Source organism: Hyperoodon ampullatus (assembly GCF_949752795.1).
Source record: "Hyperoodon ampullatus genome assembly, chromosome: 15".
In the NCBI taxonomy this organism is placed as follows: Eukaryota; Metazoa; Chordata; class Mammalia; order Artiodactyla; family Ziphiidae; genus Hyperoodon; species Hyperoodon ampullatus.
The window spans coordinates 14,991,780-15,275,716 of NC_136928.1; the positions used below are offsets into that span (position 1 = coordinate 14,991,780).

Sequence of the window (283,937 nt, forward strand, 5' to 3'; positions counted from 1 at the left end):
ATGTCATACCTTGGCTTTAAAACCATGCATGCCTCCCAATTACCACAGGATAAAATCCAAACTCCTTAGCGTAACATTCAAGGCCCTGCTCAGCCTGAGTCAAATCAGGCTGTACACATGTCTATTACAATGGGTGTCATTCTGAATTATGGTGCTCAATTAGCAGATTATGTGTTTGTTTCCCCAGCAAGTCTGAGAGCTCCTGGACCACAGGGAGCAGATCTTACTCATCTCCTACCCCAGGCCCCACCCACTTCCCCACTCCCTAACCCATCACCCAGCACATAGTAGGGATTCTCATTGCTTTGAATAAAATTATTTTCATTGTATTTCTCTAGCAGCTGGAATTTTTTTTTTACTGTGGTAAAATATACATAACATAATGTTTACCATTTTAAGTATACAGTTCAGAGGCATTACGTACATTCATATTGCTGTGCAGCCTGTGAGCTTGATTTTTGGCAGATTATGTCAGGAGATGTCTCATTATGAGACTCATTACAATGAATAAAAAGGGAATAAAAGAGAAGGGTGTGAAAGACAAAATGCACAGGACAATAAATCAGACTGTTGCAAAAGGGAGAATGCTCACTAATGAGGAATGCATCAAAGAAAAGGAGGGAACTGGGGTTTTATAGAGGCAGGTAAACAAGGGAGTCATCATGAGGAAGGCTGGAGAGGGTCTTATCTGAGTCAGTGAGGAAGGGTGGAAGGGGGACGTATCTTGGAATATTCTAGAACAGGAGAGTCCTTTGAAGTTGGCTATTTTCAGAACTCAAACTGAGGTGAGGGGGGACACAAAGCCGGGGAGGCATGTCTTGACCGTAGCTGCTTTCCAGAAGTGCAAGGTTCAGATAAAGTCCAACATGTCCAGGGGCTGAGGGGAGGTGGAAGAAAGAGAAAAAGGAGCCCTGCCCCCCTCCAGCACTGCCCTACACACACATAGAGGCGCCTCTGAAAGCTGGGTCAGGTCTTGACTGACCACCCTTTCAGCTGCCTAATATCCCTCTTTTTCTCCAGGGAGTCACAATCTAGGGCTGCCTAGCTCCAAGGTGGGGGCCATTCGTGTGCAAAGTGAGCTGTGAATTCTAGAGTTCTGGTTGATTCCTACTCTACTGTCTTCAAAGTCAAACAGGAGCACCTAAAAGCCTGATGCTCCCCACCCCATGAAAGAGGGTCCAAGGTAGAATCTTGGCCCCATCCTTCCCCTCCCTTCCACCCTACAATTCCCCCCCCCTTTTTTTTAATTGAAGTATAGTTGATTTACAATATTGTGTTAGTATCACCCTTCAGTTCTAAACCTTGATAGTCTATTTAAATCTACCCTCATCCAAACCTAGGACACAAAGCTGGACCTAACATCAGCCCTCCCCAAACCAGGTAGACCATTCCTCCCTCCTCAGAGATCCAGGTTGAGCCTTGGGGTTGGGCCCATCTTCAGCCCTAAAGTTGCAGCTGACCTGGCCCCACCCCCCTCCATTTCCAGTTCTCCCAGCAGAACCTGGAGCATAGAAAGGGACAGTAGCTCCAACACTAACTGGCCAACTCTTTTCCAGTGGCAACTTACAAATTCTGACCTCCCAACAAGCCACAGTATGAGTTAAGAAATTCATATTTGAGTTTATCACTTAGTTACTTGCTTAGTTAGTGTGACTTACCTTCTCCAATCTGTTAAGCCATCAGTGAATTAATAAAAACCAATATCCTAAGGATCAGATCTTAGATCTGTGACGGCTGGATGAAGTGGGAGAACTCTTACGAATTAGGGACTGCCTCTAGGCATCCAGATGCCTGCTTGTCATAGAGTTGGGATATAAGCGTCACCAGGAATTACAGAATGGGGGTGGGGGGAGGAGAAGTCTGGCATGTTTGAGTTGGGATGAAAACATCTGCCATTTTGAAACCCAGCTCTACTGTATGACCTTGGGCAAATTACATAATCTCTCTGAACCTCAAATTCTCTACCTGTAAATTCGGTGTGATGAAACCTACCACACTTGATTGCTGACAGCATTAAACCAAAGAATGTATAAAGGATGCACATGCACCTTGCTGACTCTAAAGACTTCTATAAGTATACAGATTAGTATTGTTTGTAAAGCTTTGCTATGGCTTGCTCACTTGTGTTCTGGACTGTGTTCTGGGAAAGTGGGTTTGGTCCCTTTGAAAGACAGTACCTCTGTTAGAAGTAGTTTTATAAATGAAGTAGAAACCACTGGCTTATTTGAGGATATTGTTCGGGGATCTGGGGTGCAGAGTGGAAGTGTGTAATGTGCAAATCTTATCACTGGGGTTTCTAATTAGAAAAACAACAAGCTATAGCTTTGAAGGTCAAACAGCTAAGTAAAGGCTTTGTTGGGTATAATTCTCCTCACTCTCCTTCTTCCTGTGGAAGATGAACAGATGGAGGAGCCCTGAGCTCTCCAGGAGTTTGATGTGTAGGGAAGTGCATGGATACAGCTGAGCTACAGCTATGACAGAAGCCCTGGGAGGGGGTGGATGAGGATGGAAATTCTCATTCTGTGCAGAGAATTCAGAGCCCATCTCTGCCAGGAATGGCAGGCTCTTCAGGATGAGTGGATGCCATGGAGTCAAGGGAAGCCATCCTGTGGCTTCGGAAATTAACCTGGCCCGAAGTCTTAAGCCAGCCTGATGATGGCTATTTCCAAAGTCAGATGGAGGGTTGTTGGCTCTGGGAGAGAGCCAAGAAGTCAAGGTTAGACTACACACTAAAAGACAAAAACTGAAGATTAATGTGTAAGAAGCCCAATTATAAAGACATGGCTTTATTTCTTTAAATCATATTCCACTTGGAATTTCTTTAAACAACTAGACTCATGCACGGCTGTTTTATAATAAAGATTTCTATTTTCTGTAATGAAAACTCTTATGATGTCCCTGGGTTTCAACATTTGTCAATGAAAATGACAGCTTGGAAAGCATTGGTAGTACACAGGTTTGGGTTTCAATCCATGGCTCTGTTGACCTTGCCTAGTTGTATGACCTTGGACAAGTTATGTAATCTCTTTGGGACCTGGTTTTTCTACCTGTAAAAGGAGAATAATAATAACACCTACCTCACAAAATTGCTATAAATATTTAACTGAGGAAAGGTGTGGAAAGCACAGTGTTTGGCACATAGCACTGAATAAATGGGAGGTCACTTTTATTAATTGCTACCTGTCCCTTCACATCTGAATTACAATGGCAGCTTCTTTGCTGGACTCACTCCCACCCCATTTCCCCAATACACTGACCTAATTTTAGTTTCCATTACATCACTTCCCCAATAAGAATCTTTGTTCCTCCCTGATAGGATTAAGACAAAACTCTTTAGTGTATAGGCCAATGTCAGGAGTTTAGCTCTTACTTTAAAAGAAACTGAGCTTCTGGAAGGTTTGGATCAGAAGAGGTTTATAATTTATGTTTTTAAAAGATTACTCTGGGGAGTTCCCTGGTGGCCTAGTGGTTAGGATTCCAGGCTTTCACTGCTGTGGCAGGGGTTCAATCCCTGATCAGGGGAACGGAGATCCCACAAGCCATGTGGTGCGGCCAGAAAAAAAAAGAAAAAAAAATCACTCTGGCTGTTGCCTTGAGAACAGAATGTGGGAGGGAAAGGATAGGAATAAGGAGGCCAGGTAGGAGGCTATATCGGTGCTAAAGGAAGGTGCCTGGAGTCTGGGTGGTGGCAGCCGAAGTGGAGAGAGGTACCTAGATTCTAGATGTATTTTCAAGGTAGAGCCAACAGGATTTGCTGATGGATCAGACAGAGACATAAGAGAAAAAGATGAGTAGGATGACCCTGGATTTTTGGCCACAGCAACTGGAAAGGTGGAATTGCCATATACTGATAGAAGGGAAATTATGAGAGATATATGTTTTGAAGGAAAAATCAATATTTTAATTTTGGTGATGATGGCTTTATGTGTCTATTGGACTTCTAAGCAGAGAACAGGCTCTCCAACCCTAACCATTAACCCAGTAAGACTGTATTCCCAATTTTTAAGAGAAGCTGTTGGGGGTCAGGGTTGGGGGACGTTTGTTAGTTGATCAGTATTCAGTAGAGGATTTTCCCTCACCTCCTGTGACAGCCAGCCTCCAAATGGCCCCCAGTAGTCCATGACACCTGCTACTCATGCCTTGGATAACCCCCTCCCATAGTGCGTCAGTTTTGGTACATGTAGCCAATAGAATTGGAAAGAACTGGTGGTATGTCACTTCTAAAGCTAGATCATAAAAGACATCATGGTTTCTACATTGTCTTGCTCTCTCTTGAATTACTTACTCTGGGGAAAGCCAGCTGCCATGTTGTGAGCAGTGTTGTGGACAAGAGCACATGAAAAAGAACTGAAGCCTCCTGCCAACAGCCATGTGAGCGAGTTTGGAAATGGATCTTCCATCCTCAGTCAAGCCTTCAGATGACTGAAGCCCCAGCTAATGTCTTGATTCCAACTCATGAGACTCTGAGCCAGAACCACCCAGCTAAACTGCTTCCTAGGGGCTTCCCTGGTGGCACAGTGGTTGAGAATCTGCCTGCCAATGCAGGGGACATGGGTTTGATCCCTGGTCTGGGAAGATCCCACATGCCACGGAGCAACTAAGACTGTGTGTCACAACTACTGAGCCTGTGCTCTCGAGCCTGCGAGCCACAACTACTAAGCCCGCATGCTGCAGCTACTGTAGCCCACGCGCCTAGAGCCTGTGCCCCTCAACAATAGAAGCCACAGAAATGAGAAGCCCGCCCATCGCAACGAAGAGTAGCCCCCGCTCGCTGCAACTAGAGAAAGCCCGCGCACAGAAACGAAGACCCAATGCAGTCAAAAATAAATAAATAAAATAAATAAATTTATTTTAAAATATAAAATAAAATAAAGTGCTTCCTAATTCCTGACCCCAAAAATCTATGACATGATAAATGTTTACTATTTTAAGCAACTAACTTCTGGGGATAATTTGCTATGCAGCAATAGGTAACTAACATACTTCTCAAACTCAGGTGAAGGGGGTGCTCTAAGAAAACTTGGGGGCTCCTGCAAGAAGAGGGACTGGCATCTTATACCACCATAAGCATCAGACTTGCTGTTCTGCCCTGTGACTCCTAGAGCAAAGGGAGGAGAGAACTGAAGACCTGAAGCAGAGAGAGGGGTCATCAGTGGAGTGGTCTCTAGAACATCCATTGGGTGGACTCAAGAGGGGCTGTCTGCCAGGCCAAGGTTACCCCAACAGCAAGAAGCTGGGGGCAAGGAGTCCCAACAGAAGCTGAGCTAAACCTCCCCCTATAAGAAACCAATAACTGGACACAAGCCACACTCAGTCAAGCAGCAGCAGCCATAAAGGGGACGGGGGTCTAATCTGTGGGAGGTTAAGTAAAGAGAAATTGCCCGTCCCCTTGCCCTACCAGGCCCCAATGCTGGAGAAGTTTGACACTGAAAAGGAAGAATGAAGTAACCCCCTCCACTTGACACCAGATACACACATACACACTCACCCCAAACTGGCTGCAGTGATTGGAGGATTGAAAGGCTGACCAAGGCCCTTCCCCACTCCAAGTCCGTGGAGCAGACCCTGTACCCCACGCCTGGAGAAGGATGACAGGGAGGGGGCACAGGTGACGTAAGTCAGAAATGAGATGGCAGTTGTTAATGGACCTGACTGGATTCCTGATACTAAACGTCACACTAAAGATGGTGGATCCACCAGAGACCTCAAGGAGGGCTGGAAGGGGGAAATTTGACAGAGATTGGTTAAAAGCCTTGATTAGAAAAGAAATAAAACCATGTCGTGTTAAGTCCCCGCTCAATTGAAATTCCCCAGTCAGCCAATTACAGATCTGTTCCTGGAACCCTAGTCCTCAGCTGGGTAGCGCATGCAGGAGGGCTAAGAAGGTTTGGAGTCCAGACAGGTTGGAACAGTATCGAAATCCATTTTTGTGTGATCCTGAGCAGGTTTCTTTCTTTATTTTTTAGCGAGTGCTGTGCTGTGCAGCATGCAGGAATCTTAGTTCCCTGACCAGGGATCCAACCCGTGCCCCCTGCAGTGGAAGTGCGGAGTCCTAACCACTGGACTGCCAGGGAAGTCCCTGAGCAGGTTTCTTCAGTTTTCCAAATCTCCCTTTTCTCATCTGTGAAAGGAGATGACTAATGGTTCCCCCTTTTTAGTGCTGTGGTGAAGCTGAACAGAAATACTGCCCTCAGCAGGGGGAGGGGACCTAGTAACAGACAGCTTGAGGCTTCTCTTACCTCCATTTAGGGACCCTCCCCTTATATAAAAACCCAGGCTCCTGACTGGCCCTTCTTGGTGTCCTACCCACCATAGGTCAATGGCTGTGGCCTGGGGTACTTTTGTCCAGGCCTGGTCAGTTGCCCATCCCCACTAGAACCCATGAAAATGGAGGTGGGATAGGTTCCCAGAGGAAAGGGAGGTGCCATTTGCAGAAGGAGGGGAAGGAAGCTGAACAGACCAGAACCACTGATGCCCACTACCTCTGGTCTTGCTGGTCTTGCCTTTACCTTCCTCCCTTGGTTGTCCAGAAAGAATCGTAGATCAAAGAATTTAAATTAGGATAGAACCTAATTATCTGATCCAGTTCCCTCAGTTTAAAGATAAAGGCCCTGAGGCTAGCAAGATGAGCTGGTTGCTGAAGGCTCTACAGGTATTTGGTGACTTGGCAGTTGTTTGGGCACTTGGAAATGAAGATCTGAAAGGCGGTCTCCCTTTCTGGGTCGGGCTAGGAGCCAATAAGGTTTGGGAATCAGAAACTTGGCTCACTGATCTGCCTGGGCTGATTTATTGCCACATGTGGATTATGGAATGCACTGTTGGCATGGAGGACATTTACACGGAGAGCATTCTAACTCCCACCATCCTCATAGGCTTCCCCCAAAGGGAATTCCAGTGGATGGCTGTGAGCCACGCACGAGACCAGTATTTTTCAAGTTGTGACCCTGTCAAGAAATCAATTTAGGGCTTCCCTGGTGGTTCAGTGGTAGAGAGTCCGCCTGCCAATGCAGGGGACACGGGTTCGTGCCCCGGTCCGGGAAGATCCCACGTGCCGCAGAGCGGCTGGGCCCGTGAGCCATGGCCGCTGAGCCTGCGCGTCCGGAGGCTGTGCTCCGCAACAGGAGAGGCCACAACAGTGAGAGGCCCGCGTACCGCAAAGAAAAAAAAAAAAAAAAAAAAAAAGAGAAATCAATTTAGTTGGGTCAAGATCAGATTTTTTTCCCTAAGAAATAGAACAGAGCAGAAATGATATCAAGGGGGTAAATATTGTCTTGTGAAACAGCTTTCTAAGTTACAATTTTATATATAAAGCTACTGGCTAAATGCTTCCTCCTCATTTCCCATCCCTGGTCCCCAATAGTATTGTTTTTGCCCTCTTTTTTTTTTTTTTTTTTTTTTTGCGGTACGCGGGCCTCTCACTGTTGTGGCCTCTCCCGCTGGCGGAGCACAGGCTCCGGACGCGCAGGCCCAGCAGCCGCGGCTCACGGGCCCAGCCGGCTCACGGGCCCAGCCGCTCCGCGGCATGTGGGATCTTCCGGGACCGGGGCACGAATCCGTGTCCCCTGCATTGGCAGGCGGACTCTCAACCACTGCGCCACCAGGGAAGCCCCTGCCCTCTTTTTAAAGGGAAATCCAATTCATTCCACAAATGCATATGGAATGCTGAGTATTCCGGATACAGAGATGACTATGACACAGTTTTTGCCCTGAAGAGTTCTCAGCCCAGTGGGAAATGGCCTCCAGTCCAGATTAGAGAAGAGAAGAAAATGAAGAGGGCAGACAGTGGCTGAATACTTCACAGAGAAACAACCCCTGGGCAGTGGAATGGGGGTAGGGGAGCCTTCGTGTTCTACTTTATACACACTGTGTTATTTGAATTTATTGCAATGAACATGTATAACACCTATTTTATAAGCCCAGCAAAAATATAAAACTACATGAATGGATAAATGAATGAAAGTTACAGCAATGTGAAAGTCCTGGCCTGGGGGAAGGGAAAGAAACCAGTGTTTACAGAGCAGTGCTTTCAAACCAGGGCTCATTTGGTCCTTTCAATACAGCGAGAAGGGTCTCTTGATCTTCATCTTTAAAGTGGAGAAACCGAGGCCCTAAGAGGTCAAGCACTTTGCCCCAATTCACCAGATGGTAAGGGTCAGAGCCCGTGACATTTCTGTCAACTAAGCAAAAGGGTCAGGAACTAGGGACAATGACTCCGAAAACTTTGTTCTTAAGCCTCTATAAATACTCAGCATTTGTTAGCTTGCTCTTCTTAGTGTTTTGCTAGCGATGAGCAGTTAATCTGTTAAAATAGAAAAGGGTCAGACTTCCCTGGGTGCGCAGTGGTTAAGAATCCGCCTGCCAATGCAGGGGACACGGGTTCGAGCCCTGGTCAGGCAAGATCCCACATGCCGTGAAGCAGCTAAGCCCGTGTGCCACAACTACTGAGCCTGTGCTCTAGAGCCCGTGCACCACAACTACTGAAGCCCACACACCTAGAGTCCGTGCTCTGCAGCAAGAGGAGCCACCGCAATGAGAAGCCCGCGCACCGCAAGGAAGAGTAGACCCCATTCACCGCAACTAGAGAAAGCCCACGTGCAGCAGCGAAGACCCAATGCACCCAAAAGTAAATAAATAAACAAATAAATAAGTAAATTAATAAATTTATTTTAAAAAATAGAAAAGCGTCTTTTCCTTTTGGGAGGCAGAAGGTAAAGCTTGCTGAGGTAGCCAGTCCTGGGGACGGAGGGTGCTCCAGTGCACCCGACAGGGAGGGAAGCAGGAGGGAAGGACAGTGGGCAGAGTCCTAGGTCCAGGAGGCCCCTCTCACACCCAGTGCTGCCCAGGGCTCCCCACAGGGGCTCTGGAACAGCAGGGGCTTCCCTAGGCCTGGGCTCGCAGGGTGTCAGGTCTCTCTGATCCCGAGTGAGAGGCTTCTCTCCCTCCCAGCAGCCTGAGAGCTTGTGTGTAACCCCCAGACCCCTGCTCCCCACCAGCTCGACCTCCCCTAATCCCAGCCTCCTTTCTTCCCTCCGCACCGAGGCCCAAGGGGGCCACATGTGGTCTTTTTTTTTTTTTTTGCGTTACGCGGGCCTCTCACTGTTATGGCCTCTCCCGCTGCGGAGCACAGGCTCCGGACGCGCAGGCCCAGCGGCCATGGCTCACGGTCCCAGCCGCTCTGCGGCATGTGGGATCTTCCCGGACCGGGGCAAGAACCCGTGTCCCCTGCATCGGCAGGCGGACTCTCAACCACTGCGCCACCAGGGAAGCCCCCACATGTGGTCTTGTTCAGTCCTCGATGATCTCCCCCTCAGCCTCTGGTTTTCCCCATCATCCGCTATTGATCTCTCCCTCCGCAGGAAAGGGAAGGGAAAGGACAAGAAGACTGGCTGAAGTTGGATGGAGAGACACAGCAGAGCTAAGGACTTTTGTGTGTCCTCTAAAAATCCTGGCTGCATCGTTCCCATCACTGTCACGGTATTGAGCTCTTACCATGGGCCAGACATCCTCTCACTCCACACTCAAGAATGTCCCGGAGTCCCAGGTCACACAGGCAATCTGTGGCCGAGCCAGCACCCCCATCGTGCCTCCAGAGCTGTGCCTGAACCCGCATGGTGGGGCATCCTGCCTCCCGTGAGTCTGTCCCAGAGGAGAACAACCTGTCCTATGGCCGTGGGAGCCTTGAAGCCTACCCAGTGAATACAAATGCTTCCTTCCCCTTGCCGCTTTGGCATTTGACTGCTTCTCAGAGGCACATCCTTTTATTAGCCTGGATCCGCTGACCTGATGTTTTCGTCCCCTTCTCTGGCTCAATGAAGTATCTGTCTCACACACAGGGTCCTCATGTTCCCACTCGCTGGGATGACCTGAGTTGGGATGTGAGTCAAGGCAGCATCCAGGGACTTCCCTGGTGGTCCAGTGGTTAGGATTCTGTGCGTCCAATGCAGGGGGCATCGGTTCAGGAAACTAAGATGATCCTGCATGCCGTGCAGTGCAGCCAAAGGAAAAAAAAAGGCAGCATCCAGCTAACCCCATGCTTGCTCCTTGCCTCCTGAGAAAATTTTTTTTTAATTTTTATTTATTTTTGGCTGCGCTGGGTCTTCGTTACTGCATGCTGGCTTTCTCTAGTTGCGGCGAGCGGGGCTACTCTTTGTTACAGTGCACGGGCTTCTCATTGCGGTGGCTTCTTTTGTTGTGGAGCACGGGCTCCAGGCGCGCGAGCTCAGTAGTTGTGGTGCATGGGCTTAGTTGCTCCGCAGCATGTGGGATCTTCCCGGACAAGGGCTCGAACCCGTGTCCCCTGCATTGGCAGGTGGATTCTTAACCACTGCACTACCAGGCAAGCCCCCTCCTGAAACAATTAAATGGCACGGATGTATCCTGCAAATGCTCAGGGTTACTATAGACTTATAGACAGTGGTGAAACAGACCACGGCAGGTATTGAGGATGGTCCATGTCTCACTCTGTAACTGGTTGTGATCAATTAATTGTAAACATCACTGCACGTGGACCAGCCCATGTCTCACTCTGAAAAGGTGTCCCACTGCTACCAGACAGGCTCTCACAGCCCAGGCCCACGGCATGCCCCAAGGGCCTGCCCAGCCTGGGGCCATGGCAGACCTCAGGCTCTGAGCTCCACCAGCAGATGGGCAGCTTCTCTGCCCACAGCTCCCCATTGTGGAGACTCAGAGATTGAAAACGGCTAAGAATCCAGGCTGGGAGGATCCCAGCCTAGGAAGTGGGAAAGGAGATCCCAGGTTACTAATTCAGGACCTTGTTCATCACTGGATCCTCAGTGTCAGCTCAATGCCAGGTACAGAAGGGGCAATAAACCTTTTAGGCTGTCTCCCTACACAGGACCAGAAAGGAGGGGGCTCAACCACGGGAGGTGTAGACGTGCTGCCATAGGTCCTGGAAAGAATCCATCAGGCCCAATGGAGTGAATGGAGTGCTTTAGGATGCTTGGGGGTCAGGTATCAGGACCCCCTGGGGAAGGACCTTCTCCAAACTCCTTACTTTCAAATGGAGGCAACTCAGGTGAGTAAAGACTTCCACCCCAGGGAGAGGATCAGGTCTGCCCCCTAAAGGAGAGAGGCTTCTCACATGCACATCACTTTCTGCTGTTCTTACAGCCTCGTTCACAGGAGCCAGACATGGTCCAGGCTTCCTGCTTTGCACATTAATACACCTCCATCTGCACATTGTTCCCACCACGCTGCTGGGAGTTTCTCAACTCTGCAGATGAGGAAAGGTTTAATGCCCTAACCAGGGACAAATGCCAGGCAGAGAATGAACGTGGACTCCAGTCTGCATCTCAGATACCTCCTCTGACTCTTTCTGGGTTGTATCATTTAACTATTACCCAGGGAGTCTTGTCTCCCCTGCAGATTGAAGGCCCTGGGAGGGCAAAGAAGAATTTCTTTCTTTCCTTCTTTCTCCCTTTCTTTCTTTCTTTCTCTCTTTCTTTTTCTTTCTTTCCCCTCCTCCCTCCCTCCCTTCCTCCCTCCCTTCCTTCCTTAACTGTATAAACTACTTAATAACAGATGACGCCTCCTCCTTCATTTGCAGGGCATCAAGCATTCTGGACATTGTGAAAGCTTCCCTTTAAGTTACGATGGGCACCCAGAACAAGGCCGTATGGACCTCTGCCTGGGTAGCATGGAAAGGGGAATTTCTTTTCTTTACTTCATTGCATCTGCTCTATTCACTTAATCATGGGTGTGAATATAATCATGGATAGGTGTAATTTTTTTAAATTAATTAATTAATTAATTTTTGGTTGCATTGGGTCTTTGTTGCTGCGCACGGGCTTTCTCTAGTTGCGGCGAGCAGGGGCTACTCTTCGTTGCAGTGAGCAGATTTCTCATTGCGGTGGCTTCTCTTGTTGTGGACCACGGGCTCTAGATACGCGGGCTTCACTAGTTGTGGCACGTGGGCTCAGTAGTTGTAGTTTGCGGGCTCTAGAGCGCAGCCTCAGTAGTTGTGGCACACGGGCTTAGTTGCTCTGCGGCATGTGGGATCTTCCCAGACCAGGGCTGGAACCTGTGTTCCCTGCATTGTCAGGTGGATTCTTAACCACTGTGTCACCAGGGAAGCCCAGGATGGGTGTAATTAAATGAACTTTAGCAGAGACTGATTTTTCCTACCAAATCCTCACCTGCTCTGGCATTTTTAACCCAAGTATCTTGAAAATTTATTTTTTCTTTCCCTTTGCTGGCTTCTGTCATTGGGCTCAGTGCATGCATAGAATGTTTCTGAGTACAGATAGTCTGAAAAGGGCAAAATAAAAATAGCCAGTGGGTCGATAATAGAATGGGAAAGTCTCTAAGTACCGTGGGGGAGGGCACTGATCCTAAAGCCGGCTGGAAAGAGATGAGGGCAGAAGCATCCCTGAGAGCTGGGCTTGCTCCGAGGTGATGTAGGTGGCTCATGCTGGTCAGTGGACATGGGAGGGAACAGCTGGTCAAAAGTTCTGCTTTCTGCTTTTCTTTCTTCCTTCCTTTCTTTCTTTCTTTCTTTTTGGCTGTGTTGGGTCTTCACTGCTGTGCGCAGGCTTTCTCTAGTTGTGGCGAGCAGGGGCTACTCTTCATTGCAGTGCACGGGCTTCTCATTGTTGTGGCTTCTCTTGTAGAGCACGGGCTGTAGGCACGCAGGCTTCAGTAGTTGTGGCATGTGGGCTCAGTAGTTGTGGCTTGCGGGCCCTAGAGCTCAGGTTCAGTAGTTGTGGTTCACGGGCTTAGTTGCTCCACGGCATGTGGGGTCTTCCCGGGCCAGGGCACGAACCTGTGTCCCTTGCATTGGCAGGCAGATTCTTAACCACTGTGCCACCAGGGAAGCCCTCTGCTTTTATTCTGTGTTGGCCAGTGCCCATCTGAGGCTCCTGTTTTCTGGAAAACTGGCAGGCTGGACACTCACTATGGAATATGAAGTGAGGCACCTGCAAGGGGTCGCTTCAGGCTGGCCTAGCACACAGCACCCTCTACCCCTGCTAACAGGGCTTAGTTGAATCAGACCTCTGCCACCACGCCTCCTCCTAAAACACTATATTATTGTTCCTCTCTGTTTAGTCTCCTTCCGGCTGGTATTGATTGTTGCTTTTACTGGCAAACAGTATACCGTAATAAAAATAAACACAAGTGTTTCTGCAGGGAGAGAGTGAAATGGATTCTGTCTCCAGGGCTGGGAAAAAACTTGCTCCAAGACCCAGTGGTCAACCTGGTACCCGATCCTCCTGTCAGCACACCTCTGCAATTGTAAGGATGTTTGTCTGTCTCTCTCCTTCTCCCTAACTGGATGGCAGCTGCGGTTGGTCTTTCCCCCCCACACCCTGAGTGCTTGGTGCTCAATTCATAGCTGCCGACTGACATGGAGGTAGGGCCGCCCAGGAAGCAGTCATTTCAGGGCTGGGCCTGGTGCTGCGCGTCTCAGCTTGTTTCCACAGGCAGCTGCCCCAGGGTCAGTCACCACAGTTTGGAGTTAGGGGTTTGGTCCCAGCAGGGCAGATAATAACAGCAACAATAATAACAGCAACAGCTGCACAGTCAAAGAACATTCACAGAGCTGTTCTGTCCTGTTCAGTGCCTAGGCCAGCTGTTCCCACAAGCTTAGTGGAATGGTGCTGTGTTATCATTCTTATCCCCATTTTACAGATGAAGAAAATGGGGCTGAGAGACATTCCAACTTGCCTTACCCGAAGTCACACAGGCCTGCTCTTAAGACAGCAGTCTGGGTGGACTCTGATTTGTGCCTAGACTCAATTTCTTCATCTGTAATATGGGAATAATAACACTACCTCTTAGGGTTGTTGGGAAGATTAAAAAAATATTATGTATGTGTTTGTTTATTGCCGGTTTTCTATCCTAGACTGCAAACTCCAGGGGGCAGGAAATTTGGCTCATTCACTGCTGTACTCTTTGAGCCTGGAACAAGTGACCGTAGTAGGTGCTCAATATTTGTGTCCTAAATGGAAACGACAGGAGATAAGCCCAGGTCAGACCCTGGCCCTTCTATCTGCGGGTACATCCTACAGCTTCAGTTCCCCAGATTTTCCCTCCACTGGCCCCCGAAGGAGACCTCGGGCCTGGGCCTGGGGAACCCACTTCTGGTCTTGGGACAAGGTGGGCAAAACCCCCGGCAGTTCCAGAACAATGCCGGTGGACTTGAAGACCTCCCTCAGGCCTATGCCCTCAGGTTCTCCTTTTCTTTTTTCATAGCAGAAAATCAATTTTCTTGCCCGAGCACAACGCGGTGCTGCTTCCGAGAGGTTCTTGCAGAGAAGGGCCACCGCCCGAGCTGCAGATTTCTGGGGATGGGGAAGGAGCCCAGCAACCAAGCCCAGTCTGGGCTGCGGAAGAGGAACTACGTGGTCGAGAGATCAGGTCGCGGAGGAGGAGAGAGGGACCCGCCGAGAGAGCGGAAAGGCGTGCGAGGAGAAGGGCGGGGCTTGCGCTCGCCCGCGGCTCCCGCGCTCCCACGCTGCGCCACCTTAAATGCCGGACCTCCTTAAGGGAGGGCGCTGGAGCTGCGCGCCAGGGGCGGGGCCTCCCATGCAAATGAGGGGCGTGGCGTGGCGTGGCGGGCGGGCCGCTGACCTGACGTCAGGCAGGCGGCCCGGGCAGTTGGCTCGGCGGCGGCGGAGCGGCAGGAGCTGCGGCGTGAGAGGGGCTGCGCGGAGGGGCGCGGGGAGCGACGGCGGCCGAGCCGGAGCAACATGGCGCCGGTGGGCGGGGGCGGGCGCCCGGGCGGCGGGCCGGCCCGAGGGCGCCTCCTCCTGGTGGCGCCGGTGCTGCTGGTGTTGCTGTGGGCGCGGGGGGCCCGCGGCCAGGGCGACCCCCAGCGGAGCGCGATCCTGGGCATGAGGCTGGCGAGCTGCAACAAATCGTGTGGGATAAACTCGGATGGCATCATCTTCGTGTCCGAGGGCAGCACGGTGAACCTGAGGCTGTACGGCCAGAGGCTGGGCTCCTTCTCCAGCAACCTGATCTCCTTCACCGAGGTGGACAACGCCGAGACCATCCACAACTCCACCAGCTGCCCCGAGCTCACCAAGGACCTGGTCGTCCAGAAACTGGTCAACGTGAGCCGCGGGGACACGTCCGGGATGCTGGTGGTGTTCACCAAGTTTCTCCGGAGGAGCGAGAACATGAAGCTGTATGCGCTGTGCACCCGGGCCGGCGTGGACGGACCCTGGCAGAAGTGGACGGACAAGGACTCGCTGCTCTTCATGGTGGAGGAGGCTGGGAGGTTCCTGCCCCTCTGGCTGCACATCCTCCTCATTTTGGTTCTGCTAGTGCTGTCGGGCATATTTTCTGGCCTCAATCTGGGGCTTATGGCCCTGGACCCCATGGAGCTGCGCATCGTGCAGAACTGTGGCACTCAGAAGGAGAGGCGCTATGCCCGCAAGATCGAGCCCATCCGACGCAAGGGCAACTATTTGCTCTGCTCGCTGCTCCTGGGAAACGTGCTGGTCAACACCTCCCTCACCATCCTTGTAGATAACCTCATCGGGTCTGGGCTGGTGGCCGTGGCCTTCTCCACCATAGGCATTGTCATCTTTGGGGAGATTGTGCCTCAGGCCCTGTGCTCCCGACATGGGCTGGCTGTGGGCGCCAACACTATCATTCTCACCAAATTCTTTATGCTACTCACCTTCCCCCTCAGTTTCCCCATCAGCAAGCTCCTGGACTTTTTCCTGGGTCAGGAGATCCGCACCGTTTACAATCGGGAGAAGCTGATGGAGATGTTGAAGGTGACGGAGCCCTATAATGACCTCGTGAAAGAGGAGCTGAACATGATCCAGGGTGCCCTGGAACTCCGGACCAAAACTGTGGAGGATATCATGACCCAGCTCCAGGACTGCTTCATGATCCGGAACGATGCCATCCTGGACTTCAACACCATGTCGGAGATTATGGAAAGCGGCTACACGCGCATCCCCGTGTATGAAGACGAGCAATCCAACATCGTAGATATTCTCTACGTCAAAGACTTGGCCTTTGTGGACCCCGATGACTGCACCCCCCTCAAGACCATCACCCGCTTCTACAACCACCCAGTGCACTTCGTCTTCCATGATACCAAGCTGGATGCCATGCTGGAGGAGTTCAAGAAGGGTAAGGCCTGATGCAGCTCCCGCTTCGCTCTTTGTGGTGTCGCGCGCATCCTTGCCTGGTTCGTGTCTGCTGATCTTAGCGTTCCATTCGCGTGACTCAGTGTCCCTTTGCTCAGCACCTCCTATGCCTCTGAGGTGAATGGTACTCAGGGCAGCAGAAACAGTTCTTAAGCATCTGCTGTCTGCCAGGAACTGTGCTTTGTGCTTCAGGTGAATCAAAGCAGAGCGAGACACACTCACCCACATGGGAGCCAGACAGAGGGAAGCTAACGCCTCAAAAGAGGCCAACACCAGAGCATGGAGATTAGGGCAAGGAACCGGAGCCAGCACGTCTCACTGGGGTCGGGTGGGGAAGGGGCCGGGGAACTGGGAAAACCTTCACAGGGGAGAGAACATTTGAGGAGAGGCTTGAAAGGTGGGGAGGCTTGGTACTTGAGGCAGAGGGAACCCCTCGAGCAGAGAAGCTGAGTTGGGGAGCAAAGGATGTGCTTGTGGCCCAGCAGGTGGTCCTGTTCCCATGGGTACAGGCTCTGCTGATCACTGGTCAGTGGGGGAGAGACTGAGCCATCCGGGGCCTCAGGAAGAGCCTGAAAGTCAGGGCAGTCAGCTTGCTGGAAGCTTGGAGCTATGGAAGCTTTTGGAGCAGGGGAACAGTGTCACTGGAGCTCGTGGCCCACGGAAGCCAAATTAGGAGGGCTCTAGTTGGCTCCCCGCCCAGAACAATGCCAAGTAACGCTTTCGACTCTTCAGCAGAAGCAAAAGCCGATCAAGTTTTGGTTACTGTTCTGTCTTCCCCAGGCGCCAAACAGAAGCTTCCCTCCTGTGGTCTGCTGGGAATCTTCAGCGGGCCTTGCGTTGCCTTGTGTTTTTTTCTCACACGGGTTCTTGGCCGATTTTCAGGTAGTTAAGAGAGACACTGGGAGGGTTTACTCACCAGCCTCAGAGCTCAGGGCACACACCCCTTTCCTTACTTCCAACAAAACTTTTCTCTTACCTCTGCCACTCCAAAGCCTTCAGAGTGACAGTAAACAAACCAATTATGGAGTAAAACCCTCCTAGGCCAAAGAGAGAGAGGAGGCAGAAAGGGAAGGTCTTTATAAAGGGAAGGAGGAAGAGGGGGAGGGACCTTATCCTAAACCTGGGGACTTTGCTGTGTTTCCCGTTGGTGGAACTCCCTCTGGCTGAGGGCTTCTAGCTTCTAGCTGGAACCGAGAGTGGAGGAGAGCTTGAACTGGCTTGGATCAGTGGGTGATGGAGTGGGTTTGGGAGGAGCTGGCCTGGCAAGGATGCTGGGGTCAGGGTCAGGGCCAGGTCCCTTCCCTTTTTCAGTTTGACAGACTGAATCTCAGCGTCAGAGCTGAGGAGGACTTGAGTGGGAGACAGCCCAGTAAGGTCGTCTCACTGCAGAGGGACCCGTGGTGACAGCACAGCCTGGGGGGAGCTTCGGAGTCTGAACAGAAGAGCACTGAGGATTTGTGCCCCATCCCACCCTGCAGCCTCTAGGCCCAGAGGACCTCCTCTCCCATGTTGCTTGGTCGGGAACCGGGTTAGGACTCTCCAGGGCAGCTTCCTCCTTACCACCTCCATGGTCTTTGGGACTGTTGCTGGTGACACGCCCGACAAGCACGTTTGCCTCCTTCAACCCGCATCTGGATCCAACCTGTATGGATTGGCTTGGTCAGGCTTCTCAGCCCCTGATCAGCAGGGTGGGAGCTTCCTGGGTCTTGGCAGGGCCACCTTTGGACTCCAAAAAAAAAAAAAAAAAAAAGTACCGCTTCCTGAAGCTGAGGAAGCGGAGCTAGCATCTCTCAGGCCAGAGCACTGCTGAGTGGGGCTCTGCAGATGCACATTTTAGTCCACTGGACTCTCCTCCTTAACAGGCTGAGACTGAGGCCTGGAGGGCGTGCTGGTAATTCCATGGAAACACAGGCCCAGTCTGCCCTGTGCAGTGTGAGGCCCTGGAGATGCAAGTGTGAGGGATGGTCACCCCGAGTGAACGTACCCGGGGTGTTACACCATCACTTCCTTGTTCGTTGCCATGCTGGGCTCCCCGCAGTGTGACCTCGGCCAGGTCTTTCCATCTGGCATCTACCTTTTCAGTCTAAGGCCCTCCAGGACGCGGCAAACGCTTAGTGTACACCTGCAACTTAAAGGATTTTCTTTACAAATCTGGTGTTTGGAAGGCTTCTTTTTTCACTAAGAAAACCCAACAAGTCAGGTTAACACAGCCAGCAGCAGCAGCAGCACCAAAATCGGGGCCAGGGTGCCTGCCTAGTCTAGCCGAGGGTCTTTTCTGCGCCTCAGGGGACCCTTTGGCACCTCCAAGTTGGGTGAGGGTGCTGAATTCTGCCAGAGTCTTTCCGCTGCTGCGGGTGTAATCCTCTTTTAAGGTCATTTTATCTCCACCTTACCCACCAGCATTATAAGCTCCTTGAGGGTTGGGATCATGCCTTATTAGTGTTTTCTCCACTCAGTTGCTAGCAGAAGAAATTAACAGTAAATGTTTGTTAAACAGTGAATGAGCAACAAGCGAATGGCTCTCTCTGGCAAGCCCTGCTAGCCTTGCTGGCCTTGAGGACACTCCCACCCTAGAGCCTTTGCCCTGGCTGTTCCCTCAGGCAGGAAATGTTCTTCCCAGACTTTGCATGGCTCACTCTCCCCTCCCTCAGGTCTTCTTCAACGTCACCTTCTCCGTGAGGCCTTCCTGTCACCCTAGTTAAAACTGGAACCCCCTTCCCACCCTGACCTACCCTGTGCTCATTTTTCTTTCTCTCATGTCACTTTCTAACAACTGTACAATTTACCAGTTTACTTTGCTTTTTATTGTCTGTCTCTTCCCACTAGGATGTAAGTTCCAAAGGGCAGGGCTCTAAGTTCTGTGCACCAATATACCCCTGGCACGTAACATGGTTCTTGGCACATAGTAAGACCTCAATAAAAAGTCACTGAATGAACTAATGACCTGTCAGGTTTGAGAGAGAATTATCCGCATTCCAGAAGTGTTAGAAGCTGATAAGGGCTAAAGAAAAATGGGTGTGTTGTGCTGTTATCCAGGGACTTGACACTTCCAGCTGCCCCAAGAAAGCCAGGAGGTGCTCCTGCAGTGACACATGTATCAGAGGTTCAGGTCAGGGACTGAGAAGCAGAGTGTGGAGCCTTGGTTCTCCTTTCCCGTGCCTCAGGTTCTCAGCGAATAAGCGGTCTTTGACCATCAGGAGCTGACCTGGCTTCACTCATTAGTGGGAGTCATTTATACACGCCTACACACTTAGAGACAGGCTCAGAGAGTCATTGCAGGCCTGGGGGCGCTGAGCTTCGCCTAGGGACCAAAGCAACAGCTTCCCAGCCGCTTCTGCCTTCCAACTCAGGGCAGCTGTCACTGTTTCCTGAACCCCGTGCTATGTGCAAGACACGCAGGCCCTCAGGAGTAAGACCCGCTAATTGGTGAGAGCTGTGAGGCCACTGAGAGGCTCCTGCAATTTGAACCTTGGTCCTTCCACTTAAACTTCGTCTAGAATGTTCGCAGTCCTGGGAGTTTGGGTTGAGTTTGGTTACAGCTCGAAATCTTAAAACGAGGCTTCCCTGGGCTGCTCCTGGCCCTGCTGTGTTTTTCCTTCACCACAGATGCTCCCCCAGACTCTGGAAGCACAGTAATGAATGAACTCTCCACTTGAGAGTTTGGAAGCTCCGCCCCTCATTGAAACTCCCCCTCCAGCTTCCGCTGTGCCCCTCCCTCCCCTCCCTCTGGGGCATTCCTGCCCCTCCCAGGCATTCAGCTCTTCTTTAGTCTTTGGTCACCGACCCCTGGGGTAACCTTGCACCTATTACTGCTCCTCATACATAGACAGTTAGTGAGTTATATTTTGGAGGGAAGAAGCTAGAAATAATTTCATCGAGAACTCCTCCCATATTTCCAGCTATGTCACATCACATTTTCCCCACCTGCTTAATATTATTCCTGAAACAACTTTATACAGGCTGGACAGAACACTGCATAATTTTTGCATTTGCTTTGGGTTCCTCCCGTCTGGCGCACCTTAAGTATCTTATTTCCCTCCACCTGCTTGTTCTTTTCATTTGTTCAACAAACATCTAACTTTTGGAAGCCTGTGTGTCAGACGGTGTGCTAGCTTTTGGGAGTCAGAGGACTAACACAGCCCTGTTCACAGCAGCCGCTGTCCACCAGGGAGACAGGTAGGCGCGGTGGGACCCGGGAAAGCCTAGGCCTCCAGACGCTTCTGCAGTCAGAATGACAGGGCCCAGTGATTATTACGGAGATGTTGGAGTCAGGGTGGGAAGTAGTTGTGAACATCTGAGGCTTTTGCCAGGGATTCAAGTTGATGATGGGGAGTGGGCAGAGTAGGGAACAGAGCCAGTTTGGTGAGGGCGGAGGGAGGGGTGGTGCTAAATAATAACGGTGGTGTCACCCTTTATCAGACTTCTGTGCCCAGCACTGTGTGCACCGGAGCATCTGGCGCTTCAACGAATGTCCCACTGCCTAGGTATTCTGTTCAAACGCAGATGAGAACTCAGTGGGTTTGGGGTGCGGCCCAAGGGTCTGCCTTTCTGACAAGCTCTCAGATGATGCCCGTGCTGCTGGCCCTGGACCACCCCAAGCAGCACGAGGGTGCAGTCCATCCAGGCAGGTATGCAGGGGGAGTGCCACGTGGGGCTCGGGAGTGAGGCGGGGACCCGGCTGAAAGGTTTGGGAGCCAGCTGAGAGCAGGCAGAGCGTGTGAGGCACGGAGCAGCCTGGCCCCAGCGGCTCCCTGGCGAGATGAGAAAGAGCCACGCAGACCTGGTCTGGGGAGCCTCCTGGGGAGGTCGCATAGGGTGAGTGCTGAGCCCAGCTGTGGGATGGGACAGTGGTCACGAGATTCTGGGAGAGGGCGGCCTCCAGAGTGGAGAGCGAAGGCAGCTCTACACCTGATCTCGGACAGCTCCACCTGGAAACACTCTTGAGCTGAGCTGGTGATCTGATCTCAAGAAGCTTCCCCGGGGGCAAGTATATCTGAGCGAGTGACAGGAGCTGCCTGTCGGGGCAGAGATGCCAGCAGGGCAACTGACAAAACACTGGCCAGGCTGCTGCTCACTTTCTCTTCACTGTGGTACGTGTGCAGCCCGTGCACCAGCTTCCATAGAGGAGCCAGAGCTGGGAGCACCTCACCCGTCTTCTCTTTACAGATCTCTTCCTAAAGCTATTATTTGTGTACTGGAAGGCTCTGCCTTACAGCCAGGCCCTAATAAGAGCTTCTTAGATCTTTACCTGTCAAAAGTCTTGTATTTCTAATTCAAAAGACCAGCTCTAGAGTTTTCCTGGACTTCTCTGGTCAGGACAGGAGGTACTGGACAGATGTTTAATATTGAAAACAGTGCACAGAAACACAAAACCACACTTCTCCTGTGTCCTGCAGGAGAAATGGATAGGGGGCAGGGGACCCTCCGGAAGCCCGAGCCTTGCTTGTCTTGTCAGTAGAAATCTGACATTTCAGCTGGATCTTCGAGGGGGAACAGACACAGCACTTTTCATGTCTGTGCCTCTTGTTCTGGGGGCACGTGGACGAGACCACAGGGTGAGACCTGAGCTGCTCAGTCCTTGGTGCCAACTTTGTGGGAAACTGCTTCTGCATCTTGTGACCGCCTCTCAGCCCTTTCCAGAGGGGCTGGGAGGTGCCACCACTGTGTGCCCGTCTCCCGAGGTAGTGCTGTCACACTGATGAGCCAGGTAACTGAACAGCTAGGATATCCTTGAGGGAAAGGAATGGTGCCTCGCATGACGTTTTCCTGCCAGTCTGTCTCCTCGAGGGCAGGGGCCGCAAGCCTGTTTATCAGACACTCTCTTAGAGGGGAGTGTCCCTAGAGGGGGAGGGTGGACTGGACCCTTCTGTCGCGGACTTGGTGATTGATCTTAGCTGAGCCCCCTGGTTCCTTCAGCCCAGCCTGCGGGGAGGGACAGCTTGCCTTGCCTGTCCTAGGGCTGGCTCTCTCTTTCTGCCTTCCTTTGGCCTCAGGGAGTTTTGAGCTCCTCAGCAGAACTTGCCAGGAGGATGTGAGGCTTATGGAATTTCCTAGAGGTGCCCAAGGTGGCCCTCAGCTAACAGGACGGGGAGCAGCTTCCTGGTGCTGTTGCTGCCGTTAGATCCAGTCCTCTCCCCTTGTTCTCCGAGCCCCTCCATCTGCCACTGGGCACAGCTGCCCTATGACAGGGTGCTCTCCTGTCCTTAACCTCGGGTTACCCCTCTCATCACACCTGAGCGTCCTAGGACATCCAGCTGTAAAAGGCTTTGTGGCTACAGAAAGGACTCCTGGCTCATTTCATAGACTGGATTCTGGACTACTTACTGTATTCCTGTTCCATTTATTATGGAATTTCTTTTCCTTAATGTTAATTAAAAAGACCTACATATCATTATCAGAACCTTTGAAAACAGGCAAAAATCAAAACCAAACAATCCAGAAGCCTGTGACTTAGAAAGAAGCACTTTTTTTTTTTTGCGGTACGCGGGCCTCTCACTGTTGTGGCCTCTCCCGTTGAGGAGCACAGGCTCCGGACGCGCAGGCCCAGCGGCCATGGCTCACGGGCCCAGCCGCTGCGCAGCATGTGGGATCCTCCCAGACTGGGCACGAACCCGTGTCCCCTGCATCGGCAGGCGGACTCTCAACCACTGTGCCACCAGGGAAGCCCCCTTTTTTTTTTGCGGTACGTGGGCCTCTCACTGTTGTGGCCTCTCCCGTTGCGGAGCACAGGCTCCGGACGTGCAGGCTCAGCGGCCACGGCTCACAGGCCCAGCCGCTCCGCGGCATGTGGGATCTTCCCGGACCGGGGCATGAACCCGTGTCCCCTGCATCGGCAGGCAGACTCAACCACTGCGCCACCAGGGAAGCCCCAAGAAGCACTTTTAATATTTTAATTTACTTTGATAACTTTTTAGAAATTTAATCTTTTTTTTTATTTAAAAAAATCTTGTAACAAGACAACAGGCTCAAAATCATTTTCATTTTTACAGCCATGCTCTCTCTCACTAGCTGCCCTTACGTAGTTTTCACATTGAAATCACTGTCTACGTACAATTCTGTGCTCTGCTTTTTGGAACACAGTTTCGATCGGTTCTTTAGATTTCTCCTCTGATAAAAAGTGAAATCCCTTTTTATCCCTGGGATTCTTAGGAGGAGCGTCTAGGAGGATTTCCACAGACTGAGGGCTGGGCTGCGTTCTGTGGCTGACACGGTGAGCCCAGAGGGCTCGGGTGTGCGGCCAGCCTGTTTTGTTGGGGGTTAAACCTGGGATTGCTGGAGCATTCCCCAGAGGTTACAGCCAGAGTCTCTTCCCTGCTGCAGGGCCTATTTACGGTGACCTGGGCAGGGTTCTCGAAAGACTGGTTTCGCCGGGCTCTCTGGAATCCCTGGTCTCTGGCCAGCTGGCAGCCAGGAGCCTTGGTTGGAAGGAAGCCTCCCCCCACCCCTGCCCCGCCCCAGGCAGCCTCACTCCCACACCTACATCCACACCCACACACACCCACCTCCACATACTCACACACACACACACACACACACACATGACCCCACACCTATATCCACACCCACACACACCCACCTCCATATACTCACACACACGACCCCACACCTACATCCACACCCACGAACACCCACATCCACACACGCACACACGCGACCCCACACCTACATCCACACCCACACACACTCACCTCCACATACTCACACACACACACACACACACACACAACCCCACACACCCACGAACACCCACATCCACACACGCACACACATGACCCCACACCTACATCCACACCCACACACACCCACGTCCACACACGACCCCACACCTATATCCACACCCACACACACCCACCTCCATATACTCACACACACGACCCCACACCTACATCCACACCCACGAACACCCACATCCACACACGCACACACGCGACCCCACACCTACATCCACACCCACGTCCACACACGCACACACATACATGCACACATACGCACCCACCTACCCACTCACACACAGGCAGGCTCAATCCCACACACACTCAGGCATCCTTTTACACACTCTTACCCACACCCACCGGCAGACAGACACACACATTTATCCACTCCAGGCAGGCGCTCCCTCTCCTCTCTCTCTCTCTCTCTCTCTCTCTCTCTCTCTCTCTCTCTCTCACACACACACACACACACACGCACATATGCACAGTCACCTAGAGTCCTACTTTAAATGTATGTCCGTCTCTCATCAAACTTTCTCGAGAGTAAGTTTAAAAAGGGAGCAAACGCCTGTGCAGTGGAGTTTATTTTGTAAAAGGCTCAAAATAGTGACTGACTTTTGGGCTCAGAGAACTTGCTCTCTGGTGGCTGGTGATTTGGTCGTCCACGTGAGTGACACACCCAACCTGGAGGTTGTGGGGAGGACTGACCGAGGCAGGGCACGTCCAGGGCTCAGCCCAGCGCCTGGCACCATGTTGTGCAATAAATGTCAGCGGTTTTAAAAATTATTGTTATTACTATCCAAAAGGTACCCCCGTTGGTGTTGACACCCACTTGGGCCACGGTGGTTCTTACATACTGGCTTGGGTGGCAGCTGCCCCACTGTCTGGGCGTGGTGTCTTTCTTGGAATTATGAATACATTGAGGTCAAAAGAGCCTGCTATATAATTGCACGCTAATTCAGATGGCATCTTATCTGGACCCTAGCGTGTATGTGAAGGGTAACAGAAGCCAGAGCTTAAGAAAAAAAATGTCCAGAAGAGTAACTTAAAACTGAGGAGATGCTCCTCATTCAGTTGTTTGTTTCCCGCACGTTGTTTTTACGTTGGGAAAAGTTCAGGCAGCCGTCCTGATGGCCAGCGCCTTTGTGGGCTCACTGCAGAAGCACAGGCTGGGGGTCGCTGCTCTGGGGAGATGTCTGGGAAAGGAGCATGGCCACATTTACCAGCTGCGCCCCTATGTGGGTTCTTTCATCTCAGGATCCACCAGTCACCTGTCCTCCCTGGTGCCCCAGTTAGGGAGGGAAGAGGCTGTGATAGAAAAGCAGCAGGAACAAGAGGGGGATCCAAGGGACTGAGGCTCCCCAAGAGGCCCAGTCTCCCCAGAAATGCTGCAGACCCAAGCTCTGGAAGAGGGTAGAGCAGGGATCGTTAAAGAAGGAAGAAGTGCCTTCATGAACGGTTAGCCTTTGTCGAATACTGAATTCAAGCACTGTAGACAGGGAACTGAGGCTCAGAGAGGCTGAGAATCTTCCTTTCTCAGCCACATGACAGCTAAGTGGCCACCCCAGACTGCGCCCCTCCACGGGCCAAGCCCTTGACTGCTGTTCTGTGTCACTTCTCAGGGGGGTTGTAGGTATTGAGAAAGAGATCAGAAGATTGGGATATTCCAGTAACCCCAGGCTAGAAAATTTACTGTCAGTTCTACATTTTAAAAAACTGAGATATAATTGACAGATTACATTATGTCAGTTTCAGGTATAAAACAAAATGATTTGCTGTATGTGTGTGTTGTGAAACGGTCATTGCGATAAGTCTAGTTAACATCCATCACCACACATAGTTACAAAAATTTTTTTCTTGTGATGAGAACTTTTAAGGTCTACTCTCTTAGCAACTTTCAAATAGACAATACATATTATTTATTAACTATTTACTACAGTGCTCATGCTGTACATTACATCCCCAGGGCTTTTAAAAAACCCCGCCCTCCCCCTCCCCAATTTTAAGGACTTATAACTGGAAATTTGGACCTTTTGACCACCTTCACCTGTCTTGCCCAACCTCTCACTTTCGGCAACCACCTAGATTTGTTCTATTTTTTATTTTTTTTAATTTATTTATTTTTGGCTGCATTGGGTCTTCGTTGCTGCGTGTGGGCTTTCTCTAGTTGCGGCGAGTGGGGGCAACTCTTCGTTGTGGTGCACGGGCTTCTCATTGTGGTGGCTTCTCGTGTTGCAGAGCACGGTCTCTAGGTGCACGGATTTCAGTAGTCGTGGCACGCGGGCTCTAGAGCACAGGCTCAGTAGTTGTGGCGCATGAGCTTAGTTGCTCCGCGGCATGTGGGACCTTCCCGGACCAGGGCTCGAACCTGTGTCCCCTGCATCGGCAGGCAGATTCTTAACCACTGCGCCAGCAGGGAAGCTCCTAGATTTGTTTTAAAGTAAACTTTCTGTTGAAGCAAAGTGCTTAAATCATAAGTATTCAGCTTGCTAGTTTTTGCAAAGGAACACCCTTGTGTAAATACCTCTTAGCTCAAGAAATAGAACATTATCAATATCCTAGAAGCCCCCCGCACACCCTCCCAGTTACTGCCTCTGCCCCACAGATCATCATGGGTCAATTTTTTCTGTTTCTGAACTTTTATAAGTGAATCGTATAGTTTATACTCTTATGTCCGGGTCCTTCTGCTCAACATTAAGGTTATGAACTTCATGCATGTTGCTTGTAGCTGTAGTTCATTCTCTTTTCGTTGCTGTATAGTATCCCATGATAGAAACACACCACCATGGTACTGTTGGTGGACGTTTGGATTGTTTCCACTTTGAGAGTCTTTCAAATAATGCCGCTAAGAACACTCTTGGCATGTCTTCTGGTGACTATATGTAGCCAGTTCTGTTGGGAATATGCCTGGGAGTAGAAATGCTAGGGCATTGTATAGGCATAGAGGAGACAGTTTTCCAAAGTGCTTGTATCTGTTTCCACTCGTATGCTCACAACTCTGGTATTGTTGGCTCTTTATTTATTTTATTTTAGTTAACCCATCAGGTAGGTGTGTGGTAGTATCTCATTGTGATTTTAATATAAATTTCCCTAGTGACTAATGATGCTGAGCACATTCTCATATGCTTATCATCTATTGTGGTGGTTAGTGCTTTTGATTCCCTGTTTAAGATTCTTTGCCTATATGAAAGTCAGGAAGCTAGAATCCTGTGTTATCTTCTGGAAGCTGTATTGTTTACCTTAGCGATCTATAATCCTTCCGTAATTTTCTTTCTTTCTTTTTTTTTTTTTTTGTGGTACGCGGGCCTCTCACTGCTGTGGCCTCTCCCGTTGCGGAGCACAGGCTCTGGACGCACAGGCCCAGCGGCTGTGGCTCACGGGCCCAGCCGCTCTGCGGAATGTGGGATCTTCCGGACCGGGGCACGAACCCGTGTCCCCTGCATTGGCAGGCAGACCCTCAACCACTGTGCCACCAGGGAAGCCCTATTTTGTTTTTGATGTGTTACAGGTCAAGATTCTTTTTTTAAAAAATCCGTATGGATGTCCAGCTACTTCAGTAGAACTCATTGAAAGGACTGTCCTTTCCTCACTGAACCATGGTATATATGTAGGTCTGGACCCTCTTCCATTGGTCTCTTTATTTTTCCTTGTTCCAATACTGCATTGACATAATTGCAGTACTTTTACAGTAAGCTTTGGTACCTGATAATGTTCAATACTTTGTTCTTTGTTCTTCAAGATTGTCTTGACTATTCTTAACCTTTTTTGCCTGGGAATTTTATGGAATTGCATTGACTCTATAGATAACTTGAAGACTTGACATCTTTATAGTAATGAATCTTCCAGTCTGCAAACATGGTTACCCCTCCATTAGTTCATGCTCTCTTAATTTCTTTCAATAATATAGTCATTTTCTGTGTAGAAGTCTTACACTTCTTTTCTTGATTTATTACTAGGTATTTGGTGATTTTAAGCAGTGTCTTTACATTTTTATTTTTCATTTGTTTGTTACAGATTGTTCCAACCAGGGTGTATTGCAGTTCAGTTCTGGTGCCAACCACCTGGCATTAGCATCAGTCCCCATGGGTGTAAGGGCTCAGTCCTCCAGAGACGGCTCTCACCTCAGATGCCAGCCTCAAGTGGGGTCCCCTCCACCTGTGTACATCTGACCAACTGGCTATACGCTCAGGGGTTTTCATGACTCCCTCTCAGGTTTGATAATTTGCTAGAATGGCTCACAGAACTCAGGAAAGTGCTACACTTACGATTACAGTTTTATTTTAAAGAATGTACCTAGGATGGGGTCTGTCTGACGGACAGGGAGCTTCCATGCCCTCTCCCTCTGGAGCCAGAGTGTGTCACCCTCCTGGTACATCGGTGTGTTCACCAACCTGGACGCTCCACTGAGCTTTGGGATCCAGAGTTTTTATTATCAGGACTTCCTTAGCATGCTTGATTAAGTCATTGGCCTTCCCTGGAGGTAGGGCCTTTTGTGCCCTCTTTAGTTTAACTGGTGACCGTCTCCAGTCTCTCTCTAGGGTCCCACCTAGCTAGAGTCATCAAAATTATTATTATTTTTTTTGGCTGCTCCCCGAAACCTGTGGGATCTTAGGGAGCGAATCCGACCAGGGAGCGAATCCGGGCCCTCAGCAGTGAGGGCACGGGGTCCTAACCACTGGACCGCCAGGGAATTCCCTAGAGTCATCTTATTAACATCACAAAGACACTCCTGTCACTCAGGAAATCCAAGGGTTTTTGAAGTTCCCTGCCAGGAACTAGGGTCAGAGACCAGATATATGCTTTATTATACTTCACACGTATAGAGAAATGTAGTTAATTTTTGTATAGTGACTCTGAATTCATTGACCTTGCCAAGCTGACTATTTAATTCAAATAGTTTATTTTAGATTCTTTTGGCTTTTGTACACATATAATTATGTTGCCTATGAATAGTGGCAATTTTATTTATTTACTGCTAAACTTCATATATTTTATACCTTGTTCTTGCCTTTTTCACTGCCTAGGACATATAGGATCATGTTGACCTGGTGACAGTGGGCATTCTTGTTTAAGTATCTGCTGAGATGATTGAATGATTAATCTCCTTTTTTCTGAATTATACTGATTGATTTTTTAACGTTAATCCTTAAATATTTGTTGTATAACTGGAATAAACCTGACTTAGTCGTGATGTATTCTTTTTTTTACGCGTCATTGGATTTGATTTGCCAATATCTTTGTTTAGAATTTTGGCATCTACGTTCATGAGAGAGACAGGCCTATAAGTATTTGTTCTGCCATTAAAAAAAACAATTAAAAAAAAAACAATTGAGGAAGATATTATTACAAGTTGTCCCCGTTAGGTTTTTGTTTGTTTGTTTGTTGTGGCAGGAAAAATAATTGCTTAATAATTGAGTCTTTTTCCCTCTTTTAACTAATATTTCAGTTTAGGCGAGCAAATTTGAACGTAGCAAGTAATCATCTCACCCTCTCCCTCCCCGTTTCCTGCTTCTCCTTCAGACAACCAGTATAAGCGTCTTACATCACGGGCAATGTTGCTGCAGTTTTTCTCCTTCTTTAGGGTTTTTTTTTTTTTTTCTTTTCTCCTTCAGATTTTGATATCAAGGTCTAGAATGATTTTAATAGTTTACAAATTATTTGGAAACGTGTATGATTACCAGGAACCACCTGGGCTTCAGCAATGGAAACAAAACAAAAAACCTTTTTTTGTGTGACGGGGGATAGGATTACTAGGTTAGTTCAGGAGAAAACTAGTCCCAGACTTAATGTTATCTTGATGTCAACATTTAAGAGAATTTCCTGTTATATCTTCATGAATAACAGGCAACATGTGGGCTCCTTAACAGTGGTCCAGTTTTTAGGTTGATTTGCCCGTAGATTATTAGCTGGTTGCACAAACAGATCCAAAAAAGCAGGTGCCTCTGAAGGCAGAAAGTGTGCTGAGTCTGTGAGCGGTCCTGCGGGGAGTGGTGAGGAAGGGGCTTCTCCTCGGGGGCGGGGGCTGGGGCGGGAGGCCAGAGGGCCAGGAGCTGGGATTCCAGGGGGAAAGGCCAGGGGGGCTCCTGAGACCAGAGGACGGGTGGAAAGAGAGAGAAGCAGTTTGCTGGAAGGGTCCAAAGTTAAAAGGAGGCCGGTGGTGCCTTCCTCCGCTCACAGGCATGTCAGCCGGGCCATCATCTTCTCTCCACTTTATTTCTTTCCACTGTGTAATGTGGCTCTAGTTCTCTGTGTTCCTCCCCACCCTCTGCAGCATCCCTGGCTGTGTCCTCCAGGAGAGATTTCCACATCTCTGAGGACCAAGACACCAGCACTTGGTCTGAGCTCACTCCTTAGATAACTTAAGAAACTTAAAAAAAAAAAAAAAAAAAAAAAAGCCTCTCCTTTGACCCAGGTATTCCCCTTCTAGAAATCCATCTTAAGGACATGGAGATAGATCCAAATATATTCATTACGAGGATTTTCATATTGGCAGAAAAAGGGGAAGGACACAGTTTAAGAGCCCAGTGGGGCTTGAGATTATGTACACATGTGTGCAATGAAATATTATCAGGCCATTCAATTTTTACAAATATTTCTATGACATGGGCAAAACAAAGAATGCAAAGTATTTTAAAAACGGAGTACAAAACTATTTACATTATGATCCAATTTGTGGAGAAAATATATAATATTTTATCTATGTATGTTAATTTTAAAAGACCAAAGAAAACAAGCAGTTACCAGTACTTATCTTTGGAAGGTAGGGTTAAAAGTGATCTTAATTTCCTTCTTTCTACTTTTGTTACCACAATCAGAAAAAAAAAAAAAAGTCAAAATTAGTTAGATGTAAAAAAAAAAAAATTACAAGAAAATTGGGGAAGTTAGAGTGCTGACTGTTGACGGTCTTAAGGAATTATATGTTTGGTTGTGATGATACTATTGTGGTTTTGTTTTTTTAAAGGGTCCTTAACTTTTAGAGATACTCAGCAAAATGCTTGGGTAAAAGTTACAGATGTTTACAGATAAGATCTGGGATTTCCTTCATAATAAACCAGTGGAGCTGGTGGGGTGAAAGAGGAAACAGGATTGGCCAGAGGAGTTGTTAATTGTTTAAGGTAGGTGAAGGGTGTAATGATATTATTTCCTCTCCTTTTGTATATGCTTTTATTTTCCATCATAAAAGGTTAAAAATTAGAGACTACTAGTTAACTGAAAAATCAAAGCCATGAAGACCTGTCCTGAGAATTAGAGAACAGTCTTAGGGTTCCCCGACATCCATTTGTCAACAGCTTGACCCCTGGGGCACTTGGGTTAAAAGAAGGCTATTTGGAGAAGTCCCATTTCTGAATCCCAGCTTGCTCACCTCCTCACAGTGCTATTCTGGGCAGGACCTCTCTGAGCTAGGGTTTCCTCCTGTGAAGAGTGGGGTTGGTCGTAGGAGATGCTCTGATGGGGGGAGAGGAAGGGCGGGACAGCACCCTGCCCTCCTCCCCCAAAAGTGCTCACCCTGACTGCTCAGTGCCTGGGGGGAAGTAGACCCTGAGGGGGGACACCCAAGCATCTATGGTGCAAAGGGACAGCGAAGGTGTGGCCACCTTTTCAAGGCTGTTCTAAACAGAGCTCTTTAAACTTTTTGGATTGTGGACCCTCTTAGGAAAAAAATTTTTTTTAATTTGTATCTCCATTCAAAAATTATATACATGTACTGTTTTTCTAATACATATATTATAAAACAAAGAAAAACCATTTTAAAGAAGCAAAAATGGAATAACCATTATTGTAAAATGTCTTGCTAATAGTTATCACTTCCTATTATCTCTAGCACATACTTTATATACTTTCTCAAGGCACAAAATACCCTTTTGCTGGGATTCATCATTACTGACAGTGGCTGGACGTCTGCGTTTCACATAGTTTTCTTTGTTTTGAATCATTTTGGCCAATCACTCAGCCCTGACTCCATCCTTACTGATTTCCCCCCGATGCTGGTTGAGGCAGCAGGTGGTGAGAGGGCAGCTCTGGCCTTTGTTGGCATGTGTGCTCTTCATTCTGGGATTTCCTTGCCCGGATCTTGTTAAGCAACTGTCCATTTTGCGAGCTTTGCTTTGGTCCCGTGTACTCCACATCGTGTGTAAATCCCTGTCTGCACTTGCTCCCAGTCTGCTGCAGTATGAGTGAGTGTGTGTGTGCAGGACATCCGGAGCCCCGTGGTCACCTGTGGTGACTGGTGACCAGCTGGCTTGCAGGCCTGGTCCAGGCCCACCCGTGGTCAGTCTGTGTAGAAACAAAAGCTAAAGTTGCTTATTTATCTTGGATTAAAAATAAACAGAAACCGTGTAAGGGATGAGTACCCCCTTGGGAGACCCTGTTCTGAAAGGTCCCGGACGGGCCGTGACTGCGTTATTGTCTTGCTCGGGGTGGCTCGGCTTGTCGATCTCCTGGTCAGTCTCTAGAACCCCTTTTACCTGCAGACCCCTGTCTGTTTTGGCAAGTGAGCCCCAGTGTCTCCATTTCCATTTCTCTTTTCCATGCAGCTGTCCTCCTATCACTGTCTTTTTTTTTTTTTCTGCTTTATTTTTTCTGCTTTACTCTGTTTTACCTTTTGTCTTGCCTTACATTTTCATTTCTTTCCTTTTTAAAACATAACCCGTTGGGACTTCCCTGGTGGCGTAGTGGTTAAGAATCCGCCTGCCAACGCAGGGGACACGGGTTCGAGGCCTGGTCCGGGAAGGTCCCACATGCCGCGGAGCAACTAAACCCGTGTGCCACAACTACTGAGCCTGTGCTCTAGAGCCCGCGAGCCACAACTACTGAGCCCACGCGCCTAGAGCCCGTGCTCTGCAACGGGAGAGGCCACCGCAGAGAGGCCTGCGCACCGCAGTGAGGAGTGGCCCCGGCTCGCCGCAACTGGAGAGGGCCGGCGCGCAGCAGCGAGGACCCAATGCAGCCAAAAATAAATAAAAATAAAATAAATAAATTTATCAAAACCAAACAAAAACATAACCCGCTATAATGCGGTATTTTCATTGGTGATATTCATTGGCTAGCTTGCCTGTTGGGCACCTGCTGTATATTGAGCCTCATCTGGACAAGGAGGCATGAGTCAAGAACCGCCCAATATAATTTCTGCGGGTGAGTGTAAACCGGGACCCACGCTGGGGAGGGCAATTGGGAGTTTTCTATCAAATTTTCCCTTTGACCTGTGACTCCACAACTATAAATGTATCTCACATGGGCCAAAAATGGTGGACGTACAGGGATTATCCTTACAGCATTGTTTGCAGTAGAAAAAACCTGGCAACAATAATGTGTCCATCAGCAGAAGGGAGAGGGTCAGATCCACATCCATACTGGTGCCCACAATCCGAGCTGTCGGGCCGCGGAGTGGGGAGCTCTGCACTCCAGTGACCTCTCTGAGGGCAACACGCGAGGTGCAGAAAAGTGTACCTTGTATTTTTAATTAAAATAAAAATAAAAGTAATATATGTATTGTAGAAACTTTTAGAAAAGTGGAAAATGATTAAGAAATAAAAGTCAAAGTCACCCTCATCCTACCACCCCAGATGTTTTTGTTGCGTTTTCTTCTAGTGAGTCAGCAATGAACTGTATTGCTTCTCCCCCTCAAAATGAGACATCCTTCTTCTCTTTTATGATTATAAATGTAAAGACTAAAAAGTAATACATGTTGACTTTAAAATGCATCAAGCAAAAGCAAAAGAAACCAGTGTTGCTTTTACTGTCCTGTTTTGTAACTTTGTGCTTTACACAAACAGTGAACCACTGTCTTTTAAAATAAATCTATATCTACATCAGCCTTTTTAGTGGCTGCAGTACTGTGTCATAAACCACACTGGGTGGACCCTCTTGGGCACACCTTGCACATGGCCTGGGCACTTCCTTTGTGTTAAGGTCTTTCCTAGAAGTGAAAGAAACGGTGGAGTCCAAGGTCTTATACATTTTACATCTTGACGTATACTGCCAGGTCATGACCAGGTCATGACGGAAAAACGTCATTCTCTCCAGTACTGCACTCTTTTAGTCACCACAGTCTTATATTTTAATTTATATTAAAATTAAGGACCTCCTCAGTGGTTTTTTTTAATTAAAAAATTAAAAAATTTTTTCTCACTGTTCTTTTAAATGGCTTATTGATTAAACAACTTCCACCCGGCCCTCCCCCGTCTGGCCAGCCCTCTCTGCTCTGGATGCTCTGCAGTATTCTCTTTGCATGTAACTCTCCCACCCCCTTGGAGCTGAGTTGAGAGGGCCGTGCTCTGCCCGTCTGGTTCCTCTGTCACCCTGGCCCCTGGCTTCTTGCTGGGATGGGCCACAGGCTCTTCCTGCTGGCTGAGGTCAGCGCTATTAATCATCAGCCTAATCCTGCCCTGGCGGGTGGAGGGAGGCGGAGGAGGGGGATTCCCAGGAAATCAGGGTGCCCGTTGTCTGCAAGTGCAGACCCATCGCCTAGGGCTATGTCTTGGGCGATGGGTCTGCACTTGGCAGCTGGCTGCCTGGCCAGCTCCCCTCCCCGTGGGGGGTCCCTGAGAGCTCAGGGCCAGTCTTGGAACCTGGGATGGCAGGAGGTGGGACTTGCCAGGAGGCCAGCGAGGGAGGCCAGAGAGAGATGCCAAGGACACCATCTTGGGTGGCGGTAATCCCACGTCTGATCTGGGGCCCCTGGATCTTCCCCATGAGAAAAGGCAACTGGAGCTGGCGAGTAGGGCCTCTCGGAGCCCTGTGGACTTTGAAACCCAGCACCTAGTAATGTGTTTTTCTTATGATCTTTGAGAGACTATAAAGGTTTTTTACGGGGGGGAGGAGGACACAGCTGTTTGCTAAAATGGGCATTGTGGGCGGTGGAGGACTGGGCTTTCCAGGGCGCCTGGAGACCTCCCTGTATGTTTCTAGCAGAGTTTGGAGCATCTGCTGTGCACCGGGCGAGGGACGGGGGGCGCGTGGAGAGAAGTGAATCACGGTGCAGGCCAGGCTGAGCTGCATCCTGGTCCTGGTCTGTGGGGAGCTGGATGCCAGGCAGCCGATGGCACAGCCCGCGGCCTTCCAAGTGCTGGGAAAGGAAGACCTGGGGCGGGGCAGCGCGGGGGCAGTGAGTGCTGACGGGCTGGTGGAAGGGTAAAGAGGTTGCTGAGGGACTCAGGCAGGTCCTCCCTCTGCTTGCCCCCTCTTCCAGGCGGGAGAGGGCAGTGAAAGAGGCCCAGGCTTGCTGTCTGCATCTGCCGAGCCCGCGGGGGTTTCTAGAGGCCTCGTGCAGCTTTCCGACCTGGACAAAGGCTGACAAGGGCGGAGAGGGCAAGCTTGCAGCCAGATGTGGCCCACAGGTGACCTCAGGACAGCAATTTCAAGGTGCCTCCTTCCCTTCCCCACAGCCAGGTTGCCCCTTCCTAGCAGTGCTTGAATTTAGAAGGCTGAGGAAGCCCCAAGCCCTAGCAAAGCAGTGTGAGAGTATTGTTAAGAGTTTCTTTCTTCTTATGTGTTTCTTTCTAATTATACCATTGATTATGGAAATTTTAGAATTTCTATTTAGGGAAGTATAAAAAAGAAAACAGAAACCATACTGAAACCCCCCATACTGTTAGGTTAAACCATATGAATTGAAGTTGTCTTTTTTTTTTTTTTTTCTGGTCAAAAATAGTCAAATATCAGCAATTTCATATGGGTCAGCCAAATATAATCATTTTGCTACATTTTCTCAGCCTCTTTTTCTTCGAATAAGGACTGCCTTGGAAAATGTGGGATTCTCAGCTTTTGGAGTAGATGTATTATGTCAATTTTCATGTTTCATTTCTCACCCCACTTCTCACCCCAAAATCCAATTATCCAGTTGAATGGATACTAATAATCAAATGAGGTAACTCATTAAAACGGAATTCTATATTAGATTTAAATTCCATACAATGAGAATCATAAATGTAAGTCCTAAGTTGATCCTCTTATTCTAGATGGTAAACCAGTTAATAGTAATTTCCGAATTACTGTTCAGAAGTTGCTTTTTTTTTTTTTAAAGTCATCACCCCCCTGTTGCTTTTTTTTTTTTTTTGGTTGCACCGGGTCTTAGTTGAGGCTCGCCAGCTCCTTAGTTGTGGCACATGGGCTCCTTAGTTGTGGCATGCAGACTCTTAGTTGCGGCATGCATGTGGGATCTAGTTCCCCGACCAGGGATCGAACCTGCGCCCCCTGCATTGGGAGCGTGGAGTTTTAACCACTGTGCCACCAGGGAAGTCCCTACAGAAGCTTCTTGATTACTAAAAGTCAGAATAATTCTTTGTCTAGTCTCCGTCCCTCTCTCCCTTCCCCCATTGGTTATGTTTCTTTTCCTAAGGCACATCCACATGAACTGTGTCATCCATTCCACAAATGTTCATTGAACACCTGCTGTGTGCTGCTTGCTGTTCTGAGTTTCGGGAACACAGACGACAGCCTCTGATATGATGGAGCTCTCAATCTAGTGGGAGAAGATGGGCCGTAAAACGACAAACACAAGGAACAAGCATGTTCTATTTTTTAAAATTTATTTATTTTTGGCTGCGTTGGGTCTTTGTTGCTGCACGCGGGCTTTCTCTAGTTGCGGCGAGCGGGGGCTACTCTTCATTGCAGTGCGTGGGCTTCTCGTTGCGGTGGCTTCTCTTGTTGCGGAGCACAGGCTCTAGGCGCGTGGGCTTCAGTAGTTGTGGCTCGCGGGCTCAGTAGTTGTGGCTCACGGGCTCTGGAGTGCAGGCTCAGTAGTTGTGGCGCACAGGCTTAGCTGCTCCGCGGCATGTGGGATTTTCCCAGACTAGGGCTCGAACCCGTGTCCCCTGCATTGGCAGGCGGATTCTTAACCACTGCGCCACCAGGGAAGCCCTCTATTGTTTATTGTAGGTGATAAACTAAAGATCAGGGTTGCGGGGCTGGAGAAGGGTTGCAGTACTCAGTGAGGCCCTCTAGGTAGGCCAAGGTGACATTTGAGCAGTGAAGGAAGACCCGAAGCAGGCTGAGTTGGGCAGGTGTGTGGGGGAGGAGCAGGCCAGGCTGAGGGAGCAGCCTTAGGAGTTTGAGGAAGAGCCAGGAGGCCGAGCGGCACAAGTGTGAGAGGGCAGGGCGGCAGCAGGGCTTTGGGCCCCAGGCCGCTGCGAGGAGCATGCTGTTTACCTGGAGTGAGACAGAACCACTGGAGGGTTTGGGGCACAGCACAAGGTGACGTTATAACTTCTCCTGTAAGAGGGTCCCCCTTGCTGCTGTGTTGAGAGTACACTCGGGTCCAGGATGAAGACTTGGGGTCTCACCCTCTGGGTGAGAGGAGGTGCACGTGGCTCAGCACGCGGCAGTAGCCGTGGACGCTCCCAGAAGAGGTTGGGTTCTGGGTGTCCGTTGCAGGCAGAGCTGATGGGATCCGCTGAGTGGGTTGGTTGTAGAAGGGTAGAGAAACAGAGGAATCAGGGACTTCCCTGGCAGTCCAGCGGTTAGGACTCTGCGCTTCCACAGCAGGGGGCCCGGGTTCGAACCCTGGTTGGGGAACTAAGATCCCGCATGCCACACGGCGTGGCCAGAGAAGAAAAGAAATAGAGGTGGCAAAGTTTATTCCTCCAGGGCCTCATCCGCTGGACGGATGGAGATTGGGGAGGTCTGGAGGAAGGGCAGGAGCTAGGTTTTGGCCGAGTTAAGTTCAAGATGTTAGACATCCACGTGGAGCTAGCTGTCGGCGAGCAGCTGGCTGGATATGTGAGTCTGGAGGGCACAGGAGAGGGCTGGGCGGCTCATACTTATTTGAGACGCCTTGACGTATAGTTTGTATTTAAAGTCCAGAGGCAAGGGACCAGGTGCAAGGACTGAGCCCTGGGACCCTCTCTTCTCAAGGAGAAGAAGCAGCCCTGAGGTCAGAGGAACACCAGGAGAGCCGTGTCCTGGAAGCCGAGGAGAGGGAGGATTTCCAGGGGGAGGGAGAGAGTTGGCCCCTTGTCAGAGACTGTGGCCTGGGCAGGTCATCTGAGACTGAGACCCCACCGTTGGAGGTCATTGGTGACCTTGGCAAGAGAGGTTCTCTGACCAGGGTGGGAGATGGTTCTGCTACGACCCAAGAATGGCCCCTCTGGGCAGACAAATTAGAAGAAAGCAGACATGGCCCAGGGTCCTGTGCCCGGGCCAGCAGAGGATGACTGACTGGCCCCCAGCCCAGCACCTTTGCATGGGGCCCAACTGGCCAGCCACAGTGAGTGCAGTGTTCCAAGCTCTTAGCCTGCAGAGCAGGGCTGGCCGTGGGCCATGCCCCAGGTTGCCTTACCTACAGGGTACCTGTCTGCAAGGTGCTGCCACTAGAGGGCGCCCACACCCACCAGTGGATTCCACAAACCAAGGTGCCCCAGAGAGGAGCGGGGAGGGCTGAGAGGGGCTCAAGGAATCTGTTCGTTTCATCCACAGGAGGGGCATTTCGGTCCTTCAGAGAAGCCACCCACCTTTCCCTGTGAGGCCCAGTGTGACCCGTGACTGTTTTGTGGGTCAGGACTTGTTCTGAGTCTGTGGGTTAATCAGAAGGTTCACTGGGGAGGGGGACGTTTTCTCAGATTACTGGAGCTGTGTCTTCTCTGCAGGGGCTCTGACTTCTGGGCTGTGAGCAAGGACCTGCGGACTGAGCCACACCCACCCTGTTCTCCGGGGCTCAGTCTGCGGCAGGTTAGGCATGGAGGGTCCTTGCTCACCCCCTCTTACCAGTTTCCCTTTGTTCACTTTAATTTTGTTTTTCCCCCTTCATTTTTTCTCAATTAAAAAAAAAAACTGTAGAAGTGAAACATGCCTAGCAAGTAGAACACTATAGAAGGGTATAAAGTAAGGGATAACAAACTCCAAATATCCCCGAAGACACTAACAGGGTAGTTTACACCTCACCGGCCCTCGCAGGCAGATGGCAGCATGCATTCTGTCCGGTTATAGCCTCTCCAGGGCTTCCTTCCACAGCGTGGTTGATCCGGCTGTGCCGCATTCTCCCCAGAACAGCAGTGGCTCCTGTTAAGGACTGCTGCTCCGTTGCTCTCGAGGTTTGAGGTTGTTAAAAAGAATGTTCTGATGAACCCTTTTGCTTTTTCTGTCTTTCTACGTTTTGAAAATTACATCCGTAGAGTAAGTTCCTACCCATGGAATTTCCAAGTCCAAGCTTAGGGACCCTGGATTCTGAGACATGCCGCCAACTTGGCCCCCTGAAATGAGTGCCCGTTTACCTGCCCACCCACCAGAGTGCCTGTGGGGGCCTGCGTGTCTCCCCAGCACCGGGCACTCCCAGGCTTATTAGGGTGTGCTGTCTGGAAGCAGCAAAAGCTACCTTGCTCTAATTCTGGTTCCTGCCTGATGCCACAGCATAACTGGCTGCCCCAGGCCCCTCAGAGCATCGTTTCTGTCTCCAGAGAGCGCTCCTGCATGGGCAGCACTGGCAGGTGAAGAGGCCGGGGGGCCGGACACCGGGGTTCTGGCCCTGACTGGCTGCTGCCTGCTGAGGACCTTGGCCGAGCTCTGGGTCTTGCCGGCTCAGCTCTGGAAGACACTGGAAAGTTTTAATCGAGCCCATGGTTCTTCCTGGCAAAGTGCTGAAAGGTTTTTGGCCACGATTGGAAATAAGGATACCACAGTGACCGGCACCTTGTGGAAAAGTTTCACACGCAAAAAACCCAACCACACAGGGCTTCCCTGGTGGCTCAGTGGTTAAGAACCCGCCTGCCAATGCAGGGGACACGGGTTCGAGCCCTGGTCCGGGAGGATTCTACATGCCACGGAGCAACTAAGCCCGTGCGCCACAACTACTGATCCCGCGAGCCACAACTACTGAAGCCTGCGCAGCTAGAGCCCGTGCTCCACAACAAGGGAAGCCACCGCAACGAGAAGCCCACGCACCGCAACGAAGAGTAGCCCCCGCTCACCGCGACTAGAGAAAGCCCGCGCACAGCAACAAAGACCCAATGCAACCAAAAATAAATAATAAATTAAGTAATTAATTAAAACGAAACAAAACAAAACAAAAACCAACCACACAAACAAAAAACAGTACTTGCCCCCGTGTGGTGTACTCTGCGATTTTTCACTTTATTTTTAAAAATGCTGGTCCGGAGAACTGGCATGTCTCTGTTCTCCCTCAGAGGCCCCTAGGCGTTATGGAGATGCATCCTGGGGCTGGGATTCCCTGAGGCCTTAGAGACCTGGAGAACCTCCTCTGTGGACCATGTGCTAGAGTCAGGGCTGAGACTGGGTCATGCAGGGGAAGCTGAGCAGGAGACCCTGACTTGACCTTCACAGCTCTCCGGGCCTTCTCCCCTTAGGCTGCTCTAGACCCGTGTCCCCATGTGTGGGTCACACAGTCCCGTTCAACCCAGAGTGGGGCCGGGCCCTTCTTGGCTGTCACCGTGTCATTGTCACACGCTGGGGTGAGGGGCGCGAGAGCAGTGTGGGACCCCAGAGGAGGGCCTGGGAAGCCCTGCCGCCCCACAGAGCTTCTGGGGAGGGTCCTTCCTCCCCACCCTCTGCTCCTAACTTTCTTTCTTGCTCCTAAGGGTGGCCCTCCTCTAATTATAGTACCTGCCTGGCCTAATTATAGCCTGGGCTAATTTGTTAATGGCTCTGGGAACTGAGAGCCCTTGCCTTGGGCAGGATCACGGCCCCTGGGTACACGCAGGGAAGTTTGGCCAGGGAGCACTGGATGAAGGAACGTGAGTGGCCTTTGAGGCCCATGGGGGGGGGGGCGGCGTGAGCCCCCTGGGGAGCCCCATGTCCAGCTGGTGCACGCAGGGCTCTGACCAGTGCTGCCTCTGTCCACGAGTTGTCAGGGTGGGTCTCTCCGCTTCCCAGGGGTCCCAGGAGCCCCTGATGCGCAGGGCCTTGCCATTTTCATTCTATTTAAACAAATGGTCCTTAATTAAATGCCTTTAAATTGAAAAATACTTTTGGTTTTCCTTTCCATGAAAGCAATGTCTGTTTGCAATAGAAGCTTCAGGAAATGCAGAAAAGGGAAAAAAGGCCGTTCATGACCCCACCCCAGTGACTTATGACCCCACCCCAGGGACTTATGACCCCACATGTGTTAACTTTTGGTCGAGGAGTCTCATGACTGGTCCCTCTGCTCTTGGTTGACTCATTCCATTGTCCCCGCAGGGAAGTCCCACCTGGCCATCGTGCAGAAGGTAAACAACGAGGGCGAAGGTGACCCCTTCTACGAGGTGCTGGGCCTGGTCACCCTGGAGGACGTCATCGAGGAGATCATCAAGTCCGAGATCCTGGACGAGTCTGATATGTACAGTGAGTCCCCTTCCCACCCTGCCCTGCTCTGCTCAGACTGGCACCTGCTGTCCCCAGGTGGGAAGGCCGCCGTGGGGACGGGAGGCTGGGCACCAACCAGGGCTGCTCCGAGCATCCGCAGGGGCCGCCTGCCTTCCTCCCAGCATTTGTGTCTCAGCGCAGACACTGCTGCTTCTGCCTCTGGCGGAAGAAGGGCCCACGGAGCTGGGAGTCGGCGGGTGGGTACCAGTCTGTTCCCCGGTCCTTGGGGGATGCTGTTCTCAGTTCCAGATTCCTTCTCTTGCAGCTGACAACCGAAGCCGGAAACGGGTATCTGAGAAGAACAAGCGTGACTTCTCGGCCTTCAAGGACGCTGACAATGAACTCAAGGTGAAAATTTCACCTCAGCTACTTCTGGCTGCTCATCGCTTCCTGTCCACGGGTAAGAGCATGAGGGGGGCCTTCGGGTGTCGGTGGGATACAGCCCCGGAGGGAGACGTACTGGGCCTCTGGTTACTCCTCCCCAGGGGACAAGGGCTACAGCAGATGAAGGGCCTGGGGCACGCGCGGCTGCCTCTGGAAGGGGGCGAGGCGTTTTCCTTCCATCCCCACCGAAGGTCCCTGCGGTTTGTTTTCCCCGTTAGTGGGTTGCTGCTACGAACTTCCAGGAACCATCCGGGTTTGTTTTGGCTGTTTTGTGCTGGGAGGACCTGAGGTGGGCACCGGGCTCCCCGTTGAGGTGGGAGAAGGAGGCCCTTCCGTATGCCCCCTCCCCCCGGGCACAGCCCACAGCCCTGCCTGCTCATCCTCTCCGAGCGTCTGGATCCAGCTCCCTTCTCATCTCTCTGCCTCCCCTCCGCCCGCATCTGCTGGGCCCCTCGGGACCTGACTTCGAGGTCAATGACTTTTCTCTCTTCTCACCCCTGACTCAAAGCTCCCTCGGAGACCCGGGTGATTGATTAGGAAAACGCCCGCCTGCTCTGTTCTCTCCCCTCAGTCTGACTTCCTTCCCAGCCCTCACTTGCTAAAGCTGTGACCCTTCCCTCTCCTGTGCTTTTCCTGCCGGGCTGTTGATGACGTGGATACTGACAGTAGTGATAGGCCCGTTTATTAGGCACTTCGCATGTGGCAAGCGTGTGTCTAAGTGTCCTACATCTGTTATCCCATTTCACCAAACAGCAACCCCATGAAGTTTTAAATCCCCATTTTACAGATGAGGAAACTGAGGCACGGGTGAAGGTGTTTGCCTGAGGTCATGTTTTATTAGTGCAGGAGCCACTGTCCAGGGTCCAACCGGTGACGGACTTGCGTGCACTGAGGCCGGAGCCAAGGTCATGCCCTCTGGGGAGGCAGGGCCAGGCAGTGAGGAGCCATCCAGCACAGCAGTGACCATGTTCCAGGCACTGCCTGGCCCAGCCTGGCCTCATATGAGATCCTCCTCTCTCCTCCTCCAGAGGTTCCCCAGTTCAGCCCCTCTCTGATATCAGAGAAGATCCTGCTGCGGCTGCTCAAGTACCCAGACGTCATTCAGGAGCTCAAGTTCGATGAGCACAACAAGTACCACGTCCGCCATTACCTGTACACCCGCAACAAGCCGGCTGACTACTTTATCCTCGTCCTGCAGGTGCGCCTGCCCCGCCCCGCCCTCCGTGCCCGCGCTGCCCGCTCACCTGCTTTCCTGCCCTTGAGCCTTTGCTCCCCGTTGCCCGTCCTCCTCCTGCAAGGCCACCGTTGAGCCTCCGGGTCTCCAGGGCTCTGGAACTAGCTCCTCCACGGGGCCCACAGCCCTGTTCACTCCTCGCTTCTCCCTCGTGCCTCAGGCTTTCTCTTCCCAGGTGTTTCTTCCTTCTCAACTCTGTTTGTAACCCTGACCCGTGTTCTTTCAGGGGAAGGTGGAGGTGGAGGCCGGGAAGGAGAACATGAAGTTTGAGACGGGTGCCTTCTCCTACTACGGGACCATGGCTCTGTCCTCGTCCCCCTCTGGTAGGTCTCTGGGCCATGTCTGGGCCGCCCTCCAGCACTCCTGGAGGGGGAGAGACTTGGACTGGGCCCCCAGAACCTAGGGCCGCCTAGAAGGGTCATAACCCAGGTGGCTCGGGGGAGAGGAGGCCAGCGAGGGCCAGAGCTGCCGGGGCCTCGAGGAAGTGGCCTGGAAGAGTGGTGACCCGCCCCTTGGGACAGAGTTCAGAGGCTGGAGGGAAGAGATGAGGAGGAGATTCTGACGAAAGCCCGGAGGGAGCTGAGAGCGTGTTCAGAGGTGGTGAGACCAGCCCACCAGGAGATGAGGAAGAGGGTGGATATGAGTCAGGGAGCTGCAGGAAGTTGATGGCATTTGCTTGCGATACGAAGCAGAAGGCCGTTAGTGGCCCTTGAGCAGGAGGTCCTGTGACAGCAGAGTGGGCCAACTGGGCAAGCGGGCCACAGTGGCCCTCCTTAGCCGTGACGGTGGGAGGCCAGTCGAGAGGAGGCAGGTGGGTGGAGGCTGCAGGGCCTCACTTGTGAAGACTGGGCCAGGGGAGCCAGGGTGGGGGAAGGGAGCCCATAGCTCCCATGTTTGGAGGCCAAGCCAGGGCCCGTTTTTCGGCCGCGCAGTTTGCAGATGGCTTCAGCTTTTCAGGGGGCTGAGCCACCGCCTTTTGGTTAAGGGGCCGTCCTGATGGAATAAAGGGACCTGGGGGCAAAGAAAGGACTGGATAGCTTCTGAGAAGGGCCACTGGCCACCCCGGTGCCCTCTGCTTCTCCAGTCCTGGGTGGCTCAGGCTCCCCTTGCTGGAGGGGGTGCCCTGCAGACAAGACCCAAGTCTCGCCCGGCTCAGCGCCTCGCCCGTCGTGTGACCCCTCTGGCCCCAGGTTGCCGCGGGCTGGCGAGTGAAAGTCTGCTTTGGTGCCGGGGGCAGGCACATGGTGAGGGGGCTGCTGCAGCCCCTGGGGAGCCTCCATGCTGTGCCTGTCACTGTCCTTTGACAAAGAGGACCCCCGTGCGGGGGGCTGGGCACCCGTGCATACTGACACAGCTCAGCTCCTCCACCAGTGTGAGCAGGCTCCTGGGGGAGGGGAGTGGGAAACAAGGCTGCAGAGCTGGGTTTTGGAACAGGTGGCCCCTGCCCAGGTGCCTCAGGCCTGGGGAGGACTTCTCTGCCCCTCCTGCGAGCACCTCTTGCGGTCCCGCTTGGGGAAATCTTGTGCAGCAGGGCACACAGTCACGGGACGTCCCTCCAAGCACCCTTTCTCTGCAGCCATGCCTCAGAGCCTGGTTAGGGTCTGGGCTCTGTCTTTTGATGTGGAGGCCCCAGGTTCCCACTTGCAGTGGCTGGAAGGGAGGGGCGATGACTTCCGGGGGCTCTGAGCACCCTCCCCGTCAGGGCCGGGCCCCCTTTACCGTTGTGCCCCCTCTCTGCTCGAGGGAACCTGGCCCCCAGCAAGTCTGCTTCTCCATCCTGTTCCTATGGCTCCACATCCACCCCACCCATCACTGACCTTTTCCTCTTTTGCTCCAGTGCCTTCCACCCTGGTCAGGTGTCCGCCTGGCTAGCGGAACTCCCTGCTCTCCCGGCTCTCAGGTAACATGGCATGGCTGGAGAATTTGCACTGCCACCTGCCGCCTGAGCCCTCACACTGCAGCTGCATTAACCGCTCCCAGCAGGCACTGGGGGCCCCGTCCCCGCCCAGCACCTGTGCCATCCCACCTGTTCACACTTGTGGGCCAGCCTGACCAGTGCTAGCTGTGCTTGGCCTGGGGCCCAATTACTATGTGCCTTTGCCCAGGTCCTGGAAGGGTTTCCCCAGAGGTCCTTCAGTCTTTGAGAAGAGACACACACGCACGCAGGTGACAGGCTGGGAGTGGAGGGTGGCTCCCGGCCAGGCCAAGTGAGCCCAGCTGCTCAGGGCCACTCACAGGCCTCAGCAGGATGACTTGTCACCCCATCAGCTTTCTCTAAAAAACTTTCCAGCTTTCCTCACAGGCTTTGGTTTTCATTCTTTGGCTGCTGGTTCCACCTGCCAGGGGGAGGCAGCAGCTGGGTGGTTAGAACTGTGGCCGCAGTCATACTGCCCTGGTTGAATGGGGTCTCCGTAGACACCAGCTAAATGATTCCGGGAGCTGACTTACCTTTTCTAGGTCTTGGTTTCCTCCTGTGAAATGGGAGCAATACATGTGCCCACTTCTTAGAATTGTTGGCAGCAGTGAGAGAATTGATATAAAATGTTTTGTTAGAGCTCAGTTGCTGTTTGTTTTTTCTCTATTACAACCAAAATGTGACATTCCAATCAGAAAGTGTTTAGGAAAATTCCGAAAGCCACAGAAACATGCTGTTTCTGGCCTTTGATATGTCACACTCCCGAGCCTTGTCCCAGGGTCGGTGGGAACTGTGTTGGCCCCAGAATCACTCAGTTCGAGGGATTCCTATCCCACGTAGACTGCGGCGGCAGAGGTCCTGATGTCAGGATTCTGGCCTGAGCTGCTGAGCCCGGAGGAGAAGAGCATTACGGGTGTCTCTGAGCTCCGGTCTCAGTGCATAACTTAAGAGAAGGTCGCTGGGCCCCAGCAGTGCTAAAAACCTATCACTTCAGTCAACTGTTTCCCCTATTATGTTTGTACAGCTGGGTTTTTTTCCATCTTAAATGTACAAAAACACACTTTTTAAAATTGATCCTCTTTAAAAAAAAAAAAGTAAAAAGGTGATTTAGAAGTCGCTTGGCCCGTTCAAACACAGCCAACTTTTGGCAGTGATGGGAAGTACAAAGCAATTAATGGTCTTCGAGCAGGGGGCTGTCTGATGAGAACAGAATGGGCCATGTCAGCCCTCAATGGCCAACCCCTCAGCCTCACTCTCCTCTTCTGCCCTTGCTTCTGTCTCATAGATGGCTGGGAGTTGATGCATACATGGTTTGAATCCTGATGTCTTTACCTAATATGGGAACCGAGACACTTTTCCATGAGCTTTCTAGTTAGAGCTACACAGGGTTTCACCAAGCAGGTGTGCCTTCATTTGGTTTTTTCCCCCTTATGCATATTCATGGGGGGTCTATATTCTAAGTCTAACAGCATGATGTAAACCTCTTTACGGAAAAACTTCTTCTGTATTTAAGATTATGTCCTTAGAATATTCTTCCAGAAATGGACTTACCAAGTCAAACCCCCTGCTTTTTTGTTTTGTCTTGTTTTAATCATAAAAGTAACATAGCTTATTTAGAAAATTGGGAAGGTGGAAAAAAATCTTAAGAAAATTAAGAAGCATCATAATTTCATTATTCAGAAACAAGCACTTCATATTTTGTTATATTTCTAGACCTCTGTTTTTAATAGGCCATGTGACTAATTTATGTTGGTTTAAATTCAGTTCCTGTTCCTGGAGTGTTAATAAGCATTAATTAAAAGCATTCTATCATCCAAATAATTAATGTTAAATATTAAGCAATATGCCTAGTGTTTCTGTTCTTTGCTAGAACTTAATCAGAGGTGTTGCTTAAGTTAGAATGAGTGATACATGCGCATGGTCCTCTAGTGGTTGTATACCACCTAATCATAGAATATCCAGACTGTATTTTCCTAGTTTTATGAATGAAACTCAAACGTAGAGTATTACTCAATTCATTTGCACTTGATTCAGCCACCCAGATTCAATGGTTGCTCTTTTCACTGGTCTGTTTGTTAGAATAGCTAACTCAGTAGTTAGTAACTTACTAGTTAACCAAGCAAATCAGCTTAGTCCACTTCCTGTTTGTTTAAAACAAGCCAGTATGCCTCCACAGTTAACTTCTTGGTGCATTTCATTGTTTTCCGAGTGTTCCCAAAAATACGAGCTAATGATGTACAACAATGTGTGTGCCCTTCCTTTTCCAAAATAAGGAGCTGGTTCCTTCCTCGTTGGAGGTTGAGCCATTCCCCTTTCCTGGTTACAGTCGACCGAATGGAGGCCTGTGCTTCCCCTAGTGGCGGGAAGAGGCACTGACACCGCTACCCCAGGCTCTGCCTCACGGGAGGGGGACTGGGACCCAGCCCCCAGACACCCCAGAGTGGGAAGCCTGGAGCTCTGGGGCCTCTAGGTTCCTCTGAGAGGAACCTGCTGCACCCCACCCCCCTGCCAGACTGGCTGGGCTCAGCAGACACAGGGCAGGACTATTCCACACACAACAGGTTACGTGCAGAACACACCTGAGCCCTTATGAGCATTTTGAGATGTGAACAGGGTGTCATGTTGGGGGCTGTATGACGTGTGGTGAGAGAGTGCAAACTGTAGGTTCTTCCTTTTCATATAATTTAAAAGTATGCAGTTTATGTCCCTTGACAGAAGCTGTCATCGAGACAGGGACAGTGGCTCCTCTGCCATGCTCGGGTCATCATTGTGTCACCCTTGCCTGATGAGCTGTTGGGGAAATGAGGGGTTTTGTAGCCGTAAACTTTCTGTGTCTCTGGTTTTTGTTTTCTGTTTTGTTCATCTGTTTGGGTAGACTTTTTAATACTTACCGCACCACAGTCCTAAACAAACTAACTCACTGGCGTTGATGAGGTCGGACCTTCTGCAGGCAGAGCTTCCGTTCGTTTGTGCCCGAGAACTACTTCCCGCTGCCGGTGGGGGCACCACCGCCCGGGTGTCCATGGACAAGGTTGGACGGGAGGCTGTGAGGGGCACCAGGCTGGCCCCTGGCCTGACAGCCTCTCTCCCTCCACAGACCGCTCCCCATCCCACCCCGCACCCCTCAGCCGCTCGGCCTCCCTCAGCTACCCGGACCGCTCAGAAACGGCGTCGAGCACAGCCCCCTTGGCAGGCAGCAGCAACCAGTTCGGCAGCTCCATCCTGGGCCAGTACACCTCCGACTTCAGCGTCCGGGCGCTCATGGACCTCCAGTACATTAAGGTGAGCGCTCCCCATGGCCCTTTTCCCGGGCAGCACCATCCTCCTCATCCTGGGCGTCTGGATCACTCTGCCTCTGACCGGCAGCTTCTTTCTTTGATCCACCACACCCAGCACGGAGGACACGGGATGCGTGTCCCTCCTGCTCTAGCTCCTCGCTCTTTGGTCACCCCCCCGCCCCGCCCCCTGGGTCACGCCCTCTCTCCTGGACTCCTGGCTGCTCGTTTCTCCGGGTCTCCTGTAGGGTTGGCCCCCCCCAGCCCTGCTGTCAGTGAACCAGGCCGTCCCGCTTCCCCCTGCAGATCACCCGGCAACAGTACCAGAATGGGCTGCTGGCCTCACGCATGGAGAACTGCCCCCAGTTCCCCCCGGATGGCTGCACCATCTGTACCGAGAACTTGACCGACAAGTCCGAGCTGCCCCTGGTGGACGAGACCACGACTCTCCTGAACGAGCGCAACTCCTTGCTGCACGGAGCCTCCCTTGAGGGCGCCATCTGACGGGAGGGCCCGGGGTCCCCCGCCAGCCCCGCGGGGGCCTCCCCAGTGGGCCCACACGAAGACAGGGAGCCTGTTAGGCCGGACGGGGTACAGATAGCCTGTCAGACTGAGCAGCCAGATGGCCCCCGACCTGAGGGGGATCTGACCTCCGACAGGGACCTCTGAACAGCTCCAAGCCGGTGGCTGCCCACCCTGGACTGTGGGGCAGTGGACCGGCGACCAGGAGTGCTTCTAAACTAGGCTCATCTCACCTCTTTTTAATACCATATGGGGAAGGGAAGACAGGGTTAAGGAACTTTATTTAAAAACAATTTTTTTTTTCCACAAAAACTTTAAAAGGGGTAGGGTTTCTCACCCCGGGAAGCAATAGCCATAATCTGCTCCCAGCCGTGACCTTTTCGGCTATGTCCCTGACTCAGGAAGCCTCCTCTTTCTGCTTCTCCTCCGCCTCCTCCAGAGGTGGCATCCCAGGGGCCTGCTGGAGGAAGGATTTCTCTTGGGAGGGAAGAAAGTTCTTCCCAGGAAGCAAAGAACCAAATAGTGCTGAGAACAATTGCCCGGACACACGCTGAGGCTCGCCTGGTGTCACCGAGGCCGAGGGATTCTGGGAACTGTGATCAGGCACGTGACACTCGCAACTGCGGAGAGGAGCACACCTCCTCCTGGTAATCGCTGGACCCAGGAATCTCCTAGAACTCTGCTGATGGGCCCTCCTGGTGAGTTGGGCTCTGCTGAGGACTCTCGCCCCGTCCCTCATATCTGCCCCTCTGGACAACTCTCCCCTTGTAATGGGGCTGAGTCCGAGTGTTAGGGTCTCACACCTTTAAGATTGCTAACCCCTGCTCCCCAGGCCCTGACCTCACTTTCACCAAAGGTTTTCCCCAGGCTGGGGGAGCGACTGCGTTAGAGGGGACTTGTTTGCGATGCTCCTTTCGGGGCCAGGAGGGAACCTGGTCAGGGGCATCTACGTCGTTAGCAATTCGTTCCACCCCCTTCCCACCCCACAGCGAAAGTCAGGTCTCAGCCACCGACCCACCAAGGCCTTCTTTCCGGACTCCCGGTCTCTAACCCCAAACGCCAGTGCCTCTTGGGGACTGAGGACAAGAGGATGTTGTAGGAAGCCAACCTAAGCTGGTTCTTCATGCCCTTTCCTCTGTGGCTGAGGCTCACCTGGCTTTGTTCACACGCTTACAGATCCAACTAAAAGGCACACAGCTGGCAGCCCCGTCTCCCCCACGTGTGTGTTATCCTAGTGTGAGATGTCGTCCTGGCCTTTGCTGAAGCTCGTGGTCCTGGGCGCTTAGAGCCCCAGCCCCACGTGCAGTCCTGCCCCAGCACCTTTTCCCTGTGCTGCAGGCTTCCCGCCATCGGGGAGGCTGTAGGACCAAGGTCCACGGTGGCCCTTTGGTTGGGTGGAACAGTTGCTGGGGGGGGCAGGGGGGCCCAAGATCAGGCGAGGGAGACTCCACAGGCCCTCCTGGGTGTTATGTAGTCACTCCTTTCCTCAGCCTGTGAGTCCTGTTACCCCAAGTGCTCTGTTGGAGACCAGGAAATGTCTTGCACCAAGTATACTGGCCCCTGGTAATTTTAAAGTCCTTCCCGACACAGAATTGATTCCTACAAGTCTGCAGAGAAGGTGGTGACAGCCATGGGTTCTCAAGCCATAAGGAAAAAAGACACCAGACCTTTGTCCCCCATTGGGGCCTGAAAACCCCTTAGTTTTCTCCAGGAGCAGCTTGCTTTCCGAGTCCACACAGGGGCTCGCAGAGCTGTGTCCCTGGGACCTGAGTGCCAGGCGGAGCAGACTCACGGCCTGAACCGAGTGTGTGTGAAGCCACAGGAGCAGGTGCACACACTTCCACGGCTACCTCTTTGCACGCACAGTTACTTTCAAGAGATGGTCCCGCCTCCCCTCCTCTTCCCATCCCCATTTATAATCACTTTGTGCAGAGGGTCATGATTATTTCCACATATTACTGGTCCGATGACTTCCTCCTCCCAGTGCAATTTTTCACCTCCTATTCCAATCTCTGGTTCCTGGGCTGAGCAGCACCCTGACCTGGCCCAGCCCTGCGTGTCTTCCTGTGGAAGGGAGACCTTCGCAAACGGCCTCTGGTTGGGTAGGCGAGTTACAGCCACCGTAGCAAATAACTCATATTTATTTTGCATAAGATTTTAATTTGTATATTTTTGTGATTTATTTTGGCATTGTTATGAGTTTGACTCTCGGGGAGTTTTGTTGTTATGACTCTTGTGTCTTTTGTCACAAAACAATGATAATATTTGCTAAACGATATACGGAATTTATTTTTGATTGGTAATAAAAAAAAGAAATATGTATAAATCTTGGTGAGTTTACAGTTGGCCTGTTTGAGTTCTGTCGATACTCGGTACCGGTCATAGAGCTAGAAGTGGCTGTGCCTGGCTGTCACCTAGGACAGGGCAAGGGGCCAGCATTCTGGGACTGTTTAGCAGTAAAAAGGAAGCAGAAATGTAACTTACAAAAATATGTATCATCAAGGTTGTTGTCACAGGAGCTAGAGAGTGCCAGCTGCTGCTAGACAGACAGGGCAAGTGTGCTCAACTGCCACCATTAGGAATCCAGTAAAATGGACACCAGAGGGCTGGGGGCAGCTGGGATGGGCAGATTGCCCCTCCTCTCTCCCCTGGGGGCTGAAGGAGGAAGGAGCTTGATCCAAAAGTATGATCACATTGTCTTATAGCAGCAGGTGCCTCTCAGTCCATACTCAGGGGCTGGTTGTGGTTTCACAGTTGGAGCGCTCACCGCTGGAGAGCCCGCCTGAGAGGGACCTCACTGTATCCGCTCCCAAGGCTTCAGCCAGGCAGACTCCTGCCCACGGGTGCCTCGGCCTGTGTGTGCAGTCGAGTGCACCCAGGCCAGGGGCTCAAGCAAGCCTGGCTTGACAGGGCCAAGTCGGTGGGGGGAATGTTTAAAGAAAGGGAGGCACTGGGTAGGCAGAAAGGAAAGAGGACATTTCAGATAAAAGGAATAACAAATACAAAGTCTTGTGCGTAGGTGGGCAAGAATATGGGCTTCCCTGGTGGCGCAGTGGTTGAGAGTCCGCCTGCCGATGCAGGGGATGCGGGTTCGTGCCCCGGTCCGGGAAGATCCCACATGCCGCGGAGTGGCTGGGCCCGTGAGCCATGGCCGCTGAGCCTGCGCGTCCGGAGCCTGTGCTCCGCAACGGGAGAGGCCACAGCAGTGAGAGGCCTGCATAACGCAAAAAAAAAAAAAAGAATAAATTTCATTCATCCATCTGTTCCACACGTTTAAGCCCTTGCTACATGCCAGGTGCCACCAACCCCTCAGGCTGTCTTCTCCGCCTGGAACTTCCTCCCAGGTCTTTGTGAGGCTCACCCTCTTGCTTCATCTAAGCCTCTGTTCAAATGCTACTTCCTTGAAGAAGCCTTCCCCCACCACCCCATCCAAAAGAGCTTGGCCCCAGTCCCTCTGTCCATCTCCTTGTATTGCCATGTTTTTCTCCATAGCACTTATTGTCAGATATTAAAATACGGATTTGTATATTTTCTGTTGTCCTCACACTAGAACTTAACCTCCAGCAGGTCAGGGTCTTTCTTATTTCCACTGCAGTCCCAGCACTAGGACAGTACCTGGTACATTGCAGGCACTGGATGCAGGAAATACTTGTTGAATGAATGAATGGGTCTTACAAGAAAGTGAGTACTGGACGCTATTGGAGGGGAGCACAATGCTCCCATAACCTTGACCCAATCTAGTGAAGATGGTTGAGGAAAACCAGCTGGAGGAAGTGACGTTTGCAGACTTGAGAGAGAAGAAGGAATTAGCCAGGGGTCACACACAATAGTTATGGGTTTGAAACTCAAGAATACTAGATAAAACATGGAAATGCCTTGAACCAAATGATCAGAAAGGAAAAATCGCCCATGGGGGAACTGAATGCCCGGTGACAAGTGTCTCCACTGATGCTGTGATGATGGGCCAAAGAGTGACTCAGAGCCAAGGAAGAAAGAAGCTGGCAAAGCAGTGTTGGGGCCTCTATTGTTCACAGAAAGTCACTTGTGAGCAGCTTTGTTTGCTCTGGTCCGGATCCTTTGTCTTTGGGTCTCACAGTTTAACTCACTATTTGTGTTTTCCAAGAGTGATCCAACTGTTCTTCTACTCAAAGGTTTCCCCCCTCCCAAATAAGTTACAGGTTGTTTTCCAAGGGAGGCCGAGACCAGCGGAAAAGTAACTTGTCAAAGGTCAGAGCCCTGTCTAGGTATACCGAGTGTTCTCCCCATCTTACCTCTGGAACTGGTCTTTGCTAGTTAACTTTTCAGGCACATGACTCATTTCAAGCCTGTTGTCCATTCTATCTCAGTGTCAGCATTTTATCTGGACTTGGAGATAGAAGTGTGAACCAAAGGGGTTGAGTCTACTGTTATTATTATTTTTTTTTTCAAAAGAGGCATGCCAGCCCAGTGGAGAGGCTCAGTAGTCATTATTGCTTCTGCTGGCGGCTTATTCTGGAACTTCTCACACAATATTTCTGCCGGTCACTCGCCACGGGCTTATTCATTCTTGCACATTACCTTCCACACAAACGTATTTTACTTAATTGCAGCCACAGTGCCTAAACTGTTGTTTAAAGTGTTTTCATGACACAGCACATGAATTTCTATAGAATCCTTGTAAAGACCATTTTAAATGACATGTACATGGACGGCCTTACGAAAGTCTATGTATGTTAGAAGATTTGAAAATACATAAAAATGTAAAGAAAATACAAAAAAAAACATTTCATCTGGACGCCTATACAGAAGTCTTGTTAGCAGGTTGTCTATTTCCTTCCAACCAGGTGAAGTTCACATATAATAGGTTGAAGAACATTCCACACTGTCAAGGACCACACAGTCTTTGGGAGGATTCTCTTGAATAGTTCTTGTTGGTCTTTAGGAATTATTTTCCCAAGGATGATCTGCTAGAAGTGGAGTGACCAGATACTGTACAGTAATTCCTGACAGAGCTGCCATCTCCTAATGTGGCTGGGGTGGCGAACAGGATATTAGGCCGGTCGCGTTGAAACCCAACATCCGTGCCTGAGTCCTGCTTCACTTTTCTCCGGTAAAATATATTCATAACATGTAGTAGCTGTGAGGATCCAATGAGGTAGTGATTTCGTGCGTGTACGTATTTACCATCGTTCTCCCTGGCAGGAATGCAAGGGCCTTTAAGGCAGGGGCTGTGTCACGTCCCAGACCTATAGCAGAATCGGGTGCGATCAAGAAACACTTTCAATAAACCTTAGCTTCCGATGCCCAGTCACCGGTTCTTTCAGCCCTCCTCGCCCTTTAGGTCGGTGGTTCGGGGGGTCCCTTTCTGAGAAAACGGCCCATCTCCCTTGGCTGAATTCTCTGCCTGCAAGTTCAGGAGCGCCGCTCCGCTCTGCGGCCCGAGTCCCGAGCCAGGGACTTCCCAAAGCACGGGCCCGGCCTCCCGGTGAGCGGGGACTGCCGGTGAGAACCAGACGCCCGCGGAGGGGGGGGCCAGTTCGCCGCTCAGCGCCCTCCGGATGCCAGCCAGCCCCAGCCCCAGCCCCAGGAGTCGCGGCCGAGCCCCGCGGGGCCGAGAGCCCCACGCCGAGAGCCCCACGCCCCCGGCCCGCCCCGGGATCGCGCCGCGGCTTGTTTACTCCCCGGCGCAGCCTAGTCCGACCCTGGGGCCCGCCTCCGCCCGCCGCCTATTGGCGGAAGAGGCGCCAGGGCTGGCGACGATTGGCCCGGGGGAGGCGGAGGGGTAGGCTGCGCGGGAGGCCGAGAGGGGGCAGCAGGCGATGGCGGCGGCGGCGGCGGCGGGTCGGCTAGGCTGGTTGCTCGCCGCGCTCTGCCTGGGCAACGCCGCCGGGGAGGCGGCGTCCGGCCCGCGAGTGCTGGGTGTCTGTCTGGAGGAGGACGGAGCGGCGGGCGCGGGGTGGGCGCGCGGAGGGGAGATGCGGGCCGCTCCGGAGGCCACCTTCCGCCTGCGCCTCTTCGGCTCGGGCTTCGCCAACAGCTCCTGGTCCTGGGTGGCCCCTGAAGGGGCGGGTTGCCCCGAGGGCGGGCCGGCCGCGGCGTCCGACGAGGCGGCGGCCCCCACGGGCGAGTGGCGCGCGCTGCTGCGCCTGCGCGCTGAGGCTGTGCGCCCGCACTCGGCGCTGCTGGCGGTGCGCGGGGAGCCGAGCGGCGAGGCGGCAGAAGAGGCGGCGGCCCCCACGGGCGAGTGGCGCGTGCTGCTGCGCCTGCGCGCCGAGGCCGTGCGACCGCATTCGGCGCTGCTGGCCGTGCGTGTGGAGCCGGGCGGCGGGGCAGCCGAGGAGGCGGCGCCGCCCTGGGCTCTGGGCCTGGGGGCGGCGGGGCTGCTGGCGCTGGCGGCGCTGGCGCGGGGCCTGCAGCTGAGCGCGCTGGCGCTGGCGCCGGCCGAGGTGCAGGTGCTGCGCGAGAGCGGCTCGGAGGCGGAGCGTGCGGCGGCGCGGCGCCTGGAGCCCGCGCGGCGCTGGGCCGGTTGCGCCCTGGGCGCGCTGCTGCTGCTGGCCAGCCTGGCACAGGCGGCGCTGGCGGTGCTGCTGTACCGCGCGGCCGGCCAGCGCGCCGTGCCTGCAGTGCTCGGCAGCGCGGGGCTCGTGTTCCTGGTGGGCGAGGTGGTGCCGGCCGCCGTGAGCGGGCGCTGGACGTTGGCGCTGGCGCCGCGCGCGCTGATCCTCAGCCGCCTGGCAGTGCTGCTCACCTTGCCCGTGGCGCTGCCCGTGGGCCAGCTGCTGGAGCTGGCGGCGCGGCCAGGGCGGCTGCGCGAGCGCGTGCTGGAACTGGCGCGCGGCGGCAACGACCCCTACAGCGATCTCAGCAAGCGCGTGCTGCCCTGCCGGACCGTGGAGGACGTGCTCACGCCCCTCGAGGACTGCTTCATGCTGGACGCCAGCACCGTGCTGGACTTCGGCGTCCTGGCCAGCATCATGCAGAGCGGCCACACGCGCATCCCCGTGTACGAGGACGAGCGTTCCAACATCGTGGACATGCTCTACCTCAAGGACTTGGCCTTCGTGGACCCCGAAGACTGCACGCCGCTCAGCACAATCACCCGCTTCTACAGCCACCCACTCCACTTCGTCTTCAACGACACCAAGCTGGACGCCGTCCTGGAGGAGTTCAAACGAGGTAACGGCCGGGGAATCGCGGAGGGGACTCGCATTGTCAGCCCCCTACAGAAGGAGTGGGGGTTTAGGGAAGCTTCTGGGCCCGTGGAGGGCAGGGAAGCCTCTAAGGGCCCTTTTAATGAAGAGTATGGCTTTGCAGCTCCGAATGACCCTTCGAAATATCATTTAAAGGTTGTGGCTCCGAAACTGACAGTGCTATAGATAGCAAAAATCCCCTTCTCCTGGGCTTCCCTGGTGACGCAGTGGTTGGGAGTCCTCCTGCCGATGCAGGGGACACGGGTTCGTGCTCCGGTCCGGGAGGATCCCACGTGCCACGGAGCGGCTGGGCCCGTGAGCCATGGCCGTTGGGCCTGCGCGTCCGGAGCCTGTGCTCTGCAACAGGAGAGGCCACAGCGGTGAGAGGCCCGCGTACCGCAAAAAAAAAAAAAAAAAAAAAAATCCCCTTCTCCTGGCAGGCCCCCAGTTCGGGGAGGTATGTCTACTTGGCTCTAACTCTCCAGCTCTTTACCAGGTCATTTCTGTGGCCTTTGGCTTTGTAGCAGGTCCAAACTCTTGGACAGAAACTGAAAGAACATAGAAGAGTATAGTCTTCAGGTACCTGGACGCTGCTGTCTGCACACATATAATATAAAAGGCCTTGTGATGTTTCCAGGGCATCATTGTTAAGGTCACTGATGGGCTGCTACCTTCCTGATTGGTAAAAGGAAGGTAAAGGGAATGATTGGTAAATATTTTTCTACAGGTGTGGAAAAAACTTCCACTGTAATTTCATCAGAAGCAATTTGATGGATACCAATCGTCTCCCGTTACTTTTTTTTTTTAAAACCCCGAGTAAGGTCTCAAGTTCTCTCTTAACTCCATATTTTCACCCTCTCCTTTCACCCTGGTAAAAAATGAGACCCTCGCATTGTGAAGGTTTGAATTCCCCTGCAGTCCCCCTCTCCGTTGTTGGGCTTTGGTGTCTTCCCAGAGCTTGGCCATGTCTTGGCCACTAGCCAGGCTTTTCACAGCTGAACTGCAGGATGGGCTTGGGGACACCTCAGGACTCTGGATGAGCTTCACCCTAAAGGCTGCATAATTGCGGCCGAGAACTGAGCAGCTCCCCCTCATCTTCCTGGCAGCTGTGAAGTCTCCAGGCCCCTGTGAGCCCCTTGACTGTCAGGGCAGGGAGGCCAAGCTCTGCGGTAGTGACCATGTTACTCCTTCATTAGCACTGCTGCATGGCGGCCACTAGTGGGCGCTCTCGTGCACCATCTCCTTTAATCCTTGCGAGATGCTTGGGTGTTGAAGTTAGGCAGTAACTGTTATTACGGTGTCTGGGGATCTCGGTGGGAGACTTTGATGGGCAGCCCTGGCTGCTCTGCTAGAGAATCTCTGATAAGCTCCTGGCTGTTTCCTCAGAGAGTAGCCATGCAGCCCTTCACTGGGGAGAGGAGCCTGGGCCGGGGGCCAGACAGAGCCCCCCAGTAGCAAGTACTCTGTCTCCGAGTAGTACTGTAGTCTCTGAGGCAGTGGGGATTCTCGTGGTCTGGTGGCCAGCCGTGCAGGCCCTGGAGTCAGCAGTGGAGGGTGCCATCCTGCCCCTGCCGCCTTCCAGCTTGAGGCCCTGGGGAGGCCGGGCTTGACCACCAGGGCGGTGACTGAGCAGAGCGTGGCGCCGCCTGAGTGGTTTGCACAGATCACTGACTGGTGTGGAGACCACAGTTGGGGGGTCCCAGTGGTTGGGGGGTGCAGTGACAGGTGGTAGCCTGGACAGGGGTGCACAGCGGGCCTGGAGAGGAGTAACCCAAGAGAGCATTTGCAGGTGGGCTTAGGAGGATTTTGTGGTTAGCTCAGCGACTGTGGGGCAAGACGAGGAGCCGAGGATGAATGTGGATTTTGGCTTGGTGGTGGCCTTGACCTTCCCTGAGGCAGAGCACACGCAGGGGAGAGAGGGCTTGGGGACCGTGGTGGCTGGCAGGCAGACGAGTTCATTCTGGACACTGGAATTTGTGGCTGTGCAGTGGCCCGGGAGGCAGGCTCCTAGGATGAGTTGATGTGCAGTGAAATGCACGTGGAAGTCCCAGGCAGGAGGGAAGGATCTGGACGTCTGTGTTGAAGTGGTCCTAGGAAGCGGAGCCTCAAGAGGGGCACAGCAGGGAAGGGGTGCAGGGCAGAGAGGAGGGGCTGCTGAGGAGAGCCAGACCCTGGAATGCCCTGGAAACTAAGGGAAGGAGAGTGATCAGGAGAGAGGCTGGCATCATGTCCTTGGGATCCAGCAACCAGGATACCCTTGACCTTTGCAGAGCAGTTGTGGTGCCATGGAGTGGGGTGCTGGGGATTGAAGTACGACAGGCCCAAGGAGACAGGCCTTCCGGGAGGTATGGCTGCAGAGCGTAAGCCAGGGGGCAGTGGCTGGGAGAGGCTGGGCGGGCAGGAGGCCTTCTTCTCTTTGGTTTTGAGATGGGGGATCTTAAGATGGGGGAGTCGAGTGGGTTTAGGTCTGAGTGTTGGTAGGAAGTTGCTGGTAGGGAGGGAAGGCCAGTGCAGGCTGCTTCTGTTCTGGGGTGGTGGCCTTGGGGCGGCTCTGGAGAGCCTCCTTCTAGAAGGCGGTGGGGGAAGGGTGCAGTGTGGAGGTTGAATGGGGGGCTCTTCAGTCCCCTCGACCTCCTGACTCCCGTGGAGAGTGAGGGCCATTCTCAGGGCAACATGGCCGCGTCTTTCCTGTGACATCCTGAGCTTTCTCTGCTCTCGTGCAGTGCAGTCCTTTGGCAGATAGCTTTATATTTCCTCGCTGAAGTCCTTGTTAGCCTAACGCTGTTCATCATTCCTCTGCTTATGAGCAAAGGGCATATCGCAGCCTCCCTGGTGCGTGAGGTTTTAGGAACCAATCCCCTTCCTGTCTCTCTGCCAAGTGTATGAGACGGTGGTCCCTCTGAATTCCCGAAGCTGGAGGCCCTGGCATCTTGGCAGTTACTGCCATTCCGGGCCCTGTTCCTTTCTCTCCTTCAGAGCACAGTTTTGGAACTGTATAGTCTGGGAGAGGTACCTTCCCCGGTGAGGTGCCCCTCAGTCACCGTGCAGACTTGAGGTGACAGCTGATTGTTTTGTGCAGGCATTGCCGGGGGAGCGCGTACTTTGGAGGCGTAGTAAGTAGCATGTATTTTCTTTTTTTTTTTTTTTTGCTGTACGCGGGCCTCTCACTGTTGTGGCCTCTCCCGTTGCAGAGCACAGGCTCCGGACATGCAGGCTCTGGCCATGGCTCACGGGCCCAGCCGCTCCGCGGCATGTGGGATCTTCCCAGACCGGGGCACGAACCCGTGTCCCCTGCATCAGCAGGCGGACTCTCAACCACTGCGCCACCAGGGAAGCCCAGCATGTATTTTCTTTAAAGCTATTAACCCCTGCCTTTTTTGTCAACCCCCAGTGACAACCCCCAGTGACCTCAAGGACATTCAGCCAAAGGAGGGATTAGGATGAGTGCGCTGTTCGGAGTCGGCTTTAAACCCTGAGTTGTGGTTCATTGCCTGTCAGAAGCCAAAGGATTGCCCCAACTCTGAAGAGTCAGACCTGCTCAGACATCTATGAGGGATGGTCACATAGTACTTTTCTCACAGGATACGTTCAGACAGTTTTTTAAAAAAAAGCTAAAGAGGGAAGGCAGAGGAATTTCAACTCCAATTGCATTTTTAGGAATGTCCTAGAAAATAGGCATTATGGAAGGGTCCTCTAGCATCCCTGTCGTTTGTGAGTGTTCTTGAGCCTGGTAAGTAAAATCAGAACTCTAGAGCTTTTCAGAGCTTCCTGGTCGACGTCGGTAGGTGTGCCATCTACCCCTGGCCTGCGGCTCTTTAGAGCTTTCGCGGGGAGAGCTGACGGCACCTGTCTCGGGGCCTGTGTTCGTGTTTGCAGTCAGCCAGCCAGCCAGCCAGGGGGCTCCATATCTTCAGGGCGTTTTGTCCTATCACATGAGAAACTTGAATCCCTCCAGCTTCCCATTCTCTGTGTGCCCCTTACTCCTTTCTCCTGGTTGCCTTTTGGACCCCTCAAAAGTTCTGTCTTAAAGTTAGATCACGTGGCCACTGTTTGGGGGACCTTGCAAGGGCTCTTCTTTCTTCTGTTCATTATTGAATCATCTCATCACTGAGAACCTTGCGCCTATTTTATAGAAGTTTTGAAAGCAAGGTAGAACTTAGTCATTCCTGTAGGTAACCTGCCAAAGGGACTGGCTTTGTGGAAGAAGGGGGCTGAAGTGGGTCCTGTGCTCCCAGATGGCCACGTAGAACCTGGGCTTTGGCTCCCGAAATCCCAGAAGACCGTTGACTAACATTGTGTGTCGAGCCTCGGCCTTCCTGATGTGGCCTGACGGATTTGTATCCTGTGGCAGAGCTGTTGGGGCCCTCGTAGCAGTGCTGCCTGCCTGCCGGTGTGAGCCATTCCAGCCCAAACACCAAGGGGTGGGAAGCGTCTGGAAACGCCAAGTTCCTCATTCAGTGCCTCTGTCTCAGCAGGAATGGGCAGACAGTTCCCCAGGGACCCCTAGCCCCTTCCTCCTGGGAAGGGGGGAGGCAACTTAATGTGGGCATTTCCACCTTTAATTTTTGTTCCAGGATGGTAGAGCCCCTAAAGAGGGCTGCTGGCTTCTCTTCAGCGGGGCCCTGCACTTGGCACCATGCCTGTCTCCCAGAGGGGAGGGGGCTCCTAAGATTCGGTCTTTTGTTCTCTTCAGTGAAAGTCACTTGAGTGGGGTGGGGGGTGGGGTGTTAGGAGAGTGGACTCAGAGCCAGCTGCCTGGGTTCCAGCTTGGCACGGTCACTGAACCTCTTTTGGCCTCAGTTTTCTCTGTGAACTGTAAAATGTAAATAATAATATGTGCCTTATAGAGTTGCCAGAGGGTTTGGTAAGTTAATAAATAAATAAAGCATTTAGTGGCTGGCACACAGTAAGCAAGCCCTAAGTATAGGCATGCCTTGGAGATATTGTGGGTTCAGTTCCAGACCACCACAGTAAAGCAAGTCATACAAGTGTTCTGGTTTCTCAGTGTATATAAAAGTTATGTTTAAAGTGTAGGGTAAGATTGTTTATTTGAGATTTTTCTTGTTTCTTGAGGTGAGATTGAATTGCTATGAACTTCCCTCTTAGAACTGCTTTTGCTGTGTCCCATGGGTTTTGGGTGGTCGTGCTTTCGTTGTCATTTGTGTCTATGTATTTTTTAATTTCTTTGATTTCTTCAGTGATCTCTTGGTTATTTAGTAGCGCACTGTTTAGCCTCCACATACTTGTGTTTTTTACAGTTTTTTTTCCTGTAATTGATTTACAATCTCAGCGTTGTGGTCAGAAAAGATGCTTGATACGATTTCAGTTTTCTTAAATTTTCCAAGGCTTGATTTGTGACCCAATATGTGATCTATCCTGGAGAATGTTCCATGTGCACTTGAGAAGAAAGTGTATTCTGCCACGTTTGGGTGGAATGTTCTATAAATGTCAATTAGATCTGTCTGGTCTGCTGTGTCATTTAAAGCTTATGTTTCCATATTTATTTTCTGTTTGGATGATCTGTCCATTGGTGTAAGTGGGGTGTTAAAGTCCCCTACTATTATTGTGTTACTGTCGATTTCTCCTTTCATGGTTGTTAGCATTTGCCTTACGTATTGAGGTGCTCCTATGTTGGGTGCAAAAACATTTATAATTGTTATATCTTCTTCTTGGATTGATCCTTTGATCATTATGTAGTGTCCCTCCTTATCTCTTGTAACAGTCTTTATTTTAAAGTCTATTTTATCTGACATGAGTGTTGCTACTCCAGCTTTCTTTTGATTTCCATTTGCATGGAATATCTTTCTCCATCCCTTCACTTTCAGTCTGTATGTGTCCCTAGGTCTGAAGTGGGTCTTTTGTAGACAGCATATGTATGGGTCTTGTTTTTGTATCCATTCAGCCAGCCTGTGTCTTGTTTGGGGCATTTAATCCATTTACATTCAAGGTTATTATCGATATGTATGTTCCTATTACCATTTTCTTAATTGTTTTGGGTCTGTTTTTGTGGGTCTTTTTCTTCTCTTGTGTTTCCCGCTTAGAGAAGTTCCTTTAGCATTTGTTGTAAAGCTGGTTTGGTGGTGCTGAATTCTCTTAGCTTTTGTTTGTCTGAAAAGCTTTTTTTTTTTTTGCGGTATGTGGGCCTCTCACTGTTGTGGCCTCTCCCGTTGCGGAGCACAGGCTCCAGACGCGCAGGCTCAGCGGCCATGGCTCATGGGCCCAGCCACTCCGTGGCATGTGGGATCTTCCCAGACCAGGGCACGAACCCGTGTCCCCTGCATCGGCAGGCGGACTCTCAACCACCGCACCACCAGGGAAGCCCTGAAAAGCTTTTGACTTCTCCATCAAATCTGAATGAGATCCTTGCTGGGTAGGGTAGTCTTGGTTGTAGGTTTTTCTCTTTCATCACTTTAAGTATATCCTGCCACTCCCTTCTGGCCTGCAGAGTTTCCACTGAAAAATCAGCTGATAACCTTATGGGGACTCCTTTGTATGTTATTTTTTGTTTTTTCCTTGCTGCTTTTAATATTTTCTCTTTGAATTTAATTTTTGTTAGCTTAATTAATATGTGTCTTGGTGTGTTTTTCCTAGGGTTTATCCTGTATGGGACTCTCTGTGCTTCCTGGACGTGGGTGACTATTTCCTTTCCCATGTTAGGGAAGTTTTCCACTATAATCTCTTCAAATATTTTCTCAGACCCTTTCTTTTTCTCTTCTTCTTCTGGGACCCCTGTAATTCGAATGTTGGTGTGTTTAGTGTTGTCCCAGAGGTCTCTGAGATTGTCTTCAATTCTTTTCATTCTTTATTCTTTATTCTGCTCCTTGGCATTTATTTCCACCATTTTGTCTTCCAGCTCACTTATTTGTTCTTCTGCCTCCGTTATTCTGTTATTAATTCCTTCTAGTGTATTTTTCATTTCAGTTATTGTGTTGTTCATCTCTGTTTTGTTTGTTCTTTAGTTCTTCTAGATCTTTGTTAAATATTTCTTGTATTTTCTCAATCCGTGCTTCCATTCTATTTCCGAGCTTCTGGATCATCTTCACTATCGTTACTCTGAATTCTTTTCCAGGTAGATTGCCTATTTCCTCTTCATTTATTTGGTCTTGTAGGTTTTTACCTTGCTCCTTCATCTGTGACATATTTTGTTGCCATTTCTTTTTTTTTATGACTGGGATTGTGTTCCTGTTTTACTGGTTGTTTGGCCTGAGGCTTCCAACACTGGAGTTTGTTGGCTGTTGGGTAGAGCTGGGTCTTGGTGCTGAACACTGTGAGACCTCACTCCGATGAATATTCCCTGGGGTCTGAGGTTCTCTGTTAGTCCAATGGTTCGGACTCGGAGCTCCCACCACAGGAGCTTCCGCCCGACCCTGGGCTTGCGAATCAAGATCCTGCAAGCCATGTGGGGTGGCAAAAATAAAAAAAAAAGAACAATAACAAAGTAAAAAATAAAATTAGACTAGGAAACTAACAGATATGTTAGAAAGAATGTAGAAATAAAAATATAGATGAATCAACAACGGGAAGGTACATCAGTAGCACAGTAGTAAAAAAGAGGTGGAGGGAAAAGAAAAAATGTGTGGGGGGAGGCCTTGGCTGTGGAGGGCGGGGCCTAAGCAAGGGCGAGGTTTGGGCGGTGGGCGGGGCCTATGCTCAGGACCCACAGGGCTGGAAAAGGCCCTGGGGGCTGTGGGGGGTGGGGCTTAGGCTCAAGGTACAGAAGGAGCCCAGGCGTGCCCCACACCCCTGGTCTCAGAGGGCAGGGGACCTCACCTGGGAGCCCAGCAGGCTTCCTGGGCTCAAGTGGGTGGGGAAAACGCCCTTCTCTCCTCTTCTGCTCCTCCTGGAGCGCCCCTCCCGCCTGCCTCTCCTGATCCCCACCTGGCCTCCCTCCTATGCCCACAAGGACCCACACAGCCTGGAGGGGCCTTGGAGGGCAGGGGATTGGTCTGGGAGCTCAGCAGGCTCCTTGTGCCTGAGTGGGCGGGGCAATTGCCCTCCACTCCTCTCCTCCTCCTCTGGCGGGACCCCTCCCGCCTGCCTCTCCTGATCTCCCTGTTCTCCCTCCTGTGCCCCCAGGACCCACGCAGCCTGGATGGGGCTTTGGAGGGGGGAACCAGCTTGGGAGCTCAGCAGGCTCCCTGGCCCAAGTGGGCCATGCGATTGCCCTCCGCTCCTCTCCTGCTCTTCCTGGAGAGTCCCTCCCACCTGCCTCTCCTGATCTCCTGGCCTCAGGGGCGCTGATCTTGTCTGGCCTCCGCTTCTCCTCCCCCCTTGGTCCCCCTGTGTCCTACCGGTTCACTCTGGGGTTCCTCCCGTCTCCTTGGGGGTCAGAGTCCCCCACAAGCAGACAGCAGGCGCCCTAGTTGTGGGGAGATGCTAACTCCGTGTCTGAAATAGAAACGAAGGAAACAATAGCAAAGATCAATAAAACTAAAAGCTGGTTCTTTGAGAAGATAAACAAAATTGGTATACCCTTAGACTCATTAAGAAAAAAGGGGAGAGGACTCAGATCACTAAAATTAGAAATGAAAAAGGAAAAATCACAACCAACACTGCAGAAATACAAAGGATTATAAGAGACTACTACAAACAACTATATGCCAATAAAATGGACAGCCACGAAGAAATGGACAAATTCTTGGAAAGGTACAATTTTCCAAGACTGAACCAGGAAGAATTAGAAAATATAAAACAGACCAATCACAAGTAATGAAATTGAAACTGTAATTAAAAATCTTCCAGCAAACAAAAGTCCAGGACCCAATGGTTTCACAGGTGAATTCTATCAAACATCTAGAGAAGAGTTAACACCGATCCTTCTCAAACTCTTCCAAAAAATTGCAGAGGGAGAAACACTCCCAAATTCATTCTACGAGGCCACCATCACCCTGATATCAAAACCAGAAAAAGATACCATAAAATAAGAAAATTACAGACTAATATTACTGATGAACATAGATGCAAAAATCCTGAACAAAATACTAGCAAACAGAATCCAACAGCACATTGAAAGGATCATACACCGTGATCAAGTGGGATTTATCCCAGGGATGCATGGATTCTTCAGTATATGCAAATCAATCAATGTGATAAACCACATTAACAAATTAAGGAATAAAAACCATATGATCATCTCAATAGATGCAGAAAAAGTTTTTGACAAAATTCAACACCCATTTATGATAAAAACTCTCCAGAAAGTGGGCACAGAGGGAACCTACCTCAACATAATGAAGGTCATATATGACAAACCCACAGCAAACATCATTCTCAAAGGTGAAAAACTAAAACCATTTCCTCTAAGATCAGGAAGAAGACAAGATTGCCCACTCTCACCTCTATTATTCAACATAGTTTTGGAAGTTTTAGCCACAGCAATCAGAGAAGAAAAAGAAATAAAAGGAATCCAAATTGGAAAAGAAGAAGTAAAACTGTCACTGTTTGCAGACGACATGATGCTATACATAGAGAATCCTAAAGAGGCTACCAGAAAACTACTAGAACTAATCAGTGAATTTGGTAAGGTGGCAGGATACAAAATTAATGCACAGAAAACTCTTGCCAAAAACCATAATGCAATTTCTGGTCTTCCTATACACCAACAATGAAAAATCAGAAGGAGAAATTAAGGAAACACTCTTACTTACCATTGCAACAAAAAGAATAAAATACCTAGGAATAAACCTGCCTAAGAAGGTGAAAGATTTGTACTCAGAAAAATATAAAACACTGATGAAAAAAAATCAAACATGACATAAACACATGGAGAAATATACCATGTTCTTGGATTGGAAGAATCAATATTGTGAAAATGACTGTACTACCCAAAGCAATCTACAGATTCCATGCAATCCCTATCAAACTACCAATGGCATTCTTCACAGAATTAGAACAAAAAATCTTACAATTCATATGGAAACACAAAAGACCCTGAATAGCCAAAGCAATCTTGAGAAAGAAAAACAGAGTTGGAGGAATCAGGCTCCCCGACTTCAAACTATACCACAAAGCTACAGTAATCAAGACAGTATGGTACTGGCACAACAACAAATATAGATCAGTGGTACAGGATAGAATGCCCAAAGATAAACCCACGCCCATGTGGGCACCTAATGTACAACAGTGGAGGCAAGAATATACAGTGGAGAAAAGACAGTCTCTTCAATAAGTGGTGCTGGGAAAACTGAACAGCTACATGTAAAAGAATGAAATTAGAACACTACCTAACACCATACACAAAAATAAACTCCAGGGCTTCCCTGGTGGTGCAGTGGTTGAGAGTCCGCCTGCCGATGCAGGGGGCGTGGGTTCGTGCCCTTGTCTGGGAGGATCCCACGTGCTGCGGAGCGGCTGGGCCCGTGGGCCATGGCCGCTGAGCCTGTGCGTCCGGAGCCTGTGCTCCGTGATGGGAGAGGCCACAACAGTGAGAGGCCCGCGTATCAGAAAAACAAAACAAAACAAAACAAAAAACTCCAAATGGATTAAAGACTTAAATGTAAGACCAGACACTATAAAACTTTTGGAGGAAAACATAGGAAAAACACTCCTTGACATAAACCACAACAGAATCTTTTTTGACCCACCTCCTAGAATAACAAAAACAAAAATAAACAAATGGGACTTAATTAAACTTAAAAGCTTTTGTGCAGCAAAGGAAATCATAAACAAGACAAAAAGACAACCCTTAGAATGGGAGAAGATATTTGCAAATGAAACAACAGGCAAAGGATTAATCTCCAAAATACACAAACAGCTCATGGAGCTCAATATCAAAAAAACAAACAATCCAGTTAAAAAATGGGTGGAACACCTAAGTAGACATTTCACCAAGGAAGACATACAGATGGCCAAGAGGCACATGAAAAGATGCTCAGCATCACTAATTATTAGAGAAATGCAAATCAAAACTACAATGAGGTATCACCTCACACCAGTCAGAGTGGCCATTATCAAAAAAGCTAGAAACAATAAATGCTGGGGTCTTCCCTGGTGACGCAGTGGTTGAGAATCTGCCTGCCAATGCAGGGGACACGGGTTCGAGCCCTGGTCTGGGAAGATCCCCCATGCCGTGGAGAAACTAGGCCTGTGAGCCATGGCTACTGAGCCTGTGTGTCTGGAGCTTGTGCTCCGCAGCAAGAGAGGACGCAACAGTGAGAGGCCTGCGCACCGCGATGAGGAGTGGCCCCCGCTTGCTGCAACTAGAGAAAGCCCTCGCACAGAAACAAAGACCCAACACAGCAAAAATAAATAAATAAATAGATAGACAGGTAGGTAGGTAGATAGATAAATAAATAAATAATGCTGGAAAGGTTGTGGTGAAAAGGGAACCCTCCTACACTGTTGGCGGGAATGTAAATTGATGCAACCACTATGGAAAACAGTATGGAGGTTCCTTAAAAAACTAAAAATAGAACTACCATATGACCCAGCAATCCCACTGCTGGGCATACCCTGAGAAAACCATAATTCAAAAAGAGACATGCACCACAATGTTCAGTGCAGCACTGTTTACAATAGCCAGGACATGGAACCAACCTAAATGTCCGTCAACAGATGAATGGATAAAGAAGATGTGGCACATATATACAATGGAATATTACTCAGCCATAAAAAGAAAATTGAGTTATTTGTAATGAGGTGGATGGACCTAGAGTCTGTCATACAGAGTGAAGTAAGTCAGAAAGAGAAAAATACTGTCTGCTAAGGCATATATATGGAATCTAAAAAAAAAAAAGGGGGTACTGATGAACCTAGTTGCAGGGCAGGAATAAAGAGGTAGACGTAGAGAATGGACTTGATGACATGGGGTCGGAGGGCGAAACTGGGGCAAAGTGAGGGTAGCATCGACATATATACACTACTGAATGTACAATAGTTGGCTGGTGGGAAGCAGCAGTGTAGCACAGGGAGATCGGCTCGGTGCTTTGCAATGACCTAGAGGGGTGGGATAGGGAGGGTGAGAGGTAGGCTCAAGAGGGAGGGGATATGGGGACATGTGTATGCATATGGCTGATACGCTTTGTTGTGCAGCAGAAAGTAACACGGTATTGTGAAGCAATTATACTCCAATAAAGATCTATTTTTTAAAAAGCTATGTTTATGCTATATTGTAGTCTATTAAGTGTACAGTTGGCATTATGTCTAAAAAATGTACATATCTTTTTTGGGGGGGCTGTGCCATGCCGCATGCGGGATCTTAGTTCCCTGACCAGGGATTGAACCCATGTCCCCTTCATTGGAAGAGCAGTCTTAACCACTGGACCGCCAGGGAAGTCCCAACAATGTACCTATCTTAATTTTAAAATACTTCGTGGGGCTTCCCTGGTGGCGCAGTGGTTGCGAGTCCGCCTGCCGATGCAGGGGACGCAGGCTCGTGCCCCGGTCTGGGAAGATCCCACATGCCGCGGAGCGACTGGGCCCGTGAGCCATGGCCGCTGAGCCTGCGCATCCGGAGCCTGTGCTCCGCAACGGGAGAGGCCACAGCAGTGAGAAGCCCGCGTACCACCAAAAAAAAAAAAAAAAAAACTTCGTGGCAGGGCTTCCCTGGTGGCGCAGTGGTTGGGGGTCCGCCTGCCGATGCAGGGGACATGGGTTCGTGCCCTGGTCCGGGAAGACCCCACATGCCGCGGAGCGCCTGGGCCCATGAGCCATGGCCGCTGAGCCTGTGCGTCCGGAGCCTGTGCTCCGCAACGGGAGAGGCTACAACAGTGAGAGGCCCGGGTACCGCAAAACAAAACAAAACAAAACAAAAACGTGGCAGAATTCCCTGGTGGTCCAGTGGTTAAGACTCTGTGCTTCTACTGAAGGGGGGGTGCAGGTTTGATCCCTCCCTGGTCAGGGAACTAAGATCCCACATGCTGTGCAGCGTGGTCCCCTGGAAAATCAAACTAAAAAACCTTTATGGCTAAAAAATGTTAAGCACCATCTGAGCCTTCAGCGAGTTATAAACTTTTTGATAAGGGAGAGTCTTGCCTCAATGTTGGTGGCTGCTGGCTGATCAGGGTGGTGGCTGCTGATTAGGGTCGCTGTGGCAGTTTCTTAAGATGACAGTGAAGCTTTCTGCATCAATTGGCTCTTCCCTGCACCAGCGGTTTCTCTGAAGCACCCAGCGCTGTTTGATAGCATTTTATCCACAGTAGGACTTCTTCCAAAATTGGAGTCAGTCCTGTCAAACCCTGCCAACCCCAACCCCTTATCAGTTAAGTTCATATGATGTTCTGAATCCTTTGTTGCCATTTCAACAGTCTCTGCAACATCTTTACCAAGAGTAGTTCCCATCTCAAGAAACCACTTTCTTTGCTCATCCATGAGAAGCAACTCCTCGTCCATTAAAGTTTTATCCTGAGATGGTAGCAATTCAGTCACACCTTCAGGCTCCAGTTCTCATTCTAGTTCCTTTGCTCGTCCTACCACATCTGCAGTTACTTTCCTTCATGAAGTCTTGAACCCCTCAAAGTCATCCATGAGGGTTGGAATCAACTTCTTCCAAATTCCTATCAGTGTTGATATTTTGATCTCTTTTCATGAATCATGAATGTTCTTTATGGCACATAGAATGGTGAATCCTTTCCAGAAGGTTTTCAATTGACTTTGCCCACATCCATCAGAGGAATCTCTGTCTATGGCAGGTGTAGCCTTACGAAATGTAGTTCTTAAATAAGACTTGAAAGTTGCCATTACTCCTTGGTCCATGGGCTACAGTATGATGTTTTGTTAGCAGTCATGAAAATAACATTAATCTCCTTATATGGTTCCGCCAGAGCTCTTGAGTGACCAGGTGCATTGCCCGTGAGCAGTACTACTTTAAAAGGAATCTTTTTTCTGAGCAGTGGCTCTGAACAGTGGGCTTAAAATATTCAGTAAACCAATGTGTTGTCATCCTTCATTGTTCAATTTATAGAGCACAGGCAGAGTAGATGTAGCATAATTCTCAAGGCCCCTAGGGTTTTTGGAATGGTAAGTGAGCATTGGCTTCAACTTAAAATCACCTGCTAACTGCATTAGCCCGTAACAAGAGGGTCATCGTGTCCTTTGAAGCTTTAAAACCAGGCCTTGACTTTTCCTCTCTGGCTATCAAAGTCCTAGATGGCATCTTCTAATATAAGGTGGTTTTGTCCACATCGAACATCTGTTGTGTAGTGTAACTACCTTCATTAATGATCTTAACTAAATCTTCTGGATAACTTGCTGCAGCTTCTACATCAGCACTTGCTGTTTCACCTTACTCTTTTATGTTATGGAGACAGCTTTCCTTAAACCTCATGAACCGATCTCTGGTAGCTTCTTTTCATCTGCAGCTCCATCACCTCTCTTATCCTTGATGGAATTGAGAGATGGGGCCTTGCACTGGGTTAGGTTTTTGGGTAAGGAAATGTTGTGGCTTGTTTGATCTTCTATCCAGACCACTCAGACTTTCTCCATATCAGCAAGAAGGCTGTTTGGCTTTCTTAACATTCACATGTTCACTGGAGTAGCACATTTATTTATTTATTTGCTTGTTTGTTTATTTTTATTTTTTGGAGCAGCTCTTATTTAAAATTTTTTTAAATTATTTATTTATTTATTATTTATTTTTGGTTGTTTTGGGTCTTTGTTGCTGCGCGCGGGCTTTCTCTAGTTGTGGCGAGTTGGGGCTACTCTTTGTTGCAGTGCGTGGGCTTCTCATTGCGGTGGCTTCTCTTGTTGCAGAGCATGGGCTCTAGGTGTGCGGGCTTCAGTAATTGTGGCACGTGGGCTCAGTAGTTGTGGCTCACGGGCTTAGTTGCTCCGCAGCATGTGGGATCTTCCTGGACCAGGGCTCGAACCCGTGTCCCCTGCATTGGCAGGTGGATTCTTAACCACTGCTCCACCAGGGAAGCCCTGGAGTAGATCTTTTAATTTCCTTCAAGAACTGTCCCTTTGCATTCACGACTTGGCCGTTTGGTGCACGAGGCCTAATTTTCAGCCTGTCTCAGCTTTCGACATGCCTTCCTTGCTAAGCTTAATCATTTCTAGCTTTTGTTTTAAAGTGACAGGCCTGTGATTCTTCCTTTCACTTGAACACTTAAGAGCCTATTGTAGGGTTATTAATTGGCCTAAATTTCAATATTGTTCTGTCTCAGGGAACAGGGAGAGAGGGGAGGAGAGGGAGAGAGACAGGGAATGACCAGTTGGTGGAGCAGTCAGAACACACACAGTATCTATCAAGTTCCCCGTCTTAACGTGGGTGCAGTTGGTGTTGCTCCCCCAAAACAATTACAATAGTAACATCACAGATCGCCATAGCAGATTAATAATAATGGAAAAGTTTGAAAATCTGGAAGAATTACCAAAATGTGACACACAGAGTGAGCGGATGCTGTCTGAAAAATGGTGCTGATAGACTTGCTCAACGAAGGGTTGCCTTCAGTTTGTTGGGGAAAAAAAAAAAGCAGTATCTGCGAAGCACATTGAAATGACGTAGCCCTGTACTGCATTTCTTCAATTCTCAGATGCACATTTTTTTTGCATTTTAACATCTCTGTAACCAGGATGTCTCATGATTGATGACATCTTGGATTTGATGACATACAGTAAGTGTGATCTTTTTATTCTTTTACAGCCTCCTTCCTTTCTTGATATCTGGTTAGTGGTCTAATAAGAATAGCTTTTGCTTGATTCTTGACATTTTCATTCCCTCCAACTTTGGAGCAGAGATCTTCCTATACCTGATTACTGGGGGCGGGGCAGGGGGCACGGATGCTGAAAGAATGAGGCAGAGGCATGCCAGCTGCTTCCAAAGCATGTGCTTCTAAACCCAGTCACTACGTTGTCATTGAACCCAAGGTATGTAAAGTAGGATCCACACAAAGAGGTGAGCTTGACTTTTTGCTTTACCAAAGGATTCTTGAAGCAAGCACCCCTTTACATGCAGGTCCAGGCCGGCTTTTACCCTGTGCTTTATTCACTAGTAATAAAAAGGGGCAGCAACCTAAATGTCCATCGACAGATGAATGGATAAATAAGATGTGGTATATATGCAAGGGAATACTACTCAGCCATAAAAAAAGAATAAAGTGATGTCATTTGCAGCAACTTGGATGAACCTAGAGAATATTATACTTAATGAAGTAAGTCAGACAGAGAAAGACAACAAATATTATATATCACTTTTATGTGGAACCTAAAAAATAATACAAATGAATCTCTACAAAACAAACAGATGTAGAAAACAAACTATGGTTTCCAAAGGAGAAGGGGGTGAGGAATAAATTAGGAGTATGGGATTAACATATACAAACTACTATACATAAAATAGATAAGCAACAAGGATTTACTGTATAGCACAGGGAACTGTATTCAAAATCTTGTAATAACTATAATGGAAAATAATCTGAAAAAAATATAACTGAAACACTTTGCTGTACACAGTGTGAACTACCATAATATTGTAAATCAACTGTACTTCAGTGAAAAAAAATACTGTTAAAAAGGGGGCGGGGCATGGTTGAGATGAATTTGCTCTCAGTTCCATATCCTAGACCTGCCCACAAGTGGCTGCTGAGTTCTTGAACGGTAACCAGTCTGAACTGAGATGTGCAGGGAGTGCCAAACACACACCAGATATCAAAGACTTAGTACTCAGAAAAGGAAAAATATTTATTCATATGTTTACATTGACTGCATGTTGAAATGATGTTTTGATTATATTGAGTTCATCATAAAATATTATTGATTTCATTTCTGTCTCTTTAATTTTTTTAATGTAGCTACTCAAAAGTTTTAAATTACCTGTATGACTTGCATTCTGTTTCTTTTTGGTTTTGTTTGTGTTTTTTTTTAATGGCTTTTTGATGTGAACCATTTTTAAAGTCTTTATTGAATTTGTTACAATATTGCTTATGTTTTATGGTTTGGTTTTCTGGCCCTGAGGCATGCGGGATCTTAGCTCTCCGACCAGGGATTGAACCCGCACACCCTGCATTGGAAGGCGAAGTCTTAACCACTGGACTGCCAGGGAAGTCCCACATTCTGTGGCTTTTGGACAAGCATAAAGCTTTATGGAGAAAAAGCACTTACCTGAAACAGAGTATATTCTTGAAGTTTCCCTAACACTCCCCAGCACTCTGAGGCTGGGCTTTTCTCAAGCTTACATTTTCTCATAAAACAAGCAGTTAGCTCACCTGAGGAGGATGCAGAGCAGGAAGGAGAAGAGTTGCAGCTTCCTGCTCTTCCTTCCGCACAGTTTGGGCTCTGACTGGCTGATTATCATCATCTTCACCCCGCTGGGTGACTTTCATGCACCTCGGCTTCTGGAAATACAGGGTAGCCTTCAGAATTGGGAACGCTCCCTTTGGAGACCCAGGCGGGGTGGCCCCTCTCGACTTCCGTGTTCAGACTGTCCCCAGGGAGCCAGCATCTTTGGTGTCGGCGCCCTGTGTCCACGGTCCGGTTGCTGCTGTATACGGTGTCGGTTCTGGTCCGGATGCATCCTTGTCTAAACCACGTTTACGGCGTGGAGTCGCACAGACCCGGGGTGACTCCAGCTCCGCCGCTGCCTGGGGGGACTTGGGCAGGTGGACGTGCGGTCTGAGACTTACTCCTCATGGGCACCTAGGAAGAGTCTCTCCTGGTGCCTGGCGTGTTGTGGGAACATAGACATCAGCTTCTGTCCTTGTGGTGGGCCAGTCACATGGGACTAAGGAAAACAGGAGGCCCCCTAGCAAGCTGTAACGCAAGTGTCCCTCCCCGCAGGGAAGTCCCACCTGGCCATCGTGCAGAAGGTGAACAACGAGGGCGAAGGTGACCCCTTCTACGAGGTGCTGGGCCTGGTCACCCTGGAGGACGTCATTGAGGAGATCATCAAGTCCGAGATCCTGGACGAGTCTGAAGACTACCGTGAGTCCTGGCCCTCGCGCTTTTCCGGCTCAGCTGGTCTTTCGAGCTTACAGAGACGTGTGTGTATCAGAGGATGGCGGGTCTCCGTGTTGTCAGAAGCGGGGCTGGATCTCGGGTCAGAGCCGTCACATACCCAGGCCCTGTCTCCTTACCCCTGCGTGGGCCGGATTGCCCCTTGCAGGAGGGAGGGCTCACACCTGTGCCTGGATGCAGAGCCATGGGGGCACGTCCCATGGGTGGCTTTGCAGTCCCAGGGCTTGCCCGGAGCTCTGCCTTTAACGGGCTTTTTCCCAGTGTTTATCCTCCGTGGTCCGTTTGCTTTCTCTTGTTCCGTTGTATAGAAGTGTCTTCTCAAAGAAGCCCATTCTTTACTGCTGAGAGGTTCTTCCCCAAACAGATGATTGTGGGGCCCGAGATTCTGTTTTAGAAGTACCTGACTCTTGGAATGGCAGCTGTGATCTGCAGGGCAGACACAGAGCCCATGCTTGACGGCGGGCCTCACATGGGCCCCCTGGGACACTGAGCTGCCCGCCCTGTGAGCTTGGAAGTGGATCTCTGCCCACGTGTCTGCCCCGCAAATGCAGCATTTTGGTTTGGCATCTCAGACTGCCGTAGGCAGGGGGTCTGCAGGTTAGCGGCTGTTTGGCACCAGTAATCCTCGAACATGTGCTTTCTAGCGAGGGGCCTGTTGTTTTACATAAGCTGTCTGCCATCATATCGGCATTATCTTCTCCCAGCTCCGAGGAGGGAGCAGGCCTCTCTGCTACTTCTCGGGACATCGCTGGAATGCAGGCTGCCGCCCCTCTGACCGGGCACCAGATCACTGCCTGGGTGGAGTGGCCGCCAGGTGCCGTCAAGACAGCAGTGCCCTGATGCTGTCCCCCCCACAGGAGCCCCGAGGCCTTGGGGGGAGGGAGAGGCAACGTGCCCCTTGGTCCGGTCATGTTGATGGAGGACTGCTGGAGCCTAAGCAGGCCCTCTTCTCCCCGCCCCAGGAGACACCGTGGTGAAGAAGAAGCCTGCGTCTCTGAGCGCCCCTCTCAGGCAGAAAGAGGAATTCTCCCTGTTCAAGGTGTCTGAAGATGACTATAAAGTGAAAATCTCGCCTCAGCTGCTCTTGGCCACCCAGCGCTTCCTTTCCCGAGGTGAGGGCGAGGGTGGGCCTCGTCCCTGCTCACCGGCCGGTGGATCAGGAGACACCCCACCCCATTCCCAGTAAGCAGGAGGGTGTCCAGGAGAACTTCGGCGACTCTCTCTGCCGCCCTGTCATTAGCTCGGGTCACCTGAAGCAGCTCCTCTGTGGGTGGCGGGGAGCCGCGGCTGGGTGGGTGTTGTGGGAGGCTGGGGGAGCCGAGGCATGCAGCGGGAGGCGGGCGGTTACACGGGCTGCGCTGGGCCCGGTGGACACTGTCCCCGCACCTGTTTCCCCTGTGGGGCAGAGGTGGATGTATTCAGCCCGCTGCGAATCTCCGAGAAGGTCCTGCTGCACCTGCTGAAGCATCCCAGCGTCAACCAGGAAGTGAGGTTTGACGAGAGCGACCGCCTGGCCGCCCACCACTACCTGTACCAGCGCAGCCAGCCAGTGGACTACTTCATCCTCATCCTGCAGGTACCTGCGAGCCCGGCCTGGAGCCCGCCACTTGCTTAGGAAGTGGGGAGGGTCTGAGAAGAGGAAGGAACATCCAGATGCACCTGCCCTGGATGAGTGGGGTCGGCGCTCTCTCCTTGTGCTCTTGGCTGCCAGGATGGATAACCTGTCCACCTCTTTCCTCCCCCTCTTCCCCGACCTCCCAGGGCAGGGTTGAGGTGGAGATCGGGAAAGAGGGCTTGAAGTTCGAGAATGGGGCCTTCACCTACTACGGAGTGTCCGCCCTGACGGCGCCATCCTCGGGTAAGCTGCAGCCGTCCCAGAGCTGGAGGCAGGGGCCGGCGGCTGGGTGGGCGTTGCCGAGGCTCTCCAGTGCCCCGCGTCCGGCCTGTCCTTCCTGCAGAGCCCATGCCTCCTGCAAGGCAGTCTGCCTTGGGACCTGCTGGCCCTTCTCCGGGCTGCATGGAGGGTGGGGCAGCGTTTCTTCGGGGCTCATCTTTGTTGCCCTCCCCACCCCGCACAACTTTTCCCAGGAGAAGCGTGTTTGCCATCCTTTTCAGAGCCCCTGGCTGTATTCCCTCACCAGGGTGATTTGTGGGGTGGATCTCAGGCTGGGTGGGGCTGGCCTGCTCCGTCACCCACTGTCCTCTCATAGTTCACCAGTCCCCGGTGTCCTCGCTCCAGTCCATCCGCCACGACCCGCTGCCTGAGCCCGCCGAAGGCACCCGCTTGTCTGCCTACTGTCCTGACTACACCGTGAGGGCCCTCTCTGACCTGCAGCTCATCAAGGTGACTGTCTGGGCTGCTCACTGGTGCTGGCTTTTAACCAGGTTTGCGTCCCCGAGGGCTAGACCAGCTGGTCACACATTTGAGTGGATTAAGAATAAATTCTGATTGAGTCTATCTGAGACTTCCCAGAGCAAGACCTTGTACTTGCTGTGAAGGGTGGATGGCCTGGCCCCTCTGTCTGCTGGTGGCCTAAGCACCCAACTTCCTTGGAGATCTTAACAACGCTTCCGCCCCGCACCCCCCCCACCCCCCAACCCTGGTTTGGGAGCTTGAGGGCAGGAGGGAGGGGTGTGGCCCCTCACCTCACCTTCTCCGTCCAGCTGCACGAGTTGCAATGCTTCCTGTGCCCCAGGTCACGCGGCTGCAGTACCTCAATGCACTCCTGGCCACCCGAGCCCAGGCCTTGCCGCAGTCCCCTGAGAACGCGGACCTCCAGGCCATCCCAGGCAGCCAGACCCGGCTCCTTGGTGACAAGACAGCTGCAGCCACAGGTGAGCCCCGTGCGGCTGCATCCCGCGGCGTCGACCCCAGGGCGAGCGTGCCCTTTGCCGTCCTGGCTGCACACGCACACCTGCTCTCTCTGCCCTCGTCCTGCCCTACATTCGTTCTGTTTCCCTTTGTCTCCCTGTCCTTTTCTCTCTCCCTTCTTGTGTTTTTAATAATTCGTCACTGCTGAGCTATAGGTCAGCTGACATTTTGAATAGAGCATGTAAGTCAGCATTTTCTCTCCAGGGCCTGTAGGGTGGGTTGATTTAATTAGAGAATACAGTTGACCCTTGACCAACAGCAGGTTAGGGGCGCCAACCCTCTGCACAGTCAAAAATCTGTGTGTAACGTGGTCGGTCCTCTGTATTTGTGGTTCTGCATCCGCAGATTGAACCAGCTACAGCCTGTGTAGTGCTGTAGTATTTACTATTGAAAAATAATCTGCATATAAGTGGACCCACGCAGTTCAAACCTGAGTTGTTCAAGGGTCAACCGTAGTTGCTAAATGGGAGTATGGTCACGTTCAGGCGCTGTATTGGGTCATTTGGGGTTAGGGTTAGGTCACCTAGAAAGTGAAGATTTGGGTCACCAGTGGGCCTGGCTCAGAAGGTAGGTGGCTGGTGGACACCATCCTCAAAACCCAGAAGACCACCTCCTGAGGCGTTTGGTCCCATCCAGGCATTCCACTGGGAGCAGGAAGAAACAGACTTTGCAGAGTGGGATGGGAAACCCCACCCTTAGAGTGGGAAGGAGGGAAAATAAAAAAGGAGCCTGTGAAGGGTGGGCTTTGGGTGGGAGTGGTAAAACACAGCAGGGAACTTTCTTGTCCTTGTTATTCAGGAAGGTACTTTTATGCTGACCGAGCTCCTAGGTTGGGGTCTGAGGTCCTCCGGGGCTTGGCGGGGCTTGGGAGAGGCCGTGGAAGGAACTGCAGGGGCCTGACTGCCTGTGCTCCATCCCCTTTACCCTGCAGTGGGGACGCTGAGCCCTTACTGAACACTTCCCAGGCCAAGCACTGTGCTAAGGGCTCTCCTCGTCCTGACTCATCGAAGAAAACTTCCCTGAAGTTTTGAGAGGTGGTAGTTGTCACGCCCCTTTTACAGGTGAAGAGTCGGAGGCCGGGAGAGACGGGCACTCTGGCTTGGAGGCTGGGCGCACCCTTGGTTACCGGACCCACGTTTGAGAAGGGAAACGTGTTTTTATAATGGAAAGGTGCTTCCTGAGCTGCGTCGGTGGCTCCACTCCTGCGAGCTCCATCTGTGGTGCTGGTGAAGAACCCTGGGGGGTTGTGTTGGGTCCTGGATGCGGGCCTGGTCGCAGTCCTTTTGGAATGAACGGACCCTTCATTCACCTCTTAGGGCGGAGCCCGCTCCTCTGTTTACCCACTGTGACTGGTCTTTTATTTTGTGAGGCACCCCTCACACAGAGGTTCGCACCATCAAGTTAGACTCGGGTCTCGAAAGCCAGGACGTTTTTGTTTTTCAAAATGTGAGCCTTTTGGTTTTGGTTTTCTCACATGTGAGCCTTTTCTGGCTCCATCTGCTACTCAGACTGCACAGGTTGTGTATAAGGTACAAACTTAAGTCTAAGAATCCTGGTTTTTCCCTTCATTTCATCTTTTATCACATACCCAGGGGTTTTTTAATCCTTTTGTGGCTTCAGCGGCTCGTGAGGCAGTCCTCTGAGAGAATCGTTTTTGGTGGCTCATGGGTCATTTCCTCTTTGTAACGGATTACCAACCAGCCCCTGTCCTGTAGTCATGATGTTGGTGATTTTCCCCTAAGTGCGGCCTGACATTGGCCCTGGGCAGCCCTCAGGGTCTTGCATTTTATCTCTGTTAACCTGTTGCTTCGCTGCCCGGGGAGCTCAGTGTCGCTACACGTGTTGGACGTGTCCCCGGGGCGCTGCTGAAACGGTGCAGGTCAGAGCCATCCTCTGGGTGACTGGCTCTAGCTTCCCCAGCAGAGAAGTGTCTGAAATGCTTGGAAAGCGTGATGATTTTGAGCTGCCTTCAGCCGGGTCGGCAAATGGCATGAGGGCCAAATCTGCCTGTTCTCGTAACGTTTTACTGGGGGTGCCCATCTGCTGAGGGATTGTACTCGGCTGCAGGTGGAGTTGCCTTGTTGCCCCCGAGGCCTGCAAAGCCTAAGAAGACTGGCCCTTTACAGAAACACCTTCCGGAACCCTGGTCCGCTGCTTCACATTCGGAAAATCCCCTCCACATTGATCAGTCCCAGAGCGGGATTCCCAGGGAGAGTCCGAGCTTGACACCGAGCCTCCTGGGCTCCTCTCGCCCCTGCGGCCTTGACTCTGCGGTGCTGCCCAAGCTGCCCGAGTGGAGCGGCTCTGCCGGAGCAGCTCCACAGCTGGTCTTCTCTCTCTCTCCCTCCCTCTCCCTCTCCCCCTCCCCCTCCCTCCCTCCCCCGCCCCCCCGCTTCCTCTCCCTTTCCCTCTCGTCTCTCTAGCTTTCCCAGTAGGCCTTTCCCTCTTTGGCACATTTGGAAACTGCAGTTGATAATTGACTGTGGACTAGTGAGCATTTTTTGTTTTAAGACAACACGCAAGGTAAATATCTTGCCTTTTACTTTACCTTCTCTTTGCTTTCCTTTGCCAGCCTGTTAGCTGCTGGGGGGCACTGCAGATCTCTCCCCCCGGATGGGGGGCACTTCTCCATGGGGGTGAGTGGGGTGCTTCCTGTCCCTTGTTGCTACTTCTCATCTCATTTTTCTGGAGGGCAGGAGGGACCATGAAATGCCTGCTGAGCCTTGGAAACAAAAGCTCCCTTCCAGTGCCTGCTGTGTTGTCTGGGCAGCTGCCTCCCGCCTGGCCTTATGGCCTCGGCCTCGGCCTCCCACGGGCAGAAGCCCTGCTTCTCAGTGATGGCATCCGTCCCGGCAGTGGCCTTCTCTCATGGGGCTGAGCATTTTCCTAACTAAACGCTCCCAGCTCTGCCTTGATGTCTCCCGAGGAGGCCTGAGGCTCCTCGGCACCCCCGCCCGCCCGCCCCTTCCCGTCCTAAAGAGGACTTAACGCCTGGTGTCACAGGACCCGCTGCCTCGACGCTGATCCTCTTCCCCTCTCCCCTCTAGGGTCCAGCCACAGCAGACCCGGCCTCCCGGCGGAGGAGAGCCCTGGGCGGAACCCGGGAGTTTAACCGCTTGGCAGGCAGCCCCGAGTCTGGGGAACGGACAATCACGTGGGGAACTGGAGCGAGCCAAGGAGCGGCTTCCTGCCAGCCTGTCCCCATCCCCTGCAGGCCACGTTTTAGATGGCCCTCATGGATGCGGGTCCTGGCTGCCCTCAGAACCAGAGGCCGGTGCCAGGAGCCTCAGCAGGTCCTGCCCCCCTTTAGGAGACGGGGATCCGCCGGGGCCAGCCCTCCAGGCCTGCTTCCGAACGGAATGAAAGGCACAGTGCCACCTCCAGTCCCTGGGCCAGCCTCCCTGTGACAGTGCAGTGTATTTATACCTCTCCTGGCCAAGCCACGATGTGAGTGCACGATTACTGCCTTTCTGTGGCCGTGACCTGTACTCTCTTTGCTTTTAGTTTGCCAGCCTTCTGCTGCTGGCAGCACTTTTTGAGCAAACCAGGAGCACCAGTGTGGGCTGAGGGTTCACATCCATGGCCTTGGCCACCGTGACCTTTTTGGCTCCCCTTACGATGCCATGCTTCAGAGCATGCGCCCAGCCTGTCCCATGTGCCAAACCTGGACGTAAGCCTGTCACACCAGCCCCGCTTCCGCCTGTGCAGGTGGCTTTCTCGCGCTGGCCCCGCGGGGCTGAGGAACCTCTTCCTCCTGCCACTCCTCCGCCTGCCTGGCTCAGTCGCCACTAACAGTATTGTCGTTTCCTGTGTTTTAAGAAAAGGTCACACGTGGGAGGAAGGGACCGCTCTGCTGCACCTAAGCCTTTGTCGTGGGGTTCCAGGTAGGGCAGCCCGTGGGCCCCCCAGGGGCGCCATGCGGCTGTCAGGTGCGCGGAGGGCGGCCAGGGCGGCCAGGGCTGGTTGTGATCCAGGTAGAACCCTCTCCGTCCTTTGGAAAAAAGAACATGACATCGGAGTTTTTCTTAGATCTCTGAAACATTTCAAGCTCTTTGCTTTTTTTTCTGTTCTAGCTCGGGTTTTAGAGAAGCGGGAACGAGAAGGCATTTGTCTCGCCTTCTGGTTCACCTAAACTCACCTTCCACAGTGCTTCAGCTGTGCAGAAACCAGGGCATCACGGGGACCAAGGATGGGGAGGGGGGAGGATTTCTGGAACCTTTCCCAAAGGCATTTGGGTCCTTATCCAGGATCAGTGGGAATGAAGGCCAAAACACAGTGGCATGCTCACTGAGAGACTCTTCTTAAGGAATTCTCTCCAGGAGCAAACCCAGGTGGGAAGTCGATACTTTAAAATTCTCTCTCTCCAGAACACTGGTTCTTAACTTTGGCTGCACATTGGAAATCACCTGGCAAATTAAAAATACTGATACCTGGGGCCCACCCCCCAGGGATTCTGATTTAATCAGTCCAGGCATCAGGATTTTATTCTTTAAAATTTTAGGTTCACAGATCATATACCCTTCACACCCGCTTCCCTGAACGTTATCTCACATAACCTTGGTGCATTTATCGAAACTAAAAAATTAACATGGGTACAAAACTGTCAACTAAATTACAGACTTTACTTGGATTTTTATCAGATTTTCCATCATGTCCCTTTTCTGTTGCAGGATCCAATCCAGGATACCAAGTTGCATTTAGAGCTATTGTGGTTTTTTTTCCTAAGTAACTTGTTACTTTGAAATAATTAACAGATTCATAGGAAGTTGCAAAGATAGAGGTCCCATCTACCCTTCACCCAGTTTTCCTCAATGATTACATCTTACATAGTTACAATGCAGTATCAAAACCAGGAATCTGACACTGGTGCAATGTGGGCATATAGTTCTATAGCATCTTATCACATGTAGATTTGTGTAACCACCACTGCAATCTAGATACAGAACTGTTCCTCCCTAGGATCTCCCTCCAGCAGACCCTTTTAGAGCCCCCACCCCACCCCCTCTGGCCAATATCCCTAATTCCTGGCAACCACTAATCTGTCCATCATCTCTATAATTTTGTCATTTCAAGAATGTTGTATAAATGGGATCTTACAGTATGTAACCATCGGGACTGGCTTTTTTCACTCAGCATAATGTTCTGGAATCTCTTCCAGGCTGTTGCACGTGTCAATGGCTCATTCCTTTTTGATTGCTGTGTGGTGTTCCATCATATACTCAACTGTCCTGTCTAAGGACATCTGGGTGGTTTCCAGTTTTTGGCTATTCCAAATAAAGCTGCTATGAACATTCATTACAGGTTCTTGTGTAAACATTGGTTTTCTTTTCTCTTAGCTAAATGTCTAGGGAGTGCAATGGCCAGGTTGTATGGTTACTGCATATTTAAGTTTTAAAAGAAACTGCCAGACTTTTTCAGAGTGCCTGTACAACTTTACATTCCCACCAGCAATGTGTGAGTATTTTTCCACATCCACTCCAGGATTTGGTATTGTCACTATTTTCTATTTTAGCCACTCTGGTAGGTGTGTAGTGCTATCTCATTGTGGGTTTTATTTGCATTTCCATAATGGCTAATGTATATTTTTTCATGTGCTTGTTTGACCTTGTGAAATGTCTGTTCATGTCTTTTGCCCATTTTCTAATTAGATTGTTTTTTTTACTGCTGAGTTTTGAGAATTCTTTATATATTCTAAATACTAGGCTTTATTGGGTTTTTGGTTGGCAGATATTTTTTCCTAATCTGTAGCTTATTTTTTCATCCTCTTAACAGGATTCTTTTGCAGAGCGAAAGTAAGTTCGTGATCCATTTTAAGTTTCTTAAAAAAATTTTTTTTTGCCTATAGATGTCCAGTTCTTTCAGCACCATTTGTTGTAAAGCATATCTTTCCTCCGTTGAATAACTTTTGCACCTTTTGGCATATTTGCTATTTCTGGGTTGTCTGTTCTGTTTCTTTGACCGATGCGTCTGTCTCTTCACTGGTACCACACTGTCTTGATTATTATAGCAATTTATTAGGTCCTGAAATCAAGTGGACTGATTTCTCCCACTTTGTTCTTTTCCAGAGTTGTTTTAGCTTTAAATTTTAGAATAATCTTGTCTACATATACAAAGAAAAATCTTGTTGGGATTTTGGTAGGAACTGTGTTAAACCTGTGTATCGATTTGGGTGGAACTGACATCTTTACTCAGCTGCATCTTTCAATCCATGTGTGTGTGTCCATTTATTTAAATCTTTGGTGTCATTTGTCAGCATTTTGTAGTTTTCAGCATACAGGTCCTTAGATGTTTTATTAGATTTACACCTAAGTGGGTTTTCTTTTTAGCAATTACAAATGGTACCGTGTGTTTAATTTTAGTATTCAAATTCAGTCATTGTTAGTATGTAGAAAAAAGGTTTTTGTATGTTTATCTTGTATCCTGAGATCTTGCCGGAACTCCCTTATTCTAGGTGGGGGTTTTTTGTTTTTTTTTGGCTGTGACGCATGGCATGCGGGATCTTAGGTCCCCGACCAGGGATCAACCCTGTGCTCCCGCCCCCCGCCGTGGAAGTTTGGAGTCTTAACTACTAAGCTGCTGGGAAAGTCCGTTTTTTTGGTTTTGTAGATTCCTTAGGATCTCCTACATAGACAAGCATGTCATCTGTATGATAATGCTGATATATCCGGGTCCAAACCTAGGGATTCTGATTTAATCCATCTGGACATCAGGATTTTTAAAATCTTCCCTCTTGATTCTAATAGGCAGTCCAGGCTGAGAAGCCCTAGACCGCCCTGCCTACCTGCTCTGCCCCTGGGGACCTGTCTTGCTGTCAGGCCGGCATGGTTATCAGGCTTGGGTTTCTGAGGAACTGGCCCCTCTCAGCCCAGAAAAAACAACCAGGCCGTGATGGATAATCAACCAGTTTTAATGAACAAAAACTACTGATACGTATAAAAAGGTATTTTTGTCTGTCACTTAAGTGTCCCCATTTCCTAGATGGGAAGTGTCCTGTCCATGGACTTGAACGCCTGTTTCTCCCATGGCCCCAGCGTCTGGGTGCACGGGGCTCTGTCAGGACAGGGCAGGAGGTGCCCATGTGAGGGGAAGGCGTGTGGCCCCTGTTGGGAGCTCTTGTCAGCTTTTTCATAGAATAGAAATTGCCTTGTCCTTGGCCTGAGAAGGCCACCAGTTAGACTAAAAGTAACTGCTGCAAAATGGATATCAACCCAGGTTCCTTACGTGAGGGAGGCTAACCTTCATCTTGGAGCCCCACCCTCTGCCTGTGGTTCTCAGTTTAGGGCAGAGCTGTTCTAAGAGTCACCTTCTGGCATGTAAGGACCTTGCCCGCCAGCAGTACAGCACAGGTCTGCACCAATGCAGCGTGACCAGGACAGGACAGTGAGCGGGGGGAGCTTTAGGGGAGCGTGTGGAGGTGGGGCCTCGGGCCACCCCCAGTCGGTGGAGGAGGGAAAGGGGCGGGTGAGCTCGGAGCCCTCCACGTCCCGCCTCCGAGGGTCAGGGTGAAGCAGCACGGCCGCGGCTGCGGGGGCCACGTGAGAGCACGCACTCTAGTACCAGGGCCGGGGTGACGTCAGTGCCGGAGGCAGAGGAGGGTTACAGGCCACCGCCCCAAAAGTTGAGTGGGCCGCAAGCAATCCCCAGCACCCGGGCATGTCCCCCTACAAGGGGAGGCCACCAGATGGCCAACCAGAGGGCAGCGGGCAGGCCTGTCCGAAGCCTTCGACAGAGGGCACAAGGTTTCCCTAAAATAAACAGCTCCAGCTCGTCGGCCTTGGGGCTTCTGAGGCAAGCAGGCTGGGGCTGGCCTTCTGTGCAGGGGTGCTCAAAGCCGTCCAGCAGCCCCCTCCAGACGGCCAGACCCGCCAGGCACGGAGGCCCCTGGAGAAACCTGCGCCCAAGGGCATCTGCTGCTGGCCATGCACCGAGTCACCACCTGGTGGCAGGAGGGCCCTGGTGCAGGGCAGAGCCTAGCCGCCTCCTGGACCGAGAACCAGTGGGCACCGAGGAGCCCTGGCACAGGCCCCAGGGAGCTCGAGGCTGTCCCCGTGCTGCTCCGTCCTGGGCCCCCACACTCCTCCACTGCCCCTCATCTGGACCCACTTTGTTTCCTGCACCCGCCTGCCACCCCCGGGTCCTCTGTGTCAGCCCCCAGCTTGCACCCCGGCGGGGACCGGCTCAGCCTGGGACAGAAAGCCAGGGAGGCTGGTCTGACAGGGCTGCCTGGAGGCACGGAATCAGCCCTGAGCGGGGAGTCGTGACGGAGGGAAGACCAAGCAGGTGAGACACGTGAGTGGCACGGGGGTGGAGATGACGGGATGGAATGGTGGCTGCGAGTGGCCCCGAGGATCGGCTGTTGTCAGCACTGGGTACGGGGGTGCCCCACGTGGACCTGCAGTGCTTCCCAGATGCCCCACTGCCAGTCCTGGGCCAGCTCCACTGGGGTCACTGAAGCCTGGGGACAAGGACTCCAGGTGAGTCCCCACTCTCCTCCCCGGAGCTGCCTGCCCCGCTTGCTCGCTTGCACTCACCGCATCCTCAGGCCAGCCCGGCCCCGTAGAGCAGCAGCACCTTCACAGCTCTGTAGTGGCCGGGCTGCACCGCCTTGTGTAGAGCCGTGTCCCCTTCCCGTCGAGATGGGGGCGGCGTCCTCCTCACCTCCACTTCCCCGGGGAGGGTCAGCTCAGCAGCTACTGTCGCTGAGCTCAGGCTGCCTTAGTCGTGGCCCCCGGGGATGAAGCCACCCCAGCCCGGGACAACCAGACGCCTACCTTGTCCTGTGCGTCAGCGCAGGCCCTGCAGGCGACGAGGTGCTGCAGGCAGTCGCGGTGCACACGGCCATGTGCAGGGGCATGCCCCAGATCTAAGGGAGTGGTGAGGCTCAGTGTCATTCCAAGCTGGCAAGGCCGTGTCCCAACCCCAGGAAGAGCATCGGGCCGCCCCACAGCCTGTGCCCTCCCCTGGTCCCGGGCATTGACCCGGGCGCCCCGGTTAAGCAGCTGTTTGAAGATGTCCAGGTGCCCTCCACGGCAGGCCCAGAACACAGGGGTCCCGTCCGGCTGCAAAACAAAAGCACCAAAGTAACCCTGACCTGCAGAGATGCCAGGTGGGGGGGTCTGCCGTGGGGATGGCCCTTCCCTGGTTCTCACCAAGTCCCGAGCGTCCACGGTGGCACCCGCCTCCAGCAGCTTGTTCACGAGCTGGCTGTGACCCTTCGGACAGGCCCAGTGCCAGGCCGTGTGGTGGAGCTGGGGTGCTGCGGACGGGAGTTAGGTGCAGGGAGCACGGCCACCCCCGGAGGTCCCACCCGCGACCCCGTTCCCAGAGCTGGTAACCTGAACAGAGCTGCTTACTCCCCCGTCGTGTGAAGGGCCTCTCCCTCCAGACTCAGGAGGCATCATGGGACCCGTGCCCCATAAAACAGAAAAGCCCTGCAGTTTTCTAGGCTCTGACTGGACCATGCTGAAGGCCACACACTTGCACCCACCCTCGCTACCTTGTCGTGGGCATTGGGGTCCTCTCCGTCTGTCAGATACTTGTCAGTCAGGGCTTCCTGGTTCTCGGCAGCTGCCTTCAGGAACGCCTCCAGGTCCCCGGGCTCCAGCTGGGCCAGAGGCTGCGGCTGGATAAGTTCAAGGACGAGACCAACTCACTCCCCACACTAGGCCTCTGGGACACACAGCCTCACCAGTCTAGCCAAGTGGTTCCAAAGAGCTGGCGGAGGACCAGCACACTGTCGGTTTATACAAATAATAGATTTAAACACTTGCCCCCAGGACTTCCCTGGTGGCGCAGTGGTTATGAACCCGCCTGCCAATGCAGGGGACACGGGTTCGAGCCCTGGTCCGGGAAGATCCCACATGCCGCCGAGCAACTAAGCCTGTGTGCCACAACTACTGAGCCTGCGCTCTAGAGCCTGCGAGCCACAACTACTGAAGCCCGTGCACCTAGAGCCCGTGCTCTGCAACAAGAGAAGCCACCGCAATGGGAAGCCCATGCACGGCAATGAATAGTAGCCCCTGCTCGCCGCAACCAGAGAAAAGCCCGCGCGCAGCAACGAAGACCCCACGCAGCCAAAAATACATAAATTAATTAAAAAACAAAAACACTTGCCCCCAGAAGATTCTGACTGAATAGGTACGGGGCAGGGTTACGGATTGACTTGTGTTCCTCCCCCCAGTTCATATTGTTGAAGTCCTAACCCCAGTACCTCAGAACGTGACCTTATTTGGAAATGGGGTCATTGTAGCTGTAATCGGTTAAGATGCCGTCGTACCGGAGTAGGGTGGGCCCCGGTCCAATACGAGTGGTGTCCTTATTGAGAAGGGACAGACCTTTGGACACAGGCACGCAGGCAGGGAGAAGGCCACGTGAGCTCAGAGGCAGAGATGAGGGCGACGAGGCCACAAGCCAAGGAACACCACCAACCCCAGAAGCTGGGGAGAGGTGTGGACGGATCCGCCCCCAGAGCCTCAGAAGGAACCAACCCTGCCTGCCGACTCCCTGATCTTGGACTTCCAGCCTCTGAGACGACCATAAATAGCTGTTGTTTAAGCCCCCAGTTTGGGGTACTTGGTTCCGGCAGCAGCCGTGGAAAACAACGCCGGGGGCGGAGGGCCCCCTGGTGCGCGCTGTGCAGCCGTGGTGGCAGTGTCACTCCTCCCCAGGCCTCCCACAGGGACGGGGTGGGGGGGCTCCTGCTCAGGCACTCCAGCCCTGGTGTGGCACTCCCACGCACCCGCCTTCCCGCTCACCTTGACCTCAGGCTCGGGTGCCCTGGCAGGGACTCTGCGTTTCAGTCACTTTTCTGTCCATCTTCGAACCAACGTTTCCAGGTCAGCCAGGCTCTCCGAGTTAGCTCTGGGACTGCTGAATCTTTCACGCTGGGGCGGAAAGCAGGCAGAAACAGGCCCACGCCAGCCATTGGCTGCTGGCCACGGCAACCCCGGGGCAGCTCCTGGTTGTTCTAACCCTCGTCTTCCCAGCCGCAGGAGAAGCGCCGCGCCCAGGCTGTCAGACCCCGAGCCCCGGGCTCGCGGCACCCCCGCTCCACCTGCCCGTGCCCCCTGCCCCCCGCCACTCACTCTCTCCCTCTCCTCGTCCAGTTCCTGCCTCTCCCGGGCCTCGGCCTCCTGGGGCCCCAGCCTCCAGGATCAGACACTCCATGTCCACGTCCCAATTCTTTCCTTTCGACTCTCCACTTACCTATAGGAACAGACAAAGAATCAGAAAAATTAGGAGGAGCCCTTAGAAAACACAACTGTGCCAGACAGGGGGGTCCTGCCAGGAGCTGACGTACAGAGATTAGTGATCTGGATGCGGATCTGAGAGCTGGCCTGACCCCTCTCAAAGCCCCATGGCAGAGTGGGCCCCGGCCGGCTCCCTGACCCCCGTGCTTCTCGCTGGCTCTCACCACCTGCAGCAGCGCCCGAGGCCCGGGGGCTGACTGCTGCTCACTCCGTCCTGTCACAGGAACCCTGCGGCCGGGGCCTGACGCCACATCTATTTATGCTGCTGGGCTGCGTCCAGGTGAGCTCAGGGCCTCCCTCTTGGGTGGTTGTCCTTACATTCCTACCCTATCACACCACACTGCCACCTGACCCCAAGCCCAGGGGGACAAAGGAGATGCCTCCCGGATAAAATTCTGAATTCCTATGTTCAAATTTTCCCTCTTCATGAAGCTATGTTTCTTCATGATAAAATGGGGTAAAACTAGCACTTACCTCTTGGAGCTATAAAGATGAAATGACTTACCGGTGCTGTGCTTAGGGCAGAACCCACCAAACAATGGTCCATTCTTTTCTTCCTCCCCCGGCCCCCAGCCCCGTGTTTCAGCGGCTGGGGAGCCCTGAGGAATAAGCACGTTGAGGGGAGAGAAAAGGCTGGAATGATACGATGGCAGGGCTTCCAGCCACGTAGAACTACATTCCATTCCCTTCTAAAGCGAACTCAGGCAGCCTAACACTTCCTGGGCCCTGCAACCCGCCTCCCAGCAGCGGCCGTCCTGGGCTGCGGCCAGCAGGGCCCTGGCCCGCAGTGGGGCTTGTGGGGCAAAGTGACGCCCCGGGCCTCGCTACCCTCCATGCCCCATCCCTCACAACAGACATCCCAAAGTGTCACTGGTGTGCCTGCTTCTCTCACTGCCCAGGGAACTCGAGCGCCCTTCTCCTTGTCCCCAGCCAAGGCAGCCAGACCCTCCAGACCATTTCCCCCGCAAAGACCATCAACGCAATTGAGCTCAGCCAACACCCAGCCACACTTGTGTCTCCCGGGGTAACCCACCACTTCCCGTTCCTCTTTGGCCATCACAGTCCAAGGCAAAACCCACTACACTCAAGGATTTTCTCGTCTACCATCACCAGACGCCTCTCTCACTGTCTCCCTCTCTTGCTCCTTGGCCCCTCACCACCTCACACGAGAACTAGGCAGACAGGCCGGAAAAGAACTACAGGTTTCTACTCCTAAAACCTCCTCAGGCACCAGAAAGGAGCTGCCCAGCCTCCGCTCCACGTCCTCACCAACTGCTGGATGCTGACGAAGTCCATGGCGCCCCCTGCTCGTCACGCCCCCAGTGAGAGGAGCCGAGCAGCTCAGCCCTTTTATAGGAGAGCTGTCGGGGGCCGGGGGGGCAGGGCAGAGGCTCGGGCCCCGGCCAGACAACTCCGTGGCTCCGTAACACCCACCAAAGTACCGGTGTGGGCACACAGCCCACTGCGGGCGCGGGAGAAAGAGCTGTTTTGAGCTGAGTCAGTTGCATCCTCAGACACCCCCCATCCTGCACCTGTGCCATCCCCCCCGCACCTACTCAGAAGTGATTCAACCAATAAACACACATCCTGGGTGCTGGGCCACCAGCCCAGGTTCAGGGGGAAATGGCTCCCATTCTCCTAAGTGTAGATGCCCTCGAGAAAAAGAAGTGAGCCTCCACGTTGCTGTAGGTCTGGCTGCCTGAGACCCTGGGAGACCCAGCCCAACTGCCCTGGCAAAAGGAAGCCAGACTCCTAAAGAGGACCTCTAAAGGACAGGCACAAGAGGCCGACCTCTGCCTCAGGAAGCTTCCTGGCTGCTACAGGAGGAGATCAAGTGATTTCCCAACTCCCGGCCAGTTTCTAGGCCGCCTGGGCTGCTCCTGGTGGTGGCTTCCTTCCCCAGATACCCACCCTGCTCCCTCACCACTGTGACGGTCAAGGTCATCGATTAAGCTAGGCCACCATCAGAAGCCAAGCCCAGCCCGTCATCAGCCCCTCATGCCTCCTGAAGAGCCTCCCACGGCCGACACGCAGGTCCCCCACCAGGGACCTGGTGGACCTGGGCACGGAGACGCCCTTCGCCAGGAAGGTGAGGTTCAGATCTGCTCCAGGTCCAAGTACGAACGTTAACCATTAATCCAGTTGCAAAGCAATCAGCCTGCAGCTACCAAAGCCAAACTTCCTAATTCTCCCTAAGACACCAAGCACATCTTCCACCCAGCTGTGCCTTGAATTCTGCCTTGACCTTTGAAGGGAAATCTGATTGCTCGTGTCACTCCGATTCTGGAGTCTTATTCACTAGCCATCAGATTGCCTAGTGAGTAAGACTCGGGGCAACATGAGCAGAGATGACCAGGACGAGCCAGTGGGAGGGAGAACCGTGGATCCAGGGCAGCCCAAGGCCCCGCCCACAGCTGGCTTCTTGGTGACTGCTTCCAAGCTCTGAGACCCAGGGAGCCCAGAGCTTCTGAGAGAAACTCCATCCTTATGCTCCAGGGTGTTTTTGTCAAAGGTGATTCTTGAGGAGGGAAACGGTTACCTGGAGGAGAGTGAGGGGAAACCGACAAGGACAAGCAGGACTTCAGCTCTGGGCTCCACTGCCTGCCGCACAGAGACTCCTGTCCTCCAGCGTCCGAGGGTGAGGGCACCGATAGGCTGCATCAGAAGTTCTCGGCAGGAGACTTACTGGCATTCACGTGAAACTAATTGGTATTAACTTAATACTGGTATAACTTATCCAACAAAAAACTTACTTCTGGTAAAAAAATCCAAACATAGCAGATCAAGCTCAGGACCCCCTTGGTTAAGTACTCTTGCCATGGAGCCTGGGGAAGCCACGGGTACAGCTTAACACACAGCTTCCTCACGCTCCTCCTGTGTGTTGTGTGTACGCACCTACACGTTTCTACATGCTTTACGTACTCACGACTCAGCACTCTTTCCACAGTAGCGTACACTGCACTCAAAAGTGCCAGAACCTCACCTACCCCGTGCTGCGAACACCCCATGCTCCAATCCACACGTTTGAAAATGCCTCTGTAAATAAACATCTTTGGGGACTTCCCTGGCAGTCCAGCGGTTAGGATGCAGCGCTTCCACTGCAGGGGGCATGGGTTCGATCCTTGGTCGGGGAACTAAGATCCTGCAAGCCTCTCGGTGAGGCCAATAAAACCCCCCAAAAGCAAACATCTTTGTGCACACAGATGAATATTTCTCTAGGGACCTACAGAGAAATCAATGTATTGGCCCTGTTCACTTAAATTTTAATAGATATTGCCAAACTGCCATCCACACCGGCGGTAACCCATTTCCATGAACAGATAAAAACAAACACAGTTAAGATAAGGAACAGCATCAAAGAGAAAAGAAAAAAGATCTATATAATTATGTACATACATATATATAACAAAGGATCAATATCCAGAATATATAAATAACTCCTAGGAATCAAAAAAGAGGAAAATTTTAGATGGACAAAGGGTACAGACAGGAAGGTCACAGAAGACAGGTGTTCAACCTCACTAGCAATTAGCGATGCAACAAAGCAGTAGCACTTGGTAGTCTATCAGACGGTTAAAATGAATGAAATTGCTATAAACGCAAGTGTTGGTCAGGTTCTGGGGAGGTGGGAGCTCCCATACACGGCCCGCACGGTGCCGGGCACCCTCCCCAGCACTCCCCAGATATTCACTCGTCTCACCCCCATGTGGACTCTGAGGCGGCCCCACTGTAGTCACTCCCACCTTAGAGATGAGGACGCCGGGGACTTCCCTGGCGATCCAGTGGTTAAGACTGCGCTTCCACTGCAGGGGGCACGGGTTTGATCCCTGGTCAGGGGAACTAAGATCCTGCATGCCGCGAGGCAAAAAAAAAAAAAAATGAGGACACAGGACAGATGGGTAAAGTGACTTGTACCCAGGTCACTCGGCTAGAAAGCAGCTGTTCGTTTGTCACATATTCCACAGTTTCTTCTCATGCTTACATACTTCTGTATCTTCAGATTTGGGTCTTTTCTCGAAATTTATTTTTGTGCGTGGGATGAGGTAAGGATATAACTTTATTTTTTCCAAACGGAGAGATGTTTCCACATGAACTAATTTAGAATACGGTCATCTGTCCAGGCTGGAGCACCGGCCGCCCCACCAAATCGCCGCCCTTGCTTCCCCAGTGGCCAGAATGGGGCTCTTCCAGGGTCTTCCAGCCTCAGGATCCCACCCTGTGGCTCGGGCGCTGACCGAGGCGGGGGCTTGGAGGGCTCGTCCGTGTACCCCACACGCAGCCCGTGACAGGAGCGGGGAGACTCAGCTGGCCAGCAGGTCCCGCAGGTCACTGTTGCAGGGCAGCAGGTCACAGGCGAGTCGTGCCTTCCGGTCGCGGACGGCCTTCAGGGCTGGGCTGTGTTGCAAGAGGAGGGAGCAAACGTCCACGTGACCCTTCTCAGCGGCCTGTGGGGAGAGAGGCCCGGATCAAAAGCTGCACCCCACTGGGCCCTGTACTTTCTTGCTCCACTTCTGGGGCCCTTTTAGTCCGAGAAAAGGTCTCGTGGAAATGGAGGCGCTGGCCGTCTGAGCCGGTTTCCCCTAACCCCTGCCAAACGGCAATGATGTGCTGCAGGGTGGTGGGGCACCCTGGTGCCACTTGGGCAGTCAGCTTGAGCTTTTCTTCCTTGTGTCCTTTGCTCACTGGCCATGCTTCTTTGCCCAGGCCTGCACATTAAGAACAAGGACAGAACCCTGGATCTCTAAGCATCTTTACAAACATTCAGATTGTCTATAGGGTGCTGGGTGCCGTGGGCACAAGACTCAGACACGGCCCCTGCCCTCTGGGAACTTTCAGATGAGCGGAGAGAAACAGGCCCAGTACCCAGCTTTCTCCTCGTCCCCTCGGAGATCAACGATCCCAATCTGGATGTCAATTTCTAACCTACATCCTCCAAAAAAGAACAGTATTAAGTGATTTACACAGATTATCTTACTTAACTTTTACAATAACCATCAGAGGTAGGAGGTATCATTATTTCCACTTTATAGATGAAAAAACTGAAGCTTATAAAAGTTGAGTAACTCGCCCAAGGTCACAGAGCTAATGTGGCAGCATGGGGAATTCTAAGCCAGGTCTGTCTGACCTCAAAGTCCGAACTCTCAATAGCTACGTCATATCACTATATTCCCTACTCCTCCCAAGAGACAAATTAAAGGGCTACGGGGGCTCCTGAAAGGTATCAAAGTTAATGTTAGTACCAAACACCATCTCAAATTTGAATCTAAATCTTTATTCAGCATAAATATTATCTTGATGAGTACAGACCTGGGATTCTCAATTTCACTGCTTCAATTCAGGCAATAGTGTGTTGTGAGCAGTTGTAAGATGAATTCCGAATAATTTTTGGCAAAAGAAAGTGCCAATGTTTGCAGAAGGAAGGGAGGGAGGCAAGCAAGCTGAAAGGAAGGGACGATTCATATTCCTCACACACGTGCATTCCTTCAATTTCACGAGAATGCCGCAAGTGCGGGTGACACCAGCTAGGTCCAACCACGGCAGTGTCCTGCCTATCAACACCCATCATGTGAGCTGTGGCAGTGAAACACTCAAGTCAACACCAGTTTAGACCACTGAGAAACGAGCAACCTGCCTCTCCAACCAGCAAGGGTCTCAAAACAAAACAACCCCCAGCTGCTCACTCAGCACCTGAGCTCAGTGCTGAGGCCACAGCAGGAAACAGGACCAATCCCAGCTGCCTCCAGTGAGACGGAGCTCACACAGGGAATTTCCAGAGAGAGAAGAGTCAGAAGTCAAGCACAGGGTGCCTCCGGGCATCCGGGTGCGTGAGCTGTCCTCCTCTGAGGAAATGGGAAGGCTCTCTGAGGGCGTGATGTAGAAGCTGCAATCCAGAAGGAAGGACAGACACAAGCCAGAGGGAAAAGGGTGACGTGAGGCATCCGGATGGGAAGAGATGTTGTCTACGGCCTGCACGTGACAGAGAAGCAGGTTCAAGAAACTGAAGACGACTAGCGGGGCAAGGACAAGCGGGCAGGTAGGCAGGGGCTGACCCCAGGGGGCCTGTGAACCAGCTTAAGGACTTGGTAAGAGCAAAAGCCTCCGAAGGACTCTAAGGCATGGCACGGTCAGAACTGCTTTTTATTGTTTTTGGTTTTTGTTTTGTTTTTTTTTGCGGTACGCGGGCCTCTCACTGCTGTGGCCTCTCCCGTTGCGGAGCACAGGCTCCGGACGCGCAGGCTCAGCGGTCATGGCCCACGGGCCCAGCCGCTCCACGGCACGTGGGATCTTCCCGGACCGGGGCACGAACCCGTGTCCCCTGCATCGGCAGGCGGACTCTCAACCACTGTGCCACCAGGGAAGCCCAGAACTGCTTTTTAATCCATCACTCTGGGAGAAAATCAGTGGGGCTAAGAGAGGAACAGGTTTGCACACAAAGGCCGTTAAGTATGCGTCAACTGCGTCTCAAAGATGCACAAGAAATCAGTAAAGGGGATGCCTTAAGGGAGGGAAGGGAAGACAAAGGGACGGGGGTGGGGGGGCGGGGAGGGAAACTTGTGTCCACGGTAGACATTCTGTACTCCTCAAACCGTTCACAGCGGTAAGTGTTTCTAGTCAGAAAACATTTAATTAAATGATCGCTCTGATCATTTTGTGGAAAGCAGACTAGAAGGGATAGGCAAGAGTGGGTGCAAGCTTCAGAAAACTACGTGGAAAAGCATTGAGGACACGTCATCAAGGGGAAGAAAAAGAAAACGACACCATACGTTTAGTTCTAATTTATGTGCGCAGGAAACATGCCGGAAAATTATACGTTAACCCTAAAGTGATGAGAGGTGAGCACTGAGATTACAAATGATTTCAATTTTCTACTTTATGCTTTTCCGTTTTCCCCATGTTTTCTACAGTAAACACATTGTAACTTTTACTTTTTTATTTTTGGCCACGCCTTGCGGGATCTTAGTTCCCCGACCAGCAATTGAACCTGGGCCCACGGCAGTGAAAGGGCCGAGTCCTAACCACTGGACGGCCAGGGAAATCCCATGTTATAACTCTTCCAATGAGAGAAGACAAGTTCTTGCAACCTGTGAAACTTCCAAGAGGGGACCCACCTTGTGCAGACTGGTCATGCCGTCGTCGTCCACCAGCCTGGGATTGGAGCCGTGCGACAGCAGGAGCCGGGCGATGTCCGTGTGCCCACAGTAGCTGGCCCGGTGCAGAGCGGTGGCTCCCCCGTGGGTCTGGGCATCACACTTGGCCCCGCTCTCCAGCAGGAACTGGCACACGGCATAGTGCCCGTTGCGGCTGGCATAGTGCTGTGGGGAACAGAGCCGGGGTCAGGGGGCAGAACCCCGGCGGGGGGTGCCCCCTCTGGCACCTGGGTGACCAGGGTGAGCCTTCATTCCTAGCTTCAGTTTCCGCCACTGGAAAGTGGAGATAATAACCTACCTCGCAGAATCCTTATGAGAATGAAGTTAAATAACTAATGCAAAGCACTTATGCTAATTAAAAAACCCCCAGGTTCACGTGATACTTAAACAGAAACCCTGCTGGGAGAGGAGGAAGGGTGGGAGAAGAGAAAATGCAAACATCATCCCCTCCCCACCCCCACCCCCCGAGAGCAGGAACCCTATGAGGCTCATCCCCAGCTCACCAGAGCCGTGTAGCCGGCAGAGTCAGGCTGGCTGGGGTCTGCTGACTTCTGGATTAAATACTTCACTCGGCCCAGGTCTCCGTTCAGGGCTGCAGACCAGATTCCTGCAGGACAACCCGAGCACTGAATAACGCTGAATGACTGGGGGCTTCCAGCGCTCCCTTTACCTCCTGACTTCTTGTTTTCTCATCTATAAAATGGAAATTCATGGGTTCAACAGATATTAACACGAGCACCTCCTCTGTGTCAAGGATTGTGCTGGGTGCTGGCGACATCGCTGTGAGCAAGACAAACAAGGGGCTTGTCTAGCCAGGACAGGAGACTGGGCAGACACAGTCACCCTTCTTCCCACTGCAAACACACCAGTGTTGGATAAAGTACCGTTTAAGATGCTTGAATATATAGTCACAGTCAAAAGGAAGAAAAGGACGTTGCCAGGTGACAGCGCAAAGTGAAAACCACAGCCAAAGTGGTGAACAGTCACCCCATCTGTGGAATCCCGAGAGTCCTCAGAACCCTCCCACAACTCAGGGGCTTTGGCTGGAACGCCTGAGCGAGCAGCGTCTGGAGCCAAGTCGGCCGTGCGCACGGTGAGAAACCAGACAGAGCCAGGCTCTGTGCACAAAGCCGGGGGTGGCGAGTGGAGCAGCAAGGATAGTCTGGGGCAAAAGAGTTACCCCGCTGAGCCCACAGGTAGGGATGACATCGCCTGCCTCGAGGTCATCTCTGCCGTATCTCACGCCTGCAGTGCCCACACGCAGCCCCCCAGTCTGAAGCTCCATCCCCACGGGGTGGGTGCAACACCCTGGCTGCAGGCTCTGCTGCCCCGGGGCAGACCCGGGAGCAGGACTGGGTGTCCTGGGGTTGCACCAGGTGAGGAGCCGGGCCCAGCCGCACCACTGGAGAAAGTTCCTGAAACCAAAGCCTGTTTCCCGACCTGCACGCGAGCCGGTGTTTCTAATGTCGAGCTCCCGCCGGGTCCCTGGCGGGCTCTCACTACGCGGGAGCGGTGAACCCACCGCCCGCCAACGCTCCGACTAGGTCCCCAGGCTGCCTCCCCCTCGGGGCCCCGGTTCTCGGCCACCTCCTTTGCCCTGGGGGCCTGGGGACGCCGGAAGGCGCCGGGCCGGTAGGGCCGCGCGCCCGCCTCACCCCTCTCGAAGTCCATCTCCTCCAGCGTCTGCTGCACGCCGGGAGCCGCGCTGGGGCGGGAGCAGCAGGGGCCTTCGGCGGAGGGCCGCGGCACAGCCATGTCACCCTCGGCGCCCTCCCACCCGCTTGCGGGCGCGGACGCGGGTAAGGTCACGGGCACGGGCGCTGGCGCGGCCTCGGCGGGCGGGGCGGGCGCAGCGCTGCCCACCCGCCCGGCCTGACCACTCGGCGTCCGCGCGAGCCACGGAGCCGACCAATCAAGCGTCTGGGTCTGAGCCCGGGAGCCAATCGCGGCGGTGGGGTGGGACCTGGGGGGGCGGTGCCTGGCCGCGCCCGCCCGAAGCGGCCACGCGGGGGCGTCCCAGGCTAAGCGGAGGCCGGGGCGCGCCCGCTGGAACCCAGGGGGGCGGGGGTGGGGTGGGTCGGGAGCATTCATGTGGCGCCCTTCCAGGTTCTCTTCGTCCCACCGGGCTCCCCAGGGCAGGGGGTCGCCGGGAGCACCCCAAGGTCCTTTACCCCGCCCTTTCCCCCACCACGCGGGCCCAGGAAGACGGCTCACCGCGGCGGCGCGGTGACCACTTGAAAGGCTGCGCGACACCCTCCCTCCTCTCGCCCCTCCTGCTCACTTTTTAAAACCCCGTGGGAGGCAGGTAGTCATGACCTGTCCTGCCGCTGGGAGGACCTGCACGTAGGCCCGGGGGGCAGGGCCTGGAACCCTCAACCCCACAGTGGGCACCTAGTTTACCGAATCAACCTTCCTGTATCAAGACGTTCTCTGGGCTGTGGGTTAGTGACCGTGCAGGACGCATAGCGTGCTCGTCAGCAGATGCCAGCCCTCTCTTAACAGCAGGACGCCCGGCAGCAGCCTATTCCAGCCACAGCAGGCACCCCCAGACCGGTCAAGGGTACAGAGAACTGGCTGCCTCTGTGTGTGGGCGTGAATTATAGAACCCAGGCGGGGTCCTGTTTTTCTTACAAATATCTGGGCCCTGCACGGCTCCTTCCATAGGACAGGGGCTTGGTGCCCACCGGGTGGCAATGGGGAAAGTCCCCTATGGCGTGTAGCTGAAGCATTCAAGGCTAACACAGTCTGGAGGGTAAAGGCTGGAAGTCATCTTTCCTCCCTTAAGCTGGCTGGGAGCCCCATCCTCACACGAGCCAGCCCACACCACCTTAAGCTGCTTCTAGGAAGTTCCCCTCCTCGGCCCCCTCACTCCCATTTCCCCTTCCCAGAGTTCTGGGAAGCCAGGCCCCTCCCGCTCTCATGCTTCAACTCCCCGTGCCCTGACTTCTCCCTTTGGCCAGAAGCCAAGGCTGGCTCTCAAGAGGCTGTGGCCCTGGTCTGGCTCCCAGCCCGAACCACCACTGTGGGAAAACATTGGCGCCTGGGCTGTCCCCCCTTCCAGAGAGGGGCACAGGCAGGAGGGGGACCACTGAAGGAAAGGGCGGCTGCCCCAGGACTGGGGCGGGGGCAGTCCAGCCCCACTCGACCCACAGGGAGTCTCTCTCTTGGCACCCAGAAGGTTCTGGCCCAAATGTCTTATCTCCGTGACAGGAACAGCTTCATTTTCTCCATTTTATTTGTCCATATAAAAATACTCAAATATTTACAACAAATAAATACGCGGGGACACAATAAGTTACACTGTGAGAAGCCCTCCTCCTGGGGCTGGGAGAGGATGTGCCGCATCCACAGCATGCCCGCCCTCTCCTTCCCTCCCCCTCCCCTCCCCCCACGCCACCTTTCCCAGCCCTGCCAGGGAGGACAAGTATAAAATACCACTGAATCCCAGGGCCAAGCGGGAGGCCCCTCCCACCCTTCCCCCAAACACACAGGAGGCTCCATCTCCCTCCCCCCACCCTGAAAACATTCACAGCCCCGGGAGTGGGACCAGGCCCACCCCGGAGCCCTGGACTCCCCCAGAGGCACAGCACCCTGCCCAGCCCACCCCCGTATGTACATGGCTGCCCCCCACTGGGGACAGGCGGGGGTACGAGAGGCAAAGTGATACAACCCCTTCCCCTTCATAGCTCCAGTGACCCACCAGGAGGACCCCAGGCCAAGGGAAGACTTGACAGAAACAGGAAGACTATGTCACACACCCACACACACATACGTGCACACGTCCACAGACACACATGTATGTACACAAACACACCCACATCTCCAACTTCCACCTTGAAAGGTTTTGGCTGCTGGGGTCCCGTGCGTCTGTGATTCACAGCCCCTCACAGAGGAGGAAGGTGCCCTCTGTTGTGAGGCTGGTGCCCCGGTGAGCCACACCAAGTGGCAGTGCCCGTGCTGAGAGAGCAGGTCCTCATGGCCGGGCGGTGCCGGGCAGGGTCCGTCCGGGGCAGAGCAGGTGCCCGTGCCATGTCCCTGAGGTAGCTGGTGCCTGTGCAAAAGTAGGAGCCGCGCCTCCCACGCCGCCCCGCCGGAGGGGTCCCCTCACACCGAGGACTCCTCGGGGTTGGAGTCCGGCAGCTGCTGGCGCTGCTGCAGTTTGCGTCTCAGCTCGTCGGCGAGCTCGGGCAGCGGGTGCCCGAGGCTGCCCCGGTCCTCCCCTCCCAGCTGTAAGCGCACGTATCCGTTGGCATTGGAGTTCCGCCCACCCCCCAGGTGGAGCCGGGTTGGAGAAGGCAGGGGCTGGCCGGGGATGCCAGGAGGCGGCGAGGGAGGCCCGCCGCCGGGCTGGCACCGGGCGTGTCCAGGAACGATCTTGAGGGAGCCGTCCGAGTAGTAGTAGCCCACGGGGTCCCAGAGTTTCTCGTCCGTCTCGGGGCCGGGCCGGAAGGGGGGGCTGGTGGGCTCCTTGGGCAGCTCCAGAGGGTACACCAGGGTCCTCTCGGCTGCCTTGGCGCCCTTCTCCAGCTCCTCCCGCAGCCGCCGGCGCAGGGACAGAACCAGCAGCAGCAGCACAAGGCACACGGCCCCCAGGGCCACCACGGCCAGCCACACCAGCCCCAGGCTCTCCAGGGGTGCCCGGGCCTCCAGGGTCACCGACGGGCCCGCCACCACTGCCACCAGGTAGCCTTCGGCAGCCAGCCGGGCCCCCTGCTCCTCCGAGAAGCAGTGGTAGGCCCCGGCGTGGCGGGGCTGGGCAGCCATCACCACCAGGGCCTGCAGCCGGGCGTCGTAGAGGAAGGAGCCGGGCTGCTCTGCAGGCAGCTCCCGGCCCCCAAAGGTCCAGCGGGCGTGGGCGAGGTTGGAGGAGAGGCGGCAGGGCAGCACCAGGTCTGTGCCTGCCACCACCGTGATGTTTTTGGGCGTGAGCCTGACTGCAGCGGCAGAGAAAGCAGAGCAGAGAGTCAGTGCAGGAAACCCAGGCCGGGGGGCGGATGCAGACACTCCAGCTCTGGCCCAAGGCCCACCGCCCCGGGAGGGGGACTAAAAAAAACAGCTCACCTTTCTTACTGCCCCGGAAGTTACAAATGCTTGAGGTGTCTGAGACTGTCACGTGCTGGATCAGCAGGGATCTGGTGGGGGAAGCAGAGGCCATCAGCGTCCCAGCTCTAAGCCCCCTCCCCTCCCTGCTGGCCCGAGCATGCGCAGAGCCCCGCTCACCCGGAGTGGCCGCCCACGGCCATGCAGCGGCTGGTGTTGACGCTCCAGGCGCAGTAGGGGTCCCGAGCAAGCACGCAGTCAGCGCAGGAGCGGTACTTCACACAGTCGGCCAGGGGCAGCTGGACCAGCTGGGAGCGGGAGCCCGCAAAGAGCAGCTTCTGCCCGAGAAGCACAGGAGGGGGGTGAGCCAGGCCTGGACATGGCCTGGGGGCGGCTCAGACCGTTGCCAGGGGGCACAAGGGGCCCAAAAGGAAAAGGGGGCTGTGCTCAAGTCCTGAGGAGGGAAATCTGAGGACTGAGAACGCACGGAGGGCTTACTACAAGCCAGACGCAATCCTAAGCACCTTACAGATGTGACCTTATTAGAAAGGAACAGCAGACCTGTGAGGCCGAGAAATATAATCACACACACGCGCGCACACACACACACACACATACACTCACTCACTCACTCCAGGACAGTATAAATAGCGCAGGAAGTTCAGTTTCCGCAGGGCCCGTCAGCCTCACAATAGCACCAGCAGAGCATAAGGCGTTTTCCTCTGTTTGAATGGTGATTGCCAATTTGTGTGTTTCTTCAACCACAGACTTTGTTTCTGCCATTATTCCACGTTCTGGAGAAACAACTTGAGCCACCACAGGTGGTGAAAGGCAAGCGTGTGAAGGTGCCACAGATACGCCAGGAGAGCGCAGAGCAGGAGCAGAAGCCGAGAGCGGCACTGCAGGGGACGGCTGAAGCCGCTGGGGGCAGGGGGCAGGGCTGGAGGGCAACGGGGGCCGGTGGGCACGGCGACATCACGAGGGCATCACGAACCGACACAGCACAAGGCCTGGCCAACAGTGGCACCGGCAGAGAAGAGGCACAGCGCAACCCCGAGGGGCCTGAAGAAAGCGCACAGAGCAGCTGCCAAGGCCCCGTTCTGGGAACGCAGCCCCGCCAGGACCAGGCTATATATAAAACATAATGCCCGCAGAGCGCGGATTCCGTTAGCGCTCTCATTCCTGGGACCCGCCCCAAGCTACCCGAGGTGGCTCAGGCATCTCCCCACCCCTGTAGCGGCCAAGCACACGACCAGGGGAGGCCTGGGGACAGTGGTGGCTGGGGCCTGATTACTACCTTGCTCCGGGACAGGACCAGGCTTTCCACCGGCTCCTGGTCAAACACCTGCAGCTCCTCAATCAGGTGGACCCAGGGCCCCAGGCTCACGGCCTTGAGCAGCCAGCCATCTCCTGTGGTGGGGGTGGGGGGAGGACAGGTGTAAAGAAAAGGGCAGGAGGCTCTCCCCGCCTGGGGCACACAGGCCTTCGCCCAGTCCCCAGCGGCCAAGGCCATGCCCCCTGGGCCCACCTGTGCCGATGAACAGCACTGTATAGGTGGCTCCATCAAGCCCCGTGACGCGGTCGGCCACCAGGTGGGTGAAGTTGGCGTCTTTCTTCACCAGCAGGGGCCGGCCCCACCGAGGCGCCACCTGCTCCTCCATCAGCGGGTGCTTCTTGATGAAGTTGAGGGTGTTGTCTGGCAGCTCCAGGGAACTGGTATAGCCGTGGCGTCGGTGCCAGTTGTTGATGCACTGGGGGCGGGGGTGGGGGAGGGGGGAGCTGTCAACCCTGCGGGAATGGCACTGGAGGGGAGGACACAAGCGCGCCCCTGCCCCGGATGACTCACCGAGCCGGGCCGCGGGCTGGGTACCGGGTCGGTGTAGCGCCCCCACTTTTGGGCTTGCTCATGGTACTCCTTGTAGGGCCCCTCGAACACCCTCTGGATCTCTTCCAACTGGTACTCACAGACTGCTGACAGGTCCATGTCACCCCTGTCACAGCAAGAGAGGGACCCCCAGGGTCAGGCCTGGGGCGACCACAGCTCCGGGCATGCAGCGGGAAGGCAGGGCCCAAGCACAAGAAGGTCACGGGCCCACGTGACGTGACGGCGGCTCCAAGGGCCACCGGGGACAGAGCACGGCCCGCCTCCCGCGGGGGGCTTTGCAAAGGGACAGGCGCCTGGACGTCCCCCGAGGCCTGTCCCTGTCAGACCCAACCTGCGGACCCGCTCCTCCCCACCCCCAAGGGCTCCCGGCCAACTCACCACCGCGCCCGAAAAACCCCGAAGAAGGTGGTGTTGTGCCAAGAGGCGTCCTGCAGGGTATGCAGCGCCTGCAGCTGGTTGAAGTAGAGCTGCCAGTCGGGCGCGGCGCACACCAGCCGCGCCTTCAGGAACGTGGTCCACTTCCTCTGCAGCGTCCGCGCGCCCCCCACGTCACCCTGCGGGACAGCGAGGGGACGCTGCCGGTCAGCCCCGCCGGGCCGCCGCGCTCCCGGGGCCGCCCGCCGCGCTCCCGGGTCGCCCGCCGCGGGGGGGGGCTCTGTACCTTGCAGACTCGGGCCACGCGGGCCACCACCTGCTCGGCGTAGCAGTCGTACTCCACGGCGCGCTCGCTGAAGAAGAAGTACACCTTGTCGTCGTCCCCCGTGAAGCTGCCCACGCTCTCCGGGATGTAGGCGGAGCCCACGAAATGCGGTTCTGCGGGAACGGGAGGAGGGTCAGCCCGGGCGCTGGGCCCTCGCGGCGCTTCCCACCCACGGCTGCCCGGTGGGCTGGCCGGCTCCTCGGGGCTCACCGTTGAGCCAGAAGGCCAGGTACTCCGTCTTCATGGCGTGGTGCGGCCCCATGTTCCGCAGGATGACGGGCTCCGTGCCCAGGAAGTTGTTGAGCGTGGCCGAGTACAGCTCCCCGTCTACGGGAGACAGGGGGTCAGCCGGACCAGAAGCGAGGTGCGGTTGCACTCAGGCCACACGGCCCCGGAGTGGGAACAAGTCCTGGGGGAACCCCCCAACCTGCAGCGGGACACCCACTCACCCACAAGGAGGCCGGTGTGGCCCTTAACTGGGTCATAGGGACACTTCCCTTTGCCATCTTCGAACTCGCCACGCTCCAGGGTGAAGGTGAGCATGTCCTAGGGGAAGGGAAGAGGCGATGAGAAGGCGACGGGGATCGGTCGAGGGGGCTGGGGGAGAGGAGCGGCACTCACAATGTACGTGCACTTGGGCTGAAAGGCGTAGGTACCGCAGACGTACAGGTGGGACGCGTTATATGGCTGCAGGAAGCGGATGAAGTTGAAACACTCCGTCTGGGGAGAGAGTGGCATCAGTTAAAGTATGAGGGCCCCGGACATGGGGACACAAGGACCCGGACCAGCACTGGGACAAAGGGGGCTCTGCGGAAAGAGTGTGCACCATGCCCCCCGCCCCCGCCAGCAGTGTCCCAAGCACCCACCTGGTTACTCTTCCCTTTCTGGGTACACTCGGCCTTCTTCTCAGCTGGCGCCTCCCATGAGATCTGGGGACAGGGAGGGGACACGTCAGCCATGTCACAGGTACATACTGGGCATGTGCTACTAGCACGGCTCATGGCAGCAACGTGGGGAAGCCAAGTGAGAGGACACGGTCCCCACTCTCTGGGAGCTTATTCCAGCAGAGGTCAGAAGCCCCAGCTGCCCCAACGCGGTGGACCCAGTAAGTGCTGCAGACTCGGGGGAAGCAACATGCTCACCGAGGAGAATGGGGTGGGGGGCAGCTGAGCCGAGGGGACAGGCTGGCCAAGCGAAGCCCCTCCGGGTCCTGCCTCTCTCACCCCCGTGTGCCTCCCGCTCCCCCACCTCTCACCACTCCCTGCAGCTCCAGAGCCTCCACGCTGAAGGCAAACAGGGCCTCCCGGGCCCCTACGTACAGGAGCCCGGTCTGCTCGGTCAAGGTCAGCGTCAGAAAGTCCTGGATGCCCGTCTGGGAGAAGCGCCGCACCACCGTGGCCAGCTCTGCAGGGACAAGGCCAGAGAGAGCAGGGATGGGGTGAGCGGACTTTCCTGGGACTCCGGGAGGCCCCCCCCCGCCCCAAAATCAGCCCTCCTCTATGCGATGGTCACCCCTGGTCCCCACATTAGAGCCAGCACCCCACAGGCAGATGCCAGCCAAGCCCCCTGACTGGTAGGAAAGGGCATTTTCTGAACAGGCTTTTGGCTCTGACAGCTCCACCCAGGCCTCCCTGGCCTTTCCCAGCCAGGGCGGAGGCAAATCTGGGCTGGGGAGGAGGAAGGAAGGATATCTCAGCCACAGCTTCCGGTCAGAGGAAGCCATCAGGCCGATGGCTCTCACTCTCAGGGTCAGCAGCGCTGCCCCCCCTCCCAGCTTCCTCAGCGGCTGCTTCCTTCTTTGCTCTGCTGCCTGCTGCCCTCACCAGGGTCCAGCCAGGCCCTGGACCCTGATCCAGCAGGGCAGGACGGACAGAAGTTGTGAGCGCTCCTTTGACTTAGGAAACCCTTCCCTCCAGTGGGACCCAAATCTGGGCTGTTAGGGATACAAGCACAGCCGGCTATGGGATGAGGAGGGATGGCAGGAGATGGAATCGGGCTGGGAGGCCAGGCCAGGGAGGTCAGTGGAAACTAGAAGCTGGGGACCAGAGATGGCGCTGAAGCCTCGGGGCTGGGAAGCCCTGTTGCCATCCGCCAAGCAGGGCGCTATGATATTCGCGTAGTCACAGGATTCCTACGTCAGCCCCCAAAATAGCTGCCGACCTGTCCTCAGGGTCCCTCTAAACCAGCCTTAGTCTTTGGAGCCAACGATGGGCCCAGACATAGGCTGGCAAGGGAGGGCTTCGTTAGCACGGAGAGGAGCCTGTGGGAGGTGAGCTCATCCCGGGTCCCCAGAGCACACGGATGATACAAACACCTGACATCACCTCCGCATACAGGTGTGTGAGCACAGAAGGGCTGTCAGGTCTGCCGGCCCCCCACGCAAGCACGTGCATGCGTGCGTACACCCCCCCACACTCTAGGGCCACCAGACAGCACAGTGTCAGGGCAGCAGAGGGGGGTCTGTCATATCAGGGTTGCTAAGGGGCCTCCTGGGGGCGGGCGGTGACACCCTTCACCTCATGCCCATCCTGACCCAGGTTTCCCTCTTTAGGTTCTCAGTGCTAGCGATAAGTCCAGAAGTGAGGCATGGGGAGAGTAATGCAGGATGGTCACTCTCTCTTGTGTAACAGGGGCAGCCGAGCCAGGTCCTAAGTGTCAGGAGGGATCCTCTAGGTCCTGGCCTGGACTACCAGTTCTGGGTCCCTAGGGCCACTCACTCACATTTCTCAGTAAGCTGTGTCACATACATCAGTGGGCCTCGAGCCCGACTGCAGAATACAGCTGGCACGTCCTAGAGGGCAATTCCTTAGCACCCCTCTTCCCCCAGGAGTCCCTCCTGGCCTCCCGCTCCCCGCCCTCCAGGCACTCACCCCCAGAAGATACCGTCTTCCGGGGCACCAGGTTCCACCACACCTCAGCCCCAATGCCCAGGCCCCACAGTCCCACTGCGAGCAGCCAGACGGCCCAGTGCGTGGCCATGGCACACGCCCTGGCACTAAGCTCCAGGCCAGCTGCCCTGCTGGGGGAAAAGAAAGGGTCAGAATCACAACCAGAGAAAACAGACCAGAAGGGGGCCCACACAGCCGTGCCAGGAGGCACCGACAGGACGGAAGACCTGATCCGTCCTCCCCAGGACTCCCCCGTGCCCCAGGCCCTGGAGCAGAGACCTAGTCCCCTCCGACACCTGGCCTCAGCCTCTACAGCCTCCAAAGGGACCATGGGGTCTCCCTGGGGGGAGGGAGAGAGCTAAGTCAGCTGCAAGAGTGGACACTCGGACGACCTCCGGGCCCTCCCCGACTCCTTCTCTTCAACAGGAAGTTGTTTAAGAAAATAAAAAGGGGACCCCCCCTCCCCCCCTCAGGCCTGACAGATTCGAAGGATTTCTTAAAATAACCTCTGGAGGCAGGACCTGGCCCTACTGGGGCTCCAGCCAGCTCCAAGACCTAATTCTGAGACGCAAACCCCTCAGCAGGGTGATAAGCATGCGGTGGGGCAGGCGGTTGGAAAAGACCCCCAGGGAGGACTCGGTGCATCAGGCCTGCGGGGGTCCCGGCCCCAGCCTCTCGCCTCCCCCAGCGCAGACAATAGCCGGGCAGAGCCCCAAACCCCGTTCCACATCACAGGGCTGAAGTGGGGCCGGGAGCTGGAGGGGCCCCGCTTCCCGAGGCCCCTTTGTTGCCCAAGAAGGAAGGCAGGAAGTGGGTGGGATGGGCGTGGAAATGACCGGGGCCTCATCCTGTTCCTTGCACAGGATCCTAGGAGACACCAGCCCTCGGGCTGAGGGGCGGCGGGACAACGGAGCCCGCTCCGGTCTCATCAGGGATCTCCTGGCGGCGCTTTCAGGCGGGGGCTGGGGGGAAGTGAGGACCCGGTGGGGAGCGCCAGGGGGGTTCCTCCTGGACCGAGGAGGGCGCCCCGAGCAGGGCCGGCGCCTGCTGCGCTCTCCCGGGGTCTTGACGAACCTTCCCAACTCAGGGATCGCGCTCCCAGGACCCCGGCCAGGGCAGGCCATCTGGATTAATTTCCACTGCTCCAGCCCTCCAATGCCGAGAACAGAGACACAGAAAGAAGCTGGGTCTATGCTCACCCCAAAACAAAGGGTCCCCGCCAACACCCCGTCCCGGGTCCCCCCCGCCCCCGGATTCTCCCCTCCCCCAGCTCCGGGGATTTGAAGGCAAACAAAGCGGCGGCGCTGGGAGCGTGGCGGAGCCCGGCCTGCGGACGCCCCCTGTCGGCCCAGTAACCCAGCGCGGGAAGGGCGGGGGGGGCAGGAGATGGGTTCACCCCCCCCCCCACCCGTCCCCCAACACACCCCCAGCCGTCCCTCGGCCCCTTACCCCAGGCCCGGGCCGGACCCTGCGGCGCGCTCCAAGGCTCTGCCGGCACAGCTCCTCCCCGGAGCAGCCCCGGAGGTGGGGGTGTGTAGAGGGGTGCGGGCTCCCGGCGGCGCGCCCCCCACCCTTGCCCACCCCGAGCGGCGGGCCGCGGACGGCGCCCCCGCGGCTGCAGGGCGAGCACTCCAGCCGGGGACTGGGCGGCGCGGCTCAGGAGCCTGGCTTTCCAGGACAGCCCGCCTCCCCAGCGGAGCGGGCGCGCGGCCGGGGGGCCGCGGCAGGGAAATCCGATCCCACAACATCGGCCTCCGTCCAAGCCCGCCCCAAACTTTCCGTCGGGGGTGGGGGAGCCAGGGGCAGTTCGGGGGCCTGGAGAAGATCCCGGCCGCGGACCGGACTGCACGAGGGACCCCCGCTCCCTAAGCCCCGCTGCCCCTGACCAGTCCGCGCCTCCGGACCCTGTGGTGGAGGGCGCCGCTCTCCCCGCTCCCCAGCCCCCGCGAAGCAGCCCGCGGGGGGCGCAGGAAGGCGCTCGGGCGGACAGCTGTCCCCGCCGCCGCCCCTGCCTGAGCCCCCAGACCCTGTCCCTCGCGCGTGCGGCGTCCCCCACCCGAGTCGGGGGACAAAGCGGCGACCCCGGAGCCCCCTGGCTCCGACCCCAAGCAACCCCGGCCTCACTCACCTCTTCTTCGCGGCTTGAATCCCTGGGCGCCGCCCTCGCGTTCGGCTCCGACCACGGTCCGCCCCTGCCCGCGCGCCGCCGCCCGCGCGCGCCCGCCCGCCCAGCTCCGCTGCCCCTCTGCCACCGCCCCTCGGCCCGGCTCGGCTCGGCGCCCCTGGGCTCGGGCTCCCCGCGCCACCGCGGCGGGCGCCGGCTCTTTCTCCGCCGCGGCCGCGGCTCTCCGCCCCCTCCCCCCTGACGTCAGGCGGGGGGGCTCGACGGAGGTCGGGGGCGGGCCGCGAAGGCCCGCCCCGGAGGGGGCTGCGACCCACAGCGACCCGCACGCCTACCCGCTCCCCGCCCGGGGGCTCGGACCCCCGCCCCTCCCCGTGCCCTGCCGCCCCGCGCCTTGCAGCCGCGAGCTGCGCCACCGCGCCGGGAGGTGGGGCGGGGGAGGGACTCCGGGCACTGGCACGGGGGAGTCGGACTCACCCGGTCTTTCCGAAGTGTCCCCCAAGGCCAACCGCGCAGGCTGGGCGGCCGGGCTCGGGAATGGGGCTAAGGGGATCCCCACGCTGAGGTTACTGGAACGAAGGCGTGCGGGCCACCTCTGGGCGAGTATCCGAGGCTTCTTTTCGGGACGGACCAGAGTGGTCTGTTGGCCCCCAATTCTTCTTCGTTTCTTGGCCCCAACTCCCACTGACCCCCGCGATCAGACTGGAACGGGCCTCACCAGCCAGGAAGATCCCCGCAAGTCTCCCCGAGACCTTCTCCCCCTTGTTTCTCACGCTCCAGGCGGAGGGACCTGCTCAGCGCCCCCCCCCCCCCCGGCCAGCTCCCGGGGAAGACAACCCTCGACTCCGATTGCACAGAGCCTACCCTCAGGAAATGACTCCTGGTGCCCCTGGAAAGCTGAATAACAAGTGACATGAGCCCTGATGTTCAGACGAAAGGGTTCTGAGGGGAGCCACGCTGGAGGAGAACTGGCATCTTCCGAACCGCCAGCCTCCGCCCACAGCCGCTCCTAGAAGTAACTTGTAGCCCTGGCCTCCTGGGCGGTGCTGGGGTGTCCTCCTTGCCAGCCGGTTTCTCGGAGCTGGGCAGGTGGACAGAGGAACCCCAGGGAGGCCAGCCCACCGGGACCCGGAGACAGATGCCACCTCCTGGCTAGGGGCAAAGGGCAGAGGTGAAGAGACTGGAGGCCCTGAGGCTGCGGTGGTGACTTTAAGCCCGGTGCAGTCCTGGAGGGGAAGGACACTTTAGGGCCCCGTCAGCAGATCTGGATTATAAATCAGTCCCTACGGGAGCTTTTGTTCTGGGTTAAAACTTGGCATCAGAAAAGTGGAGACCAGAAGAGTCGTGGAGATAATTGGGAAAAGCAGCCCAGTTTGGATTCAGTAACAATTGGGTCTTTGCTGGTATACATAAAGGCCCCTTCTCCTGCGCTGGCCAAAGCCACATTTCCCAGCTCCTTTCCACCAGAAAAAAAAAAAAAAGAAAGAAAAGCTGTGGCCTTGGAGATGCTGGAGGTAGGGGGCAAGCCAGTTAATTAGCATGGGGTGGGCAGGGAAGGCTTTGCTGCAGCTGACAGGGAGGAGGATGTGTGACCCCCCTCTTCCTGTTAGACCCTGCGTCTATTTATGTGGCTGTAAATCAAGGGGCAGGTACCCCTCACATTTGTTCTGTGCTTCACACTCTGCAACTTGCCTTCACTCTGCCCTCATGACCACCCTTTCCAAAGTAGGTATTGTTTCTCCCATTCCATAGATAAAATGAGTCTCAGAAAGGTTACGCATCCTGCCCAAACTCACACAGATAATGAGCAAGGTCAGAATGTTCAATCAGGCCTTAGGACTCCTGATCCTGTCTTTCCACTAAGTCACAGGGTATCCTGATAACTTTTAGGCCACACACACTCCATTTCCTGCTGTTTCGCCTCACCTTCAAGCCTCGCCTTCACCTCCCACCCACCTCTAGGTGCGACGGTTACCAGGCTGAGACCTGAGCTCCTAGCCCCACCTGCAAGACAGCCCTAGTGGAAAGTCTCAGCTGGTGGTTTGGTGTCCCTGGCCGTGACCATCTTCTGTACCTCAAGGCCGGCTTCTCTGTTCCTGCTAACAGACTCCGGAGCCCTTCCCTCCCAAACGCTCCTCAAAGATAAGGCTGCAGCTTGCCTGCTCCCCCTTTCCACCTTCGCTCATTTTCTGCTGCATTCTGTTCCTTTCCGGCGCTGGACTTTTCCGTGGGTGGGTGGGCAGAGGATAAAGTTTCCTGCATGACTACTTGCTCATGATTCATACTTTAAAATAAAAGCACAACTGGTCAAAAATGAGAATTCCTGGATCTTAAATTAAGAAGAAAAAAAGTTACTAATACCGGGAAAAAAAGAAAAGGCTTGTGTATGGTATATCAAGCCTCCTCAGGGCCTCTCATATCCTATGGAAGGTATCCGCTTTTCAGGCCTTAGGCCTTGACAGACCCTCTTACTTTCCCCATTTGTTCAACCGCTTGTGGCCAAGAAAAGGCAGATGTGCTAAATGCCCCCCGAGTTTCTCTGAGGACCCACTGGCAGCTCAGTCCAGCCCCCAGAGATGGACCCAGGAGTCTTCTCTGGAAAGCAAGTCCCCCCTCACTCCCACACCTTGGTCATGCGCCACGGTGCCCCTCCTGTGAACTCCAGCTCTCCTGAGGCTGCCTTCTGAGGGGGGGTGAGGGCGGGGCTGAGGGGTCACAGTGGGGTTCTGTAGTCAACACTGCCTGGCCAACTTCCAAGGGAGTCAGGAGCTGCTGTCAACCCACAGGGGGGAAATGAAAAAGCCTGGGTCAGCCACTCTTCAGGGGCCTTTCTGAGGGCCTGGGGACCGAGGGGAGTGGGGACATAGGAAAAGGACTTCCTCTCTCCACTTCCTCCTAAAGGAGAGTTATCAAAGCCGTCCACCTGGGAAGCCTTTCCCTTCCAGCCCCTCCCTACCACCATCGCCAAAGGAAGCAGGAAAACATCCGTCATCACAGCCCCGGATGCTGCTTTTCCAGTGGCTTCCACCAGGATATCCCTCAGCCTTTTCCCAGGGGCTTAGGGATCTGGAAAGAGAATGTGGTGAAGTTGCCAGCGTCACTGTGGAATTCCTGGCCTCGAGGAGGCTGGCTAACTGGTCCCGGACTGGTTTCAGAAGATCTGGTCAGCTCCCAGCCAGTTCCAGAGAGGGCCCATTACACGTCCCGGGGGACGCCGTACGCCCTTGGGTGACCTCGAAGTGCACACCTCTGCTCAGGTTACAGGGAGGCCTCTGGAGGGCCTGAGCTGTCACCAACACCTCCTCTCTCCTTGGCATCTATTTCTCTCCTGGGGGTGAGTGTCTCCAGGAGCTGGGGCGGAGGGGGCAGTGCACGAGAACCGGGCCTGGGCAGGAGGGCTCCAGAGCCTGCAACACTGGACAGCTCGAACCCTTGCTCAGAGCCCAGCAGCTTCGAGAATCGGAAACTCCCCGCTTCAGACTCTCAGGCCTCCCTACTCCCTCTCTGCCCTTGGCCGCGAGAACGAAGAAAGGTGATTTCCAGGTTTCCGGAGCAAACTGAATAGCCGAGGAGCAGGGGCGGCCCTGAGGGAGGGCGAAGGCAGTGGCTCGGCACAGCCTCCGCTCTGCTATCGGAGGATCTCAGGCCTACCTGATGCCGCTGGGGCCTCAGGGGTGCCCTGGCCGAGGGGGCCTGTGATGTGGCCAGGAACAGAAACCAGAACTCTCAGGCAAGCCGCCGGGGCCTCCAAGCCTCCCTGGCAGACAGCTTCTTCCACCTCTCACCTGGCGAAGGCAGAGAAGCAGGGAGACGTGGTACCCGGCCCTCTGCCGTGTGCCCGTGCCCTCTGAATTATACATCTGCCTCGGCTCCCAGCACGCTGGGGACGCAGCGAGAGCCTCCAAGACAGGCCCAGGAAGCGATGGGCTACACTTTGGGGTTGCACATTGAGGCACTTTGCCTGAAGGTCCTTTATTTTGGGGGAGTTTCCTACTTAACCTGCCTTACCCTGACCCCCCGTGGTGTGAAAGAACAAAGGAGAGGGACAAATAAACAGAGAAAGTCACAAGCACCAGCCATGGTGGAGTTCCACTGGCAGATGCTAGGGTTGAGCTGAGGAGTGGGCACAGGCCCAGTGGGCAGGGCTCATCCTCTGCTACCTCCTATCTACCTCCTGTGGCCCCTGCAAAACCCCATCCCAACCCAGAAAGGAGTCAGGAGGGGTCAGGGACTAGCAATGGATTCTCAGGGTTGGACGTGTGGGCAGAGACAGAAAGTGATACCCAAGGATCTCCTGGGGGTACCGAAGGCTCGCTCACTTCTCAAGGGGAGCAGGTCAAAGACGTCCAGCACCCGTGCAGGGATCCGGGCCCACAGAACGGACCTTGGGTGAGGCAGCGGGAAAACAAAACGTCTCGGGAACTATCGGCACCACCCCCCACGCCCAACTCCTAAGTCTGGGAGCCGATTTCAGAGCTCAACAATAAACTGAATTAAGTGTAGTTACAGCCCTGAGCTACCATCTCACTCCGTGGATCTTCCCCAGTGGCAGCGGGGAGTGGGGAGTGGTCCCAGACCGGTCCAAACAAATGTTCCCCATCCCTGCTGCCTGGGTGTCTGACAGCTCTCAGGCCACAGCCAGGACTGCTCCTTTCTGAAGGTTTACAAACAGCCCTCAGCTGCAGGGGGTGGGGCGGGGCACAGGACTGCCTGGGGTGAGAATTCTGCAAAGTATAAGCGAGAAGTCAGGAAACTGGACGCTGAGCACGGGCCCTCGGTAAGGGACTGAAGGAACTCTTGTAACCAGTGATGCTGAAATGAGACTTCAGCGTGCACAAGGAACGCTCACATTAGGGACACACAGAGATGGGAAGGAGGGTGGGGAGGATGGTGGCCGGAGGACCCAGGAGGCCCAGGAAATCCAGAGCTTTGGAGACAAAGGTCTTGGGGAGAGGAGACGGTGGGGAAGGGAAGGAGAGCTGAGAGGTGAGTCAGGCAGCGAGAGGCAGGACCCTTGCCCGGAGGGGGCTCAGGGCAGCGGGGGAGGCAGGTGCTTGCTTCAACTGCCTGGTCCTCCTCTGGCCTCCATTCTTCACGCCTCCGGTTAGCTGGGCCTTGTTCACTTCCTGCCAGAGCCAGGAGCGCTGGGCCACCCCCGCCTTGCTCCGTTAGATGTCTTCCCAGGGCCTGAAGTACTGGGTCTGTGGCAAAGAGAAAAGCAGGGTGTGACGGTCTGGGCCCAGGTAGGGCCCACCAATGGGATGCTCCCTGGCGCTCCAGCATCCCTTGAATTTCCACTAAGGCCTCCTCCGTGCCACGTGCTGAGCCACAAGGCTCCTGGGGCTGCCAGTCCAGGTGAGGGCATGGCAGGTCAACAGGCCACTCAACCACAGCTCTGCCTTGGTTCTCTCTACTCCCTGTTCACAGGCCCAGGGCACTGTGAGAGGAAGGTGGGACCTGCCCTCTGGCTCGGCCAGGCCACGAATCACTTTTCCTTCTTTTCATGACAAACACACTGCTTCTCACCAGAGACCAGTGTAATCTAGTTCCTTAGGGGTTGAGGGTGAGATCTGCTCTCCAGCTTTCTCAGAGACTTGTGAAATCTGAGACCCAAGCCACAGCCTGTGGCTGATGTGTCAGCCCCAAGTCAGAGGTTACGGGGGAAGGACAAGCAGAGGTGAGTCAGAGGAAAGGCAAGTTGGGAGCCCGGGAGCATTGGGGCGGGGGTTGGAGAAAGAGTTTTTTACGAGACCCAGCTCATCTGCATCCAGGGCTGGGGGCGGAGGGGCGGGAGGGCTGCTTGTTGGAGGAACGGACAGAGGCCAGAAGGGAGACTGCCAGAGCAGGGGTTGGACCGTGCGTAAGGGTGCAGGCTGGCGAGTCAGGCTGGTTCTGTGCCCTGGGTCTGATATCTGCACGCCCCGGCCTGCATGATGGGGCAAGCTATTTAACCTCTCAGTGACTCTGGCTACCTTGCTCATCTGTAAAATGGGATCATAACAATACCTGCCTCATGGAGGTTACGTGGATTCATGTAGAAGAGGGTCTTTATTCAATAAACATTAGCTATGAATATTTATTACCCAGGGAGTCTGAGGGAGTCAGGAGCGTGAGCGCTGCTGCTACAAAACCTGGAGGGACCAAGGCAGCCCGGGCGCGTTCCCCCCGGCAGAGTGGGAGGCCAGCCTCAGGCCCACAGGACAACTGGGCAGAGGGTGGACGGCTGGTGCCTCTGCTGCCCCTTCCTGGCACGGCTCACGACAGACTGGCCCTGTGGCCCAGGCTCTTCCCTCTCCGGGGTGAAGTTTTTCTTTGCCTTCTTCACCCAGGAGTCGCCTGCGCCGTGCCTCCCTCACCGCCCTCCCACACGGGGCCTCTGGCTCTCGATAAGAATGGCGATGGCCCACCGAGGACACGTCTCCCCGCGCTGCCCTCTGCCCCCATCTTCCAGCCAGGAACCCGGCAGCTGCAGAGGGGGCGGACATACTGAAGGCTCCGGTCAGCCGCCTGACCACTTCCCTCCCCTCCCAAGCCCGGGGGGCTGGTGTGGGCACCACCTGGGGCTGGCAGTGGGCCAGCAGCTCCTGCCAGCGGATGTAGGTCTGGGCAGCCAGGTCCTTGAGTTTGGTCCGGTGCATGGCCTGGGGGTTCTCCCGGATGTGGGTGCTGATGTGGCGGTCCAACTGCATGCACAGCAGCTGCAGCTCTCCCTGCAGAGGCCGTGGGGCGGGGTGCGGCGAGGGAGGCACAGGCCCAGCAGCCACAGTCGGGGAGGGGAGCACAAAATCGGAGAAAGAGGAGGACGGGTCTGAGTGACTGCTCAGAAGTCAGGCAGGAAAGGGAGGGGAGGCACGGGGTAACCGGGGGCGCGGGTCAGTATCCCTTGGGAAGGCCTGGTGGGACGCTGGGAGGACGAGGCCGGCTCCCCCAGGCCTGCTTCTTTCTCAGCCTCCCACTCTTTCCAGTTCCTGGCAGCGGGCTGGGCTCCTCCCCCAGTGGCCCCAGCCCAGCCTCTTGGGAGACTCACCCATTGGTCTGGAGTAATGTCCTGGCAGCTGACCACCAGCCCAGCCAGCGTCAGGAGGCTGTGGCACAGGTAGCAGACCTGGGGAGAGACAGGCTTCCCTGAGTGCAGCTCCGGCCGAGCCCTGGGCTTCCTGAGACAGTGAGTGGGGAGGTGTCCTCAAGGAGGGCCCCGCTCACTCCGAGCCCTGCGCCTGAGGAATGACCGCGCTCGCCCCCCTCAGGAAAAGAAGAACTCTCTGCCATCCAAAAGCCACACTGTCACCCAGCCCCATCCTGGGGCTCCGGAGGAGAAAGCCCGTGGACGAGAGGGGCCTGTCCGCTCTGAGCTCTGCCTGCTGTCTGTGGCCCCCGAGGTCTCTGCTCTGCTGTGGCACCCACGCCTGTGCGCACTGTGGCCAGAAGCCACTGTCCACTATATGCGTACACGGGTCCCCCATGGGTGCCCAGCTCAGCCCGGGGGGACACGCCTGCAAAGAGAGATGTGCAGCTCAGTCCAGACACTCCCACCGTGCTGACCGGACGAGGCTGGCAAGGCGAGGGGAGCAAAGGGCAGGAGGTCTGGTCGAGCGTTTGCCCACCTGACCCACCGACTCACACCCTCGCTCTTGCCCCCTGGACACCAAGGGGTGCAAACAGGACGAAGGCCGATTCTGTGTGATCAGAGGCTAAGTTAGATCCCGGGGCGCCCTTGGACTCTGTGGGTGCCCATTCATTTACGAGACATTCACCTGCTGGGCAGAGAAAACGAAGTACGGGGAGCACCCAGCCCAAAGGCAGGCGAGGCTCCTGCTGTGAAGACAGCCTGCTCCTGGCACGCAGGGGGCACACCCCTCCCCCCTCAGAGGTGCCTGCTGCTCTGCCCCCGTCAGACTCCTCCTAAGATAGGAAGGGTGGCAGGAAGCACCCCACCGTCACGCCTGCGGCAGATAACCAGCCCTGAGGCTGAGCTGGGAGGGGAGAGGCAGGCTCTAGAGACGGCCGGCAGGGCTCCAGCTTGGTGATAATGGGGCTGGAGCTCAGAGCCAGCCAAGGCTCCCGTCCCCCCACGTCCCCTGCCCTTATCATCCTCCCCCTTTAGAGCACCTGGTGGTGCCCCAGAAACGGTCACAGCCTCTTTGCACAGACCCAGCAGCCTCCTTAGGGCAGACGCTGGAACGGTTTTTGAGGGCAGCAGACACTCTGGAGTGTAGTCTTCTCCAGCTCAAACACCACATGCAAACTCCTGAGGCCACAGGCCACCGGCCCCCCTCCTCCAGCGGCACCTGCCCTGCCCAGGACCCAGCCTGTTCTTCAGCACAGCAGCTGAGGCCCGCAGGTGGCTGATCCCACAGGCTGGCCGGGTTGGGTGGCATGGCACCTGGCAGTGGGGAAAAGCAGGGGGACCACTGGGTGTGCCTCCAGGCGGCGCTGCCCCGGGGCTGGGGAAGATCCAGCCTCCGTGAGCAGGGTCCACCTGCTGGGTCCCCCCTCCCCAGCCTGGCCTTGCCCTCAGGAGGACACGGCATTTGGAACTCCTGAACTCTGCAGTCATGGCAAACGGCTCTTTCCCGCCATCCCAACCCCCTAAAGCAGGCTCAAGCCTGTGCGCTAGACAGCGTACCTTGACTAAGACACAGCCACACACACTCAGACGTCAGAGGGGAAAAGATGCTTCAGGAAGGCAATCATTTGGTTACTGACACTGAATACTGAACCTCAGCTTTCCCGTGGACCAGGAGGACAAAGGGTCCTTCTGGCTTTTCTGGGGAGGGGGGAGCAGTGGTGGTGTGCAGCTGAGAGGGCTTCAGGGAGGAAGTGACTAAACCAGGTCTCAAAGGAGCCGTAGGATTTGAGGTGAAGGTGGCCCTGTGCAGGTGGGGCACAGCCAAGATTACAGCACCAGACAGATCCCGGGCTGATGCAAGCAGCAGAGGCAGGGCTCGCTGGGGGACTGACCGCCGCTGGGGCACGAGCTGGGCTGGAGCGGGGGGAGAGGGACACCCTGGGGACTGGGCTGGCAGCAGAGAGACCAGACAGTGGAGGCCACTCAACGCTGCTCTGGAGGTGGGAGCCTGGGTTGTGGAGGACAGACGGGGGGCACTTGGGGGAAGCAGGGGATAGAATCCGCTGGGAAGGAATCCACCGAAGTGAAAACGCGGCTCTCAGAAGGATTACACTTCCTCCTTCATCTTTTTTTTTCTCTCTTTAAGATTATTTCTTTACAATGTGTGTGCTTTACTCATATAATCAGAATATAATGCAAAAAATTTAAATTAATTTTAAACCAGACAATGTCAATGATAAACGACTGAGCCCAGGTGGGTCCGGGGTAGGTGCGGGGCAGGGGAGAGGGACGTGACCTTGGGAAGCACCCTCTTCGAGAGGCGCATTGAGCGAGCTGATGGTGACAGGTGGCAGAAGCCAAAGAAAATATCCAAGGGCGACGGAGCCGTTGGTTGGCGGCCGGGAGGCGGGCCTGCCTGCGGGGTGGGTGTGAAAGCCCGGGAGGGCTGTGGCAGACGGGAGAGAAGGACCTTTCACCTGTAAACATTCCCCCAACCCAAGGGGGCGCGGAGGCGCTGGGCCGCGGGCTCAGGTGGAGGCCCTGGCCAGGCCCCCAGCCCCCTGATCCCCCCTCCCCTGAAGAATGTATCTTCCTGGGAGGGGGCCGTGGTGAGGGTGGGCCTGGGATCTGAGGAGTGCCCTGGAGGAACGCCTGTGCAGTGGGGATTTACTGAGAGAAAACAGCGGCTACGTCTGTACAGGTTTCACAACTTCATTCTTAACGCCGATTCCCATAATTGAATCGGGAGGGAAAATCCCAGGAAAACTAGTCTGAATACGGGTTTTTTTTGTTTTTTTTTTTGCGGGGGCTGCGGGGGGGTGTCACGAGAATAGCAAGAAGGAAGAGGTAGTTCTGAAGAAGAGCCCTGTTAACCACATTGTATAAGCCGATCGTCCAAAGGGCGGGTGCGGGTACGGGGGAACCGTGCCCACTACCTGGAAGGAGGACTGGGAGCATTCTCCCCGCTTTGGGGCAAAGGGCTTCGTTATCAGCAGAGTCGCCCAGACCATTCCTCCCCGCGGTCTCTGCCCTGAGAGGATGAGGAGAGGTGAGAGAGGGTCCTTCCGCTCTCGTCCAGACAAAGGGACAGACCGTGGCGCCGGGGACACGCCAGGCTTCTCCTGCACCTCAACCCTCCTCTCCCAGGCCCTGTTTCTGTGAAGGTCAGAGAAGCAAACCATGAGCAGAAACCGGGGCTCTAGCAGGCTGGGGGAGGCTGAACCCGGGTCTCCGTCCTCTGGAAACTTCCTCCGGTGGGGAGGGCGGGGGCTAGCCCAGGAGCCCGGCAGGGCCGGGCGGGAGACAGGGTAGGCCGCTCAGCCAACAGCCAGGTGCGAGAGCTGCGTTTCCTGCTCCGGTTGTGCTGTGACCAGTTCCTGAACTCAGCAAGCCCGTTCCTGTCCTGCTGGCACCACAGAAACGTGGGGCTCCGTCTTCTCTTTCAAGATACTGGAAAGGGAGGCTGGGCAGAGGCCAGGCATCGGCGGGGCCAGTGCAAGGTGGCCCTTCCTCCTGTCTGAGGCCCCTTCCAAGTCCCTACGGGCGGGCGGGGGTATGTTTGGGCATAGGGGAGGGTGCCGGGTGGCTTCAGGGTTACTGAGCAGTGCAGGGGCACACCTTGAGTGGGGGCTATATCCATCCAAGCTTGGGCACCTTGTGTGTAGAACGGGTGTTCCCCAGCTCAGGCCACCCAGCACCTCCCGACTGGGGCGTGAGTGGAGGCTGGGAAGCCCCCAAGGGAAACGGGGCCAGGAAACCTCAGCCAACGACTTGGGGAGAGGCAGAGGCTGAGGCATGGGACGTGCCCGAACCCAATGCCGACAGGAAAGGACGGTCCCCTCCCGCTGCTGCCAGCGGGGCCTGCAGCTCCATCTTCCGGGTCTCTCCCTGGAGTCTGGCAGGCAGACTTTTCTGAGAAGTTCTGTGCAGGATGCCTCCCTCCTGGCTCTAGAGCCTGGAGGCGGGCCCCGTCCTCTCCCTGGGGAAGGATGACAAGGCAGAGAGATAACGGACAGCCCACTGGGCTTGTCACCCGCGAAGGGGCCGGGGGAGGGGAAGGCCAGTGTCTCCTTTTCTGGTCCAGCTAGTTCTGACCCGGGAACCGCCAGCCAAGTCTTGGTGTACAGAGCTTTCGTCATGAGACGAAAGGGAAAAAGGGTGGACGGTTCCCAGGAACGTCATCCTTTAGAAAAATTCCCCTCTAGCTAATGCCAAGGGAGCTGGCTGTGGGTTATTTACGCTAAGAAAGGGCAGAGAGGGGGAGGGAGAGGATCTCCCAGGAAGCCACTCGCTCTGGCAGGAACATCATAGTTTCTCCCACCTCAGGTCTGACCAAGAGTGCAGGCTCACCCGAGGCAACCCTTCAAACCCAGCCCCCTCCCTGGAGGCTGCCAGCCCGGTGGGGAGCAGAAGGGGTGCAAGGAAGGCGGGGGATGGCAGATCTTGCTCTTGGCTGGAGGGTCCTGGGGGAGCAGGTCCAGCCAGGCTCTGGGGCAGCTGCTGTGGGGCATGGGGGCTGATGGGGGGAGAACTAAGGCTGAGCCAGGAACACCTGCTGGGGAGGACACACTGACTCAAAGGACACAGCCTTCCAGCCAGGCTGCTGGGGCCCAGGGGCTCACACAGCAGATGTCGCTGGCTCCCGCCAGCAAGCTGGCCCTCAAGGCCAGCTGCTGTCCGGTTCCTTGCCCGGGATGCCAGCACCCCAGAGCAGCCTCCCTTGGTCTCACCTCTCCAGGCTCACAGGCTCTGGGGTTGGGAGGGGTGCTGTCCTGGGGGACCTGCATTCAGCCACAGCCTGGCTGGGCTGCTCTCAGCCGCGTTTGGAAGGCCTGGAGGTCCAGGAGGAGAATTCTGCCATAGGTCCTGTCATTGCCACGTGTGGGCCTTCTCAGGGGTTCTGTTCCCTCAGAGACACTTCGCTGCAAACACACGTGCTGAAGGTCAGTTCTAGAACCAATGAAGTCTGGGAAAGAGTGAAGCCGTGCTGGTCTGCCTTGGGCCATTTCAAACCCAAGGCTAGAGCTGGGCCCTGATGAATTCTTTTCCTTCCTTCCTTCCTCCCTCCCTCCCTCCCTTCCTTCCTTCCTTTCTCCTTCTATCAAATTGAACCCTATAGCACTACTGCACAGTGCCCTGACCCAGCGGGTTCCCACAGAGGCCCTGCTGACCTTCACTTTCAGTAGATGTGGAAGCTGAGCCTGGAGAGGTCCCCTGACTGCATGGCCATCTCCACGAAGTGTTAGGCCTGATGCAAATGTCTGTACGTGCTCCCTTAAGCTGAACAAGCTGTGCGTGTGTGTGTGCGTGCGCTCGTGCTCCCTAAAGGGGATTTAACCCTGGAGAGAGATCAAGGCCCTTCTGCATTGCACAGCCAGGGCCCAAGGGCCTGCTAGAGGCAGGACAGGGAGAGGCTGAGGCTCCCCCCTGGGGAGGAGAGTCGGGGCAGCAGGCCTGAGCCCCAGGGCATGGTCTAGGTACTCCATCACACACCGGCTGGGCAAATAACAACAAAAATAGTCAGTCGTGAGTAATCCTAAGGTAGGGCTACTTGTAGGCCCCAGGCCAAGAGCCTCAGACTGGTGACAGACTGAAGCTCATCTGGCTAGTGTGTCCACCGGGGCTCAGGATGAGAGGGGATGCGTTTTTCTAGGGGAACCCCGTCGGGCCCTGTCCTGGAGTGTGACACCTGCCACCATCTCTAGGGTGCTGTTTCTTCCTAACTTCCTCTGCCCCACAAGTGCAAGATTTATTCCCCTTGTCCAGGCTGTTCCTGCTCCAAGGTTACACTCTCTGACCTTGGCTTGGGCAAGCACCAAAGCAGCAAGCAGAGGGCTGTGCCCACAGGAAAGCTGAGTATGGAAGTGACTCTGACCAGGTCATCTATCATAAGTCCTAGAGAGAAGGAAATGACAAGGACGCATGACCCATCACTAGGAAATGACATGGTGACACGGCACCTCTTCCTAGCCCAGGTCCCTGGAAGCGCAGGGCACAGAGGCCAGAGAACAGACGTCACAGGCAGGACTTGCCAGACTCGCCCCGGGGGCTTGCAAGGCCAGACACTCAGTTCTGTAAATGAAAGTGCCTGTTTAGGCGTGGGGGTGGGTGGAGCCCTAGACATGGAGCAGGCTGACGGGAGACAGGGTGGCAGCATCTGGACAGGACCAGGACTTCCGGCTCAGCAGCTGGGAATGGCCACTGCCTAGAAAGTTTGTCTCAAGGCCCCAGCGGGGCGGAGAGATGGGATGTCTCTGCTGAGGCTGCTAGAGGACCTCGGGGCCCCGCATGGGTCCCCCTCCCCAGGTATCTCAGAAGATGAGCCCCTCACCTGCTCTTCTAGCTGCCCAGAGGAGGTGGGTTCAGAGACCTGAGACCCTGAACTCACTTGAAAGGGACCGAGGTATTCTTTTTTTAAGCTCTATCCTGAACTTGGAGCTGGACCTTGAGCAGCCCTGGCCCCTGCTCTTGGCAGTGAGGATGGGGAGGGAACTAGGAGGCCGTGGCACAGCGGGGCCAGGTGGGGAAGAGATGCACTTGAGACAAAAGCAGGAAGGCTGAGGGCTTTTTGTTCCTGCGGACCTGCTGCAGGGGGTTATCTCAGCGCATTTGCCCCCCTCCTATGTCTGTGGGTGGGAGGAACCAGGGGCTACAGGCAAACCCCTGCTGGAGTGCTCCCACCCAGCCCACCCTTCCTTTCTGGCTTCCTGCTGGCCATGGCGGGGGGGGGGGGCGGTGCGGGGGGGGATTTGACAGGCGGGGATTGGCTGGCCCATCCTGCTCCTCCAGCTGGGACTAGAGACCCTGACCCCAGGGGGATCTGGAACGGAAACCCAGCTCTGCCTGCTGCCCAGAGAGGGATGACATTCTTGGTGCCTGTGTTTGAGAATCTACGCCTGGGTGTGCACGTGTGCATCAGCACGCAGATTCCAGCTCTGGAGGGAGCCCCTGAAACCAGCCAGGGTGTTGGCAGGGGCTGGAGGGGCCCCAAGGAGCGGTGGCTTCCTCAAAAGCCGTTTCCTCAAAAGCAGTGGCTTCCTCCCTTCTCTTTCTTATCTTTCTCACTCTCTGTATTGTCTCCTGGCGTGTTGGCATGGCCAGCGCCTGGGAAGCACTGCCCTCCTAATACGTCCCATGGGTGTTAGAGAACAAGGCCTCGGCCCACGGCTGAAGACCAGAGGGATGCCATGGACACTAAGGCTTCCTGGTGCCCAGGATCCTGCTCCCTCCTTTGTCGAGTCCCAGCCTCCCGTCCCCTACACCCAGGCCAAGGTGCCACACAGTGGGGACTTCAGCCCGGACTCCAGGCAAAGATGTGTGACCTGGGCTGGCCACTCACTTCATGCCTGGCTATGTGATTAGCTTAGAGGTGAGCACATGACCCAAGCCAGGCCAATGAGACTCAACTTTGGGACTCTGTTAGGATCCAGGACAGAAGCTCTTTCTTTCCCCCTGGCTAGGGTTGCAGAGGGAAGGAAATAAGCCCGGGGTGTCTCCGAAGCAGCGGGAAAGCTGCCTGGGAACGCACCAAGAGGCAGAGCCTAGAGATGCAGAGAGCAACACTGACGTTTCACGACACTGCTCAGCCCTGGTCCAGCTGAGCCTGATGAGCTGTCCCAGGACCTCTTGGGACGTGTGTTGGTGTTTCTGTCACTACAGGGTCCTGGCAAAGACGGGGTGAGAAGGGACAGGACAGGCGGTGAGCAGAAGAGCAGTTGAGGGGGCCGTGGTCTGCCTGGCAACTGCCCCTCCAGGCTGAGGACAGCTAGGGAGGGGCCTCACACACCCTTCCCGCTCCCCGCTCAGGTGCTGACAGTGGGAGCTGAGCCCAAGCTGCTTGCACCGGGCTCTTGGAAGGCACTGCTGAACTCCCTGGTGGTCCAGTGGTTGGGACTCGGCCCTACTGCTGGCGCCTGGGTTCGATCCCTGGTGGGGAAACTAAGACCCCGCAAGCGGGCAATGCTCCCCAGCCCACACTCCTGAGGCTGGTGGGCGGGGCTGGGTGCAGGGGGGCGGGGAGAAGGTCCCTCACCAGACTGTACCTGCTCAGGGCAGGCATTTTAATGGGAGCATGTGGTTGAGATAGACCCTGGACCCAACCCTCAAAGGCGACTCTGTTCAGGTGTGTGAAGCAATGTGTGGACAAGCCACTGGCTGAGTGAACAGACTGTAATGACCACCGGAATCCAAGGATAGGAGAGACAGGCCAGGCATCGCCAGGAAGGAGGACCAGCAGGGCAAAGACACGGGCCTGAGAATGGAGGGTTTCTGGGAAAGACACCCACTGCTTGGAATCAAATGGAGTGGTTTGATGCACAGGAGAAAAACCGCATGGATGAAGTAGGCCAGCTGACACAGGCCTTGGATGCGGGGGTTTGAATATGATGTGACAGGCACTCAGGTTCGCTCATTCCTACGAAAGAACGGGAGAAAGACGATCGCAGAGTTGTCCAGGAGGACCTGAAGGATGGAGAGACAGAGGCAGGGGGGTGCTGGGGCAGAAGCAGTGGAGTCCCCCGCACGGGGTAAGGACGGTGCCTACGGGAGGGACCCCTGAAGGGTCCTTAGGAGGACTGAGCCTGGGGTGGGGCGGGGCAGAGAGCAGGCCAGAGCTGCCGAGGACTCGGGCTGGCTGGGCTTCAACAACAGCTGCCTGCAGAGTCTAAGCCTCTCCTCCCCAGCTCGACAACGTCACTTTAAGCCCTGCTCGTACACCTGCAAAGCAGCCAGAATTCCCGGGAGTCAATCAAAGCTGGCCTGGGCCCCCGGCCTCATGTGCCTTCAGACGCTCAGAGGTACCCACTGTGAAGGGGCTCAGTGGCCACTCAGGTGGCTGTGATGTGTCTCTGGGGCACGGATCTCCCTTTAGGGTCAGCTACCCAGAGGTCACCTCCCCAGAGGTCACCTCTTCGAAGTTTATTTCCAAAGATGTCAGCTGTTCCTCATTTTGGAGGAAGAGAGGAGGGACCCAACACAGAGCAGCCAGAGGAGGAACTCAGGGGTCCTGAATAGCCACTGTCCATTCTTCAAAACCAGTCCTCCTAATCTTAGCCTGACCAAGGTCCCCAGCCCTGTGGGTGTGGCTCTCCCTAGGGTGCAGGGCAAGGGGCCGGCAGTTCAGGGGAGAAGGCGGAGAGTGGAGGGAGAGCGAGGGCTTCCTGCTCCACCTGTCCTTCCAGGTGACACGAGGGCCAGGAGCCTGTGCCCCAGCCAAGCCTGAGGGAGTCCACGTCCCCGTTGGTGTCGAGTGCCAGCGGGAGAGTGCAGGGTGCAGAGGCGGGTGCAGAGAGCCAGAGGGCAGCCCCGAACTCCCCAACGAACTCCACCCAGTCACGTAAGGCGGCTCTTGGCAGGGTCACCCGACACAGGGACAGGCCAGCGCAGGAGTAAAAGCAGTAAAACTTGTTTGTCAACTCTGTTAACACATGGGCACACCATAAAGATATACAGGAGATGCACACAACAGGCACGCACAAGACACGTGCACACACACACATGCGTGGCAGTCCCGTGCCCTCTGCAGAAGATGTGCAGTTCAGAGGAATCTGTGAGGCAGGGCGGGGTTCACCCCAGCATCAGCCAAGCCCAGAGCACACCCCGCCCCTTCCCTGTTCACACACGCACTTCTCCTATAAAGAAGCCTCACGGGCACAGAGACGGGAGCACGGGCCATGTGCGTGGGGAGGCGTGCACGTGGTGAGGAAGCCGATGGGAGCCCCTTGCAGCTGCCAGGCTCAGTCTGGGTGGGGTGGCCTCTTGCGGCTGGGCCCTGGGGGGACAGGGCCCATCACAGATGTAGAACCCAGAACGTGGGTCCCAGGCTGTCTGTCCCGTGAGGGCACTGTGGGGCTCTGAGGAGGGTGTGCCCAAGGGGCAGAGGAGGAGACAGAACCGGCTGGTGCCTCAGTGCAGCCCCAATGCTGGGACATCCCCCTCCGTGGCCTTAGTTTTCTTTCCACACAATGAGAGATGGTTAACTTCCTCAAAGTTCCCAAATTTAACCAAACTGGGGGAAAAGTTCCACCCTACCATAAAGATCCTGGTTCGACAGACCTTCCCAAATCCCTAGGGGAAATACAGATCCCAAAATTCCTTCACTGTAGCATCCACGTGGCAGAAGGCAGGCCAGGGAGAAGTCAGGAAGGTCAGGGAAGTGTGGTCAACAGGAACGTCACACGCGGCGGAGGTTTAACAAGACCACAGCGTCAGTCATCGCGATAAAAATGAGTTAAGTCTGGACAAATACGGTTTAGGCAAGTCAGCTAAAAGAAAACAGAAAGCCCCCAGGAAACCCCTGGTTCTGGGCTGCACGGCTGAGCTCGTCGCTTTGAGGAGACAGTGGAAAACAGAGGCCAGTTACAAGATGTTTGCACAGAGGCGGAAAGGACGGCCACACACACACACACACACACACAGGCCTGGGAAGGAGCTGGCCTCTTGCAGAACTGGTACCCATGGGCCAGAGGGAAGCACCTGGAGGCCAACTCTCAGAGTACAAGCCTGCATTAAGACATCCTCTCCCACCTCTCTCAAACACGCGGGGCACAAGCTCCTCGCGGGGCAGCCCCGGACCCCCAGGCGTCACTCTCATCTCGATGCTCCTTCTCCTCTGGGAGAACCCCTCTCAAACCAGGCAAGCACAGGGCTGCCATAACTCACCCAGGGGCTGAGCAACTTCTTTAGCCAAAAGCACCTTAAAATGCTCAAAGTACTCTCATCATCCCGTTCAGAAGCAGGATTCCTATTTTCCACACAAGCTCTGCCCTGATTTGCTGGGACACTTTGTGACTCTTGAGCTGGGACAGAACCCGCCCGCCCCAGCCCCCTCCCGCCTCCCATCCCACCCCCACCCCCTGCAGTGTTGCAGAAGGAGCAAGTTGCTTCTTTTGTTGAACCTGATGGTTAGCTTTCTCAGGCAGGAATCTCACTAGCTTAGAATTACAAACAACGGCTGTGATTGGTTCTCTCATAAGCAGGTGACAGGTCTGAAGTCAAGGGCCTCCAACAGGAGAAGCCCAGGCCATCAACCCTTGCAGCCTTAATGAAACAAGGACATTAAGAGACAAGGGGGCCTTTACACAGAGGTTGGTCTGAGCGTGGGGGGCGTGCAGAGGGAGGGTGCTTTCCAGCAGAGGGGTGGGAGGGCCAGAATGGGGTGGAAGGAGAGAGTTCAGAGCGGGAGAATGACAACTGCATTCATTCATTCGTGCCCTCATTCAACCATCTAGCACCCAACACGGCACGCGATGCTGAGACACCAGCTGTGCCCACAGTCTAGCTGGGGAGACAGACAAGTCAATGGACAACTGCAAAGCCATGGGATCAGTGAGGAGAGAGAGTCACACCCTGGGCAGGGAGCACCCAGCCTCCGGGGAAGGCAGGACCAGGAGAAGAAGGCTGGGAGCTTCCCGGGGGAAGGAGGAGCCTGGGCCAAGGCCCCAGGCCGAGACAGGAGTGGGGGCGGGGAGCAGAGGCTGGCAGAAGTGTTTATCTGCAGAGCTGGAGGAGGGCTGCGACCCAGCAGTCCTGGCAGGAAATCTCCCAGACAGGAGTGAGGGGCCCGGGGGCCGGGCCCAGCAGGGCTGCTCCAAACGCTGGGAAGGGCCTGTCCCCATTTCCTGCAGGCTGGGTCGTCTCAGGCCAACCTCACTCCGGCCTTAATTTCCCCGCTGCACCCCAAGCAGAAAGAAGGCAAAGACTTCGAGCTCTAGGGAACCCCAAGCAGAAAGAAGGCAAAGACTTCGAGCTCTAGGGATAAAAGGCTCGGCCAGCCCAGACCACCACTCCCTGTAAAACAGGGTAGATGACGCCGCTGCTCTTTTTTGGCTGGTGAGTAGCCCGATCATCTTTGAAGATGAAACACGCCTGGGCCCTAATGAGGAGTCAGTGGGCTCAGGGGGGAGTGGGGCTGGGGCTTCGGGAGTCCAGTCGTCTGCCCCACCCGGCCCCTCCCGGTCTGGAGAGTACCCGGCCCAGGGGGATAGGATGCTCCACTTCTCCACTTCACTGTGCAGACTGCTGCCCGTGCGCCAGCACCAGCCCCACCCCTCCACGTCCCTTCTCTGCTCTTGGCTACCTCAGACCGGGATCAATCCCAGTGGGCTCCAGCTGCAGCAAAGGCATCTAAGAGCTGTCTGGGCCTCACTTGCCTCTTTTGCTGCCCTGGACCAGCACCCGGCCAAGACACGCCGGCCCCTCGTGTTCCCAGGCCAAATGGGTCATTGCCAACATGCAGCCGACTGGGGTTGACACTTCACAGCCTCCTTTACATGCATGAGAACAGTCCTCAAATATACAAGGATACCCTCAGCCCGCTTACTCCCCTCTCTTCCCAGGCTGTTGAAGGCACATCTGCTACCAGACTGTGAGGCGAGGTCCAGAGGTGGCCCCAGGGGCCCGGAGGGCAGCTCTTCCTTGGCCAGACCAGACACAGGCCTCCTCTTGTCTCTCTCGCCCCTCCCCGTCTTCTTCTCTCTTTTTCCCTTCCCCCAGCCCAGACCTGGGGCCTGCCCACCTGTGTCCTGCTCAGACAGACCACCCCCAGGGGCTGACCCCACCTCTGTTCCAGAGTCCCCAGAAAACCCAGACTTAGCCTCCATAAGGAGCTCCAGTTTCACGAGAAATAGCCGGCAAAGGGGAACAGGGCCCTGGGACAGCGTACACCTGGGGGTTATCACATCTTCTTAACAGTTCATTTGTATTCATTCAGTAATTAATTCACTTATCTGATTTGCAGAATGATGCCCAAAGGCTGGCCTTCTGGATGTCAACACCCAACCCCTGGGTGAGCTTTTTGGAACTACGCCTTCCTAAATTAGCAAGATGCCTATCTGCATCCTTCATCCCGGAGTCCCCAGGGATGGGGGAGCTCACTGAGCTCTATCCCCCAACTCCCCAGGGAGCCAGGCTTGGGACTCCCAGGCTGAAGCCCCTACGCCGCCACCCCTGCTTGACATTCACCCCAGGGGCCACAGGCCTGACCATTCCAAGCCCCACAACCGGTAGGTTCTCGGGCACCCTGTTGCCCCTGACTCCCGCCAAAGCATGGCTTTTGGGAAAGCTGGGCGATGTCTGGAAAGTCAATTAGGAAGAACTGGGGGAAGGCCAAGGACTCAGCCTCAGTGAGGGCCACAGGAAACAGGAAATAGGAACAGGGAGCTGGTCCCAGCCCCACTCGCAGGCAACATGGGGCCTCTTGCATCTGAACATTCCCTGTGCTTCTCCCTTAGGCCACTCCCTTCCCACCCCACTCCCCTCGCCAGCACTTCAGCTCCTGCGTCCTCTCTAACGCGGCTGACAAAGCCACGCCAGGCTGCAAAGGCCACAGCGAAACTCACAAGCCTGCACGCCTGTGCCCACTGTGCCTCCATGAGGGGCACAGGCTCTGTGGAGATGGGCGGAAGTAGCTGGCTGGGCCCTGCCCCGAGGCCCCGGGCTTTTGGGACTGGCAGCCTTAAGGCCCCCAGGCTGTGCCTTGTGGACAGCCCAGCCTTCCCTGCTACCCTGGGGTGGTGCCTTGGCAGAGGTGGGCAGGGGCTGGGTGCTCACCTTGTGGTCCAGCTGGGCACTGGCCTTTGGCTGCTGCTCCTGGCCGGGCGGCATGGTCTCAGGGCCCAGGTACTGCTCCAGGTTTGATGGCCTCATGAGGCTCAGGAGATGGCTGAGCGAGGACAGCTGGGGAGAGAAGCGGGGCCATAACTCACGAGGGCTTGGGGCACTGCAGGGACGCGTGGCCGGGACACGCCGGCTGGCAGGCATGGGTCGGAGCCTAGGCTCTGGAGCCAGACCATTGGCTCCACGACCTGGGGGCACCTTTTCCCTTGGGAGCCCTGTGGCCTCTCGGAGCCTTCCCAGGAGAAGAGGCTCTCACGCTCGCAGGGCATGCATCCTTTAGACAAGTGAACCAGGAGGACTTAACCCACATCCCGGGACTGAGCAGACACTCGGGGCTTAGAAGAACCAAGACCAGAAGAGGGTCTCCTCTGCCACAGGACAAGACCTTCCCACGCTGAGCTGCTGCTCAGGCCCGCTGGCCCTCTCTTGTCATTTAACTTGTTACCACGGGCGTTTTCAACACTCCTGAAAGAAGAGAGGTTGAGAACTACCTCCATGCCCGTCTCTGTGAACGTGAATGATGCCTGCACTCATCACCCCCAGCCCCCCTCCGCCTTTTTCCTTCCAGAGAATTTCAAAGCAAATCCGAACACCGTATCATTTTACCCACAAAGACCTTCAAACAGAAAAGGATAAGGATTTTCTTCCCCAACATAATCACATCATTCTCTTGCCCAACAAAGTTACCAAGAATTCCTTACACGATCAAACACCTGTGTTCAGTTTTCTCTGATTGTCTCAAAAATGTCCTTAGGCAGTTGCTTGGTTGGAATGGGATTCCCCGCGAGGTGCACACACTGCCCTTTGGTTAATGTATTATATCACCCAATCTGCTAGCTGCCCTACCCCCCCATCTCTGAACAAATGGGGGCACGTGGCCTGCATAAGTCCAGGTGTCTGCATCCAGCCACTCCTTCCCACCCAGGCCCTGCACCTGGTTTGGGCAGCCTCGGCTGAGCCCCGGCAAGGACCACCAGCTGCCCCAGAGCTAACTCAGGGCCGGGGCTTCAGGAGGCAGGCAGTCTCCGAGCCCTGGGCCCCTCTGAGGCCACCTGTAGCCCTGGGGAGGGAGGATGCAGAAGGAAAGAGCTGGGCCCGGGGAGTTCACAGAGGCGCCACGTCTTTAGATGTAGCAGGTGCAGGCCGGCCCGAAGGGTGAGGGCTAAGCCTCTGGGCCAGCTCCCTGCCCGAGCCCAGCCCTGCCTGGCACACCTGGCTCCTTCCCCCTGACTCACCCGCAGACACCTGCTCAGCACCTCGGCCAGCCACGGGCTTAGAAAGCCCACAAGAGCAGCTGGGCTGAGTGAGGGCTAGGAGTCAGGCCCGGGGCCTCGGCTCCTGGAAGGGGGCCAGGGCTTCTTGGTCTAGCGTCTGATCCCTTCAGAGAGGGAGGGCAGGGGGCAGGGAGAGAGAGAGTGGGGGAAGGTTCTGGGCAAAGAGAGGCGCCATCTGGAACTTCACCGAAACCAGAGCTGTGCTGCCTTGCTCAGGCCTTCCAAGTCTGGCGATAGTTTCCAAAACAGCCCTGCCTGCTCCGGGCTCACAGCTGTGCAAGCACAGGAGCGGGCTCTGCAGCCCACGCCCCCAGAAGCAGCCCTTCGGCAGGCAGCCCCGCCCCAGCTGGGACCCTCCCTGCTAGGAGCCCTGGGCGGGCCGGGCTGGGCCGGGGAGCACACAGCAGCGGCTGGCTGCTCCCACGGTTTTCCTCTCACTCCGTGAAAACAGCTTCACTCTGCTCAGCACAGCAAGCTGCTGCCTTCTGATTGCTTATTCTCTTTTGTTCCCAGCTCTGGCAGCCGCAGTCATCCCCTCCCCGGGAGACACACCCTTCTCCGCGCGCGGTCAGGACTTATTTGGGCTGCGTGGGTTCCAGCAGGGCCAGGCTCTGACCAGCACGCCTCCCCACTTTACCCCCACCGCTGGGAGCCGTCTCTGCAAACACTCAGCCTGTTAGGACAGACATCCCCAGGCAAGAAGCAAATGATCACCCAAAAAGGCAGGCCTCCGCTGGCCTTGTCGGTTTGTCCGGCAAGAGGCGGCACACAGTTCCAGCGAGGCAACTGTCCACACAGCGGTCCCTCCTGTTCTCAGACCCCGGCAGCTGCTTCTATTGGCCCAGTGGAGAAGGCCAGCATCTTAAATGTCTGCGAGGCCCCGGGTGGCCCCTGTTGTTCCCTGGAGCCTGTGCCCTGCCTGGGCCTTCTGACCGGACACTGCACGGCTGCCCCCTCTGCCTTCCAGCCTTCCTCCAGGCCCACCTTCCCAGTGAGGCACCCCCCCGCCACCTGCCCGCCCATCTACCCAGCAGCAAGCACCCCTTCTGACATGCTATGTAATTTTCTTGTCTGTTATGTTTATTATTACTTGTCCCCTGACCCTCACTAGAAAGTAAGCTCCGTGAGGGCAGTTTTGGGTCACTGCAGTGTCCCCAGAGCCTTGCACAGCACCTGGCACAGTTGTGCCCCCTTATCCGAAGTTTCACTTTCCACGGTTTCAGATACCCGTGGTCAACCGAGATCCGAACATATGAAATGGAAAATTCCAGAAATAAACAGCTTTTAAGTTTTCAATCACGCGCGCGCTTCTGAGTAGCGTGATGAAATCTCGCGCAGTCCTGCTCCGTTCCTCCCTGGATGTGGATGTCCCTGTGCCCAGTGGATCCTACCCCGTTAGTCACTTGGTGGTCGTCTCAGTTATCAGACTGACTGTCGCAGTGTTGCAGCGCTTGTGTTCCTGTGCTCAGGTAACCCTTATTTTACTAAATAATGGTCCCAATGCACAAGAGCAGTGATGCCGGCAATTCAGATATGTCACAGAGAGGCCTTAGGGCTTCCCTGGTGGCGCAGCGGTTGGGAGCCCCCCTGCCGATGCAGGGGACACCGGTTTGTGCCCTGGTCCGGGAAGATCCCACATGCCGCGGAGCGGCTGGGCCCGTGAGCCATGGCCGCTGAGCCTGCGCGTCCGGAGCCTGTGCTCCGCAACGGGAGAGGCCACAGCGGTGAGAGGCCCGCGTACCGCAAAAAAAAAAAAAAAAAAAAAATAGAGGCCTCAAAGTGCTTCCTTTAAGTGACAAGGTGAAAGTTCTCAACTTTAGAAGGAAGGGAAAAAAATCATATGCTGAGGTTGCTAAGATCTACAGTAAGAACAAATCTCTGATCCGTGAAATTGTGAAGAAGGAAAAAGAAACCCATGCTGGTTTTGCTACTGCATCTCAAAATGTAAAAGTTATGGCCACAGTGCATGATAAGGGCTGAGTTATGATGAAAAAGGCATCAAATTTATACAATAAGATATTGTGATGGGGAGAGACCACACTCACATAGCTTTTATTGCAGTATATTGTTATAATCGTTCTATTTCATTATTATTGTTATTAATCTCTTACTGTGCCTAATTTATAAATTAAACTTTATCACTGGTAGGTATGTATAGGAAGAAAGCATAGCATATATAGGTTTCAGTACTATCCACCATTTCAGGCACCCACTAGACATCTTGGACTGTATCCCCCGCGGATAGCAGGAACTACTGTATATGCTTAATAAGCATTTGTTAAATGAACCAATGAACGAATAGCAGGTCAGGTCTGCAGCTGGCCTTTCTATAGTAGATGCAAAGCTCTGTCTCCCTTGATTTTGGCCATTCGAAGCCCGTGTTTTCCAAACTCCAAACTGGAAGGCGTGGCTTGACAAAGCAGGCTTGCTGTGTCGTAAGAGGTGGCCTGGGATAAGAAACCCGATTTCTCTCCAAACCTGTTCCACCTGTGTCTTGCCCGTCTCTGTAAAGGGCTTCTCCATCCTGCCAGCTGCATAGGTCTTGGAGGCCTCCTCGCCTTTCTCTCCCATTCCACATCCCGCTGGCTGTACTTGGGAAATACACCTAGAATCTCACCACTGCTCGCCACCTGCGTGCGCCGCCATCGCCCCAGGCCAAACCACCATCAGCTGTTGCCAGGATTACTGCAATTGTCTCCTTCCACCCGCAACAGTCTAGTCTCAACACAGCAGCCAGTGTAATTGTAAAAAAAATTATAAATCAGATTATGTCCCTCCTCTTATCAAAACCTTTCAGCGGCTCTCCACTTTGGCATGGAAGTCAAGCCCCCACCTGAGTCCCCACTTACCTCTGACCTCAGCTCCTCCTACTCCACCCTCAGCCCTCTGCTCCAGCCACACCGGCCTCTCCTTTTGCCTCCAACCTGAGAGGCCTTTGCCTGCCCCAGTGCCTTTGCACCGGCTGTTCCCTCTGCCCGGAATGCTTTTCCCCAAGAAACCTGCGTGACTCCTTTAGGTTGGTGCTCAAATGTCCCCTTCTCTGTTCACCCCTATAAAACAGCATCCCCCCAACACTCCCCCTCCTCTTTATCTGGCATTATTTTTCTCCACAGCACTTATCACCATTTGGAATGCCAAAGATTTACTTCTCTCTTGGTGCCTGTGTCTGTCTCCACTGAGTTTCATGAGGGAAGGAGACTGAACGCTGTTCAGGGCTGTATCTTCAGTGCCCTGAGCCATGTCTGGAGCACACTGGTGCCTGGGGCCAAAACCCTGCTGTTTCTGGGATATCCCCATGATCCGCAGGAACAACACGAAGGAAGCAGTTTGAGCCTGAGGCTCTCCTGGAAGATGCAAGCCTTGGGGCTGCTGCATCCCGACCACCTACAGAAGTCCTGTCCCTCAAATTCACTTCTTCAGCGCCTGCTCCTGATCCTGGGGCCTCCGGCTGCAGCCTGAGATGGAGAACCAAGCAATCCAGGCACTGGGGACTCCTCCTGCCCAGCGATGCCCTGAGAACCCCCTGCCTGGGCACTCACCCCAGATCCTCTCCTTCTACGAGCCAGTTCTCAACCACTGAAGTCCCCTTCATGGTAAATCAATTGCTAAGGTTTATCAAGCACTTACGCTGGATGAAGGAAGGGCCAGCCCTTGTCCTCCTATCTGCCAGCCAGGACCAAAGCTCAAGGGACCAGCCAGGCACCTCAGCTGAAGCAGCAGGTGTGGTCCAGGCTGTCACCACAACAGGATCCAAGGAAGGGGCTGGAGAAGCAGAGACGGCACACTGCAGGGATCCCAGGCACGGACTCTGGAGTCAGGGCACCTGGGTTTGAATGCTGGCTCCACGGCTTTCCCACTGCGTGACCCTGAGAAGTCTCCTAACCGTGCCTGCCTCCGTTTCCCCATCTGTCCCGCACCAGGGCTCAGCCATGCTCTGCAGCACGTTAGAGCCACCACTTCGGTTGGGATGTAACAGGTGGAAAGGAGGAAGTGCCCCAGGCACAAAGCCACGTGCAGAGGGTGGCTGGGCTGGCCTACGAGGAGGGCCCAGGCAGCCCTGGCAGCCATGTGGTCGAGGAGGAGTGGGGAAAGCGGGGCGTGGGGGCTTGACGTGGGTGGCTGCAGGGCCAAGGTGGCCCTCTGAAGGCGTGTCGCATAAGGAGCCGCCTGGCAGGTCTGACTGGAAAGGGGAGCGCCTGCGGCCCCGAGACCTGGCAGGAGGCCGTGCAGTGGCCGCGGGCTTGCAGTGGGGACGGGGAAGCACATCAGGAGGACAGCGGGCAGGCTCGAGCCGCCCGTCTGCCCCTCGAGCCGCCGCGGGTCTGGCGCAGCTTTGCCTGGCCTGCCCGCCGCCTCTCTCCTTCCTGCGGCACGAGTCCTGACGCACCCTTCGAGACCTGGCTCCGGATGGCTCTGGAGGCCATTTCGCTGCCCTCGGGCAGAGTTAGTCACGGGGCCCTCGGCCTGCCTCGCTCACGCTCACACCCTCTCCTCCGAGGTCGTCTCCTGGTGCAGAGTCTGGCACACGGGAGGCGATTGGCTGGGGTCTCACGAACGCACGGCGGGCACGCGGGCAGGTGGGTGACAGGTGGGGTGGGACAGCCCTGGAGCTGGGACCCACAAGGGCAGGGCCGGACTCCGCCCCAGACAGGCTGGGAGCTCCCCGGCCAGCTCTCCCGGGGGGAGGCATCCTCCCGCCCCTCCCCACCACCAGCCCCGCTCACTCGCCGCCCGTCCAGGTCCCCGCCAGGCCAGACCACCCAGCTCTCCCCCGCACCACTCTCCTCGCCACTCTCTGGCCCTCATCACGCTCCCCGCACTCTCCGCTGCGTAGGCTCTGGCTAATAAAAAACAAATCAAAACAAAACCCCAAGCCTTGAACTGACCCTCATGCTCGAGCCAGCCTGTGTTTTCCTGATCGCTGCCAAGCGCTGCCGGACGGACGGTGGCTACTCCCACCCACCACGTGCAGCCAGTCCTGCCTTTCCTGATCTCGACACTCTGGCCTCTCACCTCCGCTCTGCTGACACGTGTTTGGTTCTCCGAGGAGCTCGGTGGCCGCACTCGGGTCAACACCCAAGCCTCTCTACCAGGCTGCCCCCAGCCCGGGAGCCTCCTGGGATCACTCTGTCTTGTCCTGCTGCTGCATCTCTGCCTGCCCCGCCCGTTTGGCCCCGCTGTTCTCTTCCTCGCAGAGATGTTCTGTCATCAGGCTCTCACCTTTGTGAAGTGAGCCCTGATCAGGCCACCCTCCCCTCCTGCCCTCCCAAGGTCTCTGCCTGGGGAACCTTCCTTTGCACACCCGGGAACTCAACCTCGGGTTCCTTCAGCCCACACGTGTGTGCTGAGGTCCTGTGTGTGTCAGGTACTGTGCTAGGAGCTGACGGGCAGTAGTGAGCAGAAACCATCCGGTCCCTGCACTCACGGAGCTGCTGATGCTCTGTGCGTGTGTGTGTACACAGACCCTGAACAAATAAAAAAATATCAGGAGGTGAGCACCATGAATACTTTCAAAGAGTGTGATGGTGCCAGGGCACTTTTTGGATTGGGTGGTCAGCAAAGGCCTCCTGCAGAAGGTGACACGGAACTGGGGTGAGAAGACGCTCACGCCGTCCTAAGCCTTGGGGAAAGCATGGAAGGCAGAGGGGGCAGCCGGGGCAAAGCTAGGCCGGGCCTGCTTGGATGAGCCAACCTCAGCGGTCACCTTTCTGAGCTCCCGCCCTGCGATCGTGGCCTCTTAGACTCAGCCATATGGTCCACCCGCCCCAGGAGGGTCCAGAACATCCTCTCAGCACTCTGGCCGCGGGCTTGCCCGGTGTACCTCCAGGGACTAGAGACGCAGCCTTTCGCTGGGACTGCCTTGCCTAGACGGCTCAGCTGCACCCGGCAGCTCTTCTGGGGTTCGAGGGAGACCCTTGTGGCGGGGGGGGAGGCCGGTGAGAGCATTCTCAACCCCCCCGCCACCCGCCCTTGGGCTGGCTATGACCCATGCTGCCTCCAGGGCCCCGGAACTACTGCTCTCTGAGCTGCAAGGAGGCTGCAGTCGGAGCTTTTTGGAGAGCAGAGGGCGGGGGAAAGAAGGCACTTCCTCCCCGGCTGCCCCAGGCATGCCTGACACGGGGCAGCAGGGTCACTGCGAGCGAGCAGGGTTAATTTAGTAGTGTTCGTTTTCACCTGTGTTGTTTTTCCACCTATAAAAAGTTATATAAGCAGGGGCTGGGGAGGACGGAATGGGAGTCAGTGTTCAGCGGGCTCAGGCTTTCTGTCTGGGAGGATGAAGAAGTTCTGGAGGTGGACGGTGGCAGCGGTTGCACAAGACTGTGGAACTGCACCCTTCAAAATGATTAGAACTCTGCCCTTAGAATTGTTAAGATGGTAAAAAAAAAAAAAAGTTAAAATGGTAAATTTTATGTTCTGTATATTTAACCACAATTCTTTGAAAAAGTAATCCCTGCTCCCAGCTGACTGCTCTATCCTCAGGGCCGAGCACATAGTAGGCGTGCAAAAAGTAACTGTCGAATGCAAGGATGTGAGCAGAAAATTCAGACTCACCTGGACTCCGCCGGCCTGAGGCTCCCAACCTTTGGGAAAAGCAGCGGGAGGAGCCGGCCGGGCTTCCCCTGCGGATGCTGAGGCAGGGACTCACCTGGGCCTTCTCTTGCCAGAGAGGGAGCGTCTCTTGCTGGCCCAGCAGCCGGGCAATGATCACGAGGCTGAGCTGGCGTCGAAGCTGCCTGTGAGAGAAGGGGCGAGAGAGACTGAGGGGGTGTACCACCCTGGGCGGGTGGTGGAGGGACTGAAGTCCCCGGGTGGACGCAGGGAGGGGCAGGACACACACCGAGACGTGAACAGGGGTGAGCCACGTGGGGAACTCTGGCTTTCTCCTTTGGTTTATAGCGTTCATTATTTATTCTAGAAGTAATAAAACATGCAAGATGGGAAAGTTTAAAAATAAGCAAAAAGAAAAAAATTATGTTTTAAAAGAAGTGGTAACTTCAGAGGCTAGCATAGTAGTATTTATCGTCTTAGTTTTTTCCTCTATATATTTGTGCTACACAGAGGTAGGGACTGTTCAACCTCTTTTGCACGACCGTTGCCTTTTCTTTCCTTTGCAGCATTATGAGCTTTCAGCCCATGTAGGGTGGTGGAAGGTGGGTGACCGGGGCTTGGTGAGGCCAAGTTTTGGGGTTTTTTTTGGTTTTTGGGTTTTTGGTTTTTTTTTTGCGGTACGCGGGCCTCTCACTGTTGTGGCCTCTCCCGTTGCGGAGCACAGGCTCCGGACGCGCAGCCTCAGCGGCCATGGCTCACGGGCCCAGCCGCTCCGCGGCATGTGGGATCTTCCCGGACCGGGGCACGAACTTGTGTCCCCCGCATCAGCAGGCGGACTCTCAACCACTGTGCCACCAGGGAAGCCCTGGTTTTTTTTTTCAGCCAGTATTCAGTGACTTTCTTTTGGAGAAACCCTCACCCACCACACCCGGCCCAAATCCTGGCTCCCAGGGTGGGCACGTGAGCCAGGCCTGGCCCATCAGTCCCTGTGTTTGAGCCACTGAGAGGTGGCCTCGGGGTCTTGGCCGGAGCTACCAGTAGAGCGTGTGCCTTTCCAGTAGGACCACTGATCAGGTAGGAGGTGACCCCACTGTCGCTGGTGGCCATCCTGCCTCTTTGTGGGGCAGCCTGGAGGATGAAGCAAGCAGAGATAGAGCCCTGACAACACCCAGAGCCCGCCCTGCCTGAAGCCTCCGGACCCCGTACCCCTGCGGTCAGTGGGTTGGTCGGCTCAGCCGATAAAGTCCCTTTGGCTTCTTCCGTCAGTCTGAGCCGGGCTCCTAAGTCTAGCACCAAACAGTCCTAACTGATTCGCTCAGGATGGAGCTGGTGTCTCCCCTCTTCAGGAGTGAAGACCTCTAATGGGGATTTCAGACGCTAATGTTTGGGGCTCTGATTTTCATGGGTCCTTGAGGGCTGGAGTGAGTAAAAAGAAGAGAGGGGGGAAGTAGAGACTAGAAGACAGGGCTAGGGGCGGCAGTGGCCAGGAGAGGCTGGAGAGGGGCGATGGGAGAAGCGGTGAAGGGTTAGATCTTCCTCGAGGCTTCACACACTTGTTGCCCCCGTGGACAGCAGAAGGCAGCCCCTGGCATGGACTCTGATGTGGCCCACAGTCCCTGATTCCCACGGAAAGCCACCACCAGGGGAAGCAAAGGAGAGGTCCTGAAGCCGGCGGAAACTGAAGGAACACGAAGGAAAACACGTGGGCTGGAAGCTCCGTAGAGGAGAAATGCCCTCTGGTAACAACACTGCTGGAGGGTCCCCACAGGCGCCCCTACCCCCATCCTTGGGACGACCCCACGGGGAAACGAAAGACAGGACATCGGGGACAGGCAGCCCTCGGAAATGATGTTTCCCTAAGGAAGTACCTGGGGCAAGCAGGACTGAGCCCCGCCTCAGCGGTGCTGAAGGCGCCCCTGCAACTTCCCCAGGGCCTGCGGCTGCCGTGGCCTCACATGGGTGCAGGGGGCCTCCCGGTTGGCGGGGAACGGAGGTGGGAATGGCCTCCTCCAAGCCAGGAGGGTAGGTGGTACCTGAAGCAGGGGCCTTGTTGATCTTCTTATTCAAGAAAATCAGAGGAATCAACAAGGCAAGAAGCTACTGATTTTAGAAAAAAGGGGAAAAAGCAGCATCAGGCGGTAGCATCACATACTAGAAGTGCAAACATGGGAAAGAGGGGAGACGCTCCCACACAGCTGGCAGGGACGTGAATGCATACACCTACCTCGGCCAACTGCCTGGTGAGACCTACTAAAGATAAAGATGTTCGTGTGCCTGCCCCGCGGCCCGGCAGTCCTACTCCCGGGCACACACGTACGACGTACAAGAAAAGAGAGGGGGACGAGCAGCACCGATCCGCCACTAGCATGGACAGGGGGACTGGGCTCCACCCATGTATCTCAAGCCCACGCGGAACGATTACGGATGAGCCACGACTCCAGCCGGCAGCACGGGTGAGCCTCACAGGGCTGTGTGAAAGAAGCCAGTTCCAACAGAACACAACTGTATGACTTCACTTACATTAAGTACAAAAACGGGGATATGTGGCAGGGGTGGGGTGGCGGGCAGGTTCTGCTCACGTCTCATTTCTTCTTCTTTTTTTCCTTTTCATTCGGCCGCACCATGTGGCTTGCAGGAGCCTTAGTTCCCCAACCAGGGACTGAACCTGGGCCCTGGCAGTGAAAGCGCCACGTCCTAACCATTGGACCGCCAGAGATTTCCCTCATTTCTTGATCTGGGTGCTGGTTTTACATGTGTTCGACTTGTAGAAACCCACTGAGCACACACTTACGGTCTGTGTTCTGTTTGTACGGTGCAGTCCAATAAAACTATTACTTGAAGAAGTTCAGCTGGGGGGTGGTAAGGATCGCCTGACTTAGCCAATAAAAATACAGGATGCCAGTTAAATTTGAACTTCCTATAGATAAAGGACAATTTTTTTTAGCCTGAGTTTCTCCCATGTGATCTTTGTATTTTATCTGGTCACCCTGGGAGGGGCCGGCCATCCCCTTCTATTCTGGACCGGTGACCCCGGTTCCCTTTCTGCAGAGCGCCCCAGCTTTCCCACTCACCCTCCGAGTCCTGGGGAGAGGCAGCCCCATCTGGACTGCGTCACGGGACAGAACACGGGAGCCCGCATCCGGCGCCCCCCGCCCCCCGCACCAGACCCCTCACCCGGAGCCCCACCCGCGCATCTCCCTGGGCTCCCGCCGCCAGAACCTGCTCTCCAGCTGTTCCCCGGGAGCCCCAGCAGCAGCTGGGCCAGGAGCAAGGCGGGTGGGGCGGGGGGGAGGTAGACGGCCCCTCCAAGCCGAGCTGCTGCTCCAACGCGAGAACTTGCAGCCCGAGTCCCCAGTCCGGCATCTGGGCTTCATTAATCCAAACCCAGGCCTTGGGGAGCACTGTTACCCGCAGCGGGTGGGGAGCAGCCGACCCCGGGGGTGGGGTGCTGGCAGGCCCGCAAAGCAGAGCCGGGGGTGGTTCCAGAAGGGAAGAGGTGGGCCGGGTGGGTCAGGACAAAGCTGCTGTCCAGAAAGAAATAGAACACAAGCATCAGAAGGAGGGCCGAGGGGGTGACTGGATGAAACGAAACCACATCTGAGGGCGGCGCGCTCCCCACCTGCCCGCTGCCTTTCATCCTGACGGCCCTCCCTGCCTTCTACACACAGTCCCCTGCCCTCTCAGTTCCCACTGGGACACAGGGGGAGGGAACAGGGCCACTTTTTAATTCCACACTGAAAACTTACTCGACAGAGGGGAAAGAGCAAAGACTCACCCCAAACACCACCCACACCGTGCAGGGGGCAAGCAGGGGGGCCCGTGGCCCGGCTGACGTTGGCCCCGGGCCGTCCTCCCCCAGAAGCTGCCCAACCCCACCCGGCGAGGCCTCCCCGGAACTCAAACCAGGCAAGCACAGGGGGATGCAGAAGCCACTGGAGCCATGCCAGCCAGTGTCATATAAGGCAACAGGCTCCAGCCCTCTGAAATCACACCAGGCCAGGCCTCTGCCTCAGTCCTGCCCCGCCACCCTGACGGGCCGCTGGAAGACCAGGACACCGGATCAGCACTCAGAGGGCCTACGGCGCTGGGAAATTGGGAAATGACTTTTCCAAACCAACAGCAGAGCCGGGAAGTGGAGCGCAGGCGTTCTACTCCCCAGCCTCCAGCCTCCAGCTCCTGCAAGGGGCAGCCTGGGGGTGCTCTGAGGACCACACAAAGGAGCCTGCCAGCTCGGGCCATTAGGGTGTCAGAACAACCACACAGGTCACCGCAGCCCCTCTGGAGGGGAACTGGGCTCTGCTGAGGTTGAACTACGCTAAGAGGCCACCAGGCATCTGGCCAAAGGCGTGAACGGCCTTTTCCATGTCTCTAGGGCAGCTCAGGAAGCAACCGCAGCGGCCTGTTCCGCCGTGGAAACGCCACCCAACACCCTGCCCCAGGGCGTCTGCCCGGCTCGCCGCTCCCGGGCTGTCCACGCCGCCTCTCAGGCATCACGACCGCCTCTCATGCCACCCGCCCCTCAGTCCTTCCCTGGAGTCTCCTGTCTTGCACGTGAGCACGTGCCACCTGGGCAGGGAGAACAGGACCTGGGCTCAGAGGTCAGGGTAAACTCTTCGGCCGTCTGCCCAGTCATCCCCACACCCGCTGGGACACTCACAAGTGCGGGCACACACAGTGCAGACAGGAAGAGACGGTGGGGTTCAGACAGCCTCAGATCCACACGGTGGGCAACGTGTCCCACCAGGCAACGTGAAGGAGCCACCTACTGGTCGCACCGGTACCCATGTTCAAAACCCGGCACAACACACCTATGGAAGGAAGTTGGGGAAGCGGTTTTCTTTGCACAGGGAATGCCTGGGAGGGGCCCAGGGTCCTTCTGGGGAGCAGGTGACATTCTGGCCTGTGACGCAGTGGTGGTTGCACAGACGCCTGGCAAAGTGTACAGTGTCCACCTCTGATGTGTCCTCTCTTGCATGCATAGTATAACCAAATAAAAAGGTTACTACTGCTTAGTAAATCAAGTTCACGTGGACAATCACAGCCCAACTTCCATCCTCCTATCTCCCTCCCTCTCTCTCTCTCTCTCTCTCTGGTATTATGACCACAGACCACTACGCTTAAAATACCTTAAAAGTCACCCTGCCTCATGTCCTGGTACCCACGTATCCGTCCGTTTAATTAGGGCCTTCGTGTACTTGAAGGAAGTCGCCAAACTTCCCATGGCTACCCCTTCCCCGGTGCAACAGCTACTCTTTTCTACCCTTTGGAATCTTTTTGCCATTCTGGGTTGGTTCTTATGAAGTTCCTCAGGGTTGCTGACACTCCCATCAAGTGAGGTGCTCAGAGCTGAGGCTGACACTCATTTTAGGGGCAGCCTCGAGATGCTACGCCGTTGACAGACTGGGCCCATAGTTCACACGTCTGGTTGTCAAATCCCATTTCCCAGATCCTGTTCTTAATTGTGCAGCTGGGCCTCTCTTTCCCACTCAGCCCATCATTGTGGTCTGCTGAGATGTTCCGGGATCTTCAATGTGCTGTCAGTTACATTCATGTTATGTGTGAACTTGACCACTGTTCTATTAATGGCCTCATCCAAGACCCAGGGTCTGCGCTGGCCAACCTGTCAGTGAAGACGGAACTCCGGGTGGCTGCCTGGGCCTGCCGTCCAGGCCAATTCTGATGGCTAGCAGCACTTTTGGATGACGAGCCCATCTAATTTGACATCGCTCAGCCCACGTTTCTTTATGGTGTCACAAGATACGACGATCGTTTCCATCAAAGGCCCTACAAAACCCAGACAGCCCTCTCCAGAGTACCCTTCTGGTTAGCCTGTCAAGAACGAAATGAGGCTAGTCTGGTATGATTTATTCTTAGGAATCCTAGAAAGCAGTGCTTCCTTTTCTATGTACGTGCTCACAAGCTATCCCCTGGGGAGTTCTGTTGAGGGACACATCAAGCCCGCAGCACTGAGTGAAGAATGCACCCTCCCTCCCCTTCCCCCGGGAGCTCCCGCAACCCCCCGGGGTCTCTGCAGAGTGAGGGCACTCCACCTGCACGTCGCCCAGGACAGACTTGAGACATCCTTTTGCTGGAGGGGACCTCAACTCATGTCACACAGCTGGATGCTGTCCTACCGTCTCCCCCCCATATCTTAGGCTGCAATCCCCTTTGATCAATATCTGAGTCCAGATGAAAAATTATGCTCCTGGACAAGGAAGACAGAAGCAAAATAGGAATTACGTGGTGTTCTCTCTTCATCAGTGTTAACGTTTCCCCATCAGCCCAGAACAGCACTCCTCACTTCAAAAATAACTACACAGGGGACTTCCCTGGCAGTCCAGTGGTTAGGACTCCGCGCTTCCACTGCAGGGAGCATCGGTTCCACCCCTGGTCGGGGAACTAGGATCCCATATGCCTCGTGCTGTGGCCAAAAGAAAAAAAAAAAAAAAAAAGCAAAAATTACACAGAAGCCCCTTCTACGGGCCTTAGCTTTTCCCACCAATACTGTCACTGGTCTGTGCTATTTCTCCATTTGCCTTGCTCATGTCCCTTTCTTTCCCTCTTCCATATCTTTCAAGATCAGAGATCATGCATGAGCTCTGAGTGCAGCCCCTGCACCTCTAGATACTTCCTGCATTTTTCCTCATTGGGTCCATTTGCAAACCATGTTCAAAGTTTTATTGCAGGATGTCTCTAGCCCCCCTGAACCATTTTTCTTTTTGGAATCTGCTACTAAAAAGCTCTCACTCTCTCTACTCTTTCTGAAATCTGCCCTCCAGAAGCAAGCACTCCACAAGCAGGCTCCCCGAGCCCCTCCTCCGTGCCAGGGTCCAAGGACCCAGCAAGCAAAGTCACGGCTCTTGTCCTCATGACGCTCACAGCCCAAGGGGTCAGCAAGGGGCAACAACAACCAGGGCTCTGCATCCGGAGGTTTCTCCGAAGAGGAGATGCCTCATCTGAGCCTAGTCTTGGGGGTGAGGAAATGTCAACCAGGCGAAGAGGAAGAGGAAGATAGGGAAAGAGGCTTCTCTAGGAAGAGGGAACAGAGGTTGAAAAGTTCAAGACAAATGCTCATCATGGGTTTGGGTAGCCGCACAGTTTCAGGATATGGCTGGAGCGTGGAAGCCTGTGAGGGGACGTGGCGGGGAGAAGGCAGGCTTGGGAAAGTAGGCACGAAAGCCCTCGTACACCCGGCTGTGCTGTTTGAATTTCATCCTGAGCATAGAAGCCTGAAGGATTTTAAGCAGAGGAGTGACAGGGCCAGATGTGCATTAGAAGGAAGAGGCCACCGCTGGACAGAGTGGGGATGGCTCACATGGGAGAGAGCCTGGAAGGAGCCAGCTCCGGCTCCCTGGCAGACGTCCAGGGGTGCTGTCCTGAGAGCCTGAGCCGCCGTGGCACCGGAGGGTGATGTGGAGAGGTAACTGTCATGGGAGATGGGGACGCCTGAAGGGACAGAAAGTGCCCACAGACCCCCCCACCCAGGCTTCAGGCCATGGGCGGATGCCATCACAGGGCCATGGAAGACAGGAGGAGGTGGTCCCCCTTGGAAGACGGTGACTTCTGTTTCACATGTGCTGAATTTGAAATACTTCCCACTCGGATCTGGTGCTGAGCAGAAAAGTCTGGCCAGAGGTATTGACTCGGGAGCCCCTGGCGCGAAGTTGGGGTTGAAGCCATGGAAGTGGCTGAGATGGGGTCCTGGGTGGAGTCCCAAGGAGCTGGACTCTGAAACGGAGATAAGTGTGCATGGAATTTATGGCAGGAGTGGGGTATAAGGGTGCTCTTGGCATCACTCCTATCAGGGGGTGGAGGAAGCAGGTCTGGGCCAGGCGGCAAGCCAGGCTGCGATGCAGTCACCGCAAAGACCTCAGCCGACCCCGCAAGGGGCTCTGGAGCCGGCAGGGTCCCCGTCTCTCAGAGACATGCAGGGTTGAGGCAGCAGCAGCCCGTTGTACCCCCAGCCCCGGGCTGCTCCCAAGGAAGGGGCCCAGCCAACCTCCCGCAGAGGCAGCTCGACCCTCCCAGCAGCTGGGGAGAGGCACCCGAGTCCTGCAAGGGGGCAGTGTGGACAGAGCCCCACAGAGCCCCGCCCACAAAGCCCCCCCGAGGCTGTGCCAAGGGACCAGAGAAGAGGGGCTGGGGCAGGACTCTGAGGCCAACCAAGGCTCGGGGAGCAGCGGAGGGGCCACCGAGGATGGCGCTTGAGGGGGAGGGGCCTGAGGAGGGGAGGGTACCAGGAAAACCACGCCGTGCAGCCAGCCAAGGCGAAGATGGGAAGCTTGCACACGAGGACAGGCCATGAGGTCACTGGGGACAAAGCGCTTTAGGAGGACTGGGCTGGCGCCTCGACTCCCACTGCCCCCCACACACAAACAGCCACTCCTAAAGGGGAGCGAGCTCCTGCTCAGCCACCAGCCCGCATGTTCCTGGCTTCATGGGGACCCTCGGCTGTCCTCCCAGCTCCAGCCATGGTCCCTTGACCCCTGGACATGACTTTCCTCTTGCCTCTTGTTCCTCCAGATTTTGAACCCTTATGAAATCTTGAGGGTCTGGGGCCTTGGTGGACTCCTTCTAGAATGTTCTCGACTTGTCCGCCTCCAGAGGCCCGACTGTCTCTTTTCTCAGGTGAGAACTCCCTCTGAGATACTCTGAGCTCTGAAGAACCCCCGTGTCCCGGGTGGGCAGGGTTCGGACAAGGAGAAGGAGAGAGCTGGGGGTGGAGAGCGTGGACAGCAGCAGCAGCCGCAGGGAGGGGTGGGTGGAGACGGACCTGCCGTTCGAAGGCAGGAGACACACAGAGCATATTTCTTTGCTGACAGAAAGAGCCAGTAGAGAATAAAAAGCTGAAGGTGTAAGGACGAGCAAGGATGATAAAGAAGGAAGGTTCCGGAAAGGCAGGACTGCTGAGATCCTGAATGTGGAGGAGGGACCAGGAGGAAACACGGGGGTGAGAGCTGTGGGTCCACGGGGCGTGTGTGCGGGGGCAGCAGTCATCCTGTGGAGAGAGAAGGGGCCCCGCGGTTTGCTGGGAGGGCAGAGGTGTCTCCAGCAGGAAGCCTGGTGGAGCCTGGAATCTGCTGAGGGCCCCCAGGAGGCTGGCTGGCAACTCAGGGCGGCTCCTGGGCAGCCTGAAGGGGTCAGGGGCCGATGGGGGGAACCAGGGAATGTGGTAGCACCACGCCACGTGGCCATGCAGTTTTCAGGGTGGGCAGATCTGAAGAACGCGCAAGAAAGGGAGTTAACAGTGGAGCGAGGGACCCAGGAAGCGAAGCTGGGAGAGGCTGATGGGCTGGGAGAAGATGAAGTGGTCCGGGGCCTTGCAAGGACCCTCTGCCCACCCGGGGCAGCAGCGTGGAACCCAGAGGGAAGCAAGGAGGGCTCCGGGGAGCTCTGGTGCGCCCACACCTCACCTGTCACTACTCTCATCCCTGGGGCAAACAGCTGGTGACTTTGAAGGCTGCTTTCTCCCAGGGCTGCCTTCTCCTCCCTCGTGACCAGGAATCCGCTTAAGCTGGTGTCACTTCCCCTCTACTTCCAGGGCCCCGGTGAGGCAGCACCCGTGGGACATTTAATAAACTTTCGCAGGTGGTGAAGGAGGGTCCCGAGCCTGGGAACCTCAGCTTTCAGGGGCAGCTCCCTCCCGACAGGGCCCGTGGGAGCTGCCGCAGAGGCTTGCGTGGACGTGCGCTCTCCCCAGCAGCTCCTGGAGCCACCCCAGGGGGCAGAGTCCCAAGACAGACTTTCCTCCAAGAGCCTCCTCTTCCCATTGGCCCCATTTCAGGTGCTTTGCTCTAGTCTGTACTTTCATTTTTCACGGTTACGCTCAACTTCGCCTTACAGTGCATCCCTTGAAGTCTTGGTCAACCAGGTGGGGAGGGGGGCGGGGCTCACACCCGTGTTGGCGGGGGTTCTCGCTCTGTGCTTAACCGGTCGGCAGGCAGGCAGACGAAGAAAGCGGCAGCCCATCGTACAACAACACGCCCTCCTTCCTGGGGTCAGTCTGGGCACTGAGCCCAGTGGGGCAGCCGCCAGCGAGGGGAGAACAAGGCCACCACCACGGGGACGCTGCGGAGGGGGCGGCTCACTAAAGAGCACAGTGAATACAGGGCAGCTGTGCAAAAGCATTAGAAGCTCTTTCCGATCCAGTTTGGAACAGTGGCCAAAACCTACGCTGAAGTGGACAGGAGGGCGGGGAGGACAAGCCATAAGCACAGATGAGAAATGGGGACAAGGCTAGGTGGTACAGGCACGGGGGAGGGGGAGGGGCAGGTGTTCTAGAGGTACTCCTTGGTGCCTTTTGAATTTTGTTCTGAGTGCTTTATCTACTTAGAAAAAGAAATAACATTTCTAAGTAAATGAATACATACCACCCGTCCCTATGATGAGCCCTCTTTCCCAGCAACGGGTCTCGGCAGGAGGTTTTACCCTAGTTGGTGTGTCTGTTTGAAAGCAGGTGAGGCCGTTCCATTATATTCACTATGAGCATTTAAGGAGCATCTATCGAGGGCCCTCCAGCTATAAAAAAGATACCCTCAGAAAGACACTGATTCCTGATATCACAGTTTGGCTAACAGATGAACGATGTCATAAATTGAGGATATGACACAGGTAGTTTCAAATCTGTTGGGAAATGGTGGATTACTAAGACAGAAGAAAATTGGTGTTGGGTCACTGGCTCTTTGGGGGTGGAAAAAATCAAGTTAGATCTCTGTCTCATACCTACAAAAAATAGATTCCAGATGGGATTAAGAGCCAAGAGAAACAAAGTTATATAAGTGCTGAAAGAAAATAGAACACAATATTTTTATGCTCTTGGGGGTGGGGAAGGCCTTCCTTTTCAAGATAGAAAGATTCAATTACAATCAACTCTCTGTACTATCCATGTACCTTTTCTGTGAATCTAAATCTATTCTGAAATTAAAAGTTTATTGAAGGGACTTCCCTGGTGGCTCAGTGGTTAAGAATCCTCCTGCCAATGCAGGGGACACGGGTTCGAGCCCTGGTCCGGGAAGATCCCACATGCCGCAGAGCAACTGAGCTCGTGCGCCACAACTACTGAGCCTGCACTCTAGAGCCCGAGAGCCACAACTACTGAGCCCCCGTGCCACAACTACTGAAGCCCACGTGCCTGGAGCCTGTGCTCCACAACAAAAGAAGCCACCGCGATGTGAAGCCCGCGCACTGCAACGAAGAGTGGCCCGCACTCGCCGCAACTAGAGAAAGCCTGCATGCAGCAACGAAGACCCAACACAGCCAAAAATAAATTAAAAAAAAAAAAGTTTATTGAAAAAGGGAAAAAAATCAGTTCACGGAAGGATATACACAAAGGTTTAAAAAGGACAATTTACAGACTTAGGAGAAAACACGGTGTCCAAAATGTAATAAGTTGCTTATAAATGTAATTTATAAGTTGCTTATGTAATAAGCAACTTATAAATCAATGTAATTAAGAAGAAGAAAAATTACCTGATAGAAAAATGGGTGAGATATCAAGAGGTAATTTACACCAAGAGAAACACAAAAGGCCAATAAACATAGGAAAAGATTCTCAATTTCACTGGCAATCAGGGAAATGAAAATTAGAACCACAGGAAGAGATTTTTCACTTACCAGATTAATTAAAACTTAAAAACAAAACTGAGACTACACGGTGTTAATGAGAATGTGGAGAAACAGGCACTTTCATGTCTGTTATTGATTAGTACAGCTTCTTTTGTGGAGGCCAAATTTTATATATACATACTTTAGGACTGCAATTTCAAAGAACTTATCTTATAGAAATATTTGGATAGATGCACAAAGCTTGTATATTGGACAAATATCCAGAACAGGGGACTGGTTGCATGCACACTAGGGAATATTATGCAGCTATGGAAAAGAAGGAGGCTCATCTCACACACACACACACATGTGCAGGCACGCCCCGGAGATATTACAAGTTTGGTTCCAGACCACCACAACAAAGCAAGTATTACAATAAAGCAAGTCACATGAATTTTTTGATTTCCCAGTGCATGTAAAAGTTGTGTTTAAACCTACAGGCTGGGAGAAAATATTTGCAAGCGATGCGACTGACAAGGACCTAATTTCCAAAATATACAAACAGCTCCTACTGTTTAGCAGTAACAAAAAAAACAAACAACCCAATCGAAAAATGGGCAGAAGACCTAAAGAGAGATCTTTCCAAAGAATCTCCAAAGAAGACATACAGATGGCCAATAGGCACATGCAAAGATGCCCATCATCGCTAATTACTAGAGAAATGCAAATCAGAACTACAATGAGGTACCACCTCACACTGGTCAGAACGGCCATCGTTAAAAAGTCTACAAATAATAAATGCTGGAGAGGGTGTGGAGAAAAGGGAACCCTCCTACACTGTTGGTGGGAATGTAAGCTGGTCCAGCCACTATGGAAAAGAGTATGGAGGCTCCTCAAAAAATTAAAAATAGAATTGCCATATGATCCAGCAATCCCACTCCTGGGCATATACCAGACAAAACTATAATTCGAAAAGATACATGCACCCCTATGTTCACAGTAGCACTATTTACAATAGCCAAGACATGGAAGCAATATAAATGTCCATCGACAGATGAATCGGTAAAGAAGATATGGTACATATATACAATGGAATATTACTCAGCCATTAAAAAAATAATAAAATAATGCCATTTGCAACAACATGGATGGGCCTAAAGATTATCATACTAAGTGAAGTAGGTCAGAAAGAGAAAAACAAATACCACATGATATCACTTACATCTAAAATACGTATATACAAAACATATCTACAAAATAAACATATCTACAAAAAAACCTGACTCACAGACAGAGAACAGACTTGTGGCTGACAAAGGGGAGGGGTGGGAAAGGGAAGGATTGGGAGTTTGGGATTAGCAGATGCAAACTATTGTATATAGAATGGATAAACAACAAGGTACTACGACACAGGGAACTATATTCAATATCCTGTGATAAACCGTAATAGAAAAGATTATGAAAAAGAAAATATATGTGTATAACTGAATCACTTTGCTGTACAGCAGAAATTAACCACAACATTGTAAATAAACTATACTTCAATAAAAATTTTTTAAAAAGTTATGTTTACACTATACGGTAGTCTATTAAGTACGCAATAGCGTTATGTCTGAAATAACAGTGTATATACCTTAATTAAAAAACACCTCGTTAAAAAATGCTGACCATCATCTGAGCCTTCAGTGAGTCCTAATCTTTTCACAATAGTAACGTCAAAGGTCACTGATCACAGACCACCATCACAAACCTAATAACGAAAAAGTTCGCAATATTCTGAGAATTACCAAAATGCGACACAGAGACACGAGGTAAGCAAATGCTGCTGGAAAAATGGCACTGACAGACTTGCTCGATGCAGGGTTGCCACAACGCTTCATTTGTACAAAAACACACAATATTTGTGAAGTGCAATAAAGCGAAGAAGCACAGTGAAATGCGGTCTGCCTGTATTTATAAACATTTACGTACACGTGAATATATATACATATAAAAGGACGTAGAACAAATACAAATCACATGGCCTGGGTGGAGCAAATGGGAAACTGGGGCTGGACCACATGGGGCCTTGGAGACCAAGCTAAGGTGTTTGCAATTGGCCGTGCAGGCGACAGCAAGCAAGGCAAGGCAGAGACACGATAATCCCATGTACCTGCAGAGCAAACAGCCTTTGAAGGAGGAGCCAGGGACAGAATGTCACTGCCATCATCCAGGTGAGAGATGGTGAGATGAAAGCAGAAGGGGGCGGGAAGGAGGTAGCTGATTTAAAGTGACCCAGACGAGGTCTCTGCTTTTGTGGAGCTGACAGAGAGAGGCAACTAGAAGCAAGGATTTAGGATGTGGAAGGCAGAATGGACAGGATTTCGGGATGAACAGGGATAATGAGGTGGGGACGGGAAAGCCCTCCAGGACTGCCATTTCTGACGCATGCATCACCTAAAGGTCTTAGACAGAGCTTCGAGAAGCCCAGTTCTTTCAAATACACAGCAAAAGCTTTCCTTTCAGGACTGTGGAAAGGCCTCCTCTCTTCCAGCCAGATTCACAGGAAAGAGATCGAGCTTCCCATCTCAGGCTTGAAGTTGAGCTCAGCATGTTTGCTGAGGACAGGAGTCTGCGCAGAACTCCAAGCCTGCTCTCAGAAGCTTCCCCTGGGGAGGGAGTTGCAGGGGGGTGGCCCCAGTGGAGAGTGACTGTGTGGGTACCTGTGAAGGGTCTTCCTGGAGGGGGCCAGGACAGGCCTGGTTGGAAGGGTGGGAAGGGGTGTCATTCTAGGTGGGACGAGCTGCAGATGGAGGGCTGGAGAGGAGAGGAGGGGACCTGGGGAGTGGTCTGCACAGGGAAGGGCAAGGGACTCCTTGCGGCTGTGGCCTCAAGTGGGAGAAGGAAGGAGGGGGGAGGGGAGAGACTGGGGCAGGTCCAGCGAATGGGTCTTATCTCCCTGTGGGCTGAGTTTGTTTGTTCACCTCGTTTGTTCATTTGAAAAGAATTTACAAAGTGCCAACAGCAATGCCAGGCACTGTTCTGGACGGGCGGTGATATGGCAGTGACCCCAATAAGGGACCTGCTCTCCTGGAAGTGACAAGGAGGAGAGGCAGCCATGAACAAGGAACAAACAGTAAGAAAATTTCTGGCAGAGATCAATACTGTCCAGAAAATAAAACAGAATGATGAATGGAGGGTTTGAGAGGGGGGTGGGAGCGGGGAGTGATCAAGAGACAACACACAGCTGAGCTCTGAATGACAGAAGGAACCCTCCCTCCACTGAGGACCGGGGAGGGAGCCGCGAAGAAGGGTGGGTGGGGATGCTGCAGGTCTGAGGCGAATTGTACAAGGCGACGGTTTTGCTAAGAAGACCGTGTTAAGAAAATGAGGCTTTTTTCCCTTTGTAATGAACTCATTAGTGAGCTGTATTCTTAGTTCTTTCTCCTGGGTTTTTGACTTTGGGCGGGAGGGGGAGGTTTGTGGGGACGGATGGGGCGGACTGTGGATCGCCCACGGGGGGTGAGCACAGGTGCGGGGATAAGCCTCAGGTGGGGGGAGACAGAGGTGGAGAAGCACCCACCTGCTCCGGGGCGTCACGTCCAGGAAGAGCTGCACAAGCGCCAGCAGGTTGTGGTGGTGATCAGATGCCCGGCTCAGGGCACAGCACAGCTGCCGGAGCTGTGGGGACAGCGGGCATCAAGGTGGGCTGGGGGGACGTGGCCCGCCTTCCACCCTGACCTCCCTACCAGCCCACTGTCGGTGGGGGGAGGTCTGGAGAGTACGAGGGTGGGTCGTGGAGGCCAGGTAAGGGAGGGAGCAGCGCTGTCCCCAAGGGGGGCACTCTAGGGGCCGTGAAGAGAGCATTCGCGGTGAGGCTGGGGGCTCGGGCTTGGGCCCAGGGGTCTGCCGTACCTTCCCCGGCCACTCCTGGATGCTGTCCAGCAGCAGAAGCAGGAGCTGCTGGAGGTCGGTCTTGGGCAGCAGGCGAAGCCCCACGTCCAAGCCGGCTCGGCATAGCAGCTCAATCAGGCCCAAGAGGCTCCCATCGGCGTAGGCCCCTGGCTGGGCCTGCACGCACAGCATCAGGAACTGGAGAGCAGAGGGAGCACTAGGGCAGGGGCGCCTCCCTGGCACTGTGAGCCCAGGGCCCTGCTGGGAAGGAACTGAGAAAAATGGGGAGGTCTGGAGTCGAGGCCCCTGGGGTCGTCAGGGGCAGGCGCAGGTGTGGAGGGCGCGGGCGTTGGAGGGCACGGGCTTCTGTGGCATCCCTCCTGGCCGTCGGCACAGTGCCTGCGGTGATGCTCAGCGGCATTCACTGAACGAGGTGCTGAATAGGTCTGGACTGCGAGCAGAGGGATGGGTGGGGCTCACCTTACAGATGTAGCTCAGGCTGCTGTCCAAGGCCGTCTCCTGGGGGGTGTCCTGCTGCTCACTCTGGCTCAGGCTAGCCTCACTTTTAAGCTCGCTGAGGTAAGACAAAAACAAAGGAAAGGAAACAGGAGGAGATGGGCGCAAGGGGAGAAGTGAGGCAGAGAGGGAGGCCGCACTTGCTGGAGAAGAACAGAGAGCCTGTGGATGATCCATTCAGCCTGGGACCCTGATGCCCCGTGTGTGTTGGCCACCCACTGCTGCGTAACAAATGACCCCCAAATGTAGAGGCTTAAAAACAACAGATATGTATTATTCTGTGCAGTTTCTGAGGGTCAAGAATCCAGGAGCAGCGTGGAGGGGCGGGGAAGGGGGGGCATGTCTGGCTCTGGGTCTCTTGGGAGGCTGCCTCCAAGACGTTGGTGGGGGCACTGCTGTCAGCTTAGGCTTGACTGGGCGGGAGGAGCTGCTTCCCAGCTCACTCAGGGGTCACTGGCCTCAGTCCTTGCCGTGCAGGCCTCTCCACAGGGCTCTGCAACTTGCCCCGGCTTCCCCTGAAGCGAGTGACGTGAGAGAGGGGAGATGCCTGCCTGAGACGGAGGTTGCAGCGTTTCATAACCTAACCTTGGAGGTGACATCACTTCTGCTGATTTCTCCAGGCCACACGGGCCAGCCTGACTTGGGGTGACAGAGGGCTGCACAAGGGGATGAATGCCAGGAGGTGGGGGGGGTCACTGGGGCCTCTTGGGGGTTGGCTCCCCAACGCTGCCACTCCAGGAAGGCCTCCAGCTCTAGTTTTCTGGGACTTGGAAACCAGAAAATCATTCTCCACTGCCCCCCAAAAGTCTTCCTTAAAAGCACTCTTTGTCCACACAGTTATGGTGAGTCTGCTCATGCACTGAAAAGGACACTATTTTGTAGCTTACGTCAGGTTAGACTCCAAAGTATCTGCAAGTAAGGTGAAATGAGAGTATAAGTGGTCCTCGAGAACCCCTCCAAAGATGTCCCACTACCATGCTGTCCACGGACAAGCCCGGCATGGCCAGTTTTCCCCTAGAGAGGAAACAGCCTGGATGAAGTTAGAGGCCAGGGTCGTATTGAAAACACCCTCTTTAAAGACCAGAGTCATACTCAGGGTGGCGAGAGTCCCAGAGGGAGAGAGGCACTAGCCAACAGCAGAGCCACACCACCCTCTGCACAAGCCTCCCAGGCACATGCTCCCTGGAGGAGACACTGATCAGGGGCACCCTCACTAAATGACGCTCTTTCTTTGGGCAAGTGTATGTTGTTGGTTTCAAGTAAGTAAGGTGACTTTATGACAAGGCTCCCTTTGCTGTCTCTTCCACTCCTCCACTCTCACTAACTGGCCTGGAGTTCCTGATAACAGCAGACTCTCTATAAGTGAAGACTCCGATGATGACAACAACACTGTCAAAAATAACAGCCTCCTGTGAGGCCGCCCCGGCCACAGTTCCCCAAGGCTCCGCTCTTCTTTACTTCTTGGTGTTGCTTCTCAGCGGGGAAAAAAAGAAACCCATCTCTAGGCACCCGGGAAATTGGTGTCAACAAACCAAAGTCAGGAGGGGGTGCGGGACAGGACTGGGATCAGACATTCTTCCAGGTTTTAGCATTTATTAGGGCCAGAGTACGAACGGGTGAGGCTGGCGCTCACGCATTTGGGCACACGCTGGGCCTGCGTCAGCGTGTGCAGGGGAGTTCTGGCTTGTACCAGCCCGTGAGCACGCACGGGGCCATGCAAGCATGGGTGGGAATGTTTTCAGATCTCCCGAAGGGTGGGGGCAGCCTCAGAGCCGACTCTGTGACTCTGCCCAAGAGGAGTGGGCTTTCAGACAGCTTGGAGCTGCTAGTGGGAGGAGGAGTGTAGAAAACGTGCGCTGGGGACGCGTCTTCTCCGAGCTGGGCAGGGGAAGTGTGGCTATGACGAGAGGCCTCTCCTCACTGGGGAGGAAGGTCAGCCTTCCCAAGCGGACAGGGGAACAGCCTCCCCTGTGCCGCCTCTGCTGGGAACAGCAGGAAACAAATCGGGGTCCTCGTGCCCAGCCTGCCTTTCTGAGGCTCGACTGGGACGTCGGCATCGTGACTGCTGTTCTGGGACGCGGCATCAGCTCATCCCCAGGCCTCCACCTCGGAGAAGAGGAATTCATAGCCTAATAAGCCCACTCCTCTCCCAGAGGACTCAGCAGGTGAAGGGCAAGTTGAGGGTCCCACCACCAGACTCCACCTGCAAAGCAGCTTCATCCCACCCCTGCCTCCCAGCCTCAACACAGGCTTGGCGGAGTTAGGGCTCTCGGCCCTTGGCCAGCAGCCAGGAGCTGGAGTTTGGGCTGCAATGACATTGTTCCACACTCTTAAGAGAGGTACGCCAGCTTCTCTATTTGTTTTCCCCTAGTGCTGTTGGAAAAGCATAATAAAGTGACCCTCCGCACCTGCTCTGAGGGAAGACTGTAAGGGAAGCTACAAGCACGGCCGCCACCATAACCGAGAGCCCACCACGGGGGCTGCAGGCAGGGTGCTCGCCTCAGGACTGCACCGCCAAACCAGACCAGACCGGTCATCTGGGCTCTGCGTGACCGAGGTCAATGCAATGAAGAGGAATAGATGCTGAGCTAACGGAAAGGGAGGGAGGGGCAAACTCTACCTGGATCGAATTACCCTGCCCCGAGGCAGCCCGTTACCAAACGCCCCCTTTCAGTGGATTAGCTGTCATTTATTTACCCCTTTGGCCTCTGCATCAGGCTGCCCTCTTGGAGAACCAAATGGATGAAGGCTTCTGGCACCAGGCAACAGCAGCAGGCTGCTGGTCTTTAGCGGCCAGCCTTGTGGTCTGACCAGGGCTCTTCACCTGGGCTTTGTAATCAGGGAGCAGCCTTGGAAGACCAGCCACTGCCCCCTCTCTTCCCAGGTGAGACCGGGGGTACCTGACGAAGAGTGTCTGAACAGCCAAGTGGCACGAGCCCCCTCTGAGGATGCCGAGGCTCTGGCCTGCTTCCTATCTGGTGTTCACGTTCTGGTCCCTCCTCTGCTGGCCTTTCTTTCCCAAATATCCTCCTGACTTCTCCCTCCCCGGCCTTATCACTGGGCAGAGGGCTACTCTCTTTGCAACAAGGCAGACATCAGACGATGTGCATGGTCCAGCAGCAGCAGGGCTGTTTCCTTCTGGAAGGAAATCTTGAAGCGTTCAATGAGACGGTGATGAGTTTTAAGGAAATCTGAGATTAGGAATGATTGGTGAAAGTCCTGTCTTTCTCACGGCAACGAGCCAGGCAGCCAAGCCAAGCCGTGCGCCCACGTGTGCCCTCATTTCCAGTCTTGGCCACTGCAAGGCTTGTGGGTACCCCAGAGGAGCCCCAGGGCATCTGTTCGGCCAGCGGAGCCTTAGATGGTGACATCCCTAGAGGTCAACAGAGAAGCACCCGACGTGGAACCGACTGACACGGATGAGCCTCCGAGGAGGATGATAGAGAGAAGACTGCTTGCCCTGAAGATTCTCCTGTGGCCCATGGAATCGTGAAGGACGCCACACCCTTGGTGGAAGAGATACCAGAATGTTCTTGGTGTTCCCTGAATAGCCTAGAGCAGGGGTCCCCAACCCCCGGGCTGGTACAGGTCCGAGGCCTGTTAGGAACCGGGCCGCACAGCAGGGGGTGAGCGGCAGGCCAGCGGGCGAAGCTTCATCTCTCATTCCCCGTCGCCCACGGCAGGCTGGCACACGGGCAGGGTATTTACAGCCCAGCAAGTGTGGTTTGGTCTGGTTTGGTTTGGCAGACAATTACCAAACACAGTGGTGGAACAGGTTCTTAAGAAAGCTTTGGCGTTCCCCTAGAGAAACATCCGCCCACCACGGTGCCCTGAGGGCTTGTCGGCAGGAGGGAGGGGGCTCCCGCGGCGCAACCTGTCTGGGGTTCTCAAACCAGCTGCTCAAAGAACTCTCATCAGAGAGTTTGGATGTGCCAAAACTGACACCCGTACAACCCATCCACCCAACACGAGTCGTCTATGTATCGTACGGCTCTGTCCCTAGAGGGTGGGGACAAATTAGCATCGCTGCCCAGGGCACAAAGGGGGCACCCACGACACAAAGTGGAGCACTGTGGAAATGACATGTAAAATTGTGCCTTGCTGGCCATGAGCTGGTAGTAGGTGATGTGCCAGGAGGGGCTTGGAGACAGACCAGAGAGATTGGGACACGTCTCAGGAGAGAAGGGGCGGCGAGCGCTGAGTCAGGAAGGGGCGGGAACAAATGCCAGTCAGAGCAGCAAGACTCAGCCGGGCCTGGCTCTTCCCGTCGCCTCGAGGCTGTGTCACACGCCGTTCATTCGTGGTGCGAAACTATACTCAGGGGTACCTGTGTGCTGTGATTCCCTCAGATTCTGTGCTTCACCGTTGGGGCTACAGCCTGAGCTTGGTAACTTCTTTTTTTTAACCTCAAAAAATACACATAGTTTGGGAGTTCCCTGGTGGCCTAGTGGTTAGGATTCCGGGCTTTCACTGCTGTGGCCCGGGTTCAATCCCTGGTCGGGGAACTGAGATCCCACAAGCTGCACAGCATGGCCAAAAAAAAAAAAAAAGAAAAAAAAAAAGTACATAATTTAAAATAATCACCAGAGGAAATCTTTCCTTTCTCTAACTTGTAAAATGCTTATTGAGCCAAGGCTGGATACCACCAACAATAATGAAAATGGAGCTTTGTACAATGAACGGCCAGGCGTATTACATTTACAGAAAAGGAAATACTTCAGTATTTCCTAGCATGGATATATGTTTATAAGAGTCTATTTGTGGGGTAATATTTTTTTTTGTTTTGTTTTTTACATTTTTCCTGACGTGTAATTGGTACTACACATATTTAATGTACACGATTAGATGGGTTTGAACTGCGTTCAGTGGCTGTGGACCGCATGAGGAAGGACCCCGAGGTGGGGGAGGTACTCACCTCCCATCGTGCTGGAGGGGCCCCAGGGGCTGCAAAGCAGGGCTGTGGGTACCCAGGCTGTGGAACGCGGCTGTGACCTCTTGCAGCGAGGGGCACCACAAGCTCGTGTCTGCATCTGTCAGGCCAAGGAAGGGCGGGGGGTTAGGGCGGGCACAGCAGGACAGGCTGCACTGTGCCCACAAGCGGGGCTGGTAGCCCCATCCTCGGGCAGCACGGGTGTTATCTGGAGCAGTGAAGCCACCAGTGGTTTCAGATACTTGCTGGCGCTTTGGGAACCTGGACATTCATTCTCCCGTCTTCAAGCTATGGCCACCTTGACATGCAAGGGACCGGGGAGGACGGCACACTGACCATCTCCACCAGGCAGCCGTTGGGGCACTGAGCTGCCCCGAGCTGAGCCAGATGCCAAGTCCTGAACCAGAGGCCTGGAGACAGCAAGACTCTGGAGACACCAGGCTCCGCGGCCCTGGGCTCTCTGCCACCAAGGGCTGAGGCCAGCTCTGCACCTACTGTGGACTCAGCAGCGCCTTGGCGGCAACGTCTGGGCAGTCCCAGGTCCACCGTCCCTGCCAGGGGCCCTCCTTGCAGCCCGGGAACGCATCTTCTCAGCAAGCTCGAGCTTCGAGGACATTCTCTCTTAACAAGACATGAACGATAATCTGACCACATCAACAAAGGGGAAAAACCTTACAGACTGAGGGCCTTTTCTGCTGTCAGGCTATTTAAGGATATTTTCTGAACCCGGAGAATAGAGAAATAACAGGCAACGCGGTGGAGCGTATTTCCCAGAGACGGCTGCACCTCTGCATCCCACTCCACACGCTCTTCTGCACTGCGGCGTCCACATCGCAGCGCCCACGTCTCCACCCTCTCACCGCTCCACATCATCTTATGTTCTGATTTGATTGCTTCTTGTTTGTCTTTCCCCATTAGAATGTAAATTCCACAAGGACAGGGACTAGGTCTGTGCTGTTCATCCCTGCACACCCAGAGCCTAGAGGAGTGGCCAGTGTGTGGATGGATGGATGGATGGATGGATGGATGATGAATGAATGATGAATGAATGAACCCATGAACGGAGAGCATCCTACACAAACCTGACCAAGCAGTCCATGACTAAGAGGGAAACTGGAAAAAAAGTCACAAGCTGGCAGCGCTGAGAACGCAGATGAGGGATCTGGCAGCGGGTGAGTTGTGGGAATCAAGAGTGTGGAAGCTGGGCCAGGAGCGCATGAGCAGCTCAGGCTTGAACCTTCCCACCTGAGGGCCCCTCTCGATGGACCCCACCATGTCACCAAAGACAAAAAGGTGACCCAGTAGAACCCCTGACCTCAGGGAGCTCAAGTCTAGGAGGGAGAGGAGCCAGGCAGATAAACAAATATAAGAGAGTGTGTTCCTGCAAAAATCTAAGCCGGTGGAAGGTGTGGAGCCTACTCAGGGGAGAGGAAGTTAACTGGGGGCTGGGGGAGGCAGAATGGCAGGTGGGAAGCACACGCCCGGCAAAGGGACAGAAATGACAAAGAGCATGAAAGAGCATGGCACATCCAGCGACCCAAGGCAAGAAACAGGGCGTCCTAAATGAGATGAGATGTCTCGGCAACGGTCCCGTGTGGCTGCAGCGCCAGCAGACGGTGGAACGGCCGGCGGAGGGTCTGAGTCCCGTCCAGGGACGAGCCTTCGGCCGGTCGGCATCAAGTGTCTCTCTCTGGAAACGTATACGGGTCAAGGCTCACCCAAGTAGTAATGAGACTCTGGGAGGAGGAAAAACCTTCTTGTTTGTTTAGTTTTTTCCTCTTGGGCAGCTTAACAAGTCCGAGAAAGGTAATGCTACCCCTTGCCCGCTACACAAACAAGCTGGGAAGAATGAAGGCTGCAAAACACAACGAGAGAGGACTGTTCCCCTGAGCCTGAGCCACGGGGGACGGTGTGGGTGGCCGGTGACCTTGCCAGGGGGGGGAAGACGGTGTGGCAAGAGAATCACCCGAGGGCAAGGCCCCCAGAGGCCCAGCTGGGCGGCGACATCCTGCCCGCAGCCTTGGACACGGCCCCCCGCGGCGGCCCCCGCAGGTGCCTCTGAAGCCCCGTGACAGCAGCAGTGCGGACCCCGCCGGCCAGAGGCCCAGCCTGGCCTCGGCCCCTCTCCCCGCGCCTCCCCGGCGATTACTCCACACGCCCGCTCCACCCGGGCTGAGGTGTCAGGAGCGGTCACAGAAAGGGGCCTGGGTCACCTCGGGGTCAATCAGTCCCCATCCGACAGCCCGGAGAGTTGGTTAAGTGAGGACAGGCACCCGAGAGCCCGTAATTAACGCTGCCCGTAAGTAGGCCATGCGCTCAGCTTTTCCCGAGCACGGTTTGCCCCGAAGGAGGGTTTTCTGGAGAGCTGACACAGAAGAAAAGTCTCGCGAACTCAGCTCCTTTACGCCCACAGCACGGTCATCTGAGGGGATCCCCCGGGGGAGCACCAGGGCCCTGGGCCGTGTCCAATGCCAGCGCCAACGGCCCCGCGCATCTGGGCTCTGTTTATTAACTCTGAGTCCGAAAGCTCTCCTGGGATGGAACTGAGGCTTCGGGGGAAGTCAGGGGAAGAAAGGCATCAGGTCTGAGATAAAAGTGACTTTTCCATCTGCGACTCCCAAGCAGCTTTACTTCACGTAACCCACTCTCCTGGCACCATTTCCACTGAATGGGAAAACCACGCACATCCTGAGAACCCTCCTCAGCGCCGGCCGTGCCAGCCCCCCTGCCCGGGCCTGCTCACCCCTTCGTCACACCCACCAGGTCCCATCCTGGGCCTTAGGGGAGCGGAGTCTTTAGACACCTGTCCTTTCCTCCCCCTCCCCGCCCCCAAATCGAGTTGCTAAGGAGCGTTCTGGGTGTTGCAGGCGCCATCTGACTGGGTCCTGATTCTCTGACACCATCTGAGACCCCTCAGTGCCACAGCAGGCGGAGTCCCCATCAGCTGTAACGGGGGTGCTGGCTCCCAAAGGAACGCAAGCTACCGACCCATCACACACCCGAGTGTGGGTGGGGCTCATAACATTTAGGGGAGGCTTAAAATCGTATGGTTTCTTATCCTCCCAACTCTGATTACTTAACTCCCCTCCGCACTCCTGTGTTTAAACTGAAACTTGCTCTACATCATGGGCTTTAGTCAATCAGCTCTAGCCCCAGTCATTTAAAATTGTTATTCAGTCAACAAACAGCAAGTGAACAGCAGGCGATTAAAGTTCTGGTGTCATGGAGCTGAAGGTTTCGTGGGGAAACAGACAACGCTCACGAAAAATAAACATACCGTGCCCGGGTGTGTAAGTGGCGGGTAAGGAAAGGGGTCAGGGTGACGCAGGGCGATGCTAAGGACAGGCGGAAGAGCCCTGCAGAGACCTGGGTCCAGCCAGGAGCCCGGCGTGTTGGAGCTGGTGCCAGGCCCAGGGGTGGGGGACGGCAGGAGGGGACGGGGCCTGGGCCAGAGAGGCCTGGGAGGGGAGGGGCCCGGCGCCCAGCCCACAGACCCACCCCTCTGCGGGGCTAGGAGACGTTATCAGAGGGATGATCCGAGTGTGGGGTAGAAACACAAAATCCTACCCAGCCCGCATTTCAAGAACACACACATTTCACTGCCCCAACTACAGCGTGAGCACGGGACAGAGCCCCTCACGGCTTCCCCACAGAGCACCGCCCCGGCGGCGGGACCCTGAAGTGCCCTGACCCAGACCCACTCGCTGCTGCTCTGGCCTCTCACGCCCCCTGACTCCCCCTCCAGACCTGCGCTGCCGGCTTTCTTCCTAATCTCCTTCTTGTTCCTTCTCTGCTGGGCAACCCGCCCTGCTGGCCCCTTGTTTTCCCTTTTCTTGCCATTCCCCCGGAGCTCAGGCCCTCCCCACGGGACCCTAGAGCCTCCCTGCCTACCTCGCTGTATGTAACGCAGCGGGCACCCACCCCTCCACACACCTCCCTCACCACACACCACGCTGCTCACACACATCCCCACACAAGTACCGACACGCCCCACTACACAGACGCGTGCACACACCACCCATTCACACACACACACACACACACACACACACACACAGAGGCTCTGTCAGCCCCTGGTCTGCTGATCCACGAGCTGAGGGTGTGTACAGGGCAGGTGATGCCGTCCCCAGGCCACCTCTCCTCTCCCCTGCCCTCTGTAACTCACACCACTGCCCTGTGTCACCTAACACCGTTGAGCATTCCAGGCCCTGTGTGTAGGACAGACCTGCACTGAGCCAAACCACTGAACCTATGGTATCTGCTAGAATTAGATTCAGCTGCAAATAACAAAAAGCCCCAAAACAAAACAAAAAACCCACCTGGGCTTAATAAGCTACAGTTTTATTTCTCTCTGATGAAAAAGAAGCCTGGAGTGGGCGCCACACAGTGGGGACCTGACTGATCTGGGGGACCCTGGGTGACGCTGCTGCTCCACCGTTCTCAGCAGGTGCCTCTCCTTCTCAAGACCACCTGGTAGCCCAGGGTAGCTGCTAGAGGCCCAGTTATTATGTCTCACCTCCAGGCAGCTACTTCCTCACTTTGCTACTTTAGTACACATTCTTGAGTTGTTTTTAAGGATGCAAGGCCTCTTCAGTGTGACTCAGGAAGGCAGCAGCAAACTACCCTCTCGTTTCAAAAGCAAGAATTTGAGACTGATTCAGACTCAACCAAAGACCTCCCAGTAACGTCCCTGAATGCATGGCCCACCGGTTCTCTCTCACTTTGGATTTCTGAACCTGCAGTTTTGGGAATGGTCCTGACCTCTGGAATAAAATGAAACAGAAGACACTAGGGACTTCCCTGGTGGCACAGTGGTTAAGAATCCTCCTGCCAATGCAGGGGACACGGGTTCGAGCCCTGGTCCGGGAAGATCCCACATGCCGTGGAGCAACTAAGCCCGTGCACCACAACTACTGAGCCTGCACTCTAGAGCCCGCGAGCCACAACTACTGAAGCCCGCGTGCCACAACTGCTGAGCCCGCGCGCCTAGAGCCCGTGCTCTGCAACAAGAGAAGCCACCGCAATGAGAAGTTCGTGCACCACAACGAACAGTAGCCCCCGCTCACCACAACTAGAGAAAGCCCTTGCACAGCAATGAGGATGCAATGCAGCCAAAAAAAAAAAAAAATCCAAAAAACAACAACAGAAGAAAAGTCTTCCACACACAGCACCTTGGGCAGCAGACAGTCTAAGGGAAGGTGGTGTCTGCTGTATGTTCTGGATCAGGGGCCCAGCTAAGAACCTAATGCAGTGGTTCTCAGACTTGTCTGCACAGTTTGGAATCACTTAGGGAGCAGCTTCAAAAATCGCTGCCACCTGTGTCCCACCCCCAGTGACTGTGGTTTAATTAGGGTGGGTGTGGCTTGGGTTCTGGAATTTTTAAGAATTCCCAAGTGATTCTAATACCAGCCAAGTTCGGAAACCACTGAGCTAAGGAAAGCCGTGGCCCTCACACCAGAGCGGAACCCTGGGGCCCATCCTCACTTGCTCTGGCTGATAATGCGGGCGGGGGAGAGGGAGGAATGAAAGGAAGGCAGCCCCAGTTCCACATCACTCCCAGGGCTCCCCGCCTTGCTCCCAGCCTTGCTCCCAGCCATTCTCAGCCTGGCCGCACGTCACGACCACCTGGGAGTTGAAAAAAATCCTGTGCCAGTACTATTCTACGTGTGTTCTGGGACAGCAAAGCTACCTGAGCCCAGCAGCTCATGGAGCGGCACCCTGTGACCCGGCTGTACAGGTGGTGGGTCAGAGTCAAAGGTCCAGGGAGCAGGGAGATGCCCGCTGAGCTGGGGTAAAGCACGCATGCTGGTCCCCACGGGGCCCGCGGACCCCGTGTCCTGACCTTGGAGGAGCAGACAGGCAGCTCCCCAGCTGACTGACCGCGGGGTTTCAGAGGGCCTGGTGGGGAGAGATACTGACGTCTGCTGTGGGCAACACACACGGTCCCGGAGATGTGGACACTCATTCAACGGATATAGTCCACGTCCTACTGTGTACACTCGGCTCATGGAGCTGCCAGGAGCGCAAGTGAAGGCTAAAACAAAAACGAGCAAAGACATGGTCCCTGAGCTCTGGGGCTCACAGCCCATCGGGAGAGACAATATGAATCAAAGAATCCACACATCAGCTATAACCAGAGCCACAAAGAGTGGGAAAGGGATAGTGGGAGTAGAGGAAGGCGGGGCTGGATGGGGGGTGGGAGAGGGAGGCAGTGCTAGAGAGGCCGTGTGAGCCCAAGCAAGAGGTGGGGTGAAGAAGGCAAAAGCCAGGGAGCTGCTGGGAGGAGGGAAGGGGGATCCTGGGTGGAGAAACCGGCACATGCAAAGGTCCGGCAGCAGGAGGACAGATCGGGGGTGGGGCAAAGAAGGTCAGTGAGGCCGGAGCACAGAGAGCAAGACAGAGAAAAAGGTAAAATGAGCTGGACTGGGGGGTCAGGCTGACCACACAGGAAACTGTGCACTCCATACAGAGAGTATGAAGCTCAGGCTTTCCAGCCCCCTAATTATCTGTAAAATGGGAAAATAATAGTATCTACTTGTTGGATGGTTGTGGTGACTGAATGAGACTGGCAAAGCCCTGGGTGCCTGGCACGAGCCCTCTAGAAATGTTAGCTACTATTCTTAATGAAACTACTTTTATCATCACCACAGACAATAACATGTTTCAAAAGTGAGGATCAGTTATGAAGCTGAATTACTGTTATTGTCGTGTTCCAGTTGAGGGCTCTGGAGGGGCCGTGCTGAGCCAACGATAGTTCACAGTTCAGAGGGAGCTGGTGCCGGGTGGGGATCTCTCCCGGGTGGTCCTCAACGTGTCTTCCTGCCCATGTGGGTCTATACAACACTCTCGCAGCACCAGGGTGCTGGGGCGGCAGACCTGGATCCCGGCCTGACTCTCGGGGCCTGGGGATAGAGGCACCTGCCCTGTGAAGTTCAGAAGTGAAGGGCACCCACACATGGGCACAGAGTGGGCCCCAGGCCTGGCACGTAAGTGCTCCTTGCACGCGTGTGATCCACGAATAACAAGGCCATGTGGAGCCCTGAGGGGCCACTGTCCACAGGCTGGGCCTCCAGTCTGGGAGGCTCCAGGGGCTCTGGATGGATTGCTTTCTGCCACTCCAGCTGGAGACTGCCCCGCCCTCCATGGGAGACAGATCAGGTGAAGGGAGGACAACTCCTCATAAGACTGCGAAAGCCTGTAGAAAGCGTCAATCGGATCTTATAGAACTAAGGGGGTTTTGACTGCTTGAAAACCATGCGAGGAAACAAAAAGAGAAACAAAAACCAACCAGCTGAGAAAAGGCTGAGAGATAAATGGCCAAAACAGTACTACAAAAATTAAGTAGAGGTACAGACAGTATTTAGAACATTTGTGCTGCTTAGTTCCTTCAGTTTCTCTAATGATCTCCGATTTATAAAGAAGTACATTTTTGTTTTGATAACAGCTATCATTTTGAGTGTCCCCTGTACACCAGGTGTTTCACATACATAATTGCTGCTAACTGAAAACAACCGTTGGTGCTCAGTGCTGGCCCCTCAGGTGAGAACTGGGCATCTGACTGCCCAATTCCACCTGTGTCCTGATGCCACTCCAACGCTGCTGCAGGGTTTTGCCAAGGGAGTGACTGTCGGACACCCTGACTCCACTCCATCCACCCCATCCTACACACCATCACCAATCATGCATCCCTGTGTTCCCATGATATGTCGCTGCTCAAAATTTCCAATAATGAGTCTGCCCAGAGCTCCAATCAAAGAATGCTTTTGCTGGTCTCCAAACTTTTTTTTTTTTTTAACTGGAGTATAGTTGCTTTACAATATTGTGTTAGTTTATACTGTACAGCAAAGTGATTCAGCTCTATATATACATATATCCCCTCTTTTTTGGATTTCCTTCTCATTTAGGCCTGCTGGTCTTCAAACTTTTTTGATGGTACGTATCTGTCATTAAAATTTTTTAAGTTATACCTCCAACAAATACACATTTATAAGCTATGTAATTGCACAGTGATACTAATATGTTATGTATGTGATATAACATATTAAAAAGAGAACTTAACATGAGCTACAGTGATCTAAGTTTCCACCTTAAGAAACTGGGGGGTGGGCAGTGGGGAGGGAAGCAAATCAAACCCAAAACAAGCAGAAGAAAGGAAGTAAAGGTAAGAGCAGAAATCAGTGAAACAGAAACAAAAAACTGTAAGGAAAATAAATGAAACCAAAAGCTAGTTCTTTGAGAAGATCAATAAAGTTGATAAACCTGTGACCTGACTGATCAGGAAGTAGAGAGAAACGCAAATTACCAATATCAGAATGAGAAAGAGACCATCATCATTGATTCAACAGACATTAAAAGGCTAATAAGGACTTCCCTGGTGGCTCTGTGGTTAAGAATCCATCTGCCAGTGCAGGGGACATGGGTTCAAGCCCTGGTTGGGGAAGATCCCACATGTCTCGGAGCAACTAAGCCCACGTGCCACAACTACTGAGCCTGTGCTCTAGAGCCCTACAAGCCACAACTACTGAAGCCCACGCACCTAATGCAGCCAAAAATAAAATATAAATAAATACATTTTAAAAAAGGATAATAAGAGAATATTATGAAAAAGTCTATATCAATAAATTTGACAGTTAAGATGAATGGACACAAACTAACAAAGCTTACTTAAGAAGAAACAGATATCATAAATAACCATATATATATATTTAAACATCAGATTTGTAGTTTAAAATCTTCCCACAATGAAACAAAGCTCAGATGGCTTCACTGGCTAATTTTACCAAACATTTAAGGAAGAAATAATACCAGTTCTACACAGACTCTTCCAGAAAATTGAGGAGGAGGGAATACTTCTTAACATATTCTATGAAACCAGCATTACTCTGATACCAGAACCAGAAAGAGAAAAGTACAGACGAATATCCTTCATGCACATAAATGTAAGAGTTCTCAGCAAAAATTTACCAAGTTGAATCCAACAATACATAAAAAATCAATATATCATGACCAAATAGGATTTATTCCAGAATGCAAGGATGAAGGAATAAACATTCGAAAATCAGTCAGTGTAATTCCCCATATTAAGAGACTAAAGAAGAAAAACCATATAATCATCTCAAAATCCAATATACATTCCTGATAAAAATTATCAGCAAAGTACAAGTTTATTAAGATTGTAGGATACAAGGCCAATCTGCAAAAATCAAGTGTCTATCAGTACACTAGAAATGAATAATTTGAAAATGAAATTAAGAAAACAATTCCATTTACAATAGCATCAAAGATACAATATTTAGGAACAAATTTAGCAGAAGAATTGAAAGACTTGTATACTGAAATGTTGAAAGAAACTAAAGAAGGTTCAAATAAATGGGAGGATATCCCATGTTCATGGATTGGAGGACTTAATACTGTCAATTTCCCCCAAATTGGTCAATAGATTCAGTGCAATCCCAATAAAGACTGCAGCAGTATTTTGTTTTGTTTTGTTTTATAGAAAATGACAAGCTCATTCTAAAATTTATATGAGAATGCAAAGGACCTAGAAGAACCAAAACAACTTCGAAAAAGAGCAAAGTTGAAGAATTCAAACGATCTGATTTCAACACTTATAAAGCTACAGTAATCAAGACATAAAAATCAATGAAACAGAATAGCATTCAGAAACAGACCCACACACACATTATCAACTGACTTCTGATAAAGGTGCCAAGGTAATTCAATTCAGAAAGGATAATCTTTTCAGCAAATGGTGTTGGAACAATTGGATAGCCATATGTAAAAAAATTAACCTTAAATTACACCATAAACATAATTAACTGGAAATGGATCACTGACCTAAATGAAAGGCTAATTATAAGTTATAAAACTTATTTTAATTATAAATTATAAAACCAAATTATAAAACTTATAGAAGAAGATAGGAAAAGATCTCAGTAACACACATTTCACAAATATTTCTTAAATATGATGTTAAAAGCACAAACTATATGGGGGTTCCCTGCTGGCGCAGTGGTTAAGAATCCACCTGCTGATGAATGCGACACCGGTTCGAGCCCTGGTCCGGGAGGATCCCACGTGCCGCGGAGCAACTGAGCCTGTGCACCACAACTGCTGAGCCTGCGCTCTAGAGCCTGCGAGCCACAGCTACTGAAGCCCGCGCGCCTAGAGCCCGTGCTCCGCAGCAAGAGAAGCCACTGCAATGAGAAGCCCGTGCACCGCAACAAAAAGTAGCCCCCACTAGCTGCAACTGAAGCCCATGCGCAGCAACAAAGACCCAGTGCAGCCAAAAATAAATAAATAAATAAATAAATTTATAAAAAATAAAGATATACAGATGGCAAATAAGCCTATGCAAAGATCATCAGGTTTTAGGGAAATGCAAATTAAAACACAATGAGCTACCGCTACATACTTCTTAAAAAGACTGACTATACCAAGTGGTAGGGAAGATGTGGGGCAAATGGAACTCCCCCTCACTGCTGGTGGAGATGGTATGACCACTTAAAGAAAAATAGTTTGGCAATGTCTTAACAACTTAAACACGCATTTATCGTATGACCCAGCCTATCCACTTGTAGATGTTTACCCTAAGGGACCTCCCCACGAAGACTTGCATAACAATGTTTATAGCAGCTTTATTTTAATAGCCCCCAAACTGAAAACAACTGAAATGTCCACCAAGAGGTGACTGGATGAACAAACTGTGGTACTGCCCCGCAACAGAATACCACCCGGCTATTGAAAGGGATAAACTATTGATACACACAACAGCACGTGTGAATTTCAAAGTAATTGAAAGAAGCCAGACCCCCCCCAAAAAAAAGAGTACCTACTGCATGGTTCCATTTATATAAAATTACAGAAAATGCAAACTAATCTAGAGTGACAAAAAGTAGATCGGTGGTTTCTTAGAGACAAAAGGGGAGAGAGATGAATTAATTACAAAGAGGCACAAGAAAACTTGGAGGGCAGGGGACAACGGATATTATTTTTTGATTGTGGTGACAGTTTTATGGGTATATACCTGTGTTTCGTGTGTAAGTTGTACACGTTAAATGTGTATAGGTTAATGTATGTCGATTATGCCTCAACAAAACTGTTTTTTTTTAAAGATGAGTTAAAATGTAAATGTTAATGTTTTCTTTTCACACCCTGTGGGCCCATCTACCTCCAGGACCCCCGACTCTGGAGAAAACCCTGTCCAATTTGAGCTATGTGGGCTGTGGCCTCTCCTGACACCCAGGGAGAGAGCTGGGAAACTCTTAGAAACTCTCCACTGGAGGCAATTTCAGATGAATACCGAAATGACGGAAGAAAGGTGGTGTAAATACAACCTGTAAATATCAAAACATATATTATGTGGATTGTGCATTAATTCTGTTCCTGGAAATCATCACGAGAAACTGTTACTATTGAGCACTCGGGGAGAGGAATGGGCCGTGGGGAGTGGGAAGGGAGGGAGGCGTTCGCTTTTCACTTTGCACCTTTCTCTTGTATTTGAATTTTCAGCACTTGGTACGTAGGGCACTTTTGAAAAAATAAAACCGGGTTCAATTGGCTAGTGAGCTTATTGGTCATCTTTTGGTTTGTGTTATTCTTTTTACAAGAAGCTACCTTATAGATATTATCTGGGAAGGAGGAAGGAAGGAAGGTTGAGAAGGGGGAGGAGAGAGGATGCAAGCAAGCAATGACAGAAAGGAAAGCCACCCGCAAAACGGGGCTCGCCCAAGAGAAACTACGACCCTGGAGCTCTGGCTCTGGGGACAAAGGGAAAAGCATGGTGACCAAGTGAGGAAGGACAAAGTGTCCGAAGACACAGCTCATGAAAACAAAACGAATTTGTTCTGAGAGCTAAATTTCTCGCCCACTTAAAAAACATCCAAAGAATGTACTGGCCAGGGTCTCTTATTTCGTTATATTCCCCCCTTCCCACACAACTATCATAGAAGCTGGCAGGGAATGGAATGAGTGGGTCAGAAGGAAAAACATTGTCTTGGAAACTAGCGGGAAAGGAGCTCCACCTGTTTTACTTCTCTTCCAAAGTGTTTCGATCTCACTGACGGAGCTGCTCTTCTCCAGGCACGGCTGCCTAGTCAGTATGATTGGCACTGGGTTACTGGCCAGTCCTACACTAGCACAGCCAAAACATGTTTGTTAGAGAAACATGAGGTCATTTCTCGCAAGCAATTAGTTGCACAAGAATATGTTTGCTTTCAGAACCAAACTCTGCCATAAAAAAAAAAAAAAAAAAAACTATTAGAGCTAATAAACGAGTTCAGCAAGGTTGCAGGATACAAGGTCAATACACAAAAATCTGTTGTATACCTACACACTAGCAAGGAATGATCTGAAAAGAAAACGAAGAAAAGAATTCCACTTACGATAGTATCAAAAAGAATAAAATAATTAGGAATAAATTTAACAAAAGAAGTGTAAGACTTGTACACTGAAAACTACAAAACATTCTTGAAAGAAATGAAAGAAGATCTAAATAAATGGACAAATATCTCCTGCTCATGGATTAAGAAGACTCAGTATTATTAAGATGGCAGTAACACTCAGTCACTTACAGATTCAACACAATCACTATCGAAAGCCCAGCTGTCATTTTTGCAGAGACTAATAAGCCAATCCTAAAATTAATATGGAAGTACAAGAGACCCAGGATAGCCAAAACAATTTTGAAAAGAGTGAAGTTGGAGAACTCACACTTCCCAATTTCAAAACTTACTACAAGCTACCATAATCAAGAATTTGCAGTACTGGCATAAGGACAAATATGTGTGTGTATACACACACACACACACACACACGCACATGCACATATATATCAATGGAATAGAACTGAGAGTCCAGAAATAAACTTGTACATCCATGGTCAACTGATTTTCAACAAGGGTGCCAAGATAACTCACTGCGGGAAAGAACAGTCTTTCAACAAATGGTCCTGGGACAAGTGGATATCCACATGCAAAAGACTGAAGCTGTACCCCTATCTCGCACCATATACAAAAATCAACTCAAAATGGATCAAAGACCTAAATGGAAACGTTAAAACTATAGAATTCTCAGAATAAAACGTAAGGGAGGGACTTCCCTGGTGGCACAGTGGTTAAGAGTCCTCCTGCCAATGCAAGGGACATGGGTTTAAGCCCTGGTCCAGGAAGACCCCACATGGCACGGAGCAACTAAGCCCGTGCGCCACAACTACTGAGCCTGCACCCTAGAGCCCATGAGCCACAACTACTGAAGCCCGCACGCCTAGAGCCCGTGTTCTGCAGCAAGAGAAGCCACCGCAATGAGAAGCATGCACACTGCAACGAAGAGTAGCCCCCGCTCGCCGCCACTAGAGAAAGCCCACGCGCAGCAACAAAGGCCCAACGCAGCCAAAAATAAATAAATAAATAAATAAACTAAAAAAAAAACCATAAGGGAACATCTTCATGACCTTGGACTAGGCAGTGGTGTCTTGCTTGGCATCAATGTATAGGCAACAATAGAAAAAAACAGCTAAATTAGACTTTATCAAAATTAAAAACTTCTGTGCATCAAAGGCCACCGTCAAAAGAATGGAAAGATAACCCACAAAATGGGAGAAAACATTTGCAACTCACACATCTGGTAAGGGTCTAATATCCAGAGTATATAAAGAACCGCAACTCAGCAAAAAAATACAAACAATCCAATCAAAAAATGAGCAAAGCATTTGAATAGATACTTCCTCAAAGAAGATATACAAATGGCCAACAAGTACAGGAACAGGTGCTCAACATGCTTAGTCATTAGAGAAATGCAAACCCAAACCCACAAGGAGATATCACTTCACACCCACTAGTGTGACTATTATCAAGAGATGGACGATAACAGATGTTGGCAAGGATGTGGAGAAATTGGAACCCTCAGACATGGCTGGTGGGAATGTAACATGACGCAGCCACTTCAGGAAATAGTCTGGCAGTCCTTCAAAAGGTTAAACATAGAGCCACCGTATTACCCAGCAATTCCACTCCTAAGCATATACCAGTGAGAACTAAAAACATATGTCCCCATGAACACTTGTGTGCGAATGTTCACAGTAGTGTTACTCACAAGGGCCAAAAAGTGGAAACGACCCAAGTGCCCATCAACTGATGAATGGATATAATGTGGTAGAGCCATAAAATGCAATATTTTTCGGCCGTAAAAAGGAATGCTACGACATGCATGAACCTTGAAAACGTTATGCTAAGTAAAAGAAGCAGGCACAAAAGGTCACACATTGTCTCATTTCATTTACATGAAATGTCCAGAATAAGCAAGTCCACTGAGACAGAAGATAGATTAGAGGTTGCCACGGGGCTGGGAGGAGTGGGGAGTGGGCAGTGACTGCTGAGGTCTGAGGTTTATTTTGGGGGGGGTGATGAAAATGTTCCAGAATTAGATAGTGGTGATGGCTGAACAGCTCTGTGAATCATACTGAATCATACACTTTAAAAGGGTGAATTATATGGTACATGAATTATATCTAAATAACAAAGACGACAACAATCTGTCCTGGTCTTGCCAAATATTAATGAAGCTTCACTACACCTGTAATGGCCCCCACTGTCCTCCAAGATCTGGCCTGAAACGTCCAGTCTTATCTCCTACTCGGTCCCTTAAAGGAAGCCCCACTCTCGCTGCTCCTGGCTTCCCCCGAATCTCTCCACAGCCAGGGCTATGCCCAGGGCTGCAAACCAGTAGAGCTGTATTCTATCTACAGTCAAATAGTCTGCAGATGGGTTCACAGTGGGGTTTTTTTGGGTTTTGTTTTTTAACAGAATTAGTTACCAACAGGAGATTTCACATAAACATCCGTATTCTGGCTACAACAGATTCTGCTGGCTGCCTATCCAAGAGCCATGCTCCCCCAGGAAGGGAACGCTGGTTTCGTCCTGGTGTCTGCTTAGGGCAAGCGGGTCCACCCCAGTGGAGGAACCACATCATCCCATGGTGGAAAGCCACAGCAACAGAAACAGGCTCTGGCTGTTTGAGCAGAAAACAGTTTTATTATATGTCAAAAACCAATTGACCTTAAAGCTCATGAAGCTTAAGCTCCAGGACACCTCACCTGCACGGCTCTGCGAGTGTTCTAGGTTAGGTAGGGAAGCCAGGCTGCAATCAGCAGGCAATTCTACATGAACGGTTCTGGAAAATATCCTAAAGAGATCTAGGACAAAGAGCCCTGGTATTTACTTGGTATGATTTCTTGACTCATTCTCAGTAAATGTTCCCTTTCATACTTAATTTTCCATGTAGTGAATTAGATGCTCCAGATGTTAGAATTACAAAGATTTAAAGCAGCTATTATGACTGTGCTCAAGATGGTAAATGAAAATATGCTCATATTGAATGAACAAATAAGAAATCCCAATAGAGAAACAGAAACTATAAAAAAAACAATAAAGGACTAAATGGAAATTCCAAAACTAAAAATTCAAATATTTGAAAGGAGGCTGGAAAAAAAGAGTCTCCTGGATTCTACCCTGGAGGTATAGGATTCATGAGGCTGAAAATTCTTTAGACAAAGCCACGGTGTTCAAAGGGTACCGGCAGTTAGAAGGGGTCTTCTAGAGCCTGTGATCCAGTTCTGTCTAATGAAACAAAATGGAAAGAATGTCCTCATAAAAAGAGAGAAAAAATATAAGAAGCAATGATCTCTTATCCCTCACCCTTATCCTTTCTGCCTTGAACACTGCTGTCTTGTGAGAACATGATGATGCCTGGAGCTACAGAAGCCATTTTGCAGCCTTCAGGGGGAGTAGTGGGAAGGGAGACACAAGCTAAGCCAGAGCCCTGGTGATGCAAATCTGTTGAACATACCATGGAACAACCTGCTTCTGGATTTCCTGTCATGTGAGATGATAAACTGTTCTTAATTGGACATCTGTTACTTAGAGTCCAAGTACATCCCAACTAAAACACAGCATCTCTTGAAAATGGACAGATCTGGCAACACGGAACCAGCCAGCCTCTTTAGACAGGCCAGGAGCTCTCTAGTCACTGATCTCACTAGGTCCCCACTGCAACCTTTGCAATCCCTGCCCTACACGCCTTTTGAGAGATGAATCAACCGCTCCCTCTTCTACAAAGCACGTCCCGATTCCTGCCTCCGCCATCTAACTAGAAGTAGTTTCCCACACTTCTGCCTCTGCTTCCTCTCTATCTCCTATTGTAATTGGACACTTAATCCCCTCCCACCTATCAGCCCCCTGAGGGCAGGAACCATCTTCTTAAACCAGGAAAACAATTCCCACCTTACTCCAATCCTCCAGCGATTGATGGGCTCTCAGCCCTTAGCCCCAGTCGCCCGGAACACACCCATGACGGTCAACTCTGAAGCCTGGATCCCAGGCCCTGCCAGAGACCCGGACCCACCCGGGCTCTCCCCTGACTCAGGAAGCATGCTGTGATGAAGGCGATTGTGTAAGACCTTTCCCGGGATAATCTGGGAAGAACTTCTGGTCAGCTACATATTCCAGAAAAAGGTGGAAATTTACACACCTGCAAGTCTCCCCCATTTTACGAAAGAGAAAGGCCAGGCAACTTGAAAACTCACGTACCAGTCACAGAGCCAAAGCCCCACAGTTCTGCCCCAGAGGGCAGTGCCCCACAGAGGACAAGGACACTCAGAGCACCTCAAGGCGTTGACAGATCTGAGAAACATGACTTCCTTTTGCATCAGTCCTGGATCTAATGTAACCATACAAATGCTCCCTGAACTGGCAGTTGATTTCCAGTTCCAGCTTTTGGTAGATTCTCTCCTGGCACCTGGCTCTTGACTCTGGACTTGGCCTTTACTTTTTAAAAATTATGTAAAAAACACATAACGTAAAAGTTGCCATCTTAACCATTTTTTTTCATCTTAACCATTTTTGTGGGTTTTTTTTTTTGCGGTACACGGGCCTCTCACTGTTGTGGCCTCTCCCGTTGCGGAGCACAGGCTCCGGACGCGCAGGCTCAGCGGCCATGGCTCACGGGCCCAGCCGGTCCGTGGCATGTGGGATCTTCCCGGACCGGGGCACGAACCCGTGTCCCCTGCATCGGCAGGCGGACGGACTCCCAGCCACTGCGCCACCAGGGAAGCCCTTAACCATTTTTAAGTGTACAGTTGAGCAGTGTTAAGTACATTCACATTGTTCACCATCACCACTACCCATTTCCAGAATCACAAAGTGAAACTCTGTACCCATGAACAACTAGCCTCCCATTCCCCCTCCCCTAGCCCCTGGCAACCACCATTCTACTTTCTGCCTCTATGAATTTGACTACTCTAGGTACGTCATATAAGAGAAATCCTACAGTATTTGTCCTTTTGTGGCTGGCTTATTTCACTTAGCATAATGTGCTCAAGGTCCATCCACGATGTAGCCTGTGACAGAATTTCCTTCCTTTTTTGGATGTGGACCATTTTTAAATGTTTCATTGATTTTGTTACAATGTTGCTTCTGTTTTATGTTTTGGTTTTTTGTCTGCCAAGCATGTGGGATCCTGGCTCCCTGACCAGGGATGGAACCCACACCCCCTGCATTGGAAGGCGAAGTCTTAACCACTGGACCACCAGGGAAGTCCCAGAATTTCCTTTCTTTTTAAGGCTGAATAATACTCCACTGCATGTATAGACCATATTTTGCTTATCCATTCAGGCGTCAGTGGACGATTGGGATTTGGGTCCCTTCCGCCATTTGGCTGTTGTGAGTGATGCTGCTGTGAACACGGGGGTACAAATAGTCCCTGCTTTCCCTTCTTTTGCGAACCAGGCCTTTGCCTTTGCCCAAACCAATCAAGATCCTGACCTTGGGCACGGCATTCTGTGGCCCAGTCTCTATTCCAACGGGAGGGAAAGAGACATCCTCCCCCGCCCCCAACCTTAATGCCGGGAGAACCGCTCTGCAGTGGAATGAGCTACCAGAGCTGAACTCAAGGGCCCGTTCCCGGCTCCACCCCCTCCCAGTGGAGGGCGAATCAGGGACAATGGGGCAAGAAGCAAAGAAGAGTGGGACGTCCCCTCTGCCTCTGCGGGAGGAGACACAGACCACCTCGCGCAGGAGAAGAGTGGGACAAGGGAGGCCTCTGTTCCCCAAAGGGCAGGCCTGCCGCAGAGGCGGCCACAGGGGCGCGAAAGGGCAGCCCAGGCTGCAGGGGCAGAGGTTATGCAAAGGGAGAGGAGGCCGAGACTGGTGCTATTCAGAGGACCTCAGTTAGAGGGTCCCAGGCGTAGGGGCAGGGGCGGGGGAGGGGGGAGCTGGAGGAGTCTGGAATGCTCTAATGTGACAGATGGCCCCCAGCTCAGCCAACGCCTGAAGGAGGGGAGGCACAAAAGCAGAAATTCAAAGGGCTGGTTGCCGGTGGTGGTGGTGGGGTTAATGGTGCATCATGGGTCTATAACCTTGGCCTTCAGAGCTACGTGCTTCAGTGTTTTGGCAGGAGGTGGGCAGACTGCAGCTGGGGGGCAAGGGTGCGGTCTGGAAACCTGTGGATCCCTCTCACTGTCTGCCCTAAGCAGCTTTCAATCGGTTACATGATATTTTTTGGTGCCAAAGTGTCTAGGTTCAGGCACCAAATGATGACAGCCCGGGAAGGGTGCAGCCACAAAAGGGGAAACTAATTGCTTCTGTGGAACTCTGAACATCTTAAAGGATAAAAGTGACTCAGGTACTTCCCTGGTGGTGCAGTGGTTAAGAATCCGCCTGCCAATGCAGGGGACACGGGTTCGAGCTCTGGTCTGGGAAGATCCCACATGCCGCGGAGCAACTAAGCCCGTGCGCCACAACTACTGAGCCTGCACTCTAGAGCCCGAGAGCCACAACTACTGAGCCCACGTGCCACAACTACTGAAGCCCACGCGCCTAGAGCCCGTGCTCCGCAACAAGAGAAGCCACCGCAATGAGAAGCCCGCACACCACGACAAAGAGTAGCCCCCGCTCACCGCAACTAGAGAAAGCCCGTGCGCAGCAACGAAGACCCAATGCAGCCAAAAATGAATAAATAAACTAAAAAAACAAATAAAAATAACTTAAGTGTATCCCTTACATGTCAGGACCAAGGTACAGACTCAAGGCTCTCACTCCAGCCCAGTCCAAACTTAGGGGCTCCACTGATGCCCTAGGAGCTGAGGAGGGCTGCGGGTAGGGGCACAGCTTCAGGGCCCTCCCCCTTGGTGACTCCAACCCAAAGAGCTTCCCTGATTTGATGCAGATGTTCCTGGAACCCACCCAAGCAAACTGGGGCTCTCAGGAAGAAGCTGGAGGCAAGCTGTCCTCGTAAATCCAGAGAACCCACCTTCCAGACTGTTCCGGGATCCTAAGTCTGTGAAGTCAGCCTGGACTTGGCCCCAGTGACATGGATCTGAGGCCAGGTAAGGTGCTGGGGAGCCTGTTGGCTCAGCTTTTTACTAATGCAGGAGCCAGAGCCAAAGATGGCCTGATGTCTCCGTGTCCCGGTGATGCAACGTGCCCACTAGCACCTCTCCCACACACTGGGCTGGGGCTGAATACTATGTAGGCTCTTGAGCTTGGGTGCCCAGCATGCAAGCTGCCGCCCCGCACTCGAGGTACTGACCAGACTGACGGAAGAGCCCATCCATGCTGAGGTCCCACAGGAGACCAAAGGCTCCCAAAGAAGTTTCTGGAGGCCATGTCAGCAGCTAGGAGGAGAAAAAAAACCAGGTTAGCTGGGTCATTCCTATGGAGTAACAGCAGAAACCTTTATTACGCCATATTAAATAAATCTCATTTAATCCTCACAAATCCACACAGAAGGACATTGTCATTATTGCTACTTTACAGATGAGGAAACCAAGCTCAGAGAGGTCAAGCAACTTCCCCAGGGTCACAGAGCAACGAAGCAGAAAAGCCAGGATTCGATCCCAGGTCTATGTGACTTGAAATCTCCTGCTGTGTCCACCTCCGTGTGTGGGAGTCTTGGTCCTTCTGCCCCTCACTCCCTGTGGTCACAGCCATGCCCCTCCAGGGCAGGAACCGGTATAGGGAAGAGAAAGAGCTCAGAAGCACTGACTACCGTCAGCTGTACAAGGTAAAGTGCGGCCCCTCTTCGAGACCCTCACATCACTTCCAGGTCAGTGCCTTAACTCCGAACATCTGAGCCTCGGGAGACCGCTGGCTCTGGGAGGTCCTTGGTACTGAGTGCGGATCCTCAACAAGCTGGTGGGAGGAGGGTGGGCAGGGCACCCACCTGACTCAAACTCACTGGGATTCTTATTCGAACACTCCTTGAGTCTGCGGCCACAGCTGGGGATTTGGAATGTGAACAGAGTGTGACATGGAGACAGGCACCCTCCCCACCAGCGCCATCCAGTCTGGGGACACACAGGCGAGGCCAGGCCACGCCGTGCAGCACACCATCCTCCCTCCGGAGAGTGCTGAGAAGAGCCCGCCGCAGTGGGCGCCCGGTTCAGGACTGAGGCTCCCATCCCCACGGGCTGGGCATTGCTGCTGGCTGAGGGCCCTGAGCTGAGTGCTGCTCTGGGCATGGACCTCGGACAGAGGGAGTCCCTCACCCAAGGTCACACCCCCCTCTCCAAGTGCAGCCTTCGTCTGATAACTAGCCGATGCTCGGGTCCAAAGGCCAGGAGCCCTTGCCTCAAATGGGACAACTCTAAAGGGTAATCCCAGCTCCAGAGCCCCCCAGGACTGGCCGTGGCCTGTCACGCGTTTGCTTTGCTACTCAGCTTCTCCTTCCGCCCCGGCCCTGTTGTGCTCCCTCCCTCACAGGGGCGGCTTCCTGCTTCCCAAGGATCTGACCTAAGACACCAGAACCCTGCCTCCCTCTTCCTTTCCTAACTTTTTCATAGTTGAACACGTGATCGTTCCCCAACAAGAATATAAATTCACTGACAGCATAAGCTTCCTGCTTTTGTCCACCCTCCCCAGCAAGGCTCACCTGGGAAGCATACACTAGGGCTCCCGTGACGAGCTCACACAGTTCATGAGCACTAAGGCTGAAGCTTACTCACCCAGCGCCCACTGTTCACCCCACTGAAGCCCCTGGCTTCACGGAGGGTGGCGGGCAGCAGGAACTAGTCCCCATGGGGACACAGGATGGCCTTTCCAAAGGGACAGTTGAAGAGCAGGGTTGGAGCGGTCTGCCCAACTCCCCCACCCGCTAGCTCTCAGAATCAACCCCGGGTATGCACGTGGGGCCCCAGCAGCCCTGTGAGCCTGCTCCCCTAGCTGCCTTTGATTGGGGGTGGTCACTGAAGCCTCTTAGGCCAATCAGACTCTCTTTCCTGGGAATTTACTTAACCATGGAGCCCGGGGTACAGAGAGAAGCCGAAAGCCTGTCCTAGGATCCCGACCCTTGTCCAACCCGGTTCCAGCTCGTCCTGAGGCCCAGCTGTATCCCTGCCCTTGGATCCCACGAACTGCCACTGCACCTTCATCGGAGCACCGCCCCCGACCCCAGCAGCTTCAGGCAGCCCCCGTGGATTTGTGTCTCTCACTAACAGCGGGCGGCTCTGAAGTACGCGGAGCCCCATGGCCACGTTCTACGCATCCACCTGGGACGCCATTTCCAGAACCTTTCTGTCCCTAGAGCTCAGCAGGTAGCCTGTCCTGAACCAAGGTCTGAAGAGGAACCAATGCTACTGTTGCTGTGGGAAAATAAGTTCCAAGTGACAAGAAAACCAAAACCTCGGAAGGGAAACGTCAGAGCCCATTCTAAAGCCTGCAGCGTGATCACGTGAGTGGCAGACAGCAGCTGCTCCTGGTCCTCCTTCCCCTCCGGAGACGAAGATGCCGGGCAGGGTCTCCCCCGGAAGAGGCCCCCGAGGCCAAGTGCACCCCTTTCAGTGATCTGACTTTAGCCGTGAGCAGGGAGAGGAGCTGCTTTGTTTCTCCTTGCTGAAGATGGAGAGAACCTGACCTCAGTGCTAACTTCATTGCTTCCAGATGATGCCCAGACCCTGGGCAGAACCTCGGGGGACTATAAGGACAAGGCAGGTCACAGGATGTCCTCATTCAGCCTTCGCGTGGGACTACCGGCCCCAGTTTACAGAGTGGAAACTGAGGCACGGAGCTGATGTTAAATAACTCCCCAAGTCACACGGTAGTATGTGGAGGAACAGGGCTCGGTCCTCTGCTCTCGGGGACCGCCCCCCCAGGTGACAGAGGTGGGGGAGAGGCAAGGCGGGGCTCGCTCACGCCTCCACGCCGTGTCAGGGTCACACAAGGACCCTCTGTGGGCGACATCTCAGACCGGCTCTTTGTGCCTCCGATGCCCGACTTTGCGTCTGTCGTGAACTGTGCGAGGAGAGAGAAGCCTGCACTGACTGGGGACAGAGAATAATGGCCGCTCTGTTCCCGGTGTGGCCTGGGCCTGGGGGAGGGGCAGGGAAGGGCGGATGGGAAGGAGCCCGCAGGGAAGAAGAGACAGCCAGAGGGCTCTTTCTGGAAGGCAGCCAGTCTGCCGAGGCCGAGGAGCTCTGAGAACAATCCACCCCGCGTGGTGGCTCTAATTTACGGCCGGGGTCCAGGCTCCAACTGGCAGGAACGGGACCAGCTGGAACTTGGGACCTGCCGGTCCCCGGGCAAGGGAAGGTCCTGGGTGGGGGCCAAGGCTGCATCCCCGTGCCCTGCGTTCAGATCCCAGCAGCTGGTTCCCGGGCTTTCCTGCTGGCTTCTCAGTGCAAAGGTTCTGAGCCCCGGGCAGAATGCATGTCCCCCTGGCAGCAACCAGAACGGAAGGGAGGGGAAGACAGAGCAGCTGTTCTAGGCTTTTCCAGCCGACCTACAACTCCACAGCGGGAGGCAAACACCCGAGCACCCCAGCTCAAAATTCACCAGGGCCCTCACACCTGCAAGGCTGCTGCAGGGCTGTGCTCCCGCTGCCCATGGGACAAGGGCCAGGACCTGTGACTTGGAGATGAGCCTGGACACAATGCAAGCAGGTGTGAGCACCTGCTGAGTGGCCCAGCCGGAATCACACAGAGGGCCTCTGGGGGCAAAGCAACACCCTGTGAGACAACAGGCCGGTCCCTGCACCTCCCTGTCTCAGTCATCACAAGCCTCCCTCCCTCCTCCAGCCTCAGCTGGGACAAACCCAGCAGCACCCAAGGCCAGAAGAGGGTGGGTGCCCAGCCCCTCCTGCCAGCAGCCCTGCCCAGGCTGTTGTGCCGGCACGCTCCCGCCACCTGGCGGCAGGCCGCGGTCCTCACCTGGAACAGCCACCGGAGCAGGGGCACGGGGCAGTGGTCCGAGGCCAGGTAGAGGCTGCTCAGGAGGCCGCTGCGCAGGAAGGAGAGCTGCTGGGCCGGCGGGGAGCTGTGGGAGCAAAGGGACACAGGGGCGAGGTCAGGGAGGGAGCCTTCCAAACACGCCTGTCTCGGCGAGGCTGGGTTCGGGGGATGGTTCAGATTTCCGCTTCACCGGGATGCTGGAAGCGCGTCAGTCACTGCTCTGGACAAAACTGCTGGTGGAGCCCTGGTGCAAGCACCTGCTGGAAGGTAAAACAACCCGTGGCAGCATCAGAATCATCTGCTGTCCACGAATACATGTCACAGTGGGTTTTTTTGTTTGTTTGGTTTTGGTTTTTCTTTGGTCACACCGTGCGGCATGCGGGATCTTAGTTCCCCGACCAGGGATCGAACCCGGGCCACGGCAGTGAAAGTACTAAGTCCCAACCACTGGACTGCCAGGGCACTCCCTTCACAGTGTTTTAAACACACGACTGAGGAATACAGTTTGTCCTTCCCATTTAACGGGGGTGGGAGGAAACTGAGGTATTTACCAGGGTTGTGAAAAGGACCTGCGTTGCAGTGAGGAGAGGGCCTGGGAGTCGCACCTTTTAGCTGAGGGCTCCGGGCTGCAGCGGGCGGACAGAATTACCCGTGGGGCCCACGTGGAGCCAGCATCCGGGGTCTGGTTACACAGAGCGTGTCTGCCCCGTCTTGTGTTTTTCCGAAACAAAGGGGACACCTGAGAAGATGGGAAAGTAACAGAAAGGGGCCCAAGACGGGGAAGTTTGGGGAAGGAAATAACAACCAAGGGTGCCACGTGGGATTCTTTGGAAACCACGTGAGCAGCGACGGTCCCAGGGCCAAGGGAGAAGGGCGCTCAGACTCTCCATGCTCCTGGGGCCCTAACCTGCGATTCCATTCCCGACTGGATCCGATGGGGCCTTTCCCTCCCGCCAGGAGCTGCTGGCGTGGAGAGGAGCCCTGCTTTGAGTACACTGTTGCCCCGATAGATCCTCTGGACCCACAGGATCCCAGGTCCCTGTACAACGAGGAGCTGATGGATTTTGTGTGGTTTTAGGGCCTCTGGTGGAAGGTGCTTCGTTTCAGAGGTGCTGGCTGGACTTCATCACCCTCTTGTATGCCTGGGCGTCCCGTGGAGGCTGGGTGTGGGGTAGGATTCTCCTACTCCGCCCGTGTTTGGTGAATGCCTCTTTGCTCTCTTTCTAGATAACGTCCTAAAGGCAATTAATAAGGATTCCAGAAAATGAAAAAGTAACTTCATGTTTGTTCTTCTTTTTTAATGGCCAAATCCAGGCAAAGAACATTTCAGACAGCATTTAAAGTCGTGGCTCTAGACAGAAATTTCCTTGGTCGGCCCAACCTCCTCCTCTCCTTTTTAAAAAGGACATCATATTTTAATCTGCCAGGAACAGAATGCTCCAAAACAAAGATTCTCCTCGGAGCCAAGCTGCTGTCTGCTTGAGTATATCCAGGCAATTTACAAATTGTATATGTCTTTTTTTTTTCAAATCATTTAGGTTCAGAGGAGAAAGCAGCTTTGTTCCGGTGCTTGTGAAGCTGGCCATTCTAAAACAGTCCTTTATTTGTACAAACACGTGTGCACCCCAGGGCTGCTGGCACACACCACTCTGATCCCCGTGCTCAGTCACACGGATACTTTCATGGACTGACCCCCGCGATGCACGCGTGGTTCAAGCACAGCACCCCGAACACAGACAATACCCAAGCACACCGTGTCTGGAGGGCCTCACAAATTGGCAGGACCTGGCCAGGGGCCATGTGGTAAGGAGGCTGGCGCTCCAGGGACTCTAGGAGACTCTGGCTCTGGCATTCTGCTCGGGGGTCACCCGCCAGCTTCTCAGTAGGGGAATTGATTGTACAAGCCCCTGTAGGCTCAGATAAACACATTGCCGACTGCTGCTCAACAGGGAGAGATACCCCTTGGGTGACAATGTCTCCCTTCTGCTACACCACTCTGCAGTGCAGTTTCTGCCAGAGAAATGATCAGTCTGCCTCGGAGTTCACTGCTGCTGAGCTAGGCTTAGTCTGTAAGACCAGGAGCTGGAGATACGCCGAAAGGGCACGGTCCGGCTGTGCCTCGAAGCGAATGGCTTTCAAGGAATTCTGTGCCGACAGCTAGATGAGATGCGAGCAATCTCCTCCGTGCGTGCTCGGTGTGAGGGCAGGTGGTGCTGCCTTGCCTCGGCTGCACCAAGAGTCCCGTCACCACTCAGTGGAAGACTAGGCCGGCAGCAGAAGTAACCTCCCGCTTGGGGGAAGGGTGGGGATGGGCCTGGCGTGCAGACACTGCCCTGATCTGAGGCAGGAGGAGAGACTGCACAGCAGCACGTGGGGAGGCCTGGAGGAGAAGGGAAGCGGGTGGCAGGTGTGTGCGCTGCAAACTCAACACCGTGGGTTACGGAATCAACTGTTGTCAGATTTACACACATCCACGGCGTGTCCACAAGCCAAGAATGCTGACCCCGGGCCCAGGTGGGTGCCTGTGCTTGTGGCAAAGCCAAGGCCAAGGTCAGGAGTTATCTTGAGAATGTCAGAATGCCGTGGAGCAAGAAGGGGAGGAGCAGAGCCTCCTGCTGGGCAGCAGATGCCAGGCAGGCCCAGCTGAGCGCGAAGCCCAGCCGCCAACCTTGAGGATCCTGGGGGGCGAGGGGAGGTCCCCACCCGGACAAGGGTCGGCCACAGTCAGAATGCGCTAATCCCCAGCCACCGCGGCAAGGACACGGGGCCATGGGAGCAGAAGGAAGGAAGGTTGCGGGGGGCGGGGGGATCGGCCCAAAAGGAGAATCACACAGAACAAAGGCCCCAGCCTGGGTCGGCAGGTTGGGCTCCTGGCGGAGCTCCGACCTTCTGCTTGGACTGTGGGTTCGTGATAAGGCCCACGTCAGGACCCCTCCAGCCCCCATCTCTCGTCTATTTTATGGGCAGCCATCCCAGAGGGCGAAGTCTCTAAATGCCTCGGGAATCCCAAGTGACAGCAGAGGGATAAACAGCAGTGCCGTTATTTATACAGCATCAGTTTCCGCGCCTTTGCCAGGCTACTCAAATGTTAGCTTAAGTGAAATGCCAAGGAAAAGAACAGCAACAGATAGCGGTCCAAGCGCTCATCCCTGCTCCTCTTCGTTTTCCTTCCTTTGTTTAAACATTAGTGAGCGCCACGCTGGTTAGCAGCCCAGGGATCCCAGCAACAACCCGGCTGGCCACTTCTGCTGGCTCTGGATTTTGGGGGCAGGCGCAGCCAGTTGGGCGGCTCAGCCCCGTCCACACTCTGTAACTGCTGGATTTATTTCACCCGGGCTTCCCCCTGGCAAAACAGGAGCTGGGGCCTGGGCCTCGGGGAGATCCGGTGCATGTGCATCATTCACACCGTGAAGCTCCGACTCACCCCCTTCCCTGCCCACTGAAGCCATCGCGGAGGGAGGTCCCCGCCGGCGTAGCAGGTACCCCAAGAACACACTGCAAACACCTCACGGGGAGAGCGGCCGGTGCACCCAGAGGACAGACATGGGTCCTGACGCTCCCGCACACACTGCGGGGGCCCGGGGGGGCCCGGGGTACTTCAGTGAGCAATCTCCACGGCCCCCCCACCCCCATGGCACCAGCTCCTGCCTTGGAGCTGCCTGTGGGCGCAGGTCCTACAGCTTTTCCACTCGGGGCTGCGGGGGCGGGGATTAGAGGAGGAGGAAAAGGTTCAGGCCCTGGTACCAGCGTCTGTCACAGCATGTGACTTTTGGTCCGAGGGAACCGACCTGAGGTCACACGTCCAGCCGGGTGACAAACGAAGAGAGGATGGTCCGGGCCACCTCCAGTCCCACAGCTGTGGGTTCTGGGAGGAGATTTCTTGCATGTAAACCTGTGTAGGTCCGAGCCGGGAGGACCAGGCCCGGCGCCCTCCCTCGCTCCGCAATCTGAGACAAACTGCTGGCTTAACGTGTGCCAAGATTTCCCACTTGGTGCAGTGGAAAGAAAGGCAATATCCCTCTTCACCGAACAGAAGGAAGAAGCAAATCTACTTCAAGAAGTGATGTTTTTAAATCTCCTTCACTTTTCCCCCCAAACCTCTAATGATAAAAACGATACGTGTTTATCACAGAAAGTGTGGAAAATACAGAGGAGTCTAATGAGGAGAATACAAGTCACCTGCAATCTCACAAAGTGTTCACTTTTTCTCCGGTGAGAAACTGAACCATACTGTTCTCTGAGAGATCAAGTAACATTTTCTTCTTCCTCCATCTTCGTGCTTCCGGCTGCGCACAACGGGATGATTATTGAACGGCTAGCAAGTAACACTCATTCTTGTGTCTGGGCTTGAAGTCCTTGGCACAAACAGGAAATAAAGGATGACCGCCCCCCACCCCCCAGGCTAAAGGGTGACCTTCAGGAAGTGGCCCTTCCCCAGTGCATGGCAGGCGCCCCCGACCTGGCCGCGGGCAGGGCGCGGGCATTCCTCCAGGAAGCCCCGCGAGCCAGGCCCTGCAGCCCCATCTCTGCTCTGCTTCGTGAGCAAACCCGAGGGCGCAGGGTCTGGATTCCCCGCTCCAGGGAAGCTGGCTGGCCACCTGGCCCCAGTTGGCATGGCCGCTCGGATCCCAGGCCACCGCACCACGGGCCATCTCATCTGTCAAACACTTCCTGCCGGCCATCCAGCCTGGGACAGAAAATCTGCTGTTGGCACAAAGCCCGAGGAGAAGCAGCTCAGGAAGCCGCCTGCCTTTCCCCTCGCATCTCCTCCCCGGCCCAGCCATGCTCTATCCCTCTCCTTCCTCCAGCTCCACTATCTTTCTTCTTTCTCTTCATTCCTTCCCCCCTCCTTTTCATCATCTCTTTATTAGAAATATTTTCGATTTGGCAATGGGAACTTTTAGCAATATGCACACCCTCAGACCCAATCACCTCACGTCATATCCAGGGATCTATTCCAGAACTGCAGACAAAATATTTCTGTATAAGGATACTCTCCACCACATTGTTTACAGTGGGGGGAAAAGTTGGAAAAACCTGTATGTTGTTTCTCATTTTTCTAATGAGGAAAATGGTTAAACATGTTGGGGCATCAATGCCATGGGATATAGTTTCACCACTAACATTTCTTTGTCTCATTGCAGCATTTGGGCCTTGGATTCTGATTTCAACAACATATTAAAGAACACTTAAAAGACAATCAAGGAAATCTGAATGCTGATATTAATGCTATTAAGAAATTCCTATATTTTTTAGGTGTAATAATGTATTGAAGTTGTGCCTAAAGAGAGAGTCTTTTAGAGACACAGACTGAAGTACTTACAGAATTAAATTGTATGTGTCTGGGATTTGCTTAAAAATAATCCCGAGGGGACAACGTTAGTGGGCAGGGGTACAGATGAACCAAGATTGGCTTTGAGTTGGTAACTGATGTTGAGTGGTGGGTACATGGAGGTACACTCTATTCTTATGTATGTTTGAAACTTCCCATGATAAAGAGTTTTACAGGAAACACATCAAAACATTGTTATCTTTCTATTATAAAATAAGATGGACTAGCTGGAAAAGAGAACAAGATTCCTGCATTCAAGTGCTAATGTGGCCCCAACCTCCACGTGCCTTACAGGCTGGGGCAGGGGTTGGTGGGGGCTGGTGGCCTCTCCTCCATCCCCTCAGCCGCCAAGGCCCAGCAGGGCACCAGCCCCCTGGAGGGCCGCTGCACTGTATCCTGTGCGCTTTCTCTCTCTCTTACTCATAGACATGTGAACTCACAGTTGCAAGCGTTGCGTGGTATTGTGGTAAAGTTTTCAAAAATCCCCTAAAAAATCAACATAGTTAGGGGTTATGTGATAATGATCATGAACACCTTCTAATGAGAGGAGGACCAGGGTGGCTGTCCTAACATTATACAGAGTGTACCTGGGGCTGGGGACAAACTTTTCAGGGTCAGCATCACACACAGACCCAAGGAGGAGGAGGAAGTGACCATGACAGGCTCTGGAGAACTGCTGGATGGCCGGGAAAGTGGCTCCAGTGTTGATGGAGACATAACCCCAAAGGCATGTATGATGGGTGTGACCGGAGCTGTTCCATGAAACTGGGGCATGGGGGAGGAAGAGGCGACACAATTACAGAACAGATGCCTAATATCTGCTGTAATGTAAGATTTTTTAAAGTGTGTGGATCTAAATTGGTAAATGAAATATTATAAGTTGACGTGTGCTATTTCATCTGTTTCCCTAAAAGCAGACAGACATATCCAAATTGGCAAAACACAGCTTTGGATTGCCTCATTTGGGGTGGTCCCTACCACTGGGTTCCCTGAGAGAGGGGCCTGGTAATGCCACGCCGATGTTTACCTGAGGAACAGCTCTTCCAGGCAGCTCCGTGGCTTCAGGTGTGAACAGTCCAGGATGCAGGGCAGAGGGTGATGCCGGGGTAGAAACACAGTCTCGCCTGGATGTACTGCTGGGATGACGCGCAGTGACACGGAGAACCTCTCCACCAGCTTCCTGGCAAAGCAAGGGGCAGGAGAGCCGGGCGTCAGCAGGCACACCTGGTCTGCAGCCTGGAGGGAGGCCAGGGAGGACCAGATGGCTGCCCCCGCCCTGCAGCCCCCGCCTGGTGGGGACCAGCCCAGGGACACGGCGCCACCTGCTGACGGAGGGGGAGCCCGAGAGATGCAGACTGAGGAGCCCTTCCCCCTCCCACTCTGGGTCAAACCCCAACCCCTCCCTCAGGGCCTTGGTCCAGGAGCCAGAATCCTGGTCCCAAATCCTGCCCCACCCATGGGCTGCGTTCAAACTTTCACTGAGTGCCCACGACTGCGAGTGCCAGGCACTGAAGGATGAGTCAGGCGTGAGTTGCCCTTGCACGGCCAGGAAAAGTGTAAAGGGATCACGGCAATGCCTTCCAGCAAGGGGACCAGCCTCAGAGCTGCCACACGGTGCCTCGAGGGGAGGACTCTCCCCTGCTTGGACTGCTTGGACTCTTCCTCTGAGCAGCGTCCTCAAGCTCCTGTGAGCAGGAGGACTCTCCAGGGAACCTGCTAAATGCAGACACCCAGGCCCACGCTGCCCTGCGAGTCTCATTTAGTGGATCAGAGATGGGCCGCACATCCACAGAGGGGATACATTCCGACTCTACAGGCACGCATCTAAGAGAGGCGGTGAAGAGGATTCCTAAGAATGAGGCAGATCTCTGCACCACGCAGGATGGAATGATCCCCTGAGCACAGTACGCAGTGGGTGAAAATAGCAAGTTGCAGAATAGGAGGTGCGTGTGTGCACGCGTGCGCACGTGCACGTCAACACACAGACATGCACACGCACGTTCTTAGACACAGACAACACCCCCCCACACACATCTGATGCGCCCAACCAAGGCCTGGGGTCGTCCCTAGGGAACAGGATGGGGGAGGGGAAGGAAGAAGTGACATTTCCCGTTTATTTCACGCAACTGTGTTCGGCTTGATTTTGCAGTAACGTAACATACACTTAACAATAAAAATAACAAGATAAAACGAGCCACAGGCACTGCATCCCCTCCCCTCACCAGAGGAAGGCCCATACCCAGGTTCTCAGCTAGGCCCTGAGGCAGTGAACTTGGAGGGGACACTGCCAGGGACTCCCGTGAGGATCTGGGACCAAGTGGCCGGCACTGGAAGTGGACGTGCAGAGCTGGTGGCCCATCAGCTGGCCAGAGGAAACCTGTCACTCTCTGGCCAAGTGACCCAAGGTAAGGAGGGTCGTTCTAAGGATGAAATGGCACAATGAATGGGAATGACGTCGGAAAACTGGGGAGATTCTGATCCTGCAGCCTTTGGAAGTAGCCTTGGCAAACCACCACACCAATGGTGAAACAATTTTCTGTTCTGTTCATTTCTTTGCTCTTTGAGTTTCTGGCTATCTACGGTTCCCTATGTTGTTTTTATAATTTGAAGAAAGGTACAAATTATTAGAAGTTTGTAAGAACTCGGCTCATCTGTAAAAAGGTCTCAGCTCCTGTCCCCCAAACTATCGTTCAAAGGGCCTTTTGTGGTATTAAATATAATGTATGTGTAATTATTCAGAACTCTGAGATGACTCTCTTGCATCTAATTGAGGATTTCCTGTGCAGCCCAGAACCGAGGATAAAGGATGATGCTGTGGTATAAATATCCTCCCCTCCCCTGCCCCAGCACACACATAAGGTCTTTTAACTTTAAGGAACAGAGAATATAGGACACTGTCTATTCAAGACGCAAGCAATCCTTGGAGCAGAAGCAGATGACCTGCTCAGGATGACTGGGGGCCTTTCTGTGACGCGGAATTGTGGTGGTCACGTGACTCCTGGTCACAGGCGACCTGCCTGCCGTATGGTAGCCAGCCCCCAGCCTTGGCCTCACCCCTTCCGGACCCACACCCCTGCTTGGCACCCCCCATCCCACCCCCGGCCCCATTCAGGGATGGAAGAGGCTGCTGGCTTTGTACATCAGTGAGTAATTTTCTTTGAAGCAGAGAACTGAACTGTCCCATCAAAATGATCCCACATCAAAACAACCACCTCAGTGGCTGCTGTCAAAAAAGCCTTTCTCAAAGTACTACTTGAAAATGTCACGTGCCCAGAAAATTATCAGCAATTTCATAGCCTGGAACACCGTATGCCCAGGTAACTCCCTTTCTGTGGGGAATTTTCAAAACATCCAGGCCATGACTTCCAGAATCCTGGATGCACTCAGGAGAAAGGCAAAGAGCTAGAAAGATTATTCTGGCTACAGAGATGTCTCAAAATGTTTACTTCCAAGGCTATCCATCCAGTGAGCGGGGAACCTGGAAAGCGAATCCACGGCCCCCGACATAGAAAACTGCTTCATCACTCATGATGCCACCAAGGCCTTTGGCCCAAACCCGCTGATTCCATTCAGTCCTCATGCTCTGCAGGGAGCCATCGTGAGACCACGAGGCACCCTTTCCGTGCCCCTGGGCAGCGTGTGGAAACGGGGACCAGTTAGGAGACAGGCGTCCCCTAATCCGGGCCAGGGGCCAGCAACTGCACACAGGCTGTGGCCTCCTCTCGCCCGCCTGCTTCTGTAAACGAGGTCTCAGTGCAACACAAGCAGGCTCACCGGTTACGGATGGCTGACATGGTTGACGGGTGCTTTCCCGCCACGACAGCAGAGCCACGTAGCCGCCGACAGGCTGTATGGTCCTCAAGGCCTGAAATATTTACTATTCACAGGCTTTACAGAAAGTCCAAAGACAATCAGCAGAAAGACTTGAGAAAAAAAGCACACGGGCAGCCAAGGTGTTGCTTGGGATCCTCTCTGGGCATCAGTGACGGTGGGAGCCATTTGGGGGTCCTGAGAGCGGGGTCCCCCAGGTGTCCGTGTGTCATCGCTCACGCCCCTCAGTGAGGGGATGCAGAATGCTGACTCAGCACGAGCACCCAAACCAGACCATCACGGCTGGGACCTCAATAACGTCACCCGGACGCATAGAAAAAGCAAAGCCCGGACAGGCAGGCAATCCAGGGCGTGTGGACCAGCCTGCCCTCAGTCACACAGGGGCACGTGGGGCCTGAGGGAGGGAGGGGAGAAAGGAAAGGAAGGCAGACAGACAGACAGACAGATCCGTCCTGGCTCCACTTTCCCCCTTGGCTGCTGCCCAGTCTTCTCTTTTGCCGTCTCCTCTCGTTCTCTGAACCTATTCCAGGCAGGCTCGCCCCCCGTCACCCCCCAGGGCTGCTCCTGTCAACGTCACCGTGACCTCTATGTTGTGCCCTCTGGCCCCTGCTCTTCTCTCTATGGCTCCCGGCTGATCTCATCTGGTTTTGCAGCTCTAAATGTCACCTATACATGGTGATTCCCAAGCTGGCCTCTCTAGACAAGGGGGTCCTTGTCTCGGTCTCACCCCGGGGGTCCCCCAAGTGAACTCTTGTGCCCGTGCCTGCCACCCCCCAGCGTGCGTCACTCAGCCCTCCTCCATTAAATAAAGACAACTCCGACCTTCTGGCTGCTCAGGCCAAAATCCCCGGGGTCCCTCTGATTCCTCTCTTTCTCCCAGAGCCTCCCTCCAGCTCGTCAGCAAACCCTGTCGGTTCTGCCCTGAAAACGTACCCCGAGTTTGCCTCCTCCTCACCACCCGGCCCTGACTTCTCCGGGATTACTACCACAGCGCCACGAGCCCCCCCACCCCGAGTCTGCCCTCCACCCAGGTCAGAGGAGCGGCAGCCACAAGGCCCTCCCAGGGCCGCCTCTCACCATCCTCAGGGCTCTGCTGAAAAGCCAGCCACTCACAGAGGCCTTCCCTGACCCCTCCTCCGAATCTTCCAGCCCTCCCGGCACTGCTGACGCCCCCTCCCCACTCTCTCCTTTCTCATGAGCACTTGTCACACAGCTCCCTTCATTCACCGTGTGCATTGGTGGTCTCCCCGCCCTGACGGCGAGCAACACGGGGGCAGAGACCTCTGTCTGTTCTCTTCCTGCTGTATCCCCAGAGTCTGCACAGAGCCTAGCACAAAGTTGGCAGGTAACAGATGTTTAATGGATGGGTGGACAGACGGATGGACAGATGGATGGACAAATGGATGAATGGATAACTGAAGATGAATTCAACTGTGGTCCTCAGGTATCTCCGAGACTCCATGGTACAGATGACTCCAGCCCTCCCTCCAGCCAATGGGCCAGCAGACTCCGGCCCACACGACAGCTCTGACAGAAGCCGGCTTCCATCCCCACACAGGGGAAGACAGAAAATGTCACGTGGCTGTATTTTCCCGTTTAAAGTCAGTGTTCATTCAGACTGCAGTTTGAGACCTGGTTCCACACGTTTGGGCAGACAACAGGGGAAGACAGAAAATGTCACGTGGCTGTATTTTCCCGTTTAAAGTCAGTGTTCATTCAGACTGCAGTTTGAGACCTGGTTCCACACGTTTGGGCAGACAACAGGGGAAGAGCGGGCCGTATTTCATACCTCTGTGTCTTCAAAGGCCCACACTAGACCCTGACACACAGTAGGTGAATAAATGCTTCTCGAATCAATGAACAGATGTGGGACGAAGAGAAGGACACAGCTTGAGAACTCATCAACAGCACACAAATCGCGGTTGAAACCATCCAAAACCAAGGGCAGGTGAGCACTTAAACCCTCTGCCTGGAGAGGCGGGTGCGGGGACTTGGCCCTGAGTGGGCACACGCCTCCCCTCCCACCTGTGCCCACTCCCCAAACCTGTGTCCACTCCCCACACCTGTGCTCTGGTGTGAGCGGCACTTCATCTTCATCAGGATCCAAGGAGTTGAGGTCAAGACAGTCCTGCAGAAGCAGCCTCTCTCGCTCTTGCTCCAGGGCCTGTTCCCTGCCAGAAGGTGAGAGGTGACAACAGGGTCAGTGCAGTGCCTGCTCATCCGGCCCCGTCACTGGGCCGCAGGGGCCTCCCTGGGCACAGCAAGGCCTAGGCACGGGGACCAGGGAGCCCGGAGCCCTGTCTCCCTGCACACAGCTCTCAGACTTAGATTCCTGGGGCGGGGGAGGGACTGCACTGCATCAGCTGTGCTGCCTGAAATAAGACAATTTACGCTACACAACTTCAAACGCACCTTTATTTGTGTACTTTGTTCTGGCATTTGCTCTCTTTTTAACACACCAGGGACAGGGCCTGGCCCTTCTGCTCCTCCCGGGTCCAGCCACACTGACCAGGAGCAGCCCCTGTGCCCATGGCTCCCCCGGGCCTGCCTCTCCAGCCCCAAGTGGCAGCCCCCCAGGGCCTGCTCCTTCCCTACTGCACCTGCCCTGCCCCTGAGTCCGTTTTCTCCCTCCAGGCCTGAGTGCCTCACTTCCCTTTTCATTCGGCCCCACCAGAGGCCCTGTGTGCCGACCATCATCCTGCCGGAGCCTGGCTCTCTCACCTCCTGCCCTGACCACACGCAAACCCCAAGGGGGCACCAGTCCCCGCTTGGCCTTCTGAGTCCTTGTTCCCTCGGGCTGTTGAGGGAGCCCCTGGGAGCCCCCTGGCCCTCACCCTGCCCTGCGGGTGCTCACCCTGGCTTTGCCCACTGGTCCTTGGTTCTCAAAGGCTTCGCCTCCAGCCCAACCTGTCTTGGGTTCAGATCCTGAGCCAGCCACTAGATGGATGATTTGCAGCCAAATGTGGCCGGTCCTCCCGACATTGTGCACCCAATTCTCAATTCCTCTTCCCTACACAGGCCCCGGCCACCCAGGGCAGCAGGTCCCACAGGAGCTCCCCGAGGCCCTGTCTCATCACCATTCACCCTATTCCCCCCTCACGTTTCCCATCCATTCTCCGTAACGCAGCCTGAGTGCCCTCTCTTAAACACGTGGCAAAACACATCAGGACCTGCTTAAAGTTCGCCCGCGACTCGACCATGTGTTCACGAGGCTCCGTGCCCATCTCGGCTGCACCTCCTGCTCCGTCCACTCCCCACACTCTGGCACCGAGAACTCCAGTCCTAGCCAGCCAGGAGAGGCATGGTCTGTCCTTCCTGCCTTTACATGTGTGGTCACTCCTGCTGCCCTCCCACCTCTTATCCTCCAAGGTCCAAGGACAAGGATGCCCCTGGGGAGCCTGTCCTGACTCCCAGGCTAAGTTAGATGCCACTATTCCAGGCCCCTCCGTAGCAGCTTTACAGCATGGGAAATACTAGAATCATTGCGTTCAATTCCAGGTCAGTGGGGCTCACCACCATATCTGTATATACGGTGCCTGGCACAGGGCACAGAGCAGAGCAGGAACCTTCCCGTGCCAGGCACTGAGGAGCGGGTAGTTCCCCACGCGTGTTCACTTTCCTGCTGACGCTTCTGAGTATCTAATATATTTACAGCTGGATACTGTGCAAACATACAGACACGGCCCCTTCCCTAACTTACCCTCTGGTTAGGAAAAAATATACTCAGGTAAAGGAGTTAAACAACAAAAGTCATGGGCTGTTAAGAGCCCAGAGGAGGAAGATGACTCTGGGGTGGGGTCAGGAATAGACACAGGAGAGAAAACAATCATTCATCCCACACGTGTCTTTAACCCCCTCTTGCAGGCAAGAACGTGGGCTGGGAATTGGGAAAAACAGAGACCAGTGAGATGTCATTCCGACAAGAAGCCAAGCATCAGACCACAGCACCGTCTCTTAACTTCCGCAAAGTGAGTGTGCACACACTGAGCAAAAACAACACCGGAGAGCTTCCCTGGTGGCACAGTGGTTGAGAGTCCACCTGCCGATGCAGGCGACACGGGTTCGTGCCCCGGTCCGGGAAGATCCCAGGTGCCACGGAGCGGCTGGGCCCGTGAGCCATGGCCGCTGAGCCTGCGCGTCCGGAGCCTGTGCTCCGCAACGGGAGAGGCCACGACAGTGAGAGGCCCGCGTACCACAAAACAAAAACAAAAAAAAAAACACTGGAGAAAGGATGAGAACACAGAAGAATAAGCCTGTGGGCAACGTGCTCCCATGCATCAAAGCGCAAGCCCAGGGGTGAAGTCCACTGCATCCCAGCCGCCCCAGTCCTCGCGGGCAATGGAGGAGCAGGATTCTAGTGTCTTCACCACTAAATGGGCTCTCAGTGCAAGCCAACCATGGCACCTGCTTTCCAGTAAAGAAAGAGCACCGGGGTTGGTTTCCATCCCCACCTCCGCCTCCTTAAGGGATTTACAGTTCTGATGGGATGTGACTTTTGCCTTTAGAAACCAACTTCCACGTGAGACATGCTCACCGTAATCCTGGGGGAAGGGCAGGTGAACTAGACCAAGTGCTATGGAATAACGAGCAAAGCGTGCTCAGGTGGCGGTGCGGGGCAGGGCGTAGGAAAAGCTGGCACCTTACCCCCCACCCCTCCCACTCCACCTCCGCCACCGTCGAGTCAATGGTCAGGCTGTGCGCCTCGGTATCAAAGCAGTGTGCTTCTTCCGGTTCACTCAGTGGGAGCTGAGCAGGCCCTAAACTGGCATGAACTGGGCAGAATAGCGCCCAGGTGGAGACAGAACCGGAACGAGGGCTCTGTGCGTGGTGAGGGTCCGGGGCTCTCTGCCTCAGAGATGCTGCCCTTTGACCCGCTACTGTTCTGCACACTCGTTATTCACCAGGGCACACAGGGCACTCAGGAGGCATGCCGATGGCGGGGGTAGGCTGCTTTATCCTGAGAGGAATTTGCTCTGAGTCTCTGAGGACAAACCCATGAAATTACTGCCAACCCCACAGAAATGAAGACCCCCACGATGGACCCTCCCCACTCACCTCTTCTCCTGCAGTAAGTAATCCAAGCTGTTGAAGTAGCACTCGGAGCCCCCAGAGGCAAGCTGGAGAAGCCACATGGGAATGGGCAAGAAAGAGAAAGACAAAGACAGAGGGAAAACGAATAAAACTGAAGCTATGTTAAGCCCTTTACTTATTTTGTTTACTTTTCTGAACAGGCAATATATTCACTCGCTCACTTCCATCCCCAGCTGTCCAGGTCCCTCCCCGCAGGTGACCACAGGTGTTTACTGCTGGCTGTGCTGAGATACTGTACGCATAGACAAGCAAACAGTAATACATCATAGACTCTCTCCTTCAACACAGGTGGTAGCACGCTACACCCCCTATTCTGCACTTTGCTGATTTTCAGTTAACAATATGTCTTCAGGGTCATTCCACATCAATACTAAAGAGATAGTTTTTTTTTTTTAAAAAAAAACCACTTCCATGGTATTCTGATTTATGATTAGAACATAATTTATTAGTTCCCTCGTGATTGGCATTTTGGTTATTGGCAATCTTGAGCTATTACAAATAAATAAATCCTATTCTTAGAATAAATTTCCCGGATCTATGGACACTCAAATGTCCCCACAGTCTTCCCCAGCAACCACAGTTTATTCCCGGCTTAAAGTTCATCACTGAAGTTTCCACTTAGGAATCCCAGGTCGCTGGACCACAGTTAGCCTGAGGCTTTGTGCCTGACCTCGCCCAGACCCATGATCCCAACCACAGCTGCAAAAGCCTTGCTGGGACCCGCTCAGGGGCAGCATCAAATACGGCACCACCCCAGGCATCTTTATTAGCTGGAGTCAGGAGCAGAAATAAAGGGAGAGATGCAGCCCAGCCTTGGGGGCCCAAGCTCGCGGGCACGAGGGCCCAGGGGCTGGGGAGAGGTGGCGGGGTGTGTGTGGCCACGGAGGGACAGTCAAGGCGAGGTGGCCGGAGGGCAGCTGGGGTGTGGCTGAGGAGGATGGCCAAGAAGGGGTGGCTTGGGGGTGACTAAGGAGAGGTGGATGAAGAGGGGCGGCAAGGAGAGGAGGCCAAGGGGCAGTTCCTGGCTTACCGAGGTGCGGGCGTCCACCCATGGCGCTGCAGCCTTTGGGCTGGTACCTGCCGTGCTCCAGAAAGGATCCTCCAGTGAGGCCAGACCCTCCACGGGGTCTGGGTCCTGGGGCTCCTGCTCTGACTCTTCGGGCAGCTGGTGGGCCAGTCTTCTCGGGCCCCGAGGCCCCGCCGTGCCTGCCTGCCTCTGGGCTGGGGCCCCGCTGTCAGCCAGCAGGGCCCTCCGCTTCAGGAACTCCATGGCCGGCGGGCTCCAGTCACTGGGGAACATGTCTCCGTCGGCCTGCATCTTGGGCTTCTTCGACGACTTGGGAGCTAGAGCAGAGGACGGGCTGCAAAGGCGCTGCGTGGGGTGCAGGAGCCCCTGGTCCAGGGGGTGGTCGAGGCCACCGCCCTTCAGGTTGGGCAAGAGGATGGGTCTGGCAGCGGCTGCCTGAACCCCTGTGGACGGGACAGAGTCCTGCAGTGTCCCCACCGGCCCGCCACCATCCCAACCACGGCGCCACACTGGCTGAGGAGAGGGGTGACTTGGGATTGCTGTGGGCAGCGTGCAAGGGGAGTCCCTCAACTGTGCGTTTTCCACTCCTTCGTGGCCCCAAACCTCAGAAAGGCTCTACCTGCACAGGGGAGCGACACCTACCTTCTCTCCAAGGACGGACTAGCACAGCCTTCTCGGGCCTGGCCATCTGCACACCACTGGGCGTTTTATCCTGGAAGGAGCCACCTGTCAGGTGAGGCGAGCCTCCAGAAGAGAGCTAAGTGCTCTAGAGGGGGTCCTGGGCCCCTGGGTGCCCAGGAAGGAACTCCCCCTCCAGCTCCACCCCAAGGACTCAGCACATGTACCACAAAGATCAAGTTGCTGAGGTGAAAGAGGCTTGTTCTGACCTCTCATTTCAAGGACATGATGGGCAAGTGTAAAGACATCAACATTTTTTAAACCTGTATGAAATACTGCATAAAACAATATTATACAAACCTATTGTGGTAATCATTTCATGATGTATATTAAGTCAAATCATTATGCTGTACACTTTAGACTTATAAAATGGTATATGTCAATTATATCTTAATACAATTGTAAAAAAAGAAAAACATTTAAAAAAGAAAAAAGAGGGCTTCCCTGGTGGCGCAGTGGTTGAGAGTCCGCCTGCCGATGCAGGGGACACGGGTTCGTGCCCCGGTCTGGGAAGTTCCCACATGCCGTGGAGCGGCTGGGCCCGTGAGCCATGGCCGCTGAGCCTGTGCTCCACAACGGGAGAGGCCACAACAGTGAGAGGCCCGTGTACCGCAAAAAAAAAAAAGGAAAAAGAAATATCATACATATATGTTACTGAACACACAATGTTTAAAGATGTAATTTGTGCCAATAAAAACATAAAGAGGAGGGATGGAGTTGTACAAGAGCAGAGTTTTTGTATACTATTGAATGAAGCTAGGTTGGTATTAATTCAAACAAGTCTGTAATAAATTTAAGATATAAATTATAATCTCCAGTGTCACTACTAACAAAATAACTTCAAAATATATAGAAAAGGAAATGAGGAGGGAATCAAAATCACACACTACAAAAAAAATCAGTTAAACACAAAAGAAGGCAGTAATGGATGAACTGAGAAACAAAAAAAGATGTAAGATATATAAGAAACAAATAGTAAAATGGCAGAAATTCTTCCTTATCAGTAATTAGTTTAAACATAAATGGAGTAAATTCTCAAATCAAAAGGCAGATACTGGCAAAATGGACTAAGAAAACATGATCCAACTATATGCCATCTACAAGAGTTTCACTTTACATCTAAAGATACAAATAGATTGAAAGTGAAAGGATGGAAAAGATAACTCCATGTAAATAGAAACCCAAAAGAGACCTGGAGTAGCTATATTAGCATCAGAAAAAATAGATGTTAAGTCAAAAATTACTATGAGACAAAGCAAGCCATTATACATTGATATAAGGGTCAGTCATCAAGAATATATAACAATTATAAACATATATGCGCCTAAAAGCAGAGCTCCAAACTATGTGCTGCAAAATGACAGAGCCAAAGGGAGAATTAATTATAAAATAATAGCTGAAGGCTTCCATATCCTACGTTCAACAATGAAATTACATGGAAGATCAAAAGAAAACAGAGGACTTGAGCAACACTATAAACCAACTAAACATAACCAGACAGACACAGAACCCTTCACCCTGCAACAGCACAATGTGCATTCTTTGCAAATACACGTAGAATTTCTTCAGGATAAATTATCTGTTAGGCCAGAAAACAAGTCTCAATAAATTTTAAAATACTGAATTCATATAAAGTATCTTTCCCTATCACAATAGAAACTAGAAATAAATGACAGAAGAAATTTCACAAATACATAGAAGTAAAACAAACTCTTAAACTATATATACATATATATATATACACATACATATATATATATATATATATATATATATATATATATATATACACACACACACACCCCAAAGGAGTAGAACTGAGTTCCGGAAATAAACACATACATCTATGGTCAACTGATTTTCAATAAAGATGCCAAGAACATTCAATGGAGAAAGAAGAGTCTTTTCAACAAATGGTGCTAGGCAACTGGACATTCACATGCAAAAGAATGACACTGGACCCTTGTCTCACCAGACACTATACACAATAATTAATTCAAAATAGATGAAAAACCTAAACAGAAGCACTAAAACCATATGACTCAGAGGAAAACATAGGGGTAAGTCTTCATGGCTTCAGATTTGGCAATGGTTTCTTAAGATATGACACCAACAGCACAGGCAACAAAAGAAAAAATACATAAATAGGATTTCATCAAAATTTAAAATTTTGGGGCTTCCCTGGTGGCGCAGTGGTTGAGAGTCCGCCTGCCGATGCAGGGAACACGGGTTCGTGCCCCGCTCCGGGAAGATCCCACATGCCGCGGAGCGGCTAGGCCCGTGAGCCATGGCCACGGAGCCTGTGCTCCGCAACGGGAGAGGCCACAACAGTGAGAGGCCCGCGTACCGAAAAAAAAAAAAAAATTAAAATTTTGGGGCTTCCCTGGTGGCGCAGTGGTTGAGAGTCCGCCTGCCAATGCAGGGGATACGGGTTCTTGCCCCGGTCTGGGAAGGTCCCACATGCCGCGGAGCGGCTAGGCCCGTGAGCCATGGCCGCTGAGCCTGTGCGTCCGGAGCCTGTGCTCCGCAACAGGAGAGGCCACAGCAGTGAGAGGCCCACATACCACACACACACACAAAAATTTAAAATTTTGCACTTCAAAGAATATGGCAAGAAAATAAAAGGACAACCTACAGAATGTGACAAAATATTTGCAAATCATTTATTTGATTAGGGTCTAGGATCCAGAATATATGAAGAACTCTTACAACTTAGCAACAAAAAGGTAAAAAAATCCAATTAAAAAATAAGCAGAAGACTTGAATAGGCATTTTCAAAAGAGGATACACAAAGGGCCAACCGGCACATGAGAAGATGCTCAATGTTAACAGTCACTTTATTAGAGAAGTGTGAATCAAAACCACAATGAAATGCTACTTCACACCCACCAGGATGTCTATCGTCAAAAACAAAAACAAAAAATAACTAGTGTTGGTGAGGACTGGAGAAATTGGAACCCTCATACATTGCTGCTGTGAACATAAAATGGTACAGCCACTGTGGAAGACAGGTTGGCAGTTCCTCAGTTAGTTACGATACAATTACCATATGAATTACCAAATGACGCAGGAATTCCACTCCTAAGTATATACCCAAAAGAAGTGAAAATAGGTTCTCAGACAAATCCTTGCACATGAATGTTCCCAGTAGCACTCTTCACATAGCCAAAAGGTGGAAATAATGCAAATGCCCATCAACTACTGAATGGATGAACAAAAGGTGGTATATCCACACAATGGAATATTATTGAGCCACAACAAGGAATGAAGCACTGATACATGCTATAACAATGGATAAACCTCAAAAACGTTATGCTAAGTGAAAGAAGACAGACACAAAAGAATCATATATATGATTCTCTGAATATGAAATGCCCAGAGTAGGCAAATCCACAGAGACAGAAAGTAGACTAGTGGTTGCCAGGTGCTGTGGGAGGTGGGGGAGGGGAGGGGAGGAGGACTGAGGAGTGACTGCTCACTGCGTAAGCTCTCCTCTTTGGATAATGAAAACGCTCTAGAACTAGACAGCGTTAACGCACAACGCCCTGAATGTACCAAATGCCACTGTGTTATACACTTTAAAATGCTTAAAATGGTAAGTCTTATGTATATTTTACCACAATAAAAGATAAATAAATATATAAATTATACACGGGCGAAAAGTGTATGCAAAATAACGTCAAGTAAGTAGAGGTCAACACAACTTGGTAGAAATCATGAATTAAAAAGAAAAAAAACAGAACTTCCCTGGTGGCGCCGTGGTTAAGAATCCCCCTGCCAATGCAGGGGACATGGGTTCAAGCCCTGGTCCAGGAAGATCTCACATGCCACAGAGCAACTAAGCCCGTGCGCCACAACTACTGAGCCTGCACTCTAGAGCCCGCGAGCCACAACTACTGAGCCCACGTGCCACAACTACTGAAGCCCGTGAGCCTAGATCCCGTGCTCTGCAACAAGAGAAGCCACTGCAATGAGAAGCCCGTACACGGCAAAGAAGAGTAGCCCCCACTCGCTGCAACTAGAGAAAGCCAGCATGCAGCAGCGAAGGCCCAACGCAGCTAAACATAAATGAAAAGAAAATAAACTTATAAAAAAATTACAGAAATATGAAATAACCATATGAAGTGAAGGAGTTATGGTTGTAATTTTTTGCAAAATTGTTTAAATAATAAAATGTTCTAAATTTGTGCCTATCTAAGCACTGGAGGGCAGCATCAGAAGCCTTTAGGGGACCAGTGAGATAAGGATGGCACTAAAAATCATCCTGTCCTGGTTCTGACATCCTGCCCTCCTTGGGGCCTTCAGGAGGTGTTGCCCAGGACTGCCCATCCTCCCACTTGCCAGTGGGATTTTTTTCTAGTTTTTCTGCCTTAAAAAATAGTCACTCTTCCTTCCAGTCCTTCTTGAAAATTGCTTCTGATTCAACCTTCCTAAGCATCAACTCAATCGTGTAACCTCCTCTGCTCAGAAGCCATTGCTGGGCAAAGGTACACACATGAGGCATCTTTAGAAGGTGATGAAGATATTCTCTATCTTGACTGTGGTGGTGGTTCCTCAAAAACTACATACCATTGTCAAAGCTCACGGACCTGCATATCTAGAAAGGGTAAATGTTACTGGATGTAAGTTATACCTCCATAAACCTAACTTAAGAAATAACACCAGCTTCCACTTAGCAAATATTGAGACTTTTCAACATATAAAATTATTTCCACATTAGAAATCATCTGGAGGAAAACACAACATACAATTTCTATTAAATGAAATGAAAATGCTTCTGGGATAATCTAAGCCATCTCTGTATATAAGGTGTCCACTGTTGGCCCTCCCAGTTCTGAACTCAATGGGGACCCTGGCAAGTGCTAAGAAATCACTGAACTTCCTCTTGTAAAGGAGAAGTGGGAGCAGCGGGGGTTCAAGTCTTGACAGGAGCCCCCCGGTGGCATTTCTTCCTTCCGCTGTGGGGTGATACTTGGGCCATGGTGTGCCTTCTACCTAGCAGGCCCCTTTGGCCCTGGGGAAACAAGAAGGACGAGGGTGGGGCCCAGTGGAAAGGGAGCCAGAATGGAGGCTTCAGGATGAGCCAAGCAGAGGATACGGTCTGGGAGATAGGAGAGCAGTTGTCCATCAGGACTGCAGGACAGGAGAGCAGGCAGGGTGTCAGGGTGAAGGAGCATCAGGGTGCATGTATTAGTCAGCTTGGGCTGCTGTAACAAGTAGCACAGCCTGGGGGGCTCAAACAACAGACATTTATTTCACAATTCTGTGAGGCTAGATGTCAAAGATCAAGGTGTCAGCAGGGTTGGTTTCTTCTGAACCTGTCTCCTTGGCTTGCACATGGCTCTCTCCTCCCTGTGTCATCCACGTGGTTTCTCCTCTGTATGCCTGTGTCCTAAGCTCCTCTTCTTCTAAGGACCCCAGTCATATTGGATTAGGGCCCACTCTCAATGACCTCATTTAACCTTAATGACCTCTTTAAAGACCTTATCTCCAAATACAGTCACATTGTGAGGTGCTGGGGGTTAGGACTTTAACATACGGATTTTAGGGGATCACAATTTAGCCCATTATTATGTGCATTTGGCAGCACATTATTATGTGCATTTGAGCTCTGTGGAAGGTGGAGGCTGGTAATAGAGGCCTCGAAAAATGCTGACAATTCTTGATGTGTATCAGAAAGGATGATACTGAAAGTCCCAGGTCTTTCCCATGTTCTTGATTCGGGTATCATTTTACTGCCAATATGGCCATGACATCAGCATGATCACAGTGGGCAACCCAGACATGTGCTCAGGCAAACAAAAATTGTGAGCAATCTTCTACCTGAACTCTCAATGGTTTAATATGTGAGATGACAGGTAAACACCAGCAAAAAAAAAAAAAAAAAAAAAATTTGCTCTTAGAGCCAGAATATCTGAAACGCTGTTTGGTCCATAAATAACAATGCATCTGGTGGAAAATGTCTCCATTCCTGAGAAAACTGGGGACTAAGACCCGGATCCCCCCGGCAGTGCTCGCAGAGGATGAGACGTATGTGGAGCGAGGGTCTAAGCATGCTGATGACGCCTCCAGCTTTTTCATGGAAGCATTTTAACAGACAAACTGCAAAGGTGGTCAGGAGTAAAATTTCAAAATTCTGCAGAAGTCAAAGAGCAATAAAATATTCCCTTTGCTTACTGATAATACACGGAAAAGGGCTTTGGAAAAGAGCCTGGAAGTTCCTCAAATGATTAAACGCAGAGGTACCATATGACCCAATAAAAGCATCCCTAGGTATGTACACGAGAGAAATGAAAACATTTGTCCACACAACATCTCGCACACGAATGTCCACAGTAGCATTATTCACAACAGCCAAAAAGTGGACACAACCGAAGTGCCCATCAGTCATTGAGTGATAAACAAAATATCCATATCATGGATATTGTTAGCCATAAAAAGGATTGAGGTACTGAGACACGCTATGACATGGATGAACCTCAAAAACATTATACCAAGCAAAGAAGCCGGACTCATACGAGCACATATTGTGGGTCCCATTTATATGAAGTGTCCAGAATAGGCAAGTCATAGAGACACAAAGCAGATTCATAGTTGCTTAAGGCTGAGAGAGAGGAGGGAAGTTGGGGTGAGAGCTCAGGGATGCTGGGTTTCTTCTGGGGTGACGAAAACTTCTAAGATTGACTTTGGCGATGGTTGCACAGCTCTATGACTATACTCTTTAAATGGGTGAGTTGTGTGGTATGTGAATTTCATCTCAGTAAAACTTTTTTTAAAAAGAAAGTCAGTACAAGGAGAGTAAAACTAAAGGTCACCGCTGTCGATGAAGTTGAAGATTCTGAGGGCAGAGGACTTCAGAAACAGGAAGCTGGAAAACATGGTCAAAGCTGTTCACATTGTAGATGCTGATCAAGAAGCAAGAAGGAAAAGAAAACCAAAGAATAAAAAGTATCACTAAAATCTTCCAGAAATATTCTATGTGAATGATAATGCCTTCTGGGAATTTTGGGGGCGATTACAGCTACTCTTTTTAAAAACACTTTTATTTGAGGTTCTTAGTGCAAAGCTGAGTCTAGAACATTTGCCTAAACCAAGCAAATGCTTTGGTGAGCAGAAGTCCACGGAGATGATAAAATATAAAAAGAATCAGAAACCGCTGATATAATGAGACCAAATCCATGCAGAAAAAGCTGCGTGCAACGGGGGTGGGAGGAGAGGCTATGTTCTTTCTCCTTTTTAAATCGGTTTCTTTTCTGAGCACAAGTGCTTTCTGTGTCTTCCTAACAATGCGGAGCCCACTACGTTTAGGAAAAACAGCACAGCCTTTGTTCCAGTCCAGAGTCGATGGCTTTTGCTGTTCCAATTTCAAGATCATGACAAGCAGCACGCTCGGGTCCGTGACAGCTCAGCAGTTCAGGGCTCAGATGGAGCGCAGGGCGCAGGGCGGGAGCATGGGGAGGCGGGCTAGAGGGGTGGCTGTCCTTGCTGAGTGAGGAAGCAGCACGGTCTCTCAGCCCCTTCTCTGCACCCTCATCACCACACTGGGGAGTCCCAGCTCTTCCTGCGTCACCTGAGTGCACAGACGGAGTCTTATCTCCATACCCCAGCGCCTAGCCTAGGGCCCATTCCAGAAGGAAGCTCAGAAAACTAGTCGATGCTATTGTACACTTATATGTCCGCTTGGGCTGCCTTAACAAAATACCATAGGCTGGGGGGTGCTTAAACCACAGATTTATTTCTCACAGCTCTGAAGGCTGGAAGTCCCAGATCCAGGTGCTGGCTGGTAGGTTATATTCTGAGGCCTTTTCTTGTGCCTCACGGGAGGCTGCCATCTCTCTCGACTTTCTTTTGTGCACTCACAGGATGGGAGCGGGTAGAAAGCGAGCCTGTCTGTGCACTCTGGTCTCTTCCTCTTCTAAGGATGTTAAACCCAGCATGGGCCCCACCCTCATGGCCTAACCTAACCCTAATTACCTCCCAAGGCCCCATCTCCAAATACCATCACATTGAGGGTAAGGGCTTCAATGCAAGAATCTGTGGGGGAGACACAGTTCAGCCCACTGTGCCATGCAATATACCAAACATCACTATACCAGGTACAAATCAGATGAATCAACTTTAAAGGACAATATACATGCAGAAAAGGGAACCAGGGTAAGAATACAGCTTGATGAATTTTCACCAAGTGAACACACCCAGGCAACCATGACCTAAGTCCAAAAAATAGCATATACCAGCATCCCAGGGTCCTCCTCACACTGCTTCCCAGTCAGGACCCCTACCCTCTGCTCAAAAGGTAGGACTTCCATAGATTCGTTTCACCTGTTTCTTGAATAATGCGTAAATGAATCACACAGTATGGATTCTTTTGTGTCTGGCTTCTTTTGTTCAGTGTGATGTTTGTGCATGTCCATTTTCATTGCTCTGTAGTGTTCTGTTGTACAAATACAGGCTCAACGCTTCTACTATTGATGGATATCTTTGTTGTTTCCAGTTTTGGACTATGAATAATGCTGCCATGAACACTGTTATACTTGCCTTTTGTACACACACAGCCACATACCCACACACCCAGTCACACGCATTTCTGTTGGGAACGCACCTAGGTGCGTCACGAAATAGTTATGTCCATTTGTGGTAGCAGAGGCCAAACGATTTCCAAGTGGTAGGATGACTTTACCCTCCTGTCGGCCATTTAGCAGTTCCCCTCATGCTACCCTTGACGTCAGTCTTTTCAATGTTTACCATCCTAGGAGGTGTGTACTAGTTTCTCATTGCATTGTTCAATTTGTACTTCCCCAATTATAATGAGATGGAGTCAATTTTCCTACTGCATTGTCCTCCTGGATATCTTCTTTTATAAAGTGCCTCTTGTCCATTTTCCTATTGAGTTGTCCTTTTCAAAATTTCTTCATCTGGAGGCATTCTTCATATATTCTCAAGGCGAGCCCTCTGTCGGTTTTATGTGCTGCAAATATTTTCTCCCACTAGATGGCTCGTCTTTTCACTTTCTTTTTTTTTTTTTTTTTGTAAATTTATTTATTTATTTGGCTGTGTTGGGTCTTCCTTTCTGTGCAAGGGCTTTCTCCAGTTGCGGCGAGCGGGTGCCACTCTTCATCGTGGTGCGCGGGCCTCTCACTGTTGCGGCCTCTCTTGTTGCGGAGCGCAGGCTCAGTAGCTGTGGCTCACGGGCCCAGATGCTCCGTGGCATGTGGGATCTTCCCAGACCGGGGCTCGAACCTGTGTCCTCTGCATTGGCAGGCAGATTCTCAACCACTGCGCCACCAGGGAAGCCCTCACTTTCTTAATGGTGTGTTTAAAAGAACTTTGTAAGTTTAATGTAGACTAATTTATCAACAGTGTCTTCTATAATTAGCACATTCTGCATCCTGCTTAAGAAATTTTCCTCTATCTCAAAGTCACAAACATAGCCTCATATGTCAACTTTTAGAATTTGTTATTTACAATTCATATGTGGATCTATAATCCACACAAGATACATTTAAATTGTTACTGGTGTATAACTTAGATAAGGTGCACAAATCTTAACGAGCTTGATGAATTTATATACATATAGGTAACTACCACCCAGATCAAAATATTGAACATTTCTCACACCCTAGAAGGATCTCTCATACCTCCTTCGGTCAATAACCCCAAAGATAACAATACGTTGCCTCTATCACCATCAACTATTTTGCCTGTTTTGGAACTTTAGATACACAGAATCATACATTTTGTACTCTTCTGGGTCTAATTATATTTTGCTCAACATCAGTGTTGATTAACATTGAGATTCATCCATGTTGTCGCATGTTGCAGCTGTTCATTCATTTTCATTATTGTATAGCACTCCATATAAATACATCACAACTTCTTTTTTATTTATTTATTTATTTATTTATTTATTTATTTATTTATCTATCTTCGCCGCACCGGGTCTTAGCTGCAGCACATGGGATCTTCGTTGTGGCATGTGGGCTTCTTAGTTGCAGCATGCAGACTGTTAGTTGAGGCATGCATGCGGGATCTAGTTCCCCAACCAGGGATCAAACCTGCGCCCCCCTGCATTGGGAGTGCAGAGTCTTACCCACTGGACCATCAGGGAAGTCCCCATCACAACTTCTTTACCCACTCTCCTTTTGATAGACGATTAGGTTGTTTCTTATTTCAAGGTATTATGAATAATAAAGTTGCTATGAATATTCTTGTACATGCTTTTGAAGGACATAAACACTCTTTTATGTCGGATATCTACCAGGATACACAAAACTTTGATGCTACCACTCTATGAAAAACATTTAGATTTGTCAAGCTCTCCCTGCCAAAAACATATAGCATATTTTATCTATAATACATCTATAGTTCCCACATCTATAATTCTTTTTGGAAAGAACTGTGAAAACCAGTCTTCTCTGTTTTTTTTTTTGCGGTACGCAGGCCTCTCACTGTTGCGGCCTCTCCCGTTGCGGAGCACAGGCTCTGGATGCGCAGGCTCAGCGGCCATGGCTCACAGGCCCAGCCGCTCCGCGGCATGTGGGATCTTCCCGGACCGGGGCACAAACCCGTGTCCCCTGCACTGGCAGGCGGACTCTCAACCACTGCGCCACCAGGGAAGCCCTCTTCTCTGTTTTTTATTTTGAAATAATTTCAGACTTACAAAACATTACAAAAATAACACAAAGAATTCCACATGCCCTTCATCCAAATTTCTCAAATGTTAACATTTCATTATACTTGCTTTATCATTACCTCTAATATGTATGTGCACGTGTGTGTGTGTTTGTGTGTGTAAATATGTGATCTTGACACTGTTGAAGAGTATTGGCTAGTTACTTGGTAGATTCTGTACACTTGGGTTTGTGTGATGTTTCCTCACAACTGGGTTCAGGATATATGTTTTGGGCAGGAACACACAGATGTGATGCTGAGTCCTCAGAGCCTCATGTTCAAAGGCACGGCTGTCAATTTGTCCCATTACTGACGTTGCTAACTTTCATCACTTGGCGAAGGTGGTATCTGCCAGGTTTCTCCACCATAATATTACAATTTTCCCTTTGTAACTAATTAACATCTTATGGGAAGATGCTTTGCGACTATGCAAACATCCTGTTTCTCATCATACTTTCATTTCCTAGTTTTAGCATCCATTGATGATTCTTGCCTGAAACAATTTTTATGGGAATGGTTGAAAACTAGTTTTTGTTTGTTTTTAATAACTTCAAATTTTGCAAAAATCTTACAGTAATAACCAGTACTTCTCACAAATCAAATGGAAGCCTGGAAGATCATTAGACTTTTACCACAAAAACATCCCCAGAGTCACCTTCAAAGATTAAAAGAATAAAACTGGCAAACTGGTGGTGGCACCGGCAGTGGCTACATTCTCAGGCAAAGAAGAGAGAGAATAACTCTCCTAAAAGTCTCCGATTCTGTACAAACCACCCGCAGACTATCTTGATGCAGGCTGAGAAAAGACATTTTGCATGCTCAAAGCATCTCATTCTAGAAGGAGCATATAAGGTCAGCCAGGGCAGGGATGGGAAGCAGGCCTCAAGCCTGGCAGATCCTGAGGTCCCCAGGGTCCAGCTCATGTCTTCTCTGGAGACAAAGCAGAAGGCGAACTTCAGACTGTGTTTCTAGGAGATTCTCACCTCTGTAGCTCTCCCCAGGCTGAGACCTGCTCACCTGTTTAAACACCAAACCCAGCACAGACAACCTGCTGCACCAGCTGGGATCCTGCTATGTTGCAGCTTAACCAGTCAGGGTCCCTGGGAGCAATGTCACCAAGGGAGCTGACATAGAAACAGGTTCTAATTTTTAAGAGGACTAAGTCCCAAAAGCTCATTCTGAAAGCCAAGAGTTAGAAATAAGAGAGATGGGGGCTGGAGAGAAAGACAGTGTCTAGGTTAGCTCACAAAACCAGTAACTCACGAAGCAGTTGCAGGGAGGATTGAGGGCCGTGAACGGAACCTTGACCCAGAACATGATTCCTACAAGATGATGACTGACCTAGGCACCAGCAAGACAACTTGCCCCAACTTGTCCAGTACAGTTCTGCTCAGCAAAACCCAATTTAGCATCTCTGATGTGTCAGGCCTTGTGCTGAGCCCTGGGATACCAAGGAAGGGGAAGATAGGGCCTCTGCCCTTGAACTTGCAGCAGTGGGAGGTGTCTACCAAGAGGCAGACCGGGGGTCACCAAGACTCCAGTGGATGATGGAGCCTGGGCCCCACTGTCCCAAAAGGTGTGTTCAGATTGGCTGGTCATGAGCAGGCTTATGGGCTAGGGCTGCCTGCTCAGCGGGCAGCTAAGGCCGGCTGCCGTAAAGCACGTGTCCCTCAAAGGTACTGCTCTGCTAGTGGTTATACATCAGTCCAATTTTCCCTGCAAAGAAGACACATCCACCAGCTGTTTCTTCCCTCTCCAACCCACAAAGTAATACATTTTTCTTACGTGTACCTGTTGTTCTTGGCTTTTACCAACCCCCCTCGAGTTCCTTGAAAACATTAGCATTTTCAAAGAAGAAGAAATGAACCACAGTAGAAGAACACAGGCTGCTAACAGGTCATCTTTTCTGCCTGAGTCTCCAACTCTGAAACCTGCAATTCATCAGAGCTAAGATTTTAAGAGCACTGTGACTTTCGGTGCAACTAAGAAAGACAAAAAGCTGCCGAATGAACAAACGACAGCACGAAGGAAGACACCATCCACTGTGGGACCCAGCCCAACACCGAGCTGTTAAAGTGTGAGCAAAGGGCTTCCCTGGTGGCGCAGTGGTTGAGAGTCTGCCTGCCGATGCAGAGGACACGGTTTAGAGGACACGGGTTCGTGCCCCGGTCTGGGAAGATCCCACATGCCGCGGAGCGGCTGGGCCCGTGAGCCATGGCCGCTGAGCCTGCGTGTCCGGAGCCTGTGCTCCGCAACGGGAGAGGCCACAACAGTGAGAGGCCCGCGTACCGAAAAAAAAAAAAAACGTGAGCAAAGATGCATCCTAGAATCAATTAAAAACGATAATTCTGGTTAGTCTGACAGGCTCCGAGCGCTGTGTGCTAGTTGTCGAGACGGGAACACAGGAGGGGACAAAAGCGATGATGTCAAGGCCCTGCTCCAGTCAAATGGGGAGACACACTTATTGTCTAAACGTTACTTCTCCTTCCGCTGTCTCCCCCGCAAGCCTGCAACACCCAACCATCCAAGGCCTGTTCCTCCTCAATCTCACTCAACTCTTTCCACATTAAGGAGACCATCTTAGAGCACGGCTCCCTGGTCCGGCCATGTTCCCACCTCCCCAGTGCAGCCCAGGGACTGGGGTTTCCGTCTGTCAAACGTACCCCACTGCAGGACCCCAAGTCCTGCAAACCCAAGTCCAAAGCCTTTAATGTTCAGCCTCCGTCCCCAGCCTCTCCCATTCTTCATCACGGTCTCACATCTGATTTCAACACATCACCTCCCTTTTTTGTTCTTCTACTTTCCAGCTACAAGAAAAATAAAACAATCTGTCTTAAAGTGTGACCACCAGGCCAAATAATTACGGACTCCATAGTGCTTTGAGCCTTGATACATTAAGATCCAAGATTCACTCAGAATAGTACAACTATTGTGCTTTTATGAAGACCATTTCTTCAAGATGCCTTATTCCTAACACCCTGCTTTATGTCTGTCCCTTTAAACAAATATTTAATAGCTCAGGAATGTTAGTGAGGGCAGAGGCTCTGGTCAGCAAGGACTCAGCTCACAATGTGAAACGAGATGAGTTTTATCCACAAAGAAAAGCCAAACAGTCTCCAGTATCATAAGCCACACATCCATCAGACTGGGCAGGGGCGGGAACAGACAGCCTTTCTGGAGAGAAAAACGACAGCGACCCTTTGTGCCCTGGGGAGCATGAAACACAAACGCGCAAACAACAAAACAAACCACCATATCAATCAAAACACAAACCAGGGGGCTTCCCTGGTGGCGCAGTGGTTGAAGAGTCCGCCTGCCGATGCAGGGGACACGGGTTCGTGCCCCGGTCCGGGAAGATCCCACATGCCGCGGAGTGGCTGGGCCTGTGAGCCATGGCCGCTGAGCCTGCGCATCCGGACCTTGTGCTCCGCAACGGGAGAGGCCACAACAGTGAGAGGCCCGCGTACCGAAAAAAAAAAAAAAAAAAAAAAAAAAACCACAAACCAATTCCAAACTAGCTTGAAGAAATCTCCACTCCAACAAAGCGAACCATGCCTTGGTGACTGTGCCACCTGGGGAGAGGAGGGCCTGGCCTGTCTTCATCGGGGCCATCCCTGTGCTCAGATCAGAGTCAAACGCAAATGCACACGTGGAACAAAGAAATCCATGAAAGTACAAGACGGGAGGACAGCTGACCAGCACAGGGCTTGGGACCGACCAGAGTCCTAAGGGGGAAGTTACTGTGTGGCCACCATGCGCCTCCCGAGGATCTTCAGCCTCAGTTTCCTCACCTGGAAAACGGAGCTGGGCAGCCTACTCCCTGAGTTGCGGGAGGAGGCTGGCACAGGGAGCCCTCGTCACGAAGGGCAGGCAGGGCAGGGCTCAGGAGGCCTGGGAGGGGGGCAGGGGACAGGGCCGGCTAGCGGGGAAAGGGAACGGGCACAGGCCTCCAGGATGGTGGGGGTGGAGGACGCGGGACCGGCGGGCCGGCCGGGGACAGGCGCGGGTCCCTACCTCCTGGACTGCGGGATCCTCCCCTCGCCTCAAGGTCGACCTCAGCAGCCCACTGACCTCCAGAAACAGCTTCCGGGACCGCTGCTCTCTGCCCGCCCAGCCTCCGGGCCGCATGCGCAGCTCCTCCACGTGCGCACCACGTGCGCGCCCCCCGGGAGGTTGCAGGCGGCCTCGCAGGCGCGCTCCCGCACCTGCCCTGGCTGCCGCCAGCAGTGGCTTGCCTCCCCACACTGAGCCTTGGTAAATTCAGTAAATCGCTGAATCCTCATGTGGGCACGATGGTGTCCATTTTACAGATGAGGACACCAAGGCCCCGGGGGAAAGGGCCACTTGCCAAAGGCACACGGACAGAAGGGGGCGGTGTCAAGTTTCAATTCCAGACCTGGTCGTCCTAGCACTTCGGTTCTTTTTAAAGTTGAGACGCTACAGGCCTACGTTTTGCTTTGCGAATGGATCTGTCCCTGACTGTGTGTGAATGTCCGTGTGTCTGTGTGCACGCTCTTTGGAGGGTCTTGGCCCTCAGACTGACACTCAACAAATACCCGTTGAGCCCCGACCCCATGCCTGGCATTGATTTGGGCCATTTACACAGTATTCCTCTTTGTCCTCGGCCAGTCCTGCCATCAGTTAAAACCCACATCCTACTCTTCTGGAGAACTGATTTTTTTTTTTTTTTTTTTTGGAGAACTGATTTTTAATTAGGCATCATGAATAACTAATCATCCTCTTGTGTGGTTTTTCAGGCAGGATGGTGGAGAGCTGCTGCTGGAACTCTGGCTAAGCCCATACTGTGAGCGAGACCCTCTTCTGGGGCCAGGATGTGATGTGTGGGAAGGCAGCAGCCCTGCTGTGCTGGGAGGCCTTCCCAGCAACATTGCTGCTTTGACTTCCTTTGATCATCACCTCTAGGAGTTCAGGCCCATTAATTCATCTGACTTCCAGTTGTCAAAAGGGATAATGCAGAGGTTGAACGGATCCCATCTGAACTCCTTACTGTTTTTTTGAGAACTCTTGCTGTTTCAAATGTTTTAAACATATATAGGTTAGATCCATTTTAATGAGCATCATTTCAAAGTTTAAGATAAAGAGACAGGCAAAATTGAAAATAACCTACACAAGAATAATTCTTTTCAGTGTATAAATGCTTCCCCCAATTTTCCCTCTTCACAGCAGGCTAGAGGGCATTACTGCTACCCTCATTCTTCAGATGAAGAAACTGAGGCTTGGAGGCCATCTGCCTGGCCCAGGGCCACACACGGGGTTATGAGAGCCAGCATTTAACCCCAGGGCTCTCCTTGCTACTGACCTGTCTTTCCCCACATCTCTCAGGGTTTTGCCTTCACTTTGGAGACCTGTTGTCCTACTTATTTGCTTGTGTTCAGGGTCTGTGTCCTTGAGGCCCTCTGTATTCTACCCAGAGGACCCTGGAGAGAGAAAAGGAGGTTTGGCCAACAGGGTTGCTTTGGGTAGCTCAGGGACTACAGGAGAGACCCCTGCAGGGCCTGGCCATGGGCAGCTGAGGACCTGCCCCGTTGTCCCCTCCCTCCCCCTCCTCCCACTCCTCCATCTCCTCCTCCTGGGATCTCTGTTCCCTCAGGCCCTGCTCCAGGGGACCACCTGCTATGCATGCCCGCTCCTAGTGACTTGATCTCTTAACCCAGTTAAAGAACTGTGTTCCTAAGGGTCCTTTGAACACGCCCTAGTGATGGGACTGATTCAGGGGAGCTGGCCTTGCTCCTTCCCAAGTCATGCCATGTGAGCAGCTGCTTATTCTTCCAAAAGCCAGCCTGGAGTGACACTTTCAATTATTTTATTCATCCATGACTTCTACTTCATGTAATTATCATTTATTGATCACCTAGTAGGTGCTGCATACGCAATATGAGTTGTAATTTAACCCTTTTAAACGGCCCTACAAAAGGGAAATTGGAGGTTCGGAGAGGTTAAGAAAGTTGCCCAAGTTGCACAGCTGCTAGTTACTGACACCATCTAAATCCATGTTTCTCTGACTCCATAGTCTATACCTCTTCCTCCTCACTACACTGATTTCAAGAGTTATTAGAGAAAAGATAAAAAATCAAAACCACAATGAGGAAGAAGACCCAAATTTTGGCCAACAGGGCTAATGTGATTATGTGAATGAATATTAAATCTGTCTCTGAGTTTCTTGGAAGCAAGAAAAAGAGGGGGGAAACATGAAGGGTTACATGCTTCTCTATATAATATAGAGTCTCTGAGGTAGGAGGAAATAAAATTTTTTCCTTATTTTCCATTCCGGAAGTCATTTCCCATGTGGGATTTTATACAAGGATATTATGTAACAAAATGAACAAAGTTTTCAACAACCAGGTACAGCAAAAGACAGCTCAACAATTGTCCTGTGTAAAGCGTTCGTCCATTCTGTAATCATTCAACAAACCCTGAGCACCTACCATGCCTTAGCCGCCTAGATGCAAACCACATGCAAAAAGATAATTACCCTGCAATGTAATCAACCCCATAATGGAGGTGTGCCTGATGCTTCTGGAGCACACAGGAGTGGGATGACACCCTGCCAGTGAGGGGTGGGGGGAGTCTGATGACCTCACAGGCAACGTAGCCCCACAGTCTTGAAGTTTGAGTTGGAATTGACAACTTATTTTCAAAAGGAGGAAAAAGCATGCGAGGAATGTGCAAAGACATGAATGCAAATGGTACATTTGAGGACTGGAATGTCACTTACCAGTGCGGCAGTACAGGACTCATAGGTGACAGCCAGCTTGATGAGGACTTCAAGGGCCAGGCTAAGGGGTTTCCTCAGCAGGATCCAATTCAGTACTGAAGGAACAGGGGCCAAACAGAGATGGGAGGAGCTGGGAACTGGGAGTCCCAAAAAAGGTAGTAACAAGACTACACATGGGAGTCGGTGGCTAGGCCCCAAGAGGGGCCACCCTGGCGACTATTGCTGAGGAAGAACCACACACTGACAGGAGGGGAACCCCAATGTGTCAGCACAGAGGACAGATTCCATGAACTGAATGAGGGGACCCAAAGTGAGCTCAGCTGGAAACCAGGTCGATTTTAAGAGTCCACAGAGAATTCAGGAGGTGAGGTCTAATACAAAGTTATTCCTGTAGATGAAGCATATAATATCAAAACAAAGACCAGTGAGGGTGACTCCGTGCAAGACTCCACTGACAGGCCCAGAGCCTTTTTGGGATTCAAACACTCCTTCCTGGGACAGAACTGAGATTCAAGGATGAGGACTGGATAAAGGGGATATACCATGGGCTATCCTTGGAGTGTCACTTTCCTGTGTTTTTTTGTCTGTTTTTTTAATTCTTTAGACCTGTATTTAGAGGATGATTTGAGCTCAGGCTCTCTGATGTAATTCTGGGAGGAGAACGTTTTGGAAGCTCCTTCTTTGAATCTTCTGCTTACTCTGAGCTGGACAAGTGTCCAGTTCAGATGAATTGCCCCAATAACCCTGTGGATTCATGAACTTAGTTTTTGAATGCATTCACATGCATGTGTGCTTACCTATAACGTGTTCTCATCGGCTTACAAAAGCAGCGTACCAAGGGGCTTCCCTGGTGGCGCAGTGGTTGAGAGTCCGCCTGCCGATGCAGGGGACACAGGTTCATGCCCCGGTCCGGGAAGATCCCACATACCGTGGAGCGGCTGGGCCCGTGAGTCATGGCCGCTGAGCCTGCGTGTCTGGAGCCTGTGCTCTGCAACGGGAGAGGCCACAACAGTGAGAGGCCCACGTACCGCAAAAAAAAAAAAGCAGCGTACCAAAAAAATAAAACATGTGGGGACTTCCCTGGCAGTCCAGCGGTTAAGACTCTGCGCTTCCACTGCAGGGGGAGCGGTTCAATTCCTGGTCAGGGTACTAAGATCCTGCATGCCGCACAGCACAGCACCCCCCCAAAATAAATAAATAAATAAATAAAATTAAAAAAACAAAAGCAGTATAGCTGTCTTTTATGGAAACAACTTGGATTTGTTGAATACTTACTCCATGCTGGACTCCATGCTAGGTACTTGGATAAGGAGAGGAACAAGATGAATGTGGTTCAGCAGGTCCTCCCAGGGGGAGCTCATACTCTAGTGGGAGAGAAAGGTGGATACACAGCCACTCTCTCAGCATCGAAGGCAACACAGCCATTTCCCATATGCTGCCTCATTTGACCCTCACAACTACCCTGTGAAGTGGACCTTTCTTTCTTTTTTTGGGGGGGGCTTGATTTCTAAAAATTGAGATATAATTCATATACCATAAGTCATCCTTTTAAAGTGGTTTCTAGTATATGCACTAGGTTTGGCCATCATTATCACTAATTCCAGAACATTCTCAATAGAAAAATCAGAACCCATTAGCAATCACTCCCATTCCCCTTTTCCCCCAGCTCCTGGCAACCACTAATCTACTTTCTGTCTCTACGAATTTGCCTATTCTGGACATTTCCTATTTGTGGAAAAAACTATTCTTTCCCCCATTGTCTTTGCACCCTTGTTGAAAATCAGTTGACCATTAATGTGTAGGGTTATTTCTGGACTGAGGTTACAGGTTACTATTTTACAGAGATTCAGAGAGATTAAGCTACTTGGCCAAGGTCACAGAGCTAAAAAAGAAGACACTGGATTCAAACCCAGCTCCTTAGATTTGTGTAAAGTGCTATGAGAAAACACAATGGGAGAACAAATAACTCTCCACCCTGGGAGGCAGGTGTCAGCACTGGTCCTAAAATCCCTAAAGGGAAAAAGCAGAGAGACCTTTGGTAAAACAGCGAAGAATAAGTTGTGGTTGGAAAGCCAAGGGCAAGGGCAGCAGAGGCAGGATTTAAAGACTTGTCAGGGTATTTGGTCTTCATTCTCTAGGAGACGGGGAGTCACTGAAGGTTTGTAAGCAGGGAAGAGGTGGACAGGGAGGAAGAGGTGGAGGACGCTTGGAGGGGAAAGATGGTGAGTTTGGATAACTTGATTGCATGCAGTCCCTAAAGAACCACGAGGTGCCGGCGGGGGTGGGCAGCTTAGTTGGAGAGAGTGGGCTGGGAGCTGGAAGAGGGCTCTGCTGGGGCTTGAGTCAAGGAAATGGCAGCTGAGATCCAGCCTCCAGCAGAGGGAGAAGAGCCAAGAAGAGAGGCTGAAAGGCAGCCTTGAAGTTTAGTTTGGGGGAGGCAAGGAGGAGGCGGTTCACATTGGGAAGGTATCTAAGGAAACGAGGTTGTAAAAGGAGTCTGGGGGTTGGCAAATAGGAGGACAGAAGTTCGGGGCACAGTGTGGTCAGAAGGCCGGCTGGGTGAGACCACGTGTAAGTGGCTGCTGAAGATATAGACTCAGGGAGGGAGCAACTCTTGCGAGAAGTCTGGAACGAGAAGACAGACTGAGGACAGAGAGGCGCTGTGCGGAGGAAAGACTCATGTCTCAGCATGCGTGAAGGCCAAGAGAAGGTGCCTGACGCAGGGAGAGGAGGAAGAGCCCGGCAGGTGAAGGAGCAGCCCTGGGGAGGGGAGACCCAGCTCCTCCAAGACCAGAGGGAAGGAAGGAGGGGAGGGGAAGAGGAGGGTCAAAGAGGAAGAGGAGGGAAGGGAGGCTGAGTAAAATACAGGTGGGTAGGGCTAGGGCTTAGGAACAGTGAGCAAGGGCTTCCCTGGTGGTGCAGTGGTTAAGAATCCACCTGCCAATGCAGGGGACACGGGTTCGAGCCCCGGTCCGGGAAGATCCCACATGCCGCGGAGCAACTAAGCCCGTGCACCACAACTACTGAGCCTGCGCTCTAGAGCCTGTGAGCCACAACTACTGAGTGCACGTGCCACAACTACTGAAGCCCGTGTGCCTAGAGCACTGTGCTCCACGGTGAAAGAAGCCATGGCAATGAGAAGCCCACGCGCAGCAACAAAGACCCAACACAGCCAAAAATAAATCAATAAAAAGAAAGAAAGAAAGAACAGTGAGCAAAAGAACTGCCAAGCTCCCAATAACAATGGCTCAGCCAAGGGCAACAGTCAGGAGCCTGTCATAGTGTGTGACGTTCTCCAGCCGTGCTACGCACCTTGGGAGCAGGAACGCAGAAAAAACATGGTTGAGTAAATTTAGTGTTGAGATCAGTGGGCAAGGGAGCAAGGAGCTGAACATATCGGTGACAGTGTGGTTGAGCCATCTGAGCAGGGATTGTCCCAGCCGGAGGATCATGCTGGTCACTCCCTGCCTGGTCCCCCAGGTCCACCCTCCACCCCTCTCCCTGCTCTCTCTGCTTGGGGGGCACTAACCTCCATGGCCCACATCCAGGGACTCCCTTGCCCTCTGGTTGCCAGCCAGGCAGCGAGGAGGGTGGGAGGAGAGAGAGGTTGGGGAAGCAGGGGCCCTTCCCGCCCCCGCCAGGCTCTGGCCCGGGCACAGCGCCTCCTGCTGCTACAGTGGTCACCACGTGCCAGCATTGCCTGGCCCAGGTGGTCAGAGCATCCCACCATGGCCGTTCCCGGTCCTCACCATCCCCTGGGGCTCTCTAAACCCTGTGCACCCTCTGCAAACGGTCCTCTTCTAACCTCTTCCGTGCAGTGCAGTGGGGACCCAAATGACTTGGGAACAACAGACCTTGGCCCAGAGGGAGGGGGAAGGAGGGGGAAGGAGAGGGAAGGAAAAGGTGGATGTAGAGGAAGAGAGGAATGCTAGGACTTCCCAGGTGGGGCTCAGGCTCCTCCCTGAAAGAATAAACAGAGCTCTACGGGGCTGGGCAGGGGGATCAGTGGGTGAGAGAAGGGTCCTGGGAGGAGGAGGAAGGGTGGCAATTCACCTTTCCCGTGTGAGGTGTCCTGTACTGCCCCCTGGTTCACCAGACTGCTTTCATGTCACACACACACACACACACACACACACACACACACACACACACACACACACACTGTAAATAAGAAGCCCCTCGGATCCCTCTGAGCCCCAGCCCCAGCCAGGCCCCATGCTGACACAGCGCCAGGTGACCCATTTTGGATTTGCAGCATCTGCACAAAAACATTCAGTTTGTTCTGACCTGGCTTTTCCACCAGAAGGGTCCTGGCCCCCAGCAGCCTGCCAGAGGTTCAGGCCCTGGGTCACATGATCCTCAGCCCCCCTTAGGGGGCGCCGGGGCTCCGAGCTGTCCCTGAATGCTGCAGGATGGGGCCAGGCCTCACGTGGCAACTGTCTCCCTCACCCCTTGTTAAAATTAAAAACTGATCCTACATCTGCTTTTGTAAGAGGTGGGGCCTCTGTGATCCAGTCAGAGCTGCTCTTTCTGGCAACAGAAATGCGGATTAAGTCCTTTTTTGACCCCATTCCTTCAAGCTTGTGTGAACTTGGCCCAAGTGAAGAACAACCTCCCCCCTTCCAATCACTCGTGATAGATTCAAGGCAGAAGCCACATTTGATTCACTCTTGAATAGTGACCAGCCTTGGCCCATGGAAAGGAACTGATATAACTTCCCTAACATTGAGTCTCTGCAAATCAATTAAACAATCTCCCAAAATAATATGAATAGCCAATTCTTTAAATGTTTATTTCATTTCTGAATAGATAATACATTCACACAGTTAAAACAAGACCCCCAAATGGTATAAGAGCCCTGCAGGGAACAGTCTCGCTCCACCCCGTCCTCAGGGGCCCAGTTCCCTCCCCCACCCAACATGGACACAGAGGTAACTACTTGTACTGGTTTCCTATGTATCCTTCCAGAGTTCCTTTAGGTAAATACAAGCAACTATGAATGTACTGAATAGACAGTTTTAAAAAAAATTCTCATTAATGATTTAAATTTCTTGATTGAAGTATAGTTGCTGTACAATATTTTATAAGTTACAGGTGTACAATATAGTGATTCACAATTTTTAAAGGTTATACTCCATTTATAGTTATTATAAAATATTGGCTATGGTCCCCATGTTGTACAATATATCCTTACATGTTATTATATAAAAACATAATAGTTTGTACCTCTTAATCCCCTCCCCCTATCTTGCTCCTCCCTCCTTCCCCCACCCCACTGGTAAGCACTCGCTTGCTCTCTATATCTGTGAGTCTGCTTCTCTTTTGTTATATTCACTAGTTTGCTGTATTTTTTAGATTCCACATGTAAGTGATATCATACAGTCTGTCTGACTTGTTTCACTTAGCATGATGCCCTCCAAGTCCATCCATGTTGCTGCAAGTGGCAAAATTTCATTCTTTTTTATGGCTGAGTCATATTCCGTTTTATGTATGTGTGTGTGTCTATCTATCTATCTATGTATCTATATATATATCACATCTTCTCTATCCACCTGAAAAAAACATCCTATGATTAGGCAAGCCTACTGTGAGAGGGAGAAACAAGCCTCAACTCTATTTCCATTTTATAGCCTGGAATAAACCATCTTATGGTCAGGCAGGAGGGAACCATAACACATCAGAACAGAATTTCTCCCTGGTCCGCTGAGAGTTGGGTTAGCAGGTGTTTCTTGGCAAACAGTGCTCAATTATGATGGGAAAATTAAACAGCATTCTCTGCTGCAGTCCTCATCAGTCTTTAACATGCTAGTGTCTTCATCTCCAAAAGGGTGGTTATCAAATGCAGAACTTTCCTATCTTGACCAAGACCTTTTTACTGAGAGCATATCCGGAGACCAGGAGTCCATGGGATATACTTTGGGAAATACTAGTCTAATCATAATTTTACTGATGTGGAAATGGTGGCCAAAACAAAAAGTGACTTGCTGAGTTGGCTGGTGGGGTTCCATCCCAGAACACCTATTTTCCAGACCAACGCTTTTTTCCCCCCAGCATTAAACATCTAACCATAGGTACAAATCAACTATAGATTCTTGGGGAACATTCCTAGGACTTAAGGGAATTTTTTCCCAGCTTAATTTGGAAGGGGTGCAGTGGAGGTAAGGAAGAAGGGAGTAACAGCGGAAGCCATTCAAAGCAAAACACACCTTTAAAGAAGATCAAGACATCTTTGGCCTTAGAGATGATTTTTTTTTTTTTTCTTGATGGAGGGGCACCCACGAAGACCAGCTGTGCTCATGTGAAGAAATGCTCCACCAGGTCCTTTTGAAAATATAACCCCCACGGGACAGGTGGGAACACCTGGGACTTCAACCCTCCCCAATTTACCTCAAATTGACCTCACTGGGCCAGGAGAAGCCCTACAAAACTGATTCTGTATATTCTCTCCAAAAAACAAATTTACTAAAATTTACTTGATCCTATTATATGCCGGGCCTCTGCAAAGCACTGAGAATTCAAAGGTGAATAGAGCATAATTCCTGCTCTGAAGGGGTTTTCTATCCGGTAGGGAAACCGATACTACATGCAGCCAGACTGTGACAGGGCTATACTGACAATGGGAACTAGGTCCTAGGAGCCCATGGCAGGCAGTGCTTACAAAGCCCACCCTAAGAAACTTGCACATCTTAGCTTGTGGGCAATGGGGAGCTACGGAAGATGTTTTCAGTTTTAAACGCAGAACTCCCGTCCCAGTACGTTCTGGGACTCCATCTTCCATTAGCAACTCCGCTTCCTGCTTCCCCTCCCTTAACCTCTTCTGAGTTAACAGCCTCCCAGTAGCCACCCCTTTACCCCACATCACCAAGGTCTTTGGTCCTGGGAAGGGCCCACAATCTGGCCCTACCTTCCTCCCCCTCCCCAGCCTCGCCTCAGGCCTGGACCTCATCACCTCAAAACCACTGTAACAGGAAACTGATGCTAGGACTGCGGGCAGGTCCTGCCCAAGTTCTTGTAGGCTGGGCCACAAGTTTGCAGTGGCTCACACACTGCCAGGAGAACCAGCATCACAACTAGCATGCATCACAACTAACACAGTGGCCTTTGGGAGTCCACTCGTAAATCTGGACAGTCTGGCGTGCAGCAAGTATCCTGACAGGCACTGGCTTCACGTCTTCCATCAGCTGCCTCCACGCTGCCTGAGCACCACTATCATGCAAGAAGCACAGGAACTCCAGTGTGGTTGACCCATTCCACGGACGAGGACCCTGAGGCCCACAGACGCAAAAAGAGTTGCACCCAATTCCAGCGTTAGTAAACGGCAGGGCCACCAGAAGCCTACAATTGAGACCCTGGCCGCCTCCACGCCTGCCCGGCTGCACGGCGGACGCAATGAAGCAGTGCTACGCATGCGCAGCCTTTTCTGAGGCCCCGCCCCCCGGCCGAGTCAGGTGAGTGGGGCGGGCTCCAGGCCGGAAGGAAGCGGAAGGTGGACACGGAGGGGAAAGCAGCCCTCCCCCGGAAGTCCCTTCTGTCTCCGGAGCCTGCTCCCGGAAGTGCTGGTGTTTGTAGCTGGCATGATGGCTTCAAGGTTACTGCGCGGAGCTGGGGCGGTGGCCGCGCAGGCTCTGAGGGCCCGCGGTCCCAGTGGAGTCTCCGTGGTGCGCTCTATGGCGTCTGGAGGTACTTGGCCTGCCGGGAGCGCCGGGGACCCGCGCCGTTGCCCTCCCGGGGTGGTGTTAAGGCAGCAAGGAGCGGGGGGTTGAGGCCGTTCAGCTTCTCCGGGCCCCAGTGACCGCCCCTACGGACCCGGGAACCTCAGACTCCGCGGGCGTCTCCCCGTTGTTCTCGGCCGCCGCTGCTACTGACCACCATACTGACCCCTCTGCGAAAAAATCCTAAACGGAGACGCCGGGTGACCTTGGTGGGCAGGGGTTGCATCCGGGACGTGGAGGGGCTAAGCCGTCCTTCAGGCCCGCGCCCGCCTCAAGGCCAATGCACTCCACTAGGACTCTGGTTGACCTGGTTTTAGAAAAAATGCCGGAAAATGGGCTTCCATGGTCGAAGGAAGAAAGGATCACCCCGTGTACCACTTTTGGGTATCGTGACTTTGGTCCTTAGGGGACAGTGGGTATGGGTAGCCTCTAGGAGCTTGTGGACACACTAGAAGTATGCAGAGATGTCCATATGTGCATTTTCCTTCTTGATCATTTCAGGCGACATCATAATTCACGTATTTTCCTTTAGGTGGTGTTCCTACTGATGATGAACAGGCCACTGGGCTGGAGAGGGAGGTCATGCTGGCTGCCCGCAAGGGACTGGTGAGGAGAACCTTGTGCCTTCTCGGGAGCTCATGGCCGTGGATGGAGTCAGAGCGGCCTCCTCTCTGGGAGCCTTTCATCCAGGAAACCTGGCTTGTGGGAACAGTACTGCTGGCCCCTAGAGGGTAGGGGTCATTTGGCATAATGGACCCTTCATTTGTTTTTCAGGACCCGTACAATATGCTCGCCCCAAAGGCAGCCTCAGGTACCAAGGAAGACCCTAATTTAGTCCCCTCCATCACCGATAAGCGGATAGTGGGCTGCATCTGTAAGTACCTCACCACTATTTTCTTATCCATTTGTTTAATATTTGTTTAACTTAATATTTGTTTAATATACAGGATGTCTATCAGCTGCTGCACCTCTGTTGTTGTGTGTGAGTCTAGGTTTATAAAGAAGATGTGTGTGGAAATAAGTTGTTCTAAGGGTCTTGGCCCTCAGGCCTCTCTGCCCGAGTAGGTCATCCTTAACCGTAAAGAGGCCTGGAACATCAATAATACTGGCTCATTGGAGAGGCAGCATGAAGGAGTATTCATCTAGAAAATATTTATTGTACTTTCTCTTTGCCACACACCATGTTAGGCACTAGGGGTACATACCAGGATGCACCCAGCTTTGGGGTTCTACATAGGCAGGGAACTGTGAGAACCTATGGTGACTGATAAGAGATCAGCTTACTCACAGGTAAACTTGGCCTCAGTTTCTTCATCTGAAAAATGGGGAGAGCTTGAACTGCTCTCTTAAGGTGTCAGCCATAACTCTGTGTCTCAGAGGTGTCTGAGGAAAAGAGGTTAACGTTGAAAAAGCCCCCTCTTCTAGGCTGGATGGCTTTCAGCCACCTTTTTCTTTCAGGTGAAGAAGACAACAGTGCTGTCATCTGGTTCTGGCTGCATAAAGGTGAGGCCCAGCGATGCCCTAGCTGTGGAACCCATTACAAGCTGGTGCCCCACCAGCTGGCACACTGAGCCCCTGCACTAACTCACTCAAAATGTGACGTAAAGTTTCTTCTTTCCAATAAAGACTAGCCATTACATTGGCTCCTCCTCCCATAGTTGGCTGGTCTTATTTCTTTCCTGTGTTTTTTGGGAAGGAATGGATGATTATGTCAGGAATAGCTATCTGTTAATACTAGCTTGCCATCCACTTGCTTTTGTACACCGAGACTGCCAGTTCCCCAATGCAGTGGTAGCTACCACCTGGCATGGGGAAAATGGGCTGTGGAGTCAGGCTGACTGGACTTGTAATACTGGCTCCATCATCTAGCTTTGTCACTGGGGGCCTGCTCTCTGAGGGTGGGTTACATCTTAAAAAAAAAAAAAAAAAAAACCTTGTGAGGTGTTAGGAATAATATATATAAAAAGAGCAGGAATAACATATATAAAAAGAGCCTGGCAGATAGTAGGTCCTCACATTATTGTAAAGACAGAGTGGCCTTGTGGGGAGAGTTTTGGCTTTGAAGTCTTAAAGGACCCAGGTTCAAAGCATAGTTCATGGGGATGCCATCAGCAAAATCTAGAATATGGGACAATTCCAGAAACCAGCAGCCAGTTTCTTCAAATAAGTTGCAAGGAGAAAAAAAACAGGTATGAGTACTTATCAAGTGAAACATGAGGAAGATACCAACCAAGAGCAGTGCGTGGACCTTGTTTGGATCTTGATTTGAAAAAATCAACTGTAGAGAAAAAATTCAGATATTTGGTATTTAGGGACTTATTAAATTTTAGACATGTTAAAGGAATTAGTTTTTTTTTTTTATGCTTTAGCGATATATACTGAGGTACTTAGGGGTGAAATATGTCTGAGATAAGCTTTAAAACAAGAAGGAAGAGAGTAGTTCGGGGTATGACTGATCCATTGTAGCCAGGTACAAGAGGGGTTGTTTTTCTACTTTTGTGTATGTTTGAACTTTATCATAATAATAAACCAAAAAAAAAAAAAAGGTTGAGAGAAACAAAAGCCCGATTCAGTCCCTTTATACCTGTGACACCTTGGACAATTAATTTCTCAAAAGCTGTTTTATCTGTAAAATGGAAATAGTACATATTTTGTTTTGGGATTTGCCATAGAGGTGGCTTTGGTCACTATTGCCACAAAATTGATCCAAACTAGATCTGTAAGTTGAATTGATGGGAGAGAAAAGCCCTTTCCTTCATCTTTTTTTTTAAATTTAAATTTGTTTACTTTTGGCTGCATTGGGTCTTAGTTACTGTGCATGGGCTTTCTCTAGTTGTGGTGAGCAGGGGCTACACTCTGTTGCGGTGCGCGGGCTTCTCACTACGGTGACTTCTTTTGTGGAACACGGGCTCTAGGCGCGCAGGCTCAGTAGTTGTGGCTCACGGTCTCTAGAGCGCAGGCTCAGTAGTGGTGCACGGACTTAGTTGCTCCGCAGCATGTGGGATCTTCCTGGACCAGGGTTCGAACCCATGTCTCCTGCATTGGCAGGCGGATTTTCAACCACTGTGCCACCAGGGAAGCCCTCTTTCCTTCATCTTGCCTTACCTCCTCTTAAAGGTATAAAGCTACTGCTTCCTTTCCTGGCTGTCATCTCATTTCCAGGAAATGTCCAAGCATTTATCTGCCATGCAGGGCCATTCTCTGGGAAGGGGACACCTAAATAGCCACCTACCACTCCCACCTTAAATGCTGTTATAAACAAGAGTTTCCCAGTCAGGAAGACTGGTTTAGTGCTACCCTCAAGCCCTCTTGTCTGGCCCACTTCCTGCATCCTCTTTCCTTTTTCACCGTCTCCCTTTCCAGTCAAAACTCTGCTTAGAGTGGACTTTTGACTCCTCACATCATTATTTATTCTGTCTGCTTCCTCCCTCATCTCCAAGCCCACCTTGCATCTTTATTATTTTTTAACTTTTAATATGGAAATATATTACAATATTATGTTTCAGTTGTATTACATTATGAAATGATCACCATGATAAGTCTAGTAACCATCTGTCCCCATACAAAGTTATTAAACTATTATTGACCGTATTCTTTATGCTATATATTACATCCCCATGGCGTATTTATTTTACAACTGGAGGTTTGTACTTCTTGATTCCCTTCACCTATTTTGCTCCTAGCCCCCTCCCCTGTTCTCTGTATCTGTGAGTCTATTTTCATTTGTTTTTTAGATTCCACATGTAAGTGAGATCATACAGTTTTTGTCTTTCTCTGTTTGACTTATTTCACTGAGCATAATACCCTCCAGGTCCACCCATGTTGTCACAAATGGCAATATTTCATTCTTTTTTATGGTGGAGTAATATTCCATTGCATATATGTATATATTCATCTATTGCTGGACACTTAGGTTGCTTCTATATCTTAGCTATTATAAATAATGCTGAAATGAACATTGGTATGCACATATCTTTTTTTTTTTTTTTTTGTGGTACGCGGGCCTCTCACTGTTGTGGCCTCTCCCGTTGCGGAGCACAGGCTCCGGATGCGCAGGCTCAGCAGCCATGGCTCACGGGCCCAGCCGCTCCGCGGCATATGGGATCCTCCCAGACCGGGGCACGAACCCGTATCCCCTGCATCGGCAGGCGGACTCTCAACCACTGCGCCACCAGGGAGGCCCCACATATCTTTTTGAATTAGTTTTTTTCTTTGGGTAAATACCCAGAAGTGAAATTGCTGGATCAATATGGCAGTTCTAATTTTGATTTTATGAGAAAATTCCATACTGTTTTCCGTAGTGGCTGCACCAATATACATTCTCACCAATAGTGCACAGGGTTTCCTTTTCTCCACATCCTTGCCAAATTAGTTATTTGTTGCCTTTTTGCTGATAGCCATTCTGATAGGTGTGAGATGTTATCTCACTGTGGTTTTGATTTGCACGTCTCTGATGATTAGTGATGTTGAGCATCTTTTCATGAGTCTGTTGGCCATCTATACGTGTTTGGGGAAATACCTATTCAGGTCCTCTGTCCATTTTTTAATTAAGTTGTTTGTTTTTTTGATGTTGAGTTGTATGAGTTCTTCATCTATTTTGGATATTAACCCTTATTGGATATATTATTTGTAGATATCTTCTCCCATTCAGTAGGCAGACTTTTTGTTTTTTGATACAAATCTGTTTCATTGACCTATGTGTCTGTTTTTGTGCCAGTGCCATACTGTATTGATTGCTGTAGCTTTGAAGTATAGATTAAAAACAGGGAGCATGATACCTCCATCTTTGTTCTTCTTTCTCAAGATTGCTTTGGCTATCAGGGTCTTTTGTGGTTCCATACAAACTCTGGAATTATTTCTTCTAGTTCTGTGAAAAATGCCACTGGTATTTTGATAGGGATTTCATTGAATCTGTAGATTGCCTTAGATACCCCCTTGCTTTTCTCTTTTAAAAATTTTAACCAGTTTTCCCCTAAGAAAGAAAAATCTCCATATATTTCCAGACTGTGGTGGCAGAATAATGGTCCCCCAAAGATGTCCGTGTCCTAATCCCAGAGCCTGTGAATATGTTAGGTCGAACGGTAAAAGGTTATTAAGATTGCAGACAGAATTAAGGTTGCTAACCTTAAACTAGGGAGAGTAACCTGGATTATCCAGGTGGGCCCAATAATCACAAGGGCGGCAGAAGAATGAGAGTCAGGGGGACGTGACTGGAAGAATGGTCAGAGAGATGCAATGTTACTGGTTTAAAGATGGAGAAAGGGGATCACAGGCCAAGGAATGCAGTTAACCTCTAGAAACTGGGAAAAGCAAGGAAATGATTCTCCCCCAGTCTCCAGAAAGAAACACAGCCCTGCTGCCACATTGATTTCAGTGCAGTGAGACCCATGTCAGACTTCTATAGAACTGTAACGCTTTAATGGCATCAATAGATCAGTAAATTCAAGTCCTGTCTCCTGGGTTAGTGGGTCTCAAATTTCGCTGCACATTAGAATCACCTGGGTATATTTTTGTTCCCCATACCCGGCTCACACCCAGACCACTGAAGCAGAGTCTCTGGGGGTGAGACCCAGGCATTATTTAAAGTTCCCCAGGTGCTTTCAACATGCCGCCAAGGCAGAGAACCTCTACCTCAGGCTAGCCACAAAAGCACAAAAGCATGAAGAGCTCTTTTTCTTGCCTGTTGGTAACTGGGAGCCCTAGGGGCAAAGAGGAAATGTAACACCCTTCACTAGGAGCACCAGACCTTTGCTTGTGGGTAGAAATGGGCTCCATCTAGCCATTTAGCAGCTTAGAAATTGGATCCTGTCTCTGCTCACTAGGCAAGAATACAGGTATCTCTCTAATGGTATTTATTAAACAACCTGAAAGTACAAAGATCTTTTTTTCTGGAACCACTTGAGCAAGTTGCTATCTGATGCCCCATCACAGGTTAGTGTGCATTTCCTACAAAGACATTCTCTCCTATACCTGCAATGTGACTATCAAAATCAGGAAATTACAACTTGTACATTTCTACCATTTAACCCTCAGACCCTATTCAAGTTTTGCTAAATGTTCCAATAACGTCCTTTATAGCAAAGAATCCATTTCCTGTTACCTTTAGTTGTTAGGTCCCTTTAGCCTTCTCCATTCTGGAACAGTTCTTCAGCCTTTCCTTGATTCCTGTGACATTGACACCTTTGAAAATTACACCAAGAACTTAGGTTTGTCTGATGTTTCCTCGTGATTGGATTCAGGTTATGCATCTTGGGCAGGAGTAACAGAGGTGATGCTGGACGCTTCTCAGTGGGCATATGACGTCGATTTGTCCAATTGCTGATGAGGTGTTCACTTTGGTCACTTGAATAATGTCTGGCAGGTTTCTTCACTGTATAGTTGCCCCTTAATTATTATTATTATTTTAAATTTAATTTTAGTTTTTTGGCCGTGCCATGCGACTTGCGGGATCTTAGTTCCCTGACCAGGGATTGAACCCTCGCCCTCAGCAGTGAAAGCGCAGAGTCCTAACTACTGGACCACCAGAGAATTCCCACCCCTTAATTTTATTTATTTATTTATTTATGTCTGTGTTGGGTCTTTGTTGCTGCGCACAAGCTTTCTCTAGTTGCGGTGAGCGGGGGCTACTCTTTGTTGCGGTGCGTGGGCTCCTCATTGCGGTGGCTTCTCTTGTTGGGAGCACGGGCTCTAGGCGTGAGGGCTCAGTAGCTATGGCACATGGGCTTAGTTGCTTCGCGGCATGTGGGATCTTCCTGGACCAGGGCTCGAGCCCGTGTCCCCTGCATTGGCAGGTAGATTCTTAACCACTGCGCCACCAGGGAAGTCCCCACCACCCCTTAATTATTATTAAGTATCTTACAGGGCAATACTTTGAGATGTCAATACCCTGTTCCTCATTGAACTTTCAATTAATTTATATCAGTATAGACTTATGCTTTCACATTGTATTCAGTGAATTATAATTCATAACTGTCATTATTTTTTGATGTTTAATTTATTCCAAATTTGACCAGTGGAAGCTTCTTCAAGCAGCCTCCTGTGGCCTTTTGACATGTCCCTATCATTCTTGTAGCACTTCTTTTATTCTCTGGCACAAAACGTTGCAGGCTGTTAAAGCCGTGAGGTAGGTGCTATTATTATCACCCCCATATTAGAGATGCGGAAACCTAGGAACAGCTCCAGATTACACAGCTAGTTAGTTGTGGTGGCGGATTGTGAATCCAGACCATTTCGTTCAAGCCTGAGCTTTTCCCCTCTTAAGTTTTTATTTTGAAATAATTTTAGACCTATAGAAAAGTTGCAAAAATAGTACAGAGTTCCTGTTTACCTTTCACCAGTTTCTGCTAACATTAACCTATGACATTAACACATAGTACAGTGACTGAAACCAGGAAATTCACATTGATACAGTACTATTAACTGATTTTGCCGGCTTTTTCAGTAAGGTCCTTTTCTGATCAGAATCTCATGTTGCATTTCATTGTCATACCTCCTTGGTCTCCTCAAACCTGTGACAGTTCCTCAGTCTTTGTCTTTATAATCTGTCCCTTTTGAACAAGATAGCTGGTCCACTGATTTATAGAATGCCCTCAGTTTGGGTTTGCCTGCTGTTTGCTCCTGGTTAGGTGGAGGTTATCCAAGAATACACAGGTAACATTGCCATCTTTTAATGCATCACGTCAAGATAGTCACTTATTACCGGGGATGTAAACTTTGATCATTTGGTTAAGATGATATCTACTGGGTTTCTCCACTGTAAGGTTACTATTTTTCCTTTTTTAATTAGTAAGTACCTCATGGGGAGATACTTTGAGACAGCGCAAATGTCCTTATTTTTTGCTTACTAGTTTTTGCATCCATTTTTGCCTGCAGCATTGATAACTGTGATGTTTGCCTAACAGTGATTTTCTTTTTCTGTTATTCCTTCTACATTCATTAATTGGAATTCTACAAGTAAGAACTGTCCCTTCTGCCCCATGATTGATCTCAGACTGGACTCATGACTATTTTATTCTATGACTTATAATCCAGTATAATACAAATTTGACCACTGGGTGCTCCTGCAAGTCGTTTCCCGAGTCCTTTAGACAGGCCCTCTTCTTTTTTGAGCACTTTCCTCCTTTACAGTACCACAAGATATTCTAGGCTAGAATCATTTTATACTTTCTCTGCCCCAGGTAACCAATGTGCTTATTGCCACTGGGGTGTCATTGTCTCTAGGCCCTCTGAGCAGACAGGGCTAAGAAATATACACACATATATTCTAACCCATTTACTTCAGTATCTTTCTGTATGTATAATAAAAGCCATGAATTCATACTACCTCCAATCCCCATCCAACACCACAGGGTTCATTCTAGCCTTATCACCTTCTCATCTGTAGCTTTTCTCCAACAGTGAGAAACCCAGCAGGGCTAGAGCTCCGTAACCACACCATCCCTGCAGGAGAGGGAGTAGGGAGAGTGTTGCTCGGCCTTAAAGGATGGGATTTTGACAGACATTAGGGAAAGTCATTCCCAGCAGAGAGAAGACGATGAGTAGAGGCTGGCAGGCAAATCAGGGCATGACGATGCCTAAGCCTAACACATGGAAGGAACAAGACTCCAAAGGGCCAGAATTAAACGCAACAATGCATAGCTCATGAGGGTGATTTCACCAGCAATTTCGCATCAATTCAGTTTTATTTCACCAAGCAGTGGAGAACCGCCTGACATTTTGGATTAGGAAGTGCCAGAACCAAGGCTATCTGGGCTTTAGATCCAAGGGCAAATGGATTGGGTGGGGAGGATGGAGCTGTGGTCATGAGTTAGGGTGGTGGCGGTGGCTACCGTGGAAAAGAAGCCAGGTGGGAAAGGCGCTACAGAACTAACAGAACCTGGCAACTGACAGAATGTGGGGAAGGTAAGAGGAGGGAGAAGGCAAAGTGACAAGGCTCTAAGCCTGTGTGGTTGGGAGAAAGTGGTACCATAAACAGAACCCCAAACAAAGGTTTCTCTGTTAATTCTGTTTCCCCCTTGGGGACAGGCACGCTGTGACCACAAAGCCTCGCAAAATGTTCTCTGAAGACAGGCCTGACTCAGTGACCTCTCCCCTCCTGCCTGATCTCTTGAGTCCTGGGCCCTCCCTCAGCTCCACCAAGTCCATGGCCTTCAACACACAGCTGTGATAACCACGCGCCCGACTGACTGCCCATCATCACTCAGGACACAGCTAAAAACCCTCTCAAGGCCCCCTACATGCTGGCCCCAACTTACCCCTCTGGTTTACCTCACATTATAGCCAGAGACCACTCACGCTGCCCTGCGCCTTGGCCTCACTTGGGTCCATGTCCTTTTTTTCTAGCCCCACCGGTCCCAGGCGTGTCCTTGAACTCTTACCTCTCCCAGGAACACCCCCTTTACCTGGCCAACCCCTCCTGCACCTGTGCAAGTCCGCCTGCTGGCTTAGATGCCCCTCCTCTTGGCCCCCCAGCTCTGTACTGAAATGCCGTTTATCTTTCTCCCCTGATCTGTATGTTTTTAGGGGCAAAGATATGTCTTGTTTACCACTGGCTCCAAACACAAGGCACCTCCTGGACATACCGTAGGTGTTCTTGACGTCAGTACTTGATGAGGAAGGAGGGGGTAGACGCTCTGAACTCACTTCTCACTGCTCCCTCTCCCTCCACTGCCCTGCCTCTCCTTGCTGCTCGGCTTATTCTCTCAGAGCCCAGCTCATCGATACAGCCTTCTACATCTCTCCCATCACCCCACTTCCTGACTTGGATCCTGGATCAGGGTTGGTCTATTGGCCTCAGCTACACCTGAGCCGGGCAGCAGAGGTGCTCTAACAGAACAGGTGAGGGCGTGGATGCACCAAGCCCCAGCCCCGCCTGCCACAAGGCCCCATCTAAGAATAACGGGGAGGAAGGCAGCCTGTTCTCTGCTTCTCCTGGCAGACTGCAGCAAGCATGTAAAGAGGCTGGGGAATTCCGCCACCAGGTTGAGAGCCCAGCCTCCTGGGGCCTCGCGTGCCACGTTGCCCCGCCAACCACTGAAATCTCAGGCTTCTGAGCTAGAGCCAGTGCCGTGCTGCTTTGGTCCTCAGGGATGGATGAGCAAACAACAGCGCAAAGAACCACAAGAAAACAGAGCCACACTGGGCCTTGTCCATAATTATTACTATAATGATTTACAAAAAAATTTTTTTCAGGCAACTGTGTTAAATTATTGTACATTTGTGGGAGAGGGAGGTGGGGGTCCTGGCCACAAGGTAAATGAAGACCTCTTTTGTGGGAGAGGTGGGAGGAGGAAGTGTGCCCTCCTCACCCCCACTAGGTCTGACGTGTGATTAAGTGGCTTCCCTTCAACGAATGCAGACCGTTCCCCCTTCCTGTCCCAGGTACTGGTGTAAAGGACAGGAAGCAGCAAGTCAATGAAGTGCTCTGAAGGAGAGAATGCAACACACTGCGGCCGCCCAAACCCAGTGCATCCTCTGCTCTGGCTCCAAGGGGTCGGACCCCGGTCCAGACCCCTTATGGGGGACGGAAGACTGACACGAACTCAGTCTACACCAAGGCACCCATCCAGAAAGATGGGAGAACAGAGTGTGAAAGGGTCAGGGATGCCTAGGTGTGGCCCTCCGGGCTACTCTGTCGGGTCAGGAAGAGGAGGTGGCGTGAAAAGCAGTGACACACCGGCGGGGAGCTGCTGGCTGCCTCCTCCTCCACCCCACTCCCCAAGGCTAGTTACACAGGCATCCAGGCACTCTGGCCCTGTTGGAGAAAATGGGGGTATTTGGGTGTCTGGCCTTGGAGCTCGGGGCAGCAGAGAGCCATGGGCCTAATTGGTTCTGCCAAGGGGGGACACCCAGAACCGCCCAAAGCTGGGCCCCGCAATTCCTATCTTCCAGCTCAAGCCTCCCATCCATGCAGCTACTGTTACTGTGTGTGCGTGTGTGTGTGTGTGGAGGGCTGCAGGGAAGCATTGTTGCACCACTTGCCGGGGTTCAGGGCATGCAGGGGGCCCCGAGGCCTAGTATGTGAACCGGACCAGAAAGGGTTAAGGACTCTGGCTCCCCTTTCCTCCCGTCTTCCCAACGCTACACCTTCCTCCTTGGGCACTAGAAGGTTTTACGATGAATAGCCCGGGAGCCATCCTCTTCATATTCCTTTTTGGATACCCACATCTTCTTAAAAGTGTCCAGCGAGGCCAGGATGGAGCCACTGTGAGGAGGGAGGGAGAGCAGTCCTGTGCACCTGAGGGCTGAGCCAACCGCCCTCCCTGGGCGCCCAGAGCTCCACTTCCCTTACCCGGGAGGGAAACCCACCCACCTCCACCTGGCCTGGGCCAACCCGGGGAGAAGTGTCCAGGGCACAGTGGTCTCCTCCCAGAGCCCTCCCCGTGAGCCCTGCCTCACCCGATCCACGTGGAGTACAGCCGTTCCTGAGGGGCCGAGATCTAGAGGGAGCAAGCGGCAACGTGACTGCCCCATCCCCGCACAGAAGTCCCTGTCCCAGCCTCGGGGAGGGGGGTGCCTTTCTCCCAGTGCCCGAGGCCAGGCAGCTAGTGCCTCAGCTGGCAGCAGGGGGAGCAGCAGGGCTGGGCTGGGCCTGGAAGGCAGAGGGCACCTGAGGGTGGTTCTTGCTCTTTCCTCCCCGGGTCAAGGTTGCCCAGCACCCCCATGCCCCATGGGGACTCCCCATAACCTCACCTTGATTTTGACGTCTTTGGGGGCAAGCTTCTTTACTTCACTTAGTAATCGGTCGCCAAAGCCTGTGAACACAAGGCTGGCTGAACTGGGGGGTCCACATCCGACCCTTTACCACTAGCTCCCCCGCATCCAACCTCTGGTGCCCCAGCCCCAGCTGCTGCCACGCTTGTTTTAGTCATTCTTGCCAGGATGAAGGGTAAGGGCAAGCCACCCCAAAGGCATAAAAGATCCAGCAGCATGCCTACGGGTGGGCCCAGCTTCCTTGCTCAGGAAGGCAGCATGAGATAGAACCCCAAGTCACTCAGCTCTGCCTGACCCCCGCACTCTCCCTCCCCCGCTGCTCTGGAGCCAAAACCGCCAGAAGCAAAGTCAAAGGCAAACGACGAGTCAGGAGAACACGCCTGCCACTTCTACCCAGCAGATGGGCAAACGTCACACACAGTGTCGGGACGGCGCCAGGGGACTCTCGTCCATAAATGATGGGGGCGAAAGTGGCACAGCCTCTCAGGAGGGAAACTCTGGTGATATCTACCAGGTAACAAATGCACATATGGACCCTCTTACTCAGCAATTCTAGTCCTAGGATTTTTCTTTTAGGTATATTCTCATCACGTGAAGTAACAGTGTATGAGGTCAACCATTGGAGCATCTTTGTGATCAGAAAGAATTTCACCATCCCCAAGGCCATCTGCAGGTTAATGGTTAAATGGCACATCCATCCCATACGGCCAGATAAGAGAACTTACACTCTAGGAAAGATCTTCTGGATGTGGTGCAAAGTCAAAAATACATGGCGTGGAGCTTCAGGGTATGCTAAGGTCTGTGTAAAAAGGGAGTGCTTATTCACGCACAGGTGTTACCTGAGAAACTAACAACTCCTGTGGTGAGGGAACTGGGTGACCAGGACAATGGGAGAAGGTGGACTTCATCTAATACATTTTAGACCTCGTTAAACTTATCACCTTTTTACAAAGTAAACAAAATTAAATCTTTCTCTTAAAAAAACAAAAACAAAAACTGAGCACCCAAAAAACCAACAGAAAATGGGCCATCTCCCAGGCTTCTAGGAAGTGGGCTGCAGTCTGAGGGTCCAGCTGCCCTTGGCCTCCAAGTCATACTACCACCTCCCAACTGTGGTACCTTTGAAAAGTGTGGAGCCACCGGAGAGCACGATGTTGGCGAACAGCGTCCGGCGAAGGTCCATGTCAGACTTGTGGATGGCGAAGGCCAGCACCTCGTGGAGCCCCTCGCTCTCATCCCCTATCAGGTCTGGCTGGAACAGCAGCTCGGGGGCCCGGAACCGTGCTGGCCCCACCTTGGGAACACAAGATTGAGGCAGACAGGCCTCCTCCCCCTCCTCCAGGTCCCGGCATCACTCCCACCCCCGCCCGGGGCCGGCCTGGCAACTTACGTCGAGGGTGCTGCCGTCTGGCAAGGTGTACTGCACCTTCTCTGTCTCCAGAGCCTCATCCTTCTGCGGGCTGATGGACAGGTAGCAGGCCCGCTGCAGTGGGTAGGGACACAGCCCTCAGGAGGTGGCAACCGGGACACCCGCACCCAGGGCTCAACCTTACGGCGGGTCCGACCACCCCCCGCCCCGTTCCCCACCTCCTGCCCTGCGTCACCTCTTTGATGGTCCGGACAACCTCAAACTCAGCTGAGGTGTGAAAGTCAACCCCCTCCTTGCGCAGCTGCAGCCGGAGGTAGCGGGAGACGTCGCGGCCAGCAATGTCCACCCGCATGATGGAGTGTGGCATGGCAAAGCCCTCGTAGATGGGGACGGCGTGAGTGACCCCATCCCCTGAGTCCAGAACGACTCCCGTCGTGCGTCCTGTTGCATACCTGTCACCAGGTCAGCATCCCTTCACCTCAGCCACTGAGGCATGGGGACCTCCTCACCCCTGGAAGGGACCCCGGGACATGTGCATCATCTGGTCTGAAAAAGGGACCCGTGGGACTCCCTAAAGGGACGGTCATCAGGGGGCTGTTTCTACAGGGAAGTCAGACGCCTGGTCAACCTGAGCAGGAGGCTGCCCCCAGGGAGGACGGAGATGGAGGGGACGCAGGGCTTAGGGAGCACTCACAGGCTAAGCACGGCCTGCATGGAGATGAACAGGGCTGGCACGTTGAAGGTCTCGAAGAACACCTCTGCCGCCTTCTCCCGGTTCTTACATGGGTTGAGCGGAGCTTCCGTGAGAAGAACAGGATGCTGCAAGAGACGGCAGAGTTGCCGGGAGGTGCAAAGACAGCGTGCTGGCGCTGCAACGACCCTTCCAGAGAGCCACCCGCCCCTGTGAGCACATGAAGCTGCGGCCTGCCATCCCTCCTGACGGCACAGGCCCATCATCTGCCAGTAGTTTTACTCTTCCAAAGATCCAGCCCTCCCTGGAAAATTCTGCTCGGCAGCCACCGACTGTGTGGACCCAGGCCCACGCAACACAGAGGCGGCAGGCCCTGACAAAGCCAGAGGAAACGTGGAAGCCTGACTGGGACGCCGCAGGCAGGGAGAGGACACCGCAGGGAGAACCGGGCCCCCCGGCGGGAGGGGCCCCAGCCCCACCTCCTCGGAGAAGGTCTGCAGCTGGTCCTTGGAGTAGACGTACTGCCAGATGCGCTCCATGTCGTTCCAGTCCCGCACCACGCCGTGCTCCATGGGGTAGCGGATGGCCAGCAGCCCCCGGTGCTCCTGCGGAGGGGGGAGGCCAGCTGTGGCACCAGACATTCACCCAGCAACTGCTCCCCGCGCGCCTGGAGCTGCCCCCCCATCCGCTCGCCGGGCGTCCCCATGCCCCGTGACAGGTCCTGAACCCAGCACAGGTTCATCTGTCCAACTGCTTCTCAGGCTTTCAGAGCCCAGCCAGTCTCCAAGGCCAGGACCAGAGAGGGTGGCAGCGTGCTCCCTCCCACCCTGCAGTCCCCCCCCTCCCTCCACAGCCCTTCGTCCTCTACACTCACTGCCAGCACAGCCTGACCTCCATCCCCACTACTTCAGCCCCAGGAGCCTCCACGCAGGCCGATCCTACTTGGTCCCCTCCTGCGGTCACGTGCTGCCACTGCGCCTCCTGGGCACAGCTGGATGCCGTGAGCTACCTCTCCTCCCAGCTCTTCAGCCAGCGCTTGCGCCTCTCGCACGGACCTGCCCTTCAACTTCCCCCCAAACGTGCCCCTTCCTGCCCAGCGCCACTTGGCCTCTCACCCACAGCCGCGGCTCCTCCTGACCCCACCTCGGGAGAGCTCCGTTATCTGCACCCCGAGCCCTCGGCACCCCGCACCGTAGACACCCCAGGTGCCTAAACTGCACTTGCCTGTTATCCCTGCCACCCTCACCCCCATTCACTCCTCCTCCCAAGGGCCTCATCTGGCCGTGCAGCCTCTAGGTGTCTCCCCGGCTGGAGCACAAGAGCTGGCCCTCTCACTCAGGTCATCAAGTCCCAGTGATTCAGACTTTTAAGTCACTTTTTAACCAGTTCTTTCCTTTGCAGTTTCGAAAAGACAGGGCTTGAAGAGGTCTAATTCTGCTGCCCTATACGGGAACCATGGCCCCATTGCACAGAGCAAAGGGACCATGGTGCAGGACCGCTGAGCTGGAGCCTGGATCCTGGAGCCAGGAGGGCACCCAGCAGATGGCCTCAGAGAACAGACTCCCAGGGCCCTCTCTGGCGGTACAGCTCTGATCACCAGTCAAGGCTCCTGGGACAATGAGGACCCCAAACCCAGAAAAAGGCAGGCTCCATAGGTATTACCTCTGCTTTTGGTCCGATGAAGAGGTCCCCTTCCAGGGCTCCAGCCATCACCCGCATGTGTTTGGGGCGCCCGACACTGCGAAGACAGGAGAGGTCAGGGAGGTGGGCAGGGGGCACAGCTGAGCCCAGTCCAGGAAGACCAAAGTCCAACTCCAATGGTAAAGAGGGTAACTGTACTCAAAGCATCAGGAGGTGGCCACGGGGCAAAGGTCAGAACCTAGGCCTACGGGCCACGGGACTACAGAGCAGGCCTTGGCAGGACAGAAGACTCAGGGTCAGAAGGCGAGGTGTTACTTCCATTTCCCATCAGCCCTCCCAGAGACGGCTGAGAGCTCTGTCATGTCAGCCCTGGCAGAGGGTCAGCTTCTGTAGCCACGATGACTCAGCCCATGCTCTTGATTTCAGGAGGGCAGGCCAAGGCGGGGTGGCCCCAGGAAACGGGGCTGTGGCTCCCTCGTACACCCCTCTCTCACTCCGTCGGTCCTGCCCCTTCCCGCTGCCAGGGCTTCCAGAACAGACACGCAGTTCTTGGCAGAGTGGATGGGCTACCATTCCAAAATCGGACCCAAGTTCCCTGCACATCAAGAGGAACCTTTAATTACGTTCAACGTTGAGTTCAGAAAGGAAAGCTGAGGCCCCACTGGATGCTCTAGGCTGGCTCTGTCTTGATACAGCCAGCCACTTCAGGGGCCTTAGGACTCCCCCACCCCGGCTTGGGCCACTAAACCCTAAAACCTCCAGGATTTGAGAAGAGACACGGCCGAGGGAAAACTTCCCGATGGGCTACAGTGGCCGGAGGAGCACTCCAGGCTTTCTCCAGGTTTCACCTCTCTCTTACCTCTGCCACCAGTGGCACCATTCAGGCAAAGGCCCCCCTTGACTGAACAAAGTATTTTCTAGAGTGTGAAAATAAATGGGCCCTGAAGAAAACATTTCCCGGGAGGAAGGGTGGCATTCACTCCCCACTTTTTCCTCTGAGTCTAGGTCTCTCTCCTGGAGATGTCTCTCTTTTATTCTTGCTGCTGCTACCACACCCTGTCCCGAGGGGAGTGCTGATGGCTTCTCCTCCTTCCTGGCTAAAGGAGGGACCAAAATCAGCCTCCAAAGAGGAGGGGGAAGCCCAGAGCACATGTCTTCTCCTTCCAGCGCCCTTAAGAGCAACAGCTTCACAAATCTGGAGTTTTCCCTACAGGTGGGGACAAGAGTTGGCCTCAAAGAGAGCTGTGACACAGGACCCCGTTCTCTGCGGAAGCAAACCGAAGGGTTAGGGATGCCGCCTGAGCAACACTTACTAGTTTGGGAAACAGTATTTGGGAATCTGGTCTCCTGCAAAGCCAGCCTTGATCACCCCCGAACCCTGCAAAGAAAAACAATGTTTAGCTCCCAACATTCACCTCCAGATGAAGGCAGTGCCCTGCAATGGAGAGGGCTGCTGCCCCACCATGGCAGCCCGGGGTGGCAGCCTGAGATCCTGCCAAGAGGGCAAGGCCATTTACAGGTACACCAGTGGTTCAAAACCGGGAGCGATTTTGCATCCCCTCCCTCAAATTTGACAATGTTTGGAGACTGGGGAGCGGGGGCTGCCACTGGCTTCTAGGTATAGGCCAGGGATGCTGTTATGCATCTTAAAAGGCACAGGACAGCCCCACATAACGAAGAATTATCCAGGCCAAAATGTCACTAGTGTGGAGATAGAGGAAACACGAAGTACATCCTCGTCTGCACACTCCAAGGTCAGTTCCAGGCAGGAGGACTCCATAGCAGCACAAGCTACTCCCCAAACCCAGCAACCCATAAGCTTTTTTCAACACTCCCTGGCCCCCTTCCCTCAGCAACCACGGGCCACATACAGGACCCACTGGGGAAGATCCCTGGGTTCACTGGGACAACTGTCACCTCTCCTCAAGTGGCTTCTCCGGAGACTACAGGAGGACAGCTTGGTCTTGCCACTGCTCCAGCAAGGAAGCTGGACTTAGAATATCTTAAAGGGAACCTGGCATCTAGAAACCTCCCACTCACTGCAGGAATGAGCCTCTCAACCCCTCTTCCCATAGATCTCCATCACAACCCTTGGGGTCTGCAGAGCAGAAATAAACATCCCCAAGTTACAGAGGAGGGGCTGGAAGCCCAGAGGGACCAAACAGGTTGCCCTCTAAACTCATTAACTTGTGGATTAGCCCGCCCAGCAAGGAACTGGCCTGATCTTCCCTGTAGCCTGATGGAGAGCATCCTCCAAGCCCAGCTCTAGCCTTATTAAACATCCCCTGCTGTGACTCAGGGCACTTACATGGGTACTCCAAAAAAGACAGCCGTTCAGGGATTACAGGGAGACAGATCCCAGAAAGAGAAGTGAGTCATTATCAAAAACTCCAAGGCCCACACACCAGAGGCAGATACCCAGCTCGGGGCAGATCCACAGATCCCTGCCCTTCATTTTCTTCCCGTGGACCAGAAAACATGCTGAGCCCCAGTGCTGAAGGACAAACCACAATGAAGCCAGGCAACTTTCCTCTGAGGTTTGCAAACAATGTTCCCAAACTGCTATGGGTCCTGGGAAGAGTAGTCCTGAATTCTCTCCACTGCCCTGCCGGCTGTGGAACTTCTGCTTGGCTCGGGGAGCACTTAAGGAGAGGGTCAAAGTAGCCAAGTGGCCAGCCAGGTGGTGGCGGCTATGGGGTGGGCACAGCTTAACTTGCATTTTCCCCAGTCCCAGGAAAAGGGCGCAGTAGGGCCTGCCCACTCTGGTAGCGCTGCCTGGGGGTGCAGCACTTGGAAAGAGCTGTTGTAGAGGTCCCCAGGCCAACCCTCTCCAAAAGATGGGGCCAGCAGTGTGCAAGAGGGCAGCCAGAGCCACAGCCTGAGAAGAGGTAAAGGGGCTGGGGTCGAAAGCTGACCAGTAACCCCACTCTCAACTGAGAAAGGTCCGGGGTGCCTCGGCCGGGCCGCCCGACACTGTCACCCCACCTCTCCGGATGCTGACCAAGGGCCGCCAGAACGATGGGACCCCCTTCTTCTCCGGATCTCCCCGCCCGGCTCAGGGAGGGCTCGGGCTGGGGTTCCGCCGGGCCAGCGGGGGGCTGGCCCCGTGGCCCCAACTATAGGGCCAGGTGGGGACGGCCGGCAGGGGTGGCGGGCGGGCAGTGAGCTAGAGGGACCAGCCGAGTCTGTCGGGGGTCCCCGCGTGCACTGCCGCGTGCGCCCTCCCCCCGGCTGCCGAGCCTCACGTTGTCGATGACCACGGGCTGGTTGGCGATGATGTCGTAGGATTCCATGGCCGGGCCGGGCCGGCCCTGCCCAGCAGGCGGGCTGCAGGAGTGACCAACAGCGGCCTGGCGCGCTGACCCGGACGGCAGCGTCTCCTGACGCGCTGCCGCGCCCCTCCCACCCCGAGCGCGCAGCCTACGCGAGCCCGGCGGAGTTTTCTGGGGGGCGGGCCCCGCGGCCAATCACCGCTCCCACCTGGGCAGATTGACGGCGGGCCCCCTGGTCCCGCGGCAGCAAAGGGGCGGGGCCGCCGGTCCTGGCCAGCCAATGGAGACGGCCCGGAGGAACCTCTGGGGAGCTTCCAAGGTAGGCTGCACCGCGTGGGGGATGACGTCATTGCCCCGCGCTTAAGGAGGACGTGGTCAGAGAACGGTGGGCTGCGAGTTCGCCTGTCTAGGGAGACTGCTTTCCCTAGCTACAGCACCTCCGACCACGCTTCTTCGTGAGCTCGCCGTCCCCGAGGAGACCGGCGGTGGATATTTCATCCAAAACATTTCTTTATTGAACACTGAGGAGGATCCTTTTCCTTGTAAAAATTACAGTTTCGTGGTAACGGTAGCTGGAGTGAATGGAACACCTGCTATGTGCTTGCGGAGCACTCCTACCCACTTTACATAGATTACTATATTACACCCTTGCAATAACTGTATCAGGTATTATTATTCCCATTTTACAGATTTGGGAACCGAGGAGGCTCACGCGTGTGTAACTTGCCCAAGGTTATCCAGCTGGCAGCAGCTGGGATTAGCTTGCGGTCAGCCTCCAGCCGCGTTGGGGTCAACTGCTGCAACAGGGCAAGAAGATACCGAGTCCTGAATTTATTGACCAAACTGAGCCATAGTTATTTGCCGCTCTGTATAACTTTCCCACTAGACTGTGAGATTAAATTCGGTAAAATTGAAGCACGACATCATACAGAAGAGTGCAGAAATCATAAGTGTACATTTCAATGAATTATTAACATGTGGACACGCCCGTATAACCATAACTGAGTTTAAGAATCAGAGCATGACCAGCTCCCTGGAAGCCTCCCACCCCTCTCGTTCCCTGCCCTATTCCTCCTCCGAGGTGACCACTATCCTGCATTCTACCAGTCACCACAGGTTAGTTTTGACTATTTTGGAATTTTATGCAAATAGAATCATAGGTAGGTGTTCATTTGTATTTGGTGTCTATGCATTCATAAAATGGGTCAACGTGCAATTGTTTAAGGTAATGAAGGAGTTCTATATAATCTGATATGAAATACATCAGGACATATGGCTAAGTCAAAGCAAAGAAAGCCAGTCACAGTGTCCAGGATGTTCTGTGTGAATGGCTCTGAACAGTGTATGAGGCACCTTCAAGACTCTTTAATATGGGAAAGCAGCCACCGTAAATGCGGGGAAATGAAGGGCAAATTCTTTTTACAATGTAAACTTTTAAATTTTGTTGTTTTTAACTTGTTCTGTGTCTCTCTGCTTTGCAAATAAGATCATCTATACCATTTTTCTAGATTCCACATATATGTGTTAATATACGATATTTGTTTTTCTTTCTGACTTACTTCACTCTGTATGACACTCTCTAGGTCCATCCACATCTCTACAAATGACCCAGTTTTGTTCCTTTTAATGGCTGAATAATATTCCATTCTATATATGTACCACATCTTCTTTATCCATTCCTCTGTTGACGGACACTTACGTTGCTTCCATGTCCTGGCTATTGTAAATAGTGCTGCTATGAACATTGGGGTGCATGTGTCTTTTTGAATTATGGTTTTCTCCGGGTATATGCCCAGTAGTGGGGTTGCTGGGTCATATGTATATCCACTCTTTTTTAGATTCTTTTTCTTAACCCATTTTTAAGTGTACAGTTCAATGGTATTAAATACATTCATAATGTTGTGCAACCATTACCACCATCCATCTCCAGAAGTTTTTTCACCTTATAAAACTGAAACTCTATACTCATTAAACTTCCCATTCCCCATGTGACAGAATTTCCTTCCTTTTTACAGCTGAATTATATCCCATTGTATGTATATACCACATTTTGCTTATCCATTCATCTACTGATAAATTCTTGGGTTGCTTCCACATTTTAGCTATTGTAAATAACACTGCTGTGAACATTGGTGTATAAATACCTCTTTGAGACTCTGCTTTCAGTTCTCTGGGATATATAACCAGATATGGGATTGCTGGATCATATTATAATTCTATTTTTGATTGTTTGAAGAACAGCCATACTGTTTTCCATAGTGGATGCATCATTTTTCATTCCCAACAACAGTGCACAAGGGTTCCAGTTTCTCCACAGTCTCACCACACTGGTTAGTTTCTGTTTTTGTTTTTGTTTTGGATTGTAGCCATCCTCATTGGTATGAGGTGGTAGCTCATCATAGGTTTGATTTGCATTTCTCTAATGATTCATGATGTTGTGTATCTTTTCATTTGCTTATTGGCTGTTTGTATATCTTCTTTGGGTAAATGTCTATTCAAGTCCTTTACCCCCTTTTTAAAAAATTTTTGGCTGTGTTGGGTCTTCGTTGCTGCACGTGGGCTTTCTCTAGTTGCGGTGAGCAGAGGCTGCTCTTTATTGTGGTGTGCAGGCTTCTCATTGCCGTGGTTTCTCTTGTTGAGGAGCACGGGCTTTAGGCGCACGGGCTTCAGTAGATGTGGCACATGGGCTCAATAGTGGTGGCTTCGCGGGCTCTAGAGCGCAGGCTCAGTAGTTGTGGTGCACGGGCTTAGTTGCTCTGTGGCATGTGGGATCTTCCCGGACCAGGGCTTGAACCCGTGTCCCCTGCGTTGGCAGGCAGATTCTTAACCACTGCGCCACCAGGGAAGTTCCCTTTACCCATTTTTGAATTGGGTTTTTTGGTGAGTTTTAGGAGTTCTCTATATTTTGGATATTAATCCCTTATCAAATATGTGGTTTGCAAATATTTTCTATGGGTTGCCTTTTTACTCTGTTAATAATGTCTTTTGATACACAAGTTAAAAATTTTCATGAAATCTAATTTCCCTATTTTTTTATATTGTTGCCTGTGCCTTTGATGTCGTATCTGAGATATCATTGCCAAATTCAATGTCCTGAAGCTTTGCCCTATGTTTTATTTTAAGAGTTTTGTAGTTTTAGCTCTTATATTTAAGTCTTTGACCCATTTGAGTTAATTTTTGTGTATGAGGTTGGGTAAGAGTCCAATTTCATTCTTTTGCATGTGGATGTCCAGTTTTCCCAGCACAATTTGTTGAAAGGATTTACCTTTCCCTGCTGAAAGGTTTCAACATCCTTCACAAAAATCACTTGACCATATATGTGGGGGCTTATTTCTGGGCTGTCTATTCTATTCCATTGGTCTATATGTCTGTCTTTATGATATATCCCCTTTTTTTTTTTGGCTCCGCTGGGCAGCTTGTGGGATCTTTGTTCCTCAACCAGGGATGGAACCCGTGCCCCCTGCAGTGGAAGTGCAGAGTCCTAACCATTGGACCACCAGGGATGTCCCGATATATTACTTTAAAAAAATAATAAATTTAGGGCTTCCCTGGTGGTGCAGTGGTTGAGAGTCTGCCTGCTGATGCAGGGGACACAGGTTTGTGCCCCGGTCTGGGAAGATCCCACATGCCGCGGAGTGGCTGGGCCTGTGAGTCATGGCCGCTGAGCCTGCGCGTCTGGAGCCTGTGCTCCACAACGGGAGAGGCCCCATCAGTGAGAGGCCCGCGTACAGCAAAACAATAAATAAATAATAAAAATTTATTTATTTATTTATTTATTTTTGGTTGTGTTGGGTCTTCATTGCTGTGCGTGGGCTTTCTCTAGTTGAGGTGAGCAGGGGTTATTCTTTATTGCGGTGCGTGGGCTTCTCATTCTCATGGCTTCTCTTGTTGTGGAGCACGGGCTCTAGGCGTGCGGGCTTCAGTAGTTGTGGCACGTGGGCTCAGTAGTTGTGGCTTGCTGGCTCTAGAGCTCAGGTTCAGTAGTTGTGGCGCATGGACTTAGTTGCTCCATGGCATGTGGGAAATTCCTGGGCTAGGACTCGAACCTGTGTCCCTTGCAGTGGCAGGCAGATTCTTAACCACTGCGCCAGCAAGTAAGCCCCCGATAAAGAGTATAACTACTCTTTATCAAATTGAGAAAATTCCCTTTGTTTTCTAGTTAATGGGAGTTTTATCCTGAATGGATGTTTGATTTTGTCAAATGCTTTTTCTGATCATCTGTTGTAATGAGCATATGATTTTTGTATTAACATGATGAATTACACTGATTTTTTTTTTTTTTTTTTTTTTTTTTTTTTGTGCTGTACGCGGGCCTCTCACTGTTTTGGCCTCTCCCGCTGCGAAGCACAGGCTCCAGACGCGCAGGCTCAGCGGCCATGGCTCACGGGCCCAGCCGCTCCGCGGCATGTGGGATCCTCCCAGACCGGGGCACGAACCCGTGTCCCCTGCATTGGCAGGCGGACTCTCAACCACTGCGCCACCAGGGAAGCCCTACACTGATTTATTTTTGAATGTTCAATCAGTTTTACATTCCTGGAATAAATGTCATTTAGTTATGATATATTATCCTTTAAAAATATTGTTGGATTCAATTTGCTAAAAGTTTGTTAAGAATTCTTACGTCTATGTTTATGAAAGATACTGGCCTATACTTTTCTTTTCCTGTAATATCTTTTTTTTTTTTTTTTTTTGCGGTATGTGGGCCTCTCACTGTTGTGGCCTCTCCCGTTGCGGAGCACAGGCTCCGGACGCACAGGCCCAGCGGCCACGGCTCATGGACCCAGCCGCCTCACGGCACGTGGGATCTTCCCAGACGGGGGCACGAACCCGTTTCCCCTGCATCGGCAGGCGGACTCTCAACCACTGCGCCACCAGGGAAGCCCTTCCTGTAATATCTTTGTCTGGCTTGTTATCAGGATAATGCTGGTCTCATAGAATGAATTGGAAAGTACTCTCTCAATTTCAGTTTTTCAGAAGAGTTTGTGTAGAACTGATGATGTTTTTTCCTTATTGATAGAGTTAACAAGTGAAGCCATCTGGGCTTTGAGTTTTCTTTGTGGGAAGGTTTTTGTCCAAAAATTCAATTCCTTTAATATGGAGCTGATTTCTTTTTAAAAGAAAAGCAATTTATTTTTTATAGAGCTATTCAGGTTATTTATTTCTTCTTTAGTAAACTCTGTTAGTTTGTGTCAGGGAATCTGTCCATTTTATCTGATTTGTTGAACCTATGGAAAAAAGTTGTTAATAATATACACTTATTTTCCTTTTAACCTCTACTATCTCTAGTAATGTCTATGTTCTCATTCCTGATATTGTTAATATGTGTCCTCAGTCTTTTTATCCTGACCAGTCTGGCTAGATGTTTATATATTTTATTTATTTTCTCAAAGAACTAACTTTTGGTTTCATTGATTTTTTTTCAGTGTTTTTTATATTTTTTAAAGGTTGTAAAAACAACAACAAACAAAGAAAAATATGTGACAGAGACATACATAGCCTGCAAAGCCTAAAGTATTTTCTATCTGGCTCTTTACAGAAAAAGTTTATTGATTCCCCCTCCATACTTGGATGACTGTGTAAATATAGATATTGTTGACCTAAAACAAGTAGACTGTCAGTTATTTTTCCAGGGGAAAAAAAAAAAGGTTTATTTGGGGTCTGCAGAGAATTGCAATTTGGGATCTGCAACCATTGTGTCTATGTGCAAGTCCCCACATAGCAAGAGAGGGAGAACTCTTTTATAGAGGGGAAAAGGAAGTTGGGGGAGGCTATAGTAAACAAAGAGTCCATGGCTTTTCATTGGCTGAGCCCTTGCCAGGAATGAAGAGGAGTGTTTCTTCTTCCTGTTGGGCTCTGGGAGTAGGAGCTCCCCCTTCTGGTCTCTCAACGTTATTTAATTGAGATTTCTGTTTATTAACTTTTTACAATGTTTTCCTGCCATACCTCAACAAATCTGCCTGGAAATAAGAGAATCATGGTAGAGAAAGTCTGATGATCACTTAAAGGCACTTGGTAGATTACATAAGAGCCCTATGGTATACTCAGGTTGCAAAGCATCCCATATTCTCTTCCTCTGGTGGTGTGAGCAGATAGAAGGGAAAGGAGGGGTAAGTGGGAGAGGAGGTGGTGAAGATTTTGGTAAGGGGACTCATTGCCATTCAACAGTGGCCTCTTATTTCAGCAGCAGTGAAATAAGGATGGTGCTGGTTGGTTTCTGTTGGGGCAGTAGAGGTGGGCAAGCTTAGCCAGGTTTTGGGATGTGTGTGAAAATTGACCTGAGAGGATTTGCTTGTGGATTGGATGTGTGGTGAGAGAGAAAGACAGGAGTCTGTTATGTAGTCTGGATTTTGGCCCGAACAAGTAGAAGGATTGATTTGTTGCTGAGATGGGGGGAAAGTAGAGGCGTGGGCAGCGGGGATCAAAAGACGGGTGCTTGTGCATCTTGAGTTTGAAGCTAGCTTAACTGCCATTGCTTTGGCTTTATTATCCCTCAGCATTGTGTGAAATCTCGTTGGTAACAGGCCCCCAAAGAACTCCTGTGTTCACAGGAACTCCTGCTTTACCTCCCCGGATTACTCTAGGGATTCCTTGCTCAGGAGAAGGAAGAACTTTAACGTTTTCCCCAACTTTACACCTTTCTCAAAATCCAGAGCTCCATGGTTGGGTAGCACACATGCACATTTTCACTTTTCATTATAAAAATGTTCAAACATACAAAAGGAGAGAGATTAGTATAATGAACCTCTGTGTGTTAATCAGGCCAATCATGTTTAATCTACCCTCTCATATACACACTATATATATATATATATATATATATTTTTTTTTTTTTTTGCGGTATGCGGGCCTCTCACAGTTGTGGCCTCTCCCGTTGCAGAGCACAGCCTCTGGACGCGCAGGCTCAGCGACCATGGCTCACGGGCCCAGCCGCTCCGCGGCATGTGGGATCCTCCTGGACCAGGGCACAAACCCGTGTCCCATGCATCGGCAGGCGGACTCTCAACCACTGCGCCACCAGGGAAGCCCCACACACTATATTTTAAATAACAGTTTGATATATTAGTCACATAACATAAAATACACCCTTTAAAAGTGTATATTCACAGCGTTGTGAACCACCATTTAATTTTAGAACAATTTCATCACCCCCAAAAGTAATGTCACACTCACTTCCTGTCACTCCCCATCCACCTTTTCCCACAGCTCCTGACAACCACTAACCTACTGTCTGTTCTATGGATTTGTCTATTCTGGACATTTCATATATGGAATCACACACTCTATGGTCTTTTGTGACAGGTTTCTTTCATTTAACACGTTTTCAGGGTTCATCCACGTTGTAGCATGCCTCAGGAATTCATTCCTTTTTATGGCTGAATGATATTCCATTGTGTGGATTTACCACATTTTGTTAATCCACTTAGTTGATGGACATAGGGTTGTTTCCACCTTTTGGCTATCTGAATAACGCTGTTATGAACATCTTATGAACATAGCTTTTTCAAAGTGAACATTAGATTTCCATGCTCTACTTTTTAGGATCTTACTGCATTTGGAAGCACTTTTGCTATTTACTAAACTAATTGGTTGACCACATTCTGGGACATTCTCTCAATGTAAAGAAATTGGGTCTGTGGAGAAAAGCTACAGTACTATTTTCCCAAAATTAAGCAGACCAATATCACAAAACAGTGTCATGTGTCATGAAGGACAGTAGGTACATTTGCAGTCAGTCAGGGGTGACATCAAGAAAAGGGGAGACAGTAACTCCTCTTGTCAGGGCACTTTAAAAACCAAAGGGTTTTTGTGAACAAGTATTTTACTGCATGGGCTTACATACACTTCCACTGTATTGATTCTTAATGATTCACTAACATCTCAGCAAGAGAGAACTTGTTTCTTTCATTTACCAAAAAAGCCATCATATCCATGCACCATTAACCACCTAATTAGCAATTTTCCTGTAGAATTGAAACCTGCCATGTGCACAGATTACTCAGTGTCTATGCAGACTGAGGAAACTAGTGTTGTCCTGGTTTTGAGTTAAAAGTTCAGATCTTTGGAGACAATGAATACTCTGTGGAACTCAGAATAGGTGGGTGCTGTGGCCTGAAACACCTTCTTTAAGGGACAAGTTTCTCCTCCCTGATGGGTTTGCCCACTCCCCAGGGGCCAGAGAAAAGGCCTGGCCTTGACCTTGAATTAGGAAAATGTGTCACAGACATCATGACCTCCAAAAATAAAAGCCTGATAATATAACTCAAAATCTCCACAGGTCACTACCATCTTTTAGCACAATTAATTCATATCCTTGATGTAGCCACATGCAGGTCAGCAGAAGTCTTAACATCCATCCATGCCATCCTAGGGGAGATTGCGAATCCGGTTCACCTGTGTTTGCACCTTCATTTTTTTTTTTTTTTTTTTTCATCTCATTCCTCTGACAACATCAGGAATTCCTTGTGCTCATCAAACCAGTCATGTTGGGATGACCTCAGGTCCCCGAGCCCCTCCCAAATATAGACCCACAGTGGGGATTAGTGCAGAGTATGCAGAAGTATTGTTTCCTTTCTTCCCAAACAAGAAAGCATCACATTTCCAGAATGGTCAGTCACTGCTCGTTGGCCTCATTGCCTGTGGAGAGGAGAGTTTTTGTTGAAAAGCCCCTGAGCCGTGTGTCCATCTGTCTCTGTTCCTTCCCCAGCTGAGCGCTGAGCATGGCCTTGCTTGGAACCAGCGCTGTTTACTGTCATTCATCATAGATAGTAGCACTGAGACAGGACGAGGGGAGAGCACTTTCAGTCTCCATGTCATGTCAGCGAATTCTGTCCCCCCTCGTCACAGCCCTCCTGTGGTCGGCATCTTTCCCTCCAGTTTCAGATGAGAAAACCAAATCTCACAGAACTTCACTGCCCAAGATCACGCAGTGTTCAAATGTGTACTGGAGGACTTCCCTGGTGGCGCAGTGGTTGGGAGTCCGCCTGCTGATGCAGGGGACGCGGGTTCGTGCCCCGGTCCGGGAGGATCCCACATGCCGTGGAGCGGCTGGGCCCGTGAGCCATGGCCGCTGAGCCTGCGTGTCCGCAGCCTGTGGTACGCAACGGGAGAGGGCACAACAGTGAGAGGCCCGCGTACCGCAAAAAAAAAAGAAAAAAAAATGTGTACTGGAACCCAAGTCCAGTGCTCTTTGCCCTAGAGCAGGCCAACTGCAGGATGCTCCTCTCAAATACCATGCATGAGTGTATCGATTTAAAAAGAATTCCATGCAGATCCAGTGAAAGATTGGCTCACAGCTAAGGTTTACTTTCCCATAGGTTATCCTCAACAAAAGAGCTTGAGAGATGCCGACTTTGCATTGAGTTCAAATAAGCGAGAAGAACATTTGGTTAAACTATTTGGTAAGTAATCTCCTCACGTGAAACTGTCAGGCTGTATGAAGAGTCTCGTGCGTGTCCGTGGTGGTCTCCCAGATAACCTGTTCCTGCTGCTCTGATGGGAAGGAAAGTGCTTTGCTTTCAGGCTAGTATGGGTTCTCTAAGTGTCAGAGTCTCAAGAAATTAAGAAAAACATAGAAGATAAGCAGTTGGAAAGGATTCTGCTCCTTGAGCAGGGGTCCATGTAGCAGCAGCAGGGCCACCATCTGGGATCTATTGGAAAAGCAGTGTCAGATCCCAGCTCAGACCAGCTGCATCACACCTGCCTAGATGAGGTCCCCAGTCGAATTCTGCATGTGGTAGAGATGGTGAGGCCCTGAGCCTGAGATAGACCTTCTCCCAGGTCCTTAGCCCTGAGCATGAGAATTCCCTGGGAGATTGTTAAAAAGAGACACGTGATCAGATTTCCTGGCATGGGAAATCTACCTTTGCATCAGTAGTTTTTAAAGCTCTCCAGGTGATTCTAGGCTGGGACTCATTGATCTATTCCAAGCCTCCCAGGTAAATTTGAGAAAAACCAAGGCCTAGATGGAAGATGGTTGGGTAGGAAGCTCCAGGAATACATCTCTTCACCGAAGCTATAACTGAGCTGGCAAGATCTATCTTAAGCAACTATTTTGGAACAAGAGATGAACATTTGCATAGTCCAGGAAAGAGCCTGATGAAGAGATTGGTAAATTTTAGTGAATTTCAGTGTTCCATGTAGATCCTACCATTCTCCATCCCCCAGCCCCATGGCAGGTAGCCAAGTGTTTTGCAGCCCACCTTCTCAGTGTGGCTTCCTGGTGCCAGAATCTGGGTGTGTGTTGATCACTGCCTTTGATCACTGAGGGCTGGCACTGAGGCTGGCCATTTCATTTGATAGTTTCACTATCATGACCTAAAGAGCTTCCAAGAAATTCTGTCAAAGAGATTAAAAAAGACAGTATTTTTTGTTTTTCTCCTTTTGAAATATAGACACTTACGGAAACCTTTGTCAGGCCACCGAGTGACTGCAGTCATAACAAACTGGAAATTCAGCACCCATACGCAGTAAAGAATATACACTTTGCCAAAATAGTTTGGAGAAGTCACAAATGCATGGTTCCAGCCCTCAACAAGCCGAAACTGGCCATCCCTGAGGAGTGGGAGAATTAGATTTCCAAAGTTACCCAAATAGAACGTGTAGCTCTCAACAAAAAAAATTATGAAACATACAAAGAAACAGGACAGTATGGCCCATTCACAGGAAAAAAAAAAAAGAAATAGTAAGAACCTATCCCTGAGGAAGCCTAGGAACTGGAATTATTCATCAAAGATATTAAATCAACTGTTTTTTTTTTTTTTTTTTTTGGTGGTATGTGGACCTCTCACTGTTGTGGCCTCTCCCGTTGCGGTGCACAGGCTCTGGATGCGCAGGCTCAATGGCCATGGCTCACGGGCCCAGCCGCTCTGCGGCATGTGGGATCTTCCTGGACCGGGGCACAAACCCGTGTCCCCTGCATTGGCAGGTGGACTCTCAACCACTGCGCCACCAGGGAGGCCCTCAACTGTCTTTAATATATTTAATCAGTACAGGAAATGATGGACAAAGAAGGAAATAAGGAAAACAATGTTTGAACAAAGTAGGAATATCAATAAAGAAACAGAAGTTAGAAAAATGAGCCAAAGAGAAATTCTGAAGTTGAAAAGTACAGTAAGTGAAATGAAAAACTCACTGGAGGGATGTGACAGCAGATGTGAGCAGGCAGAATTAAGGATCCCTAACTTTGACCTGGGACACTTGAAATTATCCAGTCTGAGGAGCAGAAAGAAAAAAATGAAATGAATAAACAGAGCATGAGGGACTGTGAGACACCATCAAGAGTACCAACATGTACATTTTAGAAGTCCCAGAAAGACAAGCGAGCAAACGACAGAGAACATATTTGAGGAAATAATAATGCTCCAAAACTTCCCAAATCTGATGATTATACACATCCAAGAAGCTCTACAAACTCCAGGCAAGGTAAATGGAAGAGACTGACACTAAAGCACATTATAGTCAAATTGTTGAAATCAAAAGACAAAGAGAATCTTGTCAGCATGAAAGAGAGAAGCGACATTATGTACAAGGGATCATCAGTAAGATTAATGGCCGATTTCAACACAAAAATCATGGAAGCCAGAAGCAGTGATATGACATATTTAAAGTCCTGAAAGAAAAGTACTGTGAACCAAGAATTCTACATCTGACAAAACTATTCTTTGATCATGGAGGAGAAATTAAGACATTTCCAGATAAATATAAGCTAAGAGATCTGCCCTGTTAGAAATACTAAAGGGAATACTTCAGACTGAAATGAAACAATACTAGACAGTAACTCAAAGCCATAAGGAAAAAAATAAAGAGTAGCTATATTATTTTCCAGCAAAATAGATTTCAAATAAAAAAGTTTACAAAAGACAAGCACATTATATATTGATAAGGGTTCAACACAGAAAGAAGACATAACAACTATAAACACATATCACACAGCAACAGAACCCCCAAATATATGAACCAATAATGGACAGAATTGAATGGAGAAATGGTTCTACAATAATAGTTGGAGACTTCAGTAACCCATTCTCAATAACACATAGGACTAGAAAGATAATAAGGAAATAGAAGACTTGACCAACAGTATAAACCAATTAGACCTAACAAACATGTACAGAACACGCCACCCAACAACAGCAGAAAATACATTCTTATCAAGTGCACATAGAACGTTCTCCATATGTTGGCCACAAAACAACTCTGAATAAATTGAAAAAGATATAAATCATATAAAGTATCTTCCCTGATCACAATGGAATGAAACTAGAAGTTTACAACAGAGGGAAAACTAGAAAATACACAAATATGTGGAAATAAAGCAACAGACTCTTAAATAACCAATAAGAAATTAGAAATTACCTTGAGATGAATGAAAATCAAATATGACATACCAAAACTTATGCAGCAAAAACAATGCTAAGAGGGAAATTTATAACTATAAATGCATACATTAAAAATAAGAAAGATCTCAAACAAATAACCTATCTGTATACTTTGAGAAATAAGAAAAACAATAGGAAACTAAATTCAAAGCTAGCAGAATGAAGAAGATAATAAAGAATACAATGGAAATACATGAAACAGAGAATAGAAAAACAATAGAGAAAATCAATGAAACCAAAGATTGGTTCCTTAAAAAGATAACAAAACTAACAAATCTTTAGCTAGATTGAATGAGAAAAAAAGGAGAGAAGACTCAATTATTAGTTAAGAATTGTGGGGACATTACTATAATCACAGAAATAAAAAGGATTATAAGAGAATACTATGAACAATCATATACCAAAAAATTGGATAACTTAGAAGAAATGAGCACATTCCTAGAAACACACAAACTACCAAAACTGATTCAGAAGAAATAGAAAATTGGAATAGACTTGTAAACAAAGAGACTGAATCAGTAATCAAAACCTCCTAACAAGGAAGAGCCCAGATTCAAGTTGCTTCACTGGTGAATGCTACCAGACATATACATGAGCTAACACTAATGCTTCTCTAACTCTTCCAAAAAATTGAAGAGGAGGAAACACTTCCTAACTAGTTCTAAGAGGCCAGTATGCCCTGATACCAAAGACAGACAAAGACGTTTTAAGAAAACTACAGAGCAATATCAGTTGTACATATAAATGCAAAATTCCCCAACAAAATGCTAGAAAACCGAATCCAACATCGTATTACAAGGATTATACACCAGACCAAGTGGGATTTATTCCTGGAATGCAAGCATCGTTCAACATAGGAAATTCAATCAATGTAATAGACTACATTAACAGAATGAAATACAAAACCACATGATCATGTCAACTGATGCAGAAAAAGCATTTCAGGAATTCTGGGTTTGCCCTTCTTCCATGTGTGCTGTTAAAGAGGCTTCAAGGGCTTCCCTGTTGGCGCAGTGGTTGAGAGTCCGCCTGACGACGCAGGGGACACGGGTTCGTGCCCCAGTCCGGGAGGATCCCACATGCCGCGGAGTGGCTGGGCCCGTGAGCCATGGCCTCTGAGCCTGCACGTCTGGAGCCTGTGCTCTGCAATGGGAGAGGCCACAGCAGTGAGAGGCCCACGTACCGCAAAAAAAAAAAAAAAAAAAAAAAAGAGGCTTCAATAAGTCGGTACTAACTGTCTGGCTGATTGATTGGTGGTCAGTGACCATAACTGAATGGATGAATGGATGCAGATAGCTCTTGCAGTCCCACTATCCATGCTTTCAGGAATTCCCATCTAGGAATGAGAACACTTTTCTCTTCTTGGCAGGTGCCCTGTGTCTCTGAATCCAGCCCCACATGTGTGGAAGGGGAGTGGCTGCATCTGAAGTTGGGTGGCTGGTGCAGGGTTTAGAAGGATCCCATCACCCCCCTAGGCCTACTGACCCACCCAGTGCCAGGCCAGTGTTGGCCTTGGCATTGATGGGCCACTGATAAACTTGCCAAGTTCTCTGAGCAACAGTTCAGGAACTTGTAGGTCAATGCATTCATCAAGGAAGGGGATGTGAGAACTCATCATCTTGAATGAGTGAAGTAATGGTTCAACTTTTTGTGTCCTTATTGTCAGCATTTATTCCATCAGGTGAGTAGACCACCCACCAATATACCAACAACCTTTGAAAAAGGACTCAGAATATACACAAAATGAATGGAATTTGTGATGATGATTTTCTGTTGCTTTTCAAAGTAAACCTAGAAGAACAAACAAAACTGCTGTCCCCAGGCAATAGTAGAAGACTGAAAACTTTAAAAGGGAAGAAGAAATTAATATAGTTCAAAAACTGTAATCATGAAAAATTAGGAACAGTTTATAAACAAAGCTTTCTGACTAAAACTCTGTTTTGCTTTATTTTTATCCTCCGGCCTTCACCCATATTTATGGGCCATCCTGGGGAAAGTCTCAGAGATGGGTCAGAATGACAGCATGAATAAGAAGGAAAATGATGACACTACATATCATGAGATTTGGGACAAAGTTCCTAGCTACATATCTTTAGTGGGCAATGTTTACTGACCCGGACATCTAGTGGAATCAAAATTTTTCAGAAATGATTTATGTTATTAGAATTTCCCTTCTCCAAGAGAAGGAATTTTAGAGTGTAATTTCACACATTCATTGAGTTTGTATTATTTATTCACTGTATTTATAGACTGCTTTACAGGGAAAAATATCCGATCTCCACTGCTGGTATTAATATGCCTTTATTTACTTCACTTGAGATGAAATTCTAGAAGAAACAAGAAGAACAGCAGGCAAATCAATTACAAGGAGAGACACAAAAGAAAGCAAGTATATGTCTTTAAAACTCTTTAAGTGCACATTTTTCTATAGGCCTATGTACTGTATTATAGGTACTAAGCTATCATTTTACCGTTCTTTAAAACAGCTACTTGTGCAGCAAAGACAAATAGAGATATGAAGGAAAGAATTGTCTGAAATCCTCTCTATAACCTCCAAGATGAAAGTGTAACTATCCTTCTATTTTAGGGAAGTCCCTTAACTTCATGTGTCCGACAGGTTCTTACTCTCTGGAGGCTATTCAGAGGACAGGGACTGGAATTGCAAATGGTGTTTACCGTTCCTTACACCGGGAGCCCTGAGTGGTGTAATAACTTTCCGCCCAACACGCTTTATACTTCCACGTGCGTGACCTGCTTTGAGGCTAATCTCAGCCCTGGGTGAGAGCTGGTGCAGTCTTTAGTACCTCATTCCACGGATAAGACCAAGGACAAAAAAAATCACTTGCCCTAGGCCCAGCCGTAGAAATAACAAAAGTGATGAACACACTCTTCCCTTTAAAGCAGCTTTATATCATTATTATGTTTTAAGTAACACTTTGAGAATTAAGGCAGGTATTCGATCACAGGTCATAAGGATAGAAATGGGAATCAGAAATTGCCAGCAGTGCACCTTAGTGCCTGGGTAGCAGAGGAGTGAGAACTTGTTGGACTATTGCATACAGATGTGAATTCCAATTCCTGAGGTTCCTTTCCCACAGCATCTGCCTGGGCTCCAGCCTCTGCAATCAGCAATCAGCTGGTACTTCTCTCTACAATAACATATAAACTTTCAAACACACATTTCCAAGTACAAGTTGAATTCTATGTTAGCATTTCAACACTGGATTGGGAGTTTGGGATTAGCAGATGCAAACTAGTATATATAGGATGGATAAACAACAAGGTTCTACTGTAGAGCACAGGGAACTCTATTCAATATCCTGTGATAAACCATAATGAAAAAGAATTTTAAAAACACTGAAAATATGGGCCCAAGGGGCTTGTAAGGGTGTACTGATAAAAATTTTTCAATTTGTTGTCATGTGTTTTATCATCACAGGAGCCAATGTTGATGGGAATTCTGAATCCGAATTTTTCCTTGGCAGCATGGACAGAATTTCCAATAATAGTAAATGCAAATAGATAAAATTGGAGCTAGGGGTCAATAAGTGATACCTCTTCTTCCTCTTGCCTGAGTTCAGAACCAAATGTGAGACTAAGCTGAGGGTCCAGCAGATGGAGCTCAGACCATTCTCTCCAGGAATACTTGGCTGGCTAACGTGGGTGCTTCACCTGGAATTAGGAAGAGTGTTCCAGTCACTGGTAAGGTTTAGGATACCCTTGCCTTCTCCAAACCCCCTCCGTGAGAGTTTGCTTTTGTAAAATTCACAGCATAGAGGAGCAGATCAAAACGTTTGCTCTCTGCAGAGGGATAGAGACAGAGAGACAGACGCAAAGAGAAAGGAGCCAGTAACAGGCACCTGAATCCCTCTCCCAAACTGAACAGTGAAGTCTCTCCCCAACCCCTGGGCGACGGGGCTAGTGAGCACTTTCTGGAAGTGGTACCCCAGAGGCGCTCTCTCCATCAAAGCAAAGGCTCATCTCAGATCCGATTATGATGGAAGCAAATGGGCTCTGAAGAGGAACCAGTTCCTCAGGATGAGGCACTAGAATCCCATGCATCATTTCTTCCCTAGACAGATGTAAAAATTTAAAAAGAAAAATAGGGAATTCCCTGGCCATCCAGTGGTTACGACTCAGTGCTTCCACTGCAGGGGGCACGAGTTTCATCCCTGGTAGGGGAACTAAGATCCTGAAAGCCGTGCGGTATGGCCAAAAAACAAAACAAAACAAAAAGGCCAAATATGTCACTGTCTGAGTTGGCGAATATGTGGTCTTTCCTGGGTGCAGGAATAGGAACTAGGTCAGTGGTTCCCAAGCCCAACTGTGCATCAGCCACGGGGAAGAGGATGTGGAATGGAAACAGCTTATTAAAAATCCTTATTCTCGGAACCCACCAAGAATCTCTAGAAGCGGAGTCCAGGTTCTGCACATCTTTGCATATTCTCTGAGTGACTTGGATACAGTCGGCCAGATACCAGCCCCTGGTGTTTGGAGCCACTGGCTGAGATGGTTTTCGGAGATCAATTTACCACAGAAGTCTCTTTAAAATGAATACTTCTAGTATCCCTGAATTTACACTACACATTTCCTTCTGTAAATTGCATGATAATCATAAATTAAATATAGTTGGGCATCTTTTTGGTGCCTGGGTCTCCGCTGGGAGAAGTGAGAGGATGCTTTTGTGCTGAACACATGAACACATGGGCTAGAATGGCTTCATCAACACAGTCCACATCATCCCATTTTTCTGTGAAATGGCTACCCATTTGTCCCAACACCATTTATTAAAAAGTCCATCTTTGCTCCAGTGACCCGGGAAGCCCCCTTTATCATATACTAAATTCCCATAAGTACTGGGTCTACTTCTGGGCTTTCTAGCCTAAACACTGGTCTATTGGTCTCTGAACATGACAGTACTACACACTGTTTTAATTACAGAGGCTGAGACAGTATGCTTTCATGTCTTGCAGGACTAGTCCCCTTTTGGCAGTTTTTGTTTTTTCAGTGTTTTCCTGGTTATTTTTGCATGTTTGTTTTCCCCATAAACTTTAGTATTAACTTGTCTAACTTGATTAGAAGCCTGTTGGTGTTTTTATTGGCACTGCTTTCAATTTATAATGCAATTTCACTTTGGGGAAATGGATAGTAAGTCAAACCTATCCTAGAAAAGAGGAGGTCTTTCCAATTTCTTTAAGTTTACTTTGAGCTCTTTCAGTGTGTTTAAGTTTTCCTCATGTAGATTTTGCACATATCTTAAGTTTATTCCTAAGTAATTTAATCTTCTGTGTCATTGTAAATGGGGGTTTCCCTACCATTATATCCTCTACCTAATTAGTGTTTTGGTATAGAAAGGCAATTGACTTCTGTATATTAATTTTATATTCGACCACCTCATGCAATTCTAGGTTATGCCATTATATCATCTGAAAATAGAAATAGTTTTACTTTACCAATTATTGTGCTTCTGATTTCTTTATCATGTCTAATCGTCTATGCTAATACCTCTAGGACAATCTTGAGTACTAGTGGAGATGCAGCAGGCATCCTGCCTTGTTCCTGCTCTTAGAGGAAATGCCTTTAGTGTTTCCTGATTTAGATGCTGGTTATAGAACTAAGATGACTAAGGTACATACATATACACACACATAAATGCATACATACATACATATATACATATGAGTACATATATTCACATTTTGAGAATGTATCTGTCAATTTCTCTTTGCTTGCATTAAAAAAAATAATTTATTTAATTAATTTATTTTTGGCTGCGTTGGGTGTTCGTTGCTGTGCGTGGGCTTTCTCTAGTTGCGGCGAGCGGGGGCTACTCTTTGTTGTGGTGCACGGGCTTCTCATTGCGGTAGCTTCTCTTGTTGCAGAGCACGGGCTCTAGGTGCGCGGGCTTCAGTAGTTGTCGCACATGGGCTCAGTAGTTGTGGCACATGGGCTCAGTAGTTGTGGCTCGCAGGCTCTAGAGCGCAGGCTCAGTAGTTGTGGTGCACGGGCTTAGCTGCTCCGTGGCATGTGGGATCTTCCTGGACCAGGGCTCAAACCGGTGTCCCCTGCATTGGCAGGCAGATTCTTAACCACTGCGCCACCAGGGAAACCCTGCTTGTGTTTTTTTTTTTTTTTTTTTTTTTTTGGCGGTACGCGGGCCTCTCACCGCCACGGCCTCTCCCGTTGGGGAGCACAGGCTCCAGACGCGCAGGCCCAGCGGCCATGGCTCATGGGCCCAGCCGCTCCTCAGCATGCGGGATCCTCCCAGACCGGGACACGAACCCATGTCTCCTGCATCGGCAGGCGGACTCTCAACCACTGCGCCACCAGGGAAGCCCCTGCTTGTGTGTTTTTAAAAACAGGTATGGGTGTTGAATTTTGTCAGGATCTTTGTAACTATTCATATTATTTAATTTTTCCCTTAAGTCTACTAGTATTGTATATGATATTAATGGATTTACTAATATTGAACAAACCTTGCATTCCTAGAATAAATCCCACTTGATCATAGGGAGATTTGGTGTGTCCAGTCACTATTCAGGAGTCTTGGGCCTGGTTCCAGCTTCTGTCCTGCTTCAGTGTATCCTGGGAAGTGGGGTTCCTTTAGCCACCAAGGAAGCAGTGGGCTGCAAGTCCTTGTGTGGGAATGCAGACCAAGTCACAGTTTAGAACTTTTATTTTATTTTATTTTATTATTTTTTTTGGCGGTATGCGGGCCTCTCACTGTTGTGGCCTCTCCCGTTGCAGAGCACAGGCTCTGGACGCGCAGGCTCAGCGGCCATGGCTCACGGGCCCAGCCGCTCCGCAGCATGTGGCATCTTCCCGGACCGGGGCACGAACCCGCGTCCCCTGCATAGGCAGGCGGCCTCTCAACCACTGCGCCACCAGGGAAGCCCTAGAACCTTTAAATATTGATACATATGATGGGTGTGTCTCCATTTGTACTCTTGCGCTAGTCCCTGCAAATGTTAGGTGTGGCCTGTCCAGGAGTGCACATTATAGTGCTAGGACACCCTGAATAATAAATACAATTGTTCATTGTTTAAATGTAATTGAATGATCTACTTGGGGGACACACAGCTTACTCTCTAGCTTGGTCTTTTGATTTGTAAAGCAATTCCTTCTGTTAATTGCTTTCAAATAAGGAACTGCTATTTTCCTTCATAGGAACCAGGACAAAATGTTTGTTCTTTTAACGTCAGAATTAATTTATAACCTCCATCTTTTCTTTGCATACATTATATTCTACTTAATGCCTTATTGTATTTAGGACTGTCTATTTCCCCCTTTAAATTTACGGGTAATCATCCTTCTGGTACATATGCTGAAATGACCATAAGACAAATCATAAAAATAACTGTTGCATTCACTAGACTGTCTTTCCCCAGGGCTGAGGAGTTAGGGTCTGATAAAGGTAGGAGCTGAATAAGATTTGCTAAAGGAATAAATGTGTGAATGAAGGAGTGAATGGTACATTCTGAAAAAATAATGATCACTGTTATAATGATAAAATTAATGTACACTGAGCACTGAGTACCAAAGGAGTTTTTCAACTACATTATTTAATGCCCACAGCAGTCCTATGTGTGTAGCACCATTATTATTATGCCCCCATTTTCCATATGTAGATACTGAAGTTAAGTAACTTGCCGGAGGTCAAGCAGCTAGTAGGAGACAGTGCCGCTGTTTGAATGCAGGATGCCTGTAAGACACACCAGTTACACTTGCATAATTTGTATCCCTTTTAAGGACACCTGGAAGAACTTTTAGGCAGAAAGAGTTTCACAGACACCACATTGAACAATAATTTGCAGTTGCTTATGACTGGTCCTTAGATGTTCTCACTAGACCAGATGCCCAGTGCACCCAGGGCAAGACCTCCTTCTGTCTTCTGCTGAGTGGGCTCCACCTGTGCTGCTGATGTGCTCGAAACGCTGCCAGTGGAGAACAGGGAGGGTAGCATTTTCCTTTCAAGTAGTTGCTTTATGAAAGAACTGTCAAATACAGATGCTGACAGTGAGCACTCCTGTCCCCCTCCCCACCCTGGTTATGACACTGGAGGGGGCCTGGAGTCCCTGGTACCCCACTGAGCTTGGTCCCCTGGAAAAAGTGTACCATTCCCTCTCAGACTTTGTGGCATGTCCCAACTGGCCATGTTGGTAGATTTCTCTAGGACTTTTGCATGTTCCCAAAAATGACATCACCTTCTCGAAAAGTGTCCTTCGGTCATCAGCCTTATGGCTTTTTCTCCCCTCTCGGAGCTTTACTCGATGCTTGACCACTTCCTAAGCACAAAATGGATTTATTTTCCTCTGTCTTCCCAGATCTTTAAGGTATGCAGTGAGCGATCTAAATGTGGCTTGAGGCCAATTCCATTTTTTCTTTGTTAACAAAGGATCACATTACAAATTGATCATCACACTTATCTTGATAATCCATGATGTTGGGTTTCTAGGAGCCTCAAAATTAGGAGAAATATGTAGACTAGAAATCCTCCCTTGGGACTATACTGTTAGGTTGACTCATTTGATCTTACTGTTTTTGTAGGTCAAAAATGGTCAAAGATCTCCAATTTCATGTGGCTAAACTTATATCTTGGAAGTCCTTCAGGGGTCTCTGCTTAATGGTACAGGTTGCATACCCAGGTCCAGGCTTCCTTCAGAGCGTAGATGCCTCTGTAAGCGTATCACTTCTCTCCATCCACAATTCTTGCACCAAAGCAGAGGTAGCTGATTAAAATCCTCATGTTCACATGGACACAAGTGAATGTTTCCTTTTTGTTCAACTGTCTTCCTTGGAATTTCATTCCTACTGTGGTTTTAAAATATCTCCACAAATTCTTTGATACCCCTCCCTTTGAAAGATGGAGCTTCATCCCTGTCCCCTTGACTGTGGGCTGGACTTGGTGATTTGCTTCTAATAAATAGAATATGGCAGAAGTGATGATGTACCACTTCATAGATTAGGTCGTAAAAGACCTTATGGTTTCCGGCTGGCTGTCTCTTCGGTTAATTGCTCACTCAGAGGAAAGTCAGCTGCCATGTGAGGACACTCCAGCAGTCCTAAGGGGTGGCCCCTGTAATGGGGAACTGAGCCCTCCTGCCTACAGCCAATGAGGAGGTGAGGCCTTCTGCCAACAGCTTGTGAGCCAGCTAGGAAGCAGACCCTCCAGTGCCTTTCAGCCTTCAAACTACTGCAATCTTGGCCACCCAGACAGGCCTAGCTGGTGGTTCTGGCTCAGTCTTTCATGAGGTTGCAGTCAAGGTTCTTTAAGATTCCTTCCCTTGGGCTTCCCTGGTGGCGCAGTGGTTGAGAGTCCGCCTGCCGATGCAGGAGACACGGGTTCGTGCCCTGGTCCGGGAAGATCCCACATGCCGCAGAGCGGCTGGGCCCGTGAGCCATGGCCGCTGAGCCTGCGCGTCCGGAGCCTGTGCTCCACAACGGGAGAGGCCACAACAGTGAGAGGCCCGCGTATGGCAAAAAAAAAAAAAAAGATTCCTTCCCTTACTCAAGACCAGCTGTTGCTCTCCTTCCCTGTGGTAGGCACTGTGCCAGGAACTGGAGAGCTAAACGGGGCATTCTTGTCTTCCAAGAGCTCACAGCTAGTAAGAGAGTCAGTCTCATTAATAATCATTGGACATAAACATGCTAAAATTGAAAGTATGTTAAAAGTGCTTTAGGTTATACTTGCATGGAGCTTTGGGAGATTCAGAGAGAGGCAGGTCTGCTTGATAAGGTGTTTTGAGTAGGTGAACAAAGAAGGGGCCTGAGGAGGCCCTGCATACCGTGGTGAAGGTGACACCCTACAAGAAAAGCAGGCCGACCAGGCCCCTCTTCAGAGACCAGGAGCTGCTCTGAGACTACTCTGTGGGGACCAGGAAATCCCAGACCACCCTGTCTGTACCTCTTCCTGAGCAGTAGTGACCTTTCAAAAAACCAGAATTAATGGTAAGAAGGCAGAAGGCCGGCTAGGAAGAGGGGTGAGGAAATTATCCTTTTTGGAAATGAAGTGTCTTGGAAAAAGTGTGCCCAGGCCTGTGGAGAGTTCAAGGTCATAATGATCATAGCTCCACTGAAGGGAATCTAGCCCTCAGTTAACAGTGTAGCAATAAAGTGCTGTTAACATATAACCAAAGGTGCATCTCAACGCTAGAGTCTCCTGAGAGCAAAACAAACAAACAACACCCAAAGAAATTATGAAGATGTAAAACTTCAACTTCTCCTTGAGCACAAAGCCAAAAGTTCTTGGTTCTGGGCTCATTTAAGATGACTTTACCAGGCCCAAGGTGTTACTGGTTGACAGCTTGGATTGAGTCCACATCATGGAAATGCAGGGGGGATTTGCTCCTTGTACTTGCTCTTGTAACAGACTGCTACTTTCTCATAGTGGCTTTCTAAAGTTGAAATAAAGTTTGGAAATTGACTGTATTTGGCAAAACTTGGTAATTGTGCTTATTTTTTTCCCCACAGAAAATAATCCAACAAAGGACCAAAATCACAACCCACCACATGTGAAAAACATCTTCCAAACTCTCCAAAGATCTTTAGGTAAATGAGAACTTATGACCATACTGATGATAAGTATATATAGTGACTCCTGATTCTAGTTTTGTTTTTGTGCTACAGAGACAAGGAATGTAAAAATTTGCATTCAAGTGGCAAGTCTATCTTTTTTTTTAAAACTCTATGAAAGAGCAAGGCAAACAACCCCTTAGTAGATTAACTCTGTGTTATCCAGAGTTTTCTGTCTGTGGTTGTTAATTCCTTGACCCTGATTTGACAAGCTGGCACTTCCAAAGTCAAGTAATTATGAGTCATTTTAAGCTGAGAGTTTTCTCTCTTTTTCTAAGACAAGTTGAATAAAAAATAACTTTATTTCTTTTTCCAGAAATGTGAGGCTGTTATCACATACTTCCTAGACAGATTCACCAAACTCACCCCAGAGCTGCAGAATTAGCTGCAGTTTTTCAATCCTGTCTGTTTCTACTAAGCCATTCTGTGGTCCCTCTACCCATAAATGAATATTTCAGTGTATTTAATCTCCTGTATTGCCCTTGCAATTCAAGAAACATTCTTTTTAAAATTGAAGTATAATTGACTTAAAATATTATATTAGTTTCAGGTGTACAACATAGTGGTTCAGTATTTTTATACATTACAAAATGATCACCCTAGTAAGTTTAGTTACTATCTGTCACCATACAAGGTTATTACAGTATTATTGACTATATTCCCTATGCAGTACATTACATACCATGACATATTTATTTTATAACTGGAAGTTTGTTCCTCTTAATCTCCCTCATCTATTTCACTCATCCTCCCATGCCTCCTCCCCTCAGGCAACCACCAATTTTTTCTCTGTATTTATGAGTCTGTTTCTGTTTTGTTATGTTTCTTCATTTGCTTCATTTTTTAGATTCCACATGTAAGTAAAATCATACAGTATTTGTCTTTCTCTGTCTGACTTATTTCACTTAGCCTAATACTCTCTAGGTCCATCCACGTGATCACAAATGGCAAGATTTCATTCTTTTTTATGGCTGAGTAAGACTCCATTGTGTGTGTGTGTGTGTGTGTGTGTGTGTATAAAATATATATATGATATCTTCTTTATCCATTCCTCTATTTTGTTCTTGTTTTTGATTTTGGCCGCACCCCACAGCATGTGGGATCTTAGTTCTCCGACCAGGGACCAAACCTGCACTTCCTGCATTGGAAGCACAGGGTCTTAATCACTGGACCACCAGGGAAGTCCCATTCCTCTACCGATGGACATTTCTGTTGCTTCCATATCTTGGCTATTGTAAATAATCCTTCAGTGAACATAGGGGTGCATATATCTTTTCAAATTAGTGTTGCTGTTTTCTTTGGAAAAATATCCAGAAGTGGAATTGCTGTATCATATGATAGTTCCATTTTTAAATTTTTTGAGGAACCTCCATACTGTTTCCATAGTGGCTGCACCAATTTACATTTCCACCAACAGTGTTCAAGGGTTCCCTTTTCTCCATATCCCTGCCAACAGTTGTTATCTCTTGTCTTTTTGGTAATAGCCATTCTGACAGATGTGAGGCGATATCATGGTTTTGATTTTCATTTCCCTGATGTTTAGTGCTGTTGAGGATCCTTTCTTGTGTCTGTTGGCAATTTGCCTGTCCTCTTTGGAAAAAATGTTTATCCAGGTCTTCTGCTTATTTTAAAATCAGGTTGTTTGTTTGATATTAAGGTGTATATGTTCTTTGTATATTTTGGATATTAACCCCTTATCAGATATGTTATTTGCAAATGTTTTCTCCCATTCAGTAAGTGGCTTTTTCATTTTGTGGATAGTTTCCTTTGCTGTGCAAAAGCTTTTTTTAATTTTCGTGGTACGCAGGCCTCCCACTGCTGTGGCCTCTCCCACTGCGCAGCACAGGCTGCAGACACACAGGCTCAGTGGCGGCATGTGGGATCTTCCCGGACCGGGGCACACACCCGTGTCCCCTGCATCAGCAGGCGGACTCTCAACCACTCTGCCACCAGGGAAGCCCTGCAAAAGCTTTTTAGTTTGATTAGGTCTCATTTGTTTGCTTTTGCTTTTGTTTCCCTTGCCTGAGGAGGCATATAGCTGAGACTGGTGTCAAAGAGCTAACTGCCTATTTTTTCTTCTAGGAGTTTTATGGTTTTAGGTCTTATATGTAAGTCTTTAATCTGTTTTGAGTTTATTTTTGTTCATGGAGTGAGAAAGTAGTCCAGTTTGATTCTTTTGCATGTGTCACTGTCCAGTTTTTCCAACACCATTTATTAAAGAGGCTGTCTTGGGCTTCCCTGGTGGTGCAGTGGTTAAGAATCCGCCTGCCAATGCAGGGGACATGGGTTTGAGCCCTGGTCTGGGAAGATCCCACATGCCGTGGAGCAACTAAGCCCATGCACCACAACTACTGAGCCTGCGCTCTAGAGCCCGCGAGCCACAAGTACTGAGCCCGTGTGCCACAACTACTGAAGCCTGTGCTCCTAGAGCCTGTGCTCTGCGACAAGAGAAGCCACTGCGAGGAGAAGCCCCTGCACCGCAACGAAGAGTAGCCCCCACTCAGAAAGCCTGTGCACAGCAATGAAGACCCAAAGCAGCCAAAAATAAATAAAATAAATGAATTTATTTAAAAAAAAGAGGCTGTCTTTTCTCCATTGTATATTTTTGCCTCCTTTGTCATAGATTGACCATAAGTGCATGGGTTTATTTAGGGGTTCTCTGTTCTTTTCCATTTGTCTTTTGTGTCTGTTTTTATGCCAGTACCGTAGCTTTGTAGTATAGTTTGAAATGAGGGAGCATGATACTCCAGCTTTGTTCTTCTTTCTCAAGGTTGTTTTGGCTGTTCAGGGTCTTTTGTGTTTTCATACAAATTTTATTTTATTTTTTCCTCATTTCATTGATTGATTGATTGAAGTATAGTTGATTTACAATATTGTATTAGTTTCAGGTGTACAGCAAAGTGATTCAGTTATATATATATATATACTTTTTTTTCCTGGTTCTTTTACATTATAGGTTATTACAAGGTATTGAATATAGTTCCCTGTACTATACAGTAAATCCTTGTTGTTTATCTATTTTACATATAGTGGTGTGTATCTATTAATCCCATACTCCTAATTTATCCCTCCTCCACCTTTTTCCCCTTTGGTAACCATAAGTTTGTTTTCTATGTCTGTGAGTCTGTTTCTGTTTTGTAAATAAGCTCATTTTATTGTTTTTTCGATTCCACATCTAAGTGCTGTAATATAATATTTGTCTTTCTCTGTCTGGCTTACTTCATTCATTATGATAATCTCTAGGTCCATCCATTTGCTGCAAATGGCAATATTTCATTCTTTTTTTCCATACAAATTTTAGAATTATTTGTTCTAGTTCTGTGAAAAATGCCATTGGTATTTTGATAGGGATTGCAGTGAATCTGTAGACTGCATGGTATATCTTTCCATTTGTTTATGTTGTCTTCAGTTTCTTTCATCAAAGTCTTGTAGTTGTCCAAGTATAATCTTTTACCTCCTTGGTAAGATTTGTTTCTAGGTATTTTATTCTTTTTAAAGCATTTGTAAATGGGATTGTTTTTGTGATTCACTTTCTGATAGTTGTTTGTTACTGTACAAAATGCAACAGATTTCTCTATATTAATTTTGTATTCTGCAACTTTATTGAATTCATTTATTAGTTTTAATAGTTTTGGGGGTGTGTGTGTGTAGGATTTTCTATATATAGTATCATGTCATCTGCAAACAGTGACAGTTTTACTTCTTCCTTTCCAATTTGAATTCCTCTTATTTCTTTTTCTTGTCTGATTTCTCTGGCTAGGACTTCCAATACTGTGTTGAATAAAAATGGACAGAGTAGGCATCCTTGTCTTGTTCCTGATCTTTGAGGAAATTCTTTCAGCTTTTCACCATGGAGTATGATGTTAACTGTGGGCTTGTCATATATGGCCTTTATTATGTTGAGGTATGTTCCCTCTATACCCACTTTGTTGAGATGCTGAATTTTGTCAAAAGGTATTTCTGCATCTATTGAGGTGATCATATGGTATTTATTCTTCAATTTGTTAATGTGCTGTATCACATTGATTGATTTATGCAGATATTGAACCATTGTTGTATCTCTGGAACAAATCCCACTTGATCATGGTGTATGATCCATTTAATATATTGTTATATTCAGTTTGCTAATTTTGTTGAGGATTTTCGCATCTATGTTCATCACTGATATTGGCCTATAAATTTCCTTTTTTGTGGTGTCTCTATCTGGCTTTTATATCAGGGTGATGCTGGCATCATAGATGGGTTCAGAAGCATTCCTTACTCTGCAATTTTTTGGAAAAATTTGAGAAGGATAGGATTAGCTCTTGAAATATTTGGTCAAATTCACCTGTGAAGCCATCTGGTCCTGAACTTTTGCTTGTTGGGAGGTTTTTGTTTTTTTTAAATTACTGATTCAATTTTATTACTGGTAACTGTTCTGTTCAAATTTTCTTTTTCTTCCTGATTCAGTCTTGGGAGATTATATGTTCCTAGGAATTTATCCATTTCTTCTACGTTGTCCATTTTATTGGCATATAATTATTCATAGTAGTCTCTTATAATCCTTTATGTTTCTTTGGTGTCAAGTGTAACTTCTAATTCGTTTCTGATTTTATTTATTTGGGCCCTCTCTTTTTCTCTTGATGAGTCTGGCTAACGGTTTATCGATTTTGTTTATGTTTTCAAAGAACGAGCTCTTAATTTCATTAATCTTTTTTTTATTGCTTTTTAAGTCTCCATTTCATTTATTTCTGTTCTGAGCTTTATTATTTCTTTTATTCTACTAACTTTGGGTATTTTTTGTTCTTTTTCTAATTCCTATAGGTGTAAGGTTAGATTGTTTATTTGAGATTTTTCTTGTTTCCTGAGGTAGGCTAATGTTGCTATAAACTTCCCTCTTAGAACTGCTTTTCCTGCATCCCAATTGATTTTGGATCATTGTGTTTCCATTTTCATTTGTCTCTGGGTATTTTTTGATTTCCTCTTTAATTTCTTCAGTGACTTATTTGTTGTTTACGTGCATGTTGGGTGCATTTTTGGCAATTTTTATGTTTTTGGCAGTTTTTTCTTGTAGTTGATTTTTCCTATCATTATGGTCAGAAAAGATGTTTGATATGATTTCAATCTTCTTAAATTTATTGTAACATATATTATGTAATATATATATGATTTTTTTTGGCCATGCTGTGTGGCTTGTGGGATCTTAGTTCCCTGACCAGGAATCAAACCCGTGCCCCCTGCAGTGGAAACGCTGAGTCCTAACCACTGGACCGCCAGGGAATTCCCTATATATGATTATTTTAAGTTGATGGTCTGTTAAGTTCGAATGCATTCTAATAATCCTGCATTTCCGCTCCTGCACCCCCACCATATTTAATGTTGTTAACATCATATTTTATATCTTTTTGTTTTGTGTATCCCTCAACTACTTATCGTGGAGGTAGATGATTTTACTACTTTTGTCTTTTGGTCCACTACCTTACTGTATATTTGCTTTTACCAATGAGCTTTTTCCTTTTGTAATTTTCATATTTCCAGTTGTGGTCTTTTTTTTTCCGCTTAGAGATGTCCTTTTAAATTTTCTTATAAAGCTGGTTCAGTGGTAACTCTTTTAACTTTTGCATGTCTGTAAAACTCTTTATCTCTCCCTCAAACCTGAATGATAGCTTTGTGGGGTAGAGTATTCAATGTTGTAGGTTTTTTCCTTTCACCACTTTGAACATATCATGCCCACTCCCTTCTGGTCTGCAAAGTTTCTGCTGAAATGTCAGCTGATAGCCTTATGGGAGTTTCCTTGTACATAGCAAGTTGCTTTTCCCTTGCTGCTTTTAGGATCCTCTCTTTTTTTTTTTTGTGGTATGCAGGCCTCTCACTGCTGTGGCCTCTCCCGTTGTGGAGCACAGGCTCCAGACGCGCAGGCTCAGCAGCCATGGCTCACGGGCCTAGCCGCTCTGCGTCATGTGGGATCTTCCCGGACCGGGGCACAAACCCATGTCCCCTGCATCGGCAGGCAGACTCTCAACCACTGCGCCACCAGGGAAGCCCAAAGATGCTGCTTTGATGTTGTTTCTACAAGCCAGGGTCATCCATAACATGGGCAGCATCATCACAGGCCTTGACATTACTGAGCACTGATGCTTTCTACCAAACAGGAGGGATTAAATGCCAAAGGTTAACCTAGTCCTTGATCTTCATCCTTGGATTACTTGAGGCTGGGCCCATTCAGAGTGAGTAGAAACTTGCCATCATGGGAACGTGCTGGTACCAAGTCCAGGACACTCCCTCCATGTAGCTGCCCACTAACAGAATTATGCCTGGTTGTCACTTCCTAACTCTAAGAAATTAAATGCTGAATTATTCCAACAGAGCCCTTAAAGTTGCTTGATGCTGCTGCCTCTTGACATAGCATCGATGAAGGTAGGAAGTTGGACATGCCTCAGTTTTCTCCCCATAACCCAAGAAGGCCCTTGGCCAGTATGTCCCGCCTGCATCACTAGGCTCCCCTCAGCAGCTCTCCACATCTGATTCCTATCATTGTACCTCTGTGCCCCATTTCCCTGATTCCTTTATCTTTTTTGGGTCACATTACAAATGGGGTAACAGAAGCTCTGAGTCCCCAGTGTCAGCTGAGGACTCCTTCCTTTGAGATCTAGCTAAGATTGCCTTGTACAGTATTCCCAAGCCCACATGTAGTGGCATTCCAAATCTACCCTCAAGGTTTCTACAAGTCCCTAAAGGGTTGAAAAAGCTTGGGATCATCTTGGCATCATGTTTGCCTTATGTCTTGAAATTCCCCCAAACCTACACACCCGAGGCAGATAATGTATATGGCAGAATTACCTGGAGCTGGGGGGCGGGAGGAGGGATGAGGGACAGCAGAGAAGAGGTTGTATCACTGCCCTGTGAAAGCTTCAGACTGAATACTTGACTCCATTTTTTTTTTTATTGAAGTATAGTTGATTTACAATATTGTGTTAGTTTCTGGTATACAGTAAAGTGATTCAGAATATACCTATACATACACACACACACACACACACACACACACACACATATATATTCTTTTTCAGATTCTTTTTCATTATGGTTTATTACAGGATATTGAATATAGTTCCCTGCGCTATACAGTAGCACCTTGTTGTTTATCTGTTTTATATATGGTAGTTTGTATCTGCTAATTCCAAACTCCTGATTTTTCCCTTCCCCCATTTCCCCTTTGGTAACCATAAATGTGTTTTCTATGTGAGTCTGTTTCTGTTTTGTAAATAAGCTCATTTGCATCGTTTTTTTAGATTCCATGTATAAGCGATATCATATGATATTTGTCTTTGTCTGACCTACTTCACTTAGTATGACAATCTCTAGGTCCATCTGTGTTGCTGCAAATGGCATTACTTCACTCTTTTTTATGGCTGTTGACTCCATTTTTCTGTTTTTAGATTTATTTATGGCTGTGTTGGGTAATTCCATTTTTCTTAAAAGCCATTGTAGCGGGACTTTTCACCTCCTGTAGTGGCCCCGTCTCCCCCTCCATCTTCACTCTCCTCTATTCCTCTCCTCACCTCCTCCAAACTGGTTGCTTTGCTGTTTGCCAGCTCATACCCTCAGCGTCTCACCTCCACCATAAAAGGTTATGAATATCTTTTCCTAAACACAGCCAGTTTATTCCCCAAGAGGACTTGTGGAACCAGCAGCTAAGATGCTAAGGTTTTCATTCTGGCTCCAAGCAGAACCAACCAGTTGTCCCTACAAAGGCATACAGGGTCGTCGCTCTGTTTACTCAGCCGTGCGTCTTCTCATTTAGATGTTCCAAGCAGGAGTATGCCATGCGCACAGCTTCTGCACTTTCTGCAGAGGGACATCAGCATCGCCGCTGTCTCGGTGGCAGGAATCCTCACAGCCACAGTGTTGCTGCTGCTGGCGTTGGTCACGTACATCAGGAAGAAACAGCCGTTGTGAGTAGCTCTTAGCGCCCGCCTTCCTTCCAGGAACTCACAGGTTTTTGTACCAACGTTGCCCCAGAATTTCCTCTGACCCTGGATTTAGGAGGACAGTGGAGACCTCTGAGCCTGGTTGTGCGTCAGCATCAGCTGACGTGCTTCCTAGACGTGCGGATCACCCAGGCCATTGGTTTTCAGACACTGCCTTGTGGTTGTGATGCGCAGCTGGGTTCGGGGTTTCCTGGTTTGGGCCATCCTTGCCTCTGAAGGCCACTGTAGGTGAGGCCATACCTCTTTCCTTACTGAGGGCCGCTGAAAGAGGAGGTGGTACAGTCTCTGGCTGGAAGATTGGAAAACAGGAATATGGATGTCGAAAAGAAAGGCAAAGTATAGCTCCAAGTGTGTGGGGCGGGATGAGGCTGTGGAGGAGAGGAGAGGAGGCCGATGTTTAGCTCGTTCACACTGCTACAGCCGCGCTGATAGTTAGAATATTGAAAGATGCCTCTGTTGGTTGGTAAACAGCCCCTTCCCAGGACCTCCCCAGACTTCCCAGTCTTCCCCCTGACCCAGCAAGTGAAGGGTTAATGGCTGGTGCGGAGGGGCGGAGAGGTGCGGTGAGAGGGCTTCCAGGGCTCTGCTCTAACAGTGGCCATTTTCAATAGTCAGTGTATGTCTGTACCACTTGTTAAGTACTTCAACTCTCCCCCTGGTGAGAGGGCTCAAGCACAGTGGCTCTAACCAGAAGCAGGCACTAGAAAGCAAAGGGTTTACAAGATTATGCATTTGCAGTAATTGCACCTCGAAATTATGTGCCTTGGTCTGTATCCCTTGGGACCCACATTCCTGATCACGGGGAAAAGCAGCTCTCCAAGGCCCCTCACGTCCTGCCCAGCACTGTGTTGGGTCCTCAGCCTGTCCACAGAGAAAGGAGGCCGTGGTGTGTGATGAGAGGTGAAGTGTCCACCCCCCATCCCATCCCCGCCAAACTCTGCAGATTTAAATTTCCCCACAAGAGTTGTATTGCTTTCCCTAAAAGTGTCCTTGGAAATGCCAGGCTCCCAGGACAGGTAACCCATTCCGGCCAGCCACCATCGCCTCCCACCCAGCTTTCTGGGAGAGCAGGGAGAGAGAAGTGGGTCCTCTGAAGCAAAAGGGGAACCCTGAATATGGCAGAAGTTAGAGAAGATTTAAAGACCTCTTGGAAATAAGTTTGACCCGCTTCACAGTTCTGACTGGGGCTTATCCATTGGATCCACCATTTCCCTTCTGTGTCTCTCAGAGGTATCAAAAGAAGTGGTGAAGGGGAATTCCCTGGCGGTCCAGTGGTTAGGACTCCGCACTCTCACTGCGCAGGGCCCGGGTTCGACCCCTGGTCAGGGAACTAAGATCCTGCAAGCTGTGTGGTGCAGCGGGGCGGGGTGAAGTGGTGAAGACTGGCTCCATCCCACAGAGACGAATCAAAGCTGTGGAGAACCTACATTAGTTATGAGAATGTGGCGGGAAAGGATTTTCCCAGAGACTCTGTGGTGCCCCGAGGCAAAATGAATTTCACACATGACAAGCCTTCCTGATGGGAAGTACATAGAGTCCTCACCCCTCAGAAACATCAGCCTCTATTTCCTCCCACGGAGTAGCCGGTAGGAATTGCTACACATTTAGTTGTGCAGTACAGTTCCTGTGTGTTTTGTTTTAGATCTCCTCCAACAAACATGACCTACAATATTTTTATAATGAATGGAAAGACTTGGTGGCAAAAGTCTCAAGAAAAGAAGACCAGAAAACATGCAGGAAAACAGGAACAGTTGAAGTTACATTCCAGTGTCTAAGCCAGGTGATGGGGCCAGCCAACCAGCACCCAAAGCTGTGATGCGAGGCGATTCTCCATCCGGACTCCATGGAGAGGCAGTTGGATTTCTGGCTGTGAGGTGCACCCTGCAAAATGTTTACCTTTTCCTCTCAACTTTGAATGGATCAAGAAAATTTTGACCACAGAATGCTCAAAATGGTAATGGCATTAATGACTAGTACAGGAGACTTAGCACATTTCCCCAAAGACTGACCTGACACACAGTGGATTCATTTATTAAAGCAGTGCTTTGTTTTCTCAGCCATTCATTGAACAGATATGAATTGAACCCCCAATATACAGACAATATCAAAATACATGAGGCAACCAAAGATACTCGAATCAGCAGGCATGGCCCTCGCAGGTTTCTGAGGACATGGCAGGCAGCTGGCTGAGGCCCTTTGGTAGTCGGTTTATGCCTCTCTGTCCCCATGGCTAAAGGGGCCAAGGGTCTGAGGGCTGGGGTCCAGAGGAGAAAGGGGAGAAGTGGGGGACTCATGTTGGTGTTGCAGGCCCAAGAGAGTAGCCATTGCAGCTCAGGCAACTCTCGCCCCTACCCTGGAAGGCAGGGTCCAGAGAGAAGGACGCTGCCCCGCCCCCCGGGAGGGAGGGTCCTGAGGCTGGGGGAGGATGTGTTCCACCACACATGCGGCCACAGCGGCCCCTCAGGTCCACGTGCTCCAGGTCTGATTCATGCCTTCTCGCCTCGACCTGAAGAGGATGCACACTCTCTTGTGGTGCCAGTCAGGGGATGCAGAAGGGGCAGTGGGGGAGCCCAGCCACGAGCACGCTGGCGGGGGCGTCTCAGCTGCACTAGGAAGGGTGAGGATGAGAGCGAGATCTGAGGTCAGAGATTCAAAGAAGAGGTGTGGCCTAAGCAAAGGGTCCGAATCAAGGGGTGGGGGGACCTGGCCGAAGACACCCGTGAGGGGCATGGCCTGAGGGCCCAAGCGAGGGCTTGACTTGAAGGGGTTCTGGGTGGGGCGTGTTAGCCGGGGAGGGAACGGGGCTCTAGGGAGGAGGTGGCCTCGCGAGGGCCGAGGGCACACCGTGCTGGACCTGCCAACAACGGGTGGACTGGAGTGCAGATGGAGAACCCGGGAGGGGTGCGTCAGGGAGGGCATGGTCCAGGGACCAGGGGCGTGGCCGGGATGTAAGGGCATGGCTGGTGTCCACCCCTCCCTGAGGGAGAATGTCCTCTGGCACAGGGATGTTGTTGGGGGCTCTTGCTCTTGTTATAGGAAACATCTACAGTTTCCCCAGGGGTAGACATCTTGCAGGCCAAGATGCCCGCCCAGGCTCGTACTCCCCCTGGCTGGAGAGGACCCAGGCCTCCTGCTAGCTGCCGGCCTCCACACTCCTTTCCTGGGTCTCAACCAGTCTCTTGGGTCACCTTCCCGGCTTCAGCCTGGGACCCATCCTCCACCTTAATAAGCTACACTTACTGAGACCCTGTTATGTGTGTAAACTCTCAATCCATATTTTTCATTGAAGTATAGTTAATTTACAATGTTATGTTAATTTCTGCTGTACAGCAAAGTGATTCAGTTATACATATATATATATTTTAATATTCTTTTCCAGTATGGTTTATCATAGGATATTGAATATAGTTCTCTGTGCTCTACAGTAGAACCTTGTTGTTTATCCATTCTATATATAAAAGCTTACATCTGCTAACCCCAGCCTCCCATTGCATCCCTCCCCCAACCCCCTCCCCCTTGGCAACCACCAGACTGTTCTCTATGTCTGTAATTCTGTTTCTGTTTCATGGATATGTTCATTTGTGTCATATTTTAGATTCCACATATAAGTGATATCATATGGTATTTGTCTTTCTCTTTCTGACTTACTTCACTTAGTATGATAATCTCTAGGTCCATCCATGTTGCAGCAAATGGCATTATTTTGTTCTTTTTTATGGCTCAGCAGTATTCCATTGTATATATGTACCACATCTTCTTTATCCATTCATCTGTCTATGGACATTTAGATTATTTCCATGTCTTGGCTATTGTGAATAGTGCTGCTATGAACATAGGGGTACATGTATCATTTTGAATGGTAGTTTTGTCTGGTTATATGCTCAGGAGTGGGATTACTAGATCATATGGTAATTCTATTTTTAGTTTTCTGAGGAACCTCCATGCTGTTTTCCATAGTGGCTACACCAACTTACATTCCCACCAACAGTGTAGGAGGGTTCCCTTTTCTCCATACCCATTCCAGCATTTGTTATTTGTAGGCTTTTTCATGATGGCCATTCTGACTGGTGTGAGGTGGTACCTCATCATAGTTTTGACTTGCATTTCTCTAATAATCAGCAATGTTGAGCATCTTTTCATGTGCCTATTGGCCACCTGTATTTCTTCTTTGGAGAAATGTCTGTTTAGGTCTTCTGCCTATTTTTTTTTTTTTTTCGGTATGCGGGCCTCTCACTGTTGTGGCCTCTCCTGTTGCGGAGCACAGGCTCCGGACGCGCAGGCTCAGCGGCCATGGCCCACGGGCCCAGCCGCTTCGCGGCATGTGGGATCTTCCCAGACTGGGGCACGAACCTGCGTTCCCAGCATCGGCAGGCGGACTCTCAACCACTGCGCCACCAGGGAAGCCCCTTCTGCCTATTTTTTGATTGGGTTGTTTGGTTTTTTTGTTGTTGAGTTGTATGAGCTGCTTATATATTTTGGAAATTAAGCCCTTGTCGGTCACATCATTTGCAAATATTTTCTCGCATTCTGTAGGTTGTCTTTTCATTGTGTTTTTGGCTTCCTTTGCTGTGCAAAAGCTTGTAAATTTGATTAGGTCCTATTTGTTTATTTTGTTTTTATTTCTATTGCTTTTGGAGACTGACCTAAGAAAACATTGGTACGATTTACGTCAGAGAATGTTTTGCCTAGCATTTCTAAAAAGCTAGTCTACCCCCAAATCCCACTTGTGACACCTCTTTCAGAAATCTGTCTTATCCCAGCCCTGCCTTGGGCTTCCTCTCCACAGAGAGGCATTGTAATGTAACTGGATGAACCTTGGGCCACTCTTGGGAGACCTCAACTCATCTCCCCTCTGTGGGCCTCAGTTTCCTCTTCTACAAGATGGGCAGCCTAAGGTTTGCCTTGCCTACATTGCAGAGTTGTAAAGGGCAAGTAACAGAGTCAACCTGAAAGGACTTGCATACAATGCCCTGTCATGGGGTAATAATGACTACATCTCTGTGGATCAGACACTAGGCCCAGCACTTTACATATATTAACCAATTTACAGAGAGTAAATCATTTCCGCCTTTGCTTTTAGGGATGGAAGATGTTTCTTCAGGAAAAAACAGAAAGAAAAGAAAGACTGAATTCAATGTAGTCCAGCGCCCACTGTATGTGCCACACCCACACCTCTATATTGCCCCTCCCCCCTCTTCCCATTGGTAAACATTAGTTTGTTCTCTATATCTGTTGAACTGAAATTTTAATAGCTGCTCTCTCTCCCTTTGAGTTAACGTAGCTCTAGCTTGGACATAGCCTGAGTACATTTGAATGGTGGCCCCTAAAAAGATATGTCCACATCCTAATCCCTAGACCCTGTTACCTTCTTTGGAAAAAGGGTCTTTACAGATGTTATTAAGGATATTAAAATGAGATAATCTGGATCACCTGGGTGGGTCCTAAATCCAAGGACAAGTGTCATAAGAGACAGAAGAGGAATAGACACGCAGAGAAGACAGAGGTAGAGATAGGAGTCATGTGGGCACAGCTGAGGAAGCCAAGGATTGCTGACAGCCCCCAGAAGCTGGAAGAGGCAAAGTATTTTTCCCCTAGAGCCTCCAGACCTCCTGGGGCCCTGATGACACCTTGATTTCAGACGTGTGGCCTCCAGAATGTGATGGTAAATTTTTGTTGTTTTAAACCACCCAGTTGGTGATAATTTATTGTGGCAGTCCTAGGAAACAAATACACGGCCATATGAACTGTCTCTGACACTTGAGTCTTGAGGGCACGTAGGATTCGGCTGGAGGGGCGCTGGAGATTGAGGAGGTGAAGAGTGGGGGATTGTGTTTAGGGCATCAAGGGAAGTGCACAGTGGTGGGGCAGACCCTGTGGTTTGTGGCTGGCAGGTTTGCAGTTTCCTGGGGACAGCTGGTGGGGAGCCCTGGGCCCGTCGTATGCTGGTCTGGGCAGTATCACTCAGCAGCCCCCCAGAAGCCCTCACCACCAGGGAGGGAGGGACCATGGAAGGAGGTGAGGGGAAGGCACTTCCTGAGAGCCTTCTGTCAAAACCCCCTGCCAGCCAGGCCTAGCGCCCAGGGGGTGGGGTTGGGGGTGGAGAGGAGAAGAACTGGGTGGGAGGGGGTGAGAGAATAAGGTGCTGGAGGGGGAAGGGGTGGAATAAGGTGGAGGGCAGGGATGAGAGAGGAAGGGGAGGCTGACACGATGTGTTGGGGAAGAGGAGGGCTCGGGAGGAATAAAGCAGGAGGGTGGGGAAGGGGGGAAAAATAAAGAGGGGGGTGGGTGGGGGAGGAAAGCAATAAGGGGGTGTAGGAGGGAGAGTAGAGAAATGGGGTGATGGAGGGGGAAGACTGGGATGGAGGAGGGGGTGGGAGCGAGGAGGGGGAAGGAATAAAGAAGGAGGCGGGGCTTCCCTGGTGGCGCAGTGGTTGAGAGTCCGCCTGCCGATGCAGGGCACACGGGTTCGTGCCCCGGTCCGGGAGGATCCCACGTGCCGCGGAGAGGCTGGGCCCGTGAGCCCTGGCCGCTGAGCCTGCGCGTCCGGAGCCTGTGCTCCGCAACGGGAGAGGCCACAACAGTGAGAGGCCCGCGTACCGCAAAAAAAAAAAAAAAAAAAAAAGCAGGGGACTGGGAAAGAAGAGCGGGGAGACAGCGAATGTGGCAGAGGGGTGGGGGAGGGGCTCTCCCTAGTCAGCATCGGCAGCACCAACAGCAGTGTTATTTATTGAGCACCGGTCCCCACTCAAGCAAGCGTTTAGTGGGCACCTCCCTGTCCCAGACACAGTGCCCTGGGGGCAAATACATCCCGACTCACACGCCCTCCCAGAGCTCTGCTGGGAGATAGCATGGCCCTGCCCTTGGCCTCTGTGATCTGATCTACCCCCTTCAGTCATGGGGTGGGCACGATCATTCCCATTTCATAGACAAGGAAACTGAGGCTAGAGAGGGGAAGAGCAAAGGTTCTGTGAAAGCAGGGCCCTGGTTACCCCAGGGGGGCAGCTGCCGCATGGGTCTCCGAGTGCCTGGCCAGCCATTTCCACCTGAGGTCCATCTGCTCCAGACTTCACCGCTACGGCATTTCCCAGGCATGCTCCCCAGGGAAGCTGGGCCCAGCTGGACCCCAATACTTGTCTGAGCCTCAATTTCCTCATCTTGGCAATGGGGGTAAGAATTTACCTCCTTTGCGGGGCTGTTGGGTGGTTCATTCAGCAAACATTTTTTGAGCTCTTGCTGTGTGCCAGGCACTGTGCTGGGCTGGGTGCTGGGGATGCCGAGGAGAGCACGTGGATCAGCTTCCCGACAGCAGGCTGCTGGTGTCCTCCTGAGCTTGGAAGGAGGTGTGGCTGTCAGGGCTCGGGTATACAGCAGGCACACCATAAATACCAGGTTCTTCCTTGAGTTCCTGACAGGTTGTACGCCTGTCCTCATTCCATCCTCATCCAGACCTCTCAGGACCCCAGACCTGAGAGGCAGCCCACCCTCCCACTGGCCTCCTACCCCTACCTCAGCTTCCATTTGAGAAACAAGTTGGGGTCATGTGCCTCTAGCCTCCACCAGCGGCCTCCCCAGCCCCGTGGGCCCACTGGGAGCCTGCCCTGAGTGGGTCTCTCCCTCTTTCTCTATCAAAGAGGTGGCTTCCTTTGTGTTCCCAGTTTGCTCAGGGCTTCCACCTCCAGCTCAGTGGTTGGTCCAGCCAGCCTGGCCCTGGCGTGGTGAAGGGTGGCCACCACACAGCACAGGAGATTTCAGGGCTGAGCCTTGTGGAGGCTCTGGGCTCCCTTTGAGCCAGCAGACCTCAGGCTCTGCCACTGACTAGCTGTGAAATCTCAAGCTTCAGTTTCCTCTTGGCCTCAGTTTCTGTATCTGTAAAACGGGGCTAACCTGCTTCATGTGGCTGTTGTGAGCATTAAATGCACATTAGCTGGGGTCAACACACAGGAGTGCTCAATATAAGTGAATAAATAAATCTTAGCTGTTATGATTGTTCTGCACAGCTGTGGCTTTTTACCTGTCCAGCATCCTTCCAGCCATAGCCTCCAACTTCCCTTTGGGTTCTTCTCCCCGGTCTCAGTGTGGTGTGGATGGGCTTTGTGACTGGGTCCTAGGCCACTCTCACATCCAATCCACTGGTTTCAGGGACTTGGTAAGGGATGGACATGTGATCCACTCAGCCAATGAGCTGTGATGGAGCTTTTGCTGGGAATACTGAGAAATAGTTGTTTTCTCCCGAGTGGGATTTGAAGCTGTGTTGTTATCTTGGACCCCGGGGATAAAAATTATCTGAGAATAAAGTCAACAGATAGAGGAGGTAACAACCCTGAGGCCATCATTTGAGCCTTGAGTAAGTTGTTCCTGAAGCCCATACCTGAGCTTTTCATCCATCATGCTATATTTGTTAAACTCCATTGTGTGCCAACCGCCACTCTAGTTGCTGGGGATGCAGCCAGGAACAAGACAATCCCCACCTCACAGAGGTCCAGTCTTGCCCCAGGGCCTTTGTACCTGCTGACCCCTCTGCTTGAAATGCTGTTCCCCCAATATCTCCATGGCTCCCTCCTGTACCTCCTTCAAGTCTCGACTCACAGGTTATCCCCTCAGTGAGGCCTGCCCTGACCCCTCTGTTCAAATTCACACACCTATGAACCTCTTCTACACTTTCCTGATTTATTTCACTCAGACTTGGAGCCACCTGATATACTCTATAGAATACTTGATTATTTTGTTACTTCTCTGTCTCCCCCACTAGAATGTCAGCTCCACAAGAGAAGGGATTTTCATCTGTGTTGTTGACAGCAGCTCCATAGTGCCTAGAACAGAGTGTGGCATAGAGTAGGTACTCAGTGTTGAATAAATGGGGAGCCCCCAAAGGCCTATCTGAAGAGATGACATTGTCATGGCGGTTTGGGTGTTTAAGAAGAGCAGTCCATTTGGTGACCCTCAGAGGAGGGCACAGCATATGGCTGCTATAGCAAATTGACTCTCTTCTGACTTAAGCCAGGTTGGATTAATTTTCTTTTTTTTGTGGTGGGGGGGGTGTCACTTTCTACCCTTAGAATCCTAAATTGCTCTTGGAAGGATGCTGTACTCAAGAGCTAGCCCTGGAGGGCGCAAGGAAATCCTGTTCCTGCCCTTGGACGTGCAGTCAGTAGCACACTATCGAAATCGGGGAAATGGAGAGATGATGGTGGTGGTGATGATGATGATGATGGCGATAATGGAGCATCTGCTTTAATGCTCATGAGGTGGGTACCATTGTCATCCTCATTTCCTGAATGAGGAAACTAAGGCACAGAGAGGTCAAGTAACTTGCTCAAGGTCCCTCAGCTCTAAGTGGAAGAACCAGACAAGAACAGCAAGGAGATAAATGTCACGTTGTCTGACCACCCAGAGGAAAGGCAGGTGCTGCATGGTTGAAGACACCCAGGTGGGAGGGAATTCAGTAGGGGCCCTGGGGGCATCACTGTGCTGAGATGTGAGTCTTCTCTGGCAGCCTGAAACCTCCACCCCAGGGCCCACCTGCCGGGTGTTAACCCTGCAGTGGCCTGGCGTCTTTTTGGCTGTGGAACCAAATCTGGCCAGCTCAAGGGCAGGTGAAACCAGCACAGAGTCCCACCCCACCCAGTCTGAGGAGGGGGAAAGCTTCCTGGAGGAAGCTGCATTTAATCAGAGACCTGGAGGAGGAAGAAGAGTCAAATGGAGGAGAAGAGGTGGAGAAAGAGAGTTCAGGCGGAGACCAGCTGGGCCAGGGCCTGGGGGGTGTGAGTGTGAGTGATCAAATTCTTCCGAGGCTTTTTGCATGTCTAGAGTGAATATTTACCCAGACCCACGCTGGGCAAACGCACCGCAACTTTCCCAGACCACAGTTCCATCCGCTGTCTTTCGTTTGCACATTCAAAAGACTCATCCACCACCCTCCACTTTGGCAAAACACATGGCGTTATCTGCAGGCCAATCTCAGAACTGTCTGAGCACCCAGCTGGCCTGGGCCCCTGAGGACGTGGTCTCTGAGGTGGAAGTGGGTTAGAGTGTTGCTGAGCCAGTGCCTTGCAGAGGCTGGGAGCCCCTTTCTCAGGCCTGAAGACCCCAGAGACAGCAAGCCCCAAATGCTGCTGCCGCTCGGGCACCCCACAGGCGGCCTGCTCAGCTTCCAGCTCTCTGGGAGGCCGGCCCCACAGGGAGCTATTTTGCAATCAAGCTTTCCTCCTCCCATGTCCACCATGGCCTGGGCTATGGGGCCAGACTGCCCTGCTCCCATCATGCCTGCCCACTTGGAGTCGGTTGTTTAATCTCTGGGCTTCACTTACCTTATCTGGAAAATGGATTCAATGGGTTAAACTGTAAACCGCTTACAACATTGTGTGGCATGTAGTAAGTGCTCAGTAAGTGCTGCTATTATAATTGTAGATTATGTGGTTCTGATGCTGTGATTTCTCTCCTCTTCGGTTTGCTGGGGCATTCTTCTCTCATTACCCCAGGAAAGGAGCATCCAGTATGGAAACAAAGATTTTATTCTGCATTCTGAATTTCACGATGTCTGTGGGGAAAGGGAAGTCTTCTAACGAGAACAGTTTTGGGAGAAATCTATGTAGGGGGAAAATACCCAGCCTGGAGCTTAGAAAAAAGATTTCCTGAGTAGGAGGGGGGATTTAGGGAACTGGGGGGTAGTAGAGGCTGGGGGAGAGGGCCCCCGGAAAGGAGCCCTGAGGTAAAGCATGAAGGAAACGCCAGGCCAGTTGGGGAGCTGAACCCACTTCCCCCAGGGCGCAGGTGCAAGAGAAGAAAGATTTTTGGGGTCTCAACAGTGGGCCTAGGATAGCCCATGTAGGTCCCCAAGGCCCCACGGGTGACGAGCCACTGAAGAGGTCCCCACGTGTCCAAGAGGGCAAGGAAGTATGGGTGAGAAAGTCCCCAAAGCCTCAGGGCACCGGGGGTAGATGGGGCGGAGTGGATGCCAGGACAGGCCCGGCCTTGCAGCCCGACAGCTCCGTGGGCCGCCGAGGGAGCAGATATGAGACGTGGTCAAGTGGTCAGAGGGTGGGTGAGTGAGGAGAAGAGGCTGAAGAAGAGGCTGTGAGCAGCGCAGGAGGTGGTCAGGTGCAGTGTGTACTGCAGCCAGGTGCAGTGCACGGGGCCGGGCTGGGATCGGGTGCGTGCTGGGGGACACATCTCCGTGTCTTGACGACACGACCGATCCTTCTTAGAAGCCGTCCCTGACACCCCCAGGCTGCGTCGGGCTCCTCTGTGTATACACAGTGTCCAGGCTTCTGCCTTCCCAGCCCTGGTCTCCCTGGTGACCCAGCTGGCCCCTCGTCTAGACTGTGAACCATCTGAGGGCAGGGACAGGACTGTCGTTGTTGACCTGATGTCTGGCACACAGGAGGTGCTCTGACCTTTGCGGTGTGGACCTACTTAGGAGGTTTCTCGTCTCTCCGGCTTTAACCTGTCTGTGGAATAAATAAATCACTCATATGAGCAATTCAGCCAGGGACAGGCCCCGGGTCCAAGGCCCCTTGGGAAGGGCAAGTGGGGACATTCCAGTTTCCAGTGAGTCCTGGGGATCCCCCTCCCACGGCCACTACCCCCCCCATTCCGGCACACAGCTCCCCTCCCTTACCCTCTCCAGGTTTGGGGGATGCTGTTGGGATCATCATTCTAGCATAACCCCTGCCTGCAGCTCGCCTCCTTTCCCCCCACCACTGCTGGGCAGGCTCTGCTTGGCCCCGGAAGTGCCCTCTGCCCTCCCTGGAGCACATGGCCTGCGATTTTCCTTGAACACAGCACTTTGTGACTTTGACGTAAACTTCAAACACAGCCCCCTTTCCTGTCTTCGCATCAAGGAAATAAGCTGAGTTTCAGAGAAAGGCGCCTCCAAGAGCACATCAGGCCTTCCGGCCCAGTCCCTGCCCAGCTTGGCTGCTGTGCTCCGCTGGGGTGTCCAGGTGAGTGGCTGGCCTCCGGCCTCCTGCCTCTTTCTTGCCAGCACGGCCACCGCAGGGGCTTCCGGGGCAGCCGGCAGAGGGTGATTCAGGTTCCCCACCCCCTCCACCCCGAGTGAGAAACCCTGGTGGGGTATGATCTCCTTACCCCTTGCCAGGGTGTGTGAGTGGGTGGTTAGCTGGTGGTGGCTTCAGGCTGGGGGCTCGGGCTGCAGAGAAGCCCAAGTTAGTTCCTCGGACCCCAGTTCTTCATCTAGAGCCAGCTGTCTGTCGGCTTTGGGACCAGAGACCTTGCAGGTGGCCTGTGCCTCCACACCCGTCAGCACATCCCCAGGTAAGTCATCCCGGATGGAGCAGCACCCAGGGGTGGCCTGGGTCTGGTGAAGGATGACAGAGTCAGGAGGACACGGGTACCAGAAGGGCTGTAGGACCGTGGTGGGTGACATCCATCTGGGAAAGGAAGCAGACACGACCTGTGGCCACCCTGAGGGAAGGAGGTCTCCCTCCAGAGGGCCCGCCGAGTGGTATTGGATGCCTATATCCAGGGCCCATAGAGGCGCCTGCTCAGTCCCTAGCCTCCTGCAGGGCCCCGTCAGTGCAGCAACCTTGACTCCAGGAAGCAGAGAAAACTCCAGAGAAAGCAAACGTGGGCTCTGTCCCCCGGGCCCGTGAATATGAGGGTGGCTCAACAGGGCTGTGAACTTGAACATCAAAATGCCGGATGATTCCCATGAGGGGACCCAGGACAGGCTCCAGCCATTTGTAGGGGGAGCTCAGGTTAAAGGGGAAACAGAGATGTGAAGAAGGAAACAGCTCTAATCTTGCTCAGCCACTGTGTGTCCTTGGCAAGTTGCTTGGCCTCTCTGAATCTCACTTTGCCCATCTGTTAAATGCAGATGCACATGTTGGCAACTAGTAGGTGCTTGGCTCCTGACCATTGGGTGAGAGGTTGGGAAAGGTGTCCCAAGCAGGAAAGGGTCTTGGCAGGAAGAAACGGGTTCATGTGGTGAACGGCTCAAGATGAGCTTTGTTACTCTTGTCTTAGCCAGGGCAGCAAGCACACAGTAGGTGCTTAATAAAGCTTTGCTGAGAGATTAGGGTCGAGGACTACTGTGATGGAAGGTCCTTGGGTGTCACCTGCGAGGGTTCTTCCCCTGCCAGTGCAGAGCTGCTTTTTCCTGTTGTCGCCTGTCCTCCAGCCTCGCCACACAGCCCTGGCAGGGATGCTGGGCAGGCAGGCGGCCCAGCTGGATGGTGTTTCGTGTACACTCTGGAGCCAGGAGACCGATTTGAGGCCTGGCTCTGCCACCTA

The 283,937-nt window shown here is 51.8% G+C and overlaps 8 protein-coding genes across 10 annotated transcripts; 3 read left to right on the forward strand and 5 right to left on the reverse strand.

The window, feature by feature from the left end:
- Window positions 1–14,708: 14,708 nt before the first annotated feature.
- Window positions 14,709–48,440, forward strand: CNNM4 (cyclin and CBS domain divalent metal cation transport mediator 4; the record flags this gene model as incomplete). The annotated part of the gene is made up of 7 exons (XM_079721108.1): window positions 14,709–16,110; window positions 40,964–41,107; window positions 41,394–41,528; window positions 42,541–42,710; window positions 42,973–43,069; window positions 47,759–47,943; window positions 48,243–48,440. 7 exons carry the CDS (start codon window positions 14,709–14,711, stop codon window positions 48,438–48,440), a joined length of 2,331 nt encoding a protein of 776 aa, XP_079577234.1.
- A 5,816-nt stretch (window positions 48,441–54,256) lies between these two features.
- CNNM3 (cyclin and CBS domain divalent metal cation transport mediator 3) lies at window positions 54,257–79,500 on the forward strand (the record flags this gene model as incomplete). The annotated part of the gene is made up of 8 exons (XM_079720498.1): window positions 54,257–55,613; window positions 73,340–73,483; window positions 74,479–74,628; window positions 74,923–75,092; window positions 75,278–75,374; window positions 75,727–75,860; window positions 76,213–76,351; window positions 79,436–79,500. The coding sequence occupies 8 exons, from the start codon at window positions 54,257–54,259 to the stop codon at window positions 79,498–79,500; spliced, it is 2,256 nt and encodes a 751-aa protein (XP_079576624.1).
- A 5,247-nt stretch (window positions 79,501–84,747) lies between these two features.
- On the reverse strand, window positions 84,748–88,933 carry ANKRD23 (ankyrin repeat domain 23; the record flags this gene model as incomplete). Its single annotated transcript, XM_079720613.1, is given in 13 exon segments — window positions 84,748–84,843; window positions 84,920–84,929; window positions 84,931–85,016; window positions 85,160–85,221; window positions 85,224–85,251; window positions 85,349–85,447; window positions 85,538–85,636; window positions 85,885–86,010; window positions 87,143–87,187; window positions 87,191–87,271; window positions 87,473–87,533; window positions 87,802–87,851; window positions 88,907–88,933. Coding segments are annotated over 13 exon segments (870 nt in total).
- Window positions 88,934–91,681: 2,748 nt separating this feature from the next.
- ANKRD39 (ankyrin repeat domain 39) lies at window positions 91,682–96,540 on the reverse strand (the record flags this gene model as incomplete). Its single annotated transcript, XM_079720827.1, has 4 exons — window positions 91,682–92,082; window positions 94,747–94,950; window positions 95,289–95,392; window positions 96,441–96,540. 4 exons carry the CDS (start codon window positions 96,538–96,540, stop codon window positions 91,939–91,941), a joined length of 552 nt encoding a protein of 183 aa, XP_079576953.1. The 3' UTR covers window positions 91,682–91,938.
- Window positions 96,541–98,434: 1,894 nt separating this feature from the next.
- Window positions 98,435–105,389, reverse strand: SEMA4C (semaphorin 4C; the record flags this gene model as incomplete). The annotated part of the gene is made up of 14 exons (XM_079720903.1): window positions 98,435–99,719; window positions 99,847–99,917; window positions 100,006–100,163; window positions 101,123–101,235; window positions 101,354–101,576; window positions 101,672–101,816; window positions 102,089–102,264; window positions 102,372–102,523; window positions 102,621–102,737; window positions 102,860–102,956; window positions 103,032–103,130; window positions 103,277–103,339; window positions 103,666–103,814; window positions 105,281–105,389. 14 exons carry the CDS (start codon window positions 105,387–105,389, stop codon window positions 98,890–98,892), a joined length of 2,502 nt encoding a protein of 833 aa, XP_079577029.1. The 3' UTR covers window positions 98,435–98,889.
- A 7,156-nt stretch (window positions 105,390–112,545) lies between these two features.
- On the reverse strand, window positions 112,546–202,842 carry FAM178B (family with sequence similarity 178 member B; the record flags this gene model as incomplete). The annotated part of the gene is made up of 18 exons (XM_079720614.1): window positions 112,546–112,621; window positions 113,978–114,130; window positions 114,448–114,525; window positions 128,038–128,163; window positions 136,024–136,111; window positions 151,033–151,130; window positions 151,365–151,541; window positions 151,824–151,905; window positions 156,775–156,889; window positions 176,371–176,455; window positions 179,984–180,089; window positions 186,364–186,516; window positions 191,231–191,338; window positions 194,223–194,284; window positions 195,289–195,728; window positions 195,928–196,011; window positions 200,959–201,096; window positions 202,779–202,842. 18 exons carry the CDS (start codon window positions 202,840–202,842, stop codon window positions 112,589–112,591), a joined length of 2,190 nt encoding a protein of 729 aa, XP_079576740.1. The 3' UTR covers window positions 112,546–112,588.
- An 18,076-nt stretch (window positions 202,843–220,918) lies between these two features.
- Window positions 220,919–222,739, forward strand: COX5B (cytochrome c oxidase subunit 5B). Its single transcript, XM_079721171.1, has 4 exons — window positions 220,919–221,050; window positions 221,615–221,688; window positions 221,857–221,956; window positions 222,541–222,739. The coding sequence occupies exons 1-4, from the start codon at window positions 220,945–220,947 to the stop codon at window positions 222,651–222,653; spliced, it is 393 nt and encodes a 130-aa protein (XP_079577297.1). The 5' UTR covers window positions 220,919–220,944; the 3' UTR covers window positions 222,654–222,739.
- Window positions 222,740–231,229: 8,490 nt separating this feature from the next.
- Window positions 231,230–239,850, reverse strand: ACTR1B (actin related protein 1B; the record flags this gene model as incomplete). 3 transcript variants are annotated; one of them, XM_079720602.1, is made up of 11 exons in its annotated part: window positions 231,230–232,285; window positions 232,480–232,520; window positions 232,774–232,835; window positions 233,914–234,088; window positions 234,185–234,277; window positions 234,399–234,615; window positions 234,858–234,982; window positions 235,334–235,459; window positions 236,517–236,592; window positions 237,809–237,873; window positions 239,741–239,850. In XM_079720602.1, the coding sequence occupies 11 exons, from the start codon at window positions 239,786–239,788 to the stop codon at window positions 232,183–232,185; spliced, it is 1,131 nt and encodes a 376-aa protein (XP_079576728.1). In that variant the 3' UTR covers window positions 231,230–232,182. The 3 variants fall into 3 exon arrangements, with proteins under 3 accessions (XP_079576728.1, XP_079576727.1, XP_079576729.1); XM_079720601.1 differs by having other exon boundaries at window positions 233,914–234,109; XM_079720603.1 differs by lacking the exons at window positions 236,517–236,592; window positions 237,809–237,873 and having other exon boundaries at window positions 239,741–239,788.
- Between the last annotated feature and the right edge of the window lie 44,087 nt (window positions 239,851–283,937).

Excerpts from the sequence above, each read along its gene's own strand:
- COX5B (XM_079721171.1), top strand. The coding sequence starts at position 220,945 with ATGATGGCTTCAAGGTTACTGCGCGGAGCTGGGGCGGTGGCCGCGCAG. Across the intron at positions 221,051-221,614 it reads GCGCTCTATGGCGTCTGGAG|GTGGTGTTCCTACTGATGAT; the intron begins GTACTTGGCCTG and ends ATTTTCCTTTAG. Across the intron at positions 221,957-222,540 it reads GCGGATAGTGGGCTGCATCT|GTGAAGAAGACAACAGTGCT; the intron begins GTAAGTACCTCA and ends TTTTTCTTTCAG.